The sequence below is a fragment of the Syngnathus acus genome, chromosome 21 (genome assembly GCF_901709675.1).
Source record: "Syngnathus acus chromosome 21, fSynAcu1.2, whole genome shotgun sequence".
In the NCBI taxonomy this organism is placed as follows: Eukaryota; Metazoa; Chordata; class Actinopteri; order Syngnathiformes; family Syngnathidae; genus Syngnathus; species Syngnathus acus.
This window is the reverse complement of record NC_051105.1, coordinates 8,004,381-8,242,486: the sequence shown is the minus strand read 5'-3', so window position 1 is coordinate 8,242,486 and position 238,106 is coordinate 8,004,381. Positions and strand designations below refer to the sequence as shown.

The following is a 238,106-nucleotide window of genomic DNA, read 5'->3' as shown; positions in this document are numbered from 1 at the left end:
GAGAATGTTGTGATCTCAGAGGGGCCGGCAGCTCCACGTCTGTCATGTTCTCCTCACTCGTGCGCATCTGCGTCTCACTCCGAATGTTTGTGTATGCGCCGCGGTTAAAAGAAGCGTGGCGGAGTGAAAAGTCGGAGGCTCGGAAGCTGTGTGTGAGTGTGTGTTGACACCTTGACGCTCCGAGGACTTTGCGGTGGTTTTATTTCGTCCGGGGCTGCTTCGCCACATGTGCTGGAGTACTTTGGTGAAAGGTCATCATTTGTGCGAGTATTGTGGTAGCTTAAAAGTCCAACAGGAACAATACGTGTTTGTTGTTGCAGGTGACGCGAAATTTACTTTGCTACTCATTCCACGATGATTTTTTTCGGGAGTAAATAAAGCATGCAGGATTTGCTCACATACGTTATACAAACAGTTGCTGATGCATTATTATAGTGAGCAGGTTGAATGTTTACATTGACTGTTTTCCGAGCAGATCTCTTCAAACACTCCACACCACAGGATAACACAGACAAGAGAATAGTGGATGACCGTGAGTGGACAGCTCCTATTTATCTGTAGCAACACAAGCAGTGTCGACGGAGAGTAATATAAACACGCACGCACACACACACACACACACACACTCCCTGTGGCCTCATCAATAAGTTTTATGACTGAGGAGACCTTACGGGAAGCCACAGTAAAATGAGTTTGTCAACAGCAAGCACGGTCTGCGCCGGCGTCCTCATTTAATGCAGGAAGCAAGGGACACACACACGCACACACACACGCACGCACACACACACACACACGCACACACACAGGGAACGTCAGCTTTCAGCCGGCATTTCAGGAAGAACCTAAAATGCACTATAACTTATACATGTGAACTTAATTTGACCTTGTCTAAACTTTTGAATGTCCAACTTAATGTTTCAGTACTTTTAACATAACTTGCTGTCCTCTAACAGGAAAATGAACGGTGTGTTTGATCCATGAATGGACCGATACATTTCCTGGTTCACACCTTATAATTGTTTAACTTCAAACCAGACGTGCAGGCAAGTGGCCGCTAAGCTGAGAGTGTCATCAGCAAGCAGGTTGCGACAGAGACTGGAAGAGTCACAGAAAGCCACAGAAGTGGACATGAAAATTACATCACAGTTGCCAGGTCTCAGTTTATAACCAATCACGCCAGCTCTCTGAAACTGTCATGATTGGTTGTGACCTGAGACCGCCAACTGTGACGTCGTTTTCAGTCAGGACAGCAAGTGGCAAAATGGCCGTCCCCTGAAATGGACAAAAAAAGGTGAATTTTGCTGCTTAACTCATATTTCACAAATGTAATATTAACCAGAAGGCTATATTTACACTGGTGGGGGCACATACAACATATCAGTGTAAAGAACATTTTTGGGTTGACTTCTTCTTTAAAACACTATCTGCCATACGGTTGACAAGTTAAAGTAAAAAGTTGGGTCAGTTGTACCTCAAACCCTCAGTGCATATAGGCGTGCGTCAATAAAGATATGTAAAGATTTACACAGGCGGATTTCATCACACACATTCTCACTTAGCTGAATGTGTAAGCAAACAAGCAGAGACATAATGGATGCGTAAAAATAGGCACCTATGTGTTAAACATAAAAAAAATGCACAGATTAAACTATAAATTCAAGAGCCCAGCATGTGTGTCATCCATTTTTCTTTCCACGGGTTTGTACATAGATGAAGGCGCCAAGTGTGCAATTGCACAACTAGGTGTTGATAATCACAGTGCAGCCTGCGGAGCCAGCGGGGACTCCACTCGGCTATTAGCAAGGACACCAAGGTGAGAGAGACAAATATCTCACACAGGCCGACACAAAGATACCAACAGACTGTGTGCAAAAAAGGTCTTCCTAATAACTTATTGTGGGGCGTTCTGTCTTTTCAAGGTCCGATTTATGGGGCTCTCTACCACTCTTTTATTTCATTTTGCAACAACTTTTTCAAATGCCTCCTTCTCCAATCTCTTTTATGACCCTCTCATTCTTACCGAAACCGGCGGCACCCTCTCACTTCCCCTCTGTGTGGCTAGAGATAAGGACGTGCTCTGTGGATGTTTGACTCAGCTGGAAGCGCAGCGGCTGCAATCAGCGGCTTAGCGGTCCTCAGTGGGGGGACGGCAAAGATGTCAAAGTGAAATGTTAGCGTACTGGTGGAGGACGTATCACATTTGCGCTCAAATGTCTTTTTGAATGGCAAGCAATTTGAACAGCATGAAGACTCGAGTGTTACGGTGCCTGTGCCAAATTGAGTCTTGGGCGTGGCTTGCTTAGGCTGAGTCACTGCAAAACTTATCAGGATCCATCTGAAAAACTAGTTTTTATTGACATTGAATATTTTGATTGAATTTATGGGACACGTTGGTCAAGCAGTCTGCATGTCAATAAAAATCTTTATGAACATGGATTAATCGCTATATTAATCATATATGTTGATCGTTTATCGTCAATCAAATAACATAAATTTGACAGATAAGCAAAATTTTGTTAACACTTAATAGAAGTGCAACGATTAATCGACAACTAATCGTTTTCCAAATTACTCAATATTTCCATCTAAAGGTACGTATCTGAATCTACTTTTTTTTTCGATTTACACTGCCATGCCACATATCTCATCTATGCCCCTGTATGCCTTCTGTCACTTGAGGCATACAGTGTAAATCCAACCAAAGACCAAGCTGGCTTGAAGAGCTACTGAATGTAAACAGCCACGGCAAACAAAGTTCTTGCTATTTCTATGCATGCTGCCCCACTGACACTAGAAAAGTTTGTGAACCAAACTCCATCGATGGACAGAAAACACACTAAGCTACACTTGCACAATTCTTGTTAAAGCATTTCGGACACAAATGTCCACAACTTGTCGCTGCTTATCCTGAGGTGAATCACATCCATCTTGGTGTGTGCAGAGCACATTAGCTAAGACAAGAGATAAAAAGCCACTTAGCCCTGCTAGCCGGATATTGTACCACAGCAGTCAGTCCATTTTCCAGTACTTCGCTTTGGTCAATTTCCCAATTTTGCAACCTTTAAGGCTTTCAAAAGAACAGTGGGACACAACGTTTACTGGACACACGACAATCGAACAACTCGAAACATCACATGTTGATTGGAAATGCTTTTGAACCCACCTACTGTGCCACTTAAGATAAAAACAAAGAAGTAACCTTTGCAGCGTTTCCTGCTTAAGATTTGTGTGGTGTGGTGACTGCAGAGTGGGATGCAGGTCCGACCAACTAAAATACCAAAAGACTGATAATTAATTCATTAATGTCACTACTGACCACCAAGATGGCTAACAGAAGTAAACACTAATAAGCAACTTGAATCCAGCGCGACTCAACACACACACACACAAGGAGCATAATAAAATGAATGTTTGTTCCTCTTGCGATCATGTACAGTAGCGTGACTTTGGCGTGACAGCTGGGTTCGAGTGTCACCAGTCACTGTGTGACTTGATGCGACAGCTCTGAGCGAGAGAAGAGCCCATTTTAAATTCATCTGTTCCCTTTGCACCCACCCTGCTTGGCCTTCTGTTGCGCTCTTCCCCTCAGTCTTGTAACAGTCCACCAGGAAGTCAACGACCCATTCCATCTCTCCTTTTGACACAAGCGAGCTCACTTCAGGAATTGCGACTAACTGTACTTTTGTAAATTGGATACACACACACTGGTGGTTCTCACAGTTCATTATCTTCTTGAAATGGGAACAGTTGCATGTATTGTATAGGAACAAAAAAAAGTCAGACGTGTTTATGAGCACGTTGCTCAACTGGAACAGCTACGTAGACAGGCACGGGTCACTAGCCATTCGTATGAAGAACACAAAGAGACAAACAGACACACACTCTGATCGAGCCGTGTGACCGAAGTTGACCATCGAGAAAAAATTACAGTTGGCGACTCACACCTGAGCACCTTTAACAGAAAACGTGACCCTGAGTCAAGTTTTGAGGCTCCACAGGCTTTTTTCGTGAACCATAAAAACATGGCGGGATTATCAAGGAACAGGATTGCCACAAAGACTGCATTTGTGGACACGAATACATCGAAATAGTTAAATTCATCCCAAAAGTGGAAAACACCCAAGACTGGCCAATCTGAGTAGCTAAAACCTCGAGATAATTTAGAGACTTCACTTAAGATAAACAGTCTGCTTTACTGTCTGGTCCACAAGGGCCTCCGTAAGATAGAAATAATGTACATCATGTCTGTTTGTCCATCAGTATGCAGAGCTGAGGGGTGAGACCCAATCACAAGTGGTCACAAGAGGCTCTTGTGGAAATGCATTCTGAAACCTGAGGTGAACTCATGTACTTAAAGCTGCACTTGTGATTGGATAAGCCATGATGAGCATGTGTGTGTGTGTGTGTGTGTGTGTGTGTGAGTGTCTGTATGTGTGTATCCAAAGCAAAGAATGATGAGGAAGCGAAATGAGGGTTGACCGCACTGGGTAAACAATTTGATTTGGAGCTGCTTCTTCAATGAGATGGTTGACCGCATCCACCTCCATCCTCCCCAACACACAAACACACACAAACACACACACAAACACACACACATTCTAGTGGATGCTAATTGATTGAGAAGCATTGTCATATGGACAATGTCTGAAAGGGGGGGAGAGGGGGACTACAGCTGTTTCATTTCCCAGACCTACTAAGTGTTTTAACACACATACACACACACAAAGACACACATGCACACACACACTAACACAATCAAAGAGTTGCTCGATGGCACGCAGACGTGCTGTCATACAATCGTGACTGAGCACATCAATGTACATATGATGAGCACTGTTACTGACTGCATAAAATGAACGCACACATGCACGCACAGGATGGGAAAGGGCACACTTGGTGTCAGGTCACCGTTTGGACATGACTGATTATGTTTCATCATTCATCTATCAGAATGAAATCTAGGTCAAAGAAACAAAGATCATCTAATATGTGTGACAGGCTTCAGACACAACAACAAAGAAATGAACATCAACGTTATTGCTCTGTTTGGAATTGTATTAACTCCAAGATTAATGAAGACAAGTAATGGCTTTGGGCTGAATAACATCATTGTCGATGACAGTCTGGCCAAATTATTCCCTCCCTGACATTTACTACAGGGCAAAAAAAAAAAAAGACTGATAATACACCCACTTTGATTCAAAAGAAAAGAGCTTTGAAAGAAGAATAAACAAGCAAAAATGTTGTAAATATCCAACGCCTGTTTGTTTATATTCGGCAGTAGTAGTTACCCCGCACTGTTTGAGTGACAACATTATGCTTATATGCTTAGTTTATAATCCAACTGGAGGCTTATCATTGAGGTCATAGTTTTCCAAAAGCTGTTCACTAATATTTTAAAAATCCCTTTAAGACGAAAGATCCCCCATTAGGAAGAGTACTAAAGGCTTTACATTAACCACCATGCACCGTGACTAAAAAATAACCAGCAAAATGTGACAGCTGATTAGCATCCTCAAAGGAGAACTCAAGGCACCGTCTGTAGTCCTCATTAGTTTACATTGTCCAATAATTAATGAAGTGTTTAGTACCAGCAAAGCAGTTAACAAAGGGGCTCAACAAGACTGCACTAACTCAACTTTATTTTTTCTCTCCCATCTGACTTCCTTTGCTTTCCTCTTTACAACTCCAGATAGCCTTAAAACAGGGCACACAATGAAAAACAAAAGCTTTAATGTATCTCCTTCCAATCACACACACACATGCAATTCACTTCTTTAAGAGGCTTTCTCTCACTTCAGTGCTTTATGACGCTGTAAAAAAAAAAAGAGACAATGGACAAACGGTCGTTGAAGAACGGCCTCTGCAGTGAGTGTTGAGTAGTCACAGTCAGTCATGAAGTCAGTCAATAAGCTAGCGTCATGGTCACAGAAGCCTCTTTGACTGGGAGATTGCACCACAATGCCATAAAAAGTCAGCTGAAAGCAGAGCGCGACTTAACACCGCAGAGGCGACACCGCCAGTGTGAACATAAAAAAATATAGAAATACATTCATATTGTTGTTATGTAACATGAGTCACTTCTTATTTTCTCTTCTATACAAACTGAAAGTTTTAGTGAAGGTGGTTAGCATTTCTGCTCCCAAATGTGGGCTCTCCCATGTTGACCCCCCCCCCCCCCCCACCCTACGACTATTGTCCCATTCCATCAAAACTAATGACTTGTGACGCATAAGTATGTGCACACACACACACGCACACACACACGCACACACACACACACACGATAGCCGCAAGGGAAAAAGTGGCCTTATCTATCGGTCTCTACAATCTGTGTGACCCCTGTTACACTTTTATTTGGCTGCACACTATCCCAGATGCAGCCGTAGGATCAACGCAAGTCAAATAAATAGAAACACTCCCCAACCGTGATGCCATTTGCCTGCGTCAAATTTGAGGAAAGCAAAACATCCGGACAACTTCTTTACCACCTGCTCCAAATTGGGATCTACATCCACCCCCCCCCCCCCCCGTATGTGGTCTGTAAAAACTGCATTCACTTGTGAAGCCATAGGATACAAAATAATTTTATGATATTAATATTTTTGTCAGCACTGAATTAGTGTTACTATTGTTGCTTGGATGGATGGATGGATGGGTGGGTGGATGGATGGATGGATGGATGGATGGATGGATGGATGGATGGATGGATGGATGGATGGATGGATGGATGGATGGATGGATGGATAGAAAGCTAGATGGGTCATAGTCAGACAGAGCAGTACTGTAGGTGGATGGATCGATAGAAAAAAATAGATAGTAAAAAGACAGACAAACGGGAGAGGAAGGAGACATTCACAGGTGACTGTGAAAAAAAGTGCACGTGTCTTTAAAAGCCCTGCAAGGATAATTTCACCAATCATCAGTCATTTCAGTATCAAAAGGGTGCAAAGAAAGGCTTTTTAAATAGCAGACTAATTGTTTTAAATGGTGTGTTGCACTCGCTTTCGCTCACTCCCATTCACAGCCTCTGTTCTCCTTCCTCACTGTATTCTAATGATCTGCTCACATCTTTGTGTCTTTTCTTCTTGCGCAAGGACACACATTTGTGAGTGAGAGTTTTTTTTTTTTTACACCTCTTCAACATACAATGCCAAAGTTGACGCCCTATTACAAACATTACGCACACTTTTCAGGAGGAAGAAATTTCAGCATTTTTCGGGGTCGGCCTGTGAAATGCAGAAGAGGCGGCGAGCAAACACCGAGGGCTAGCTGCATCATTCAATTAGTCACAACATGCCATTCATGAAGCTCTATTTTCTATCCCTCTTCCAGTGAAAGAAATATGTCAGCTGTCTGGGCTCGTGAACAAAACGCACGCAGGCGCATTTGTGCACGAGCGCCAAGACATTGACGGATTGTCAAGTGATGTCAATCACTCAAGTCTGCTTTTTGTGCTCGGTGCTTAAATCGACATATGAAACTTTTGGTAGCGACGAGACGGAGCCTATTTCACCAGTCCAAGGGTCGCGCTATGGACTCAAGTGCTGAATTGTGACATTGCATATAACCTCCATCTTGGTGCCATATTTACTTTGAACGCAAAGAATATTTACATTGAAAACGATCAGGCGCCTTCCTCTTATCCAGGTCATTAGAGATAAAATGATTTGTTTTTGGCCGAAAGCAAACCAACGCTTGCCGTGAAATGGATCTGCGTGCAGAGTAGAAACAGCTGAGAGAGATTAAGTGGACTAGTGGAGAAGAATAGCTCATTAATATGTCTCTGTGTGTGTTTATGCTTATTATTCATTCATGGGGTTGCTAAGAAACGGCAAAACCAGCTGAGGAGCAAGCACCTCGCTCAACCTTTGTTGCCCTCCCTCATTTATTAACACACGTGCAAAACACATACAAACGACGTCGACGTGTAATCTGCAACACGACTCGAGCGTGCGACCCCGCGCATCCTCGCTCGTGTTAACTTGCAGCTTTTGTTTGTTCTGCGGCTGGTTGACGAGTTGGTTTCCTCTCATCCGACACGCGACTCAACGGGAGCTGGATGCTTGTTAAAGTATCATCATCATCATTTACGCCATTGAGTCCACATACACACACAGTTTGGTTCCATAGTAGGAAACGACCTCATCGATCTCTGAGCGATCAAACCAAGTGAAGATACTTTGATGTCCTCTGTGAGGAACTAACATGAAGAACAGAGGAGTATCTGTTTGAAAAGTTCATGCACAATAATAAGGTGACCCTGAGGGAATGTGTAACCAGAGCAACTCATTTTTATGGAGTTCACTTTTGTCGAGTCAGCTATTATAATAGTTAAGAGTCCAAACAACATTGTGAGCAACTGAGGTGCCTCGCCATTCAAGTAAATACCAGTGATGAGGTCAAAAACATACCAACTCCCGCAACAGTGGTGGGAACCAAGCTCCACGCGAGACAGTGCCTCCACAGGTGATCTGAGGAGGAACAGGAGGTTCAGTCAAGAGTAACAGTCCATGACCTGTCTGGACAAACACACACATAGGCGACTCCTAGCTTATTATCACCTGGCTGGACACGCACCATTACCTACAGTGGGAACACACACACAGACACACACAAAGGCCGGTGGGTCACTCAGGAAGGGTTGACCCATAACTCGAGGAATGCTAGTGTGCATGTATTTGCAAGCTTGGCATTTTTGGATGTGTGTGTGTGTTTGTGTGTGTGTAGGCCACTGCCATCGATTCTCACAGCGTTTCTGTCACACACGGCTGGCTGAGCAGCTACAGGAAAGAGGAAATGGGAGGATTCCGAGTGTGACAGCAAAGGCGGCGTTTAAGAGAGTAAACGCTTGCGTTTGTGTGTGATCGCGGGCCGTATTTCCTCGCCGGTCTGTAAGGTTGCACGGGTCAGCGAGTCGGACAGTGTACAATGCGCGCAGACAATCCAGCATCTGCCCCCGCCCCCTCCCCTCCCCGATCCTTGTCTGTTTACACCGCTTGAAGTCGCAGACAGAGAAGGTTCACTGTCAGTGGTAGTAACTCAGAGTGACGAATGAATTTGGTGAAGGAAGTCAGGGAGGTGAATTGATGTGTTGTGCTGAGTCAGCAGCGATCTGTACAAGTTGTGATCACTGAATACAGACTCAATTCTGTTGATCTCAGCAAGTCAAGGACACTGAGCTGAATGAAACCGCTAAGAGGATTTGGAATCCGTCTCTTCTGAATCCATCCGACACTATCTCGGACTATTCACACACTAAAATGGTTGAAGTGGACTGTGATCCAGTGAACAATACATATAGTACACCAAAGTGAATCGTCAATCAGAGCAAATTTGCTCTGTGGAAGATTATGTAATGAAGCTATTTAAATAAAAAATAAAAAAATCCATCTACAGCAACTAAAATGAGATGTTCTTGGTGGGTGGTTCTTTCAAATCTTCTAACTTTTGCACTTTTGACTTGATATGCAAAGCGTGTGTAGGCGGGATCAAACTGATGCAAAGTGAGTCAGTCATTCACAGCCAATTGTTTGTTTTTTTTGGGAGTGCAAAGAAGAAAGGTGATATAACAAATTTAAAGGTCATACAGAGACTGCTGTGAGGGGGGCTAAAGCCAAAACAACAAGAAAGATGGAGAGACAAGAATGAAACCCAACGTGAATAAATCAGCCTTTGAATTGGGTTTAAACGAAAGAAGCAAGCTGGGGAACAGTCAAAATTAACTGGACCCAAGTATTTATTTACACTCCGCATCTCTATGAAGTCAAATAGGCAACTTTAATGGCCTTGACATTTCAGCAGTATAATTAGCGACGGAAAAGCGTCAAGCAGGATGTGTGCTAACTGCAGGTGAGTGCACACACACGTGAACACGTGTGTGTGCGAGGCCTCACGAAATGTCAGTTTGTGTCAAGAGCCGCGCACGAGACGCACGTTTGCTCACTTTCCTTTCGGTTTGTCATCCCGTCTGTCTCTAGGCTGAACTTTGTCAAAACACAACAATCTGGAAGCCTTCATCCAGCCTGTGAACGCAAATAGGCAGTCGGCCTACACAAGCGTGTGGGTATGACCGCGAGGCAGAGGAGGAGTGCGAGTGGACCAGATGAAGAGCGCAGGCAAAAAAAAAAAAAAGCAGTTTGTGTGGCAGGAGTGGAAAGTGATTAGTGTGAAGGGCACAACAGAAGTCAGCATGTGTGTGGAATGCAGCCAGCCCCATTTGGAGCACAAGAAGGGAAACTCCCTCCGTGGTTACATCTTAAAAAAAATGACGTGTGAGAGTTCCTTGCGGTGTGTGGTTTCTATTTGTGCTTTTTTTTTTTTTTTTGTATTGGAGGATAGACGTGCATATTTTGCAAATGACGATGTCAAATATTTCCAAACTCTTTTGGGGTACCCTTTTTGCAACTCAAGTTAATATGTACACTATGAATTGTTTTGTATTCCTCTGTTTTAAAATTAATTGTAAACAAAAATAAAACCTGAATGTCAAATGTCAGTCCCACTGGTAAGACTAAATAGCAAAAGCTAGCGGGAATAATCACTAATCTCATCCACCAGCCTTTGATTTTTGTACTTTAGGACCAGTTGAATCAATGAATGGAGATAACGGCCATTTTTGTGGTCACATGACATTTGTGAGCTGAACCCTTAGAAATGTCATTTTCAATTGGTAGGAGGCAAAATGGCCGCCCTCTGAGATGGATAAAAACTGGTACATTTTGCTTCTTAATTTGTACTCCACAAACAAAATTTTAAGACAGAGGTAGACTTAATTAATCAGTGTATCCACCTGTTGCCATTCAACTAAATCATATCTTTTGGGTTCGGCTCAAATTTGGACCGATCGTCAGTACCTCACTTAAAGTCTCTCACGGCTAAAGGATGAAACTCAATCCGCACCAGGTGAAAATCATTTCTCACGCTTTATGTTTTGATATGCGAGTTCTGTAGAAATGCGCTCGCACTGTTTGTGTGTCTTAGTGGGGGCGAAATGTCTGCGTCAGGGTGTCTGGATAACAACTCAACTCTCGGGGGAGGTATACGTGTATACTGTACGTGTACGTGTGAGGGTCGGCTTTATGGCGCAATGCAGAGCAGATCTCCTGTTGAAAAGATCCATTAAATACACATCACTGCACGACCCCCCCCTCCCCTGAAATGTGAGCGTGTATGAAAAATAAGCTCGTATAATTGGACACATGGAATAGCTTCTCTCATCCTCATAAAGGCAGCCAACAGAAGCAGAGAGGAGACATTTTTGGATGTTCAAAACGAGTGAGAAGCTTCACTGATCTGTTCAGGGGAGGGGGGGGGGGGGTCACCCTCAATTTGTAGTAAGATTAAAAAGTTACTGATCTGTTAAATGAAATCTATGAACAGGTAATAAAGTTTTATATTTCCCTATCTGGAAGAAAAGAGACAAAATGTTCTTTTGCTACTATTATTTCCGAGGTGAGATTTAAATAAAACTTATCAGTGCCTCACTTCTATCGAGTCTTTACAAATCTCCTGTACCGCTCCAGCAGTTGAGATACAAAATAAGGGTGACAACTGGATGACATATGAAGGGAAAATACAAGCAAGCTTGTGTTAGCGTACCTGTCAGGCTTGTTTATGTCCTCACTCTCTCGCCGTTTCTGGATTATGTCTGACTTTGTGTGTACGTGCATGTCTACACAGAGCACCCTTTCAGTGAAATAGTGATGGAATCTTCACTAAGCTTTCAATGAAAATGAAATTACACAGAGATTGTCACACTTTGATTGTTTCTATGACATTTCCAGTAGAAAGCCTTTCCAAACATTCATTACATCCTTGTTGACTATTAAGTAAAAGGATCTCGGTGTCGAAAGGAAATAATACTGTTCGTGAAAAATCTAAGTCTGAAATAAAATAAATGGCGGATCTATTTTGGGGTTCTGTGATATTGGAGGTTATGATCCTGAGTGACGGAGTGAAGGCACATATGGAAAAAAAGGATAAAGTTTGTGAGAAAAAGTGGCAGCCTACACAGAGGTCTTCTTCAAACGTGCTGTGGCTCATGCAACGAGACTTACTCAGTTTCTGCCTAAAATCCATGAGAAATCTTTTCATTCAAAAGCAAGCACACAGCAATTATGTCGACATGTCTGTCAACAAAATGATGACCTCGCTTCAAACTAACAATCTTCATGAGAATGCCTGCCTTGGAATTCGATTGCAATCCGTTCACTAGTCAAATTTTGTTTCGTCTCCAACTGATGTCAACGATAAAGCTACAGGTGATATTTCAAATAAAAATCATGTGATTCTCAAATTGTGCTAACATAAACTCAGTTGTATTTAACCTTTAAGTTCAATGGCTTAAGAGCACCAACATGATCTCTTTATGACAATGAAATTGAAATGATTAAAAAGTATCTTGTACGTAAAAATTTTTCACTTCATCAGAGGAAATAAAAGTGTGATTTGTGGTCAAGGTAATACCTGGAAGTGTGCTCTTTTCTGTATTCCTGAAATAATAAAGAGAATGTAGGCCGTACTTGCAGTCATGTTCTTCTTAATTGACATTTCCGCGTACTTCCCTGGCATGACAAGCATCACAATGATTGACAAAATGTGATTAAAGGCAGCAAACGCTTATATATAAAAGCCACATCTGTCTACCAGAGGACTAATGACGTTCATTAGGATTCACCTCATTTCAACCGGGACAATCTGTTAACTCTAGGAAACAGAGTCGGGCATCATTAGACGAGTAGATGAAATCAAAAGAAATCCTACGGGCGACACGCATCGATTGGACGGAATGGACATGTTTTCGTTCAAAAATGATATGACGAAAATGTTACCACACTCTGTTGTTGGGAATTAAAAACTAAAAACGTCCTGCCCTTTAAAAAACAAGGCAGTCGCATGCATGTCTTGGAAGCGACCCAGTTGGCCGTGTCCAAAACAGCAGCTAATCCTCCTCCAGTCGTACTGGTTATCCTTTTAAACTGCTTTATCCACATTTCATGCTTCCTTTCATCCCGCGCTCGCTCGTGTCTTGGACAGCAATCCGAGCGTGGGTCACATGGCCGCAAAACATGCAGGATGTAACGCAGACGACGGCCATATTTGAATTACGGATGCAACTTTTGTTGACCGACATTGGTGGAAATGCGGATGGATGGGTATTATAGAGAAATCTAGATGAAGGAATAAGTAGCTTCGGAAAGAAAGAAAAATCAACAAATAGAGAGCAACAGGGGGGGGGACATGTGGTAGGTTCTGACCTGATAAACAGCCGCAGCTCTCAGCTCTGCCTGTCCTGCTCCATTCAAGCCTTCCAGGGGATCAAATGGATTTTCGCAAAGAATCACTCTCCCACTTCGCTTTGCCATCTTGCCATGAGAAGATCAGCTTATGAATCGTGAATCAACAGTGGGCAGCGCGGAAGTGGCCATCTGGAGGTTTGGAGGGGCTGTCCTGAGGTCTAGCAAACTTCTTTGGGTTCACTTCATTTAACGGAACATTTGAAAATATATTTTGTTTTATCGTGAAATATTTTTGCCTATTTAAAAACACTCGAGACACCGATGCCAAAATACTTCCTGTCACCCTAACATTCCAAGATGATCCAAGGACACTGTATGAGAGCATTTTTTTTTTTTTTTTTTTAAACGAGCAAGATGCCGGATGGTCACAGCTGACCTGGCCTGTGTGTGCACAAGTGTGTGTGTGTGTCGGGCAGGAAAGGGGGAAGCAGCTGCCACTGGAGTTTAAACAAGTCGATACAGTGCACAGGGGCAAGAGGAAATGTGATTTTTACACACACTTATAGTACATGATGTACCGGGTGCTCTTAATACACTATCCATGACCCAGTCAGGATGTGAGGATTGGGTATGGCGCACACACACATGCGCACACACACACAAATACATGAAGGCTTGGGAATTTCCTGCAATCAACACTTTGCTTTGCCAGTGATTTTTTATCACTTCCTGTTCTGCCACAAAAAAGCATAAAGTCAAACATCCCATTAAGGCTCAAAGTTAATTGAACACCTTTTTTACAGAAAACAAATGGGAGAAAACTAAACTGATCTTTTGGCATCTGGCTAAGTTTCCTGGCAGCCATCGTGTGCCTCCCACCAAAAGTGGAAAAGCGGCAGTAAAACAAGCCAAAATTAAGAATGTGGTTTTGGACCATTTCTCTTGTCTTTTGACAATTCTGCATTTCTTTGGCTTGTTGTCTGGGCAGCATTTGAAAACACCACCTCAACAAAAAGATGAGCCCAAATTATGGCACAATGAGGTCGGTTCCATTCCGAGACTGATGACTTTGAGTGGGAAAGACTGAGTTCATCGTTTTCCACTGTTCATACAACACTAATGGAATATGACACCATTGCCAGGCACGGCAACAATTTGGGGAAAAAACATTCTTGCAAAGTAATTTTTCCCTCCGAGCCAGCCAAATCATGGCCCATGGTCCCACAAATTCCTCGACTTTGTTTCTGGTCTGTCACTTTTAAAAGGGAAACCATCTTCTTTTCGTTTTTTTTAAGCCTGCAAATTACATTCCTGTACCAAAAACCTCCCTGGAAGTTGAAACTTTTCTCAAAGCACGCTCTTCATCGACGTGGCCTCCCAAGAGCCTCGCTTCACCTCCTCGTTCTGGAAAGAATTTCATTGTTGAACGCTTCTGCTCATCTGTCTTCTGGGTTTCATCATCAATCCAAAAGTCAAAATTGAAAAAGCAGAGGTTACTGTGTGTGTGGAACTCCCCCCAAACAGACCCCCTCCTGGGCAAGCAGCTGTTACGGGCTGATTGCTACTATACTACTGCATCACTGGAGAACTTCCCTTCCATTGCTGTCACACTTGGCACAGTGCCTACTGAACTTTTCTCGGGACATCCAGTGTGACATCCAATTGACATCTCTCATCTACTACTACTTTGGTTTTTCTTTAGACCCTTAATTCCTAAAATACGTTCTTTTAAAAATGCAATAAGCCGGCTCACACGTTCACCAACCAACTTCATATCTGTGTTGGGAGTTTTGTTGCAGTTTGTACTCAGCTGAATATTTACTGGAAATGTCGTTGAGCAAGAGACTTGAGAGGAGAACCCGAGAGAATATGATAATAATGAAGTATAGCACCATTGTATTATCATTTGTATTATTTTCAATTGAAGCAGAAAGGACAGTGTAAGAAAATAAAAATGATCAAAAGGTTGAGCGTCTTAGGAGAAAGTTTTGTGAATCATCAACAACTCAAGTGACTATCCAAATGGACCTAATGGCAAAACAGGTTTTTTACACAGTGATGTGTATTTTCCACACACAAACTGAGTGCATGTTGACAGAACTCTTTTGGCCAAAATAAATAAATAAATTAAAGAACAAGCACTGTCAATTTTGGAAGTCACAGTAATTGAAGATTTTTGAGGCTGGTCTGGCAGCCTTCAAGTACTGTGTTTACAATCACAACAATCAAAAAGGACAAAAAGCAGGTTGTCAAGCTAATAATAGCGACTTTAAGGGAAAACCCCGCCAAGTAGACTCATTCATACACTGGCAGACATGTATGAAGGGAAATACAAATTTCCTTGTCTACTAAGCTTATTAAATGAAATGAATAATTAAAGCATGCCAATCCTGTCCTGCCTTAGGATAGAGCAATTATATAGTAAGTCAGTCAGTGGCTATTTCATGCAGTGCGCCAGTAGTCCAATGATGTACTTTTCAGGCGTCGCGAGGCTGCATAGTCAGCATATCCAAGCAGTTACGGTCACTGCAGATAATGTTCGCTCACTTCTACTCCCATTACATGACTGCTATCATTAGCTAAATGCTGTATTTTAATCAGGATTAATTGAAAGAAGCTCTTAATGAAGCACAAGGTGGTGTGTGCGTCAGAATATTGAGGACTGTGTGAATTATTTGTGCAAAGTGGGGCGGGGGTGGTGTGAAGAATTTGTTAGCAAACCTTCGAAAGATACATTAAGCTTTTTAACGCCATGAAATTTAGTGTCGAACGGAACATGCTATTGAAACTACCGCATAAGATTGACTTTATGTCTACTACCTTAATGCTAACACAATGTGAAACGCCAGAGACAAATATTAAGAATAGCATCAATGTAGAAACAGGATTTCAGTCTTTTGAGTTACAAGGATGCTCACAAAATGTATTAAACTCATATAACAAGGCATTTCGGTATTACTAACTTTGATTAGTTTTATTCTGGTAGCCCCGTCCGTCATCAGTGGCGCTGCAATATTTCTCCCAAGAATATTTCCAAGGCAAATTGACAAGCTGTTAACTCGGAACATTGCACCCACGCTACCGCAGTGCGTCCCCGCAGGCCAGGTTGTAATGTAACGTTTCATTTGGCAGAATGTGTTTTAAAATTGAATATAAAGTAACACACAAGGCCAAGGGCCATTGAGTTTTTCCACAAACTCACCCAGCTATGAACCAACAGTCAGAGAAATATCAGTCATCAACAAGCATCGTGCCAATGAAGCTGTCATTCCAGCCATAAATCGGCTCAGCTACAGAATTAACGTTTGACATGTTTAAAACACTGACACATTTAATTATTGTCTATTATAATCACTGTTGAAGTCGCACACAATTTACAGTGAGGCAAGTTTAATGTCTTTTACTTTCTGTCCCCATTGGTCAAAAGGTGTGGGATGTGCTAATTAAGTCTTGACTGATAAAAAAAAAATTCCCTTGGCCTCTGTGTCTCATTACGACTAACTTCACTGATTGCTGTCCAAGTCCTGCTCCTTTAGCGCCTGATAACGGGGGAAGCTGCAGCAAAATGCTTATTAAAACGAGGCACATAACCCAAGCAGGGCGGTGGCAGCCTTAAAAAAAAAAAAAACTTTAAAATTTAGGTTGCAATCAAATCACCGGATCTCCTTTTTCTAATTGATAATTAGTTGCACGTTAATTTGGGGCCAACATCTATCGCTCTTCATAAAGAGCCACCTTATCAGCTGCTTAACGGACTAAAATTGGACTCACCTTGTAGAATATGCAACGCTGTAGGAAAATCTGTTCTCTCCTGACTCACACTTAATTAACCTTAACAGATGAGCAGAGCGGAGGTTGAAGTGGATAGAAAGACAACTTTATATAAAGACATCTCTGCTCTAACGTGTTGTTTAAATGTTTTTAATGCAAAACAAATGTTATATACATGGATATAAAATGTGCTTGGACAATTCAGACAATGACAATCATGATACTTGCGTTCATCATTTTACAAACGATATACTTTATAAAAATGTTATTATTAAATTTGTTCCTTCATACACTGGTCTTGGTGAGCACCAGAAGTTTTTAAAAAGGACTCCTGGTATGTACCTTCAGATTATAACTATTAAAAAAATAAGTACAGAGCATGCATACAGAATGTTAAACCATGCGAAAGTGCACACTTTTCACAAAAGGTCGGCTTGTTCACTCGTGTAAAACGTGCTTAAAGCATTTGTGAAACAATATGAGACTTCATACTAACACAAACATTCATGAAATGTGTTAAAAAAAATACAAATGACGCATTACATATAGTACAAGATGTGAATGAAAAGTTCCAGGACTGGTGTTACAAACGATTGAGTGAGCGCCTTTGGATATCGATGACTTGACTTCTGAGATACAAGCCATTGTTCTGACTGATTGCATTAACTTGCAAACAAATCTGAAGGGTAGCAAAGAAATCATACTACGTACTGTCCCCAGGTGGCCAAGATGATGATACTAAAAACGAGCAGCACGATGTACATTGAAATGAAACGAAACGTGGCAAATTTGTTAGAGGCTGATTTTAATTATTTAAAACAAACGTAATTTGTGTGTCTTTTGGGGAGGCGGCTAGAACGAATTAATGGAATTTCTATTCATTTCAAAGGGGAAAGATGATTTGACGTACAGTATGAGGAGTATCTCAAGGCACCACTAACTTTTATGACACCAGTCCTGGAAATTTTCTGACAGACTTGGTCGGTGACCATTTGGACTACACGCAGACCTGTAATGATAGTAAAGTGACTGCATGTCACATTGGCATCTCAGCGAAGTGGAGATCCTCTTCTGTAATGCACTATCGGATCATTTTCTCTAACACTCGTACATTCACCACGCTCACAGTCATACCGCAATAGCTTTTTCAGTAATACCTGTCGAGAAGAGAACTATGATTAACCTTGGCACTAAAAATGTATTCCTCCCACTGCAGAGTTCCATTTCCATGTTTTATTCCAAACTCTCACGCAAACCCTTCTGAGTACATCTTTTAGCCACATTCTTTCTCATCCTATGTATGTTTAGGCTGCTCGAACACAATTTCATTTTTTAGCCCTTTAATTTATTCGTACCCAAAATTGACAAACGACATTGCTGCCGAAATGAAATGCTTCAGTGGAGTTTCATCAAAAACAATGTAGCTGATTTTGAAATGGTTTTTTTTTTGCACATGTATTACCCACGGACATTAATACTGCTCATCTAGAAAAGATATTAACACAGGTTTGAACGCTTAGATCTGTGAAAAGATTTTTTTTTAGCAAGTGGTTAAATGGTGTGCCAACACTAAGTGGACACTCCAGCTCAGTTCCTGTGCGCACTTGAACACATCACCAAGCTAAAGAGGACGTGGACTGATAGGAGGAAGGAAAAAAAAAAGTTCCAGTTCCCTCCCGTCCCTGATTTTCTTTTTTTTCTACTGTGTTGTTTAGGCACTACAATCACCACACTCGGGTAAATGCTTCTGAAAATCTCGCTTTGGTTTGCGCATTCATTACATTGGCCGAAGAAACGGCCACATTTATTTAATCTCACGTAATCGTATGCTTTGAACACAACAGTGGTTTTGGCCTGTTTGCAACAGTGGTACATCCTTATTTTGTCATTATTTTGTCTTCAAAAAGAAATATTGGCGCTCAATCAGTTTGTGTGTTACGCGTAGCTGTAAGTGACTCAAGGTTTTCGTACATTCACAAGTACAAAAAAAACCAATCAAAGATAAACTAAATTAAACTGAACTAATAATTATCGCATCTCCACATAAAACAAAGTGGTTAAAACTTTGATTCGAATGTGGTAAAATGTTATGTCAGTGACATCATTCGTAAGTGCAGAAAGTTTCAGACTTTGCATTGCGGGTAAATGTATTCATCACTACAGATGAGAATGTTGGTAAGTGTGCCACTATTTAGCCGGAAAGTAGACCCAATTAAATTCTGATCCTGATGTTGCATAAAAAAAAAAAAAAAAAATGGTGGTCCAACCAGCAGACTGACTGATATTTCCCTCCTGTGAGAGCAGAGTTGGTTGTATAGTGACAGTTGAGTCAGTGGATGCGGTTTGTTAAGGGAGGCAATTAACACGACTTCAAACAACGTGATATTGTGTTTTGTGGCTTACAATTAACCTCCTTTGTCTCGCTTGGCGGCGTGCTTCAAACAGCAGATTGCGTTTGATTGTGACAGAAATGTGAATTCCGCCACGATGGGCTTTGATTTCTGCTTCTCGTTGAAGCGCCCAATCCAGCATTGTATTAAAAGACTATTTGTATTTTCTGATTTTCCTCTCTGGAATTGAATCTAATCTAGACAGCTGCAGTCATGGCATTCTTTTGTCTCGGGTTAGTTTGGTGTTGATGTTGTTGTCGTCCACCTTCCCCAGTGTAGCCATACTGTTCTGGACTGGGATCCGCAAGGTGTCTGTAGAAAGAGTTTTCCCTTACGTAAGACTAGAAATGCTGAGATGAAATTCTGTGGCTTCATTGATGTGTTGGGGAGTAATATCATTTGCATAGAATTTACATAAATGTAACCCAAGGCAGTAGCGCTAAAAATCAGTAGTATTCAAAATACGAGGTACTTGAAATGAATAGAAGCGCTTATAGCTTCGCCGAAAATATGAATTTCTAAGTTGTGCTCGCATTGCGGTAATTTAATACAGCTCCAGTTCAACTAAGACAAAGAACAAAAAAATAAATAAATAAATAAATAAATGCTGCTACACTTGCACATTGGAAAATTATGGAGATGTCAGACTGCCTGAACAAATTCAATCATTTGAAAACTGTACTATGCTCAGGCAAGATACACTACCCTGACATTGAAGACCCCATAGAGTGAATTTTAGAATTTCTTTCGAAATACATTATACAGGTTTGAAGATTAATGCTGAAAATACACCAAGACTGAAAACCATGTATCGAATGTTAGATTCATACCTTAAGGGCATGTTCAACCTCAATATGAACTTACCTGTAACCTCCTCCTGCAGCAGTTCCACGGTTCATTGTGTCGTACCGCAGTCCCCGAAGCGGCGGGGTGGGCGATGGGGGCACATCCTGTCGCAAGGGTCCTCTCTGCTGGGAACTGAGGGCACAAAACAAGCAGTGAACAAACGCTGTGAAGAGAAGGCCGTGGACGGCGCTAGTCGTAAACATATACAACTTGCATGTAAGAAGGTATGTCAGAAATGTTTCAGGACTGCTGTCACAAATGATATCTTTCAGCCATTCGTTTTTTCCTTTCCTGTCATCATTCGGGACTACATATGAGATCTCTGCAGTGAACTTTTTTCCGACATGCCATTCGTATCCTCCGTAACAGGTTGTCAAGCAATCATTAGAGTGACTGACGAGACCCGTGAGAGCAGACTTGGCTCGGGGGGGAATCATCATCATCGGTGACGAGTCATGGATCTTCAGGTACGACTCAGAGAGCAAAAGTCAGAGCTTGCAGTGGAAGACTTCACCGAGGCCAGGAAAGCAGGCAAGACAGACAACTGTTGATGACATTCTTCCATGGTGAGGGGCATCGTTCACTGTGAGTTGTTGCCACAGGGCTACATGATCATCCGTCATGTCTTTCAAGAGATCTTGAGGCCTTTCCTGCTCACAACATCGTGAGCGTCCATTAAGAATAAAAGGCATATTGGAGAAAGCTGGGAAAGTTTGTAGTTTGAACAGAAAACATATCTTTTGTGACAGCAGTCCTGGAACCTTTCTGACACACCTCGTATGAGTTGAGTAAGGAACATGAACTAAGACTAAACTGTTGCATTCAATTACCTTGGGTGGGGGTAAAAACCAGAGTCAACTCCCCGAGGGTCCCCCGACCGTGAGTAAGGCTGGCTGGGGGGGTAGTTGGAGAATGATGGAGGGGACTGCATGTTGGGGTTAGGGTAGGACGGGGCTTTGTGGTAACCTTGCGGAGCCTGGGGAACGCCCATGTAATGACCTGACCAAGGATGCGCGGTGTACTCAGCTGGATCCAATGGACCTCGTCTGGAAAAGGGAACGTGACAAATGAGCGATGAGGACAACACCAACTTATCATTTAAGACGTGGGTACGTTTTTTTTTTTGGGAAACTATCTTGTTGCATTCCAACCCATGCAGGGTCAAATATCAAATTGGAATACTGCACGTGTTTTTGCTTATTAGATCATATCTCATTATGGGATGTTAAGAGGAGATGAACCTGGGCCTATTAATCAATATTGATGCCCAGAGGAAATCAAGGCCTCTGCGCAGACATGTCGACCATACTTTTGACAAGTTGCTTGCATGTTTCTTCAATAATTTATAGAATTTCCCAAAGAGACTCAATAATCCTAAAACCCAAGTAGTTGTTTCAGTCTTATGAGGGGCCATATTGGTAATGGGGTGGAAATCCAGTTAGAATCTGTGGGGAATCAATTGTAAATCCAGTGGCAAGTTTGGAATTCTCCCCCCAGGAACCCAGTCAGGACTGCACAGCAGCTGGGGATTATGGGGTAATAATGAGAGTGGAAGCCATTACCGGCTGCTATTTACACACACATGCCCGCATTCAAGCACATACACACAATGACTGCAGTATGAGACGTAAATAAAACAGCAGCGTTCATGCATATAAAGAAACCACTAATTGAACTTTGCAAGTTACATCCTCTAACCTAGAATAATCTGTGAACGGCGTGCGTGTGGGAAGTTATAGACGACATCTAGAATTACGAGAGTTTTTACAATCTAGAAAGACACAGTGCTTCCTTCATTCTTCATGAGTTTCGCACATCATTCGCCGCAAGAAAATCGAAGAGAAGCGTAGCAATGAGATAAGTTAAGATTTAGCCGAGCCAATTACTTATTCTCTGTATTAGATGGCGGTTTTTATGACTGGTGGCACAATTGTGCCTCTCACAGGTCAGCCTTTGTACTACAATTGTGAATTTTGAAACGTTTGGAAGAAATCTATTGTCATTTTAGCAAAGCGTAAAAAAACTACCAATGAAGGTAGGGAAAACATTGGTTGAAGGGAAAATTGGTAAGATAGATCGCTAAGCCGTGGACTCAGACAGTGTTTTGCGGTAACGTGAGACTTTCTACTTTTCGGGGATTTCAGGTTTGCGATGGATTTGAGAGTAAACACGGGAGTTGTTATATAACCTCACCACCCGTCCCTCTCTCACATTCACACACATACTTTCACTTAGTCTTATAAAAGTGCTATACGCAGCTGTTACCCCATGTAAACACATGAGTGCTCCCACAAATGCACAAACATCAATCTTCCCAAACACACATATGTTTAAGAAAAGCAGACACAAAAGAAAATAGGAGTTGATTAAAAAAACAACGACAATAAAACAACGTGTAGGAGAAAGATGAGTCTGTAGGTTGGAGTGTAAGAAAAGTGAGTGAGAATGAGCCAAAGAGTAAAACTACCCCCCCTAAAATGAAACAATGCACACTTTTGCTGTTCTAATGTTATTTCTTGTAATAAATATGGCTCATGTGACATTTTGTCACAGCAGTTCACTTTCCTAATGCGGCACTCTAGTGTTTTAATCCCAGAGGCAGCACAGTCCAAATAACATGGCGATAAAAATCTACTTTCCGTTATCTATTGCTCATCACTGCTGCATTTAGTATAACATAAATCCCTTTACGGCGTGTTCTGTGATGGTAGTAGAGAAAAAGTATGCGCATAGAGAATGCAATTTAAAGTATAATTCAAAGTTTTTTTTCTCCAGACGCACTGGGCAGGCAACATGGCGTGGAAGCGGCTTCCAGTATGATTGGCAGTTGCCTTTGTTGACTAAACTAAACCACGCTAAGCCGCCGTGTGAAAACCCTGGCCAGGTATGGAATTAGGAATCTTGGACCGTATGTGCCAGTTGTGACAAAACCTAATCTCTTCGAATGAAAAAACATTACAGGTGACACCTGAAGCAGCAGAGATAGGCAGAAGCCAAATAAGACATTAAGCTATTTTGCTACTTATGGCTAAGTGATTGCACACCGAGTGTGTTTGTGTGACTGAGTGTCAGAGATGGTTTCTTGTTAGTTCAGCTGCCAGGGAGGTTTGTGTTGGTGCTTTGGTGCTGGAGGCCCTTAAACCTACCTTGATCCTTGACCCCGCCAAGTCACGCGATACTCCATTAGCTCCGAACTAACACTTATAAGGGTCAAAGGATATTATCAAAAAGGAATTAGGAACATTACCAATTGCAAAGAAATAAAGAACAAAATGTGAGCTAATGCTAACAAACATTTGGTTTAGGTGGGGTCACCAATTAATTTAACAAGTTCCCATCTATTAAGATGGTGTTTCATTATTATATGCTGTTGGTGTCCATACTGTAAATTTAATGTTTCTTCATTATGGCCAAAGCGACAGGTGATGCAAACCTCCCGATTGGAATTACTTTTGATTAATATTATTTACTTGACAATTTAATCTCCTTTTGGGAGATGCCCCGAAATTGCGTATATTTTAGAGGCGCTGAACACCAATCCCAAAACTCACTGTAGCAATACGTGGAAAGTTTCCCCTCCAACTGCATTGAACAGGAAGACAGTCATTTTGGTGTCACAGGCCATTTTTAGAGAAATCCCGGACTCAAATTTAGCTGGCCTCTGGCAGGTGAAATTTCCCAAATGAGTCCCAAGAGGAAGTGGGTGTACCAGACAGATGGGCAATGTCAAATTGTTTATGTCTGTGTGTGTTTTTGCATTTATTTGTGGGCCTAGCGTGACACCAATTAGTTGATGCATGTAGTTTAAAAAAGAAAATCACTTCACTACTTTCTGTGGGCCTCCTAGGTTCTTGGTGACTTGTAAAGCAATGGTATTTGTTGCCAAACATAAAATAATTTAGAAGGCAACAGAATTGGGGCTTATATGAACTTTAGTTATTATTGACCTGCAAGAGCCACAAGTGTGCTATTGACGCTTAGGCCAATGCAAGGCCAATCCGAGTTGAGATGACAAAACAACAATGGGTTTATCGACATATGGTCAAAGAGAAGGAATATGTAAATCGTGCCAGGCACATGAACTCCAGAGAGTAGGTTAAACATGAGGGGAAACAAAAACCAGGAAATGAAAACAAAACATTTATATGGAATATTGTTTTCAACTCCAATGTGGAGCGGAAATACACAAACGGAAAATGAGATGAAAAAAACACTGAAAATATTGAGCAAATACAGCTGGGGGAAAGGATGAACAAAAGCAAAAAAAGAAAAAATCTCGGCCATATTGAAGGTCAACATGCTCAGCCGGCCAATTGAAGTTTAAATGGAAAAAAAAGAGAGAGAAAAAACACTTGAAGGGCCTTCTACCTGTCTTTGTCAATAAAGGTCTTTCAAATATGATTAATTCACCAAGAAATAATGAATCACAAAGTGGCCTGTCCAGGAAACTAACATGATTACATTCTCCAGTGAATGGACGAGCGTGCGCATAAACAGACATACACGCTGGTATCGGGTTCACCCGTGCGCGCGTGCGAGTGTGTGAGGGTGAACGCGAGGGGAAAACTGCAAAAAGAGTACAGTCCGCGGAGAATGAATACAAAATATATTCGATAAAGCAAAGAAAAAAGAGAAGGACAGGGGACCAACCTATTATAGGAAAGAGCGAGAAAGCGGGAATGAGGACCTTCCAGATGGTAGGGGACCGTTGCCTCGGAAACACAGAAGAGGGCAGAACAATGGAGATTTGGAGTGCCGGTTCACAAAACATCATAATACAGCGATGCCAGTCGGAAACCGATTGGTGAAGCTATGACCTCCCCAAAAAAAATACGGAGGGTAACTAAGTCATTCAGATCAATTAAATGGACAGTTAAATAAGAATAACATTGCGAAATTACAGTCATCACATCTGGTTCTGTTACAGAGATTTGTATTTGAGCGACAGGAAGTCAGCATGTGGGGAGGAAAAAAATGTCCTTAATTGCGCACATCATAAGGTTTCATTATTTGGAGAAAAAAGTCACAGCTGGAGCTAAACAAGTAGCCTCGAAACCAGTTATTTTCATGCAAATGTCATGCTATGAATATCATGAAATGTCATACCCGTTATATATTAGATAAGGAAGGTATATGGGGATGACAAAAGTACCATGACGACTTGCTTTCATAAATAAATTGTTTCAAGCCGTTTAGGGGTCACTCAACTAAAATAATAAACAAAATCTGGACAAGCGTGCTGTGGCCTTTTTTCACTACAGGCAGTGCCACTCATTGAGATAATTGTCACAATTGGGCACTAAGACTCGTGTTAATTGGAAAATAAACTTATCAAATATTGTGTGTAACAGCCGTGAAATAATCCTATTAGCTCCACTTGCTAAGTACTATCAATGTAGACCAGTCCAATGAGTTTAATCGAGTGCATTTGGGCTTGAACGTATCATACCTAACCACTTAGTTTAGTTGGTGACTTCCTGAAACATCATGAGATCCATTACTTGTACCATGTTTAATGAAACTGCCTCAATTATTTCACATCTTGAGCCAATACAGTCTCCGCGACATGTAATGGTTTCAAGCTGGGATATTTCGCTCAGAGCGTGATGACTTGATAAAGATTGCTTGCGAAACTACAAAACCGCAAAATAGCGCCGCTACTAATTTGGTACATGTCCATGCAGAAGTTGAGCCCAACGAGGTGAGCTCCTTAGCTCATTGCCAGGCGAGACATTGACATATGCAAACAGACAACAAAAGTGTTGACGTTAAGATTATTATTTCTGATTTAAACTGAAATGGGTAGTTCTATACTGCCCAGTTTGAGCCAACCGAGCAAAAACACATATGAGGCATAAGATAGTGTCAAGGGAGGGTCCTTTTAGCATATCCTACATGGCTAACAAACAAAAAGGTCTCTTGATGAGTCCAGAGTCAGAACACACCAAAAAAAAATCTGTGGACAATGGGGTTGCTTATGTAGCGGTTGTAAAGTGGTCTGGGAAAATCTCAGGCCTGGTTGGGAGGTCTTGTCAAGAGAGATTGAGAGAGGCAGCAAGAGTGAGGGACATTCCGTTTCCTTTCTCCACTAAACAGAGACAAAGAATAGCCCCCTACTTTTTTTTTATATCCAGAACTTGAAGAGCATGAGAAAGGATTGAAGAGAATGCGATTTTGCAATGGAAAAAAGAGGCAAAAATAGAGGTAAATAATGGGAAGACACACCGAAGAGAAACAAGCGGGGGAAAGAGATGCACAAAACAGCATGCGCTTCTCATGAGTAACAATCAAATTATCATTCTAATGAGGAAATGACAGCCTTCCCGGAGACCTGAACGACATGTCTGACTGCTGAGTTAAATCCAATAAGAGTGATAACAAGGAAAAATGGGACAGGGTGTTTGGCTAATCTAATTGGGTCAAACCTGCATTTCAAACAACAGATTGCCATCAACCGGAGTTGTTGATAGCAATCGTAATCTAATAATAAATAAGTTGCCGTGCTTTGAAAGTCATACACAACTCAAGGCAACACAAACAAAAATGACTAAATCAATCAATACAGCTATAAACGTTAAAACGTCATCATGGGCTTGCGTAGAATCAAAAACTATTATATTATATCTCGAATTTCAAAGTCACTTTGTTTCCGTGTTCCGAAGCAATTGGCACATCAGAGGCACCCATGTTTGAGGCGAGCTTTAGAAACAATCCAAGTGGGACAGAAGTGCACATTCACAACCGTTGCAGCTTGCCCCATTGAGATGATTACATATGCGGCGACGTCATGCAACCGTGATGGAGTTTTCACCACAAAGGGTCAGGAAGCTGGTCAGGAAGCTCGGTCATTTTGCAGGGGGTGGCAAAGTTTTCATAAGCACACAACCTTGAAATTTAAAAATATCACCAAAGCTAGCAAAAAAAAAAAAACACCACACACAATGTAATACTTGTCAGAGCTAGCCCACCAATATTACGAAGCACTAAAGTAGGGGAAACAAGGTTGCCATGGCAATGACCAAGATCTTATTCACCTTAATATAAGCCAGCATAGCAGCGACATGACTTTAAAGCTCTAATTTTCAGGTAGACTCACCACATGTTGATTTCACTTTGATGGCTAAAAACTGGTTCTCAACAGGGGACTATTGTTCTAGTATAATGTAGCACTGTGAGATAAAAGTGGATACGTGTGAGAAACTGGTAGAAAGAACAGCTAGAAGGTGCGATGTGGAGGAGTGGAAATGGTGGAGTGGTAGCACCAAAAAAATGGCAGTGATAAGGACAATATTGGGATCTGTTTCCTCACTTCTCCTTTTGTATCGATTGAAACAGGCAGATTCGGTATAATTTTGCTTTAAAAAAAACATGTTTTTCGTTGTTTGATAGCATTAAAATAAGTGTAGCTAACTTGAGCTAACTAACTAATTGTGAACTCTTAAAACAGCTGTTTGCCCGAAAAATAATTTAATTTGTTAGACAAAACTGCATCGTGACTCTCCTCTAAATTTTGGTGCTTAATGGACTATAAATGTAGACCGAATATATTTTCTCCTGTTGCTGTTTCTTCTCAATGGATCTGTCAACTCTCCCAGTCCATAATACAAATGGAAATGTCTCATTCACAGCCCACCACACTATCAGCACACGATACTAGCCGTGACTTCACATAACTTTGCGGAGTTGCTCCAAGCAAGGAATCATTTATTATCATTACAAAGGCGCTAAATGGAGCACACTGAAAAAGTTCTTTGCCGGAAATTCTTTGCGCTCAAAATCTTTCCACCTTGGTGGAGGTCAACGCGCCACCAAGTGCCTTTCTAGTCGCTAAAGCACGAGAGTGAGACAGTGCGTGTGAGCGTGTGCGTGTCCAATTTCTCGAGGCTTTTCAAAGCGACAGCTAGACCCCCTAACTATCATCACTGCTCTCGGCCCCATCTGCTAAAGTCATCACCAGCACAGACACACTGCCTCCCTCTCTTGCTCACGCGCATGCACAGACATGCACAAACACACACGCATGGAAGAGGTGTGAAAAAGCCATCTCTCAGCATTTTTAACTGAGATGGGAACCAGACCAAAATGTTCTTATACTCATTACTTCTTCCATGTCCTGTTTTCTTTTTCCCTTTCTTTTTCCTTTTATATTTTACTGATATCTTTTTCTGTTTCTAAGCTTGAAATAAAATTGATCAATCAATCAATCATGAATGGACTTTCTTTCTCCCATGCTTATAAGCAAACACCAAACTGGTATACACTACCTGATTTTAACAGAAAATAAGTACCGTAATTTTCGGACTATAAGTCGCACCGGAGTATAAGTCGCACCAGCCATAAAATGCCCAAAAAAGTGAAAAAAAACCATATATATGTATATAAATCGCTCCTGAGTATAAGTCGCCCCCCCACCCAAACTATGAAAAAAAACCGCGACTTATAGTCCGAAAATTACGGTACCTAAAGTTCCTGACAAAAAATATACTCAGATATCAAGAGTATTTTTTTGCATTACAAGTAAATAATATGAAAGTTAATTTACTTCATAAAGTGAGTAGTTGGAGATTTGATTCTGCATTTATTTAATCTAATTTTATGTTTATGTATTGACTTTAGATTACTGCTACAGTTAAAAATATGCATATTGGCTATTGCTCATGAGCAAAATTAGCTAGCACATTAACCAGCTCATGTTCTGCCTAAACAAGCTCAAGAAAATTAAAAGAACAGTGACATTTTAATCCACTGGATTAATATAATTTAATTTAACCTAACTGGCTGGATGAGGAATTTTCAATGTCACTTGACGCACTTCATTCTATGGGAAAGATCTTTCATAATGCAATTGCATGAAAAAAATTCCTTTAAATACGCCAACTGGTGTGAATTAAGTGTTCAATTCTACCACGATGACATCGTAAAATTAAAAAAAGATTCAATGTTTAAAAATTACCTAAGAAGGCATGGCTACCTCATTTAATGTCAGTTCATTTTAGCTTCAGTGAACTGAAGCTTTATTTAATATAAAATAACAATCACCTAAGCTCAGACATTTTTAAGTAGCTGGCCCTACACTGGCTGTATTAGCTCATCTAAGAATAGCAACGGTCCCTACCGTACATGTGCCGCGTAATATATTAGCAATAAAAATATTACATAAACAGAGTAGTACACCCCTATGTTCAACACTTTAGAATTTGTTCCGTAACTGCTTGCAGCTTGTCTTACTGCAGAGAAATGGAATAAGGCGGGTGAGGGGGGCATGTGTCAAAGAGGTTATCTGCCTGGTTTCTTCATTGGCAGCAGTAAAAGTCAACACAAGTTAACAGAAGAAGTTAAGGGAAATGTATTGCAATAAAAGTATAAGCAGGAAATGTCATAGAGTAAATGTGAAAGTTTCCAGATATAAATAAAGTATTCTTACTCCATCATGTTACAAGACTTGACTTGACAGGTATGAAAGTTGTAACCGCTATCCCGTTATACAGTTACGTTTATCTTTAGACAAGAGTTACAATTACACAAAATGTTTACTTGGCAGGCCTAGGGGGGATAAAATGATGGGAGAGTGACATGACAAGGGCGAATTAATTAAGGGAACAAATGCAGAAACTAAAGGTAATGATGCACATGTTGAAAGTGAGGCTTTGAAGTAGCAAGAGACCTGCCTTGAAAATTGAGACTCGACAAGGCAGAATGACTGATGATGCACAGAGAATATAGAATGTCTACAACTGTGTTTCCCATTAGGAGGAACACGTGTAAACGGTGGAAAAGCAGCTGTGGGCCATCACTTGTACCCAACAAGTGTTAGACCAATCTTTCACTGCAACTTTGACCTTTAGCCATTTCACAAGCGTACTCTATCACAAAACAACAAAATGGAAGCTACCCCCGACTGATAGGGACTTTTTTAGGGTGCTGCTGACTCGGCAGAACACAATTCCGATAAATCGGATGATTAATTTAATACACATAAAAGGACAGATGTCGAAAACACGGCCAATGTCAGATCTGGCTCACCACGTAATTTTCTGCTATTCATTTGTGAAGGCCTGACTTTCCAATTTCATCACACAATGTTTGATGGGTTGAGGTCAGGGCTTCTTAGCCAACAATATCCATCTATGGCTGCATAGATTTGAATTTTTACACTGGGTCAAAGTCACGCTTGAACACAAAAAGCCCTTCCCAAACCATTGCCAAAAAGTGGAAAGCATAACACAGTCCAAATTGTCTTGGTATGTATTAAAAGTTGGGGGTAGCCAAGGGTCTTGTTGAGCACATGATTAAGTGAATAGAAATGTCATGTGAAATGCCAAAAAAAACATAAGGGTAAACAACTACCCTAAACTAAGAACTAACGAACATTTAAGACAAAAAAAATATTGTAGCAAGACAAAGACTGCATTGATTGTGCATAGGGCAAATTGGCGGTAGAGACTGAGGAGTTCGATGGTACTTTTTTTTTTTTAACCTTTTCCAACCTCTGAATGGGTGGAGAATACACTGGAGATGTGGGTATTTGGATGGAAAATAAAAAAACAAAAAGTAAAGAAAACAAGATGAGTACCTTGGTAGTGAGGCATACTGACGCTCCACCTCTTCATACTGTGGCGCAATTCGATGATCTTTCCCTCTGCCTGGGACCTGAAACGGACAAAGAAGTAAAACATTATTGTTCAATTTTTTAACATTAAAAAAACTCGCTTCTTTTTGGAGAACCCTGCTCTCTATGTCGTTTCCCTGCCTACCCTACTAACTTGCGGATTGTCTTTGGAATGGGCTTACAATGATTTGGTGACTCAGTATGTCTGATCCCGTTGTTTCCCGACTTTCACTCTTGCTTCTGTGGCTTTTTTCTGTTTAAATAAAAGTATTCCACAGTCTGCTTGCCTCATGCTGCTCCTTGCATGCTCTTATCCTTCCTTCAGCAGTTCCACACTGACAGTCGTTCAACCCTTACCCCCCCCTTCGAAAAAAATTTAAATTGCTAACCTAAGTATTTAAATGGAAGAAAATGTGTGTCGAAGTGTGTAAATGACACTCATTAGTTTGTATATTTCAGTTTGTGAGTGTGACTGAGTGATAAGGATGTAATTTAGGATTGACAAAGGCTAGTTATTAGGGATTTAGAGTTTGAGCCTACCGAGAAGGTGGATAGGGTTTCCTTCCTCGATAGGGTTTACTTGTGAATGTTTCACTCTGGCTCACACATGTTTTTTAAGTCATGTTTATCTCCAACTAAACGTGGGGAAAAAATGCACCCACAACGTATTCTGTTTTGCTAGCTCAATACTCGGAAGGTGTGTACGATTATCCCGGTCTATTCAGTTGGGATTTTGCAGTATTCCCGAAAGACTCCCAACTAAACCGAAGACATGACAGAATCTAAAAGGTACTCTCAGTAGAGATCATATGGAAAAGTGCAAATACAACTGCTTCTGACATACTCTCAGGTGTGAGATGCGACACATCACATAAGGTGATTGGACCGCAATCTAACAATACCTCCCTCAAAAGTACATATTCTCCTTCCCGGTAGATCTCGTGCCACGCAAAAACCAAAATGTGAGTGCGGAGCTTGTTTGAATAAAAAACAATATTAGCATAAAATCCAAGAAAACACAACAAAGGGATAGGTGAAGTGCTCGCACGTGTCATAAGCGAGGAAAAAGACAAAGGGCTGAAGGTTTGATAGAAAGCTAGGTTCCTTTCCCTTCGACTGGCGGTAATATTGTCAACATAAAAAGGTCTGAGCGTGAGATATCACACACATCCTCTCCGCTCTGTATTCAAGGGAACGATGCCAGGAGGGATATAAAGCACATTTGCGGGCCCCGCTTTCTTTTGAACACCTGTCTTTATAGCTCTAATATCTCAGGTAGACAGACGTGGGATATTAGCGGGGAACAGATATGTGGAGTGAATGAATGAAAGGGTATTAGTTGGAGAAGAAAGAAGAAAAGAGAGATTGCGTGAATGAGAAGTAAATGAGCCCGAGCGGTTGAAATACATCGAAGGGGTATAATGAAGCCACTGAGCGAGGAGGCGGTGGGAGGAAAGACATGAGAGCGGGATTATAAAAAGAAGGGAGAGAATTGGCTGAAGACAGCACGGCGAGGTGATGGGAACATTAACAATATGATTTAAACAAGATTGCTCAAGGGGCGAGAACACGGGAAAGGTTGGCTGATGACAACATTCGAGAAAAAAAGGTGAGGCTGATGATTAAAGGGTGAGAATGATGAAGGCGCGGGATCGGGAGAGAAAAAGTGAAAACAACTTAGATGGCAAAAGAGAAAAGGTGTGATCGAAAGGATAAAGTAGCTAAAGTAGCTAATATGCTGCGTATCCCATAGAAACACTAACACCGGTTTCTCGGTGACATTACATTTGTATCAAACTGTTCATTGATTTTAGATTACAATAGGATCTGGATTTAACCAAGTCAGACTGGACTAGATAACTACTGCGGTGATTAACTTTGAATACGTCCGTGAATTTGTCTCAGTTTACTCCAAATGATTTAACATTGAGGTATTGCGTCTCATTCGTAAATAATGCCAGAGGGCAAACAGGAAGGCTTAAAATATTGGTCTCTAAAAGCAAGTAATTAAGAATACTGCTGAAAGTACTTCAATTGGGTTATATGCATTACCAAAAGCCGGAGGGATAACGGGAAAGTACTATTCTCAAGCGGGACATGGTTAAGCCTGAAAAGGAATCTCAAGGATTGGGGACTAAACATTCGTGTGGCTTTAAAGTCAGCATATCATGAAAATAATGGCTTCTAAATTTGACGCAGCAAATTTGAATGATAACCCAAAAAAAACTAAATGAGGCGTCAAAATCATTAAAAAAATCTTTCTCATGGTCCAAGAGCTGACAATTTTGTGTTCATGCTGAAAAACTAAAATCCTCTGGCTCTATAAAAATGTGCAACACGAGTGCTGGCAATCAACAGCAGGACGTGTATGTGTGTGGGGGTGATTTCTCCCATCGTCACATTCTTATGTGCTGCTTTACAGTCAAAGAGAAAAACTGTATGGGGGGGGAAGAAAAAAAGAAGCCCAGATGGTTGTTTAATGCCAAAGGAAAGGCAGAGTAAACAAGAACACACAGGCGCATGTAATGAACGTTCACGTGTGAGTTGATGAAGTAGGTAGCGAAGCAACAGATGTGGATTTTATAAGCTCATTAAATATTACCAACACTAACAAGGCCACCGAGGGAGTGTCACAGAGGCCCAACTCTACCTGGCATCTATTCACGGTAGCCATGAATGCTATGGAAAAATAGAAACAATATATTTTGGAAACTGCTTTTCAAATCGCTGATATCAAACATCGGCTTATTTTTAGCCCCTGATATCGGCCACAAATTTCCCATACTGGTCAATCTCCACAGGTGTCCCAATACTTTTGTTCACATGCAATTGTGTTCCTCGCCGCTCTTCCTTTTTGTCACAGATGACTGCGGCTGAAACGTAGCACAGGTAGGCTAAATGGTCCGGTGACATTTCACAGCAGAGTGAGCACGGAAGGAGTCATCAAGAAAGCTGCATTTCTTCTTCTTTCAACAGACTCTTCAAGACTGACATGGATGGAGCATCTCAATTAGAACACTTGTGGCCCTCTTCTCTCTCCCTCCAATCTTGCACTACTTAAGTGAAATACCGTGGTCCTGCGAGTGCTACAAAACAGCCATCCTCAACGCAGACGCTTAATTAGAATCTATATGTTCCTCATGTGCCCAATCATATACAGTGGTCCTCAGGCACAAATCTACTCCATCCATCCATCCAATCATTTTCTGAACCGCTTAGTCCCCACGGGGGTCGCGGGAGTGCTGGAGCCTATCCAAGCCGTCATCGGGCGGGGGACACCCTGAACCGGTTGCCAGCCAATCGCAGGGCACACAAATCTACTCTTATCGCCCAATGTACAGCCTCGCTATTTATCCACGTAGCGGCTGGCTAGCCTCCATTTTATTTGCGGCTCGTCTTCTGACTTTGAATCAGTCCCCTCGTGGGTAGTTTTGATTTTCCTTTGCAAGCAGCTCATGTGTCAACTATGGATGAACAAGAAACACCATAACGCAAACGATTGCCGATGACAGAGTGGACACATTGTGGGTTAATGTTAGCATTCAATGAGCGTGTGGTGGATCTTCAATCTTTTGAAGATTTAAAGGTATTTGATTTTCTTCCGTTTAGAATGGAAAGACTGTTGTCACATTGCTTGTAGCGTTGTGATCTAAAGTATCTGAGAGCACTCAAAAGAAGTGCTGGCCTGCGAGGTGTTTTTGTGTATGTTTGCACAGCAAAGTGAAGGCCGTGGGCTGTAGAGTGAAGTTTTGAAAGCAGAAGTCTCAGCACCTGGCAAAGTGATTGCTGAGTCACTGCTATTGATCAACAAGCCCATGAAATCTCGGCAGACATACACCATTAAGGTCACTTTGCACTATTGGACTGTAAAATCTCACTTAGAGAGACAGCAGGGTGTGGCAGTCCAAATGGAGGGAGGATGGTGCACAACAAAAAATCTGCATCTCAGACAAATGTAGCAGAGGCCGAGCGAAAAGATGAACATCTAATACAAGTGGAATTGTGTGATCTTTTTTTCGGAATCGTTAACAATGCACAGCAGGCACGTTCGCTCACAAATGTCTCCCGATGGAAATGTCAGCGACGCTCTCGAATAGATGGCCAGGAGTTAAGACTGGAGCGCACTTAAATGTCACAGCAGTTTAACTTGTGGTACAATTAAGACTACCGAAGGTCAATTCCTCTGAAAGCATGCGGCCGGATGAATCTCCGGTGAATACAATTATTATTACTTGATGCAAAGTGTCTCACCGGTAACTCGTTATTAAGGAAATGCCAAAAGGCTGCAGTTAAAGCAAATCTTTTCATTCTAAATTAATTGTGGTGGTGGTGAGTTTAGAGCTAGAAAGGAGAATCGTGTCAATGTCCCAATATTTATGGACCTAACTAAGTTATAAAAAGTCCCATTGTAGTAGTTTTGGCCTGTTTTCTTGTCTTCACTCCCAAAAAAATAGGCATACTGATTCTGAGACAACAGCATTGAATTGAATTGTACCGATAGCATCCAAAATGAAGTCGTTTTTTTTTTTTTTTTTTTACTCTACCGTATAAAAAAACAAATATTTCAGAAATATTGGTTCAAGTAAAGAATGACAAAAAATGCGGAGCAGGCATGTGCAGTGGGGGAGAAAATAAATGGTCGTAAGAAGGAAGGTAAGGTGATAGCACGGGAGATAGGATTAGTCTCTGCTGCAAATCCTGTTGAAAAATGAACACAACACACCAGCGCTAACACACACACAGATATGAACTGTATATCTCGATGCTAACACATAAGTTTAAGATTTTTTTCCACATTCTCAACAGCTGAGCGTGTCCTTGAAAACGCAAGGTGGGTAGTGGATAAGCGGAGAAAGAGAAAGCGAGTCAGAGGTGATGCGGGAATATATGGCGCTACAGAGAGAGGGATCAGCGGAAAGGGGGGGTGCTTAAAAGTGAAGAAAGATAATTTACTTTTCTCTAAGCTTCCTTCCTGCCACCCAGATAGTACATCCCAGTTACTCTACCACCCACTAAGCAATGGGCACCCCTGAATTTGTCTGTCCCTCTGTCTCACCCCAAACTCCCCCCACTTCAAAAAAGTTCCCCTTTGAGGATTAGGGGGAACAAAGAGAGGTGAATTCCAAGCAAGACTGGGGGGAGCAGAAGTGGGAAGTGTGGGTGAGGTAGAAGTTTAAGGGCGGACAATTAAGAGATATAGGAATGACGGAAGGGAGGGCTGAGGCAGCAGAAATGGAAGCCTCAGGTTGAAAAGTACCGTCAGCACCGTTGCGTTTTTATTTGGGGGATTGTAGGAATCATTTTCGCTATCTCTTGGGCAGGAAGTATTATAGCATATATGAGAAGGTGCAACCATCACCTCTCACTTTCAAAGTAATTGACACAAAAGAATTCATGGCCATGGAGAGAGCCTGGATATAACACTGAACATTTTTTTTTTCTGTTATGCATGCGGACAAGGGTAGCAGGTGTCGACTTTGACAGGGGAGATGGAGATATAATATGATGGAAGCAATACCCCCTCCTCTCTTACCTCTTCAGATGATTGACTACCGCCTGGTGGTGTCATGGTGTCCAATTCTGTTTCTCTCTGCCTTTTTTTTTTTACACTACGTTTTCTTCATATTCCTGACCTTTTGCGTCATATTGGTTTGTTTGGGGTGCTCTTGTTGACTTCAGTTGACCTTCTACTGGACAAAAGGTTATATATTGGATATCTGGGGCAGGTCACTAATCAACCCAGAACAAAGTCAGTAAATATTCATGTGTCAGGTTCAACAACAATGCTATAAAAGATTTGAAAACAAAGCGAGCATTTATGCAAAGTTTGAACGGATCCATGAGTGCACATCAATGGACAAGAAGTGTGGAAAATGGGGGCAAAATTTTCTTTTGTGCTCATTGACATGCCTTTTAAGAGGGCACAAGGTCAACTACAGGGAGCTTTTTGTTTGCTATGTGAAAGAAGTTCACAGCCGGACTCATCTGGATATCCAAGAACAAATGCCAGAAGGCCAAAAGAGGAGTTATTTATGGAGTTAGTTAAACAGAGTGCAAAAAAAACTGAAACATTTGTTCTCACAGTGGGTTATAGCTTTTTTTCTGAACAATTCTCAATTTGTCTGCGGACTGACTTGGCTGAAAGGTATGAGGAATTTCTATCTATCATCCAGTCCAGGCTCCATGAAGAACAACAGACAAAAAAAGGAGTGTTGTGGGAATTGACCAGAAATGTAAGAGGAGAGCATGGTGGGGATTAGAAAGTCTCTGAAAGTCAGTCACTTAATTTCCTGGCTAACCTGGCTATCATTATCTCCAGAGTGGGAAAGGAGTGCTTGAAGTCTGGGACCAGACTAATCCACGGTGACCAACCTCCACCTCTCATTTCCTCTAGATTAACTCACTCTGCTACTTAATGAAATAGTAGAGGTAGAGCGATATTACACAGAGTGAGAAAGAAAAAAAAAAGTGAGAAGGAAAGATTGACCGTGGAGACTCAACACCACCAAAGAAAGAAAACAAAAACATTGCAAAAGTAGAACAGCAAACGGTCGATTGAGGACCTTCGCCAAGATGAAACGTTCTAAATGGATCTGTGGTCTCGTAATTCTCAAGCTTCACCTTTATCCTGAATATGATGGCAGTTCCTACTTAGCAGTTATAATGGTACGGTCACCACAAAACCAAATAATTAGGGACAATCGCTCCAGAGTTTTCACATTCCATCTTTGGCACACACGCCATGTGCCATGCATGGAATAAAGTGGTGGTGGTGGTGGTGGGGGGGGCAGCTGGGAAAGCTCCAAGCCCCATGCATAATAAGAATAAGTGGTATGGATAATGGCTCGCTGGATGGTTGGTCCAACGTCAAGGCTCCACTATAGTTGAGAAAATGTGCCAATGTAAGGATTGCCAAGTCTTAAAGGAGATAGAAATCGAGGGAAAAGCCAAAACATAAAATACTTCTAGGCAGATCAAATTACAGATGCTTACACATGAAGTACTTCGACTTGGCCAAGATTATCTGTCACTGTTGTTGAACAAAATATATCTAATGATGACATTGAATATCAAGACACAGTTCTGGATTACAATTGAACCTCTCCAAAAAGCTAGCGCCAAACGTTTGGCGGAAGTGCCAGCCTGACCAGTGTCATGCCACTTGACCAGTCTGTCGGCCAGTGCCCTGCTATGCCACCGGCTGGGCCCCAGCTGGCCAATTAGCTCCCCTCTTAGTGTGGAGCTCAGCCAATGAAAAACCCTGTGAGATTTCAGTTCGGCTGAACCCACAGATGGGCGGACGTGGAATACAAGTGAGGGAGAGGGGAAGGGGAGGGCTGGGCATGAGTGTGAAAGAGAAGGTGAGAGGGACTTGGCTTTAATTCTCTGTCGAGATTGTGACATCTTCGTTGAGTTCGCGGTGGGAAACAAATGTTCTCAATCAAAGTTGACATGAGACTCCTGATGTCTGGAATCAGGGATGAGTTTTCTCTGTCCAATATATTTATATATACGATTACTTTCATGTAATATTTGCTTTAATAGTAGGAGATGGATTCATTACAGACTCTACTGAACAATCACAGCAAAATGTTTGGACGCTTTTTAATACACTCAAGGTAGCTGAACCAACAATCTACATATAAATGTATACATACATTAATATTTATAGGATACAACGCTTATATTTGAATATTTAAATGTGTCAAAGCCTGAAAGCTAATTTTTTATATTTATTTTCATTTTACAGGGACTCAAACAATTTAAGTAGGACGAAGCTTATTTAATAATTTATTATTATGATTATTTTACAATTCGAGTATAATGATAGAACATTTCTTGCTATGTGCACCATATTTGATTCCTAATTATCAAAGACAGCAGACCACATTACAAATAATCCAATCCCGGAAAGAATGTTTCTTCAGTTTATTATGTCAGGAAATGATGAATCGCGTCTTCTGAATATGGGATCAAGGCCCGACAATCAGTCAAATAGTCATGGGTCACCCAACCGCAGAGCAGTTTTGACCCAAACTTTATAAAAACCTAATTAGGGGGAGTCATACATGTTTAAAAGTGATAAATCATGACATGTTGACTCATTCTGCCCGCCTGGCAGACGTGCGTTTGTATCTGCTGACATACTTTTCAGCGTGCAGCGTAAAACTATTGCTTGTTCAAATATGTCAGCTGCATGTTTTCAAACTTTCACCCTGCTTTGTGAAGGCTCAGCAGTCAGATCAGCGAGGCACCAGGGCCAGACGGCGAGGTCGGAGTCATCCGCTAATCATATTAACATTCCTCTGTAATAACACAATCCAACTCCTCTTCTCAGATTGGCCCTCCAACTTGAACCCCTGACTTTCCACATGCTAACCATTTGGCTCTATAGATTTCTGCCCAGATGATTTTCTCCAAATACATTTTGTGAAGGTGGTATCATAAAAAAACTCGGATGAAAATGTCATGACACTTGACATTATGCCAAACAGTTTTAGTTCAGTTTGAGACAAGATTAACTTAATTAAAATAACCCTAATAGCTTAATGGCTAAATAGCTAAATAACCAAGAACCAAGTTAAGCAGTTCCCACAAAACTCTGCATAGAGGTGGCTCAAGGAACAACCCCTTACAATTGAGTAAAACTGTGACTGATGTCAATCATGCAAAGCATTCCTGGGGTCAAGCCAAAGATTTTTAATTGATTTTGTGTCTGACCCATGGCCAGGTCATTCGGAACCTTTCAACCTCATAAGTGAAGCAACTTGGAGTTAATTTGGTTGGATTGCTTTGGATTGTCATCTCGCTGAAGTGTGGCATTTGTAATCATCTTCACATTTCCATCTCATCTGAAGCGATGCCAAAAATTACTGACATTTGAAACTCTTCATTTGTTTCCCCTTAAAGCCTCAATAGCATCAGAAGAGTGCCGCAGTCCTGCCATCATTTCAAGACATTTGGTAGTTTTGGCATCTTTTGCTGACACGATGTTTCATGACATTACAAAAATGCAGTATTTTAAAAAAGGGATGTAAACTTTCATTTGCCATTTTAATTAACAGAGAAGGGTGATGTCGCATCGTATTAAAGCCAAACTTGAGCCTAGTTAAACTGCTTTTGCAGATGCCTATGCAATGAGCCACCTGTTTTGGCAACTCTAGCCCGTCGAGGGCAGATGTGTGCATTCAATAAGTCAGATTGATGTCATTCTTGCACATTTTGTTCCTCTTGGTTAATGCGTGTGGGTCTAAGGGGATTTCCATCAACCGGTCAATTTTGCAACTTCTACTGTTCTCCAGCCAAATTATATAGAAGCTGTAATTTGGCTTTGACTGATTTTAATTTTTTTTATCCCCTTGTGGAAACCACTACTGCAGCTTCAATCGCACACACAGACACGCATTAACACTCTGTATTACGAGACAGTTGGTGTGAATGATTTAAGTGTTAATGGCTCTAGATATCCAACAATGAGTCATCCGCTAATTGCTTCAGTCAGTCATAACTATGGAACCTTGCTGTAGATTACCTCATGACGCAGTTTGTGTGTGCGAGAGAGATGGCGCTCGGTCTACGGGGACACATGAAGAAATGCACGGGGGTGGGGGGGAGACAGATGAACAATTAATGTCCAGACACAAGTGCATCTCTATTATTGACTAGGACAGGGGAAGGATATATATCTCAACGGTAGGCGTCGGCGTATGAGTGTCTATGTTAGTCCCACAGACATGTGAATGTGTCTGGGTCCGCTGGGTCGGCACTGATCCCATCTTGTCTGACTCGGGGATTATAACCTCATGACCTACAGCTAGGCTAATCTTAAATACACACACTGATACACACACTTTTATGGAGCGCAGTAAGGGCTGGATCATAGTTTGTCGTAACTCTGTCAAACAATTAGGGAGGCAAGAAAGAAAATCTAAAGTGGGGGAATAAGATATATTTCCACTGTGGAATATTGGTTTGGTCACTATTCCTAATATGCATTTTCTCAATTTGTGAATCACACAACAGTGAAGTGACGAGGGAGATACCGTTAAGAAAACTGAAACCTTGAACGGGAAGAGAAACAATCTAAAAAACGCAGACAGTCATTCCAAACGGAAATCCGTGACTGTCTACGATTCATACTAAGAATTCCGTCTTAATAAACAGAATATAATACAAGGTCGTCTTATAATAGCACAAGGGTGACATTGTGCCATGTCCTAAAAGTTGGACAGATGGTAAGTCAATGAAAAAGCCAATTGTCATTGTTAATGATTGTCAGATGATTTGCTTTTTATAAGCGATAAAAAGTTCTTTTTTTGTATTTGGGGGGAAAAGTAGGAAAAGTTGAAACGTTACAAAAAGCAATAGTCTAAAAGTAAGCTTGATTAGTTCCTTTCTCTCTAAAGGCCTCAACAGCAGTCTAACAAAGATGATCAAACTAACTAAGGAAAAAAAAAAGGGAGACAAATTAGACCTGCCATTAGGCCTTGCAATGAATGGGTTATCTTAAAAGGTGAAAATGAGACATTTTAATTGGTCTCCCTACCTGATTTATAAACAATAACAAGATTTTCTAATCTGGGGTCCAGCGTGGCTATTGATTCCAAGAGGAAGGAGGTCGCCCTCGCTGCAACCAAACCAAATTACTTTGAGAACTAAATTAAAGTAAGGCAGGCACAGCAGTGTGACCGCATTGTCACATGTGACATTTAAATGATCTAAGTTCATCGTAAAATAAAACTCATCGTCTCGTTGAGAAGTTTGAAGATACCGTTTTCCCCAAATGAAGAATGCATTTTTAACACGGCAAGTACTTTTCATCATTTTAGTCTCAAAAAGGGAGTCTCTCTTTGATAATAGATAAATATGAGTTTTTGAAATGCAAGAGAGTGCAAATGAAATCGGAATGTAAATGAGCAAGCGATATGGTGAAATAACAATCCTATCCAAAGAAACTGTGGGTGTCCTTATGACAGAAGTATTTACATTTGCCAAGCAAAATAAGCCATTGCTAAATGACACCTGACAGCATTGTGGGAGGTGATTTCTCATTAGCACTTTGATAATGTACTGTTATTCCAGAGACTCGTTTGAGTCAAACACAGAGGTGGAACTGTGAAGATGCAACAATGATCTTGTGATTGGAGCGGGAACAGCTGGATGACCAAGCTAGCAAAACCGGATCTGTGATGTTATTCCATGGCACGATCCCGTATAATCTGATTTATTTAGCCACAGATTTTGATTTCCGATAAAGGCGAACATGCAATGCTAATTTTCGTAGAAATAATAAAGAACTGGTGCCTACCCTGTCCATTTCATGGCCTAGACGTCGAGGGTCAAGTTCTTCATACGAGGGCACCATCCCTTCTCTCTTTGCCTGTTGGTATTCTTTTCTTAGCTGCTGGATTCGGTCCATATTGCTGCAAACACAAAGGAAACTCTTGTAAGAATAACATGAACAAAATGTTATTTAGGGGGGGGGTCTAGGAGTGCAAGAGGAGTATGAATGCCGTTGAAGGTAAGGCGCAGAAACTTTCAAGGGTACGGCTGATGAACAGGAGTCAAAGCTCGGAAGTGATATAAATCACGGATGGGTTACATCTGCAGTAAAATCTTTAATAAGAAAAGTGTCATCAAGAACTATAAATATTTACAGGGTTGATGATAAATAAGAAGGCACCCTCTCATGATACATTTCAAAATCTTTTGAAGAGAGCGATAGTTTAGATCAATTGTAAATGATGAATATTGATGCACTGTATAATATTGGGTCAAGAGATCGGCTAAATCCCAAATCACTCGTGGATCTAAACACATCAGACATCATTATTTATTTAAAATCTAATGTCTGGTGGACCAAATAAAAAAAATATAGAGTAGTACAAAAAAATATTATAATAACATTAATATTCTGAAAGATATCAGATGCTGCGCTAGTTTGGAAAATTGCGTATATTATGATACTAATTCGTGGTGGGTCTCCATCGGAAAAAAAATAATCCTCGTGTATAAGGTATATACTGTTTTGGATGTCTTTCTTTTTTTGCCACACCAAGCAAGTCAATTTCTGAGAGAAGACACTTTACAAGAGGGAGTTGTAGTCTATGTGCTGTCCCTGATGTCTAGTAGTAGAAGATCATTAAGCTCCGTGTCGTAAAAGGATGAACTAGACGACAACAACCAAGACCGATCAATGTGTTATCGCACTCTCGCTGTATCTGTGTCACTCAGCCGCTCTCTCATTCTGATTTCTGGTAGGTGGTGAACACACACAATATATAAGGCAAAAAAAAAAAAAGAAAGTAAATGAGTCCATCGGGTATCATCCATAATTTTTAGACAATCCATCTCTTCATTCCCTCCCAGCCTTGTTAATCTTTTCATCTGCTTATCTCCATCGCCTCTGCCCCCGACTCCTTCTCATCTGCCTCCCTCATCTCGGCCTTCATCATTTTTGCCCGCCTAATCTCCCTATCTTGTGTTTTGCACTAATTAGCTGACATCTCCACTAATGAAGTTTGACAACAATAGATGACCAACGACAGCAGGTGGAAAGTCATGGAAGGAAAGGAAATGTGTGGAAGAGACAAAGACACTCCCAGACACCGTGATTGTGTTATGAGGTTGCGACTTGTACTCTCCCAGATTGTGCCGAGGATCACTTTGCTCTTCAGGTTAACAAGAAGCGACACGTGTTTTTAAAAATGCAGCTGAGAGGATATGACACCGCTCCTTTTGCAGCACGGCATAAGCACGGAGAGTAATTACGCTTCTGTCGACCGCCATGACATCAATCGGACTGGCTGTCGTAATGCTCCGCTCGGTGGTGGAAAAGGCCGACATCCCGTTTTCATGGTGGGGGGGTGATTTCTTCAACAGATTGAAAATAATATGCCATAAAATTATGTCGACATGCAGGTGGTAGAGTGGCTGGCATATTGTGTACTTTCCCCTTAGACTCGGCAGAAGGCTAATTTGCTCAATACCAATATCAATGTTTGAATATGATTTTGCACCATTTGCACAGACGGAAATTCTTTTTTTAAGATCAATTTCCACAATTCCTTATTGGTATCAAATCCAAATATATTCAAATCAATAAACATGAGACTACTTAGAAAACATATAAATGTCTTCCTATGCATTTGCCCATGAGTGCATCTGTGCCTCTTTAAAACGAGCGACGTGTCCTTCTACAAGTCCAAGTACAATGTAAAACCCTACATTCAATTGCGGGTGGATGTCCTTTGCATGAAATGTATTTTTCATCGTGGACTACTTGTGCAAATAGGAGAGTGCATGCAACAGGGTGAAGAGAGGCCCAGAAAGGCTTCATTGAAGGAAGGAGAGCAAGGGGGGAGGCAAGGATGGCAGCCGAGTGCCTCTTGAGAGCTTTCCTTATTAGCCGGGCTGAATCATTCACTTTGAGTCCAGGAAAACACACATGCCGGCCCGTTTTACAACCACTGCCCATCGCCCTCCCACCTCTTCTCATTCCTCGCTTTTATTCCTCTATACGTTTTTCGCACCCAGCATCTCAATTTAGTCCAACCCCTTCTTTTTTTCTCTACTTCCAAATGGCTCTTTGCAGTCTACTTTTCCCATTTGGACCCCAAACACTCAATGACCCCAAAATCCCCAAATTGCTACTGTTGCCCCAAGATTTTTTTTTTATCCATTTCAAAATTCTAAACTAGCACCGCCCCTTCCATCTCTTCAAAATCTTTCTCACTCACTGTTCAATCTTTTCCGTCTTATTCTCTCATCCACTGTCGCTTTTTTGTGCTTTTAGAACTAAATCCCCCTTTTTCTCCAGCACTTCCTCCGGTTAATTTGTTCCTTGAGCGGAAAACACTCCATCTATCTCCTTCTTCTCCATCACTATTTTTTCTGTTTCACCCTCTCCCTATTTTCTTTTCTTTTAACTTCCCTTCTCTTTATTCCTAATCCTACTTGACCTTCCATTTGGCCTCCTTCTACTTTCAAGACACTTCAAATCCCTCTTCTTACTCATACTCACCATGGTCCTTGAACCTCCTTACTGCTGACATTTTTCAATGAAAAAAGTATCTCGAGTTTCTCATGCATCTTAATATGCCATTGGATCACAGGATGTTATGATTATCAAAAGTTTCTCATTTCTAACTCTTTTTCCTCAATTGGAAGCAAATCACATTATCGAATAGAATTTGTAGGAGCGTTTCCTTGACAATTCAGTTCCCTTTTTTTTTTTTAACCTATATTACGACTTGTCCATTCAGTTTTGATTGGTTGAAAATAGCAGTGCAAATTATAAGACTAACAAAAGAGGGACCATTTTTATTCCAGGACAATTTTATCGACCTTGTCTTAAGTCAAAAAGTTCGTTATTAAAGTGCTGGCATTGAATGTTTATGTTAATAAGAGGTCAAGCTATAAGTTGGCAACTGACACGTCGCTATCTCTATATATGTTTTTTATTTCATGTTTTATTGTGCCTTATAGCCCTTGACAATAAAGATAGTTTTTATTTCATTTTTATCGTGCCTCGTAGTTCTTGACAATAATTTGCTATTGATCCGTCTTGCTCACGCGCTATGATAACGCCGTCTCTCAAGATCACTCCGCTGCAGAGTGATTGCATTCTAATTGGTCAAGGGCCAGAGGTGGTTGTTGTTGTTATGGTAACCTGAGTGCACTTGGGATGCTTTGGTGGTGGTGGTGGTTAGGTGGAGGTGGGAGGGGCAGCCACTCAAGACTGTAGGGAGCTCTAAACCAAGGCTTTGCAGTCACTTCAGAAAATTGACGCTGTCTGTCAGTTCCACCTGACCGTGTGTGTGAACAAGACAGAAATGTGTGTAATGGTTACAAAAAAAAACCTCAGCCTCCAATTTAAAGCGTTCTCTAAAGCAACATACTTTGCTTGTTGAATTCCCGTTGACATTCTAGCCACCCGCTTGCTTCCCTTTTACCTCCTGGAGTCTCAAATCAAGTGCAATTGCGGATGTTTATTTTTCTACAATATATTTGTAATTCCATGTTTACCAAATGAGTCTGCATTAAACTTTGTGCCCTTTGCAATATTAAATTCGGAGGCCGTTGGGAGCAAACAATACAACATATTACTGCGGGTAGTTTTCAATAACTGCTCTTGTTTTTTTTTGTACAGAGAATCACAAAGACCTGAAATTTGAACAGGGGAGTGTCGACTTTTTATATCCACGATATTAGCAGAATCTACTGTTGCTAGCGAATCTTATTTTGAGTTTTTAGTACTCCCCCCCAAGGGCTGATAAGCAGGTGCCTGACTGGAGTACGCCGGTGTGGGATGACATTTCCGTGACTTGAAAAACGAGGCTTGTCATCATTGAAAGCAATTTCTATGCACAAAGAGAGAACGATATTGAGATGAGATTGTACATCCAGTGGCATTCCCATATCGCTGTCGTCTGGGACCAAACTCCATCCTTCAAGATGACAACGCTCACCCCCCACAGAGCGCCGTTCATCTGAGACTCGCAGTCGTTTGAGTCCTTACCTGTCATTGGAAGAAGATGCAAACACGGGAGTTGAGTTAGTCCCAGGTCCTTTAGGTTTGTTGACCTTTGCATAAAGCCTATCAAACGGGTCTTCGGGTATGGCTCCTGGGTCATAACTCTGATCGGCTTGACCAGAAACGGTTGATGGACCTTGGGGAGAAGGAGGAGGGGTCCTGATATGACCTTGTTGGACTGTATTCTGTGGAGAGGACTGAAACAGTGGCAGTGGCGGTGAAATCACAGCACGGTCCTTAAAGGATTGTATTCGGGCATAATTGGGATCGGTGTCATCATCCTCCACGTTTTCATATATGGATCTGCCACCTGCAACTTGTTGGTCTTTGGAGTGGTGCTCATGTCCAGCCTCAATTCTGACAAAGGCAAAGAACAAATTTAGTTGAAACATTTGGACTATTGGGAACAGACGAGTATAAAGAGAAACTGAAGAAAACAAAGCATGATTGAGAAAATATATTAAAAACAATGCTGATTTCTATTGGCCCAAGGCTCAGATGTGAATAGCATGAAACAGTAAAAAAACAAAAATCAATGCAAGATTAGTAATGGCTAATTACAGTGTTTACAGCAAAAGCCTTTTTTGGCATTCAAGAGAAAACAACAATGGGGAAAATAAACTATTCCAACCTCTCACGCTCATCTTTCATCCTTTCAAAGTCCAGGTCATTCAGAGTGTCTGTCTTCTGACGCTGCAAAGCAGCCTTGGCCTCTTTCTTGTCCTCTTTTTTCTTTCCAAATCTGAGCATTTCACAGAAATGGGAATAATAATAGGGAGGGGGAAAATAAACAGTGTATTACTAAGGGGATCTGGGCTTAAAGTCATGTGACAGTTTCAATGTAAAAAATAAAAAACGTTGTGAGTCAAGCATATCATCTGTACATTTTCCCGCATCCAAGTTTGATCAGCTTAAAAAAAAAAAAAAGAAATACAATCTTGGTTAAAAATCTTGAAAGGCAGATGACACTAACAGAAATGGAGACAAAACAATATTGATTTTTTATTTACAATAATACTTAACTATATGTGCCTGTGGCTGTAAAGCAAAGCGTGGAGAGTCCCTGTCACCGAAATGCACTGACTATTGATCAGTGCCAAAATGGAACTGTAACCTTGTGCATTCCTACAGTGTGACTACAGTGACCTGCCCGGTACGCATTATCGTCACTAAGACTGCCGATTAAACAGAACAGCATCAGCAAAGACTGACTGGCAGTCAGTTGGATGGACGGCAAAAGCTCCTGCTCTGTCATTAGTGGGAACAGAAGGATGACTTGTGAATATTCATGACCTCGCACTACATTCTTTACCACCACTCATTTGCATGTGAGGATGATTTAATCACAATTATGTACACGTTATTAAGGCTGCCATCTGTGTAAGAGAAGGTTGCTTGAGAGCTGCAAAAGTCATTTTCCGGCTGTGACTTTGTTGTGACGAGAAGAAAAAAAAAAAAAAGCATTTGCTAGACTAATTTTAATGGTTGAATTGTTCATAAGCAATAAAGTGCCGGTATGTGCATTATACATGTTTTCAATTTCGCATTGATAGAAGCACCAAACGCACTAGAAAGGATCAGTTCATCACTCTGTTCCATAAAAGGTCCCTCCAAGGTGTTTCTATAATTGAACCGCATTATAGTATGTAAGAACTGTAATAATTCCAAATGTCTCGAGGAATTTACTGTATTTGGCATCAGAGCGTATAGCCGGAAAGACCGCCCGTCCGTAATTTCGACGTTATTTTAGATTCACTTACATCGCCATAGGCGGGAACATTTTCTTAATTTACATGATCGTGCATTAGGGTAATATTTACGTCTGATGGTGCTGGGAATGCAGTAAAAACCCATTTATAAATCCCCCACAGTCTCTTGGAGCACAGATGGGGATTACCAACTAGTAAAACGGGGAATTTGCCAAACCTTGATAGATTTTTGTTGACCTAGCAGAAGCGGAATCTCAGCTTACTGAAGGCAAGAAACATGAGCGCACAGTATTGAGAAACAGCATAAAATCCATTCCTAATCAGAAACAGGGTTGTAATCTTTGTAAACTTACACCGAGCAGTGGTAATGCTTCAATTTACATTACACTCTAAAACGAAGAACTTTATACACGCTATGTTTGCATCGTTCATGTTTTCGAGTTCTTAATAGCTAATGCGAGTAGAAAATTTGCACACATTTTGTCTCCCCCTCCCTCTGCCATCACAGCATGCCGACCCTTGAGGAAAACGCTGACTGACATTGTGCAACCGTGACAGACAAACAAACACACATGTGCACAATCACACGCACATATACACACACACTGATTGGCAGGCATGACACTAGTCAGTGACACGCCAATGACTTCCTGTCACATTGTTTGATTGGCAGCTAGGGTGTCTACCCACCCATTTTGAGTATGTTCTCTCTAATTAGAAAACAAAAGACAAGTCTGGTCAGAAGACAGACTAGTTTGTGCATAATAAATTAAGAGGCGGCTACTACACACAGCGAAAGCTTGCATGTTTTAGAAATGTAATAATGCTTGTGGGTATAAGGTCTCTTTTAAGCCATGACAAACAAATGAATGTCCTTTTCTAGTCGAACCATGTCTTAACTCAGCAACAAAGATTCATAACAATCCTTTCACTCATTTTGTATTAAGAAATAATTGAAATCAGTCAGGTTGGATTTGGATTTCGCTCTTTGGTCCCAATTAATCGAATGGAAGACTTTTTTTTTTCCTACGGTAAATCTAACTTGCAAGAAAGTAAATGTGTAAACTCATACGACCACTGAGCCGCAATGTACGTCGCGCTCTCCTCAACCCCACAATGGAGCAGCCTGAATGGGTCCCACTGTTGAGCGAGGATAATAGCCTCACCGATGGAACATTTTAAGTCCACCAGAGGTGTCACATTTGGACCAGCTGGCAAGAGAAGAGCGCGAGGAAGGAGCGAAAGAAGGAAGTGCACGCACAGCTGCGGAGCATTAGCGGGGTACGCGCACCGCATACGCACGCCGATGATTCACGACGACCGCCAGCCAACGGTGTGACGACCATCTGACTTGGTGACCAATCGCAAATGGAATATTCATGATCTTTGGTCGGCATCATCTTGCAAATATATTTTTACCATTTTAGGTTTGCGTGTCTCTTTTTGTGAAATATTGAACTCATAGACAATCTTGCATACACACACACACAGACACACAAGTGACTGGCATATCTGATTGGCAGATGGCAGCAGTCTCATTGACAGAGCCAGCTGTCCACTTTCATTTTAATGAGGTAATGTGAATTAAAATGGGAATGCATTAAAGGCTTTCTGTTGATGTGGGTTTTATTTTATCGACACTTTGCAAAGTTTGTCCAAAAAGAAAAAAACATGCTCTGTATTTGGTTTTTTTTTTTTTCAGATGGTGCATGGACAAATGAGAATGTAATTGCAGGTAAAAGCAAAAAGTGTGACCATGGAATATGATTAATATAATCGCTGCAAAAACTAGAGCCATTAGGAATACGTCTGGCTATAAGGCTACCTTTGGAGCATTATGGTATACATTTATCCCAATGCGGCAAATCTCGGCCTAGATGGAACTTTGAGCAGGGCCAATTTGCCCTCTTAGTCTCTAACCATTACATGCAATCAAATGCAGATGGGAGAGCCGAGGCTTGAGGGAAAAGAAAGCCAGGAACGTTCTGAATGGTACAAAGATTATCTCGCTACCGCGGTGTACAGCAGGAGTAAAAAAAAAAATGGTCACAAGAAAAGATGAAAGTTGGTATTAAAATTAAAAAGTGGAATATAACGGTCTGAAAATGCAAAATACGTGCGCGATACTTCAAGATGACATAATTACAGCAGATATTTCTAAGTGCCTTTCGTAACTTAGAAACATCGGCACCGTAAACAAAGAACCCTGTCTACATATAAATATGCTTAAATGGATGTATTGGGAACCAAGATTTAAAAAAAAAACACAATGCAACTGTAGCAAAACAAAATAATTGGTGAAGTTTGGGCTTGTTATCCTTTAGATGCACCAACATTACTTTCAGGTTGTGTCACACAGCCAAACCGGCACAAAATCAGCAAATGAGCAGTTTCAAAGACAACTGCTACAGCTTATCATTGGCAGAAGAAAAAAAACAGAATTTCATTCATTATTGAGAAATGTACAAAGCTGTCTTGTATCTTATATGAAGATGAACAGCTGCTAACAGAAATGAGTCACTCCCTTAGGATGTACTGTATTTACATGAAATGGATAGAAAAAGTCTGCACACCCCTGTTTCAAATGCCCTATTTTTGTCATAAAAATAAGACCGAGATAAATTATTTAAGATCTTTTTCCCACCATTAATGTAACCTACAAACTGTACAAGACCGCTTTGTAAGCAAAAGTGTTTTAGAGCTGTTTTTCTACAGATGTGTATCAGTGTAAAGGCCGTGTGGAATCTCAGTTCGATAACAATCATGCTAAAAAAAAAAGGATCTGCTATCAGGTTAGAATGAAAGCAGAAAGTCCACATTGTTCATCGAAACACTAAGTCCCTTCACACTCTGTATGTACCTACTGTACTCGCCCCTCTCACACTTTGAGTTGGAGTTAATCAGAGCAAATAGCTCCAACAGATCATTTTAAGCACCTCTTAAAAGAAATTGGGGCACGGCTCTTAGAGTGCTCTTTGTGTGCTACCGAACACGTGATAGCGCTTCACTGGGGGTGAGTGCTCGCTGCGTTGACGTGTGAATACGGGCGGATGGGGGTGATTACATACGCTGCTTGTTTATTTGCACTGACTGAAAAAGACGTTATACATCCTGAATTCCATGATGCCTTATCTGACTGACGCTGCCCTTGGTCGACATTGTACGAATCCAAAACGACTTTTTCCAAGTGGTCGTTTTCAAAATCCGGCTACGCATTCCAAAGGCGGTCTGGGAAATAAATTGCTCAGACTTGCTTGGATTGATTTAGAAAAATCAGCTCTTGTTGCTGTGACCGACCTTGATGTCGTTCAAGTGTTTTGTGGCCCCGACTAAATGACTTCAGAGACTCGTAGAAGGCAAAACAAATAAAATGTCGACGGGGCTTTGTTAGTAGCAGAGCAAGTGGATTCATCTATTTACTGTGATACTGCTTGTTTGTGACTGACTTTTTTTTTTACTCCGTCATAGCAGTGACAATCAGTTTCATTAAGCTTCAGGTTGTTACTTTAAATCCACTGAGATATGTAAGAATATATCATTGGCAAATATTAGGGGAAAAAAAATGTTTGACTCACCTCAACAGGCCAAAGCCTATTTTCTTGGACTTCTTTTCAGTTTCCTCAGACTCCTCTGCTTTTTTCTTCTCTTTTTCTTTCCCTTTGCCTCTGTTCTTATCCTTCATCTTGGTTTTTACTTTCTTTTTCTTGTCCCCTTTTGTTTTCTCCTCCACTGGATCCCCTACGCCTTGGCGCGAAGAGCTACTCGCCGGCGTTTCCCGTCCTGAACTATGCTCTGATGCATCTAGAACAGAGGATAAGAAACACAATGAGAATTGGACGGCGTGGAAGAAAGCAACTCAAAGGCGCTGGTGATCTCATTTCAAATTTACTGCATTTAAACCTTCTTTCAAATCAATCCCAAACTATTGTGGCTGTTAAGGAATGCTTAAGTGGCAGTGCATGTGCCTCACAGTTCTTAGGGTTGGGGTCTGAGCTCCGGCTTTCCTGTGTGGCGTTTGCGTGTTCTTTCCGCGCTTGTGAGGGATTTCTCCGCGGACTCCCGCTTCCTTCAAATTCTGAAAACATGCATGTATAAGGGTCAATTGAAGATTGCCTAACGTCCACACGTGTGAATCTGAGTGTAAATATACCCTGCCTCTCACCCAAAATCAGCTGGGAATAACTACTGCTCCCCCACGAACCTGATGAGGACAAATGAATGCATAAAGCTATAGGTTGAGTAAAACAATCTTCTTAAAAAAAAAAAATCCTGTTAATGCATTCCAGCATACTCGCGCATAATTGGCAGCAAAAAAAAAATAAATTAGCATGCATGTCCAACCATCTGTCATGGCTACAGTATTTGCCATAGCTATGCAAACATTTTGACTTCGTGGCGAGGGCACGCTCAAGGACTGTTCTCTGTCAATTAACAGCGGGCTCCGAAAGTTTTGAACAATTAGAAGCATGATGACAGACATGGCCGGTGCGTGTGCGCGCTGTTGACGTGCCCTATTAGGCCCATCCTGTGTGTAGTGTCGTGATCTGAAACAGGCCATCTCATTACTCTGCTGGTGACTGATAAGAGTTTGCTGCTAATAACACGACTGGGAATTGAGCCACACCTCACAGTGAAACAAAGCGAGCAGATAGCGTTTACCCCCCTGAATAAATATTTAAAAGCTAAAGCCCGGCTAAATATTGAATCATGTACTGAAGGGCAATCTGCTGCATTGCTTCATACTGTTTGTGTTGACAGCAGTGTGGTAGTCTGGGATTCTTCCAAAATTCATGAAACATCTTTTCTAAATCAATCCTGTTGGCAAAAATTTTAAAAAAGCAAATGATTGTTCATTGCTCTCGAATGTTGATTTAAAATTGCTTTGAGCCGTTTGTATGGTTCCCACACCTCAGAACTGTGAGGGACACATGCTAATCACGAGAACGCTGTAACCCAAATGACAAGTCTTGTGAAGCGGTCAACAAGACAAATATTTGTGACTTGAAATGACACTCACCGTCGTCGTCTTCTGGTGGCCCGTCGTAGGACTTATCGATAGCCGCCCTGAAGCTCTCGTTGCAACCTCTTCCTCGGGCCATATTTGGACGAGGGCGATGGAAAGGTAGGAGTTCATTCTTTCGGTTGACTTCGGACATAGCCGTCTGTAAACTCTCCAGCGAGCAGGATTTTTTTAAGCCGAGAGTCGGGCCGAGTCCTGCGGGGGTTTGCGGAGCTAAAAGGGAACAGTAGATCACAAAGGTGTGTGTTTGATTTGCTAAAATACATCATTACTAAAAATAGAAAAAAAAATAGATGGAGAACAGAAGAAGCTAACCGGGAGTCAAGAAGACTGTGGCACGCGTGGCCTTTTGAGAGCAATTGTGCCATGAAACCAAAACTGTGATTGAGTTTACTGTGGCATTGTTGAGATGGTGATGGATGTGTTTGCTCGAGTCCAACGGGTTCGCTATCCATCATGACCGCATTGAGAGGTATTACCGAGGGAGGAAGGCGAACCGCAGAAGGAATGATGAAACGCAACAGAACTATAGTCGACTGCAAAGAAACGTAGCCAAAGAGATTGTAGGTGTAAGTTGGACCATCTGGAGAATGCAAAGGTGATGCCAAGCGTGTAACAGACTGGATTGCAAAGTTTTAACACGTTCATGTTTCAAAAAACAGAACGACGAAATTAAGAAAGAAAGAAAGAAAGAAAAGTTGCATCTAGTGCTGGGTGTTATTTTTTTTTTTCCAGTGACTGGGCGGGAGTGTGAATATTCACCAAATAAAGAATTCCTTAATAAAATGGTTCATATTGTGATTTCTGGACAAAATGGAAGGGAGCAATAACATTAGGGAGGGAGAGCAGATTAAGTTTATTCTTGGGAACATGGTGACAGACAGCAAAAAGGGGAGGGGGGGGTGAATGGAAAGTGGTGAGCTCGACTCGGCCTGTTGCCAGCTCCAAATACATTTGTACAGGTTAACATTACGCTCACACAAACACACGAGATGGCTGGAGATTGTCGATACGATGCCACTTTGATTCATGATGGCTAAACTCGAATCACTTAAGATAATGATTCCCTATACACATGACTGCTCCTGCGGTTTTTGTATGTGTGTATTTCTGAGATTAGAAGGCTGATGACGACGTGACTGCAGAATCAATTCTGGCCCACCCACTCGGGCGCAGACACACACACACACACACAGAATGCATGCATGCATAATGTACATTGGCTGCTGGCAAGAGAGATGGACAGGGGCTGTGACTGGTGATGCTCCCATCCATAAACACACCACACATTATGTCCAGATGCCCATTATAATTATAATTTAACGCAGACAATAACCAGAAAATTAATCGGTAACAAAATACGACCATTTGCTGCTGCCTTGTCGAAAATACTCAATCAACGATTAACTTGTTGTTACTATATCATGACTTAACGACAATGTTATGAAGCAACAGTATTTTGCTGAACATAATCGCCGGACTGGAATTTCAGCTCAAATTTATAAATGAAGTCTAGTTTGTGTCACGTTCTTATCAACAATTCTCGAGCTTTCAGTTGAAGATATCCTACACAAAAGCCCAAAGCGGTTTGTTATGTTGTCACTCAAACACACTTGCTCTCCAAACACAAAGTATTTGTTCCTAACAGGATTTGTGTCATAAATGTAATTACTGCGGTCCAAATGTAAGATGATAGCATTAAGCCGCTTTTGGAGGGAGAGCGAGAAAGAAAGAAACAGTCAGAGAGAGAGAGAGAGAGATGACAGAACAAGTGATTAGTTGGAAAGGGTGAGAAAACGGTACTGGCAGAGGAAAACCGACACTAAGACAAGAACAAAGAGCGAGAGGAATTTTAAGAGTAAAGATGAGCATGACATCTTGAAAATAAAACACAATGAGCTTGCCAAGCTATCCCGAAGCTATTTTCTTGGCATCGAGGCAATAGGCTACTTCCAAAGTCAAAATTACGCTAAGGAGCAGCTCAACAATACAGAGCCAGCAGACCTGCCAACAATCCTCACTTGGAGAAAATCTAAACACGCCATAGAGTCTCTTAAAAAGAGACGTAGCTTGCTTCTAGACTTCTAAATCCACATTCAAATGCAAAATATACCTGGAACATGTTTTCCGGAGGTATCTAACAGTGAGCGAGTAAGAAATACAGTCGTGTCAACTTGCCACTTACCACTCGTCTGAGTCGGAGCTTTGGAACTTTAAACATACTCAACATATTTTGCTATTATTAGTTTTAAACCGGTCTCCACCCAACTGTTCCCTCTTCCTGTTCAGGCTGTTCCTGTATCAGTACAGCAGCAAAACAAACGAGTTGGGCCTGATTTGAAAGTCCTAACTGACAGTTGCGGCCACACCAAGGCGACCTGAGATGCAATGCAAGCTCCTTGAGACAAACGTCACATTGAACCATTTCAAAGAACCACTGTATCCCAAAACCCACGTTGGTTCTGATCCGGAGTTCACGGAGATAATAAAATTGACAATACTAAATGCAAGAGAACTTACCTAGCTAAGCTTGTACTTCTTTTAACTCCGGTCCGACTGTACCACTTAGTGATAAAACTTAAAAGTCATGGGCTCCTTTGAATCATCCATGCCTTAAGCGATAAAATATTAGTAGAAGTGATATCAGGCTTGTTTAGATGCTTATGATCCCTTTTATCAAGATGATCCTTGATCTGATAGCTCTAATTCCAAAACATGCATTATACATGACATCTTATCTCCTATAATTCACATCTTAAATCACAGCAAAAAAAAAAAAAAAAAGATTACAGTGCAACGAGCAGTTTGTTTCATTTGCCCTGGGTGAACAACTATTATTAGTCCCCGATGGCAAATCCCATTAAACACGGTTAAACGTATCCAAGAACCTCCTTACGGTAAGTTAAGAAAAATATTCAAGAACATCCGTGTTGTGGCAAAAGTAGGGCTGAGAGAGACGATGATATTTCAATGATAGGCTGACCTCACTCCGTCCGAGAACCAAAGAAATGGAGAACCCAAAAAAAAATACAGATGCAACACTTATGGATGTTAAGGACTGCCGTCTTAAGTATACAAGCAATTCTCCTCCTTCGCCGACACAGCTGTTTATAAACCAAGTCATCTTCTGGCAAGTTCCTGACAAATGAGGACAGAAACAAATGGCCTCCCTCTCTTGTTGCCGTTCTCTTTCAAGCACCATGACATATACGATCCACCCGCATGTCATTGATAACCGAGTGGAAGCTGATAGAGACAAATGGGTTGGCCAGCAAAAAAAGGACAGTGCTGACCATCTACTGATTACTGCTCACTTTTATTGGCTTACTGGAGAAAACGGAGATGGGGGTCAAGGAGCATTGGGTATATACAAAGCAGCAGCCAAGAAAGCTCTTGAACCCCGTGTGCCATATTGCTACGAGGGCGGAGCAAACGTTTACCGATGCAAACAGACAGTAGAAGAGACTGAGCTATTTGTACTGCGTGTCTAAGGACTGTTGAGAAGAGCTAATGTGCGGTGATATACACGTGTACACACCCACAGAGACTCTCTCTCTCTCGCTCGCTCGCTCACGGACAAATCAATACATCAATCCATATAAGCCTAAGTAGGTGGCTTTGAGCTTGAATCCCAAGTAAAGTCAGCAAGAACCAGCAAGACAAGGAAACAATGGACAAAAAGACAAATCTGTAAAAAAAAAAAAAGGAGAAGAAGGCAACAGATAGCAATAAACAATCGCAGAGGCAGAAACGTCTCTGAAGACACTTTTTTTGGCAGAGTCTTGGCAGTATGTGACTGTCATCAAAGTCAAAGTTGCACGAGGGAGAGATTCAGACAATGGTCTCCCTCAGCATCACGTACAAACACATTTTCAGGGAGCCGTTGTTCCTCCTAAGCCCCTCTGCCTGATTGTCAGCCTCTAAGCCGGAATGCTGTCGGCGAGAAAAAGACTGCGAGAGGGCAAGCGAGAGCACAAGAGTGAGGACATTAGCGGTGGATGGAGGAAGAAATAATTGGGGGAGAAGACGACATTAAACAGGAAAACCGAAAAGCTGACAATTATTTTACTCCAAATAGAAGTTCTCCAAAAAAGGTCATTAGAAAATGGATCGACTTGTGCCGAGTGTTTTATTCTACCGTCTGGTAATACGTTCTGACACACATTTAAAATCCACTTTTGTGCATAAATGAATACATTTTTACACATATTCATGTGCTCATTACGCACACACACAAAGCTGTGGGCTGTTTTTATTAACCCGGTAAAAGAAGAAACACAAGTTTTTTTTTGTCCGATCAGCAATATGCTTAGCAGACCGTTCCGTCCTATTTAAAGTGGCTCCGGGAAAGAGACCAAGTGCAGTTGAAAAAGTTTTGCTCCAGAAAATATTAGTGCTGATTTCATGCTTTATCTCTCCGAAACGATTAGCGCAATCATTAGGATCATTGTAACGCGATATCTCTCGTCGAGCGTGTGAATATGATGCGCATCAGTTGAGGCATTTCCCCGACCGTTGCCGTATTGAATTTCTATACTGTCTAATATTATGTGAGAGAATTCACATGCAATATGAACTACCATTTAGGTCACACCTTCATCTCTGAGTCTGCTTAATTACAATATAATGTGGAGTGGATTATGTGCCAATGTATGATGAAGAATTTCCATCATCATCAGGACGCTATATGGAAAGGATGATCATCAAATTTTGTGTTGCTTTTTGGGGTGTGGAGGTGGAAAATCGTGGCGGGAAGTTAAAGAAAAAAAAACAGCATTCCCATAAATGACGGTTTCACAGCCACTGATGTTTTTCCCAAGAGCTCACCCGATACTGCCCACTGTTTTATCAAATCTGTACTCCTCAAAAGTCCTGAAATGAGTTGGGACAGAAATGCGACTGAACCGAGTTTGGTGTGGACAATAATTGCGATAATCTACTTATATATACTATACTGCATCCGGAACGGATTGTCCTTCCCAAACTCGAGCATATAAAATATGCATCAGGATGAAAGAAGCAGGTCCAAACCAATTCTGGGAAAGGGTTCGAAAAGAAACATGTTTTGCCCTCAATTTTTCCAGTGGTTAGAAGTAATTTCTCTTTTATTAGCGTTTCATTTCTAGAAAGCACATGTTGCATTCTGCCCATGATTTGCCGTAATGCACATTATGCCTGTGTGCTAGCTCCCATTTTTTTAATGGTTATGGACCTTTTCCCCCCCACCATTGACCCCTTCCAGTTTGCGTACCGAGCCAAACGGTCCTCTGAGGATGCCATCTGCTCTGCCCTCCACTCGGCCCTCACCCACCTGGAGGGGAAGGACTCGTATGTGAGGTTGCTGTTTGTGGACTTCAGTTCTGCCTTCAACACCATTGTGCCGCAGCGTCTCATCGGCAAACTTGACAAGCTGGGCCTCAGTACCGGCCTCTGCAACTGGCTACTGGACTTCCTCTGTCAGAGGCCACAGGTGGTACGTGTTGGCGACAAGATCTCCGCCAGCATCACGCTGAGCACAGGGGCCCCCCAAGGCTGCGTGCTCAGTCCGCTGCTCTTCACCCTCCTGACGCATGACTGCGCTGCCACCTGCAGCGGCAACCGCATAGTGAAGTTTGCTGACGACACGACTCTGGTGGGTCTCATCACCAAGGGAGACGAGACTCAATACAGGCTGGAGGTTGACCTTCTGACCGCGTGGTGCAGGGACAACAACCTCCTGCTGAACGTCGACAAGACCAAGGAGATTGTCGTTGACTTCCGGAAGGGTCACGCCCAACACCTGCCGCTGACCATCGACGGTGCTGTGGTGGAGAGAGTGAGCAGCGCCAGGTTCCTGGGGGTGCACATCAGTGAGGATCTCTCCTGGTCCACCAACACCGCGTCGCTGGCGAAGAAGGCCCGGCGCCGCCTGTACTTCCTTCGGAAACTCAGGCGAGCGGGGACTCCTCCGGCCGTCATGACTACGTTTTACCGCGGCACCATTGAGAGCGTCCTCTCCAGCTGTATTGCTGTCTGGGGTGGCAGCTGCACTGACCAAGACTTGAAGGCCCTGCAGCGCATTGTGAAAACGGCTAGTAAGACTATTGGTGCTTCTCTCCCCTCCTTGAAGGACATTTACACCTCCCATCTCACCCGCAAGGCGACCAAGATTGTGAGTGATGTGAGTCACCCCGCTCACCCTTTGTTTGAACTTCTGCCCTCTGGGAGGCGGTACAGGAGCCTGCGCTCCCGCACCACCAGACTTTCCAACAGCTTCGTACTCCAGGCTGTTAGGATCCTGAACTCGCTCCCCCTTTCAGCGTAGCGTCCTGTTCTTGCTGTATGCTCACTGGCTCGGTTTTGCCCCTCATATTCAATGGGTTATTGGTCTGTTTTTATTCATCGCTCATTTTATTTTATTTATTATTTATTATTTATGGTTTGTGCCTACTTGTTTTTGTTTTGTGTCGCCTACTTGTATGTCTCGTCACCGTGGGATGGAGGAAACGGAATTTCGGTTTCTTTGTGTGTCTTGACGTATGAAGGGATTGACAATAAAGCTGACTTTGACTTTGACTTTGACTTTGACTTTAAATGAAACGTAATAACAACTTTAAAGCTGAGAAAAAAAGTAGAATGTGGAAAACGTTTAAAAGGTATTTTCCAGAAAAGTTGACGTACTTGAAGTCACAGTAAATGACTGACTTTGTAGTGAGATCAATTAAATTCCTTGTCTTCACTAGTAAACGCTGACTCACTATTTTATTTCCAGTGATGCCTTATATGATATGGGAGTTGGGAGTTTTAAGATAAGAGCCATCTTTCGATTCTTTTGTTTTGACTTGTAAGCCAAACTTTGAGATATGAGCACTGTATGGTGGCAGTGATGGGATTATACTGCCCCCAGGTGGCCCGGGTGTGCACGCCAGAAGAAGCGGCGCATGTCCATAGAGTTGAACCAAAAATGTCAAAAGGTTTCTTTCCAATATATACATTTCTTTATATTATATATTTTTATATAAATGTCTTTATATTATATTCACTTATTATGATTTTTCTTATTAAACATTTTTTTGAAGGCTGGAACGGATTACTGGCATTTCCATTATATTCAATGCAGAGAATGATTTGAGAAAAGGGTTGTTTTTAGTTTTCAAGTATGGTTTGTGCCTGGTATCTGTTCACAGTGTAGGAAGGTAATTTTGGGCTGAAACTATGAGCGGGAAAAAAATCATTTAGTAGTCATTTGGAGAAGGTTTCCTCACCTGCAGTGTTTTCAACCTGGGATCTTTCGTGGCTCACATCTGTACCTGAAACAAACAAAAAATGATCAATAATCCTGAAACACATACAATCCACACCAACCCACATTTCAAATTGGGCTCTACTTGATCTTCAAAATTTCCACTCATCTTGACGAAATTTCCAAATGTGCCAAAGTCCCTCTTCTCAACCCCACCGCCAAACTTGTCATCGGGACCATCTGATCTTCATCCCGGAATGTTTAGTCAGCATCACAGCTCGCAAGCAAGTCATCTCATTCATCACTAGCACTCACTTTTCTCTTTGAACATATCAGTCGGGGCTTTCATCTCTAAGACGTCACTTCACTTTCGCCTCTTTCCATCATCCCCCTCGCTATTCAGTCATGTTGTTTCTTCACCACTCAAACTGAACCAGCTGTGTTGGCCTTTTTCTCCTCTGTTGGACACCACAGCTTTCATAATTGTCCCTAGTCAAGCTTTGGGTTACTTTTCACCTATTTTAAAAAAGGCACTTTTGAGCTATTCTTTGCCCTTTGTGGTGAAGAAATGAAAAGAAAAAAAAAAGATGAAAAGCCAATACCAACCGGCGGGTAGCTCTCTGCCAAATACACACAAGACCACAAAAACCAAACAGTAAATGGCTGTGCGCTGCAAATATTTTCCTAATCAAAAGCAAGCGTAAAACGTAATTCTAGCACTGTGCATTGGTGAATACGTCTGACCACATCAGTTTGTGGCTAATTTTTATGACGGCTTCTGCAGCCCCAGACTTTTGGCAAGTCACCGTGCGTCTACTTTGGTTTCACGCAGATAAAGTGTAAATATGCATACGGGTGCAGTTGAGATGTCTCATTTCATTTCCAAAGATTGGTTGAAGCTAATATAATGAGCTTATTATTTTCATTGCAATGCACTGAATGGTGGCATAGATACATCCATGTCTGCAAAACACAAACCAATTTGCAGAGATATGAATTTCCATCCATGTTATGACGCAGTTATGTGATGCATTTGCATTTCAGTTGTTTCATGCATTGTATGAATATATTAGAAATGGATCTAAACAGTTAAAAAAAGTCATATAATCATATTAAATTGGAATTCAACCCCAGGAGTGACTGAAAATGCATGAAAAGCTAAATATAAAAAAATGCCCACCAGTGTGTGTCTGGTTTGGAGCAGTGCCCAAGTCAACGCTCTTGGAGGCCTTCACATGCTGGAACTGCTGCTGGGCGTCATACTGGGACGGAGACATTTTCCTGGTACCAGAATCACCAACATGTTCATTTAAACTCTTAGAATATTTTTTAAAACTACAAAATGTCTCAATCGCTGAAATGATCAACTCACCTTTCGTGTAGGTAAGAGAACGGTTGAGCAGAGCTTCTTGCCTCAGTACCATGTCCATTCTGATCTGTCTCGTCATCAATGTGAGAATAACTTGCATATGACCCTGAAAAATATACAGTGCTTATGTCCAGAGCCCTTTTTTTGTCCATACATTACATTGCAGACTAATTGGCTTATTGTATTGCCCGTAATTATAATGACACAATCACTTTTATTTTATTGTATGTTTTGAGTTGCGAGGGCTTACACAACCACAACAAACCTTTCATTAAATCTAAATCATACCAAAAGTATGTTTTTTTTGTCTGCACACAGGATCCCTGGAGAACTTCTTGAGTGAATTAGCAGTTCTTTGCTCAATTCTCAGCGAGGAGATCCTAATTGTCCCAAATGTTCCTTTTAGAAATAACAAAGGCTCTCCTCTTTGGAACACGGAGTGCCATAGATTTACAATACGATGCTGGAGTCTAGATAAGGTAAGCCATTTTAAACTAAAAAGTAAAAATGTTTCCATAAAGAATAATTAGATGTATGCCAACGTTTGATAAAATACTTTCCATGTAGCTGCACTGTAACTTTGGTTGTCATCTTACAATGTAATATTTTTTTTGTTACTGCGCCTTTCAGATCTCCCATTAATCATCACATCTTCCACTCCATTTTCCATTTTTCCCCGTCAAAGTTAGTCATTTCTCGTCACTGCCAGCACCTTAATCGGCTCCACTGTCAAAAACACATTCTTCTTTCACCTCGTGCGCACACACACAAATCTGTTCTCACTGCCTCCCACTCTTTGATGTGAAAAAGGCATTTTTTCTGTTAAAAGATAAATCATCCGGTAGCAGTAGCAGATGCCCATTTTTTTTTTTTGTGCGTCCGACCTTCTGTATTTGGAACCCTCTCTCCTTTTCGCTTTCGTAGCTACCGCGTCATTCACACGGTGACACTGAGCTCGAAATATACACACTTGAAAAATGTCCTCACTATTATGTACATGTGAATGACACTGTAGATGAGGTGAATTTGAAGAGCAAGGTCAGACATGTTTACCACATCCAGCGTAAACACACAAAACACACACAGATAACACAGTTTGATTCCGGCTAACAATCGGAGCACGAGCGTGCTTACTCGAACGCTCGCACATCTGCAAACTCCAGAGACACAAATTAAAAAAAAATAAAAATAGCCTTGCACACACTATGTTTGTGCAAACTCATGCACGCTCATATACTAAACAGATTAGGTGAAGAAGGTCAACATTGCCTCAACTAAAACACAGGAGAAGCTTGACAAACACGAGAGGAAGGATAAACAGCAAGGTAAAAAGAGTGAGGGAGAAATAAAAAGGCAAAAGGGTGTCATCGTTAATTAAAATTGTCAAGTAGATGACAGTAGCTGTCCCAGTCGTTTTTAGTTCATGCGTAAAACATTAATTAGTTTGATTTTGATTATTAACTCAGTGCCTCTGTTTGACTGAAGTTATTGGAAAACGAAATGCCAGCTGTTTCAACAACACAAAATGATTTTCTCAAACTAAATAACTTTGCTCAGGCAGAACTTTTGCCTGAATTGCTCTACCTTAAAGGGCCAAAATCTAAAATTGAGTTGAGGAGAAATTTGTTGCGATCAGGTTTTTATTTAATTTAGAAATTAAAAGTCATTTACAGTGTATCTGGTCCGATTACGCTATCATCAAAATGTAATTGAATATTTCGACCCTGACACAAGAAATAATTTATGAGACAGCATATTTGAACAAAAAGTACAAGGTGGTTGGGAAAATGTTTTTTCTGTGTTATAGCCATAAAAAGCCAATCAGGTTAATAAATCAACTTTGTAGCCATTGTAGCTAGCTTGACAAACAGCCCGCGTGTCACGCCAAAGCCATTAGAAGAATGGAAAAATCTATTGCATCCATAAAAGCCTCCTCTTGTCATTACTTCTTCTTTTCTTATTGAAATGTCGGCCATAAAGCAACGCTACAATAATTCAGAACGGGTTGAAAGGACTGGTGATTTGTTTTTTTAATTTACTGTACGATTACTCACCATCGGATGTGTGGAATGCGCTGTTGACGTGATAGTTAGTCGGGTAAACCAATCCTGTGGGACTGTTGGTTTGATTCATCAACCGAGACGGGATCGGGGAGTTGTCAAGTGAGCGACTGGATGACAGACCATGTTGATCCTGAAAAATGACACATTCAGAATTGTGACCTCAACAACAATTTTACAGTCTATTGTTCATTATTCTGAGAAAAAAAACATCAGAACGAGCCTGCGTACTAAAAGTTGGGAAAGTCATATCAATGACAGCTGTTATAACTGCACTTGCGTAGACAGTTCGGCCTCTTTAAGATACTGAGAAAAACAAATCAGGCATTTCAATGTTGTAATATATTTCTGTCTTTTTCATGAGAGTTCTTTGGGAATTAAATTAGCATATATTCATAGTTTGTCTGGTAAGCAGAAACGGTGTATTAATTAACATATATGCATATGCATGGGGTTTTCTGTCTCTCAAGAAAGACCTCAAACAAACTCCCAAAAATTTCTTTTCTTCCCTGAACACATCAATATTGTCTGGCAGCACGATGAATATTTTGCAAAAGAAAGCCACATGCTCAGCGACAAATCCATCGCATGAGTGGACACCGCTGTGTTTTTTTATATTTTAGTGGTTCATACGTTTTATTGTTTCGACAGGCGGATCTCCGCAGTTTCTTATCTACACTCACAAATCAGATCGGAACATTGTTATGCTAATGTCATAGCTTTTAGTACGCGCAGTCCATATTTCTTATAATATCTGTGACTAAAGGGCTGAGGAACTCTTATTTTCAAGCAACAGTACAAACAGTGAAATGTCTGAAGCGGTGATTTTTTTTTACTGAACATCCATGATCTGTACTTCCGCTCCACTACCAGCAGCCAATGCAAAATGAGAAAAAAAAAAAAAGCCATTTACATTCGAGTCAAGCTCAGTGTGGCACAAGGCCCTTGATAGATTCTACGGAGCGATGCAAAGTGGATCTGCTGAATAGCAGCCAGGATGAAAAGAACCTTTTTTACTGATAGAGAAAAGAGATACAGCTGAGAGATGAACACCAAGTCACACGCGCGCACTCACAAAAGCGCAAGGACAAAACCGGTGCAAATGCTCTTTTGCAGTTAGCTGGTAAGAGCAGAAAAAAAGAGCGGGGAGACTCGTGTCAAGTATAAATGGAGCTTAAAGCGCTGAAAAGTCACTGTGGAAAGAGGCAAAGTCAATAGTCTGTGAAAAAGTAAGTCTCCTTTATTCCACGGGGAGCCAAAGAAAGGGTACAGGAAACAGTCTTCGGGAAAAAAATTATTAAAATTAAAGATTGCCAAAGTTGACTTGCATCTCTGTTTGTGTACCTTCAGTGCTCTCATCACCACAAGCTGAATGGTCCCTCTGACATTTCCCTCATGCGACATAGAGCGGCGAAGTGTCTCCATGGCCACATGATTGGAGCGTCCGAGCAGAGATTCTCCGTTCACGGCGACCAGCTGATCATTGATGTGCAGACGTCCATCCTGTACCACAAACTCATGTTCAATCGATGCCCTTCAAAAATGGGCCAAGTAGCACATTTTACGATGGGAAAATAAAGGTAATGCTGCTTTCATTTGGGTCACTGGAAATTTGAGGGACCTTTTACTGTAGGTCGCTCACCTTGTAAGCAGCTCCTCCATGTATGACAGATTTGATGAAAATTCCCAAGTCCTCTCCTGTCTCCCTCGACTTATTTCCTTTGAGGCTGACACCCAAACCTGCGGAGCCAGAGTCATTGAGGGGCACCTCGAACATGAGCTGCTCCTTCCCATTCTCCAAAATTAAGCCATGGTCGCGAGGGCCCTCATCTTTCTAAAGCAGAAGAGAAAACAAGGAATGGAGAATTGAATCATTTTTCAATTTACCATTAAAATAACGAATAATAATTTAATTTGTAAAAGTCACCGCGCCCGAGGAAAAACAACCAATCGGGAACAGAAGGTGGAGTGTTATGAACGTAAAATGTAGTTTCAGTTGTTCCTTCTTATTTTTTTTCAATTTAAGTGATAAGTTATTTCCTTATGTTAGTGAAGGGTGTGGCTTTGATCGGGGACTGAGGATTTTAAGCCACGCAAACTTCCCCCTTAAACAAATATGAACCTGTCACTTACAGGAAAAGCCATTTCCTCCCTGTCTCCTGTTTGCTTTTCATCAACAAGGTTCCCCTAAAGCTACAACTGAGCGCGTATGCTAATCATTTTGTAAAGCCCGGCAAAGCAGAGCAGAACATTCATCATCAAAGCATTGTACAGTAAGCACATGTTCCCAAGCAACGGAACCATTCCCATTTGCAAGTCGCCTGCGGCTACAACCAGTACAGGGATAATCTGTCAGTCCTCTGCCTCAGGTGAACCCAGACATAATAGGCATCCATCATGATCCATGTAGCAATTGCAAATGGAATGCATGATGACAGCTAAAAGGTTCAACAAGATGCTAGATGGACCGGTTTCCAGGGCTACAGGGCTCACGGGGTGTACGCGGCCTTAGAAATAGAGCTGGGGCATGAGCATCTTCTATGAAGCAGCCGAGAATAAGACCAGCAAATTTAACATGCTTCTTATCAGCAAAGTAGGAGCTCTCACTAAATAAAGAGACGAGAGCTTATTTCTACCACAACAGCATGCAGTTAGCTAGCTAGCTATGCCAATGCCCCGAAAATGCATCTTTCCGAGATACTTGAATTTACAAAACAGCTCAGTGTCATTATTTAAATTCCTAATCCGTGAAGTGACGGCACGAACAATCTTGCTGCCTGCCTGTCGAATGAGAGAAACCCTGCTAGCCTGTTAGCTTGCAAGCTAGCTGTTGTAGCCTCTCGCCATGATGTGCAAGGGTTAACCGGATATATTGTCACAGCTCAAATATGTGGCGCTATCAAGGCCTCAGAAAGTAGACAAAGTATTGTGCTGGTGCTAAAGAAAGAAGTATTTATTTTTCAGCAAGGCTGGTTTTCAGGCATTCAACAAACATGCCCAAAAAGATAACTCACAATTTTTATGCCTTATTTTATAAGCTAGCCGATATCTTTTAATTAATCAAATTTGGGAGGTTTGTCAGCACCTTTTTCTCTGTAGTGTGTCAAATTTACAAGACATTTCAGGTTGAATGAACTCTAATAAATTGTAATATTCCTTTTGTATGGATATACAGTGCAGGGATTACTAGAATGTTCCTTCCTGCACAGTGTCCTGATCAGACTGACAGTCAGTGTCTAGACAGGATAGGAGGCAACACAAGCCCAGACAGAAAAGATAAACACCAGGAAGAACTGCTGACAGATAATGGAACATTTTTAGACCTCTCAAGCATTTCTGCTACTCCTACTACAGTATTTTATTTCCACATCCTTAATTACGATACAATCCCAATTCTTTATCATGTTGCAGAAATAACAAACAATTCTGGAAGAATGACCGATTTGGTTACAGAACTTAAACCAAGAGATCTCAGCAGCAGTTGAGACTTCCCATGGGCCGTGAGATGTTCATAGAATCTGACAAAAGTATTCAAATCATATCATATTGTTTATCGAGCTGATTAATTCCACCTTCTTGTTGAACAATGCATAAGCTCTAGTCTAGTGACTTCTCCAGTGGGTTTTAAGAGAAAAACAGACAGAGGCAAAACTACTAATCAGCGGGTTTGTGTGTGAAATTAATATAATAGAGCATAACATTTTCATTGCATGATACAACTATTGCAATAAGGCCATATAGATATAATCCATGATGGTGTTATATACAGTATGTCTCATGGCAATTGTTGTTTAATCATGATGGCTCAAATGGAAAACACAAATAAGAAAAAGTACTTTATGCCTGTGCGATTTTCTGTGGGCTGTTATAGGTACTCTATCAAACGCATCTCATTATAGAAAAAGATGTTTGCAAATGAACCTCCCCATGCCGGTCGTTTAACATTTAAATGGCTTACCGTGATGACGGATCAACTGGATTATGTACCATTAACAGGTCTCTTGTCTATTGGTGTGCTTGTGATTTATTAAACTAAGCATGACCGACTCGCACGCACAAATCATTTAGATGAGGCAAAGGCGGAAATACAGAGAGAAAATGTGGAAAAAGACAGGTAGTACAAGAGGAAATTTGCATTGTACCGTTTATTTAGTTTAGTTTAGCCACAGCACTTTATGGCCACTGGTCTTATTGCATATCTTCTTGAGACATTATGAATCCTGGATGATAATAGTTGCTCCCACAATCAGTAACACTGTCTTTCAAGGCGTCGGGCTCATGACTTTGGTAAATAACTTTCCCATTTGTGCCTACTCAACTTAAAGCCCTCGCTGTCAAATCACTCATCGCACTTCTCCAACGATTACCTGAATGCCAAAGGGTAAAGGCTCCAACGAGAAGTTTAATGGTGGGAAGTCAAAAAGTTTTTCTGCCTCAAGGGGAAACCAGCAGATAGTCCGAGAAAGGAAGATGAAATAATTTATTATTTTAGTTGTGCTTTGAGATGCATCACATTCTCATGTCTTCTTAGCTTTTCTTGTTTATGATTTTTGTGTGTGTTGAGCTCCATGTGTTAGTCCATGTGCTTGGTGTTAGCTGTACATGTTTTTAAATCTAATCCCCGCCCACTGGAGCATTTGGATGGATGTTCAGATCTGCTCAGCACAAGAGCGCATCATCCCACTCAAGTCCGTGATAAGATGTCAGAGGAAGCTGCGCTGCTTCTCTTCAACTCGGACAGCAAAGACAAAGACTTCAGAAGATTCGGGACAAAATTGAATCAACTATCAACAGGGACATTTTTATTGTGGCACCAGCTCTATTTTCGCACTTGTGTTATTTTGTGGTATTACCACCTATTTCCTACAGAAACCAGCGACAAAGAATGGATACTATGTGGCAGAGACTCCCCACGCTTCGCTTTCTTACAAGAGTTAACTATTTTTGATATTTCACATGTATTATTATAAAACAGGATGCATATGTAAGATATATTTGGTATTGTTTTGGCTTGGCGCTTCATGCTTAGAATATCTTTTTATTTCTATTTAGTGGAAGCTAATGTGTATTTAATATTGGTCAAAATCTCTACAATGCAGTCTACAATCAATACGCTAATCGAAAAAGAAAACAGGTAAGCATGAAAAAACAAAGAGAAGAGACATTCTCAGATGACCTCCCTTGAGAGGATGGCAAACCCTACAGACACAAAGCTGCCTTGGAGTCAGTGTGTTGGTGTGTATGTGTGCACCCCCAGGTCTCTGTGGGCATAACAGATGGGGAAATGTATAAGGACAGTGGCATGAGGTCACAACGGCGACATTACCAGTGAAAAGTGACACACAAACACGGTGTCCGGTATGAGAGAGCAGAATGGAGCTTCTCAATATTGTTTTAATACATACAGGATATTCTTTAGGGTCCATCTGGTGTAATCAATATCGTTGAAGCTGATCACTCTTAGTGATTTTTTTTTTCAAAGTTGGTAGCCATCTTGAATGGTGAATTCTACTTCTTTTTTTTCGAATGTATTAATTGTAATGCAGAACCGGTAGCTAAATATACAATGTGTGTGTTTCTACTGTACCTACTGTGCATTTTGTTCATTAACATGATTATATGCTTAGGTAGAGGTGACTTGGTGCCAGAGTGTGTTTTGCTGTAGAACTATAATAATGTGTTTGTATTACACTGAGCACAGATGTTAACAAACAACACCAGATGGTGGTCTGAAGTGAAACATCGGCAGTGGGGGGTAGATCGACAAGATGGATCCATTATTTCATCTTGGTTCTTCTGGCTCAATATCCCATACACAACCAACCTGCCATGAAATAGCAATCCCGATTAACTCGTTCACTGCTGGATGTTTACAAAGCGGAGTTTCTCGTATTTTTTACTCTCCAGACGTTTTTGAGCACTTTAACAGATCTTTCTTTCAAAACCCACATAACATTGTGTTATGTGATTATATGCAATGAATCTAGCAATCTTTTACCTGGGAAAAAAACACACTGCTGTTTCTATCGCTTTCCGGTTTTTGGCGGAAAAGTAGAAGAAAAAAATTCTTTGTGTGTGTGTGAAAAAATCAGAACAGTTAATTTGATTCTAAATATATTTGATTTTGTGACAACTTAAAATTAAAAAAAAAAAGCAAGACTAATTTGGAGGCATCTTTAATGATATACAACTAAAGTTCTTTCCCTCATCATCAACGCAACAACAACTCTCAACTTTGAGAATGTCCCTCCAAACTTTAAACTAGAACATTGCTCCAAAACATACAGACGTGGTCTATTTGTGTGTGCCGGTAGTCTCATTGCTTGGCCAGAGCCCCAACCAATCTAGTCAAGCATAATGGTTACATTCTCTATTCCTTGCCCTGTTTGTCTGCAGTATAGATTGTACACGGTCACTAAATAATCATGTCCACATCACGCACACACACGCATTGCTACTTTATTGACATATTCAAGCTGAGCTAAGCTATTCTATGAGAAATTGCAGTTCAACCGTATAATTAATCAGTTCTCACGATTAACTGTAATGGAGAGTCAATCCATCCATTTTTCACATTCTTCAATTCCGAGCCGTGGAGCCGGAACCTCATCGATTTGTCTTTTTTTCGTCCAATTCAAGTAATCACCGCATTCCATTTTTCCGAGATAACATTTGCATTCTCATTTGTAGAAACTAAACTCGAGATTAGTTGAGTGCGCCAGGTGCCAAATAAATACCTTCTCAGAAGAAACAAGAGCTGCTGAAAGAATTGAACACCCAATGCCCCAGGAGCAAAAGGCTGTAACGGTACTTAAATGTGCAACAAAAAAAAAAAGTCATCTCCCAACTGTCACATAAAGCGTAAATGGAATATTAATTAATTACTTTCTTACAAGTGAAAATTAGCTTTGAAGTCGACTCATTAACTGAATGGCGTTGCCCTCTCAGGACAACACAGAGCCAACTAAGCGAAGCTGAACAATTCTATGCTAGGATTCATTATTGTTTTAATTTGTATGTATTGTCTGTTAACACACAAATATTTTAATGAATCCCCGAGCGAAATATAAATTAAAAGTACTTTATTTGATGTCAGGTGTCACGGAAAAATATTTTCCAAGAAAAAGAATATGAAGAGAAGAAAATCAGAAAGAGAATAAATAAATGTGCATTTTATTAATTGGTAAATCACCAGTGATGAAGGAACAAATTTAACGTGAGGCTTTACAGTGTGCTCATTATGTGCCACACAATCACATGGCAACTTTTATGCCATCAAAGATTATTCCTATAGCGATGCCGCCATTAAGAAAAGGCTCAAAGTATCGAGCAATGGAAAGGGGATAACTGATATTACGATATTAAATTGATTGATTGGAAGTCATCCGGTCTCCAAATAAAGCATTAAGTGGACCTTACCATCTCGCGGGGCAGACACATGTTCTCTTGTCGTAGAACCACAAGACACACACTCTCTCCGTGCCGCGTGCTACGCAGCATGCACACCAGTTCCTCCTGACCGACACCTGTTATGTCCACGCCGTTCACCTACAGCCAAAGGAGCCATTAAATATTATTATATAACCTGGTAGCACAACAGTGAATATTCCTACCTCTAATATGCGGTCCCCTGATTGCAAGCGTCCATCTTTGACAGCCGCCCCACGTGGCAGAATGTTTTTGACAAGAATAGGACCGGGCCCGTGAACTGACGAATCTCTGGTTACCACTGTAAATCCAAGACCCTCCGAACCTAAAAGACATTGTTGAACCCATGAACACATTTGTTATTGTCAGAAAATGCTATACAAAAAAAATCAATACAACATTGTAACTCTAATAACACATAAGTTGCAGAAATGTCTTCTCTTCCATGACTGGGTCCTTTTTTTTTTTTTTACCTTTGTCTGTCATACTGCACACGTCGGTTTAATACGTGCACTTGTGAACTCAATTTGGGCTGACGAAGGTATGCTTGAAGAATTTTGAATCTTAACGAAATTTTCACTTAGCTGCCCGGCGGATCTGTCAACTTTCTTCCGTATAAATCCTTTTTTAATAATATATACGTATATATATATACAAATGCTACAAAACATCACAAAGAGCACCTGTTGGTATTGGACATTTTGAGAGTGGTAAACTTGTTTTGTGTTTTGTTTTTATGTGTAAGGCAATGAAATGAGTTGACAGGTTCACTGACTTTTTATAGCTTTGTTTTCACACATTTGCTAAAAAAAAATAACAATCTGTGGCATTACACACACGCATTGTTTCGCTGTAAACTTGACATGACAATAGCAGCTAGCAAGTCTGGGGCACGTAACTAAGCAAGCTCGCTCCAACTTTTCCAAGTGTTAGGGAGTACGAAAATCCCTTCGCCATTGGCTGGAAGCAAACTAACGCCACACTGTGCTTTGTGCCCCTTTGTGCCGCACAAACGATAGAACTCGGTGCGTGTATTACTTTAAAACACTGCCTGGTATCTGCAAAGAGTTCAGGTGTGGGGCACGATGGGGAGGGAGTTGAAGTATAGAACAGTAAAGCGGAAATGGGGTGTAAGTCAGTGGAAGAGTGAATGTTCTGGAAAGAGAAGTGAGGAAGATTAAAATACTAATCAGTGAAAAGCAGGCTCGCATGCGTGCAAACGCGTGTGCGTGCACGCACACCCACAATGTGTAGGGAAAGCACTCAAACATGAATGCCAGGGCCCAATACACAGACTGCTTGTGTAGTTTATGGACCTCATTTAGTCCGGTCTCTTTAGCAGTGCCAAGTCAGCAGTTTGGTCCGCTATGAATTCATATCAGCAGAAATGAACAGATCAATAAAGACTTAATAGACCTTGAAGAGAACAAGTCAAGATGGAGAGAGAAAGGAGAGCTAGGAATGGGGAAAAAAGGGTGAGAGAGAAAGCAGCTACCCATTCTAAGATACTACGCGAGATGCTGTCAATAGTGTCATTATAGTCATATATTATAGATACTCAAAAATGTACTTTCTGGAAGTCTTGATTTGGGAAAAGACCAAGGGTAGGGTTGGTCACAAATAGATAATTAAAAAAAAAAATCTCAAGTAGGGGTCCTCAACAGACATTCCAAGGTTATAATATGCAGTGGCGGGGCAGAAGAAGCCACTCTCATTTATTTATATTTCCCTTTTCATTGGCTTGTATTATATTTGGAGCTTGGAAGTGCATGAGACTTGATGGATGAAAACGATCTCAGATATGAAAGTAAATCTATGTTGTGTGGCATGATTTACCTTTCTTAAGGTCAATTCTTAATCTCCGTCCTGCTTTCTTACTGGCCATCAGACTGGACAGGGCAGGGCTTTTATCAGAAAGAGAGCTCTCGCTTCCACCTTGGGATCTCTACGCAGACAGGAGAGAGGACAGTATTAAATAGTTTGATAAAAAGTCAAATCCTGCAGAGGACATGATAAGTTTAGCTTGGAGCGGAGGCGCTTGAGACTCACAGCGGCTTCCAGAGAGCCAGCATCTTCTGCCACTCTCACGATGGCGCTCTCAGGAGGCCTGAACACGGGTTTGGCTTTGACAGGCGGAGGCGGCTCTTTGGTTTTGGGAACTCGGGGACTGCTGTCAGGACCGGCATTGCTGCTAAACAGTTGACCTATCAGACTCTTCTCAAAGCGCTCTCTGTTGGATGAGGAAAGTACTTCCAAAGAGACCACCGGGGAGTGCATGGCTTGACGGAAAATTTCTTGGGCTCTAGGAAAGGGCAAAAATAGAGAATCTTAAAAACACACACAATCATTAGAGATTAATAAGGGCAAAAATACATTATGTAGGTGCATCTCAAAGAAATAAAATGAATTTCTTTTTACAGCAATGGAATGTAATCATTAAAGCATATAATTTCTTGCAAATTCATGCGTATGTCTTGTAATGTTCTACAATTAGGTTACATCCCCAAACAGCGCCATGTTAGCCCGCTTGCCTGCTACTTCGCCGGTGTAATAAACACTGACAAACATCAAGTCTCAAATGAGTCCTGAACAAATCTTCTGAACGGAATGAGCAGAAAAAAAAACAATGTGTTCTCCGTGGATTACTCCTCAGACATCTGCCAGCAGCGTCTTTTGTTTTGTTCTGTGATGTCGCTACATGTTAGATGAGCCCTCTGATAAGAAGGAGGTGACATTAGGAACATGAAAGTCTGTCGAGCAATTAAGTTATGGCTATTTTTTTTTTACCTTGGCCTGAAAAACAAAAGTAGGAGTAAACTCACTGGCTAAAAGTCTTGTCCATGAGGTCGGTGTTGTTTATCTTGACGATGCACTCATCTTCCTGGAACAAACCTTCCTTACTGGATCGACTTTCTTCCTCCACTCCACGGATATACAAACCGAGAGACCTGGGAGCAAAGTAACAAGTGTATTGTCGAGCCATTTATGTACTTCAAAAAAGCTCTTCTGAGGTATTTAGGTTTGTGTGAACCCAACTCACCGTCCACTGAGAGATGAGCAGTAAGGAACCACGTGGATTCCCAAAGGACTGTCCCCTCCCAGGATCTCCACTGTGCGGGTTAGGCTACACAAATGAAAAAAAGATATATTAACAATCATCTTCTCAATTTCTTGCAAAAATAATTCAACATAAATCTAAGCATTAGAAATGTGATATGCAGGAAGAAAAGTCTTTTGTACAAACGTGAAAGAATGAATAATTCTATGCTGGACTGATACACCATTTTGACAAATAGAGGCATTGTTTTAGAGGATGTTGTGTGAAATTAATCCCTGAACACAACCCTTTGTGTTCAAAAAATGGGATTATTTTATTGAAAGTCATCCACTTGTTGCGCGTGGATGCTAGCCAACAATTTTGGTTCTCCTTTATCGCTTCCTTGTTCGTCTTCTGTGAGTATGTTTTGAAGTTGGATTGTTCGCATATGAAGCAAATTTGTACTGCGTCTGTTTAAATTTGAGTGCTCGTTGAAGTCTTTTGTTTGATTAGTTTATCTATGAGAGCGCAGCCAATAATCCTTCCCCCAACACCCTCTGTGTATGTTTCAAGAAGTTTGTATCAAGTTAGTTTTGTGCTGTGTAGCTACAACCTCAATTATGTCTCCAATGCCATCTGTTCTTTTTTGTCTCGCTCTCTCTTAACACCGTCCACTCGTGCGAAAGCACCCAACAAACTGCAGTAGGTACGGTGATAGACTTCAGAGAGGCGATTGTTGATCATGGCGGGTGGCAAAGGGCAAGCCATGAAAGGGACGCGTTCTCATTATATCTCGTCTCTCCTCCACATTCAGTATCAACAAATCAGGCCGGTGCTGCCTGATCGTCATTAAAGAACGTGAAGGTGAAAGTGGAAGGTGGAGAAGTAAACGGATGTGGCCAGGGAGGGGAAATAAAATTAATCTTTAAGTCAGCATATATGGAAACCTTCGTAGTGACGACATAATAAAACGTGACCAATTTTAAACCAGAAACAAAATCACAAAGCAAAACTTAATGTGTGGTTTTTTTCTCTTACAAGTTACATGTTGATGAAGACTTCGAAATGACAAAGTCGAAAATATAAATAAAGATTAAATATAGTTTACCACATCGATAGATTTAGCAACAAAAGAGCTAATAAATAATTTTAATAATTAATTTATTCAATTAATAAACTTGCCAACCATTCCATGCTGAGAACTATATTGCCACTAAAATGAATAAAAACGATGAGGCCAAAAATGACAAAAAAAAACAGAAAGCAGAGGAAGGAAAATTGAAGTGAGTGCGCACTGTAAGTTGGATAAAGTGAAATGAAGGGAGCAAAGAATTAATTAAAGCTAATGAATAGTATTAATATGAACGAGGGGAAGGAGAAGAAAAAAACAACCTTCCTGCAACTCTGCTCTGATTTCTTAGGCACTCACCAAAACACAGAATCAAGTACTTGGCATTCATTTACATTTCCTTTTTGATTTTTGACACACAAAAAAACTCAAGTGGCGTGAACTGTGAAAAAGATGGAAAAATTGGATGAGAAGAGAGAGGAAGGAGAAGGACAATAGAGCCCCCCCCCCCCACACACACACACACATATAAACACAAGGATGAAAAGACCAGGTGTTCCCCTCCTGCCACTTCATTGATGCTTGATATGAAAGACTGACACACAGAGGAGAAATTACACCAAAAGGAAGCGTATTACAAAACGAAGCATTTTCATCCTGTCATCTGTTTTCGAATGGACTGAATGAATCATTCTCCTCTTGCACTCCCACATTTTCACAAGCGGACCTTCAAAGTGCATCGCACAAAACAGGAGTGGAGTGAATGCAAATTAGGAAAAAAATGTTAATGTTATGCAAAATGTTAATGTATGCAAATACAAAAATAAAGACAAAAAAAATTGAATCATTTAGATTTTGAATGAATACGCTGTATTTTTGTAGGTTGTGTGATGAGTGTATCACTGGATTCCCAGGTGTTCGGAGCCATTTCAATGCATCTTTTGTCAGGTTTGCATGTTTGACAGCCTAATTGTTGGGTTATTTAGGATGACAACTTTTAGATGCATTGTGTGGAAAAGAATTTGGTGCAAATCTCCGAAAAAATAATAGCTGAAGGCTTGATTGAACACGACCCTTGAAAGGTCAACACGGGTGACAAAACTTTGCTATATGCCTCAATAAACAGCGAGCTAGCTGATTAGCTTAGCTCAACCCCATCAAACAGCTCTGGGTTGAACTTGAATGGATCTCGTGAGCCATCAACCATCACTCTGACCTCACAAATATTCTCCTGGATGAATCCACAAAAACTCCAGATAGTTTACAAAAGGCCGGGCCGTTTCTTTCAAATGATGAATGGACGTGATAACATATCCAATCTGAGCAATCACTTCAAATTCAGTTTTTATAGGGCACTCCAGACCTTCACCTCCTGTTTTTCGAGAAACAGCTCGCAGGCAGAAATATGTGGCACTACCAAAGCCATTCCCAAAAACAATTTGCAGTAAATCTCATCCACCAGGTGAAAATGACGTTTTTATTCAAATGTGATGTCATTCTCTTCTTGGTTCTGTGATTTAAATTATGATAAGCTATTAGTGTACTACTAGTAGGTGATGCGCAAATATGCAAGCAAGCATTTTGGCAGCATATCAGTGATTTAAACACAAACACATAAACATTGATTTAAAGAACACTTTACTCTTCTAATATTTACAACCATAGTCCTGGTCCATAGTTTCTGATATTTTGCAATTTCAAGGCTCGTTTCACCGACACGCGCAAAAACCACTAAATCACTTCTACATTACTTCATGCTGAGATTTGTCTTGTTTGAGTGCAAGTAAGAGTGAACATAAGCACAGCAATTTCTGAATAAAGCAAATGACCGTGTAGACATTTATAAATATATATTTAGTATAGCCAAATAATTAACAGCATCCTCGGTAGGATGGAGAGACGGATGGATGAACGGACAGGATGTTTTTATTAATACTTGCAAAGCAACCTTGCACGCTGGATTACTAATGAGAGCCACCCAATTTAATGTTTGTAGTAGAGAATACTGGATACTTCCCATGGGTAATATCTGGCCGTGTGTGTGTGTGTGTGGGTGTGTGTGTGTGTGTGTGTGTGTGACCTTGTTTTGCTCTTTTGTAGTGGGCTAATGATGGAAAGGCTTTCTACTAACTGTTGTTTTTAAGGCCTTGATCTATATTAGATGATAAATGAAGATGGCTAAGTAGGACATAAAAACATAAACATGGCACACTGACAAATAGGCACACTTTTTATAACACAATAAAAGGCCATGTTGATGTCTTTGAGCTTTCGTCTAAAGTCAAACTTGGTTTTGATTTTCAGGGAGATTATTAAAGGTGGACTTTTTTTTTTACTGAGTATCATAACGGTGCAAGTGGTCATAAAGTTATTTTACTTGAAGGTGGAAGTCGCACTCATGCAAGACTGGCACAGTGCACATACTGACCTGTCACTGAAAGCATATTTGACTTGGGGTCTCGCAACAGCTGGACTTGCTGCCTGTCAAGAGACCACACAAACACGCTGTAGTGACAAAGTGTCCACTGAACAGAAACAAGAGAAAAATCATATCTTTAAAAAAATTGGAGGGGAAACAGATCATACAAAGCGCATACATTAACAAATAGTTTTGAAGAAAGTTTGCTCAAGTACTGTTCATTTTGTCTCTTCATCATCTATTCTTATACCGCTTATTCTATTTCAAGTCAGGTAATCGGTTCCAATGTTGTGCTTAGTGTATGCTCCTTTGCCACTAGGGGGCAGTATAAAAGAAACATACAGACACAGTAAAAGAAGTTTTACGACAGGTACAAAAATGGTTTTCGCGGGGATAACGAATGCTCCTTAGTATCGTTATATTACCCATCCATAGGTTTTTCAGATATCAGGGTGAGGCTAAAGATGAGCAATGAAAAGAGGTGAGAACATGCTAGCTCCGACAGTGATTGACAGATTACACATCTACTACATATGCTCAGGCTTTGGTGAGTTGAAAAACAATTAACCCGGCCGAGATGCAAATGCCGTCATATTAGCTTAATGACTGTAGAAGTGGCAGGTAACATTCATTATCCTAACACCTTCATCATATTAGCGCCCATTAAAACACTGTATTAATTGGAAAGTCTATCAGTGCATAATTGTATGTCTCATTTAATCGAGAAATGGCTCTCTGAGGTAATTACAGAGGGCCAATAACTTAGTATGTAACCAAACAGTAGTTTTTAAAATGTCAACGAACAGAAGTGCCGCATGATTCATTGGAGGTATACCACGCACAAAATGTGTATGCATTTAAGATGGGGAGGGGGCAAAAAAAAAAAAGGATGTCGCTATTCACATATTTGAACCAACGGTGGATGAATAATGCAATCCAACCAAATGGTGCATGAGAAATGGGTTGCAAGCACTTTGTCTTCTAAATCTAACACAAAACAAGTCCATTAAAAAGACAGATGATACTAACATGACTATTTTTTTTCAAAATATTGCAGTGTGTGGCCTTTTCTAGCTTTTTATGTCGTTCTCATTGCCATACTGACTGTCTAGATTAAGGAGGAAAAAACAAAGAGAAATGTAAAGAGAAACACACTTTAAACAAGGTGACCGACGTTTAATAAGCAGTGCACAGCCTTCGAACCCCAGTAGTATTCCAGGCAAGAGCAAATAGTCCCAGTCTGATTAACACATTGTAACTAGCCTGCCACTGTGCCACACACTAAGCGGAAAAAAAGAAAGAGTTTAAAAAAAATGAGAAAGAACAGAGAGAGAGAGACTCACTGCAAGACATTATTTTCTTTCTCTCGCTGCTCTTACCAAAAGGCCAAGTGACATTTTGAACAATTACACAGGGCCATTACTTCCATCTAAACCTGTTAGATCAGACGGACAATAGCCAGGATAAAAAAAAAATAGCATGAGCAAGGATACGACATGTAAACAACGTGCCTTGCAAATCAAGAGAACAGAAAGGAGACATGTTTTTATCTCTCCTCAGGGAGACTTTGGCAGCAGAGCAAGAATTGATGCAGGCCGTCCACCGACATCCCCGAGCTGGAGCTGTTTTATAAGAAGGGATAAGCTAAAATCCATTCAAGTCGACGTGCAAGCCGAGCGCCCTCCCCTCGTTTAGCTCTCTCTTTCACAGTCATCAAGGTTATTGTGCTTCGCGGCACGCTGAATGACCCTCTATGATGGCAAAAAATCTATTTCCTCTCGCTAACCACACACATAAAATTCTGGAGAAAGAACGACACAGATTATTTTCTGTTTGTGGCCTAGAATTACATGCAGGCGTGATATGACGACGTGATGGTTAAAGTCCTTTGATTACATGTTCGTCAACTTGGGTTGGAACCGAAAAAGCATCGGCTGGATTTACACGGTTCAAGTGACACAATTGCGATTTTAAAAAGATATAGATAACTGTCTTTGTTGTCAGAAATATGTCACATCAGTGACAAGACTTGAACCACCTCTAAGAACGACTTGAACCGCATGAACACTTTGCTCTACAGGGATTAAATGTTAAAAAAAAAAAGAATATTGGTCCAAATCTCAAGAGGCTCACCAGTCAGGAGCCCAATCAGGCATGGAGAGCCTTTCAAAAGACATCTCGTGGGATTTGCTATGTCCAACCGTGCTGTGACACGAACATAACAAGTACTCACAAGTGAAATGATCACAAATAATAATTGTGCAAAATCTAATAGTCTGAGATAATGCGGGTCCTCCAAAATACGCGTGCAGATCTGAGAGCAACTCTTAGTCATCAAACTGATTTACTCTGTCTATAGACTCACAAATGATGGGTCTAGATTTCAGGAGAAGCTTGGTCTACTTCTTACCATCACGGAAGCCTCTTCGTGGCGGGAGGATTCGAGCTCTGTTGACTGAGCGCCGAGAGCTGAATCACTGCTGCTTCTAACCAGCAGGGGGGTGTCTGTGAAAATGCAAGGGCGGAGAGGATATGTTTAGACCCAACAGTTATAAGGTGAAAATCTGCTATATAAAGTGACCATAAAAAAAACATTCAACTGTAGCTCTTTTTTTCCCCCCCCCCGACATGTAAGGGCAGTGCACGTAATGTAAAAACCAGTGGGGGGTGCTCATTGCTCCAAATGGTTGATGTGATGTGCAAAATCTGTGCATGCATTAAGGTGACATATGACTGCGTCTCTCGTAGCACATTTCATCAGCCTACTGCATAATAAAAAAAAATCATTGAATAGGAGCTGAATGCTACAGTGTAGCAAAATAAGGGTAAAAAAAAAGCAACATGAGCTATCTTAAAAGATCTGTACTCTTTCATCATAATCAATTCATATAGCGTACAAACTGTACATGAAGACCTTGGCGAGTCTCGCGGTTCCGTTGGGAACTGGATGACAAAGATTTGGATGACGTTATATGAGTGAACGGCCGTGAACAAATGACAAATGATATTTGTAGGGTCGATTATTGATTGTGACAAAATGGACCCTTGGTGCTCTTAAGACCGTCTGGGGGGCAAGGATTACATCAATGCCATAATCAATGTAACCCCACTCCCCATTGAATGGGGACAAAAGAGGTATAAATACTTGGCTCAAGTTGGCTGCAGTATGCACGAACGGGGAATAAAAGCGAGATTAATTTGAAAAGACATCGAGTGCAATAACAGCACAAATGAGTCGCTAACAAGGCACACAAAAGTCATGGATTTTTCCTCAGGGGGTTTTCAAGCTCTATTATTATTATTATTCTAGGTTGGTCATATAATGTTGGTCTCAGAAAATACATATCAGAAAAAACATGATGGCTAAAAAGGTGAAAGACAACAAAGATTTGAAGAGACAAAAAAAGAGTGTTTGGAAGACAAAAGTTCTTCTGTAGTATGAATAGTCGAGTCGGGCCTAACGCTGACCTCACACTGACAGTAATAGTCTCCAGTGCGCTGTTACCTCTAATCTTCCATGACAACCACACATTACCTCTAATCTCTCCTGCCAGGCAAGCGTACTGAAACAGACTAAACTTCCCGTGTCTGGATCGAACAGCCGCGGCATCCTCGCAACCCAGGAAAGTTTAACATCCTCAAATGCCGCTGTACCTGGGAATGCTGGTTTCTATTTTTATTGACTCATTTCATTTCATAGATCAGAGATTTTTTTTTGTCTACTTCATCTTTCCTATGCATGTATTTTCCTATGTATGCATGAACTCCTTTTAAATAGTGCCCCTAGTGTTCAGACTGAGGCATTACATAACTGAGGCCTTGTGTTCGAGGCTACATTTACCGTATTTTCCGGACTATAAGGCGCACCGGACTATAAGGCGCACCTTCAATGAATGCCCCATTTTAAAACTTTGTCCTTATATAAGGCGCACCGGACTATAAGGTGCACCATTAATGCATCATGGCAGATTTTTAATCCAAATCAAATCATTCTCCATTTTATCTTTTTTATTTCAACTTCAGACACCACAAATTACATTATAATCACAAAATAATGATCCTTAGCCTTTTTGAGTCATAATTCATAGTCTTCAGCGGGCCACTTATGATTGATTTCATGACACAATGCTTCGGGCCAGTTTAAATTTAGGAATTTGGTCCATATATAAGGCGCACCGGACTATAAGGCGCACTGTCGGCTTTTGAGAAAATTTTAGGTTTTTAGGTGCGCCTTATAGTCCGGAAAATACGGTAAGTGAAATGTGTGGTCCCAAAAATATGGATTTGAATGTTAAAATGACAAGTTGTGATTCTTAAGTGTTTTAATTGATTGAATCGTAACTGTTATTTTTTTTTTTAAGTTACTCTCACAATAGCAATAAAAATATACATATATTGAATCTGGATAGATTCACAGTCATCAAGGTCTTGGTAATCCACCAAGGTTGAATCAAGGCAACTTGTTTGTGGAATTTGTTCAGTTTTCTTGTCTTGTTTGCCCAAACATGTTCCAAATTGTCCTAAGATTGTTATTTAGAAGAAAATAGACATTTGTTTGCTTGAAATATTTGATTGAAATAAAACATTTGAATCATGACTATAGACATAATGGGACAGGCAATCAAGTATTTGACTCAATATCGGCTACTAGTCAAATTCAAATCCTTCCTCGTCATTTTCTCCCCCCCAATACTCACTTGACTTGAGAGCCGATGAATTAACTTCTATCTCTCCTCCCGTGATTGGCTGGAAGACAGACAACTCAGCCTGGTAGCGATCATGGCTGGGGGCGGGGCTTGGGTTGGCGGCATCCCTCTCCTGGGCTTCCTGTTCCTCATACACAGCCATCAGCTGACATAAATAGAGAAAAACATCATCATTTTCCAACATTCTTCAAATACACAGAAAGCCATAAGCTAACTTTACGCTTTTCCAAGCAGACCACAACAACCGACATATTTCATCAAACTAAAGAAATCCAAAAGTACTTTTTTAAACAAAACCTGTTGCTTAGATTTTGTTTACGTTACCTTGTGAATGAGGACACTATAAAGGACGTCCAAGGAGCCCAGCATTCCAATGAGAGTGTGTGTCAATACTACTTAACAACTGCCTCCATTTGTGCGCGTCCTCTCCATGTGTGCGACACGGGGCTCCTGCTGGCCTTGTTATATAGTGGAATCCCTCTCTATTGAACAGAGCACTGAGTCTGCGTTTAGCTGAACATGGGACAGAGCCGGTCAACACTGGGTTCTAGGGGCCTCCACACAAACGCTGAATAGACCTGTGTTTGTGTACATGTGTGGGCTCTGGGTGTTTGTGCCATAGGTATAGTGGAGGAGAATAAAGAAAGCAGAGGTTGCCAGTAAAGCCAGTGCCTTCCTGTGATGCACGGTAGATACGGATGAGGGTCACTGCACTGCCGGGAATTTGGCACCTTATGTATGAAATGCTGACATTTTCCCACAAGTTACAGATGGATTGTTTTGCTCTGATGAACATGTTTACTATTTACGGTGAATTAGAGTAGCAGGTGTGTGCTGAGTAACATTTGACATAAATTTGAAGGTAGGTAGTTTTAAACACAGCCACAGCTCTATTTTAAAGGGGGGGTGTACACTTGTGCAACCACAGTTGTTTATTTTGACTTGCACTTGGGAATTTCTATTAGTTGGGTTGTACAGTTTACAGTTCAATTTCATTAAAGAAAGGTCGTTACTTATCAATACTTATTTTGGTCTAATTTTTAATCGCAAAATCCTGGCATTTGAAAAGGGGTGTGTAGACTTTTTATATCCACTTTATACAGCGAGTATGTTCTTGAATTTATTTTCACTACTAAAAGGACGGTAATCCTTTCAAGATGTTCCGAGAAAGTGCACTCACTCCGTGTCGTGACACAATATGTTTTTTTTTAACCTTGTCAAAAGAAACAGAACCAGAAGTGAAAACCACCGACTGTTTCAGAACCGAGATCGTGAACTATCACGTGAAAGCATCGAGCGGTACCTTTGTTAACTAAAAGCTTGAGCTAAGGTCATATCGGTAGTGGTGTGCAGTCAATTAACTTGAAATGAAAACATTTCCATACTTATGTGAGGTCTCTACTAGTTTTGAATTATGGCGTCATTCCTTTTCAAAAATAAAGACCAACTTTTGTCATCCACTGCAAATTTCAACCGATTATAAATCTTTTAAGAGGACTTTGGTGTCATCTTTTTTTTTATGCAACCAATAATGAATATGATTGCTTTTTCTCTGCAACATTGTTAATTATCCAGCAACCTTTCTTTCTCACCTGTAAAGCATCTCTAAATTAAAAAGAAATGTTACATTTATTGATCCCAACACAACAATAATAGGGAAGATAAGGTGTGTCCTCCAGGGCTGACATTAGAATTTTATCACTCGGTGGCACAGGCAAACAAACACAAACACACACACACACACACATACACACACAAAACACAAAAGCCCCCTAGCACCACCTAGCTCTACGCCAGCATTACTGCAGTTAAAATTCTATCTCGATATATTTTAAAATGGAACATTTCGATGTGATTCACTCGAATCTTTTAAATCAAATACGATTTTCTGATTCGAATCAATTATTGTTACAGCCCTAATGCAACCATTTTATGTAACACTGAATATAGATACTCTTAAATAAAAATAAAAAATCCAGCAGACGTTACCTTGGTTAGGCAGGTGAAAATGTGTTGCTTACACATGCTCAATACATTCGGTGTCAGAAAAGACCATTGGTAATCTGCTATTGTAAAACCTCACAAAGACTTCCTCCTAGTGTGTGTAGACCACAGACGGCCATATGGAACAGCATTATGGAGACTCATGTAGCCCAGATGGACACATTCTGTGCAGCTGATCCAAATATTCAACAGAAGGCATCCGAGGGCCCTTTCACACGAGCGAACTCTAGTCCATTTCCCCACACTTGGTCTGGTCTACTTGGAACCACAGCAAATAAACACCAAATCAATCAATTTTGTATGTAGCTTAACGCGCACTCTAAAAAAAATTGTTTATCTTAATTACACAAAGGTTTAGTCTACATCTCCCAATCCTATTCACAGTCATCTTAGCCAGCATTCCTTTTCTATAGCCTCTCTTTTTCCGAAGCTCTTATCTCATTCAATTACCTCGCTGCACAACAATGTATGTCTGAGTAGCTTTTGAAGTTGGAATTGCTTTCTGTCATGTGTCACTGATTAGAAAAGGCTCCAACCCAAACGTCGATGACACGTAGTAGAGGCATTTTTGTGCTGCTTTCATGGATTGGAGGGTTTGCCTATACGATACTAGAAGTCTTTCTAGATTAGTACTAGAAGTCTTTCAAGATGAAAAAACATTCTACTTTTTAATGTCCACCATTAGCCAAAAACTAACATCTGCAGGTAAAGACCGATTGCTACTATGTCAGTGGCCGGATTATTATAATGTATTATGCGATTATTATGCTAACGGCCGATTGCTACTAAATCAGTGGCGAGGAACAAGTGAAACGTCGTGGCCGGATTATTATAACGTATTATGCGATTATTATGCTAACGGCAAATTTATGGACGGCTTAAATTAGACAAACATTAGAATTTTTATGCCGCTGGGCCAATGACAGTTTGGGCATCACGTATGTTATAAATATCATAAAGCCTGCACTCCTGTACACTCACAAAATTGTCATGCCTGTGAAAAAAAACAAGCTAAAACTTCCCTTACTTAATAAATCAAATAGATTTTTTCACTCCCTGCTCTAGCTCAACTTCCGTTTTTTTGTTCGCTTCATTCTGCACGATTTGATTGAAGAAGTAATTTCTCACTCCACATCCTGAATCACCTACTCGCATTTGGTCATGCTTTGCCCCCCCACCCCTCCTACTTCATTCACCGTCTCTTTTACCTTATCTTCTAATGAATTCAATCATGTTTGAGTCACATCTCGGCGTGACCAGTCCTGATACATATGTTGACCTCTAGCTAGAAACCATGGGGGGTTAATTGAGTCAAAGCGTTTACTCTACAGGAGAATGAGCCAGAAAGCCAGAGAGATTAAGAGACAGCGGCAATCGGTGCATTAAGAGAGTCCGAATGAGACAAATAGGTGCAATTTGTAAGAGCATATGAGAAGACGACGCAGGAGAGGGGGCACGCGGAAAAAGGGGTTAATTGCTGGCGTGAATGGAATGTAACACACTGGGAGGCAGGTAATTAAAGAAGCGAGGAGGAGACGGTGAAATAAAGTCAAATGTGGGCTTGATGGGCACGGTGTGCGTGCGATGGGTACAAGGTGACAGCGACAAAGAGCCAATCAGCAAGCTACGGGAGATTGATTTTAAGTGATGAGGAGAAGGGGTTAACAGGGTGATTGGAATGAAACGGCGTGAGAAGCTGATAGGGTGAAAAGGAAACGGTTAATTATGAGGATAATAAACGATGAAGCCTCTACTCTTCATGGACCTTAACTCTTAATTAAGGAAACACAGCTCCACCTGAGGTCCACCCATAATTGATGGATGCATGAAATAGGAGTGTGTTTTTGTGCAAATTGTTTTTATGAAGGAAGCCCACCTCCTCATGGATTTGTCACGGTGATTAATTATTGTAATAAAGTATCTCTAAGTGGGGTTTGTTAAAGATGACAAAGAACTGGTCTTTTATATCGTTAACCCATCTGTCAGTCATGAGACAGGCCTGGAGGTAGTGAACACGTCATCGAAACACAAAATGACTGTCGTCGATGATGTATTTGATAAGGTGAACAAAATACGTGATTGAAGTTTGAAATAGCTGACGACTTGTTTGGAAGAACAATGCACGATTGTTATGTGCTCAGTCTTAGAGCGGATCTCTCTTCCTTGATATTTTTTTTTCATAAATGATGATTCTGTTTTATTATATCACTGGGGTTTAATTAAATTGACTGGTCGATCAAATGTCTTAAATGTGTGTTTTATATACCCACGATTGATGGACAAGATAATTAAAAATGACTAATTGTTGAATAAAATTATTCAATTGAATATTATATAATATTCCATTTTTAAGTTATTAAAATAAAAAATACTAAAAAAAATAATTGATCATATTTTTTTAGCCCATACATTAAGACACAAGGATCCTCTTTAAATTAAACTATTCCAACGTGTGAAAGCAATAAGGCACACCGCTGTCTTGCTCCAAGGTCAATATTATTTTTACAGTCTGGCCACTTGACGTGGAGGGCCGAGATGGCAAAGGTGAGCAAGAAACTGTTTGCGCAGCCACATATTGGGCGTGTGACAGAAACCTTAGAGTGTTTGTCTTTCCCGTTCATTCACTTAACTTGAGCAAGCTGACATTACACGAAAGGAAAACAAACAACGCCGAATCAACTGGCTGCAAGAGATGGCATCTCACTTTGTCTAATAGTCATAGCTTGAGATGTTCGACATGGACGTCATGTCGTATAGTAATTGAAAATAGCATAGTGTGCGCCCTTAATTCTAAATATGTGGTAGCGCTCACAGATAATGAGACTGCTTTGACAGTATTGAGTAACATTAAGGGTCTGATTTACTCCTATCCCAAATGTCGGGCAATAAATTGTTTGTTTGCTGTAACAGGCTGTTGGTGGGCGTGTTGTGTGTGATTTACTGAGATTCCAATCTTTCACTGAGATCTAAGGTGCTAAATAGGGTGTTTACTCAAAAACGCCATACTTCATAAAAAAAAAAAAAAAAAAAAAAAGAAGAGAGGTTTTCCGCTTTGGGTAGATCTGATGGTTTTCCTCATTAAACATCTTGAAGAAGACTGGAAGTGCAAAGCAAAGTTTGATGTGATGGAACTGGAAGGGTAAAACAAAAGACGACAGAGGCAGAGTTTCAGGAGCAACTAAGAAGTTGTGTGGATTGTGGAAGGGGAGCTGGAATGTAAAACAGTGTCCCTTTTGGAATGTCACCGCTCGATAAAGAAGGAGCTGATAGCGAATACCCTGAGCAAACTAAAGGGGGAGAGTTTCGGTCTGAGGTGCAGCAGGAAGAGAGGCGGTCAAGTAGAAAAAAAAAAAGACAAAAAAACATCTAAGCCAAAGGCAGTAGGAGTGAAATTATAGTGTGAGGAGAGCCATTACGTAAATTATAGCCTGAGCTAGCACCTAGTGGTGGGCATCCTGAGCTACCCAGCTCACTTGTGGAGTGACAGTACTTCACTTAAGACTAGAAAATACAAAAACCTGCAAGAAATAATTTTATATTCATACATTTTGAAGACATAAAGTTGAGATACAAAAATATATAATGAACCTAAATCGTGTGATATGAATGTCACAATAGTATATGCAAATGTATTCATCACTGAATAAAGGGATTGTGAAAATTAAAAAAAAAAAAAAAACTTAATTGCTAAGGTCATGCAAGTTCTTACCTTGTCCTTGTCCTCTACAAGATCACTAAGAATATCATCAGGGTCCAGAATCCCTCCATCGCAGTATTCGACATGATGTGTCCGAACAACAAATTCCCCTTCCTATGCAACAAAAGGTCAAATACAAGCATGTCAACAATACGCAAATTTCATAGAACTGTTTCATTCACAAACACAAACATTACGGCTTCCAAGTCGCTGTATGAATCAAAATGTTACATGATGTTGGATCATGAAATCCGTCTTACGGGGCCAGATGTCTGTGGTTTTCATAAAACTCCCAAAACAAACAGGGCGGGTCTCAACTATCCACATCACTACTGTTTTACAGTCCCTCTCAGCTGCCATATTAAATACGGAAGACGTCTGAAGTAAATGTTAAATTGGAGTTTAACCGTCACATGAACTCTCTGAATAGCGTGTCCACTGAAGTAAAAAAAAAAAAGTTGGAAAATGACACAGCAACCGTTACTCATCCGAGCTCACGAGACATCTGATCATTCCACACACAACCCGGCACCACGTGGTGATTCGTAGTTCATTTAGCTCAAACTACCATTAGATAGAGGAAGATAAAATAAAAAATAGACATATAGATAGACATCGATTGTTTCTAAACTTAACACATTAAGTTGGATCTAATGTTCCCGAATACCTGAAGATAATTCTAATACTGTACGTAAATTAGATATGTAGATATAATTCCGGGTCATTAAAACTGGGCAACGCCTTAGAAAAAAGCTAAGCCGGATAGATAAAAGCCTCTAATAGCACACAACAAGCACACAACTTCCTGGTAACTCCCCAGAAAAAAATAAAATAAAATCTTCTACCCACACGCTCTATATTCATCATTTCTGGTCTTTCAAAAGTGGAATTAATTGATTTATACTCCTATAAATTCCCAAGATTTGGTACAGTTCTTTCACGACCTGTCCAATGTCCATTCCTTATTCTCACTTTTTACATTTATATAAAAAAAACAATGTCAGCATTTCAAAAGAGGCCGCAGTTGCTTTTCATTCATCGTGTAAATTGTAAGAAATCCAAACCAACAGAAACAAGATAACGTTGAAGTAACGATTCCATTGCATTTAAATGTGCAAAAGCAAAGTTGTTTTTATAGTCCCAAGAGGAGAGTTGGGTGTTTTTTAAATATGGCACAAAAAAAATACTCCAAAGTATGATGAATCACAGAAGCAGATGTCGTGGAAATTGACAAAGAACCAGCGAGCTGTCTCAGCGACTCTTTAAAAAAAATTATAATTTGCATAGCACCGAGAGGGATTAAAAGATGGACATCTACACACAACAACAACATCTGATTTATTCCATCGAGGAGGGATGAAATTGAGAAGAGAAAATACAAATACACAAGATGAAAATGGCAAAAAGGTTTACGCTACGTTTTAAATGAGGCTAAATTATTAAAAATTACGCTTAAATAAGAACAGAGGGGAAAACACAGCAAATTGCTGCCAACACATGTGCTCAAAGAAGCGTTACATTCACCGAGACAGGGAGAAAACTAGACCCCGAGATTTAATCAATACGAGAGACTGCAACGTCATTAACAGAAGCAGAAAAACACACCTGGAGAACATCCGTCTCTGGGAACATTTACACGAAAGCTCATAGAATAGATCAAGGATGTGATTTCATTTTATTAAAAAAGCCCAAAAAGTAATTAGAGTCTACACTGATCAGGCATAATATTATAAATTATACCACAAGGTTTTAAAATTGTATGAGAATATAATATTACCGCCGTGTCATAAATTATTAAAAAACACCTCCAAGTAAAACGCCAAGTCGTGTTGAGAAGCTTCGCAAATTGAAACCTGCAGGAAATATTATTCAAATATTACACGAGAGTGTCGTGCTGCTTTTACTTTTTCGTCAGATGTCATTAACGGCAACTCGGGATCTAATTCATTACAGGCCACGTCTTGTGTTGTTTTAGTGCTAATCTGGTGTTTACTTTAACACAAATGATATTTAGACAACTGGTGTTGTACTGCTAACGGGTTTTGTTCATGCTAAAATGAAGTGAAAGAGAAAGGGTGATAAATAGCACGATGGGGCAAAACACATGGGAGCACTGGGCATGGCGAGATGAAGAGGCTAAAATAGAAATGGGGAAAAGAATGAACACTACGCGGACGTCTCGCTGTCAAGCCAGACTGAGGTCATGCGGCCAGACGGCTGGTGTGTTGTGGAAATAACAGCCGGTATAAAAGAGGTCACGGAGAAGATTTGGTTGTTTGATGGGAGGAGCAGAATTGCTGCCCTGAGAGCAGCACTGGGAATCAACAAGAGTCATAAAGGAATCATTTGCATTTTACACCGACTCACAACTTAAGCGCAAACGAGACACGCGCTCTCCTGTCTGGCACATCGCAATTCAAATCAGATACGCGTTCAATTTTTCATGCGGCAATTATAAAGAGCTGGACCTCTGCGGCTTTGGCAAAAGGTTTCCGATGTGGAAATCAGAGTCCTTTTACGATGTTGAATATGACAAAGATTTGAATAATTTTAAGGCTTCGGGGGGAGTGGGAGGGGGTTGTGGACTGGAAATATTCTTAGAGCCATGTTGCTTCATAAAAAGCTATTTTCTGTAGTTCATAAAATTCTTTATTATAAAACTGACAATAAATGTTATGACTGATGTAATTTCAGACGATTGGCCATCTCGTTGGAATGTATAAAATCAATAAATGCTATAAAAGTTTAAAATAATTTCAAATAAAAGGAACGAGATTAAGTGAATATGGCTTTGTAATGCTATGATTAAATTGGATTTCTTATTTGTTGCATCATTCAGTGACATCACACCAATAGCAAAAGGTAATTTTGGGCAAAGCGCTCGTTAATACCAAAATAACTAAATAAAGTGAATGTCAGCAAGTCCAAGTAAATGCTCAGATTTCATTTTTGAATTACAACCACTGTAAATGAGGAATTTTAAGCTGGAAAATATTCTAACAAAATGGAGGCCGCCATTCTGTGCATGACTTAGCCTTATTTAGCATCATTAGCTACCCTAACTAAACTAACTAAGCTGCTGCATTTACTTGTGATGGATGACAACGGGAGATATACGAGTCAAGGAGAAGCATGAGGTGAGTGATCGAACAGACTCCATCCCGTCCGTCTCCTACGGTCGAAACTGCTGCAAGACGCTAAAGTGACTCATTCATCTCTGCTGTCATAAAAAATCTTTTTAGAGATATTTCCTCGCCACAGCGCCACCACTGTGCGCTCGGTCAGTCAACCCATTCGACGGTGCAGGTAGACCAAACGCATGTATCGCATTTTTTTTAGAATTTATTCAATCATTTCAATTCAAACATTTTACTTTGATGTTTGCACACAAGCATTCTTCCGCTTCACTTTACGTATGCAAATTTAGGGACGAATACATTTTACACTGCGGCTTTAACGCAATTATATCCCGCACCGGTCTAACAAAGTCAGTCTTTCTGTTCGTCTTTTCAATCTAATTACAGCCTGCAAGATTTCATTGCTTTGACAAGAAAAAACAAGAAGGTGAAGTAACACATGCAACCAGACGCTGCATGCGGAAGTTATTGTGGACAAGGCAGAGGAACTACTGCCAATTACTTCAACAAATGAGGTTAGTGATTTACCGTCCAGTCCTAAAAGTATTACTTTATTCTCATTATAGGCATCAGGTTTTAAATTTGAGCAATATTTTATCGAGAACTTACAGGAATGCATTTATATTTGCATGTAGTGTGGAGTTCTGCACTTCCATGTTATGTGAATTTGGGCATACATTGGAATATTGAGCATGACTTCATATATTTTATATATATATATATATATATATATATATATATATATATATATATAAAATATATATATATGTATATATATATATTTCTGCACACATATATATATATACTACATATATACACAAACACATACTACATATATACACAGATACACACATTTATATACACACATATGTACATGTTTTTTTTATGATTACTGTTTATAGCTAACAAGAAACTGAAATATATCTCGAGAAATTCACTTTTCCTCAGTATTCCTATTTACTGACAGGTAGTTAAGAGTTGCAGTCACAAGAAGAACCTGTGTTGTCCTCATGCAAAGAAATAAATAAGAGTTGCAGTCACAAGAAGAACCTGTGTTGTCCTCATGCAAAGAAATAAATGTATTTTGAGTTTGTTAAAAGAACAGTGGTCAAATGTCACGACTGTATATGCTTAAAATGATACAGTGAGCAAGTTCCGAGTTGACACAAAAGTACCTGTTCCAGCAGTTTTCTGTATCGTTGGGTGGCTTGTTGGATGAGGTCCCTCACGGTCCATCCATCTTTACAAGGAACCACCACACCCGTCTGCCCAAATGTCACTGTCACTTTCATTGTGGGATTCTTCCCCGAGATTTTGGGTGATGGCAGGAGATCTGTGTTGCAGCGGATGAAACTGCAGAGTAATAGAACACCTAAAGGAAGCAAAAGCAGAGCAAGGGGAAGGGAAAGTCAGCGAGTTGTGATGTACATGGAACTTCCAATACTGAGCAAAATGATCTGAGCTTGTGTGAAAGTTATTGTGAAACTACTTCTGACAAACACCGGTTGCCGTTGGAAATGGGAACCGTGACTTCTTAAGAATTTTTTTTAATGAAATATTTTAATACGGTTGCTATTAGCCATGTTTTGATTTGATAGAGTGCTACATTTTTTATGTAGTTATTATCACAAACATTTGTGTTGGTGAATTTGTGTTGTTTGATTGATGGAATATTTATTTATGTCAATGGGAAAAGGATGATTGGAGTGGTTTGAGTAACAACAACGGTCACGGAACAAATTAAACTCATTATCTCAAGGAACCGATGTAATGTGGTTGCACAAGTGTGCACACCCTTCCATAAATGGGATGGGGCTCTGTTCAGTATTAGCCAATCAAATTCAAACCCATGTTAAACAGCAAATACCATCTGCTACATTGAACTAACTGTTCGGAATTTCTTCCTTGTCTAAGGCCAAGTTTCAACTAATGAAAAACAGTTGCAATCTTGTTGCACTGTTAAGCAATTTTATTTGCGACAATTATGCCTTTGTAAATATTGGCCAAAAAGATCAAAGTTGCATTCATCCACCCATAAGACATTTTTTTTTTAATACAACAAAATGGGTGCTTTGGCTCACTAAAGTTCAGAAAACACAGCTGCACTCAGACTGTACTTGCACACTTCAATCTCCAAAAATCACATTTTAAACCTTCACATATTGCTTGATGGTAGACATTGCATCTCAGTTCCTTTTTGCACATTTCGGGTGCACTATTTGCACCAATGCGCTGCACAATACTGTCCCGTGTTGTGTTTAGTTGCCCTGGCAGATGTTGGTATCATCTGCGGTGGGTTATTAGCTTCGTAACGTAACTGCAAACTAGCAGCGCTAACCTAACGCGCCCAGCAAATGCGGCATTCCGTTACAAGCACCAAAGGTATATGTCAAACTGTCGCTCTCCCCGTCTGCCAGTCGATGGATCGCATTAGAAAGTTGGAATTTCACGTCATTTCAGAACTTTCCCATCCGATCGAGGAGCCCGATTCCTGAGCTAGCTCTTTTAGCTACCTTAGCAGAACTTTGCAGGGAGGCGTGCAGTCGCTCAGGCATCATTCCACAAGTTTTGCCCCCCCTGTCATGTTTCCTTTCTTCAGGCGCTCGGTGTGACATCTACTTCATCGCCGAGCGTCACTTTGATGACACGTAGTTTTGACATCGGGCGAACTGGAAGCGATGTGTTATAAAGAGGTAAACACTTCGGGAAAAGTTTTGGGAATTCCTTCCAAAGCGTCGCTCCTGCTGGCCAGTTCCTGACCAGCTTCCACAGAAGACTGCCTACTACTTTATTAAAGGGACAGTACACAATGCATCTGCGATGAGCTGTGATGCACGGTTATGATAAACGTCACTTACTTGATTGGTGAACTCGTAATTTTGTATTTGTCCCACCAAAGTAATGAGGCCTCCAACTGTGTCATGTCAACCTTGCAAGCCCCTCTGAAATAACCCCCTGTTAATCATCTCATACTGTCACCTCACCCACATTAAACCATTAAAGCCAACCAAAATATTCTATTTAACATAACATCATAGCCAATTTGACGGAGCTTCAAAGATGAAACCCCTCCTTGCGAGGCGGAGCCCGCCTTTATAATTAGCACTGCAAATGTATGCATGTGTATGTCTACTACTAATTGATTCGGACTAGGTTTAGTTTCTGGGTCATTGAATTCCATTGCTTCTAATGAAACACAGGGGAGACAACCCGCAATACACACATGCATAATTTACCTCATTCTTTGGTTAAAATTAGAAAATTACAAGTACACTTGAATAATGATTTAAGATATGAATATTTGGAAATGTTTTGATGAACAAAGTTTTTCTGTGTGCTTGTTTATTTTTCAGATTTCTTTCATACTTCCTGGTATTCTTTTATGATTCCATATACATTCAAACCCAGTATAACAAAATGGTCAGCCATACACTCTTCCTTGCCATTGCCTCTCCACATGAAAAAGTCCCCATTGTCAGCGGTATCGAGCAAATGTGCATGTTCCCTGCTGGTGGGCCTGATCCATCAAGACCTCGACAAATAAATCAGTGCGTCGGGAAGAACATGCTATGCACAGTGGGGAGAGTGGAAAATTGACCAATGCAGGCAGAACACATGGATGGTAAAATCACAGACTTTGACTACAGATGGTTGGTTAAATCAGCCATCCATTTTATATAGCGCCTGTCTTCAGTCGGGTCTCGGGTGAGATGGAGCTTTTCCCAGATGAATTATGGCCTGCCGTCACGCCAGCCAATCACAGGGCACATACAGTCAAACAACCACAAGCAAGGGGAGAATAAAATACACAATTAGACCAGAGCTAAGATTCAAATCTAAAATCTCCGGACAGTGAGGCAGACATGCTAACCACTACTCCACCGTGTTGCACGCTCACCCAGAAAACAGAAAATATATTGATTTCCTGCTGATGGTAAAGCACAACAGGTACAAACCAATTAGTTTGAGCGGGGAGGGGCATGTTAAAACAATCCGCACGAGTGTGCCAACATATTCCAGGTCCCTAAAAGATTTTTCCAAAAGCCTGCAGAGGGGTGTGGTGTTGAGCAGGGCCATGTGTCGGTCACAGAAATAGACACGTCGATACCATCTCAGCGGGGAGATTTGATCAGTCACACTCCAGAATCGCCATTTGCACCAATTGGTAGGCTGTTTGTATTTTGGGACTCTCATGCTAATTGAAGGAACAAAACTACAGTGGTGCTTATTATATTTTATAAAAACATTGTAGGAATTAAAGAGCTCATGCATCATGATTAAATCATTAGGGCTCCTTCTGGTGTATAGTCGTTCACAAATACCGATACCAAGTACTGATACCACTAATACTTTTGATACATAAAATTCTCCTATAAATCAATAACAGATTATTTTAAACCAAATGAAATAAATGTTTTTTTTCCATTTGATTTTTCTCATTTCTACCATCTAATTAAAACCTTTAATTAAAAGCCTAATTAAAAAACTTAATTAACAAATTAAACCTTCTGGTAAAACAGCTATAAGTGGGGGACCAATACTGTTGTTATCTGATACCGATACCTTGAAATAAGGCGCCGATACCAGGTATCGGTACTCGCCCATCGCTAATTATTACCATTCATATTTGACACATAATGTGGTATGATTTTGAGCGATTCTCAGTTGTATCTATTATATCTAATCTATATTCATTGATCGCTACAGTGTGTTAATTGATTGGCACATAGCGTGGTGAATCTACAGCAACAAAATAACATTTCCAGATGAACTTTAACACACTTGATAACACCTTTTAACAAGCAATCTGAAAATGTAACTATGTGAAAATGAGGCTAGCGGAACTTGAGTCTTTGTTAGAAACACCATGAATGTTATTTTTCGAACGGGAGAAAGGCACATGGAAATATCAGGCTGTTATTAATTAACAGGTGTTATCTGAATGAAATACAAAACACCTTTGAAGGAGCAGATGCACGCACTTGTGAACCTAAGCAAATAGTTTTTTCTTGTCTCCGTCTCTCGTTCACACCTCCAGCTAATGGCTCAATTAACACACTGTCATGTCAGAAAATGTGAGTAAATCCACCTGACTACAAGGAGGAAAGTGAAGTGGAAGAAAATAATTGATACCATTCGCAGAGTAGTACTTTGAAAGCTAGTAATTATGTGTGTATAACAGGCATGGAATTCATCTGACAGTTCCGGAAACTTAATAGATGCACAGCGTGAGTGTTTGCCTGTGTGTATTTTTTTCATTATCATTTCAGGGATGATATCCGCATTCACCTGTGACACCTGCTTTAGTGATGAAAAAAACAAAACTCTCTTCGTGCACCTGTGTAAACAAGAGCGTTTATTATCTTGTGCTCTTATTATTATTCTGTTACATTAAAACAAGACTCAGTGAGCACATTCAACTCAAAACTGTCAAGTTTTATACACGTTAGCCAAAACACTGAAATTGTCTTTTCGCATTGAAATGCCAGATCCGATCTAACCTGTCCAAAATAAAATCTCAGCTCCTCGGTAAGCTGCAGTCTATCAGTCGCTCTACACAGAAGATAAAGAATAGATGCCAGTAAGTATGTTACATTGTCGGTCTACCTGTGTTGTTCCGCTATTTGTGTTCAAATATTCATTGCTGTAAAAGTTAAAACAAGGCAAAGTTATTTATTAGACCATCTAGGTCGTCGTCCGTCATGTGTTAGCATTTAAGTTGAAATGCAGCAATCCAATATGATTATATTCTCCATAGTGATTTGTTGTTTTCAATGTATTCATTTCGCTCGTAACATAATTATACAATACAGAATCTATTTTACCATCACAGGCACAATGCCTATGCTGCTACATGTCGTGATCCACAGCCCTGCAATGAGTTTCCATTTATCAAAGTGGTCTGGATATGTTAGTTGCTCCTTTCTACCAATGCGATATCAGCACCGAAGGGCATCGGTGAAACTGATTTCAAATAAACAACGCCGCCCCGTGTTGCGTGTAATGGAGAAACACGACAGAGCACAACAATGTGATTGATTGATTGACATGTTTTGGGTTTGACAGCGCAGACGAGTAAGCCGTGGTGTGTTTTAGATACCCGGGCAATATATATATTCATCTATTGTGTAATTTGTTGATCCAGGCAAAACTCTTAAATGTCACCACAAATCAATATAGCATGTTATATTTTCCGCTTCAACCGAGTGAAAATTGAATGTGAGCTGGGTTGTTTTGGAAGCAGTCTTACAAAGAAATGAATTGCAGACTGAAAGACCCGCCAAGTTCATGGCCTCTATCTCCTTCCTCTCTCTTTTACAGAAAAAGTGACATTTTCAATGCCTGAAGCAATTTAATCCCCGCTCTATTCTATGAAAATGCCTGTAAATGAGGGTCTGCGAAATTAAGAAGCTATACCAACCCTTAGACAATGCGTTGATCTCTCCCCCTTGGGTCCGTCCTTTCCCTCTCTGATACAAAATATGGGATATTATCAATGCATGAAACTATTTAATCTTTTCCCCATCGCTCCCTGTTCTCATATGAAAGCCTCTGTAAATTAATGTTTCCGAAACTTAGAAAGAGATCTTTTTTTTTTTTTTCTTCTTCTGAGGTCAGTCACGCTCTCTTTTTCTCCCCGCATCTCTGAACGGTCCATTTGTCAGAGGTCAGACTCGTTACCGATCACATTCCGAAAACGGGAATTACATTCTGTCTGGCAAGCGGCGCCTATTACCGCATGTAAATTCATTAATGGAAAAAACTAACACCCACTCAAGTCTTCTACTGTGAACCCCCCAACCAACGCATGCACACTTTTAGGTCTTGCCATCATTTCTGAGAATAACTTTAGCTGTTTTATTGATCTTTTTCACAGCAGTCGGTTTTGACACACCAAAACAAAAGGGCAGATGCTATCATTCGAAGATCGGGCATTTTTACAATAACGCTTTCAAAACACAAATGTAAAAAATATTTGGGTTGGATCAATAGTATGTTATTTTGTCGTGATGAAAACACAAAAATAAAAATAATTCCAATGGCTTTTGCGCAACACCATATAACTTTGCGTAATAATCGTTCCTCCGAAAATATGCTACTCTTATAATCCAAACTCAATAACATACCTTTCAAATAGTCACCTTACAAATCCTAATACGAGTTAGCAATAAAAAAAAATATTTGAGGAGTTGCAAAACCCAATCCTGAGACGACCAGCAGACTTTGAGAGATAAGAAATAGAGAGTCAGGAAGAAAATCCAACAAGGAAATAGAGAGGATAGACGAGACGGAGAATATGCTGTGAGGGTTAAGAAATAGAGAGAAGCCCAGAGCAGCTTAAAGAACAAGGCAAATAATAAAAGACGAGCTTATAGCAGACTGACTACCACTGACTGCAGACTGAATGAAGTCAAGGTTTTCCAGAGCACGAGAGGCAATGGAAAGCAAAACCTCTTTGTTATGTTAAACGCACCATCATATCGGCCCGCTTTATTCATTTTAACATTATCATTGTGCAAAATAGCAGAGATTGACACAGACGCTTTCTTTGGATTAATCCCCAAGCAGTTCAAAGAATGCAATGTGTTGCTTGGCATAAGCCGGTAATAATATAAGCACGATACGCTACAGAGTATGGATTCCTCCATATCGACCTACTGTACGTCTGCAAACTCACGAGCCGTGTCAGATAAGTCGGTAGTGACAAAAGACCATTCATTTTGTGCATCCTGTATGCAAATGATTCATTATGCTTGAAGAATACCACATTTGCACACCATCGATAGAAAAAAAAAGCAAAGCAATCTGTTTGAGTAGATTCTGAAGAGTGTGTTTTTATTAGTTTCTGATAGTTTCACTTTTCTAGTCTTTTTTTTTTTTTGCTGGTTTAAAAACAATGTCGTTTCGAGCTGTCACCACTTTTTCATGAGGAATCCCCAAAGTTGACATTATGCTCTGATCATCGTTTGTATGAGCTCAAGAATTTGTCCAAAATGGCAGCATTGGACTTAAAATGGCTGACTTCCTGTTTAATTTTCTGCGTTGGTTCTTGAAACATTTCCAAGCATCGTGTCATGAAAGGACCTTCACAACACCTGCTGCTTGGCTTCTTGACATACTATTTATTATTCTATCCAATTTGTAGTTGCGGTGCTGCGCTACACGAGTAACCGCACACCACTTTAAGCATTTCATTCTTCGCTGCATTAACATCGACAATGAATCCAAAGGCCGTGCATGAAATGGCATTGTTAATACTGACTCAGCTGTCCCCTGGATCCACTTTTTGAATTTTATGCACAACCATTACCGCTCATAACTGCTGTGTTTGGGTTTAGTGACACCACTAAATCTTTTCCAGCTGCTTTGGGCTGCAACACTTGTATCAGATCTCATTAGATTGTGGCTGTGCTTAGTGGAAATCAGGAAACAGAGAGTGAGACCAGAAAGATCATCCATCCATCCATCCATCCATCCATCCATCCATCCATCCATCCATCCATCCATCCATCCATCCATCCATCCATCCATCCATCCATCCATCCATCCATCCATCCATCCATCCATCCATCCATCCATCCATCCACTCTTGCCACTATTTGAAGTTTCTCTGATTTCCACCAACTAAAGTTCACTTTTATACATAGTAAGTGCTTTTAAACTATACCGTTTTGTATTCCTGACAAGGTATTTGAACATGACTCGTTGTTGAATGCTAATTCTCAAAATACCATCAGGGGCTGGCGAGGGTCCAGTTTAGAGGCCTGAGGTTAGCATCTCTGCTCTATGCAAATGAGGTTTGGTTTTGCTGGCCTCATCAGACTGTGACCTCCAACGGGCAGCGTGTGGGGCAGGAGGATAATGTGAAACGATGGGGATGACTGTCAACATTTGCAAGTCAGAGGTCGTGGGTCTTTGCCACATGAATGCGAGTTTACCTCCAGGTGATAATACGCTAAAGTCTCATCAGTTGGAGCCATCTTGGATTGTGTCTTCATGAATGGAAGCTGGAGCATGAAATAGGAGGAGATTGGCATTGGTAGTCGTCAGGGCATGAATAGCTCTGTAAAAATAAAAATGGAGCTGGTGGGTGAAGCTCTCAATTTATCAATATTACACTTGCACCTGCGCTCTGGAACTTTGGGGAATGAAAAATGTGACGGTCTTGGTCGTAGAAGTAGGGTGAGGAGTTCAAACAAGACAATTGCGGCACCTTTGGAATGAGAGTTGTCAGTTGAAGTGATTCATGCATTTCAATGGCATTTTTATATGAGCTAAATGGTGGAGCCTGAGCAAAGTTACAACCTAGGGGAAGTGTCTAATGTGCTTTTTTTAACTTCCAATTGCAATGGTATGAATCACACGGAATATTCATTTTAAAATGTTCATCTTCAATCTTGAAGACTCAGCAACATAGATGAATAAAATTGCCTTTTTACATTGAGGAAATTACAACTCTATGCAAGGGTAATGGAACAAGTTGATTCACGCACACTAGTTTTCAATTTTCTATGGCAGACATGTGAGTGAGTACACCAAGGACTTGTCACCAAATAAAAGAATAAAACAATATTTTATAATAATAATAACATTTTGGGGTCTCTGAAATAGATTAACTGCATTTACATTAATTCCTATTGCTTCCGTTTATGTTTAAATCTGCTTTAGTCATTCTTATTTTTCTGACATGAAAGCAAAGGTTCCATTGTAGATAAACAAAAGAAATAGAAAATTACCAAAATAACTAAAGAAGGGTGAAACACATCAGAAAATATACATGTATACACATTGAATCCTGTTTGAGACTGAGAAGATGTTTCTTTCCTTACTTCGTAACTCTTCTACAAAACCTCAGTATGGTTCGAATAAAAAGCCTCAGATTTATTTATTAGGAACAATATTTTCATAGTCTCCCCTCATATAAAATTCCATTTCTTTGTTCACTTTGATGAAATAGAAGGCAGGTTGAGATATTACTGTATGCCTTGGAAAAATGAATTATAGATGATTGGCCTGAGACTGTGGCGCCCCTGAATCCACTCACAATCACATCCCTCTGCACACTGGCTTTTGTAAAGAAAATGCCTCTGTCATGTTTTCTTTGTGCTTGCTTTTCGCGTATGTGTGTGTGCGTGTGTGTGTGTATGTGTGCGCGGAATCGGGGTTCGGTGAACATTTTAGTCTGTAATGGGGGGTATGATATTGGAGGAATAGATCACAGCACTCAGATTGAATTTTCAGCAAGCCGAGGTTTGAACAGGTCACGGGGCACCACAGGGCTAAAAGAAAGAAGAGCGGGGAAAAAAAGAAACAAAGTGGGAGGAGGAGAAATTGTGTGTCAAAAAAGGATTTGCCTGCTATTATACAGTACAGAGCAAAAAAATCTATTTTATTTGGCATTCAGGATTGCTGGGTGAAATCACACACGTACACACACACAGTGACCTTTTCAAAGCATTGCATATTTTCTCCATTGCCTTTCTCTTCATTAGCCCAAGGTCATTTTTCTTTTTTTTAAATTATACCTACACACGCATCGTACGCAAACAAGTGTGACCAAGGAATAAAAAAAAAAAATCCAAGTAAAAACAAGCCATAGTGTAAATAGTGTAATAATTACGCTGTCCCTTTAATCTATTGTTATTCTCAGCCCACAAAGCTCACTTTCAGTGGCCTATTGGCATCTATTTTACTGACACGCGCTGCATTTTAAAGAGGTCAGCATGAACAATCGATAAGTGTTTCGATGGCATTCCGTGAGGACGGAAACTTCCCAAAGTTTCATTATCACATCACTGCACTTGTGACGTGCTTATGTAAAATCCAAAACCCACATCCAGATGTATTTCCTCAAACTTATTCTTGCCGCATTGCACTCGCTTTGCATTGTGTTAGTATCAGTCCACTTTTGAATGAAATCATGTTCAGTTACGCGTGCGCCATTTTCTGCACATAAAAGTTTTATGGCTGCAAACAGATTCCAATCACCCATCAAATTGTAAATGGAGCAAAGACACAACTAATGGCCGTTTACTGAGGAGCGATAGCCCCGAGCTAAGCTTTTCACACTCCATAAGGAAATGATACATAATTCACAAGTAACAGCTGAACAATTGAGGACAAAAACGGGAAGACGAGGGCATCAATGAAAATGGAAAAGGAGGTTGAAAATGTCAGCGTTGTGTACATATTGCGTCCTGAGTGACGGATGCAAGTGTGCATTCACGTGTGGGCGTGTTAATAAGCACACGTGCGGGCAGACGGTGCTAACCTTTCCGGTTGTGTGCGACGTGGCACATCTTTGCCAAGTGTGTTCATTAAACGGAGCTTGGGATTGAGGTGACAGTGAGTAAGAGTAGTTAGCATCACAAACATACACACACACAAGAACAACATCTGTCGCTAATTAAAGATTCATGCTTGAATTCCTGTGAAAACTCAACGTGGCAATGAACACTGGGGACAGCAAGTCGAGGGAGAGACAAAGACAGAATGACAGATGAAGGAGAGGAAAGCAATCAAGAAACGGAGACAAAATACTCTTACGAGAGTGAAATGAATACTGATTTGGTGTGGGAAATTTTTTTTTTGACCTTCTTCCTTACTTGCCCGTAATTATGCGAATTGCTCTGTTCCAGAACGGCAAGAAATCCTGAAACAAAAATTAATTTCGCATTTGAATCACAAATGTTTGCCAGATACGACGACGACATTTGGTTTGAGATGGGGGGGGGGACGCTACCAATAATGTTAAATAGCCTTAGATTTACACTGAGAGGGTTTTCGTACTTCTACTATTTCGTACTGTCCGTCTATTTTGAACAACTTAAAGCAAAAGGCAGAATTTAAGACTTTAAATGCAACGCAAAGTTAGTACCCCGCTTCAAGCGCAACGGTGTGACAGCAGATACAAACTACATCTCATAAAGAAAAACTCTACAGCTAGTCATAGCGTGATGACTCTAACCATGATAAACCGTGTTTGGATTCCAGCTAGGGACAAAATACGAGGCAGTGTTGCATTCATTTGCATAGTAATGGTCTTTCAGACAGTTTGCAACGCAATACTTGACTGATTTATACGCCGATTAACGTCTCGGTGTTTGCTTGGTAAAATGATGATGATGCAGTTGTGTCGACTGAGTTGGAAAACTTTTTGTACCATTTATTTATACTCCACTAATATATATAAGCGAGCACTAACTTCCGTTTCAAACACTACAAGTAATTTTTATACACGTGCTCGTGACCTGAAATGACTCTAAACAATCAATTCTGAACTGGGAAAATAACAACAGCTTTGACTTCACGGAAGCTGAAGACGTATCTGCAACGCACAGGCAGGAACCGTGGTAATGAAGTCCATTTATGTAAAAGGACAATTGGTTAATTATTGCTCATTTATGCAAAGCACAGTCTCCTGGATAATTAAGCGCTGCATACTATTTTATAGAGAAGCTGAACAAAGGGATAATTTACAATTAATATCATTCCGTATTCGGTATTAGATTGTCAATTTCAACTAATGGATTACGGTATCAATTAGAGTTATGTCATCACCGTAGAAACGGAAGCGGGTTTTTGGTTTTTGTGTATACCGCACTCAGCGGCTAATCGAGGTGCGGCATCTATTAGAGTGGAGGCCGCTATCTGAGCGATCTTCATCCCAAGCTGGCTTCCCGGTAAAGTGGCGCATCAGAGGCGGAACAGTGGAACCGGGATTTATTCGCCTGTCCCTTTCAGACACAACTCACCGAAGCGGGATATTACCGTGTCGCGCGGCCCATGTGCCTTGGCGCGATGAAATAATCAATTGTAGCTGTCAGGGCGACAGCTACGATTGCTTTCAACAGAAAGCGGGCGTGTGACAGTGCGTCTTGGGTGTTAAACTTGACACTCCGGTCGCGATTGGCGGTGTTCCGGTTCTCCTCGGAAAACTGTCTGAAGCCTGAGGTGACTTCAATCCCCCATTCCGCATCGCTACCTTACACCCAGGTCAGCAAGACAGGTAAAAGACGGTTTCGATGGCTCGTCCGTAACGGGCTCAAGCCCCCTTGAACAATTCTGCCAGTTTGGGGGCCATTCCTGAAGTGTTTTTTTCGTTCCATCATGAGGAAACCTAACGAGGACAAGCACTTCGGCGTGTACGATAGAGACGGTGAGCAGCCTCGGGGTATAGATTTGGACTCAACCAACTAATCGCGATAAGGCTTTTTGATCATGTCTCAGTGTGAAAATGGATTCGAGCAAGTCTGACCAGATAGCTTGAGGAGCCGCCTACCTCAAACAGTAATCCATCCACCCTGATTTCCCGGAACTGGGGGAACGGTAGACATGGATGAGGATGAGTTTATCATGTATAATAGAAAAAGGGACAAAAAGGAAAAATATCCAATTAAGGTCAATTCCAGATTGGCAGCATTATGAAGTGCCTCCAAGCTAAAGTTATGCACAAGACGAGAATATGTATTTCATCCCGTTTGTGCACTTATGCTTACATTCACGGCCATGTGAATAAATTACTCGTTAGAGCCGTTTGTGTTCCCCTGTGTGTCTCTATTCCTAAATGCCATTTTGTTGTTCCCTCACTAATTTCAAGCAGACATTACTTACTAGACACTGAAAGGTTTTCTTGATGTCACGGAGTCCTTCATGCCCGAGCGCTGCACTTTTGTTTGATTTGCAATTTGGTTTATGAACCCGTAGCTTTAATGGAAAAGACACACACTCTGATCCTCATTATCAACCTGCTGCCATAAAGAGATTCCGATCAGAGGAGGAAGTGGATGACGGAAGACAGAAAAGAGGGTATAAAATACATCAAGTCACAGCCCTCATTATCAAATCCCATCTATGAAGGGGGGAGAATCTGATTGAGTGCGACACGGTGGAAGGTGAGGGAGGCTTTTTTTCTTCTTCTTTCCAGTTCACCAGTGGAGAAAATAGATTGGTGTCGATGATTAACTGATAGAACTCGACAATGGCGCTAGCGTGATTTACCAACACCAAAGCCAGGGTCACCCACGCCGGCAAAGAACGAGCCGAGCCCCGACGAACATGTGTGAGGGCGACCGAGGAGTTCGCTCTGCCTTCATAAGCCGATCATTTACAGAATTCTGGCCACCTTCTAATATTTCATCTGCGCCATCAGCTGAGGCCACGATCCATTACTGATGGCCAGGAGCGCCGCATGGGGGCCCACTCGGGGCAATGAGAGCCGGGTGGAAAAGCGAGCAACGGGGCAGGCGGGAAGGAGATGGAGGGGGAGGAGGAGGGAAAGAGCCCATGACAAAAGGGGGATAATGGAAGAGAAGAGGAGGACGGGGATGAGGATTCTGAATGTATCCATTATGGAGCATCAAAAGGAGAAAATCAAATGGCCAAAAACAGCGAGATGGAAGCGAGAAAGTGATGGAGATGAGGGCTGAGTGAGAGTACAGGTGGAGAAAGACACAGATGGATATGGAAGGGAGATTGCTTTTTCTCTAATTACGTCCCCTTTCACCGCCACCGAGACAGATAGAAAGCTAATTCCACCTGCCCTTCTTCTCATTCCCACTACAGTTCTAAAAGCACACGCTTGTTTTTCTCTTGGCCCCTTTCACATGCTGCGCCTTGTTTTCACGCTGCCAAATGAACACATCTGAACAAAAGACACCTTTCTGCTGGCTTAGCCTCGGCCGCCATAGTGCACTTTGCTACGATGGAAGGCAAACTTGCGTTTTCCATTTGCGTGTCCGGGTCCACCTTATTGGATTGTTTATCACAATGGCATCACCCTCGGCTGCTATGAATTCACGCACACTTTGTCAAAGGTATTGAACTGCGGATTGGTGCCTTGACATACAAGTTTTGTATCTCATGTTCTAACTCAAAACACTCTTATCTCAAATCATCTCTCTCCAGTTTAATTCTATGAAGCTATTCCAGTCACCAACTGCCCTTTAAAGGGGAAGTGACATGACCAAAGCCCGAAAACGATTTAGCACAACTAAGTGGACAATGGTGGCCCCCCGTGCTGCAGTTTGGACACCACTGAAATAAGGGAATTTCAATGTACTCACTGCAATTAAGACTTGATCTAACGTGTGTAAAAAAAAAAAAACGTGTGTGTGATCTGGCCGCTATAAGAGGAGCGCTGCATCATAAACCGAGGATCAAGTGTACCTTGCAGGGCTTTGGAGTAAATCCATCATTGCTCAGTAACAACTAGTGTAATTTTATCATCAAGTTGGCAGGAAAAAGCAGATTTGTGTTGAAATCCAGCACCTCGATGTTCTCAACCAAGCACAGGATCAGAATCTGCGGTCACTTCAACAGCAATCAAACAAGTGCAAGGCAAATAAAGTGTTGCTCTCTCTAGGGATGTTGAATTAAAAATGAAAATATAAACTCTCCTCCATCTTCAAACCATAACTTGGGCGTTTCCTATTATAACATTTAGCATAAGATAAAAGTCTCAATTATTCCATAGTGATTACTTTTGATTAAATCTTCATTTTCACACACTCAGAAATCACAGATCTTATTCAAGGGGGTAATTTCCTTCTTCTGATGCTAATGATGACAATCTGAGCACAAAGGACTGGACGCAGCATGGATTACGCTTCAAATACAACGGAGACACTCCAACATTGCCAACGTAATCACACACGACTCACGCTATATTTGAGAGGTGGTATAAAAGTAATGAACTAAATAGGACATATGTGACCTGTTGTGAATCTTGTCAATATGCATTTTAGCCTCGTGGCTGAAAACCTGCAATGGCTACAAAAATGAATTGCAAAGGTGTGTGTGGGGGGGGACTTGCAGGACAGAATGAGTAGCAGGGCGCTCTGAACACAACTTGGTTTGCCATCGCCACGGGAGCAGTAGAACCTGAGCGAAAGGTTCTGATAGGCCCAGTGGGGAGGAGATTGGCCTGTCCCTGATTGGATGATTAGGGGCTACAGGGGCTCAAATCAGCCATTTTCAGAAAGAGAGTGGTTTGGTTAAGTGGACTGGCACAGTGTGTGCTCTGTGTGGGATCTTTGTGTGTGTGGGGGGGGGGGGAGGGTCTTTGTGTGTTTCGGCACTGGTGACCCTGCGCATGTGTGTGAGCGTTGTCAGAAAGCTCTAACCCAGTTTGAAAGCTGAGCTGCATTTACATGTGCTACATGAAGATTCAGATTCTAATGATGTAAAGTAACAAATTGAATTTGTGATGCTGTAGTATGCCAATATTCAGAAATTTTTCAAAATAAAAATCACTTTATTGGACGTGTAGTGAGAACGCAAGAGCACTTGTTTGCTTTGGGCTTTTAATGGCAACACAGTCTATTAGAGCGAACACCCCTGTTTGAGGAAATATGGATTTGTGTACAATTACAGCAGCCTCATAAATCAAGTACAGCTATTGTTCATGATGCTTTCCATCAAGGTTAATACCAATGTGACGTATGGCTAACACAGAACTGATGAACTACAACAAAATGAGTTTGCCTATAGACAATTAGCTCATTATAACAATCAATTTGAATAAAACAAATAAAGCACTTACATTAGGAGCATCACTTGTTAATTATAATTAAACGGCACCGTGTAATTGCATTCATATTAAAGTATAATGTCGCTATATGTAACGTTTAGACTAAATAATTCCGCATTATTTATTTACATGATGCCTCACACCTGCTTTTTAAATGTGGGAGTAGAGTGAAAGCAAGAGGAAGGCTAGTAACTGTACAGATGTTTGAACAAAGACCACCAAGTTATTTTAGTCGGCTGGGTACCCATGACAACAGGGATGTGTATACGTGTGCGCATGTGTGTGCCTCGGTCTACAAGCACATCATCTGGCTCCATAAACTGTTCCTTCACATTTCCAATGCTGTCACCAGCACCTGATCAGGTCTCCATATCTGCTATTATTGTCAACGATCCAGTCATGGGATATGTTAGTCGGGGGTTTTCACAATGTGGTTATTCATTTATGTACATGTGTAGAGTGGATACTAAAAAATATATATATTTTTTAGTGTTTTAAATGTAGTAGCCGGTAGTTGCTGTTGTAAATGAATAAGGTACTTATTCCATTGTGATTATATTTGATTAAGTCATTCTCCTTGAGCCCAGAAATCACATTGAAGGTGTAATTTGCTACTTCATCAGCTAATTAAGCCAATCAGAGTGTTACTTGGCATCACCCAGCGTGTGTGAATTTTAATGAAAGACTAACAAAAGTTTTTCTTTGTTTGTATGATATTTGTCTTCTTTTTTTTTAGGGAACCAGGTCGAGTTCAAATTAGGTAATGAAAATAGCACGATTATGATTACTTCTTACTGTAAAAAAAAATGCAAATCATTTGCCAACTCTCTCTCGTTCTCTCTCTTCATCATTGCTCAAGTGTCTCAAATATTAAATGAAGCCAGTGGACATGTTTAGTTTCTTCCGACAGAAAAGATGAAACCCTTTGAAAAAATTGCAAAGGACATTAAAGAACCTACACAAAAAACTCAAGTACATATAAGGCTGCTGTTTTGTCCTCGGCCTGGTACGCTATTAAGAGTGTTTGCTTTGTGTTTAAGGGACACAGGGAGATTTTAAAGGGTTTATTTAAGTCCGTTAAATATATTTATATTTTTCACCCAAAACAACTCCAAAATTATTGGTATTGGCATTTCAAAATGCAAATAGCATACACATCCAAGAAAGGGGCTTCCTCTGGAAATTCCTTTCAGAAAATATCAATTATATTCTATTAATACCTTTCTCAGTGTCAAATCAAAATGAACGTGATCATCTTTGTAAGGGCAGAATTTTCTCTCTATGGACTCTGATTATAATGTGCAAGGAGTAGCGGCCAGCTGGTGTGTATTCAGCAGTGAGCATTTAGATTTTGCGAGTGTGGTGATTAGCACCATCGTGTGCGAGGGTGCAGTGTCCTGCCATGTCAGACGACTTCTTTCATAGTAAACATTTGTTCAGTCTTGTGTGGGGGCATATTGGACCCGCTCGGTACCCACTGCTGTGATAGCACCAGCTAATGAGCCCGTCTGACAGACACACTTTTATATCATTTGGATGAGAGCACGCATATATATTCTTACAGGAGCATAAATGAAAGCATGTGCATAAACAGCCCGTTTTACACACTGCTAACATCCAATCCCTAATGGAATCGGTAATTTTTTGGGGGGGGGTAAATCTGTGTGTTTATTACAGCACATGTTACATGCACCACTTGGGAGTGTCACAATCGCAATGCATTCGCCTGGTTGTCTAATTAATCAAGTCGTGCTCAAGGGAGGGGAGGTGTCACTTCATTTGAGACAAGTGCAAAGAAATAAATTACAGTTAACTGCCCCTGAAAACACTTTGTTAGCACTCACAGGGTTCAAAGTTAGAGTCGAAAATAGACAGCGTTCTGAGATTTGAAGGAGACCTCTCGTGGAAAACGGACTATTTATAATTGCCTGTTTACAATAGTCAGGAGTGCTGCCGTGTGTCCCGTCAAGTGTGAAATTACCGTAAACAACCAAGAAAATCTTTTGTTATCCGGCTATTTCTAGCAAACGTTTGGCACTTCCGCCCACACTGTTATATAACAGTGGGGATAATTTCATAACCAGCGGCCTCACAGCAAGTGAACCACCGTCGAACGACTGTACACCGTCTGAAACACTATCCTGCAGTAATACCCAAATCTCCCATAAGTGGCAAAGCCAAACGGTAAGCAGAGCTGCATTGGGTTTCTTTGAAGGCACGGGAAAAAAAGTGAGGAATAAAATATCATAAAGTTGAAGCTGTTGCATGACATATGAGTGAAGGCGATGACGTACAACTGTGTTATTTGGTGCGTTATAACTAAGACAGCAGGGAACAGTATGTTTGTGCCTAGCTAAGTGCTTCCTAAGTGGATGCTGCCCTCATTAGCTTTTTCATACAAAATGTCTATAATTATATGAATGTATAAGAAGGAGATTGAAAGGTTGGTTGGTCCAACTCGGGCAATAAATGAGCATAAGTAAGCAGACGGGCTTACATTCTTCTATAAGGCACGCCACTAAAAATACATGTAACGCAATTTAAATGTTTATGAAGTATGAGCAAACCATTATGGTAGCGAATTAGCATAAGAGCTTGTCTCGTGTTATAGAAAGAAATCCTCCAGGATTGGTCATAATAATAATAGTACACCACTCAAATTGAAATGAGGCTTATACCGGTATTTAGAAATCACTTAGACTAAGTAGGGGCGTGCCGATGTCCATGATTGACAGCGGCTGAAACCCAAACTGGCCTCAGCTGCATAGGATGGAGAAAAAAAAACTCAAGTCCATAATATACATTACACATGAATGATATGTTTCATTAGTCTGATAGTGACAACTGTAATTTTATTAACTAATGACACACTTAAAAGCTACTCTATTCTTATTCGAAGTCACAGTTTGTAAGTATGTAATAAGGAATAGTGCTTGCTTTTGTTTTATCATTGTTATGGATGATGAATGAGATAATTACGAAAAAAGGCCCACTCTAATCTTTCAAGTGAACTGTTGTAGAAACAATACATCAAGTCAACATCAGTACCGAGCGGGACGTCTGCTTTACTCTATTATAGCGTAACTGCTTTATTTAATACGGACTTTGTGACCTTGGCAGAAACATAGTCTTGGGACTTCTGAGAAAGGCTGAGCATGATTGGTCAAAATATTATTACTTTCAAAGTTCAATGTCATCAAATTATATACAGTTGATAAACAATTGGTAAAAAAAGAAGGCTATTTTATTTATTGTGTCTTTATTTGCCTTTATGGTTTTCTTTTAAGTGATCTTACTGATTTCTCAGTACTCGAGTATCTTTTTGACTGAGTACAGAGAGAAATAATTGGAGGACTACTTTTTCCTTTCACTTTAATCACATTGCCATAAAGTAACATACTCTTACTTGGCTACAAATGTTTTACAAATCTACCCACCTCGCTCTGACACTAAGTCCGTTAAACGAGGAAGACCACAACGGCCCTTCATTATCTTTAAAAGGGGACACTTTACAGAAAATTGACTTTCCAAAAAGTACCTGTTGTCGTCACACGGCCATTTAATCACAAAGTAACCAAGTTCTTTCATTACAATCTCAGCTTCAACAAACAAAAGTACCTCCTAGAAAAAAGTAATTTAGAGGGGTCATACTGTTGGTGTAACCACTACCGGGCAACGTTGGCCAGTAAAGTGTATCCCTTGCCACATTATTACTACCCCCGCCTTGAACTGCAATAGACCAGACAGTGAGAGGAAAGAGGAGGCACTCGGCCTCTGCTCTGTTTTAAATTAAAAATAAAATTGTGAAGCTGAGAAAGACGAAGCTTTTCTTTATTATGCTACACCCTACAGCCTGCATCCCAATGGCGTATTGCCTTTGACATGCTAAAAGATGAGTCTCTTAGAATGTGTGACACGCCGGAGAAAAGTTGTGAGGACAAGATGCTGTTTGAGGCTGACTGTTCAAGAGTGCCACCTAGTGTTGACAAGATGAATTATTGGCTAAAGTATTTGGCCCAGGGCCCAGGTTCATTAATAAATGTGCTCCGAAGGAGCAGAAACTCACATCCAGCTCCATTTGGAGTCTCGGAATAATTGTAAAATGTTGAGACTGTGATGGAAATGTACTTAATAAAATATTTTGGATTTTCTTGCCTCTCCACTCATACTATTTATTCCATTAGTTGAAATGCGCCGTGAAAGAACCGCCACTCTCCACCATACATCACCGATCATTATTGCATCTTAGCGTAATTGCCCTCTCCCTGTTGCGCGTGCACACTTGGCGGGGCCCCTGAGTGCTATCGTTTCTATGCTGGGGCAAGAAAGTGAGTGAGAGTGAATGAGAGAGAAAGAGAGAGAGATATGCATAGCCAGCTTCTTTCCGCCACCAATCAAATTACTTGACCCAGCCGCAATACATCACTGCCAGACTGTTTATTAAACAAAAAGCCATGATTCAATTATTAATGACAAAGATTAATTAAGACCCTGTGCAACACATACACACACAGGTCAGGGAGTTGGGTATATGCACGCTCACACACATATGTGCAGGCAAGCAAACAACGCACAGACACGCGCGTGATTTGACGTCACGTTTAAGTTAATTTGACAACAAGAACCGCAGCCATCAAGCAGGGTTCAACGCAACATGCCGACGAGCTTGTCAGCTAACTCAAGGGTTTGTTTATTGAGGTGCTAATGCTTCTGTAATGGTTTACTTGAGGTAGCATCTGGTGCTGCAAAAGGCCAACTGCTTGTATGCATCTGTGAGGTGACTTATTCCTTTAATACTCTTTATCACTTTATATAATCCAATATATCCGGGATTGTATTCTTGATTTATTTGCTAATTATGCATTGTCACCTCACACAATAACAAAGTTTTCCATTTGTATTTTTTCTATTGTGCTTAATAGGCCGAACATGACTCAAGTGGAGCTTGGAGAAAGTTAGAGATAGCGACTGTGTTTGTGTGCGTGCGTTGTGTATCGATGGAGGGATGGAGAGATGATAGTTGGATAGATGTATAGCTTCTCTATATTCATGGAGGATATCTCAGTACACAATGGAGAGCCTCCACAGCCTTCTTGCACACCACACTTGATGATCATCCAGATCTACAGCTTGTGATTGCTCCCGAGGTGAATCACTAGACACCCGTCATAAAAAAACACACACGCCATAAAAGAGCAGTAATGCGTGTGTGCGTATGGAAAAGCGAGAGAGCATCATTTGCATTTGTGCGTGAAGGTAGGTGTTTATGAGGAAAGGCAAGCTCAATGGGCCAAACAAAACCACTCAGCACATTATAGCCCAAAGCATTAAATTAGGGTGACAACAAAAGCCGTAAAGGCTCGTATGGCGTTGTAAACCACCGAAATCATTAGCACAGCTGCTTAATTGCCTGACCGAGCCTATCCGGACGCTCACATACATTCTTTGACGCCACAAACAAACAGAGCGAGGCTACGAGACATCTATGCCCTCCCCAAAGAGGCCATAAAGACGCGTGATGAATGGAAGGCCGAGCTTGTTCGGCGCAATCAGTCAAGGAGACGGGGCAGCGTTGCGTTGACGACATTTGTTCCGAAACAAATTTATCACGCCGCAATTTGTGTGCAACACAATATCGTCGCAGTCTCTTTATGAATTTGGCTTTCAGTTTCTGCTGCTAACAAGATTTTGGACCATGAAGCCAACATTGGTTCGGCCAAACAAAAAAACTAAATAAGAGGAAAGGTCGACTACATCGCAAAGCAATCATGTGCTTCGCCAAATGCTAGCTAATTTCTGGTTTAGATCGTAACGTCTCATACTTCTGCGTCAAGCCTTCAAATGATCCTAGCTGATACAAGGTGAAGAAACTTATTTAGTGGCTAACATTTGTACTTGCATAATGGTTTCGGGTAGGAGAGGGGATTTTATCATTTTTACAACAAATGTTTCACGGGAACATCCTTGCAAGGAGACCAATTCATCATCACAATAAAAATCATATAAACTTGTGAACAAAAACACAACCCGCGGTGAAAGCGTCTTTATCCTTGGGAGAGATGACAAAGAGGTTACTCAGACTATAAAATTCGTGTATGTTGAGGTACACTTTGCTTGTTAGTCCGATGAGTGCCATTTACACGTGTCAGCTTATCTTGCAAAATTGTGTGGGTGTTTTTAATAACACCCAGAACACTCTGCTCTTAAGTAAACACTATTTGAGAAAAATTACATCAAAAGCACTGTAACACTATGAACGTGTTAAATCATAGTATGAAAGACAGTAAGCCGCCTTGATTACAGGGGCACTCACTTGGCATATTATTTACAGAATCTATAGCACGGTTTTTAATAAAACATTAAAAACACATTTGAAATATTGAGTGATACCAAGAGCAATGGATCAGATACATTTATAAACAGTTTACCATCTAACATCTCATTAGCCTGCTATGGACATGTGTTGTTCATTAGCTGCAGTGAAGCAAGCCAATGCATCGTTTTTACAAACTCTATTTGTTAAATTGCTGTTAAATATAAAAATATTAATAAACCATAAAATCAAATGACCGGATCAAGCAGTATTATGACTCGGCACACAGGAGTCAGGATTCAATAAATCCTTAGTGTGATTTGCATTTGAATATGTGACACGTGCGTGCTGTTAAAAGTTGTTCCTGTATGTCGTGTCAGCCGTTTTTTGGCCAGTCAGCACTAACGCCAGCACTCCAGCATAATGAGTAATGAAAGGGCATCAATAACAGGCATGGGTGACATAGCTTTTAATGATAGCGGCCATCAGCAAAGAAGCAATGGGAAAGGCAAAAGGGGCTCAAGGATGGATGGTGAAGGAAGGAATCGTTAGAAACAAGATGGTGACATTGCTAAACAGGAGCTGACCACTGTTGCAAAGGAACAGGATGTTGTGACAAGTGCTTATTACTTTTTCCTCGTAAACCAAATTGTCGGACCTTTGTTTGTTCAAATAAATCTTATTTACTCGTGAGCAACATTTTATTGCTGTTTGTGATCCAGATGATTTGTGAGTACAATATAAAAATATCGCCTTTCAGGGTTAGGGGAGCCCCTCTGTTTATCCTCCCTGTTTAAAGGGAGAAATAGATAATTCCGCTGGTCACGGACCACACAAAAAAGATTTTTTTTTTTTATGTTTGTCTGCAAGCCACAGCTTGAGACTTTGATCCTTCTGCCTCAGGATGACTCTTTGTGACTCAAGAAAATATATAAAGACATTACGTTTTATTTTAGTTCGTTCTGTACTTAAAGTGATCTTGTAATTTTAAAATGAGTTGGGGTTTTTTTTTGCTCATAATATGCATCACAGTCACCGTTGTGTGACACCTGATGCAAACATTTATTTGCACTATTTGAAATCTATAAAATTGAATGCTTCTTGCTACATAAACTTTATTTAAAACTAACATGGCTCACCTCTCACAGATGACAGCACTATATACAACCCTAATGTAAATATATATATATATATATTTGCTTGTATGCATGTCGTGTACTGTGTCTTGTCACCGTGGGATAGTGGAAACGTAATTTCGATTTCTTTGTGTGTCTTGGCATGTGAAGAGGTTGACAATAAAGCAGACTTTGACTTTGATATATTTGAACAGGCTGTTGTTTTGCAAATATATAGTTAACATTGTTAAAGGAAATCAGGTTAACAATTGACTGCATGCGCAACGGCCTCTAAAATGATGACATGACACATAAGCAGTCAGTTTTGGTTTGCATTTTTGGTTTGTTGCAGGTGGATGATTTAGCATTTGAACAATCAAAAAGAGCCAGGCAATACCAGCATTCCTTCATTGACTCACCATTTTAAAATGGGAGGGGGGACTCAGAGGTCTCCTGTTAGAATTTGAGGAGCTCATCACTTGAAGTCGGGAATGTGCTCAGATTTGCTACACTTGCTGAAAACACCCCCAAGAAGACACAGAAAAAGTCAGCTGATGGCTAGGCCTCACCATTTTAATCAACCGGGCTGTTAGCTGCAAAGCTAACAAACAATTCAAAAAAGGTCACATTATATTACATACTGAAGGAAATAATTTCAAAAATAGACTTACTTGGACAGTGTCGCTTGCTGTGTCAGACAGTTTGTATCGCTCCCATGGAAAATTAAAGATGTTTTGCTCATCCAGAATTGTATTGTCCCAGATTGCTCAATCATCCTTAAAATGTTTATTACAAATTAACATTTTGGGAGTGGTTTGGGCATGCATTCCATGCATTGATAAAGTCCAGCCACAAGCCTTTTTATGTTGCTCGGCTGAAGGGAAAAAAACAGTGGATGTTCTCCAGCCATACATGCATAATTGTTTGCAAAGAAACTTCAGGGATGAATTGAAAATTGTGGAGGCGGGGTTAGTGATGTCACAAACACAAAAGGTTTGTCAGTGACATCATAAATCCACAGTCTGTTAAATGATAGAAATGGAAATTGGTGTCGTGGTACACTCGCTTGACTTGTGTACAGACACCATGAGTTTGATTCCCGCATGTGTGTGTGTGTGACAAAAAATAAAATAATTTTTTAAAAAAAGGAGGAAATGAAAATTATTAGCGTAACATTTATCACAATAAACATAATTAGCAGCAGCAGCGGCAGCAGCAGCAGCAAAATGCACTGTCATGTAATTGAACATGTTTCTAGCCGCAAAAACATGGTCGTTGCAGCTTTGAGCAAATACGATTGCTGCAGCAACACATCCTGTTTCATATGTCCACATCCTGTACAACAAATAACACTAATAACAACAGATATGATGAAGCATGGCGAAACATGCTGAAATAACTTCAGAAAATAGCAGCTTTGCTCCCCTTACGAAGGCTCCCATTGGTCATCTACAAAGTCACAATTAAAGTTAGAAAAAACACACAACATGTAGAGTATAAAACAATCAGAAACGCATTGAAGATTGACATTTCTCAGGCTGCCATGACACTAAATGGTCACATGGCCCAGTTTAGAAATGTGCCGTGTCATGATTGTGCAAGTTGATATATAAACACACGGCGGTCAGTGGTTTCGTTTTTGACTCCGCACGAACTGATACACCTTCTTCTTCTCCGTCCTACTTGACCTGGTAGAAACTGGACATTGTAACATAATCCTCCTCCTTTTGATGGGCTCCTAACATACCAGACGTCGAGTCTCCTGGACTGAGTGGTGCGTTCGCCACAAGCGGCAAACTGGCGCTCTGGAGACTGTCGTCTCCATCGGTGCAGCTGCTGTTGCGCGAGATGGAAAGCTCCAGCTCTTCCGTGCTGGTGCTGCAATCAAAGTTTTGCGTGGAGCCGGGATAAGTGGCCAGTGTAAGATCACTAGTTGCACAATGGATAGCGTCCAGGATTCTTTCGGCTTCCACCACTGGGTAGATTTTAAGTGTACTGAACTCTTCTGGTTTTATGGTGAGTACAAGGGAAACCTGAAAACAAACAAAACAATGACGAGAAATGTTCACAAAGATTGTGATTGAGGTCAAACTCACTTTATTGGGCCTGCTGTTGGGCACCAGTGTGGGTTTCGGATGCGGAATACTGGGCCACATGTAAGCAAACAGTCTGAGGGGGGGAAAAAAAATTAAGTTGTGAAATTATTTGTAAGCAGGTCCATTCAGAGATTCCTACTTTTTTTTCCAGAAGAACCCCAAGATGGACGTCAGCGCCAACAAAGAGAGAAGACACACAACCAGCTTACTCGTCACTTTCTCTCTCTCGTGATTTTGCGTCCGCGCTGAGGATCAACGGAAAGCCATTACTGTTTTGCAGCTTATTGAAATGGTCAAAAGTAGGAGGAGCTTCTCTCACCTTCAGGAATGGAGAAGGTCAACGGGTTGCTCCATTCGCTCCAACTCCCCTTGAAAGAAACGTAGGGTATTGCTCGTACTTTGACCTGATAATTCAAGTTTTTACCGAGGTGCTCCATGTCGATGGTCATTGTATCTGATGCGGAAATATTTCGAACCTGCAGGAAAGGAGTACGACGTTGATCAACGCATAGCAAGCATGGGGACGTTAATCCATGATTACCATTTTCTTGCCGGGACTCCAAATGACCAGCTGGAAAAGCTGATTTTCGACTTTCAGGTACTCCTTCTGGTAAGGAGTCCGAATGTGAAACACAGCCTGATTTGAGTCGCGCTTCAACGTCACGTTCCAAACCTCGGGACTGCGAGGTTTAACTGCAAGGACACAATAGACAATCGGGTCAGGTTCTGAAAAGTCAACTTTGATTAAAAGTACAGATGAAGACGCACAAGTGAAAATCTCAAAAGCGTCAAAAATGAATTTAAGAACACGTGATCTTTTTTCAATTGTCAAATTGAAGAATATTTAGGTCTGGGTTCTGGCTGCATCAATACTTTATTTTTGTAATAATGTTTGGTTTTCTCCCCAGTACGGAATTTCAGGTTGTTTGCCCACTGAAATGTGCAAGTACATTTTTAGATTAAAATTAAACGTGTGAACATTTTTCAAACTTGACAGATACTTTACACGTCATCCAGCTTAATTTTATGAATTGTTACCAATTTTCTTCAGTTGGACTGTCTTCCGGACGATGGCGCCCCCCTTCAGGCGGATGGTCAAGTTGAGACCGGCCAGGGGATTCAGTTCGGTTGAGGTGATCGAACCTCCCGACTCTGTCAGACATCTTATTTTGTTCACTTGCAGGTCGGTGAAACTGAGAGTAGAAAAAAATATGTTGTACAAAGATCATCAGGTTGATTGACAGTTGGCAAAATGTCAACATAAATTGTCTTGTCAGTGACAGCCAGGCTTGCATTTTCTCCAAAACATTTACCACACGGTCATCGATTCCACGCCGTCATCCTCATCTTCATCATCCTCGCTCCCGTTGCCAGTTACCTTGCAGGTTAAACTGCTTTCTACTGTTGTGATGTGGGAGGTGCAGCTGATTCTGGAGTCTGGAAATTTAAATCAAGCCAAATATTTGCTAAAGTAGCCAGGAACAGCCGGGAGACATTTTTCACATGATCGTAACGCAATTAAGCTTAACCCTTAATATATATAGAGAGAGAGATTTTCCCAACACCAAGGGGTGAAGTCAGACAACGTGAGTGATAAAGCACAAGTGTCGTGTATCGATCAAACCATTGCTGGTCTCACCCAGGTCAGAGTCTCCGTGTCCACTCTGAGCCAGACAAGCCGCCGGGAGCAGCAACAGCATCGGCAGCATTAGCAACAGCGACGGCGGCGGCGGCGGCTCGGCTATCCGGCAGCCAAACAGCATCTTGTCTGCCTCTTCTTTTTGTTTTCAGATGACTTGACTGAAACTGACAGCTCTTTTCGTCAGAAAGGAAGAGGAGGGGTTGAGCGGCTCCGAGGCAGGACGGCTTCAGACTGTACACAGGATGCTCAGAACATCAGATGTTGACATCATTTTGGGGAGTTGTAAATCGAGACTTGTGAACTTGATTTCTTCCGTGTTGTTAGATTGGGCCTGTTCATAATTCGAGCTAGGCCGTTCTGTCGCTGTGACGACTGGCAACTTCTTACCTATGACACCCTTGGCACACCTATTAGTTGATATCAGTTAAGGTCACATGATTCTTCAGTAGCACCTGAATGTTTTCAGACAGGCTGTTCCGTTGTTGTCATCTTCTACTTGTAAACAACCAACTCACTATGAAGTGCAGAAGAGGCAATGGCCTCTGTTCTGGTTACCTCGGTTACCACGGTTTCCTGGACCCGAATGTAGTTTCACTCAAAATCGACTGTCACTCGATAACAACTAAAAAATGATTCGGCAAGATTGGGAACTGACTTTCATTTTGTGCTGTGATCCACATTTGAGGAAAAAGTCCAAATACAGTACACACAATTTGCTTGTTCTGTGAAAAATGACATCTGAAGCAATACAGTCTAGTGCAAAGTAAACCCACTCCAGAAACTCGCCCCCGCCAAACCACACGCCTGAGGTTTGTATCTCGGCACAACATCGCAAAACATCTTCAGCTGTGGTTTTAGCGTTTAGTCGCCTCCCACCCATGCATTGATAGGAATCTGATGAGCCACCTGTTTATGCTACTTGCCGCCGCATTTCTGGTGGCCTCAACATGCTGAGACAGTCAAACAGTTGCAGTCGAGGAATTGGGCACCAAGGAGATGAATTTTGAAATTCCAGCTTCTTGAATTGTTCCGCTCTTTATGTGCTTAGACCAACATGGAGCTGCATCCTGTTGAGGATGGCGTATATCTATTTCAGTCATCTATCGTGGTGACGCGTGTACTGTAAAAACCGCAACGATAACTCGCTCAGTGATGCGTTTACGAGAAGCCGCATTGAGCGTGTCTTTGAAGTACCGCTCAGACAGCCACGTGGACGACGCCTTGGTGCGTGGTACTGTGTGTGAAAACTACTTCCTGCCCCCCCCCCCTTGTTTCTCAGTCAAACTCAGATCTTCTCAAACGTGTGAGCAGCTTCGGCGCTCTCGTTACCGCATCCTCTTGCTTAATTTGAGTTTCATTTCATCTCGCCACTTGCTGAGCATTAGCATTTAAAATATTCCCCCACCCACCATAACACTGCAGCTCTGCTTACCTTTTGGTAGCTTGAAAATGGCGAATATTCAACCAGCTGATGTCATCGAGGAAGCAATTATTAAACTTGCAACTTCATTTTATGACCTCCAAGAGACAACTATTTGTATACTATCACTTAAAAAATCTTTCCCATGCTATATCCCCGATATAACTAAATGATATTTTTAGATGAGGGTTTGCTTCAGTATTCTAAATAAGGACCATGCTAACCAACATTTCTTTTTTTAGCTGCTTGCACCAAGATTATTTGATCCGAACCAAAACTGCAGGTGCGAATAGATCTGTCACCAACGGCAGTTTGCCTCATTTAAAGTGTGACATTACCGCAAAAACTGTGAAATATCAATACTTCATAGTACAACCGATTAAAAGTCGTACCACTTATCGCATTCACGGCGGAGGAAGTGCAAACAATCACAGAATGATTTAAAAAGATGAATTGTTCAAACCTTAATTGGAAGACGATACAATTCTACATGATACTAAAATGGAGTTTAGAATAACTGGAGGTGAACAAACAAGTGGGGAAGGTTCTCGCTTGCAACGCCGACCTGAGCGACAGGTAAACCACGGACGGCGAGTGAGAGGCAGGTGCTTACTCACAGACAGTTGGCAGGAGAGGCGCCGTCGTGGGAATCCTCCCTCGCACGCATTCTCACTCCCTGGCAGCTCTGAAGCGTCCCGCCAACAGAATGCAAGAGCTCACAGACATCAATTGGGACGACGGGATGCCATCAAATCGGCCCTGTAATTAAATGGATCCAATGTAAGCTGACACTGAATGTATGAAGATGGGCATTCCTGAAACAAGTTGTTAGATGTAATCATGCCTTCATTATTAAATTGTCATTACTCTAATTTTCATGTATAGTAGTTTCAACCAATATCAGCATCAGCTAGAAGTTAAAATCAACTGTGAAGGGATTCAAACCCTCAAACTTCTGATCCGAAGTCAGACGCCTTATCCATTAGGCCACACAGTCACTGACTCTTCCACCTTGGCGTGTTGGTCCTTGATACTAACGAAATATGGATTGATTATTGAAAATCTCGATCATCCTGCTTTTTACGCCTACAGAAAGCGATGGCTTCATTTTATAGCGTACATCTTTGGCCATGATGCATATTGTGAGATGAAACACGTCGCCTTTATTAGCTGGATATGGAAGCATTCCCCGACAGTGCTTTAGGATACATATACTTCTCCACATAGACACATAGCAGGTTCAGCTCTGCTCTGGATGAGCGCTCTGATAATAAAGATTGTCTATTGCCAGGAGGCCATGATGAAAGGTGTGTGAATTATTGCCTTAGTCGATCTGATATCAGAATTCCCGTTGATAAAGAGCGAAACCTAATAACTCTCTGGGTGCTGCTTTCATAATTTAAAAGATAAATTCATGACATTCTGATTTAGTTTTTCATCCTGACAGCGCCGCAGATCATTTTTGGGGGAAATAATATGCAGCTAATACAATCTGATTAAGAATGCCTCCCTTCAGTCAGCCTTGCTCGGTATTGCAATTCATAACGCTAAATGTACTGCTTCCATATAATTTCCCATATCATTTTTTTTTACCTTGAGTTTTTAATGACGCATGGAAGAAAAGTAACCATCTGTGTGCAACATACTTAGGATGCATGTGGTGGCATTGGGAAGGGTTAGCCCTTCGCTGCTAATGAGTCCCATTGTGTTAGATTGACTGAACTTAATTTCTGCAAGGAGATTTGAACAACAGGCGGGGGAAATATTAATGAAGTAGAAAGACACTTTAGCGTCACCAGTCCGTCACTTTGCTTACTGACTTTGTTTGTCGTTATTCAGGGTGGGCATTGTGTGCTCAGTAATTGTGATTCAGTAGAGAGACATAAAAATGTTTTGTTTGTTTCTAGTGTAGCCTACAAATGGCTTGGCCACCTCTGCTAAGCTAAAGTCAAATTGTGAGCATGTGTTCAGCTTTTTTGGGGGGACTTTTTGTTTCTCACATTGATCCCAAAAGAATGGAGAGGAATTATAGTGAGGCTACAAAAGAATACACCCGTCTCCATTGTTTTTAAATAACAAAATATGATTGGAGCCAATCACCAATCGGTGAGTTAAGTAAATCGAAATCAGATCAGAAGATCCAATCCATTTAAAAAGCTTGTTTATTTACTGTAGTCTTTTTCCCACTACTCCTGACATCTCAACTTAAGCGGAAAAGTTGCTCATGTGTTCTGCCGGTAAACATAAATGTGTTGGTATTTTACATTGCAATGAATTTGTTAGTGTCATCGCTTGGGGCACCAGAGTAATTCTGCATCAGTAGTCCTTTCACCATTTTATTGCCATGACCCCCCTCCCTTGCTCTCATCCGGCTTTCTGCACCATCCCTCCAGCCGCAGCCGCCATCATACATCAGCCGACAACAGCCACGCTTTCTCCCTCCCACCCCCTTGACGACGACATATTATTACTCACACACGCTATCCATCCACTCAGATCCCTCCCACTCGCGTACTTTTTCATTACTCTTTATCACCCCGCCATCTCTATTTCGCCACACCCTGTCCTGCATTCCTCTGTTTGAATTATACCTATTTATTAATTTTTCTCTTTGATGCAAACTTGCATGCAACACGTCAACCCACACATCCCAACACGGTTTTAGTCCACAGTCTTTTGATTACAAAAAGCGACTATGCCTGCTCTTTGTTGTGAACGTGCACTAGTCATACGTGGGCTCTCTTTAATGACTGTCATGGCTTTCTTGGTTTGGTCATGCGACATTTGGAAGCTGGACCCTTACACACTGTGACGTCATTTTCAGTCGACAGTACAAGGCAAAATGGCCGCCCCCTGAAATAAATAAAAGCGGGTAGATTTTTCTGCTTAATTCATTTTACACAAATATTATTCGGTATACCATGTTTAGGACAGGGTACGTAGAAAATATAATTGTTAAGAACAATTTTTACTTTACTTTAAAGGGGATGTAATATGGAAAACTGCTTTTTCAATGGCTTGTCTAAACATATTTTGGTCTGTCCAGGCAGCCATCAAGTATGAAACAAAATGACCATGTAAACCTTGCTATCTTACAAGTAGCCCGATGCACAAGATTTAATCATTACGAGCTGTCCTTTAGTTGCTTTTTTTACTTGTTCTTATTGCGCCTCACCATAAGATCATGGTAACCAAAGTCCTAAAAGCCATTGGCCCAGCATTTTACTGGGCTGAACCCTGTCAACATGATAGCCAACTGAAAATGCATTTGTGTCCCTTGATATAGCCTAAGCTGAGGCATGATATTTTAGGGTTAGGTCATAAACAAATCCAGATGATATATTCATCTATCACATTTGCCATCCCCCTTCTTGCTCCCTCCACCCATCCATTAACCCCCCCCCCCACACACACACACACGCACACACTTGTGTTGCATATGAGCCAGTGGCAATGCAATGATCAAGTTAAACAGGTCGTATGTATGCATGGAGGCCTACTAAACTATACTGCTGTGCATAGCTACCCTTTGCCTGCACTGACTGTTATTTTCACCACATTATCATGTGCCACGATGAGTGAGTGAGTGCCAGGGATTCATGGCCAAGTGTGTGTATTTTATGTGTATGTGGATGTTTTATTGCCGTCACAGGAACCTTGAGGGCTTCGATCAAAATTTTATGTGTAACAGCGATGTGCACTCAAAACATATCTTGCACATTGAGTGCAGGTGCATGTCACTAAATTGGAATATCGTGGGAAACCTTTTTTTTTTTTTTGGTAGTTCACTTCAAAAAGTAAAACTATTATATAGACTCACTACTCAGTCACACAGCCTTAACTTAATTATTTATATAATATTTGAAGTTTACGTTTTGACGACCAGAATGAACTCCTCCATGATATTCTAATATCAGAACTGGGCAATTTATTAGACGGAATTGAAGAATAGGTTATCAACGCTTTGAGACACGTTTTATGCAATGAACACTCCACGGCAGCCAAGCGTAAGAAATGGAACTTAAAGACTTACTGCTCGTTTGAGCTTCTCTGTGCAATTCAATAGTGCCACCTATGGGTTGAGCAAAAGTTGAGTGCTGATGGACCAGGTTAAAGTTGAGTAACTAAAATATGTGCCAACTGCAACAGCCAGATATTTTTTGTGGCTTCTTCTCAATGCACCTACATACTTTTCGAAACATCACACTGGCACACCAAATCCAAAATAATTGTGTGTTTAGAAATGATATTGGCAATTTCTTGTTATGATGACTTGTCAACAGGTGGACACAGATGGACGGTTGCTTCTCCCTGATGGCTTGTGACGGACTCAATGATTGGAGTGAGGTTGGGTCTCGTGTACTTTTTATTTGGATGTCGACTCTGGCGTCCAGTAAGAAAGCCACTGTCAGTGGAATAAAATGTTTGAGGGTGTAACATCTAAAATTCTTGTATAGATAAGAAGAGAGGACTCATGCTGGATGCCTTGTGCATCACGAGACGCCAAAAACATCAGAAAAACAGACATGGCAAAAAAGTTTGAATGCAAAAAGTGTATAATTCAGTACTACACAGTCACGGTCTTTGCACATTTTCATCAGTTATCTTCACACATATAGACTGTAATGTAGGCCTATTTAGAATTTTTAATTTTACATAACAGTCTTCCAGCATTTATTAAACATTTTAAAGAGTTAGAAGTTAGCAGGATAGCGTGTGTTCAAAATAAGTTACTCATTACTCATATCAAGTGGCTCAGTTCCAGACCATTACATGGGAGACATGCTCTTGAGAAGCACCATGAGAAAAACATGAAGGCCACGGGCTTAACAATTCATCCTGATTTAAAAAAAAAAAAAAAAAAAGATAAATGCACCTTGCTGCCAAGCTTGAGAGCTGGGAATCATGGAAAAACATCCACACCCAGCCACAGATCTTCTAATGACAGAGCTGCATCCGTTTCCCAAGTCCAATCATTGGTAGTAAAATGTATGATGACACGCAGCTGTAATAAAGGTGAAACACAGGCACATAGAAATTGAATTATTAATCAATTCTGGGCGCTTTTCTCAGAAACAAATTGAGGGGATTCCAATAAAAGGTAGTAAACTAGAACGTTGGACGTTTTTTTAACACCTTGACAGATCGATACTTCACTACTTTCTATATTACTTGCGTGTGAATTCCCCTCCGTGTGTATTCTCATGACCCCACCCCCCCCCCCACACACACACACACACACACACACACAATACTGCATTCACGGTGTCACAATGAACCATCAGAAAGATTATGCGTCATCACAAAGCCAGCTTACTTATTGATAACCAGCTGAAATGATCCAGTCATTCAAAGGATGTCACCACCCTCATTGATTGCCAATGACAGCTAAAAAGTATGGCATCGTTCTCATTGATCGCCAATGACAGCGCGCAAGAAATGATGTCGTCTATATTGATTAACTATACTTGGGAGTATGTGGCAAATGTATGTTGTGGATCCATCATCTGAACGTGTCTCCCACAGAACAGTGAACCCGTGTTTATCGCCAAATATGTAAAACTATATTGAGCATAGAATCAGCTACTCTGGAGCGCCATCTTGTGCCCATGGAGGATATGATTTATATAATATTTTTTAGTCATTTAAATTTCAACTAGGTTAAAATAAACCCGTGTATCCAATTGCTGGGATATGGGGAAACGGTTATCTAAAAAAAATGCGTGTAACTTAAATATGATTATTATAAATGTACATCTTTACACTATTCCAAGAAGCACAAGAATGAGACAGCTTCTCTAATGGTTCAAATGTGCCACATCCAATATGGCGACGACATTGACATACATGTAAAAGCCGAATGCGTTATCTACTATGAGTCCAAAGACGCGCACCGCCTACGTACACAGTAGGTCACATGATGGCGCATGGTCCAGCTCGGTAACAGCAAACTAGACGGTTTACACTTGCTGAGTTTAAGTGCTCGAAACACACACAATGATGTTTAACACAATAGAAATAGACATGTTTTGGCTTCTTTAGAGGGAAACGCGAAAGGCAACCAAAATGTACGCAAGTGTCTTGTTTTTCATCACATTGAGCTGTATGTGTTCTCCTGGCAAAGGGGTAAGCTAAAATATGAAACGTGTAAACTGTTCTTTGAAATACTTGACATATCAATTAAGTCAATAATATTAATAAATTTGTCCTACCTCCAATCAATTGATCAAAATCAATTAATCGTCCATTCCTAAGTCTAACTTTGAGAACATGTTTTTGTCTTGCAGTTGTCATCTAAGAGATCCTTCACAATAGACTATAAAAAAAATTGCTTCCTAAAAGATGGGCAGCCCTTTCAGTATGTCTCAGGCAGCATCCACTACTCCCGAATCCCACGTTTCTACTGGAAGGATCGGCTGCTCAAGATGTACATGGCGGGCCTCGATGCCATCCAAATGTAAGCCTGGAGAACCACTAACAACTTCTATGTCAATAATGTAGGACTATCTGATGGTATATTCTTCGGCCCTGCACGCAGATATGTTCCTTGGAACTTCCACGAAACAGTGGAAGGGATCCACAACTTCACAGGGGATCGGGATTTGGAGCACTTCTTGGATTTGGCCAATCAGACAGGCCTTTTGGTGATCTTGCGCCCAGGCCCATACATCTGTGCTGAATGGGAGATGGTGAGGAATGATAAAATCATGTAATAAAGTCATATAATTAAGTTTTTAAGTCCAGAGGAGTCTCTTTGCTCGAACAGTCCATCTGTGGGCAACCTCTGGTTCGATAGAAAAATTGAAACATCCCACAGGATAGATTGATAAGTCAATCGGTCACCGTTGCAAAGTTTTAAGCCAACGCCAAAATGTCCTCGCTTTACGACAGTGAAGTAACCAGACTTTTTCTCTCTTATAGGGTGGGTTACCAGCATGGTTACTCCAAAGAAACAACATAAGCCTACGCTCAGCTGATACAGGTACAACATACAAAATTAGAGGCAAAACGATTAATCGACTACTAATTATTAAATTAGTGATTTTTGACAATCGATTAATCGTTTTGATACCTTTTTTAAATGTAAAATTGTCAAGATTCTCAGAATTCCAACTTGTCAACAATAAATAGTCTACTATCTGTTATCCTCCATGAAAGCTGACTGATTATTTTTTCAATGAATAAAAATGAAACCAAAACGTTTGTCCTTTTTTTTTTTTAACAGGTTACAGATCAAATGATTAATTGACTCATAATTCATGTATTCTGCACTATCAATCTCAAATAATGCCCCATGTTTCAATAAAGGGACAGAAATTAACTTCTTTTTTAAATCCGATTCATCGATTAATCAACAAAATAGTCGATAGATTAATCGATTATTAAAATAACCGTTAGTTGCAGCCCTACAGGAAGTACTTTTTTGGTCTTGATATCTTTAAATTACTGTACTTTTTTTCTCCAGATTATTTACAGGCGGTCACTAACTGGTTTGCTGTTCTCCTCCCCAAAATGACACCCTGGTTGTATGCTAATGGCGGGAACATCATCAGTGTCCAGGTAAAGGAATAACTGCATTGTTTCTCAAGTGGAACCTCCAAATCTATTCCGCCGGTTGCTTCCGCTGTCTGTCACCGCTAGGTTGAGAACGAGTACGGAAGCTACTACGCTTGTGACTACAACTACATGCGTCACCTGCGGACCCTTCTGAGAGTTTTTCTGGGCCAAGACACCGTCCTGTTCACCACCGATGGCAACACGGATAAGGAAATGACATGCGGGACTCTGGAGGGATTATACGCCACTGTGGACTTTGGCACAGGTTTGGCATTTGCTGGGAATGGTCTTTAAGAACAGCGTATTTGATCGGAAGTCATAGTTGTGTTTGCTTTTGCGTAGGTGACAACATAACAGAAGCCTTCAACAGGCAAAGGCGGTTTGAACCGCAAGGTCCTTTGGTGAGTTGTAACACAAAGTTATCCTTGCGGTATTTATTGGCACAAGTGAAATATGTTCTTGTGAAATGTTGCAGGTCAACTCAGAGTATTATACTGGCTGGTTGGACCACTGGGGTGATGAACATGCCATGGTTGATACTCAGAAGGTCAGCAGAGGGTTAGCAGAGATGCTAAGCATGGGCGCTAACGTCAACATGTATGTCCATACAAACGTTAAGTACTTTTTTTTTTTTTTCTCCAGAGTAGAAATCTCTTCGGCTGGCTGACCTCTATTTTGAATTTGAAAACGATTTAGTTTAGCTTTAGTTTACTCCACCACCTCCCTCCTCCCCCAGGTACATGTTTGAAGGAGGGACCAACTTTGGCTACTGGAATGGTGGGGTTTAAAGTCACTGCCTATACTTGCAGTATTTAATATCTTCCTTGTTTCTTTGTCACTCAACTCTTGTCACGATTTATGCTAAGGCGCTGACCATGACACCAGATTCCGTCCCGTGGTGACGAGTTACGATTATGACGCCCCGCTATCAGAGGCAGGGGACCCCACAGAGAAACTGATGGCCATCCGAGACGTCATTAAAACGGCATGATGGCTTGACACACCACCTACACAATGTTGATAGAACGCCTACACTTGCACACGTAGTGAAAAACAGCATCGTGTCATTTTCTCTGCAGTTTAAGAGCATTCCCCTCGGACCGATGCCACCCGCTACTCCCAAATTTGCCTACGGCTTTGTGATGCTCAGAAAGGTAAGTTTTTACCACAAGTTGTATTACGTATAATTTCCAGGAAGCCATTTTTTTTTTTATATCAAGGTGCATCTCAATGCATAAAATTGTAGAAAAGTTCATTGACAGTATTTTAGTAATTTAGTTGAAAGCTTGAAACTCAGACTTAAAAAAAAATATTTTTATATTTATAGCTTACAGTTATCCTTTTTTAATGCAAATTTGTAATGCATAAGCTTACTAATAAGTTGTTTGCAGTTTTTTAATAGATTTTTTTTTTGCCGGCAATCACATTTTTGGTACTTTGTCTCTCATGCAAACATGTTTCCCCCCCAGGTGGGCAACATCAGTAGTCTATTGGACACACTTTCTATGGAGCCTGTTTTATCAAAGTACCCTTTGACTTTTGAGGAGCTCAAACAGGTAGCGTCCCTCTCAAAACAGAAATCTCCTGGCTGCTGGTTTGCCTCAAATCTAACGCGTCATTTGTGTTCAGTACTACGGCTACATGCTGTATCGGACCAGTCTTCCCCGGGACCTTGCAGAGCCCACACCGCTCATCTCTCCCATGAATGGCGTTCGTGACCGCGCGTATGTGTCCGTCAATGGGGTAAGCTCTCGCAACCAACTTGTGTGTTACAAGTCAAATCGAGTTTGAATGTTATTATTTGGGTCGAATTATGTGAACAGGTTTTCCAGGGTCTCTTGGAGAGAGACATCGTACTGGTGGTAAACGTGACTGGACGGCAGGGGGACATCATGGACATTCTTGTGGAGAATATGGGAAGAGTTAATTTTGGCAGCCATATCAATGACAACAAGGCAAGGCAACAATCCATTGTTTGTCAGTGAACATGAAGGCCCATCACTGCAATGTATTTTGCAGGTATTGCGTCTAGTTACAGGTCATGTGGAAACCCACAAACGGCAAGAAGCAGAGCACAGAAGGGGCCATGAAGAAAAGACTCATAAGAATAACAATGATTTTAAGGCTAAATTACATCAATTCCAGGGTCTCATCAGCAACCTAATCTTGGGCCAAGATGTACTCACTGACTGGAAGATGTACCCTTTGGACATTGATGGCGCCATTGCTGCTGGATGGCCTCACACGGTTAGCCTTCACAATGGAACAAACGGACCTTCCACTGGACCGAGCGTCTACATGGGAACACTGCAGCCGAGTGGTCGAGCATGGGACACTTTTCTCAAGTTAAATGAATGGACAAAGGTAGGTTAGCGCAGTTAAATAACGCTTTACAATTTAATTAAGTGTGCCTATCTTGATCCACTGTTAGGGTCAGGTTTGGATCAACGGTGTCAATCTGGGGCGATATTGGCCAACCAGAGGCCCGCAGCAAACACTTTATGTTCCCGGACCCTTGCTCAGCACTACCTTGCCCAACAACATCACCGTGCTGGAGCTGGAGGAGGCACCAGTACATACAAGGGTGCTCTTCATGGACCGACCTCTCCTCAAAGCCAAAGCTGCTAAGTCATGACCATCAAGTTTGAAACAATAAAATGTCGTTTCCATCTTAAAATATTTTATTACTGCAGTACCTTCATTTTAGAGTCTTTAGCTCTTTCCTGCTGGAGCGTTAGCTTTGCGATGCGCTTGCACACATCGAGGGGTGCAGAAGGAGAAATCCAGGTATTGGAACGGGATCTTGCCCAGCAGAGACTCACCACACTGAAAGCATCTCCTGGTGAAAAAGGACAAAATTGACATTTGCTGGACATTTTGTGACACTTTTCGAACGTGGCCACACAAGAGTCTTACTTGACGTTGGAGAGGCTGACTCCAGTTGCTGCTACTTGTTCTGCTAACCTCCTTTCAGCTGCCAAAGCTCTCTGGTGTTCAAAACAACTGTTTAATACAGGCTGGAATTCAAATGAGTATTAAATAAACATTTGCACAAGAACAGAAGTCACCTTTTCCCGATCTGATAAGGACGCAAATTTCTTCTTTTCCTCCTCTTCCATTTCCTGTTTCCTCTTCTCCTCCTTTAGTGTCTTTTCACGTTGTTTTTTCAGCGCCTTTTGAGCCTTTTTCTTCTCCGTCTTCATCGATTCGATCTCTGACGTTAAAGGCCCAGGTACCTTTGGGGAGAGCAGATGCTAAAAGTCGATTTCATTTGCGTGCACGTGTCAAAGTTGACATGCTAAGCTTCCTACCCGAGCCTTGTTGTAGTCGTACTTGTCGGGATGTTCGCCCATGTACTTCCGAAACACGTTCCTGGTGTCCTTGTCGGGGCTGACGTTATATGGGGTCTGCCCTTTCTTATCACTGGGAGAAAAGCTTATGATACACCATTTCAAAATTGAGAAATACTCCCCTCAAACTTCTATAGTACATGGAGCACCAAGTTTTAACAGGTATTTTAAAAATAAAAAAATAAAAATAAAAGAAATTCTATTCCTACCTGCATGCCGGGTCAGCTCCAGCATCCAGCAGCAGCCTGACGGCAGCCTTCTGAGCAGCCACTGATGCAACGTGCAGCAAAGTGAAGCCCGAAGAGTCAATGTGCTTATTAAGAAGAGTCAAAGGAATGCGGGTATCTGCAGGCTTGTCAACCAACGTCTTCCGAGGCTCTTCGGAAAGACGGAGGAGACGGCCCAAGGCATCTACATCTCCGACCTTGCAGGCTGTGAAGAGCGCGTCCCTCAGACTGTAGTCCCATGAGTCCTCCGGTGCTTCTGTGAGAGGACAACACAGGCTCGTACGGTGGAACCACTCAACTAAATCATTCCTCCCATAGAAGGATCGCAAAAGAATCCTCCAAAAAAATCTATTGGCGCTTACTGAAATCAGGTTTCACTCAATGTCGAGTGTTAATTTACCTTCAGCTTGTTTCTTCCTCCTACTCTTGTTCTTCGGTTGTGTTTGCTGAGGGGTGTCAGCTTCCACATTTATGTCGTCTGCTTCGGTGTTACTAAGTTCTCCCGCATCTGATAAAGAATTATGATAATCATTACAATTAATTAATAGCAAACGCTTGACTTTCCATAAGGAGACGCACCCTCTTCATGTTTGTCTTCCTCCTCCTCCTCCTCCTTCTTTCTCCTCCTTCTCCACCTCCTCCTATTGTGTCTGGAGGGTTGGATGTCAAACTCCTTGAGATCCTGTGTTCCAATGGTCAACTCCACCATCTCAAGCTGGATGCCACCTCCTTCCTCTTCATCTGAGCTGCTCTGGATATCTTCTACGGATGTACCAATAACAAATTGATAGTCGTAGTGGTATAACACAGTTCATGACCCTTCTTATGGAGATAACATCGATCGATGTCTAATCAATAAACTTTATACTATGGCAGTGTAAAATTGCAGAGTCGGTTTCTGATACTGAAACTGACCTTCCTCTTGTTCTGTTCTCGGTGGCGCTGCAGGTTGGACAGTTTTCTTCCATGCCTTCTTTGATACACTGCTGAATGTGGACAGGTCAGTGTCCTTCCCTGGAGCAAGAAGTTGCATCAACATTTGATCGTACAACATCTGTGTGACAAACCACTTCGACACATACATATTGTACAAGTTAGTAATCATTCAATTTACCGTAAACATCCACTGTGGAAAGCACACTGTGAACCCGATGTACTTCCCGAAAGGTTGCCCTGCGCGTGGGGAAGGGAATGCTGCGAATTCTGCCGTCCTTCTTTTCGAGCGGACTTGTGCGGCCGCCAAAGAAGATTGTCTTAATGTAGCTTGGAGCTCGTATAAATATGGCTGATGCTTCCTTCAAGTGATCTCCCCAGTTCATCAAAAGATCCTGGATATCCTGTAAAAACGTACATGAAGCAAGTTAGGACCTCTAGGTATCGTGAAAAAAAAAAAGTTAAGTGCAAAGGTAGCGCGGTGGTTGCCTTGACTAGCGCCGCCTCGTTGTAGCGTCTTAGCGCGGCTCCCGCAGACTTTGGTGTGTGACTGCGGTTTTGAGAATCCTTGAGTCCTTGAGCGGTGCCCCTCTTGGCCCGCACGGTGTATCGATGGAAGGTCTTGTGCTGAAGGACTTCTTTCCTTAGTAAGTGAAACCATAATGTTAGGAAACATTGGACAGTGTGAAAAATATGGAGTCTGTTGGCCTGAATTTTTTTTTTAAAACATTTGACAAAACAACAGCTCCACTACAAGATTGATGCGCTCAATTTTGCTCAATTCCTTGAAGTCAGAATTATTCACCAGCCAACTCCACACAAGTGAAAACGTAAAAAGGACGAGCATACCCTTGGAATACTCCGCCAGCAAAATGGCCGCCACCTGTCATGAGGATTATCCACATTGTCCTCTTAGTGATGGATTTTAAGCAGGACTCCAAATCTTGCTCCTCATTTGACTGATAAATAAAAATATAATTAAAACCAGCTTCAAAAATAAAAAAGTCACTCAACAATCTTTCTCTGGTACTACTTATAAATTTAGTATAGCTCTCAGAGAAATTTAGGCCTAGAAAGGGTTCTAGTCTTAAACCTTACCTTTCCGTGAAGAATGCAGCGGTAGACTGACAAGTAATGTCCCGCTGAATCCTGAAAGAGCACTTTGCTGGAGAACCTTCTTGTCATTAAGCTCGAATCATCCGAGTTGTCGTTATCCCCACCAGCGGCGCTCCAGTCCGTTTCGCCCTCATCCTTATCGGATTCTTCGTCGTCAGACTCTGAACCTGAGATACTTGACATATCTCCTGTTCGGTGATATGGACATGTGTATAAGTGACATAATGTCCGACTGTGTCAAACATTTTTTCCTTACCAATTCCTGTCTTCCTCTCAAACTCCTCTGTAGTAACTGGCGGCTTTCCTGACATTTTTAGTCTCAAGTTGAATCGATGCCAGTCGAGCTTGTAGTGTTCCATCTGAAAATTTGACACGTTTGCTCTGTCAACTCATGTCAAAATTCTTGGTCCATAAACACAGCAAAACATAGGTTTACAAATGCAATATGTTCCTTGACTCAGGGGGCACAATTTATTTTCTTAAAAATATAGTTTGTAAAATTGGTCATTCATAAACTGTGGTTCTACGGTAAAAGTGATTACCTGTTCTTCACGGTTAATGAAGGAGCATCTGCAGGCAGAGCAGGCCATCTTATCCGAGATCTCTCTGACATCCTCCGACGCTTTATCTTCTAACTCTGAAAGCAATGAAATCCAACAGTGACAACGGTTCATTATTAACATAACACATATATCATGAAAATACAACACTTTATACTTTCTAAGGCTGGCTCTCTGTTAGCACTTTCTTTTAGGATGGGGTTAACTTCTCTGAGTCCTGTGAAGGCCTCATCTTTGGAAGACAAGTCAAATATGGAGCAGTGGTTTGGACTAGCTGGGTTCATGTCAAACACCTGGAACGACATTCAAAGCAGATGTTAGGTAAGGCAAGTTAAATCACCAAAGAACATGGTGAAAAGATGAAATTATTTTTGATTAAAGAAGAAGCAGCCGTGAAAAATTACGTTTTCAGGACTGGGTTTAATGTTCCTGAGTCGCATAGTAACAAAATGCTGTTTCAATTGGTTCTGGGATAGACTAAATAAACCTGTAACTAGCAACCTGACAGATCTGAAAGTCTCGTCTGGTAACTAGAAGGTCTTGAGTAAGTCCAAGAACAATTAGAGCTTAGACTAACACTAATATTTTAGAATCTTTGACTGAGGGAAAGTAAGTGTTGAGATAAGATAAAAGAAATATTGTGTAATGTGCGTCCGTGCTGTTTTGAGACGTTTTAGTTAGTGGCTAGTCATTGATTAGGATGGATTTAGCCAATGCTAAATACATAAATGTGTACCAGGCTAACGTTCGACATTAAAAACAACTACAACACACGGATAAATTTATAGTCAAAGATTACAATTCATATTTAAAAACCAATCGACTTACCATGTATTGACACGAAAGTTACGTTGACGTCAGTTAACACACCGGGAGCCACTTCCCCGTTTGCATTAAATGGTGTTGTGTAAACCACATATTACTCCAGTGCCTCTACTGGTCACCATGTGTATGGTTCGGTCGTTTAATCAATCGTTTTTTTTTTAAATGTACTATTACAAAATAATGATGTATAAAATGTGGAATGAAGACAAAATATGTACTCGTAGCTTTTTGCTTAGTATTTATAGTAGGTGTGGTGTAGAATTCACATAAAGCTTTTGTCACAACCCTCGAAGGAATCACTGCCTTAACCCAAAAGTGCCAACAGATGTCACTGTCTTTGCTGAAAACGAATCCTTAGAGTTATAATAATGGTCTTTTTCGGTACAAAAGAGCTTCAGATCCTTCAAAGAGCATTATTCTACCTTTGAAAAACTAGGATACACCAAAACCACTTAAACTATCGCCATTATAATAATACATTTACATGTGTCGAGAAGAGCCCGGATAGCTCAGTCGGTAGAGCATCAGACTTTTAATCTGAGGGTCCAGGGTTCAAGTCCCTGTTCGGGCGGTGATTTTTTTCGTGTGTGAAATTAATAATCCAGTCTGAATCACGACCACTTCACAAAAGTTTGTAATCAATCCATCAAGAATTCATCAAGCATTTGAGCAAATCATCCTGTTCTATGATGGCAATATGGTTACTCAAATACTTTGGAAAATTGCGCTCAATTTGTGATACATATTTGGAATGTGATTATCATCTATGAAATCAGCCATCATTAGATAAATGCCATTTTGAGTTGGATTCAAATCATGCAGATTTAAAGATGGCTGTGAGTTTTCTTGATAACATCTCTCCACTTGTGGACAGGCGGGCTGCCGGCGGCCACCAGCCGACGGAGCAGCCTGCAGGGCTGCAGCTGAGGCACATCGGGGTGGACCCCCTGGTAGTACTCCAGCCTCTCCACGACCTTGGTCAGGCCCACCATACTGGCGTAGAACATGGGACCGCCACGGTGCTTGGGCCAGCCGTAGCCAAGCACGTAGATAACGTCTATGTCTTCAGGTCCGGCTGCTATTCCTTCCTCTAGGATGCGAAAGCCCTCGTTGATGAGGGTGTACAGACAGCGTTCCAGCACCTCCTGGGGATCTATGCGGCGCGCAGCCATGCCATTCTGGGCTCGATATCCTTCCAGGAAGCTGTGCAGCCACGGGTCGGGCCTGGCTTCACGACTGTTGTCGTACCGGTACCATCCGCGACCTGTTTTCTGTCCAAACCGCCCTTGCTCATAGAGAAGATCTGCGAGGGGGCTATACCTACGCCCTTGTCGGACTCGAACTGTAGTGCCAGGCTGCACCAGACCTTCTCCCTTCCTAACCTTCCAGCCGACATCAATCCCGGAGAGGTCAGACATTCTAAAGAGCCCCATGGCAAAACCAAACTCCTCCAGGGCTCCATCGACCAACTCGGGCGTGGCTCCCTCTTCCAACAAGAACAAGCCTTGTTCTAGGTAGGGCTTCAACATGCGGTTGCCCACAAATCCGCGACAGTTACCGACAGCCACGCCCACTTTTCCCATTTGTTTGCCCACGTTCATAATGGTGGCCACAGCTTCAGGAGAGGAGCGTGACCCATACACCACCTCCAGCAGCTTCATGACGTGCGCCGGGGCAAAGAAATGCATCCCGACCACCAGCTCTGGGTGGCGACTCCGCGAGGCTAGAAGGTCGATGTCCAATGAGGACGTGTTGCTGCACAAAAACGCTTCTGGTTTACAAATGGCAGACAGCTGCTGGAAGATTTGCTCCTTCAGGGCTACGTCTTCAAACACAGCCTCGATGACCAGGTCCACATCGGCTACTGCCAGGAGGTTTTGACTGTAGGTGATCAGGTCAAGTACTGGGGCCACCCCTCGTCTTTTGGCCCCCCTCTGTAGCATCCCTGATATGGCCTGCTTTGCCTCCTTCAGTGTCTTCTCATGGGTTTCCACGGCAACGACAGACAACCCCGCCTGAGCAAGGGAGACTGTTATACCTCTCCCCATTGTGCCAAGCCCTAAAAAGACCAAAGATGTAAAATACAGGATGATTTTACTTTTATTGTACAGTTGGTTTTGTCGAAATTAATTGAATTTCTATTTCAAGATAGTCACATACGTACCTTAAAATGGCATTGTGTGCAATATTAATTGCCTTACCTATGACCGCTGTTTTCCGGATGGTCCTTGGCTTGTTGCTGTCCCAGCGTGTGCCACTGGGCATGCTCCATCTGGCCACAACTCTCTGAGCAAAAAAACTGTACTGCAGAGCTCGAGCCTGGCCAGAGGTGAAGAGCGTGGCCATCAGCTCCTTTTCCCGCTGCATGCCCAGGGCGTAGGGCAGGGTGGCGGCCGCTTGCAGCGCTTGGACACAAGCCACCGGCGCTATGGCTCCACGGGCGCTCCGGCGGACCTTCTGCATCGCTGCCTCAAAGAGGGCATCGACATCGGGAGGGCAAAGACATGGCTGCTTGCTGACACGGCGGGTGTCCAGAGGCTGGTCTGAAAGGGGGGGGGGAAAGCTGATTCAGACAATCACTTGCATTGCTGTGCAAAATTCCAAAAAGTCCACCATTACTTTTCTATTTTAGCCACACGATCATTACCGTGGGCCAAACGTAGATTGACAAAATGTGGCATTTTAAAACTGTTCAAATTTGGCAGTATTGTAGTTTGCTTTTTGTTTCACCTGCAACACTCTTGGCAAACTTGACAGCTGCATCCACAGCGCTTTGATCAGTAAGTTGATCGACTATTGAAAGTTTCAGTGCATCAGCAGCGGTGATGTGACGACCTGTGAGACAAATATGACAGTCAGTGAGTCTGCGTGTTGAAAGAATTACATTAGAAATCATGCTCAAGGCTGACCTCCGTTGGTCATTTAAGAACACTACACAGACTACAAATATTTTTATCCAAAAATGTGTTTGCAAAAGCATGTTTCACATTATTACCAGTGGGAATGAGATCCAAAGCTGCCGGTAGTCCAGTGAGCCTCGGCAAACGTTGGGTTCCACCTGCAGCAGGTAGCAGACCAAGAGTCACCTCTGGAAGCCCCAATTTAGCCTGAAATTGAGACCAGAGATGAAGATGATTGGTGAGCATCAATAATGTGTCATAGTTTTTTGTTGCTATCAAAGTGGCTCAAACTACCGGAGTCAAATTCCTGGTATGTTTTTACATACTTGGCCAATAAAAATGATTCTGAGGCATAGTGGGGGTTGCAATATGATACCACAGTATTTCAGAGTTGCTTGGGACATTGTTTATTATACTAAGATCTGAATTTTGAACCAACCTTGGAGTGAGCTATTCGATAGTGACAGCCAAGCGCCAACTCCAGGCCTCCACCTAGAGCGACCCCCTCTATGGCCGCCACCACTGGCTTGTCCGCTGCCTCTATGGCGTGGATCATTGGCACCAGTGGAGGCCCAGTCATGGCAGTCCCAAATTCTTTAATATCTGCTCCTGTTAATAAAGGCACAAAGTGTTGGGTACATGCAATATTGAATGCTGCTATGAACATTCTGCAATGTAAGCTTCTCAATTTGTATAAATTATTTTATTTCATGTGAAGCAAGGGCGCTTTACTCATAATTCTCGAGACTTGAAGGAGCCATAGGAAAAACAGTTTGTGGCATGTTTTTTCCAAAAATCCAAACAATCAAAATTGTATTTCCTTTAAAATTAGGGGCAGGCGGTGGCTAAATATCTGAGATTATATGTATGTGTATATTTGTGTCTTACGTTGTATTTACCTCCACAAAACACTCCATTCTGTCCACATATGACAACAGATTTCACCTCAGGATCACTGAGCGCTCTCTTCACATTGTCCACGATGCCTTGACGTACTGCCGCGCTGTATAATACAAACATTTAATTGTTACGGGACCGTCAAAAATTTGCAGTCCTAATCCATACATATATGTATATATATTATGTGTACATAATATATCCATAATTATAATACATAATAACTCGTGTGAGTGAACCCGATAAACGCACAGTGCCGTAAAAGCTTGTGCAAATCTAAAAAGCAAACGTGGCAAAGAAGAATAAATCTCCAAAGGAAATCTGCACAATTTACCTTAGTGCATTTACAGGAGGATTTCGAAGCGTAATCAAGCCAACAGTTCCCGAAACGCGAGAATAATGAGCCATTTTGCAACACTAGCGATTGCTCCTTTATTATTGCGTGCAGTGAACTTTGTAACTTCAATGTTTTTGCTGTCAGAACTACTTCAACTTTAGCACACTTTCTTCGCCTTGTGGCCATGACAGCGTCCACGGCTGTTTTCATCGTACGTAGCACAAGTCGGAGCGCCCCCATGTGGCTTGGAGGAAAATATACGAGTATTTATTTGTGCATTTATTTATTAACTATTTACAAATGTTGTACAAACGAGTAGTGTAAATTTTACACCGAATACTCTGATCATAAATGCATACTTTTTGACTCAAATATGACGGGTTTTGACGACCATCCCACGTGTGTTTTTTGGGGGGAGAGTGACGTCATTATTTGGGCGCCCACGTTTGTTTTCGCACTTGTTTACACTCAAATATTAATACAAATTTGACAATTTTTGGTACAAATATAACAACTTTGGGTGAACGCTGGTGGTGAAAGTGACGTCAGGAAATGGGCGGTTCACACTTTTCTTATGGTTCCCTTTTTTTTTTAACTATGCTATGCTTTCACTCGATCTTTTTAGTTACCGTACAACGCCATTGACAGTCTGCAAAAATTATTCATTGACATAATGAAACGCTGTTATTTCTTAGTCGAAATTTTATTATATTATTTTAAGGTCAAGTGACAACCGTCAACGAGTTGGGAAGTGACGTAACGACCGTTTGCGGGTTCTGCGACTGTCACGTGACCCAGCTGTTCTTGCTGTCAAATCAAACGTGAGTGGCGACTATGCGCTCACTCATCGGACTTGTCTGCGTGGTCGTCGCTGCAACCTTGTACCTTTATTTACTATCTTTGAACTTGCCCCCCGGACCGCCGAGACCCGCTCAGACCGCTGGCGAGACCCAACATGCCGATTCGGGAGCAGAAGGGTCCGCTGAGAGAACCGAGGACACAAGAAGCAGGTTGGGGGCATTTCAAAAGCCGTAAATGAATGATGCTAACTTGACCCTCATTTAATGTTACATTACATTACATTACGTCTAGCTTTAGTTATCTTACAAGAAAAGAGACACTTATCTGCAGTTAGTTACATTATTACAACTGTTTTATGGTCTTACTGTCTCTCCTGTTTGTTTCCGTTTCCCTACTGTCCACTATTGAGGTCTATTTTTTGTTGTTTCAGATTGAAGTTTCCATCTGACTTGGAGGATCTACGGGAGCTGTCTGAGCTTCTTCAATTCTACAAGACAGAGCACACGGCCTATGTGTTGCTGCTCTTCTGCAGCGCTTACCTCTACAAGCAGTCCTTCGCTATCCCTGGATCCTCCTTCCTGGTAAGATCAGAACACAAATGCATGTGATGCGTTTTCACAACCATTCAAAGCCTTTTTCCTTTGTGTAGAACATCTTAGCGGGAGCCATATTCGGCCTGCACTGGGGCCTGCTGCTGGCCTGTGTGCTCACCACGGTGGGCTCCACCGCCTGTTATCTCCTGTCTCAAGCCTTTGGGAAACACTACATCGTCAGCATCTTCCCCGATAAGGTGGCCATGCTCCAGAGGAAGGTGAACATACACAAACACACGTGATCCATTTTGTTCTTTGAGTTGCTTTTTCTTTTTTTATCAAGGCAGATGGAACGTAATAAGTGCATTTCCATTCATTTGTATAGGGAAAGATGATTTAATATCTGAATGTTCTTCCTTCCTTCCTATTCAGGTGGAAGACAACAAGGACTGCCTGTTCTTCTTCCTTCTCTTCTTGAGGTTCTTCCCCATGACACCCAACTGGTTCCTCAACATGTCCGCCCCCGTCGTAAACATTCCCGTCACCTTCTTCTTCTGCTCAGTCTTTATCGGTAAGCACAGCAGCTGGTAAACGACTGTGGTTGTAGCTTATCAACTTATGTCACTGCTACTTCTTCGAACTCACACTGCTCCACAGCGAGAATGACAGTTGAACATGCCTACCTTTGTTTTAATGTGTCAATTTGTCTCTTAGGTCTACTGCCCTACAACTTCATCTGCGTGCAGACTGGCGTCATGTTGGCGGAGGTCTCCTCCCTGGACCACTTGTTCTCCTGGCAGCGTCTCTGGCAACTTCTGGCCACGGCTTGCGCGGCGCTGCTGCCCGGCGCTCTCATCCGCCACTACGGCCAGCGGCACCTCAAAGGGACAACAACGCACGAGCACAACGGACTTTCTGACAACAAGAAGGTCCACTGACACATCGCGTGGGTTGTTCGTTTGAACTACTAGAACTGACTGTCGGTAAACTTGATGACAGTTCGTCTATACAGGGCACATACGGAGAGGGAGAGGCACTTGTGCGTGTTGCGCAACTTTTGACTGTTGTAAACATCTACCTCACCAGTAATAAAACTCTAGCTTTGACAACACAAGTTAAAACGGAACAGAGTACAAAATAGCATTTGTAAAGTGAAAATACAACTTTGACTTTTAAATACTGGACAATCAAGTGTAACTTGCCAAAGTCAGGTATATGTGTAGAAAATAAATGGAAGTTCTTCATTTTTAGTAAATGTATACTTCACCCATGCAGCAGAAAGCCTTTCAATTATTCATACTTTGTACAGCATAAATTCTGCATTTACAAAAATAACAATGGTATTGAAAAATTTTATAGATTTACTTACTGTACTGGTAAGTGTGCGCCACCGTTGGAAACCTACTTTCAAAAAAGAGCAGATACAAGGGAGCATCTTTCAAATGGTGTTTATTGCTCAGATCCAGATTTGCTCAGCAATACAGTTCACTCACAAGTCAAAACAACAGTACGCTCGGGGACCAGAAAGGCACAGGTCCGCCATAAAAAGCGTCAAAACGCGGACCCCATGTCAGTCCGGCGCACATCATCCGTGACCTATTGACATGTTAGAGACCTTTCGGCCTGGGGGACATTGGAGGGGTTTCACTTGTTGGACACACACACTCACACACGAGGAATCTCCCAAATGGCGAGATGTGTAAAACCACTAGTAGAAGTTTAGTGCTATATGAGGCGTCTGGCATCCAAACGTCATTGAACAAAAAACTGCTGCAGTTGAAGTCATCCAAATGCGCTCTGCCCTACCGTGTCCTAAGTTCTATTATTACACACGTGAATCCTCTTGTCAATCTACTTTTATTTCTACACGACCTCCGCCAAGGAAGTTAATGTGGGTTTTGTTTCGTTAAAAGCATTACGCAGAAACAACGACGCCATTGAGGCCACGCAGAAGAAAAAGAATTACAACTACGGTAAAAAGACGGTAAAAAGAAACACCAACAAAGCCGTGCCTTGACTTATGAGTTGAATTGATTTCATGACCACAATTCAAAACACTCATATCTCAAATCATGTCTCTCCATACAAATGAAAGGGAATTTGGAATAATTTATTTCTTTTTAATCATACAATTTTGGTTTTCTTATTTTATTCTCAGAATTTAATTTTACTTTATTCCTTCAAATCTAAAATTCTCAGAGTGTTATGTTCCCCCTTCGAGATGGCCCTAACATTTCACATGTAGCAAAACACAGTCCAATTCTTTACAGAAGCAAAAATGCATACTTGGACATGTCTTAATAAATCCCAACAAGTATTGTTTTGACCTTGGCGGAGGTCAGCGCTCAACGGACTGCCGATTTTGACTTTAACGTCGACTTGCCTATTTGATGCCACGGTGGTACAGCCAAGTCTTGGCAGCAGTCTAACCCAAATGAAACTTTAAGAATCATCATCAGAACAGTGTCGGTGACGAGAAAACCGGATCGACGAGAGACAAAATAAACCTAGAAGGAAAAGACTACTATCCAACCACCATTGTGATATGACTAAACATCGCTACTAATACACCCTCAGTGATGTGTGTTAAGTGTGGTTTTGAATATTAAAAGTCTAGCAACAACCCCAAAAATTTTAGAAAACGGCATAATCCTGGCTAAAGGATGAGCGTCCAACCTTGGAGCGGGAACACCGCACTTAAAAGAGCCCCAAAGACAGATGGCAGACAGACAGACGGTCCTCTGCAAAGTCGAAAAGACAAAGAGGTCAACTAGCGGAGCGCCCCCTGTTGGGAGCGCTACATTCGCCAGCTACGATCGGGAGAAGGAAGCAGCGAGGCATTGTGTGAGGTCACAGTTAGCTATGTGTGTGTGTGTTCACCGGGACTCCGTGATGGCCGCCGACTGCCCCACGACCGCTGGAGGAACTTAAAAAAATAAACGTCAGCCTTTGATTCAGAGAGGTAATTGTCAAATGTACACAGCAAGAAGAAAAAAAAGGGATTAGGGCAAACGGCGGTGACGCTCAGGTCACAACAGGAAACAGGATATGCGTTTGCGTGAGACGCTCTTGTACACGTTTGAACAAATCTATCGTCTCACATCCACTAGTGTCACCAGCTATAAGTTCTACATTCTACATGATTTTTTTTGGTACACTATATTTAAGAGTCAGTGTATTTTTGCAGCTCTGTGTATCTTTTTGTGTTTTAAAAAAAAAAGAGAAATAAAAATCACTATCAACCAACAGAGAATTAGACAGTTGGTGTGTTATAACATTTCTTTTTCACAGGTGATTTTGTTTCCCCCTGGAGGTACAGTTAGGGGGAAAAAAGATGAAACAAAACATTAAGGAAAATGAATTTGTCATGTTGTAACAATGCTTTGTTTACCTTTGGAAAGTCTGTTCCATTCTTTTAAATTCAGTTCAGTAAAAGAATAAAATGTGATTTTCCAAACCAGAGGCAAATTGCAATGGCTGATTAGAATTTAACAAGGTTTCCAAAGGTACAAGAAGCATAATCAACCCATCACCAATTCCCCACATTGTTTTGTTTCATTTTTAGGAGGTACACTTGGTTAGTTCCTATCGGCGGATTTGCATTTGCTTTCTTTCGTCGTTTTAGCGACGCCGTTCGGACCTACAACCCCGTTCCATCCTACTTTTCGATTTACCGTTTTGAAACTCACGTCTCAGCAAAGAGGTCACGTGGCATAGACTACTCATCTTGTTTTTCGTTTTTTTCTTTGTTTTGTAAATTCATTAAAAAAAGAAAAGGGATCAAAAATGATCAGTTAACAAGGCATACAAAATGTCCCAAAAAGGGGGGGCGGGGGTTTGGTGAGGGGAAATGAAAGATTGGACTGAGGTACCCTGAAGCCTGAGGTAGATCACAATACTGACATGCGCACTGTTTACATCCTGCGGTGGTTCACTTTTAATGTTCTCCCATATTTTTTTTCTTCATTTTTTTTTTCTCTTTATATTCATTTTCAAGAAAATAAACGCTTCCCTTCAAAACAAAATGGCAGTGTCCCAGTGAGGGCAAAAAAAAAAAAGGACTTTTCATTTTCTTTTGATTCATAATCAATAGCTCTCATCACAAAATAGGAAAAAAATAGATTCATAAATATTGCTCTCTCTTTTTATATATTTATATATTTACACACACACGCGCACACGCACACAGAGGAAAGTGTGGCAATAGCCTTTGCGATGAAGAGTGATAAAATAAGGCTTTAGACGGACCCGCGCGGCCAGCATAGGAAATTAAATTCAAGGTCACGGTGTCTGGCCAGCTGAACAAGGCAAGGGCTGCTTTGTTGTCTTTTGGAATTAAAGTTAAAAAAAAAAGGCTGCGTTTGATACATTCACAGTTGTCACGCTCCCCCTTTTTTTTTTGTTTGTTTTTTTTACAAAGTTCCCCGGACCCTGAGAGAGGGTAACGCCAGCCCGCTTACGTTGTGCCACTGAGGGGCAGCATCAAAGTGCCACCCCTGCCTTCACATTTGCCTCAATGCAAAATCACACAGCCATCCTCACGTAACGCCCCCATAAGGCCGAGTGTGCGCACATTCAAAACCGTGGACGCTTTTCGGCGTGACGTCACATCGCTTCACTTTCCGCTACTTGTATTTGCAAATGGAATATGACAGCAAACGTCCACATTTCAAATAAGGAATGCCTCGCGCTTGTTGTTTTAGAATTGAGCAGAAGAGCAGAAGCTTTATTTTGAATACTTTGCGATTTTATTTTGAATTATTCAAATTTAGCAGGGTTAATAAGAACGCATTTCTCTGGTGTGTCAGATTTAGACATTTTTATTTTTACTTAACAGGGACTTTAAAGTTTTAAAGATTGTGGAATAAATGTATACTACTTTCCATTATTTTTAATGTGTATTTTGTTAATTATTTGCAACAGATTCACAACGGAGTGCAAACTGTTGCTTTTGAGGCTCTACTTTCCAAAGATGCGCGTGATGTTGGTATGGGAATTTGAGTTCCATTTAAACACATTCCTCAACAATGTTCATTCAATTCCCCACTGGCATGGAATTTTTAAAATACTTTTATTCAGAGATTATATTTATTTTGCCCATAGCCAATCAAGGGAAAATAAAATATAATTTAGATAACTATTTTTGGTATTCATGTCTCATTCCATTAGAGAACACGAGTAGCGGAAGTGACGTCACGCAAAAAGGTTCTACTGAGTAGTAAGACTAACAGTAGTTAAGTCCATTTGTTTGTTCTGCTCTTTAAAAGTGGTTGCAGTATTTATCAATAGGACCATTTATCAATAGGACCATTATTTAAGCCAAGCGCATATAGGTGCATCTCAATAAATGAGAATATCGATGAAAGCTTCAGTTTAGTAGTTCAATTCAAAGAGTGAAACTTGTCTGCAATATAGATACTTACACAGAGTAAAATATTTCATGATTTAATTTTTTATCATTTCCACAATAGCTTACAGTCATCTCTATCTCAAGAAACTACATTATGTAAGAAATAATTCAGAATTCGGTAAAAAATTGGCCCTTTAAAATTTTCAATTCGTGATATCCAAGCTTCACTTTTTGATTTCAACTAGTGTAACGACTGAAATTCCAGTTCATTGAAATGCATATATGTACTATACAACAGACGAGGGGGAATTTCACACATTCACGTATTCTTTATCCTCCTACAATACCAAATTTGACTGATGAGAGAGTGATTAAAAAAAGGGAAAAAAGATTGATGAGAAGCATTGGCACACACACACACACAAACACACACATTCACACACAGAGGCTTGTTGCAAAAAAACATTCACCATATTTCCAAATGGGGCTTGCACTTTTTGATTTTTTTTTCTTTCTTCCAAAGTAGGGGAACTGCTCAGTGTGGTTGCTCTTGTAAATGTCAATAAAGTCGTCTACCCTGTGTTAATACTGCTAAGGATAGTTCATCTCCATCTCATTTTAATTGTGTCGTTAATACAGTCGCTTTATCCGTGTTAGGCCTACATTATGTTAATCCAACTAAAGAGAACAAATACGCAGAGTGACGTGCTAGTTCCTGTTTTACCTCGTGACGACGACGCTTCTCCGCTTTTCGTGTTGTTGTTTAGCTGTTCTCGCAATATCAGTGTCCTGCTGCGGCGTGTGCTGTCGCAGGGCTGGCAGTGCATGTGAACGTCGCTCACCGCCTTTGGCTCTCGCTCGCTTCCCCTCCTCGATGAAGTTCTTTGGTTATCTTTTTTTGATCCCGCCGCTGCTGGTCTGCCCTGCGCGTTCCCTCGCGGGCCGCGGCCGTTGTCTGACTAGAGGTCTCTGTCCATTTTGGGGAGGGCTACATTCATTGGTCGGCGCCTGCCGGTTACTTGGAGTGTTGCGGTGAACTGGCGGCGCCTCGCTGGTGTTTGTGTTCCTGCTGTTTGACCTGCTGAATGATCTCCCGGATCTTCCTCTGTGCAGTCTGTTAAAAAGAGCAGCGCAAAAAGGTCAGCTCAAGCCAATGCCGTCATCGCTGTGATTTGATTGGCCGCACTTGATATAAATCGAAACAAGTCAAAGTGATGACAACCTCAATTGAGTTCAATTTTATTTGCTGACCGTTGAAAAAAATTAATGAGTTGTTAGCATGTTGGCGTACCTGACTGGCAAAGAAATGCCCACTGATCTTCACAAACACTTGATCGTTCTCATCTGGAGTTTGGTCCCGCGGTACGATGACCTCAGCGCTTGTAAGATTTTGAAGCTCATTCACCTGAAATCAACAGCACAGTAAGAAATGGAGATGGATGGATGGATGGATGGATGGATGGATGGATGGATGGATGGATGGATGGATGGATGGATGGATGGATGGATGGATGGGTGGATGAACAAGCGCCACTCAACTCACCGTCTTGCCACCTTTCCCGATGACCCTTCCGGCTGCAGTAGAAGGAACCTTGATGTGCGTCTCCAGTTTGACTTCCTCCTTCCCCGAGAAGAAGTTCTCCTCTTTCAGCTTGCCAAATATCCGACCCTGGGCCTGGACATAAGAGGAGAGCGTGAGGTACATTCAACAATACCAGCTTGAAAAACAGGCATGAACTCAAATGATTACTAATGATTGATTACATTCATTCTTTCAGGAAAATAATTTACTCATTTCTCAAGTGATACTTCTTGCAGCCATATTTATAATTAGGTTACCTTAAATTGAGCCTCTGGCGTGCCGGTAATGATCACCATTCTCTCTGTGACATCGGGACTCTCAGCTGGGGCGATCTGAAGGCAAATCAGAGAGGAGAAATTGGAGCGTACATTTCATTCCAATTTTTTTTGAAGGTGAAACTGTGAGGTCTCCGCACCTTGATGGAGGCTCCAGCAAAGTGGGCGAGCTGCTTAATATGCTGGCCCTTCTTGCCAATGAGAGCTCCCACTGCCTGAGTTGGAATAAAGAGGTAGACAACCTCCTGTTCTGGAGCCTGTGGGTGGAAACAAAGATGCTTTTAAGCACACACACAAGGAGTGAAAATGCTTTTTTTTTGTATTTTAGTTCTCCGGGAAGCAGACAAGAAAAGATGACAGAGCGTGAACTCGATACCACATGAGCCAAGTCTGGAGGCAAGACAGCCAAAAAAATTCCTGTCAAAGTTTCCACTAGAAGACACAAATGATGTAAAAGTAGCTTTCAAGAAGTCTCTACAGACAAATTTGAGTTTCACAACTTTTTATCATAAAAATCGAAATGTTTTTTCATGGTGTAAATTTGATGTTTTCAATTCTGATAACTGAATCATTTTTTGTAATGAATTGCAGATGTGCCTTGAGATGCACGTTTGATTCCAACAATTATGCTTGTGTTTTTTTTACAAAACTAATAACATTTACTTTCCACATAACCAGCAAATATGGAAAATGAAAGCATGACACATGTCTGTCCTTAATGTAAACAACCCATCTGTTGGTTTTCAAAATCCAATCACAAAAGTTTGCCAGCACATCCATGTTTTAAGATAAGCCGAGGTGTCCGTCAAGTGTAACGCTCTTGTATGTTTTGACCCGACGCCTGCAAACAAAATTCGGCTAAGAGTTGAGCTTTTTGCCGTCTGGCCTCGTGTATTTGTGTACTTGTGGTTTATTGAGTGGATTTAATGAGCCCTAGCTCAACTCTGGGCTGGAACTCTCAATCCAGACATATTTGTGGTGTTCTGGTGGCGGTGGTGATACTGAGATGCTGATGAGGGATTCTCGATGCTATTTTTTTCCCCTTGAATCCAATTCAGGGATTTAAGAAACTTTTCTCCTTCCAATAGCACTCAAAAGGTGACATTTTGCCACACAGCAAAAGAAGACATGATCTCTTGTGTTCAATTCAATACTAAATAATTCTACTCATGGGCCACAACATTAGGTACGCCTGCACGTCCCAGTAATATCCGAACAACTGCAAATAAAATTGAGTTCTGTTCCCAATAGATTCCGCCTTTTATAGTTTATTTTCAACGTTCATTAGGAATATTATAGATAGAGTATGTTTATTTGTGAGGAAAATATATAAATATTTCATATTATGAAATTAATAAAGACATTGTCATTCCTCGCACTTATCCCTCATACGCTCAACAAATTGGAAAAATAAGCCCCAGGCCGCTCGCTATATAAGGAAATTCAGTCTTGAGAAAACATCTCAGCCTGATGCAGTACACTTCATCACCGCAAACTAGCCAATGTTGTGGCCGGGTGTCACCATGGCAACGGTCAGTGTGGTGCAGCTTTTTGAAGGACATACTGAGTGCTGGTGGGGGATGGCACTTGCTGGAGGAACCCCGTACAGGCCACTGAGATGTGAAGAGTGACTCTGCAAGTGAAGTGACAAGCAAGCGGATCAGGGTGGTGCACGTACGCACACATTCCCAGACACACTCACACAGGCTCCCAACCCGGCGGGGGAAATTTTTCGAGGCATGAAGTCGTAGTGAATCACACGCTCTGTGAAGCCCGCCGATACATTCTGGCCCATTCCGTCTCACGCTGCTCGAATCAGGATGCCGGCAATGAGTGCAGACTTTGTTTCACACGCGCACTGACTCATCTCTGGAGAGTATTGCGGTGGTGTGTGTGTGTGTGTGTGCGGGGGGATTCAAACTGTGTACCACAACACCGTCCTCTAATCACAGTGGAGCAAAGGCTGCCAGAGATGCCAACAAAATATTTCTTTCGGGGAACAAGCGGCGCCAATCAAAAGCTAGAATCGAAGTTATTCTAAGGCCTGCCGTACCACGTAAGATCACCACATTTAGTCGCTTTTGACTAAAAGTCGTGTATGACGACGGCCGTCCAACCCTGTTAGCGCTTCGTAGGCATTTCTGACTGATTTTCCTAACGGTCTGTCCTTCCGGTACGCTTCCCAATTTTATTCGCAGCAGATATGGGGAGGATAGGTATCTAAGTTATTTGTTAGGTCATGCTCTTGTTTGGTCCACCAGTTTCTCAGCAAGAGAGCGAGAGAGACAGACAGACAAGGCAGAGGGAGACTTACTAAGAATGGGTTGTATCCTGCCTGTGCCACAGAGTTGGCTGAGCCGCGAGGTCCAGCAGCTGGGGGCAGCACCGGCATACCAGAGGAGAAGATGCCCAGAGCGTTGAGGTTCAAGCCCGGGATAAGGTTGGCCTGTTGCTGGAACGAGACAGAAGACAAATCATGATGAGGGTATTCAATAAGCGTGAACTCTGGTACTTGGAACTTTTGGAGGACCGCTGTAGGTTTGAACCAAGAATACTGCCTAAATTTATTTAGTCCAGTCCTGGGGTATTTTAGTTTTAGTACTTTGAAACCCCTTACTTCCAGGAATTCTGAGAAAAATAAGCTAGCTATTGCTACAGGCATAATAATAATATATGAGCCCTTAAAACATTCAAAGCAGCATTACGGAATACAGCCACAAAGTCAATACCAACAGCTCAGAATTTGATTCAGTTGAACATTTCAAGGAAAATTTGATGAAAGATTAATTGAGGAAGTGAAGAAAAAACGAATGAAAACATTTAGGTACAGAAGGTATTAATGGTAAAATGGTAATGACAACAAATTAACTTGAGAATAATTTTTAAGTCGTACTTTGTTAAGAGAAAGGTTAACAGCATGACATACTTTTGCGGGGTAAAAAGTGGCACGGCGGAACGTGCCTTATGTAATACCATCATAGTCCACTAGACAGTGCTCACATATTGGAGGAGACGCGCACATAGCTCACATATTTAGACTATCGACAAGTTACTGTTTGCTGTGGGGTTGCCTCTTTTGATTGGTGGACCATATTATTATTATTTTTTTTTCATATTTCGGCTTTCATTTGAAGCAAAATTTTAGAATGCCCGCACGGCGACAAATTGTCGATATTGTCTTCCTGAATGAAGTCAAGAGCAAAATTATCAATGTGTGTCCAAGTAGTAAACAAACACTGTTGTTGCCTCCTCGGACTGAATGATGATGTCATAGGGGGGGATCAGATGGATGCTGGGAATGAGCAGCGTTACGGGGACGATTCGCACGTGCACAGCGGGGAGAAGGAAGGCGTGAGTCAGAACCTCTAGGAAGAGTCAGACGACTGTGAAGCGATCGTGTGATGTTCTCTGTTTGCCAGCAGTGGCTAATGACTGAGCTTCTACCGCCTCTTATATAGCATGCAACCTGCACACACACACACAGTCACGCAGATGATGAGCTGGCACACACTCACATTTATAGCAGCGATGTCGTTCTCATACGCCTCCCTCAGTTTCTTCATGATTTCCGCCTCGGCTTTACAAAGCGCTTCCAAGATACCCTTCACCGTGATGGTCCTTTCTGGGTTGTAAATGGTTAAGTCTTGTAACCTACACACAAACACAGATGTGTCAAAGCATTGTGCAAACAAAGAATATAAGGCTGATTTTGCTTAATACAAAGTGGGCTGGGCTGGATTTTAATTGGATCCTCATGTATCTCCCTCAGCAGTTAATGACGTTTGGGCCTTTCAAAACGGGCATAAACATTTGTGCTGATAAACAACACATTTTTTTTATTAGTACATGTTCATTAAGTCTGAGACATCATGTGCAATTAGACCATACACTAAAATTATTCCTAATTTCATGCCCTTGATATTGACTTCAAGTGATTTCACTTTAATTCCAATAAATAAATAGTAAACCATTAAACCAGTTAACCAACATTACCCATTCTGGGCTTAAACGTGCCTAGAAAATATATCGGTGCATCTCAATATATTCAACTCAATGGCAGAAAAGTTTTATTTCAGTAGTTCAATTCCAAAAGTGAAACGCAAACATTGAACAAGTTATCAAGTGGGGTTTAAAAAAAAAAAAAAAATTTATCTGTAATTTACTACTCAACTAAGATAAATTAATTAATAGAGATGCACCTGTTTGTAGTGAATAAGTCTCTTTTTTTTTTTTTCATCATTATACTTTAAATATTTTTTCCAATGCACCTTCACATGCTATACTTGAATCCATGTTACTCAACTCTTCATGTCTGGGAACTGCCTTATACAAAGTTTGTCTTGGCAACACACGTTCAATTTATCATTTATGATACTCGCATGAAGAGTTGTTCGCAACATCTTGTAGAAAGGCGTGATCAAACGAGGAGAGGAACAGACGTGACTTACGAGGAGATGGTTATCTTGGTCCCTGTCTCCTCCTCGATCTTCTTCAGGTTGCGGCCCTCCTTCCCAATGAGGCGGCCCACCAGGCTGTTGTGGGCCAGCAGTTTCAGAGGAATCTCCTCCGGCCTTCGCACAAAGTACGTTAAATTCATACTTAATCACAAGCAGCTATTAATGAAGCAATGTTTTTATGATCCTTACAAGGGGGTTTCCTCTAAAACTTCAAGCTAGTTATTAATGAAGCAATGTTTTTATGATCCTTACAAGGGGGTTTCCTCTAAAACTTCAAGCTAGCTAAGACTGGCGCTTCTACAATTATAGCATAGAGGCGCTGTTAAAAGTCAAAGCCAATTAGATATGCTGTCCGTCTTTGTGCAACACTAAGCCGCCGTCACGTTTCAGCCTGTGTGAGGTGTGTTGTGTGTTTACTGTGTTAGTGGTCCACGGGGAGAACGCACGCTGAGATTAAAAGGTGTCGCTGGCGGGTTAAAGGATAAGATTATAGGTCACGGACGTTTATGGCTGGCTCATCCCTTCCTGGACGTAACGTGAACGTCAACTCACGTCTTGGTCTCGTTGGCCTCCTTCTGCATGATGTCCAGGATCATGCGGCAGGCCGAGGAGCAGCCCTCCGGCGATGAGTGGATGGTGATGGGTTTCTCGGCCGCGCCTGCGTTCTCCTTCCGATGGATGTCCACTCTGTCGTGGGAAAGCAATGACGTCATAACGACAATTATTCAGGAGGTGTTGCCTCGCCAAGTCGCTTACTTGGACTGCGTCTGCTTGGTGACGTTCTTGATGGTGAGTCCCTCCTTGCCGATGATGGCGCCTACAAACTGAGTAGGCACGAGCATGCGCAAAGGAAAATCCTGCTGTTGTCGGGTCCGCGGTGCGCCAAAGCCTCCCGAAGGTCCGGGCTGAGGGGTGTCCTGGTCTCGTGACAACCGGCCGCCGCGTCGACCTCGGGCGGCCTGTGCTGGCGGAGCGGCGTCCAAATCCATGATGTACGACACCCTCAAGGAGAAGTCGTCGCACTGCTGGTCTGTCAACTTCTCAATGGCTCTGGAGGGTTGACGACCAACAGTAAATATATAGCGGCAGGAAAATAAATTTCAATTGAGTCAGTCTAGATTTAAGCAATCACGCCCAAGTAGGCATCTCTGTTTGTTTTACTCACTCTTTAGCTTCCTCCTTGGTTGCGTACGTAACATTCACCACGGCTGTTTCTGTGTCAGTGTTGACTGTCAGAGAAGAAGCATACATCACATGTCAGAAGATGTCATCATCATTATGTAGCGATAACTATTTCCTGTAGCACTGCTCAACTTCCTAAGTGACGAATGTGTCAATTTAAGACTGCGTAGCGCTGGTACTCGCATAAACAAACAAGCAACACCAGGAGAAACTAAGTGGAAAACGGAAATAGCAGTGCACCAATGTGATGAAATCAGACACAGAAGAAGAGTGGCGTACCTTGTTCCACATTTTCTACAGTACCATATCGAGCCAGCAGACCGTCGAAATCCTAACGGAGACATGATAGCGTTAAATTAAATAGAGATGTGGGGGAATAAAAAAATTGAAAAAAAGTACTACATGGACATTCTGGAAACTGCACTGAATCAGTCTGCATGTGTTATCATACTATTTATGTCATTAACTAATTGGTGAATTGCTTTATTGTACATCCATCCATTTTCTGAACCGCTTAGTCCCCACGGGGGGTCGCGGGAGTGCTGGAGCCTATCCCAGCCGTCATCGGGCAGTAGGCGGGGGACACCCTGAACCGGTTGCCAGCCAATCGCAGGGCACACAGAGACAAACAACCATTTGCACTCGCACTCAATCCTAGGGACAATTTGGAGTGCTCAATCGGCCTACCAAGCATGTTTTTGGGATGTGGGAGGAAACCGGAGTGCCCGGAGAAAACCCACGCGGGCCCGGGGAGAACATGCAAACTCCACACAGGGAGGGCCGGAGGTGGAATCGAACCCGCACCCTCCTAACTGTGAGGCGGACGTGCTACCCAGTGCGCCACCGAGCCGCCCTTTATTGTACATTACATATAAAATTATCAATAAAACAAACAATTTGACACATATTTTTACTTGTTTTTTTAATTTATTGATACGTTGTAAATTATTTTATTTTATTATTAATAAATTATTTTATTAAATTTGTTTTGTAGAAAAAAATGGGGTCGAGGGAAATGAACCAAGGAAGTCGGGTCAAGTTTGAAAACCAAAAGGGTGTAATGGACGTGCACACACAACTCACCTCCCACTGGAAATGAGGAGGAATGTTCCGGATCTGAATCTTCCTACTCCTGCGGAGATGGGAGAGACAGTGAAAATTACAAACCGAGACAGGCACACGGGAATATTTTTATATCCATTGTTGCATTTCATATCAACTACATGCATTTCCCACCCAATTCTATTAATAGAACTATTTGATAGTTTTACACTCCAGTTTTCTTCCAAGCGATAATTATTTCCTTAAGATGAGAGACGTGGTTAGCGGGGGCTGCGTAACACCTCCCAGGTTGTTCTTTTTGCAGGCAAGGTTAAATCTTTACACGCATAGTGTGTCTAAGTTGCCATGGTTACAGCTAGCTCACATCACCATTTAGCAGCCTCATTGCCGGGCTTAGCGATCATCTCGGTCAAGTGAGACAAGTCATGGAACTGCTCCCGTGTTTTGTTTTATTTCACTATTTTTTTTCATTTACACATTTAAATTAAAATTCTACAAATCAGAACCTGACATTTGAACCTGCGACAAGATGCGCTAACCATTAGCCCACCATTCTGCCTCTAAGTGTGTTATGAAATAAGAAAACTCAAGATTGTTTCACAGTATTAGTACGTACTCTTTTGAACAGCTTTTGGTATTAAATTTCCACATCATGCTGTTTTATCACCACAATTTTCTCTTAATAGCTCAAACACAAAACCGCCCCGTGACCACAAAGTGTGAGAAACAACACAAGCAGCGGCGCAGTCAACACAAGTGCTGCGATTTCCAAAAGAAGCAGACATTTATGTGGAGGAAAAAAAAAAAAAAAACAGCACACACTCGCGCAAAACCCCCAAAGTCCTTAAGAGCACTTTGGAGGACAATTAGCAGACATTCCATGAGCTGAAGTGATGGAGAGAGCTGGAGGAGAGGTGAGAGTGGGAGAAATTAGCGTCTGCGGTGGGCTGGCCAAGCTTTCTGGAAAGACGCACATGCGGGCAGCAGGACATGAATGAATGACTCGTTCTGACTGTGCTCCTCCAGGGAACAAGAAAAAAAGAGAAGAGAGAGCAGAGGAGGAGGAGGAGAGAGGCTGAGATTCACACAGGACATTCCACTCTTCACCTCATTCATCCAATACGACAAACAAATGAGTTGACTGTTTGGCATGTGCGTGACTATTAAACGAGGCTTGAAATTGATTTTGCTTTGGAGTGAGTGGATGACTTACACAGTGCGAGGCAAAATAGGTTGTATCAGTGTGTCGTAAGCAACTTCTAGCTAAGCAAAATGTCACAGTATGGAAAGAACAGCTCAGAAATGTCTGCTTGGATGCGGCGAGGACTTGAAGTGAGGTCTTCCCTATTGATTGTGCTAATGGACACCACTGATCCGCGCCCGTTCGCGTGCTGCACTTGATGCCGCTAGTCCGTGTTCTCGGGATCAAATGTCAGTCGAGCTGAAGTCCAGAAGGAGGCTGCCAAAGAGGGGGCTGTTGCCAAGTCCAAATGAGGACCATTATACTAGCTAGGAGTACATCAAAAACAGAAATCAACAAATATTATATCACCAGGATCTGCCCTTTTGATTTCACTTTACAAAAAGTCCAATAACTTAGCCAGGATTAATGAAAACTACGGAATCCACAAATCTCGCACTGTTAAGCAAAAAAAAAACAAAAAAAACAAGGAACTTCACTGAACTCACGTACGTACGTACATGGTAGATCCATTAAGGACTCTAAATTAAGTGTGCTTCTGGTTGTTTGTCTATTTTTGCCCCGCGATGGGCTGGCGATTCGTCCAGAGTGTAAAGTCAGCTGGGCTCGGCTCCAGCTCACTCACACGGATGAGCGCTGTCGAAAATGAACAGCTGGATAGTTTACCTGCTCACCAGCCGGCTGGATAGAATTGTGGTGGGATCTTTTAATTGAATATGATTGCTATAAAAAGGGCCTTGTTGGAGTTTTGTTTATATACCGCAGAGCCTGGAAATTCAAATGCGGTGTGTGGTGCGTGTGAAAAGGGATGTCTCTTTTTTTCCACATATTGTTACTGTAATGATTCCGCACACCAGAGTCATCCTTCGCTGCCTTTCTTCTTTGGTGCACCTCACCACACAATGCCCCGTCGCTCGCAAATATGCAGCTTCCAGGATCTTTTTGGAAAAAGTGACACTTGCCCATTTTAAGCATGCCTGTGGCTACACGCTATGCAGAACATCCCCTGCCCGTCTGTCTGTCTGTCTGTCTGTCTGTCTGTAGAGTTGGGTGAGACCCCCATGCCAATGTGGACTGTTTTGTTTACACACGTGCACACAAGGTGAACCCAGAGCCCTTCCTCGGCTCCTCCTTTCCAAGTGCGCCAAATGAGAGGAGGATTCACACAGAATGGTCACTTAATGTTTGTTAGCTGCCTGCCAATAAGGAGGGGGGGCGGTAGAAATCCTCTCAATTTGGCCTTTGGATAGCCAAGAGTGGCCACGCTCATTTGAAAAGCTAATATTTACCGCTCCCACCTGTAACAGCTAAATGGCGGCGTCTGCGTACACAGCACACAGGGCGGTCCCGCGGATTTGGACGGGCAGGAAAGAGGCTGCTCACTCGTCAACGCATTCTGAAGACGATTGAGATCATTGACAGAAAAGCTCAAGTTAAATCACTTAAGCACTTCCAGGAGTTCTTAATCTGTATGACTCACTCTTACTGTATGGCCATAAAAATGATAAATAAACTAAATGAAGTCACTTCACGTTGATATTTTTGTAAAGTGAATGAATTATAACAATTATAACAATATTTGAGTTATTCCGTGCAACTCAAATTCTTTGAAGATTTGAGTTGTTTAGTCTCACAACTAAAAGTGCTAAGCTTTATTTCTAATTTACAACACATTGAAGTTGACACATTAAGGGTTATTACGATTGTTTCGCTCACAAAACAACTGATGTACATTTACAACAACAGATGGATTTTTGCTATTATTTTATTAACCACTTAAACTAGATGACTGTATTTTATGAGCTGGTGAAGTTTTACAGTGTTTTATTGCTGCTATGCCTGTTCAATACAAATTTGCATTTGTAGTATTTTACACGTGATACTTTCTGCATTTTTGAAAAATATTTTGCGAAAAGCACATTACTAATAGCCTTGGTAAAATTATGAAGTTATTCTTCTGGTACACAAAAGGTTATGATTTTGTAATGCATTTGATGAATTGAGGTAAAACCACCAGTGGAGAGACTGCGAGAGACAGAGAGAACGCAACGCAAATGTCACATTGTAATTTGACATTTAGATATAATAATGAACCAAATTTTCTCAGCTGTATCTTCCTACATGTTGCTAAATTTATAAAAATGATTATTTCACATACAAAAAAAAAATTGTTATTGAAGGCCAAAATTGTAACATCTAAAGCAAAGAATTTGGGGCTTGAGGACAAAATGGTCCCTTTTTTCCACAGCAAAGGATAAAAACATTGGTGAAATAATTGTGTGTAATGAGGCCCTCTGAAAGCGTTGTTTACCTCCTAGTTGTGAGCACAAGCTCGTGCTGTCGGTGACGGCTCGCAGGCCCAGCGGGAGGCTCACTTTGGATGAATAAAGAGACATCCCAAATAGCCTTTCAGTCCACTGGGCCTGTCGGCAGCATGTCTCGCTCTCACCAGGAAAAAAAATAAATAAAACCCCACACAGCCTTTAACTCACTCCCAAGTTTTTTTGATGCAAAGAAAATCCGCTATTTATTTATTCATTTATTTATTTATTTGTTTGTTTGTTTGTTTGTTTGTTTGTTTGCTTTCTTTTAGGCCAGTGCAACTGTTCAAATGTAAATTAGCCATTTTGAGAAAAATCAAAAACCTCAGATTGCAGAAATGCTTTGGTGACTGATTGGCATTTCAGCCTAATTGCCAGTTGTGTTGTATTCGTGTACATTTGACCCAAAAAAATCCTTCTCTAAACTAAGCGGAAGAATAATCGGTGAATAAAAAAGAAAATTTTAATGTTTTATTTGTGTTCACTTAGAATTGCTATTTAATCTGATTCTTCTATCTACATAAAGACAGGCCTTTTGGAGGCCCTCACCATGCCTTGACTGCTGACTAATTATTGTAACCTAGTGAGGTGTCCCACCCCTCAGAACTTTCTATGTTTCTAGTCATTATATCCTACTTATATATATATTCGTAAACGCACAGTATATGCGTTCATTCTCATTGAAACAAACGGCTCGATTTGGAACATGAACACCGCCCTATTCAAAAAATTTAAACATCTGGTTGTCACACACATAAATCAGAACTCTGTCCCTTTGTATTCATACACACAATTAAACCATTATTATCATGGTGTCTACTCACAAACAATGTCATCTTCAATCTGTCATTTCAAATTACCACCTAATGTAAACAGACATAATACTGTATGACAATTCCCTTTATAGATGCATCCTTGAATTCCTCAGCACACATAAAAGGCTTGCACCTTCTCTACACGCAAAGACCACAGCAGTAACGAAGCGCTCGCTCCTCCGTGCTGCCGAGCATCTCATCTCAGCAGGAAGCGCCTGAGCGCCTGCGTTTCCCTTATCAACTCTTTGCGGGCGAGAGCTCATCGGGGTGCAACTGTGAGCTTGCCGCCTTCTTTTCTCGGCTAAAGGGAGGAAGAAGCAGTGCGAGTCGGCGGATGCACGTCACTCCAATAGAGGCGCACGGCCTCGTCTCAAGAGAGGGTTTGAAATCATTCATTCTTGAACAAATCTGTATATTTAATCTATTTATAATCTCTTATATTTGGCCATTCACATACTCGCCCACTTCAATTCACGTTTAATGAAAATATATTTTACCTTATTAGTGTATTAATTTACAATAGCTTACCATTTCCTTCAATGGTATTCATGTAACATTTGATCCAAAATCTAAATTCAAGCTGAATGTCCTTACAAGATCACTGATTAGTATTTGCTTGCTCTTATTTTGAAATCTATTGAGAGCACTTTCGGTGCACAACTGATGCTTCTTATGACTGCAAAGATAATTGGAGGAGCTTTTCCCATTATGCTTTATTGCCATTACAAGTAAAACTTGTGACTGTAATGTCTCCTCATTGTGTGTGGTTTTATTACAGAGGGTGTAATACAGCTACAGCGTTGTTGTTGTCTCTGAAGATCATTGTGCAATCACTTCTTAAAATATCATGTGACCATCTGTCTGTCCTTTCAGAGAGAGAGACAACATCAAGATCTATTTGTTTAGTGCACACAAATTGTAAAAGTACACAGACACACACCATAACTATCAGTCTGCCGAGTCTCACACACACACACACATGCACACGCGCGCACACACACACTGTATGAAAGTCTGTCCCACCGATGATGCTCCTCGCTGTACAAGCTCGCACAAAAAAATGTCAAAACAAGTGAAAGCCGCTGCAATCACTCATGTCAAGTTGACACTGTCACTATCAGTGTTTTGATTGCAGAAACCCAAATAAAACAAAATCAGTTACGTACAAAGCTACTTGGCCATACTGCCGTGGATAAGACTTTCACTTCTCTGATGTCATCACTATAAATGTGGTCTCGGAGCGCACAGAAAACATTAGAAAAGCTCCGCTTACTATTGAAATAAAAACAGCACATTCCACCACAGCCGCTATACGCCATCGTGATTCAGCCCCTGTCGACTTCTTGCAGCATGCCTCAAACACGTGTGAATGTATTGTGTATTGGGGACATTCTTCACGGAACTCTCCGGTAGCTTGGTAGCATTCCAAATGAGCCTCGTTTGTCAACTAGAGGGCTTAATAATTTAGACTGTTGCTCAGGTTCTGGATTGAAAATTTTGCGTGGCTCCTTTTGACAGCACTTGTTTGACATCATATATATGTCATGTCGATACAACATCTGTCTCCTCCCCCGTCTTCCTGCAGTCACTAAAGCGAGAAGCTTGTGGCAGAGCCACAGCACGCCTACTTCTTCAGTTTGTTCTATAAATTTGGCCATCGTTATGACTCCGGGGGTGGTTTTGTTTTGTCGGTGAGAGTGACCTGCCGCGTGGAAAGAAACGTGGGATATGTGCATTTTTGAAGCCAAATTATGGCACGCAAGCAGGTACTACTCACATGCAAACGAAGAGAAAATCGACATGGGAACAATAACAAACGGCTAAAAAAAAGTGCTTTGCTTTTTTTCCTCAGCATGCGTGTTTGATCAATTGAGAATGCCTGTGGTCTCTCGCAGGGCAACACAAAACATTTGCATTTTCTTTTCAGCCAAAATGAGTGACAGTCAGCAGGTTTGCACACGGTACGATCGAGGCAACGCGGTGCGCTTACCCCCACATGCATGCAAAGTGTTCCCCCGCTCGACAGGTAGACGCGGGCCGGCGCCACCCGCTTGCCCCTCACGGCCGCTCGCTGCTTTATGTGCGTGCAGCTTGTTCATCAGGTCTCATCCTTTAATCTGCCCACCATAAGCTATTGCAAGTGGAGGTGGAGGGCCGAGGGCTGAGCCTGTCCAAGTGCCTGCTTGACTATCGGCGCAGGTCCCGGCGGGGTTAACCTGGATCAATACTGCACACACGCATACTCGACATGACGTAAAACCTCAAACGTCCTCTTCTCTTTGGCAGTGTACCATGTGTGTGTGTGTGTGTGTAGTGATACGTGCAAAAGCCTAGCAGCATTCACACTCACATTGACATTATGTGCAGTCTTCTTTTAGTCTTTTTCTCTTTATACTTTAATATGCGCGACTACACTAAACATTAATAATTAAAATATTGCCTGTACAATGAGTTTTATAATGGCGACAGTGCGGCCTGTCTCATTCTGACGACAAACAGTCAACTAGTAATTAAAGAACATTATCAAATCGTGATTTATTTATTTAAAAAATATGTCTTAGGGTTTTTAATCGCATGATTGCTGCAACATAACATTGTTTTGCAAATGATAGATGACGATAAAGGCCGGCACGCTTTTTAATTCAGGACCACCTTGACGTTGATTGATGGTTGTGAATGGGCAAAAAGGTACCAGCTCGTAGCATTTAGGGATCAATACACAGCGCGTTGTTTGTTCGGCGTGGAGTGTACCGACATCAGTTGGCGTCACGTGTAGGGGGGGAGTGTTAGCATGCGTTACATATGAAAATACTCGCGGGAATATGAACTGGATTGACGAGTGTCTGGCCAACAAGTACAATGCGGAAACCTGAAACACCCAACATTGAGAATGCAGCTACAACCAAAAATAATTGCCTTGACTGGCAGGTTGTTGCCAGACTTTCCCCAAGTCAGCTAGAAGAGGATCCAACCCCTGGCTGTGATGCTGAACAGTCAGTGGCTCTTGGCTTTTTACACCAAGTAGCACCTAAAAATAAACTCAGCTATTTACAAGTACCACCATATTGTCCAGTATTACAACAAGGGCTGAGGGCTATAGATATAAGCTTGAACTGATGTTAAAAATAGTAGCATAGCGGGCCTAAGAGTTCTTAAAACAAAAGAGATAAATGTACCACTAGAGGGAGCATCCTTTTAGAGTCACCGGCATAACGAATACAGAAAATACAATACAACTGCGGTTATGGTGTATAAAACGTCCGGCAGCCTGTTAGGATTAAAAATCGAAACAATATCAGAGATTCATTCATGACATGGTCAAATATATTATGTGCAACCTTCAGTGTCTTAAAAAACATAATACAACTCAAAAACAAAAAAACCTTGGGCCGTGTTGTGTCACGTGACTCAAAAGTGGCTCAAGTGGCATTATCTCTGGCAGACTTTAATCCGTTGGCTAAAATGGCTCCAAATCCGTCGCTTATAAATGAGGCGGGGGTTTAAGTAGGAAGCAAACTAGAAATTGCTTAGGAGTGCGACAGGTGTGAATCACGATAAACTGGTTTTTTTTAACCGAGCAGGTGAGTGTAATGTTTTTGCCATATGTCGCAGGTACTGTGCAGTCAAAGTGCTGCTTTGTAAACAAACAAACAAAAAAGCGTTTCAGCACATTTACATGCACCTGCGCACTTGCGTCAGAAATAAATACATTTGCATCACAGTAACACAACTAATTAATTTCTAGCCTTGCCTGGGATTTAAAAACTCCAACTCACAACAACAAATAAATCTGCAAACATTTACAGACTGTTTTGCTTTCATAATCATTCTCAGATGAATTTAACTCTGTTGAAATAAATGATTTTCATAGTCTAATAACTAATGACTGAAAATTGTACACAAAAGTAAGAGAACTTTTAAATTTAGATCTTTTTTTTTTTAATCCGGGTGATGAACTTTCTAGCAGTGAAAAGGTATTCTCTGTGCGGGAATATGCTCAAAACTCTTTTTAAAAAAAAAAACAACACATCAACGGGAAATCCAATTTGCATTAAAAACATAAAAAAGGACAGAAACATTTTGCTTGTAACATTCTGTGTATCAGGTATTCCCCATGACGTAATTAGTGACTTTCTAGGTTGAGACTCGAGAGGTGGAGGGCAAAAAGATAGGTTAGGAAATCCCTCACTTGAGTCACACATCGGCAGCTATTAAACAACACGCAAACGTGTGAGTTTCCCTTCTATCTTTCATCCGATATGCTGCAGCATCAAAACAACCGCTTCCAGTCACTTCTAACACACTTCTTGCCCAAAAGAGAAAACAAATCACCAGCAATTATCCGACTGAGATGAACTACTGACTCCCGCTCAGGGAATGGCGTCAGAGACACGAGGACGTTCTATAGAGGACACACACATACACACACTGTGTAATGCTGTTGAGGAATGCCAAAAAGGAGGAAGCTGCTAAGAATAAAACGCCTGTCTCCGTTACACGATGCGATAGGGGAGGCTCACATTCAGCTTACAGTACATAGCATACAGTCGTACACTATTTACACCCACTCATGCACAGCTGGCCTCATTCAGCGCTGCCACACTGTGCCAGGAAGCGGCGACATTGTTGGAAGGCAGCTGGAGGGGGGGTCAGCGGTGTGCACGGCATTATCTACCTCATTCCTGAGAGCTTTGATGGAGAAACAATTATGAGCACAACTTCTTGTAAGACATCCAAAGTGGCAGGTAGACTTTTTTTTTTTTAATATTAATACATCTGCTTTAATGCTTTCTCCTACAAACTACGACAACTGACGGCGGGCCCTATGTTGTTTAGATCTGTAGAAAGTCAACTCACGCGACCAGTTACAATGTCAACAAAACACTGGTTCCGGTTCATACTGGAAGTCAGGCCCATATTTCACGTAAGGGCTCAATTGAGCGTAGCAATAACGTGGATCCGCTGACACAAAACGTGCACATGTGAGGAAGAAGAGAGGGAGGGGGAGGAGGCAAATGCTGCAGTGGAAAGTAGGGTGTGACGTTCCCTTGAGAAGGCAGGGAGGTGAACGGTAGCACCGCCATCAATGAAAATACCAGTTCAAATTGTGCGACAGCAAGGACGTATGCATGACTGCTTCACCATCAAATATTTACTGACCCGCTGGACGTGCATGTTTTTTTTGGTGCAAGCGCTTCACCTACATTTCAGGGCAGTGTCTCGGGAAATATAGGCAACGCACGGCATACACATGAATCAAGTGACCCGTTACCTAGCAACGTCCACTGCGCTGTGACACCATTGTAGGGTTTATAAAAAAAAAAAAAAAAAAACAGGAGCGTGATAGTGATCCATCTCATGGGAATCTCTCAGCACAGGTGATTTAGAGAAATAAAAAAATAATCCTCAGGGATATCTCAGTAGAGTGCCACAACACGACAGGTTTCTACAAATGTTTGCGTTCACTCTATGCTCGCGACCTTGAGCGTCAAAGTCACCTGTACTTTGGTATTTGGTGTCGTTCTAAACTCAGAAAAGCTTGTTTGCTCACTCGGTTAGAAGCCTGGACCAAAGACAAATAAATACACTTACAAACGCTAACAAAATTAAAGAAAGCATTGTTTGTTGTATCAAAACAATGTGAAATATTTTTTTAAATACTAAAATAAAATAAAACCACAACAAATTAGAAAAACCAAAACAAAATTAAGATTATGTCTACTTTCTGGCATCTGTCTGCATAATCTGACAATCAATCACATAGAGCAGATTCAAAGAACAGGCCCCATATATGAGGTCATTCTTGTCAAATATCAAATGGCACTCGAGCAGGAAGTAAAGGAAGCAACAGCGGCCAAGGCCGAGTCTTGAATAACCTGTTCACGTGGTGTTGGGATACATGGATGGATATTTGATATGTTTTAATGGCTAAACACGCAAAGGCAATTAAGAGCCGATTTCACCACGTCAGAAACAAACTCCGGAGGACAATTACACCTCTTAAGCCGTTTTTCTACAGTCATGTTTGAATTCCCGCAATTATTTATTTATTTCTTTTTTCAATACAAAGCCATTATACCAAAGGTCTTGCTTGGTAGCTATTTTGATCTGTCAGGTCTGGGGAAAAAAGAGGTTCCATCCGTTAACGTTTGATATGATGTATTCTAGTTAAGCAATAGGAAAAAAAAAAACTCTTCTAAAGCTAATGAGGGATCTATCCATCCATCTTATCAATCAATCTGCATCTAATTATTCATCCAACTCTCCGCAGGCATCCAAACTAGGGGGAGCAATGCTGCCCTCTATCAGTAGTTCTCCTCGTGTATGAGCAGACGGGGAAACGGACACGCACCCACACAAGTATTCCCGTCTCTGGCTCTGACACTGCCTCTTTCGGAAGTCCCTCTGTGTGTCCTCCTCTACTCGCTGGGATAGCGGAGAAGGCACAATGGCGGTCTTGTGGGGGGTTCGTTTCAGCTTCCAGCCAGGCAAAACTGCTGGTCCCGTTCCCGCAACGGGAGCGCATACATATGGAAAAGAATAAAACGATGGCTCCGAGCGGAGGTTATGGATAAGAAAGGTCACAAAAGGGCTCGGGCGGTGACACCCAATCGGACTCAGCACTTTTTTCCCTTTGCTGCCCTTGGAGAACTGAAACGAGCACTGGTATTTTTACTTGTTGGCATATGTAGTATTCGCTGTCAAATAAAATCAGCACTCTGACCGCTCTACAGCCAGCGCTCCCAACACAAGCTGGACCTGCATCTCAAACCAGTCAGCACTCTCTGCTCCGCTGAGAAATGACAAAGGTCTTAAGATGACATCCATCCATGCTTTTACTGCTTATTATGTTCTCGGTCATAGTGGAAGCTGGAATTTAGCTCCCGCTGACTAAGCGACGGCATACACTGATTTCATTTGAAAATGAGAAACGGTGCCATTTGGATGTTCACACTAGAAAATAAACTAAATAAGAGGAAGTCACCTTCTAAACTTTATGCACAATACATTTTGAGTCACACCTTTTTATCTAGCTCAAGGAGGCGGCCATTTTGCCACTTTCTGTTGAGTGAAATGGCATCACAGTTGCTCAAGGTTACGATCACGTCTAAACTGTTGTCTGAGTTTGACATTCGGGAGCCAAGCTGTGAACGGTAGTCATCTCAGCCCTGAGCAACTGTGATGTCATTTTCAGTCAAAAACAAGGAGGCAAAATGGCTGCCCACGGAGATGATTAAAATTGGGTGAACTTTGCTGCTTAATTCATATTCCACAGATTTTTTTTTCGTCCAGTTCAGTTGCGTTCGACTGCCTCACTGGGTTGTGTGGCCGGCCAAATCCAGCCTGGACACATGTGACTTTCAGCCATCTCATTTCACCTGTTCGGAAGCCATCAGTGCACGGTTACACTATGAGGTGTTGATACAGGACGATGGCAGGAGTATCACCACTCGCCGTAAGCCTCAGCTGCCCACCCACCCCGTGGAGACCACACCCTTGGGTGCCCTGAGCGAGCGCTGAAAATTTACAACCCACTGCATGACTTCAAATGGGATTCACCTGTTGTCCATACGCAGAGTGTGAACAGATCAGATGCACGCATGTGACGTACAAGCAAAGTTTTCTCTTCTATAAAAAAAAACAGGTGCATTTGTCTTTTCTCTTTCTTTTCCACATAAAATTTCCCATTACAACTCTATCATTCTCTTCTCTTTATGGTCAATGGCAGGCTCAAGAATGTAAATAGGAAGGAGTTGGGGGACGGGTGAAAAAGTGAATCCAAGAAACATGAAGCAAAATTACCCGCTTGAAAAAGGTTAATAATTGTCTGAGTAGCTTTACCGGGCTACGGCACACCAGCAAAAACGCAAGAGCACTTTAAGGCAACATCTTGAGCAAATAAGACTCTTTTGCAAAAACATGATGATATACAAACTACAAATATGCAACACTAAAGGTGTGCTCAATAAGCAATCGGGTTCATCTGTTTACATCTTAAACCCGAGCTGGTTCATTTGTCATTGAATGGGCTCAATTTCTGCTCATTTTCTCGCCGCAGTCGAAAGATGCCAAGTTCTCTAATGTCCCCAACCAAGAATCTAATCTGAATCTACTGTGGGTGAACTCCTCTCGCAAAATTGTCCAGTTTGCCAATCCCTGTGGCTGAAAGGCAACAGGTTGGAGTCAAATGAAAACATGCTGAGGGAGCCACGGTGTGTGGAAGCACCGGGCTGGTAAAAGAAGATTCCAGGAGTTCTAATAGTGATTCCTACCGGTCTCAGAGCTGCACAATTTGCAATCTTCTCACATCTCCCCCGAGTTATATGCTCGAACGCGCTACATCGAGTCCGCTAAACGCCAAAAGAAACACTACAGCGCTTTTGTGAACAAATGATCACTGAACAAATGAGGATGTTAGCGTGAGCTCACACATTGCGTTTAATTAATAAAGGCCAAATAGAAAAAGAAATTTAAAAAAAAAAAAAAATCTAGATCAGGTGATAAGAGACACTGAGTCAGGGGGAGATCAGCATGGCCGAGAGCTTTGTGATCAAGCGGGGACTTTGTATGGATTCGGAACGGATTGACTAATAGCTATCACCTTTCGCTATTTTGACTCACAGGCTGACCTGATGTGGTGCAATGCAGCTGTTTACATCTTTTAGAATTATCTGCAAAACAGCAAATTGGTCTTGTAATGGATTCAACTTCACTCAAATATGCAGAGGGACAAATAAACATGTAGAATATTCACAAACACGTTAAAAGAAACCGGATAATGTCACACTTGCGCAAATTCTTTCAGTCACTACATTTAATAGTCAAGCGACGCTGCATATGATTTCATTAAATAAATAAGATATGGACAACCCTCATGGAAACTCAGTTGATTGTACACAGAGGATAAGCTACAATCAACTAACACAGTTATAAAAAAGTAAAGATTTATCAACTTAATTTCCTGCTCAAATTTAATCGCTGTCGTCTAATTGAATTTTGACCATACGGCTTGGGAAGAAAAAATAAATAAAAAATAGTGCCTGCTAAATTGAATTACTCTCCCTCATGTTAAATGACAGGGTTAGAATAAAAAACATTTCAATGTGAAATGAAACAAACTTTGCAAACAATATACGGCATGTAAAAAAAAAAAAAAAAAAAGGAACAAAAAATTGAGTCCTGCAAATAAGAACAAATATATACTTTATGTTCCTTGTGCTGGATATCAATGATAATATCGGCGTAATTATAGTACCAAGAGTTAACAAAATTCCGTGTTTCTATTAATGAACATTATACTAATTGTATAATGACAAAAATGCAACAGGTATTACAGCCTAAAAGTTTACTTGCCAAAACTTTGTAGTCTTTGTCTTAATTTTTTCCAGCATTTTATATGCAACTAAAACAACAACCAAACACATTTGACGCAAATATATGAACCACAACTTAGTCACAACCACAACTAGTCCTTAATAGAAAAACAACTAGCAAACTGCTATTAAAGAGAAAAACATGTATTATATTGAACATATAAAGAAAGATCAAAATGTTAATCCAATTATTCAAATAAATAGAAATGGGCAACAATACACTAAATCAACAAATCCACACAAAACAATGCCTGAGAACAACGTACACACTCGTCATTACTCTTGTCAAATTTAATTATATAAACAAACATTTCAACTGAAAAAAAACCTACAAAACAACATAACAGGAAATGTGTACAGAATTATTTATTAAATTATACGAATGAATACTGTTTAAAATTTGTAATTATATTCTGAGTTTAGTAAGAAGATTGCACAATGGGGATGAATACAATAAAAGAATTAAATTAACATGCATTGTAATCTAATTATTACGGCCATTGTGACGTCTTATTTGGACGTTCCGTAATTATTTCTACGCTAGGGCACAGAAATCTTGAATAGTTGCATTCAACGCAAGTAAAAATAAAGAAGTCACGACGTAGAAAAGACGTAACCTGCCGCTCATGTGATTTCGCCTATGCATGTTGCACCGCCGCGGAATTGGCAAGAGCTGCCTAACACGCGGAATGGGGGGAGTGTATGTACATTCCCACATGTGTGGGCGAGGCGATCCACCCACACTCTCACACGCACACACGCTGTCTTTTTTTCCCCCTTCCAGCTAAGCACACATGTATGCACTTTTTTTTTTTTTTTTTTTGCCCCGCGTGATCCCGCCCCACGCAGGAAAAAAGGCCATCGTGGCAGCCATTATGAGGCTCGGCCATCATGGCCTACGTGCACGTTGACTGTGAAGGGGAGTGGCGCACCCATTGCGCGCCATGTTGGTGAGCTCCACGAATACGCCGTTGCACACCAAATGGTGTTTAAAATATCCAACTTTAAAACGTTTACGACGTTGGTTTAATTGCTCGGGGTACACGTAACCCTTCCCCCCCAAAACGCGTGGGTTGTGAACACAGGAGCGCGTGCACGGAAGAAGAGTGGGGGGTTGGGTTGGAGGGGCGCTGGAAGCGTATAGTGGTGGAGTCACGTGTTCCTCCACAAGGGGCTTGAATATTTACCTTTTTGTCACGCAATGTGGCTTCTCCATTTAGACGAGGGGGCGGTTGCGCAATCTATGGGACCCGCGGAAGCGTATAGATTGCGCAAAAAGGGAAAAAGTGCGCTGTTGCGGCGAGGGAGAGATGAAACGGCGTGGCGGTGCAAACACAAAAAAATAGAAAGACACAAAGCGTCATTGACGCAGGGAGTTGCCTTTCGTTTTCCACGTATACGCGTACGTTCATGTGAAGAAGCTGATTGGTATGCTGCTCGTTGTGCATTGCGGTGATACAGCACGATGGGGGTTGGTATGGCGGCTGGAGTGGGGGGGGGGGTCCTCAATGTAGTCATGATCCAATTCAGGTGCACTGACAATTAGGCCAGACTTATGTAATAAATGTATATTTGCTCATTTTGCCACAACAACAAACTCCACGTATTTCCACCAACACTGAAATGTGTGTGCGTGGAGCGAAACGTGCTTAACAACATTAAACAGCACAAACCTGTAGGTTGAAGAGAAGTAACACATTTTATTATATATTTAAGGGAATTCAGACCTCGATCTATAGTTTTCTGTCGGGATCTACAGTAAAAAAATGCAAACGCTTTCCCCCAAACCTATTGTTTTTAGTATTTCTTCTATTCGTCATTTTTAGAACAAAGCAAATCGTAAAATTTCAGTAAATATTGATTGAATGGAGCTAATTTTGGGGGGAGGCAGTAAAAATTAATTGAGACTGTGTAGATGATCTCGATGATCATTTGTCAGACATTTTCCAGAGGACCTTTTTAATTTCTCATTGAGAACCACTGAACAGTTTGTAGGAGTGTGTGTGCACGCGTCTGACACGAAAAAGGCCTTTCGAAGCTCCTTCCTTGGGAACAGTAGCGCAGAAGTGGACCACTTTAACTTTTCATTGGGAAGCTGTGTGTGTGTGTGTGTGTGTGTGTGTGTGTGTGTGTGTGTGTGTGTGTGTGTGTGTGTGTGTGTGTGTGTGTGTGTGTGTGTGTGTGTGTGTGTGTGTTTGTTTGTTACACACTGAAAAGGGCCTACCTAAGCTTCTTGGGAACAGAGTAGTCCACCTCTATCACCTTGCCGTACAATTCCACTTTCCCTATGGGAGCAGAAGGCAATGCAGCGTTAGAAAAACAATACAAAGAGGAGTAAAAGTTTGTGCAAAGCAACCGTGGGAATCTTTTCAAAGCACAAGAAAAGCACGTAACATTATGGGAACCGTGTGTGCGTGGGGAATAGGCAGCCATGCTTTGCACTCCCACATCGCGCCCCGCGAACCGAACCAGACTCAGCAGTGGGTTCGATTCTGAAGGTAAAGGTGCAAGAGGGTGTGGGAGGGTAAAGAAGAATCCATCTTTCGTGGAGGCGGTTCCGAGTGGCCTAGCGCAGCAGCCCCGGAATTATCGTTTCACCTCGCCTCCCCTCCATCACCCACCCACTGCCTCCCCTTCTCCAGCTACCTGTTTATGGGCTCTTTCCTCCGGACCCCCGCGACCCACCGCCAAGACACCTCGTAAAAACACGGCCAGACGTCCGAGGAACACGGACGTGACAAGTTTTCCGCGCGGGCGTCGCTCGGCTCTCTTCAAAAAAATCACGAGAAAAAATAAGTGAAAAATAATTACCCGAAGCATCAAGAGCACCCCGTGCGCACGCATTCCAGCGGGGGTGATCACAAAAAAATCGGCGCACTCTATAACGGAATCTTTACGCATATTATGCGTCTTGTGGCACTTGTGTTGTCTTTAAGGGACGACATTAAAGCGCCTGTTTCCCCCCAAAAAAGTGTCAGGCAATCGATCATCGATTCAGTCAGTCTGGACGCGCGCACCAAACACTCACCAAACGTGGGACATAACCACATCCACACAAAACACACGCACACTAATAATTTGTGCATGAGCTCCTGTGACTGACTCGGTGCGTTATTTTTAAAACGTGTCATCTCATCAAAGCATCACTTCTCACTCACCCGAGAGAATCTCGATAGCCTTTACGGCCGCGTTCTGGTCGGGGAAGTCCACAAAGGCATAGCCGGATTTAACGAGGACCTGCTCGGCCGCGGGCAGCTTCCTTTCCCCGAAGAGCTGCTGCAAGTCCTCCACAGTGACCGAAGGACTTAGATTCCCAACATATAGTTTGTTCATGATCTGACAGGAGCAAGGGTGGAGGGCGGTGGACAGAGAAATAAATCCCAAAGATCCTTAAGCGAGGCTGCAAAAAGAAAAAGAAAATAGAAAAAAGGAAAATTAAAAAAGGTGGTGAGGGAGGGGGGAAAAGGCAATAGATAGACCCCCCTTGGAAAAGACTAAGCTATAAGCAAAGCAAGCCCCCCCTTGCAGCAACTCTGGCCCTGGCCAAACTCTTTTTCACGGGGACTCTGGGAGTTACGACACTACTCTGGAGCCAACAAGCACCGCCTCTAAAATAAAAGCGCCCCTCTTTAAAAAAAAAAAAAAGAAAAGAAAACGATGCATGCTGCATAACGAGGGGTTCCCTGCTGGTTCAGACCCTCGAAAGTGGCATGTACGGTTTCCCGAATTCAGACTTGACTCATAAAATGCTTTACTTTTTATTATTGTCCCAGTAAAAAATATCACGAAATATTTGAATGCTAAATTTCCTTGCCGTGTTTCGTATCTCAACACACGTTTTAGAATTTGTTACTGCAAATGACATTGTAATATATTTTTAGTAAAAAATAGGCGTACATTACAAAATTAAAAGCAATTTTTCTAATTAATTCAAAACATTATATTGTATATCAAAGTGTACATGCATTATCATCCCCAATTCAGATAAAAAACATTAAAACAAACTGGATCCACAAATCTTTAATAAATATATTTAAATAAATATATTTTAAATAATTGGTTGCGAGTCACCATGTTAGTAGCATTATGCAATAAAAACTAAGACATAATTGTTCATTAAAGACTTCATTTTAATTGTGAGCCCCACGTTTTAAAAATGCTAGTCACAATACGTTTCTGGAAAATAATGAATCCACAACTGCATGCAAAAAAGTGATCTATTAAATAATGAATACAAAAAATAAGTCCATGCTCATTTTTAGGTGTGTATTTTGAAAAACCACTCAGTTACCGAGCACCGTTCTAGACACTGTAGGCATTAAATATTCATCCTGAACTTCAACAAACACGTAGTAGTGTGTCACTGAATTATTATGTGGACTTCTTTTGCTCTGACCTGTGGCTGTGATTGAAAGCCTGGCATTGCATGAGTAGCTTCTCGGTGGGTGTGTGCATGTTCACAAGGTGGAGCCTCTCTGTAAAGGGGGAGGGGAAGGGCGGAGGACACACAAGAGGGAAGGGCTGGGACTGAGAAAGTCGTGAGCACTTTCTGTACCACACGCCGAAAGGGGGGTGGGCCTGCACGCCACACCCACTCCGGGGTCCTCTTCACGTGACTTTTCAGCTCGTCTCTTCCCCACCCCCCCTGTGGAACACTGCTGCCATCCTACAGCTGCAGATTGACTGTGGGGGGAAGGAAAAAAAAAAGCCACTCCCCCCCCCTCCACACATACATACACACGCTCAGGCCTAACTGAATGAAATGCACTTGCGTGGATTCCAAATGGTTGCAGTCAGATATTATGCGGTGATAAAATCAAATCAATTGTCTAGTATGGGTTATTTACGTCCTACCCTGGTTCACGTTATGGCCAAGTAGGTCAGAGTGTCTTCTAAGGTGTAGTCAGCAATATGGACGCCATCTTCTCAGTTGGTGTCAGAAGAGTGATGGAGGGAATACTGTAGTCATAAAAATAAATATATTTGTTTTTTGTTTTTATGAAAGGAAAATCAGATAACATTTGGAAATATCTTTTCAACACATAGTAACATGGCACACCACACACAAAAAGGCATTTATAATTTTTTGCGTCAGATGGTTGCATGCATGGAATTTTCATTTTTAAAAATCAAACATTTCTACCTTAATTTCATTGATTCAAAGTTTATATACGGACCAGAAATTTCACAATGAATTAGAATCGATATTCCAAGAGCCCTACTCTTCAGGTGGCAACAGCGATAAAAAGATAAAAAAACAGAACATTCTGAAGGACACTTCCCACCCTGGCCACTCCCTTTTCGAACTGTTGCCATCAGGCAGACGCTACAGATCAATTAGGTCAAGGACTAGCAGATTCGCCAACAGTTTTTACCCTACAGCGGTAGTCACATTAAATGCCGCTAAAAAGGGATGATTATGTCCGTGTATGTTCTTCTGTGGGTTTTTAGCTTGTATTTTTTTATCTTTTATTCTATATTTTATGCACTGATCGGTTGGCACTTTTTAAATTTCGTTGTACATGTGTGACAATGACAATAAAGATCTATTCTATTCTATTCTATTCTATTCTAAGTAACTCAATTTCCATGACTTAAGCACCTGTTGCTGTTCAGCTCACATTAGAGAAAGGAGGTTTTGCTAAAAGTTCTGAAAAACAAAAAAACAGCATTCAAAATAAAAGTTTAGAGAACGTCGACTCAAATTCACCTGGAAAGGTTATAGTACATTTTATGGTCAGCCTGAATTCCACCCAGAAGTCGAATGTTGCAAACTTTCTGTCGTCGTCTTACGTCTTGGCTTGCTCTCGCTTGGTGCCTACAAACGTAATTTTGGTTGTGAATGATCTAGGCTGGCATTTGAATAGGCCATATGTGCTAATGCAACGCCATTCATATGCAATTTGACATTTACAATTGCAGCCAAACTGCAGACAACACTCAGTAGAAGAAAAATAATAATGATGTCAAGTCCAACAATCTCATTTCCAATCAATAAATTCCAAAAGGAAAAGGCTGACTAATAAACTAAACTTTAGTCCAAAGCATCAAAAGGTGGAGGGCTACAAAGTACAACAACTGTACAACGTTCTTGTACTAAAATTGAGCTTTTCAAAACAATTAGCATGTAAAGTAATCACAAGCTCACCACCATACCAACTGCGATCGTCTTTGTTCACTTTCCTTTTAAAGTGTTTGACTTTGAGAGGTTTTGTTCGGTAATATTGTTTTAAAAGAAGCGGCTACAACGTAAGTGGGTAAAACACGGCGGTGACGTCATATTTTCTTGTACGTGCTTTATTGAACAACAAAAAAGTCATGCTGCTAAAAATATATTTGGTGCGCTAACACAAATATGTGATGAAACCCAATATGATATACAGCTGCATCTCACAAAATTACAATAACGTTGTCATAAAGTAGTTAAAAGTCCAAAAGTGAAACTTATTGCACAGCACAGCACGGGAAAAGAGTCAAACTTCATTTTAAATTGCTTTCAGGATTTGTTGTCGTATTTCTATCGGTCAATTTGCTATTCAACTCAGTTTATTTATCTTTGTTGCCACCTGAGGGGAAAGATCAAACGCAACATTTAACAAACATACGTGCCCCTTTCATTGCCGTAACGACTCTACAGGCTATAAATAATGTCTGGATAATGTTGCATGTTTGTTTGCACTCACATTAATATAGCCTGCTGGTTTCAGCTTGTCAATGTGTTGATGCTTGTGTTAGAGCCTAGATAAGATAGAGAAGCTGCTTCTCCAGCAGCTCAAGCGAGAATGAAGCAGAGGGCTGAGAGCTCCCTCTTCTGTCTTTAGCAGACATAACTAGTCGATCACCAATCACATTTCTCACAGAGGCTAAACTAGCAGATCACAAATGACATCTGAAATGTTCTCAAGATAATGTTTAACATTTCAAACCCGTTCCTGTTTTTAAGGACACACGTTTTAACTTATAGCGCTTTCTAATAGGCCTTTTTTATTTAAATTTTCCTTTCACCGAATTATTTTTTTATTCTTGCTTCTTTAATCATAGGACCATCTACCTACCACACTTGGCCCAGGTTGCTGATAGCTGGCTCCCCATCCTGAGAGTATGCATACCTGAAAATATTAAATTTCACAATTTGACTCGGTGTCTTTTTGAGTGAGACTGATTGTACGAATGGATAGTAGAAGAATGTGAGCGCAGTTAAGAAGCAGGTAGTGCACTATTTTCCCACTAGATGGTGCTAGTTTCATTGTGCATCATTTTTTTTGTACCCCAGAGGAGCGTTCCATCTAACTTGGGGCAAGAAGCAGGGTATTTTATTTCAAGTGGAGCCACTTATTCAAGACAAATACCATTATTTGTAGAAATACATTAAAAATAAATAAAAATATATAAATATATTATATATATATCATAATAATATCAAATATATTAGAAATAAAATCTAAATGTTCCACTAAAACAAAAACAAAAAACAGCACTAAACATGGCTACAGTTCAAGATTACATGCCTCAAGACCACTTTTGTTTCTACATCCCATTTATTATTTTCTGCACATTTGTCTTGGAGAAATGAATCCCGCACCCCCATCCTCGTAATCGTGAGGATTTACGGCCTTTGCATTCATTATATCATTGTAAATGGTGTTTCTTTGACTTTTATATCATTGGGGATGGAGGCAAGCATCTAAATCCGACGATTACCCTGCAAAGATTACAATGTGACTTGTGCAGTTGGCGCACCATAAGCCCCATCTGACCGACGCATGGTTAGACGCCGATTGTAGGCCGTGCAAGGGATGAAAGAGGGCCGCACAAAGAAGCGGACATCCCGGCCAAGTTCGGCTCATGCGAGTCTGCGTTGATTAAAAATGTCAAATGCACTGAAGGGGGGAAATGTAGCGCAACCGTGGCCTGTAATAACCCCTCAGGGTACAAGGTGCAGTTTAATCTTGAATTGCACGAGCCGCTCAACATCTGGAACGATTTTTCAGATTCCGGGCACTGAGATATCTTAATGTTAAATACTAGCTTTGTACCGAACGTACATCTGAGGCCATATGCGTTTGTAATTTGCACTTGAAATTTTAATGTATGTATACAAAATTAAGCGTTTTAGACTGCATTTGTGAGGGCCCAGATTTTGTTGCGACGCCCTTGTACTATGGCCATTATCCACCGTCTGCCATGTTGGATTTAAAAACTCATTTGTTTGACTCCAGGTCAGAGTAGTATTTGCAGTCTATGGCCCCATCTGCCTATGCTGGAAATAGAAATTCAACTGGCCAGGAACTCCTTTCATATAAATCAGTGATTCCAACCCCACGCCCACTTGGAGGAACATCTGTGGGTGCTGCCACCGTGCGGCCACAGCCTCCACAACCGGAACGGAACAACAGTGCCTTACTATTTCATATTTCTCGGTTAAAAACGCTACTATTCAATCTTTCTCAACGACTATGTTTGTTGTGTAATCTATCGAACGTGTAGGAAGGCGCATTTCTCCGTTTTCTTCTCTTTCCCCCCCCCCCCTTAGCCGTGGTGGGGTGTTTTTTTTCCACGAGTGGGCAGCTGGCTTCGTGTTTTCCGACTCCTCCCGTGTGATGAAGTTGAGATGGTGCGAGTGAGAGAGGAGCGCGCGCGCGCACACACGCGAGCGCAGTGGAGCCTCCGACAGCTGGATGCCAAGATGGGGAGAGCGGTGGAACGCCAACGCCGGAGCGTTTGAGGGGGAGAACATCCTTTTCTCGTCGTGCTTGACTGGCTTTTTTTATTTACAAAACGCTTTTTAAGTAAAGGCGACCGGGATTCTTGCTCAACGCCTCGCAATCGAAACCTCCCCCCGTGCAGGCTTCCTACGTGGACCTCGCCCGCCCACCGCGGTGCTCGATTGCGGTCATGTTGTAGTTTTTTTTCTCCCTAAAAGTGTCCCGTTCTTGATCTTTTTGGGGGTGAAGTTCGGGCGATGCTGTTATGGCCGCCTCCGGTGCTGCAAAATGTGCGAAGAGTGAGAAGTTGGACGAGGCGCAGAATTTGGCCAAAAGCTGCGCGGGGAGACCAGACTTCCTGCCGTGTGACGGACTCTCCATCTGCGCCACGCACAGCCACGGAAAGTGCTTCAAGCTGCACTGGTGCTGCCACCTGGGATGGTGTCACTGTGAGTTGTTTATGACTTCATGTTGTCTGTGTTCAAAGAACAGCAACCGTTGCCATTCGCGAGGCTTTCACGACCTTTATTAAATCTTTCATTTGATGCTGCCTGGGAGCGATTTGTGTACCACGTACATACAATGGTACCTTGACATAAGAGTTTCGTTTGGTCCGTGACCATCTCAAATCAAGTTTCCCCTTTGAAATCAATAGTAATCTCATTAATCCATCCCAGCCCGCAATAACACCGGTGAAAAATGTTTTGTAAAATAAGAAAAACATCACTTAAAATCGAAAGTATTGTACTTTCTAAAAGCATACAGCAAAAAAAACAAATATGAAGCACCTACATTTTATTTTACATTTGGCCTCCTTCTGGTGTGCGCGCCTTGGCCACTAGGAGGAAACACGGAGATTTGATGGGACTGCCAGGAAAACCTCTGTTCCTGTAACCGAATGCTGACTGCTTAGCTCTTAGCCTGTAAGGCTTTTAGCTTAGCGGACAGTAATGGTGGTAGTGCGAGTTTGAGCTCCAAGTGGGATGAATGGGAGGAAGTCACCAATTACATAACCAAAGACCGTTGCAACTAAGTTTCAGTATTATTCCAAGTTTTTCCACAGAGGATAAAGAATATATCCTTTTGGGCATCGGTATAACCGTTTACATGTGTTTTGCTTGCCCGTTTTTGGTGTTCTGCAAAGTGTGTTAGCATCAAGAACTTTCGTAAGGCTAATCTATGTGGTTTGGTTCAATCTAAAATATGTCATTTGCTTTTGTTTTATGTTTTGGTTTTATAGTTAACTCACAAATGGGAGTCGCAATAAACAACTGTAAGCAAGCACTTTTTCTAAGAATCGTTTCCTATCTGACAAACTTCTGCTTGTGAAGTTTGCTGACACCATTGTTGTTTGCGCCTCAAAAATCATACAAACAATGTATCATATTACCCCCAAAAAAAAAAAAACTTAGTCAAGTCATGTGGATGCATGTGGGTTGTAGAAAACAAGGATGTACAAGCATGGATTACTGTAAACAGTGTGCCGTTACTTTAATTGTAGTCCTTTCATGTCTCACAATAACATGAGCAAAATATTAGGAAAGTCAGTAGTATGATGTGAGACAGACGGACACTCCTGTAATAAGTCAAAGTCAAGTCAAAGTCTGCTTTATTGTCAATTTCTTCACATGCCAAGACACACAAAGAAATCGAAATTACGTTCCCACGGTGACAAGACATAGTACACAATATACATACAAGTAAACACAAAAAATAAAAACAAGAAGGCACAAACAATGAATAAATAAGAGTGATGAATAAATAATAAATAAACAAATAATAAATAAGAGGAGCAAAAATGGAGCAAGTGTGCATACAGCAGTCAGAATATAGCGCAAAGGTACAGGACGCTACGCAGAAGGGGGCAGAGAGTTCAGGATCCTAACAGCCTGGAGTATGAAGCTGTTGGTGAGTCTGGTGGTGCGGGAGCGCAGGCTCCTGTACCTCTTCCCAGAGGGCAGAAGATCAAACAAAGAGTGAGCGGGGTGACTCACATCACTCACAATCGCGGTCGCCTTGCGGGTGAGACGGGAGGTGTAAATGTCCTTCAGGGAGGGGAGTGAAGCACCAATAATCTTCCCAGCCGTGTTCACTATGCGCTGCAGGGCCTCATGTTGTATTCAGTGCAGCTACCACCCCAAACAGCGATACAACTAGAGAGGACGCTCTCAATGGTGCCACGGTAGAATGTAGTCATGACGGCCGGAGGAGCACTTGCTCGCCTGAATTTCCGCAGGAAGTACAGGCGGCGCTGAGCTTTCTTCGCCAGTGATGCGGTGTTGGTGGACCAGGAGAGATCCTCACTGATGTGCACCCCCAGGAATCTGGTGCTGCTCACTCTCTCCATTACAGCGCCGTCGATGGTCAGTCAACAACAATCTCCTTGGTCTTGTTGACGTTCAGCAGGAGGTTGTTGTCCCTGCACCACGTGGTCAGAAGGTCAACCTCCAACCTGTATTGAGTCTCGTCGCCCTTGGTGATGAGACCCACCAGAGTCGTGTCGTCAGCAAATTTCACTATGCGGTTGTTGCAGTGCAGTCATGCGTCAGCAGGGTGAAGAGCAGCGGACTGAGCACGCAGCCTTGGGGGGCCCCCCGTGCTCAGCGTGATGCTGGCGGAGATTTTGTCGCCAACACGTACCACGTAGATTGTTAAATTATGGGAACCCGTATAGAAAATAAATATATGGATCTTGTTAAATGAATGCCATTTTTGTCCAAGGTAGATCCAATCATAGTGTAGCCTTGATCCATAATAGAATATCTTTGAATGTGGTCATGCAATTCTAATTTTTGTATGGGCAGAAGTGAAAAGATGCCACCCCAAGCTTTCCCGCACTTCCTCCCATTTCATTATTAATTCCATTTCAGTGTGAATCTTCCTCAAAGGCTTCAGGTTTTACATTACGGTTGAGGCACGATTGGCTCCTGTCAGCTTTCTAGTCATTCGCCCACTGCCAAAATGATTTGTGCACAGCGCAGTTTTATTTCAAATGTGTTCACTTTTTATTTTTTGACAGATTGAGGACAATTTTTTCATTGAAGGGTTTCAAAACAACCTTTTCCCACAAGGTGGTAGAACAACATGGGATGTGTTTGCATGCGTGAGAGAATCCAGATGCAAAACGATGCGTTGCGGTTGTTTAGAACCAACAGAAACTATTCCGACTATCCTCAGAACTGACTGGTTTCTATCTCACGAGTTCATCTTATGAATAACTAATACTCTAAAAGTATGTCAAACCCAACTGCACCCATTGGAAAAGAATCCCTTGTGAATATTTTCTTCTAGTTTATTGAACAAAATTAAGTCCTGAAGCCATTTTATTTATTTTTTTTATTGCGAAAATATTTTGGAACATGTTGTGACTGTGCCATTTTTGGAGCCTTCCAGTTACAAGTGCTTCTCTCATTTCACTGCAGATTGAGTCAGTTCCACCTACGCCATCGCGCCCCTGCAGACACACGGCTGAATAACGTGTATCAATACGCAGCCCAAAGTAGTCCTTGACAAGGGCGGCTAGTTGTTCTGTTTGAGTCGAGTTTACAGGAGCTATTTTAAGCTTTGCGGCATACTTAAACTCCATTTGACTTGTTTTTAAAGTGTTTAGTGTGAATGAGTCTCACTGTGTGTGCACAGACTCTGGCTTACACTTGATAGGGACATAGCTATGTCCCTCATTTCACACACTTTTTTTCCTGGCCTAAAGTGGCTAGTACAATGCAAAATTATTCTAAGTCAATGATAGTTTTAAAAATATTATTTGAGGAAATATGGCATTAGAAGTTCAAGCCTCAGTTTTTCCCACACCTGGAAGATGTGTCTTTGCGCAAGCAACGGGGGTCACGCCATATCTTTAAATGACAGGGTTCAGCGTTCTGTTTAAAGGTCAGAGCTTTTCCTTTGCTCATATAGAAATGTCACGGATATTTTCACTCCTCTCGTTCCTCAGACACTTTCTCCAGTCGCGGCCTGACATTTTGACACCGCCGCACAAATCACCGCGACTGAGTTTCAACTTGACAGGTTGTCCTTCTCCTCGGGCACGTCGTGCTTTATCCCATCTCCGGCTGCTCCGGAAATCCACAGATCAGCCTGGAGCACAATCACTATCCACTCGGTAGCCACGAGTCAGGAGAGCTTAAAGTGCGCACAATGTAATCTTTGGGATTGCGAGCTTTAGGATGTGGCTGCTTTGTGCTTTCAAATCATTTGATCAGGGCGGAAGATTTAAGAATCCTTTTCCTGTGTTTATCCTAAGCCACACCCATAATGAATTATTTCCTCTCAAGTCTGTTTTTTGTTTTTTTTAGGGGGGGCAGATGTTATTTTGCTCCTCCTTTTTCACGTTAAAATATTCATAGACTGCTAACATGGTGCAGTTCTATTACCACAAACTGCCTCACAGCCATCATTTAATTTTGTCTGGTTTCCTTGTAAACAAAATAAAAAGAACCAACCGTAGCATAATGTACCTAATGGATGTCTAAGTGCAATAACGCACTACAGTCGGACTAAACCTGCTTAGACGATTGTATCAGGCAAAACGAGGACACCCGGGGAGAAAAGCAGAACGGCATACAATACCTTCATGGAGACGTGTAATAATAATACATTACAGGGTGGAAAAGAGACAAGTGTCACATCTCGACTGAGTTTTTAGCTCAATCCACCTCAACCGTTTGAATGTGAAAGTTACTGCGTAAAAAAAGCTTCGAGCAAAAAGAAAAAAAGGTCAACTTGGATATACTTGACTCAGCACTTGATCAAACACTAAATCCTAAAATGGTCACTGTTTTTAATAACCTGGCACTGCAAGACTTATTGTTCTGTGAAGACACTTTTCATGTAAACACCAGGGGCCCGCCCGCGTCACTTGCTTTGCACGCAGCTGTCTCTTTGCTGTAGCATTCCACCCACAAAATAATAAATTTGGGAGCACCAAATCAGATGGAGGTGAACGCGACCGTTCAGCAGCTGCTGACAACATCGGTCCGAGCGTCTCATTAGTCATAATTAGCTGTGCTTAGTGTCCCCGCCAATATGTTGAGTTTGATGAGAGATGTCGCTCGCAGCACCAATAAAACCCAACGGATGTGAAGCCTTTTTTTCCCCTCCACTGGCTGATTACAATCACCAGGCAAGGTAATCACTCATTAAGCTGAAAATCAAAGTCCTAATGAGTAACGATCTTCTCGGTAAGCTCCCTTCATCTCCAATTTTCCTACTTTTGTGAAAGTGAGCAGATCATTTGAAATGCCCAGATGTGTGCTCGATTAGCGTGAACTTGTGTCAATGCGTCATTAATCAAGCTGAGCTGCTTGCATGTAACAAACGTTTGGATTAAGCTTCATCTAACTCACTATGTGGATATCAGCGTCTTCCGATTATTTGTACTTATTTTGTATTGTTAGTGATTACAAAAAAAGTTAAATACAAGATTTATTTGATAATCAATTTTTGTGGATTCATCGATTCATTTCAACACCTCGAAAGAAGTCAAAATTTGAAGGTGCAGGCTTTTTTTTTTTTTCCGCAGACAGCTCGGCTATATGATGTGAGCGGCATTCTGGTGCGTGTAAACCCCACATGCAGTCGTAAATAAATCCAAAGGGAGGCTTATTGCATTGATTTTTTCCGTTTCACCACTATGCTGCTCCATCATATAAAGCCTCACTATAAATGGATCAATACTGCACAGTACAGTCTGTCTGTCTGACTAAAGTTGGATTTCAGTGGAATAATATAAAAATATCTATCATTGGCTTAATTTGAAAGTGCATAGTACATTCCATTATCGGAGTAATCCAGACACTGGAACAAAGCAAAGCAAAGCTCATGTTATTACTTGAAGTCCTGCCTTTGCTTTTCATGCTATTTCAAGTCAAAAACAAAAAAGATTTGCAAATCAGCAGAGCATCAACACCCAAGCAAAAATCGTTCTTTCCCCCCCTTTGTTCAAAGTGACAAAGGCCCCTTGTTGTTCTGATTCAGCGTAGGGGGAGTCATGAGACAGGAAACGTTTCACATGAGGTTGGCTGAGACCTTCCCCTTTGCTGAAATTTGAGCCTCCGTGTTCGCTCAGAATGAGAATGAGAAGAGGCCAGCGCTTGACTGTGAATCACGACATCGTCCGGTTAAATATTTGGTTCTTCTCACAGAGGCTTTGTCAATACGGGTCCGCTTTGCTAAAGACTTGCTATTGACTTCAAAGCCAGCTAGTATTGACACGACAGTCTGAGCTCAACACGTTTTATGTCTGACTGCAATTTTGTTTGTTAGGGTGAGCACAAATGATGACGGTGTGACGCTGTGGGGAGATGAAAGAGTGCTCCTGAGTTAGTCACAGAAAGCTAATTGGTCAACTCTCATGATGGAGCGCTTTCGTCTACACTGAGGGTTCTTATTTGGCTGTAGGGAAAATAGCAATCAGTTAAGCAATTGTGTTTTTGTTTTTTAAATTAAAAAAAAAAAAAAATACATTTAAAATTAAACTTTTATTTGAGATATTTTTGACAATGATTTGGTCAATTGACGGATGGAAAACTAATCACGTCTGGAAATAAAAAAGGAGTGCACGATGGAAAGGGGTTCAGAATAGTCCGAGCTTTTTCCTAAAAAAAATTTTTTTAAAATCCATTCATTAATTGCTCATTTTCCACAAACTTTTTCAAAATCGCCATCCCGCACAAAATACTGAATACATTTTTGTCGCCTCATAAATGTCAATTATCTTGTGTCCATTTGTTGCAATATCTTTGTGTTCCCCCTCACTGACGAGGTTCATTACTTCAGGAACAAGTCACCTCCATAGCTTGTATGCATCCTGCCTCGTGATTAAATTTTTGTAATGAGGATCTGTAATCTCCCCTTTTCTCATGTGCCCAACGGCCTCATTTACATCTCCTACATCTCCCACAATGCCTTTCATCATCCCTAATTGTGTCGCTTTCAGGCGCCGGCGTTTTAAAACATGATGAAAGGCTCTTGAGGTCGGGCAGTAAGGGTCACGACCTCCCTTCTGCGGTTAATGTGGCCGAGTTTCGGCACACAACACACAGGAAGCGTCGAAGGGTGTAAACTGCACTCTCGCATTTGCGCTATTGTGCGATGTCCCTTGTTGTCTTCGAGATGCACGATAAGCGTGATCCGCAGAGGGCTGGCTCAAAGTGGACCTCTTTACACTTTAGATGAATAGGCTTCAGCGGCAAGATGGAAGGCATTCTTAGAAAGAACACACTTCAAAAACCATGTATGGTAAACATGCTGATTCTGTTTTTCAATCGCATTCATGGTGGACAAAGTTTTGAAACGGTTATTATCTGATTTTCGATATCATAAAAGGCTAGCGTTTCAACAAGGGTGTGTAGACTTTTTATATCCAGCTTTCATAGAGCAGGAGAGGAAGAGATGTACATAAGAGCTTGTCAGCTCGTTCAGTGCGGTCGGTCCTCTCCCGGGAGCCACTTAAACAAAATGCCCACGCTCCCCCCCGGCTGACGAGCGTCACAGTAAGCTCTTCCGTACGTCCGTTCATTTTCTATACCGCTTCCATCCGCAGAGACGCACGCTCGCACCTCGGGCCAATTTCGAGTCTTCAGTGGAGCGAGCGTTGCGCGGCTATATAGTACATCCATAACATTCTGACTGCCTGCACGATATAATGAGATCCAGTTCAAAAGCTGTAGCAAGTATTCCGTCTTTACACACAGCGAGCATTGTGCACTTTGAATTGAACAATCGCGTTTGTAGATTTGGCTGGCTGTAGCGCCGGGGATTTCGCAATAATAGCGTCAACTACATCATCGAGTTGCTCAGAGCCTTTCGCCTCTCGTGTTTGTTTATAATAAATAACTTGCCAGTTAACCGTCTCGCTAAAGATGACGAATGTCTAACGTCCCGCTCGTCTTTCTCCAGGCAAGTACGTGTACCAGCCCATGACCAACGTGTGCCTGCTGCCCACCACGGCGGTGCCCCCCACCTCCACCGAGTACAGCAGCACCATGGACCTGTCCGTCTCCCTGGCCGAGCGTTTCCTCAAGCTGGCTCCCTGCTTCCGCTCGCCTCCTCATCTGGAGTCGCCTAAATACTGCGTGATCGCCGACCTCTTTGTGGACGATTACGTGGTCAAGCGCATCAACGGGAAGATGTGCTACGTGCAGCGCCCGCTGCCTCCCGCGCCGCCCGAAGCGCCTCGACCCCCCGCTCCCCCGACACCCCCGCAGCGACCCACCGTCAAGCCCGCGCCGGCACCGACCCCGGCCCAGCGTACGCAAGGCGAGCACAAAAAACACGCCTCCCCCTTGGACAAAGTCAAGGGTCCCAAAATGGACCAGTGCTCGTCCCCGTCCAGCTCCGAGGACTCCGGCATCAACGCGCTGGGCCTGCACTGCGTGGAATCCTGCGAGGACGAAAGCGAGCGGGAGGACGACGAGCTGAGCACGGACGGAAACTCAAGTCCCGGAAGCCTGTGGGATCAGGACGACGGCTCCCTGCTCTCTCCCTCCAAGTCGACGATTGAGATCATCGAAAAGATCGAAACAACTGTCTGACACGGTCAGAGGATTTACCTCGGATGAGCCTCGACGCTCAAAGGGGGGCTTTGTCTTGTTTGTTTTCCTCTTCACACCTTCTCGTCACATTCCCCGCATGGAGTGAATTTCCAACACTTTCTACCAAACCGGACACGAAGATGAAGCACAAGCGTGTCAAGCACAAGCACCGTGGCTCCGTGATGGAAAACGAGAAGGACAAAAGCAAAGGGAAAGAAAGTACAAAGGAGTTGTGGGACCACACTGAAAAGAAAAAACGATTAGAATGGTAGATGGATAAGTCGGATTTTTGAAGCTCCAAGTACAAACATAAATTTAATATATTTATATGTTAAAAAAAAAAAAACATCTGGTTGAGGAGATTTGAGTGTGTAATTCTTCCTCAGGGACACACGCAAATCTAGGTGCGGGTCAGACTTTTATGCTCCGAATTAACAAGCTTCGTTTTTCTATTGACTCACGATTAACATCTTTTTAGTTTGGCAGAACAGAGAATATAGAAAAACTAATTGTGCTCTTAGTTATATATTTTTTTGTTCTACATTTTACTCTTTGTTGCTTTAGAAAAGCTTCTAATATTGACTTTGCGTCATAATTTCAAAACTTTATTCTCACATGATTTCTTTCCAGTGTGGTCCCTATGCTCATGAGACATCGTAAGTTTTCCTTGATGAAAATGAGAAAGTCATCAGGTGTCCTTCCTCGTTCTCTAACCAAAGCTTTGGCTTGATTCCGCCCTCACAAAAGTGAAAAATATTCTAAAGGACAAGGCTGAACCTTTTAAGCTGCGTTTGTGTGCACTTTACCGACGCCGACCCACTAACAACCATTTAGCCAGAGAGGTCCGTGTTCGACAATCAAGGATTTTACACACAAGCACATTCCTACGCCGTGCCTGCCAGTGAGGACCAAGGATGTTCTCCTCAAAGACTCCCACCCCACCACCACCTTCAGTCCAGTTCAACTTGCTCACTTCGCAAATTCAGGCTTTAATCTAAACAGGACTTTTTATGACCTCCATTAGCTACAAAGAAATGAAGCGGCGCTGACTTGTCTCAGCGGGACTGGAGGGGAGCACTTCTTCATACATTTAGAAAGTTTTATTAGAATTGAACATTGTCATTTGCTTTATGAGCTTTGGAGCGAAACTGTATTGTGGTCACGTCATCCGGGGCGAAGCTAGGCTAGGCTAGTGCTGACGTTACTTTGTGCTGTGGAGCTGTGCAAATGTCAATGGGTGCACATTTTAAAAGAGATGAATATGATTCTAAATATGTTTATGTGATGCATAGAATGTTAGAGTTCAATATATAACAAACAGCCCTTATTCGTAAAATAAAGACAATTGGTAAAAAGTAAAAAGATACCAAAAAAAAGGTAAAATCGACCAGTCATTTGAAAGATTTTTTTTAAAAATGGTGGTGTTCAAAAATATCAACTTGCATGTCTACATTTACCTGACCAAAAAAAAAAAAAAAATCACTTAGCATACACTTTGTTTTAGTCACAATGCTAAAGGGGCAAGCAAAGGTAACATTCACATAAATTGGGTTTCTACCAGTGTCACAGTTGAATGTAGTTTTATGTTCTTATATTATTTTCTTATCAATAAATACTGACAAAACTACATTTTTTCCTTCCCTTTTGTCATCGATAGATTTGCATTAAGAAAGACAAATTCATTGCATGTGAAAGTGACAAGCTGCCGCGTCTGCCATGTCATGAGACCGTTCTCCCCTTGACAGGGCCGCATTGATTTTCTCTTTTTAGCCTCGCCCTCCTGCAAAGCGTATCGATTTTCTGTTTTCGGCAAGTGAAACGTTGCGGAATAAGATGGAATGTAATGATCATTTGTTTCTGGAAAACGGTAGAGGCATTTTCATGAAGATAAAGATTGGTGGGGAATCAACTGCTGATGCAGATGACATAAAGGAAAACAACAGTACAATCCTTTCAATACTATTTGTTCGCTGACACTGATGCAACTTGTATTTAATATTTTTTTTTAAAACACAAAAGGTCCACATTGAGATCTGTAATATTTGGAATAGATTTGTTCATGAGCCCCGAACGACCACAGCGAGGAAGAGATGAGATGAAGGCCAGTTAGGTAGAGCATAATGATGCAAACTCATGTAAGGACGAAAACGAACGAGGCAATTTTGCAGTGCTGCACTTTCTGGGAGTGTCAACTCTTTAATTTCTATCTTCAAACGTGACCGAGCGATCAAAGGATGCTTTTACTGTCACAGAGTGATTCCACTAGCAGACACCTTGAGCGAGGAAATGGTTTTGAAAATGGTTCTTCAATTTCAAGGACTGTGCCGCATTGGCCCAACATGACTCGCAAGGAGACTGTTTTGAAGTATACTTGTGGTACATAAAAGAATCACCACGGTTGTACTTCATTTTAAAGTTTACAAGAAGTAGATAAATTATTTTTCATTTGAACAATATCACAAAATCATATGATCTCTATTCTTATTATTTTCACAAATGTCATGGATTGGCCTGAAATACACCAGATGGTCTCATAATAATAAACATTTTAATTATAATTATTAATACATTCTTGTGACTCATGTGATGCGTGCAGGTGTGCAGGATGCAGCCCACCCGCGAGCACTTGACAAGTATCCAGTGAGTGGGCGAGATGAGAGCGTGACGATAGCATGATAAGCTAGCTAAACAGCAAGTGTCATTGGGAGTGCAGCGCCTCGTTCCCTGCATGTCAATTATTCATTAGCCCTGCAGTGTCTGACCCAAAATAGAGAGGAGATTCTGGGTACAGATCCACACTCCCTTTAACTTCCCTTCCATGTGCGTGCGTGGTCATTTCAAAAGTCGGTTTAGGCTACCCTACAAATCTAGGAAATGCATCATCATCATCCACATATCTGACATTTTGTAGGCGAGCAAACTATTTTTCTTTTCTCCAACACATGACGTGCGGTCATGGTGTTCCCTCTGATAAATTGTCATTTTCCGGCTTGACTGATGACAGGGGTAAGCGTCACCGGGGAGGTCACAAAGAGACATCAGTTGTCGCTCATTTGCATTTGAACTTGCGTGATCCGCTCTTGCTAAAGGGGCCCACATGTCGCAAAGGTTACTTTTGAATCATTTACAATGTTATTTGAGATTTCCCTAAAGATACCCTCCTTTAGTCTTTTCATTTCCTTGCAGCTCAAAAGTTAAAATTGTAGTCCAAGCATTTGAAATAAAGTGATTTTTAGACTCCGAGCTTCATTAGCTAGTTTGCTTTTCAGCCGACTTCGCAAGTGCATCAATTGTTCTTTGCCTTTACCATTAGTTCACAAATCCACTAAAGCAAGTTACAATCATAAGGGAATTAAACTCTTCTCTGTTTACATGCAAGCGCCTCCCAGAAGAGACCGACGGTACTAGATGAAGGAGAAATGAAACCTTTGCAATAAGACTTTGTTTACATTCGTGCAAGCCTTCAACATGTCCGCCACAAGGCAAAATGCAAAGCCCTAGCCTGCTCTCAGACCTCAAAATATGGATGACGTCGGTAGATTGCTATATTCATGCAGTCTGTTCAAGGTTTACCAGAAAATAAACAAACACTTCTCGGAACCAAGTCTCTTCAAATTGACTTCAACGTTACAAAAGAGTACAAGTGGGAAACAAATTCCTGAGATGACACTGACAATAAATCTGCTCTTTCATACTGCAATTCAGCAAATCTGTTTATTGCGTTCTTCGTTTTGAGTTATCTTCTAAAGTGCTGCCAAGAAATAGAGGAGCTGGACACAGGTGGCTTCAAGCAGACGGAAAATATAAGAAAACCATCAGAATGTAAGCAAGTCTAAATCAAAAAACTGCTTCATAAAAAAAAATAAAAAAACATTCCAAGGGAGTTGGTGCATTATGAGCTGTTTGCTATGATGGCACCCCAGGGTGAGCTTTGTGTTGCCATTCACGTTTCAAGAACTTGAGGAGAAATACCCTGAAAAGCACATCACTCCAACTGCGGAGCAGTAAAGTGGAAATCTGAACATCCCCGTAAAGCCTTTTATAGTCAAACACCATCATTCATTCATTGACACAGGTCTGCTTTCAAATTCTTACAGTTTCAAAACCATTTTAGGAGAAATAATTGGAATTTAAATAATCATGAAGACTATTAACTTCCTCAGCATTTGAAAGCCATGTTTCATCTATTTGCTCGGCATCAATATTTCCGCAGCGAGTCTGCTGGGAGGAGGCACGTTTAATTAAGCCGGTAAATTGGACACCTGACCGTACTGAAGTGCATCTGCATGGGTGAGCTCACCGTGAACCATAAAACCGGTCTGTGGCTCGATCAGAGAGATCAAGCCATGCATTTAAGAGAAAAAACAACATGGGGCTTTTATGTAGAAGCAGATGGTAGGGAAACAGTTTGCAGTCACTCAGATATTGTCTCCAAAATAACTAAAATCATATTTTCCCACACATGGAATTATTCTTTGGGACTTTTCACATTTTACACTGTGCAATATCTCTGCAACTTACAATACGGTTGTGTCGTGATATTAAACACGGGAACCCAACCAGGTGGAATTTAGGACTGCGTCAATTAAAATGCACAAATCCATACAGAAAGAAACGAGTGATGAACACAGCTCATCTGCAGTGTGTGTGTGTGTGCCACGGAGGACCCATTTGATTAAACTTGTATAACACGGACCTGCTGGCTGCACCAGATGAGGAGCAGCAGATGTGATTTTCCTGCCTAGCTGTACTGTAGTCAAGTACTCAGTCACCACAAGAAAATACCCAATCCCCCCTCTTCCATCCCATCCACTGCGCCAGGGCCTCCTCTATAACAACATTAGCATGTAAATGACAGCTAAGCCCTTTGGCCAGCGGGAGCTGATTGGCTGCACCAGACCTCCAGGTTCTTGGTGCATTAGGATTATTTTTCTTCTCTGTTGAGCGATTATGCACGGGGGGAGGTCACACCGGCGAGGAAAAAAATAATAAAACCTGATGAATATTTTTTTCTTACTGTTTCTCGATTCAAATCGAGATGGGATTCAAAGTTGGTATTGCTTTTCTCTTCTGTGGTACATCATAAAAACAGCAGGGCCAAACAGCAAGCATATATTGCAGTAATATTGCGGTAAAGCATTGATTAGAGAACGCATGATAACATATATATATACATTTTTCTAACAGCTTGGTATGGAGGTAGCTAAATAGGTCGGTCGGCTGTACTGAAGCGACGCAGCAAGTGTATCAGCAGGAATGAGAGTCTCGACTCGTGCTAGGGTAAGTTCCCGGCAGTGCTGGCTGCTTCTCGGAGGATACGTTGAATAATTGAAGGGAGAGCAGTGTTCTTCTCTCTGGTCCCCAAAGCTCAGGCATGGGGCTCCACTGATGGAAACAACACAGCGCAAAAGCTGCGCCGGTCACGGCCCGAGCACGCCGCCACCGTCTGCTGCTGCCTGCCTCAGAGACTTCACATGAACGGCAAAATGTGCCAAAGCCGAGGAGCAACAAAGGTGGCCTGTCTCACGGCGCCACAAAGAACAGAAGATGTTGAAAGGAATTTCTAATTTCACGGCAGGCATAGAACGGCCTTGGGGCCACTGACATTTCCTGCACTGCTCTTGCCCCACTTTAGTCTGTAAAATATTACTGTACAAGTTATTGCACCCAATCTTCATAATATACTTCTGTAGACTAGGCCACTACAATCATTTTAGTTATTTATAGATCTAAACGTAAACTGTTGCCAAATCATCCATTATGCAGTAACGGAGCAGGAACGATCGACTTATTTTTACAGTCGGGATGTAAAAGTGTGTTCAGAGGTGAAATGAATGCAGCAATAATTGTAACGCACACGCCGTCTTCAATGAGCGTGTCAATGATGCCAGCTGTCGCTTCTTTCTCACTCTCCATTAGTCCTCAGCAGTCTCTCCTGATAACACTCTGGATGGGGTGAGTCTATAAGTTGAGTCACCAAAGTGAACTTGAGATGTACTTTTATGTCAGGAGGCTCCGAGGGATGAGTCATTGCACGAAAAGTGAGGATGAAAGAAATCAGCACCTTCAAAGACTACTATGAAATAAAGAAGATGAAAATGTGTCATGATGAAAACGATAAAAAAAAAAAAGCAATTCCTGCGCCCAAGGACAGCTCGTTCCCATGGCTGGAGCGACAAATCCCTTCTACAGACACCTGAGCTGGAATGGCACGCTTGTTGGAAAATTCTCCCAACTAGGCTTGCCACTGTGACTCATTTTCATGATGTAAGCATCGGAAAGCATCATGATGAAGTAGGCGGTCGGTCACATGATTGGGGAAAAGTCCAAATATGAAAATGAATATTCTAAATAACACTGAAGTTGTAATATGTGAAATTGAAGAATAGTTTTTCAACAATAAAGTCTAAATGCTAATAAAAGAAGTCACAGTGTACCATATGAAAAAAAAATTGTTTTTATGATTCTGGGGGGGGGGGGGGGGGTTCCTCTGAGAATGAAGTCCTAATGCTACTTTTGTTATTTTCATAAATAGGAAATGTAGAATTATGAGGCACACTTTTGATTCTAGTAAAATAAAGTTTTATGAGAATCAAGTTGTAAAATTGAGTGGGAAAATTAACATTTTATGAGTGATAGGATTATTAAGAGGATGAAGTTATGACAAAAATTATATATACACACACACGTGTTTGTACCTTTTTAGCGGATAGTGAAGTTATTGGTGTTGTTTGTATTTAAAAGTCACGCTTGATGGTGGACAGCCACTCTATTTGTTTACAAGGCATTTTAAAGTGAATTAGCCATAACATGACCCCATCTCTAGCGTATATCCGACAGTCTGCCTTGTTGCTGCACGTTTGAAAGATTTGATGGTAAAAATGTGTTTCGTAACGCACACAACATCAAGCATCTGTTGTTGGTTTACAAGCAAACTAGCCGAAGTTCCGTCACGGCACGCGCAATGGAGCATGATGGAGCCGAAAGGAGCTTCTATCAAAGCCACATCGGCGCTACAGATGACCGGAGTGATTAAAGCGGCTAATGGAGTGTGAGAATAAACCCTCGCTTGCAATTTCACCATTCAGACGCGATTGCCACAGACAGCCACATCACGGGCCCTGCTCGAAGATATAAATGGCATGCTTTGACTGAATCTTTTACATTTTTTTGTGTTGTGCTTTTAAAAGGAAGGGATAGTCAGTTTAAGCGTTTAATGAGACTGTGTGTGGGTGTGGGTGTGCACGTGTACTGTAGCTAACAAGATGAGCCTCCATTGAAGATGCTGTGTAATGTGATTTGCGTGAGAAAGACGAGGGGAAAAAGAGGACAGTGCAAATGGCATCCATTTTCCATTCGTATTGCCAAACAAGCATCACAGAAAGAAATTCTCTCCTTTTATAATTTAAGCCTCTACAACACAGAGGAAGTTAGGGCAACATTGGATGATAATGTTTTTTACGAGGACACACAACTGAAAATAAAGTCCTAATTTAGAGGGGAAAAAGGAATCTTAAGAGAAAAGAAAATTATGCCAACTGTGATTGGCTAATGAGTGGAAAGAGGCGGGACTTGGGTGTTATTGCGCCAAGAGTGCCCAAGGAGCGAAATACCCTCGTAATAATGAGTCTGACTCAGTTTGGGAGGAAATTGTAATAAATATAATCCAAAAGTACTAAAATAAACAAAAGCGCAGTGTGCCCATTGCAAATTAAAACTGCCTATAGTTACACTTCTACAATAAAGTAAACTTCATTAGCTAATTTAATATAGCCTGCCAGTGCTAGTTAGGATGAATTGTAATCCCTCACTAGAATAAAGATAAATGCAGCCACGCTAACGGTATTTTCAGCAAATCACTGAGGACACAAGACTAAACACCACTGGTCCAAGTAGGGATCCCTGCGGGACACCATAAGTCTAATACGGTCTACTAATTACCTAAAAAACTTCCATGTATGATTCATGATGATTTTAGGTGGATACTTTTCCGATTCGAATTATTTCACCCTTCAGACGGGCAAAAAAACATGGCGGCACATTTGTGGAAAGAGAAGCTGAGGTTGGCAGCTACAACAACACCGGAAAGCAGAGGAACAACGGGAAAGACAGACAACTCGGCTAGCTTTGTTCCCCACAGCTTCGCACGTAAATGAGAGCCACGGGGAAGAAGAGGAGGCCGACGTGCAGCAAAAGTCCTGCCAGACAGCGGCTGAGCGGGGCGAGCGTACGCAAGGTGCTCCGGCACATGAATTGGCCACGAGGGAGCACATGTTCCCGCACGGTGTAGACTCTTCTCTCTAATAGTCGCTGCTGGCATTGTGCTCCGGTGTACTGTGACAATCTCTTGTCTGTGCACGCATCTTTATTCATGTGGCTGCTCTTATGTGCAGCACCGCGGATTTGGTTGAATAAGCTTTCTCTGCTCATCATATGTGATTGCTACTCTCAGGGTCATGCTGTCATGCAATGACAATGATGGCAATTATCTTCAACGTGCTCACCCGCTTGTATATTATTTATTCACGTACAACCGTCGCTATAAAAAACATGCAAAGCTATCTGGCCCCGTGTAAAGAAGCAGTTGCCCTCCTTGTTAAATACGACTTAACATGTTGCCCTCACCCAAACCTGATTTCCTCCAGACATGTTCAATCAAGAATCTGTCAGAAGTCGGCCAAAAGATCTGCCAAAGCGTCAACAAAATGCTGTGATCCAAAGAAATTCAATGAAGACCGCAGTTAAATGTCACACAGAGTTGCAGGATGTCTGTGTAATATCTGAAATATAATATTTCCCATAGCCACAGCTACTAAACGCATGCAAATCTTTGGGCCAAACACACATTGCGCAACATGCGTGTGTGAATATTTGTGGTGGCACGCCTGAGCACGTCACTGCTTAAAGTGTATCCTTCACACTTATTAGTCACACGCTGAATTTGATTCAACAGAAGGGAATTGAATTAAACATACTTCCGACTGCGGCGGTAATATGAAAGGTGGAGGATACAACGGTTTAAATGAATCAGACATTCATTAACAGCTTTTTTTAAAATGAACAATGACATACTACACGTTGCGTATTCCTTCCGATTTATTTAAAAACTCCAGTCCGTTTGCATCTTGGTTCCGGTGCCCTACCAATTCAGCCAACCTAACATGCATGTTTTTTAACGTGAAAGGGAAAGCCACACAAGTATGGGAATTCCAAAACAGACGTAATAGCACAAATATTTCTCCATATTGCACAGGTATTGTTGAGGCAGCTTCACATTCTGTGTTGGCAGCCAATTACGCTGGCTTAAAGTGGCAGCCAGACCACCTCTTTCCTTCCACGTCCATTGTTCCCAGGCAGCCAATTATAGAGATTTTTAACCGAAGCTTTTGGTCATCGGGGGCGAACAGATCCCTCTATGGGATAAAAGGCCTCGGCGGCGGTCGGTCACACGCCGACATGTAGGTGACGGCCCGGGAACTCGGCTTCACTACGGTGATCGTGCGGGCTTAGTCAAATGAGGTCTTTACTCTAGCCAACCTATTTGTCAGCGAGTTAGCATCCTAGAAACTCGGCACACCAGCGCCCAGGCAGCCTCCTGAGAATTGACACGCATGATATTCGCAGGCTCAAAAAAAGAAAAAGAGAAAGCAAGAGAGAGAGCTTGCTACGGGCGGTATATTTAGACTGAGGCTTGCGTAATGTGCTTTTAACACAACACAGAGTGGATGAATTTTTAATGCCGGGGCAGGGAGGGGGGGAACATGAATAATGTTAAGTATTTAATCTGTTGCTCAGGGAACAGGCTGAGATGTGACATCAACCTGTGACGTGCAGTGCCGATGTAGAGACAGGAAGTAAGGAGGCTGAGGGACAAAAGATACGTCTAGGGTTGGAGAGTTTCTGCTTAAGTGTTTTTTTAAAGTGGACAGATGGAAGGAAGGAAGGAAGGAAATGAGGAAGCATCTTGGATGTACCTAATATTTTGCCCAATATATTGTTGTTTGTGCGTGTTTCAGATTTTTTTTTTTGTGTGGATTTCCAGGCCGCATGCATTTGTCACACCCCCGAGATAGCTTGGACTGTGCATGAATGAATAGACAGGAATAACAAGAACACAAGGAAACCTCGCTGGCACTGTGCCTGCGGATGCTCATAATGCAGAGACAAGAACAAACAGCGCCTGTCTGACACATTGTTTGTCTCGGGCCAACAAGGAAACATTTTTAGTCGTGCTGTCTCAAAATTGCTTTCTCTCGTCTTCTTTTTGTTCTTCGGCATTGAAAAATAACAAAGGATTGGTCCCTGTAGAAGACTGCAAATAATATGAAAGACGCTATTTGCATACTTGACATGAACGCATTGGAGGCCACAGCGGGAGGAAAAAAAAAGGTGAAGTGACATTTGAGTGTGGTGTGCTTTAATTAAAAAAGCCACACCTCTGCTTTTGCAGACAAACGCAAAAAAACACCTCTTTTCAGTCATCTGAGGATGCCTTGTCTTTAAAAGCCACCTTGGTGAATCCCAGCGGGGGCTGCATGACTCATGACATGGTTTTCCTCTCAGCTACGCTCGCTTCCTTTTAGACACATGAGTGAGAAGAGGACATCGCAAAACACCAAGCGTGGGTACGCGTCACCAAAAGTGGCTGCGAAGTGGAGACTATTTTTGGGCCGACGGCAGACGTAAGCGACAGATGGATGTTGGAGAGCCCTCTTTTGGGTCTTCTTTCAAGGATTTACGCCGGCGGACGCGTTAGGGGGTCGAGGATTGAATCGAACACTCAGGGTGGACGCTGCTGCTGCTTAATCCCACATATATGCCATTAAAAAAAAAAAAAAAAAAAAAAGGACCACTCTCATCTAAATTTATCACCACCCACAGCATTAGGTATTGTTATCATGAGACGCAAGCTACTTATATTAGAGATAACTTATCTTTTGTTTACTTTATTATTGCTTTGCCTTTACTAAACTTAATGAGTCATACCCTTGTGACTCGACCTCATGTGTGTGTCTCCCATCTACATTTGAAGTGACGGCACCCCGAAGCGTTCATGTGTGTTCGAGGCAGCCCTCGGCCCCCCCTGGCTATCACTTGGCTAAGGCGCACCTCTTGCTCCAGGCTTCCCTATCTGCCAGGTGGAGGCAAGCTAATGAGGACGCTGTGGGATCAGTGTCTTCCGCCTCACATGCGCCTCGCTGCCAACCCTGTTGAGATGACCTTTCTCCAGCTGCGGAGATAAACGAGCCACAAATAGTGCGGGCGCTGTAGAACGGAGGTCACAGAGATCCGATGCGGTTCCCCGATAAATGAATGAGCGACCGTACAGATTACATTGTGCTCTATGAGACTGTAAGGTCATGTCGCGTGCAATACAATGAGACAGATGGCGGTGGGATGCATGTGGCCTGGTAAAGTCGCATCTGTTTACGTTGTTCAGTTTTTTATGCACACACACAGTCAATCCATTCACACATAATGTATACATACACCCACTACAAAGTAAATATGTGCCAGTTGATGTACAAACACTACATACTATTTTGTCGAATCTCCAAAACAATGCCTCAGTCATTATCGAGTACGGTGTTAGCACTAATGTTTCCAGGTTACGGAAAAGCATCATACTGGAAGGCTATAATTATTTATAATCATGATGCTGTCCTTTCAAAACAAATCAATGCTCCTGTCAATGCCTTCTGTGTGATGATGATGATGGGTTATGATTTCTGTGGCTTCATTAGACTGGACACTTGCACTTAACTGAGATGACAAACTAGCCAAAATAGAAACCCTCTGAGGTGTACCTATAAAAATATTCAGTGAAAACTAGGGGAATTTCTATTTGTATGAGTACAGAACTAGAATTTCAAAAATGTGCTTGACAAGTCGACTAAAACTCTTGCCGCAAAAAGCCTAATTCCAGTAACCTTGAGCAAATGGGCCGTTTCGCTGATATGAACACATAAACACAATAATTAGAAAATAACAAGTTTCTATAAGCCGCGACTGGTTTTAATATGCAGTTGTTGTCTCCAAAACACAAGCAATCTGTCAGTGTCACAGGCTTATGCGGGCCCATTAGTATGCACAATGAGGTGCACTTCATTGTCACACAATAGGAGCTCATTAACTTCAAGCACTGTCATTATGCTGATGCTAATGGCGCTATTTGTCTGTTAGTGATGGCCACTAGGGCTGTAAAACATAACACGCTGTCCCCTTCCACCATGTTGTCGTTTGTTTGGGCAGTGAGGCGCGATGTTATCCGTTGGACATCAATTTACAAAATGGCTCCAAGCTCGCCTGTTCGGAAGACAGCGGCAACATGCTTTGATGGGAGACGTCGCCTCCAGAAGATGACAGCCTCATGTCCAGACATGCTAATTGGGATTCGTGGGCGTAAACGATTGTACTTGGAACAAAGTCAACATTTCCGATCTGAGGTGGGAGGGAAGTCATTTTCTACTTTTTTTTTTTCTTGACAGCTATAGGCTCCTGGAAAAAAAAAAATACTTTTTTTCCCCCCACACTAAGGTCACGCTGCTTACGTGTAACTTATGCATTGAACTGCACATCAAGAGACACCTTTTAAATGTATGGAAGCACACAACTATTTAATTTTGGTTGGAACAGCTACCTTTTGAATAACCTCATCTTAATTAACAGACAAATACAAACCTTTGAAAACACAACGTCCTTGGCCAAGGTAAAAAATACAAAAACAGTTTTTCCACCCACTTTAGTTAATGACAAGCGACAATTGATTATCTTTCCAGGCAGCGAAAAGCAAGACATCTGCAGCACTGTGGTTTGAACCTTGGACTGAAGAGGACGTCAATTCACTTAGCAGCCTCTGAGCAGATTACTGCTTTTACATTTCAGCTCCCCTCGATGTCCAATGCACACAAACTCGCCGACACGTGCCATTAATGTCAGAGCCATTACACACACACACACACACACACACACACACACGGTGTACTTCCTGCGTCCGTGCAGGACGGACCGGGCATCCACAAGTGCTTAGTTTCCAGCTGTCGACTCCAACGCTAATTGAAAGCCCAGATGGCAAGCGGCCTCATTACTCGCCTCCGCAGTGCGGACTAACATTTATGCTATCTTTCATATTTGTGTGACTCATTAACAGGAGGCGGGGTCCAGCAGGGGCAACTTTGAATTTTCCATAAACGCACGGCCAATGCTGCACGCCGATCAGGTGGTAACCCCGAAGTATTCATTAGCGCTGCTTGGGTATGGAATTGCTAAAGCAACAAAACGAACATGTAGTGCTGACTGGTTCTCTGACTTCTACATATTTCCAAATCACAGCCGTTCTTGTTTTGAAACAGGTACTGCTTGAGCTTGACGTGAGCATAAATTTGAGAGACAAGCACTGCACGGTAACTAAACTATTCACAATCAATAGCAGTTTGTCAGATAGAGAGCTGTTCATAAAAAATGAGGCTTCAACTGTTTGTTGCCACACTTCTTGTTGAACTTTACTATCAAACTTAACATAAAGCAAAGTGATTTGCAAAGTGATAAAGCAAAGTCAGTTTAGCTTAATGCTAACAAACAATGTGAAACGCCATAGACAGGCTAATGAAGAGCATCGTGTCATAGTAAGCAACAGTTGACAATACTCGCAGATATTCTTTATCCTTTGCAAACAAAAAAAGTATCTTATTGTTTTAATGGGCAACTATTAAAGTGTTTTTAATAAAGGCTGGAATGGAATTACAGCATTATTATTCATTTCAATGGGAAAATATTGGAAATTTGAGTATTTTGAATCATTTGTAGTTGTGGACCCCCCAAAAAAAAAAGTGTATATCAAGGTACCACAATATCATATTTCTTTTGGACCGTCTAGTTGTGTGTAAAAGAATGACATAAAAACAACATTACAGTATGAAAAGTATATGTTCTCGCCTAGCTCGGTCACCTCACGTGTTGAATACATTGCTGTTCTTGCGCAGCACTAAAAATGGCCCGAGGGTGAGCTTTGACTGGGAGTCACAGTAAGGAGTGGAAGGCAGGGGTAAACCTATTGCTTCTTCATGCTTCACTTACTTTCCATCTTGAAGTGCTTTTAGGAGAGATGAAGACTGGCCCCAAGTTAGATTTCAGTGTTAGACACTACACTGTCAAGCGTAACGAAGAAACATTAGCCTCCGCCCACCAGGGCAGCCCAAGTTACAAATACAATTAAATGCTGAATAAATCACATTTGGGACAAGGTTTTGGTTTTGCTCCGTCTACTCTTTCTATACACTAGAAATGGTCGAATCATTTTGATTTATGTGGCACGGAATTTCGAGAGCGTACGTTTAGTGAACAGTCATAGAATACATCATACAATCAATTCAAATAAAATATAAAGAGCAGATAAACGTACCTGTCCAGCGGGAATGTTCCTGAGTCCGCTTTGCTTGTGAATCCTCAAAGCTGACTTGGGGTCCCTTTGCACTTATTTTCATCTGTCCAGTTGTAATTATGCAAGGAATAGGCTTTATTTTCCTGGAGTTGGATATTCCGCCACAGTCTGAGCAAAGCTCCTGAAAGCCAAGGTGATAGATCAGCGTGAGATCTCAGGAGTATGCCTGAAATGGGTCTAAGAATGATTGACACCTGATAGTTTGTTATTGCATATAATAAATCAATGACTCATCATTCAATTTACCCCAAATGAAAACAAATTTCAATCTAAACAAATCATTTGCAAGCGATGCTTGTTGAGCATGAAGCGGGCCGTGAGTGGCCTACTGTTACTGGTAAAGATAAATACAATACTGTTAGCTAATGGCAGGCTCAGGTCTTTGTTTAGTCTTATCTACGCCTCGCGTTAAGAGCTTTCCGAACTTGGAGCAACCCACCGATTACGGTAGCGTACGTACTGTGCTGTATGCATGCACTCAAGAAAGACCGCTTGCCTAGCCTACATAGAATGAGACTTGAAAAGGATTTCAGAGCTAATTAATACAATTGCTTTATGATGATGCCCACTTTAACTATCTAAGCGTGTATGGCTACTGACTCCATGGCAAACACTGACAAGTGTGCCGCCATGAAGCACATCTATAAACATGAACTGTACTTTATTAAATGAACAGGATACAAAATAAATTTGTCACCACAATGAGATGCATGTGTATGTCTTAAAAATGTGTTGCCTAGCATTCTTGTTCACTGTAGCAGAAAAAAAATAAATAAATCATTCTCTCACAAGCGCGAATACCATGACATCATATTCATGTAATAGTAATATTATTGTTATGTAATGCTCATTGCAAATTCCCAGTTAAGGAACAGGCAGAAGGGTGAAAAGGCATGGTGTGAATTTAAATTTAGAATAGAGAAAATGTGCCCACTTTATTTATTTATTTATTTATTTATTTAAACTATCAATGAAACATCAGGACCATAATCTTGCACCTACAAGCCTTGAACCAATTTTAACATAGATCACAGCACGTTGCCGCTCCGGCTGGGTGATGAATATTTATTCAAGCGTCTACAGCCAAATAATTTGTTCACGGAATGGTTTATCCAGGAGTCTGATTTATTTGAGACTCAGATGCTTTCACTTTCAAACGTGCTGCTTGTATTGTGAGGATCATGATTACTTTTAATCAGTGCCCGTTCATGACTGTGGCTGTGTTACTTTCAATCTGTCGTCTTTTTGTGCTTTTCCAACTGAAATGACCTTTTAATATGAATGACTTATTTGTAGAGACATTTTACGCTAAATTGATTTGGATATAGCATATCACAAATCTTAAAGTAGAACTGATCCAGAAAAATCTTCAAACCTAACATGCATATCATACAACTTTAGTGGAGTTTAACAGCATGTTAACATTTATTCAAGTGTTGCAAAAAAAAAAAAAGCACATGCATAATTAATCAACTTCATCATACATGACTTTGAAAAGTCCCTCCCTCAGTTCCCAAAAGCTTATGTGTCGTCAAAAGAAAAGATGATGTAGCAAAGCGGAAACAAGGCCCCAGTCCCAATGCAGTGATTGTATAAAATGTGCGATACAATGATTACCAATGCATAATTAATGCACACCCAATATATTACAGAGCAGGTGGGAAAATTCAAACAGTAAGCAGAGTTTATTAAGAATCTTTCAAACTTCCCTGGGCGACGATATGAGCTCTATTTATACGAGTGCAGTCTGTTTGTGTGCGCAGATGCTCGCCGTGGCCTCTTAATAGTGACAACATATCACGTTTGCCTTTCCGCAGATTGATCAAACCCATTTGTGCGTGTCAACATGCACCACTGCTCTGGCTTCACGTCAATATTTACAGTCCTGTTCTATATTATTCAGCCGTGTGTTGTTTCGTTTGAGGAGACAAGCTGGCGGATGACGGTGACAAATTAGCGGGCTACAAATATTACAATTAGTGGGCGGCTGAAATGGCGTATTTTTTCTCCTCTTGATTAGCAAAGGCCTGATTCTCAGATGCTTCGAAAAGATTATCCTGAGTGATTATCCTGTGAAGTGCTAACACTGATTTTCCCCCCATTGTTGATGTGCTCACAAAAGCATGTGTGGATTTTTGATTTTTTATCTACATGGCCTGTCTGCAAAGTGAGTTACAATGAGAGCAACATGTCCGACATGGCATCGCTAGCTGAGCAGAATCCTGAATTCAGAGAGTGACAGGTTAGCAAATTATTTTGTGATGAGCATTTCGCTCCCAACAGGTTGCATTTGATGAGACAATTAATAAATCCTGTTAGTAGCTCGGTAAAGGAAAGCAGACAGCCGCCAGCTATGAGGTTTCATTGGTAATTAAAGTCCCCATAAAATGAAAATAAATGTCTTCTAACTTTAACCCCTACAGACAGAAAAGTTGTGTGCCAACTTTCAATGATTCATAAAAAGAAAATGGTCACTTTTATGAAATGACATCCAATATTCAGCTTTTACAAAGACACCAGATACTAAACGACAGTGATGCAGTGCAAACCGCAACAACAATAATAAACAAATCAATACATTATCTTTGTGTTACGATAAGCAGTTGTCTCCTAATGTGTGTCCATTGATTGTACCGAAACTAATTACATTTCCCTTATATGTGCTCCATTGAGTGCACTCACTCCATTTGCAAGCCATTCTATTCATATCTTTTGTATACCAGCGGAGCCCATGCTGTGACCTTGGTGGTGTTGACAAAAGCTAGCTCATCTCAAAGCTTTGCTTGATGACACTGAATTGGAGCTTTTTACGCTCTGAAAGTAGCCAGCAAACAAGTGGCCTGCTGTCCTTGCCATCAGTGGGCGTTTAATGCTCGTCAGTACGTGGTCAGTCAATGTCCCCATCAGTGATGTCTTGGGAATATAGTGCAAGGGAGTATTACAGCATGCGTAATATTAAGGAGGGAGGCCTACCCACCTAAGAAACACTTCTTGAAAAATTAAAGGTGAATCTTATTTCCAAGATGCATCTTTGGGAATAAGAAGAGCGCGATTGTATGGCTGCATTGCTTCTCTTTAGGAAACTACCTGAGGTGGAGCTGTGAGTTGATATAATAATATTATACTCCAACCAGCAGCCATATTTAATTATAATTTATCATTGCAGAAATATTTTATTAATCCCTGGGGGCGAGGGGTGTAGTTGATAGTATGATTATTATTGTGGGACTGCCTCATTATATTGGTTACCTCATTTAGCTTCCTGAGCACCAAATATATTAGAAAGGGCTCCAGTATGACACATCAGTGTAAACTACTGGCAGAAGTTGTACAGTATTACATAAAATTCACTTCATACAACTATTTTGATCTAACCCTTGTCTTTTGGGGGTGTAATTCTACTGCTGACCACTAGATGGTGGGCTCGTTAGATATTTACACTGTTTACACAAAATCTTTGTGTGATCCATTGCTCCTGCTCTCAATAAGTGTGTATAATTTAAATTTTAGTGTGTTTAAATGCCATAAAGGCTACGGAGCGATGGAGGGGGGTTGGGGTTACTGTATCTTCCATATGAAAATGTGAAGTCTCCCTTTCTGGTGATGACGGACGGGCAGCCTTGTTGAAGGGACGGTTTGACAGTGAGGGTCTACGGTGGCAGCCCATCCTTAAAAATATGAGTCAGGCACATCATTTTGACTGCATTCAGGTGTTGAATAATGCATGCAGGCTAGCTGCATGCATCAGCAGCAGATGCCCAAGCCTCAGTGGAGTCTGCTCCATGCACACTGCTGCCAGCCCATTTGCAGCAACCACAACACTGGCAAGCCACCAAGACCAGAATAGCGGTGACTTGAATAGTACGCCCATGCTAACCGCCCTTCACTTAGTGCTCGGGCAAGATGGAGGTGCGGGGATTCGCACCTCATCTTGATTGTAAAGGAAGAGCAATGAGTTCACTTTCACGGTTCATTTCATTCACAGTTCCAAGTGACAACACGTTGCTTCTTCTGCGACGGCCACCAGCCAGCCAAGATGATTAGATCTCACGTTTGAACAGGATCACTTTTGGGCAGCCTAATAATCACGGAGCAAACCCCCGAGGCAACACACTCGAATTCTGCCACATCAAAACTTCACAAAATGAGAACAACACTCATCGGAAGCCTTTGAACAATTACGCCCAGCAAGCTAATAGTCCCCTGATGTGCTAATAAGACCACCTACCATAGACTTATGGGCTTAGCATCGCAATGGTTAGCTTATAAGCTTAAGCGTGGTCTGGGGCTAGTATAACCTCTTTCGACTTCTTTATTGAAGGCGGTATGAGGAAAAAAAAAAAAAAAAAAGACTACAAATCTGCACAAATGCAGAGAAATAGTGTCTATACATTATTATGCTTCCATCTCATTTAGTGTCACTAAGCTAGGCTCCAATATTTAGATGAACATAGATCAGGCGCCATTGAAATATACGATTGGATGTGTTTTGGCAAAACAAGCTTTGCTGATTGTTCAGCTGAGTCCAAGCAAGGACACTTCAAATGTCTGACATCTTCCTAAGGGTTTACACAAGAAGAAACCAGAACACAAAACATGAATCGACTAACTTAACGCAACAAAACTAATACGGAAATATAAACAAGACCTGTGAACCTCTGCGCTTCGTGGAACAACCGCAAATAATTAGTTGGCTTCACAAACCGAGACCTTGGATGTTCTTTCAGGATCAGAAAAGTCTATGAAAAACATAGCTTTATTCAAATTGCATTCATGTGCACTGGTCATGGCCACATATGCCTGGCAGTCATAAATCAGCTCCCGCTATTCAAAAGGAAGACTTAGGAGTCCTTGCAGAGAGCTGAAAAGAATGAGAATAAATGACACCCGAGCCGCCTCCCCAAAAAGTCATCTTTTCCAAATAAAAAAGGTTAAAATGATTGCAGTTCTGTTTTAGGGCGCAATACCGACACAAAGAGGTGTATATACAGGCTGGAATGAGCAGAAAAAGAAAAATGGCAATGGAAGTGGCTTGTAATCTGAAATAATTAGTGCTGGCTGTCCAAAGGATATTTACACCTGAATGCCCTGAAGACCACATGCCTGCTAATCAACAGACTTTTCAATCAGGCCCATTTTTCCTCACAACTCTGACACAAAACCAATTAGACGTGGCGCTGAGGATCACTTATCAGGTTTCACTTTGCCCTCAGCTGCTGCCACCGTTTTTTTTTCGGGGTTCTCATATGCTAATGAATGAATCACTTTGAACGGTCACCGTGCATCTTTGGCCAACCCGGAGTTTTGTTGACGATGTTACCGGCGCTATGCAATTGCAATTATTTGTTGGCAACAAAAGCTGATCAAAAAGGGCCATTTTGATGACAATTTATCAATATTGGATGTAAAAAGTGGGTTTTTTTTTACATTACTTGGGCTTAGACCATACCTGTTTTTATGAATATGTTACTAAAAATGTTCACGCAAAGAAATTCATTAAAATGTAAAGCCTTCTGGTTGCAGCTTAAGAAGAAGAGGGAGTTTCACAGCTGTGAAATGAGGTTTTGTGCAGGTAGCTGAGCTGAAGAGCCAGCACGGGTGAATGTAGCAATTAACCCGGCGCTTCGTCAACGCTGACAGAAGCCTGCCTCTAATGATGCCTTGCAGTTACGGTCCAACTCCTTAAATGAGGGAAGAATCAGCAAAAAAAAAAAAAAAGAGCTGGAACACTGGACCGGAGCAAAATCTTTCAAACACATATGAGGAAATGTTATGGTCCAACAAAACAAAAAAGGTTGTCTACGTGGTCCTGATGGTGTTAAATAAGAGGCATTTACTGTAATGCAAAGCCCAATAAAAAAATAAAAATTACATTTAAAGGAAATCCTGCTCCAGTAACCAAATTGCTCATTTGAAGAGACACAGAGACAGAAACAAAGAAAAAAAAATGTATGCTTCAGGCTCATTTGTATACACGAGTGGGAGATATTTTTCATACTCGGCACTTTGCTTAATGGGCTCTGACAAAGCCATTGGCGGCCTTTATTTAGATGCAGATGACTTCCTCTACTCTGGCTTCCTGTCATTGCCACAGTTGCTTGTCAGGGAGAAGGAGATGGGTGGAGAGGAGGAGATTTGCTTGGAGCTCCCCCCACACTGATAGTCAACATGGCTGCCTGTCAGTGTCTCTCCTAGCTCCATCTCAACCGCCTTTGGCTAACACCCGTCACGCTTTAAGTTATATCCATCAATGCAGCAATAAGGGACCAAACCAGCCCCCTCTCAATCTTTTCAGGAATTCAGGGGCACTCACACACTCTTGTCTGCCTGTCTTGATATTTATAGGCTGCTGGCAGGTAAAGGGTAAAGGGGATTGTGACTAGTTTAGAACTTTCTCAACAAGCAACACGGCAACGCTATAGCTGCCTGCCACTGTTGGGACACAAGCGAGGAAAAAGTCAGATGGCAAAGCCATTGTTTTCGGTGTGACAACACAATACACTGTGTGACTGCCAGAAAAATAAAAATCAACTCGTATTCTGAATTCCATTGCTGTATCGCATACAGATATTGTTTCTCAGCCTGGAAGTGCTGATAAGAATGCAACCGGCGTACTGCAAGTGCAGGGTTTCCCCTATTTTTGGCCTGTGTGTGTGTTTGTAAGGGGTTTCAACATTAAGGCAACAGTGCCCTCTTGGAAAAATAATAAGCTCCACAGTAAACCAGACAAACCTCCATCGGCATCGCCCGCATTCCTCTAAACATGTTTCAATCCAATTTTTCTGTCCGCACAAGTCATTCATCTTAAATAATTCACCTCCCACGGGTCCGCTGTCACCAAAGGTGTGCCCCAGGGCTCTGTTCCGAGTCCACTTTATTCCATACTAACTCATTCCCATCTGCAACCTCTTCCACAAATACAAGATCAGTTTTCACAGCTACCACTTCTACCTCTCCAGCAAATCCAACTCTCCCCCAACGTCCCATTTTACAGAGCAGCTCACTGAATTCAATCCTTTTAGTGTGAACTTTCTAGCTCTCAACAGCAAGAAAAAATCCTCCTAGATGGATCTAAATCCACACTTGCCAAAATTAAGTTTCCCTACTGACAAATCTATTTCCCCCTCTGGAACTTGTTATTATTTGAACTATGCAACACAGACTTCATTTCGCTGTTAAAAAAAAAAAGAATTTGTGCAACAAACATGACCAACGGACATGCCTGTGTTTAACCGGATGCCCTTCGAGTTTAACTAGTGCCGATTGTGAAGTCTTTTAATGGGCAGTTTGACATTTCCTTTGATGGTGAACAAATGGGTAGAAAAGAAATTAGCTAATCACTGAATGTCATATGGGATTTCTGCCCAACGTTTACCATTGGATAATAACATGAGGTCCCCTGTGAGACAAAACGTAATCACAATGAGTTGCACAGTGAGGTTTCCATTTCATAGCTCAGATGTGCAAATGGAAGCTAATCTTCAGCACCGAGCGTCAAATTCTCTTCCTCCGCTCCTTAGATTAACGCAATCCACTCGGGGTGATGCTAAGTGATTTTTGCACGTCCACATGACGACCAGAGGCCCTTTGAGAGATTGTGATGACTTGTGATGGAGCCCAGAAAGCTTTAGAGTTAGCAGGGAACACGACTTCAAGCAAAGAACTTCAAAGTGGGCTACACGGCCTTGGGCAAAGACTCGCTGCGCTTTCAGCTAAGGTCAGCAGTGAAGCCCTGTTGGACTCACACCTCTTTCATTTGAAACGCGTCGACTACTTTGAGGCATGGTTACACTTGATGGATTCTCAAAGGCTTGTCACTATGTGAATGGCTTAAAAATATTACACTGGAATCAGAAAAAAAAGACACGTCTGGACTGCTAGCCAATCATTCAGTGTAAAATGACTAAACACACAAGCTAAGCTAATTGAGCTAATTCAAAGACTGCAGCTCTCTGCTTGACTAATTAGATTATGGATCTGAAGCACAATGTCTTGACTGACGATAGTTAAAAGAACCCATTTACTACTTTGTTTTCGCGATTGATTGCAATTAGTGCAGCTCAGCCGACTGAATTATTGGTCTGAGCACAGAAGATACAGGATCACTAAAAATACGTGCCTTTTTCAGTGCTATGCATAAAAAAAAAATGTTTTTAATTGTCACTTTACATAAGGATGTAGCACTTAGAGAACACTTGAAATTGCGCGAGTTCAAAAGATACTTCAGTGTGACATCCCCCCCGAGGTTGAGGCAGTAGAGTTGAACATTTTAAGTGCAGCAGGTCATTGAAATTCATGTGAATTAGGCATTCAAGTGAGTTGATCTGCTAGCTCTTTGGCCAGTTCCGCTCACATGAGAATTTAGTTGGATGTCAGATTTCATGTAGGGTACTAATTAGTAGAGAAAAAAAGAGGACATTTTAGAGATACTCTCTTGGCTGTATTTTAAAACAATAGCTGCTTTGAAATGGCAAGTAACTCAAGCACAACCTCAAAAGTCAAAAACTGCAATCGGGGAAATTGCTCGACTGTACCCTCGAACTGCTCGGTGCTTTTTGGCAATTCAATTTATGAACTCTCAATATGTTGCCATCATAAAAGCTTCATCATACAAACAAGAGTTTTAACATAACATCATACATGTGCAAAAGTAAACAACCCAATGTAGTATATTGAAAAAATATATCACAAAAATTCAAGAAATTGCAAATGTACCCTTAACTTTTAGTAAAGCAGATTGATATTGAAGGTTGTGATACAGAGTTATTTTGGTTGGTAGTATTTCACACTAGATCTCATTTAGCAAAATGAGCTAATTCTGCCTGAGGCATCTCGACAAGACTTTATTCAAGAAAATATAAGTGTCAACACGAAGGAGACAACACAAGCGCTAATTAGGCCTTGTAGGTTTTGCTTGTACAACAAGTGACCTACATTGAAGGGGACGAGTGTTGTGAAGCTTCACACTTGCGCACACACAGATGATTTTCCCGCACACAAAGTCACAATTTTACTACATCCCAAACGCTCTGGCAGCTGACTGACTTCATTCCTAAAATGGCAACCAGGCCTTTCCTGTCCATCACTGCCATGCGAGTTGTTTCTCCATCAGCTGTCAGTCAAGTGGCACCCCGGCATGACCCTCCTCCAATCCATTTCTCAAATAGACATCAGAGCAGTACGCTACATCACCACCTTCAGTGTCTAAGCTCCAGGCAAGTCTCCACATCACAAGCACCTAATTCATAAGCACTGTTTCCCGAGGTGACCCACTTCCTATCAGGGCCTATTTGTGATAAATTATTAATTGCACTTGAAACCGCTTGCTTTCCCCGTGTCGTCGATGCTGATTGAAATGATGACTACGACCTTGAGAGACCAACTGTTACTCAGGTCTGTAAGCAAACAGCATTGTTACTTTATTTACCTCTCTGAGAGGGCCAATACATTTGAAAACGCTCAGTATGATGCAGTGCAGTACAAAGCTCAAGCATATCAATAAACAGTGATAAATTAAAGGGCAAGCCTCCATGATAGTCTTAATCAAATCTGAGCATTATTTATCATCGTCTTATTCGTGTGCCTTATATGGTTTGGCTGTTGAACGTTTTTTTTGAACAAGTGAGCCCTCTGGTGGCTATTAAGTATATTGGATGTGTAATTCCACACGGTATTCTTTTTACAGTATTTATGCATTTGGTCCTTTCTCTGCTAAAAGTTGAGGGGGGGGAAAAGGGTCAGAATAATAACTCGACTTTTATTAATGCAATTTTTTATTTTTAAAGCTTTTTGTCATGGCGACGGAAACGGGGGACTCGTTGCCAAGCAACCGAATGCCCAGCGACAGCAACACGTTGTATTGGCTTTTACGCATGCATTTTACGCTTTTTCAGTGTACTTTTTTCACTTTTAGACACACGCACATATTCAGTTCAGTATACTGTACATATTGTCTCTGGGTTGACTGCAATGGCTGGTAAGAAGAAAGAAACTAATTTGCAGGTATGACGATCAGGGTATTTATTTATTTCAATAGACACAAACTAAAAAAAGGTTGCACTTACTGCCATGGTGAGTAGTTCCATTCTTCAGATAATATTTCGCCCTTTTCCACTTCAGGCTTCCGCCACAAACCGAGAGCAATGGGAGGAGGTTCTTGCAACAAAGGGTTTAACGGGTAAGCGCTGCATACACACCAAACTTTATTAAAATCTATGTATTGTGAGCAATGCAAATTTGAGGGAGGTCGTTAACGCACGTGTCGGCTGATTGAACTGTAATTAATTGTACTCTTACGACCTCTCGTGGTAACTGCGAAAACTGCATCCCTCCTCTTGTCTCCTCAGTGGTGGACGTGTATCAGCAGTGGTGTGGTCCCTGTCGAGCAGTGATCAGCCTCCTACGAAAAATCAACAATGAACTCGGTGACGACCTGTTACATTTCGCCACAGTAAGCAGTGCAATAAATATTTCTGGATATAAAATTAAATAAAAAAATCTGTGGTCCTTGGATGATACTTTGCAAAATGCTTTCAACAATTCACATTAGAACGTCTAAGATTGAGTGTGCGTGTTTACAGGCTGAGGCAGACAGCATTGATGCTCTGGAGAAATATCGAGGGAAATGTGAGCCCACCTTCCTGTTCTATGGGGTGAGTCAGACTCGGTGTTCCATTTGTTTGCCCCCATTTCAAAAGCATACTTTTTAGGTTCATCGAAGGCTCAAAATCAACGAACGGTGGGCTCCTTATATTGACTGTTCCAGGGTGGCGAGCTAGTGGCTGTGCTGCGAGGGGCCAACGCACCCCTCCTTCAGAGGATGATCGTAGACCAACTGGCCAAGGAGAAGTTAATGCTGGAGCACGGCGGTCAACGTAAAGTGGTAAAAAGTCAGCCGCAACACTCAGTGAAACTCTAGTCAACCCAGAATTTAATTGGATTCAAAATTCATTTTCTCATACTCACTGGGGATGTGTATGAGATTGAGGAATGGATTGAGTACACCACCTCTAGGGTTTGACTCCTGCTAATTACGTAGTGTAACTTTCAGGTTGTCGATAATGACCTCCCAGATGATGAGAAGATAGAAGAGCAGGAGGCTCATCACTATTCAGAGGATGGAGAAAGAATAATAGGTGCTGTGGAAATAATACACTTGTTTTTATCTCCTTGCACAGACAACAATGCGAATTAATGTCTTAACCGCAACAATTCTTATCATCGGCTGTTGTTGATCTCTCCAATCGCAGTTCCTGCCACTAAGTCCTACACCGTTGCCATCATCAAACCAGATGCTGTTGCTCATGGCAAGGCTAATGAAATCATTATGAAGGTACACAGGTATCATGATTCTCCAACCTCGCGTGTTATTTGTAAGAAATTAATTTTCACGTCGCCAACTAGATACAAGACGCAGGATTTGAGATCCTGGCCCAAGACGAACGGACGTTGAGCGAGACCCAAGCGCGAGAATTTTACCAGCACAAAGACTCAGAGGTACGGGAGAGTATAATTCCCAAACATGTACAGTATGATGCAGAAACTGTAGAGGCAAATGGAGTGCGTATTGATTACCATCTAATCCAATATCCACTGTGTACACACACTCATGTTAGTGTCCACTTCAGCAAATTCTACACGGGAAAAACTAAGGATGATATTGGTTGATATGAATTCTTAAAGTAATATTCACATGGGAGTGAAATCTTAAATCCTTCAATCCGTCTGCATCGACAGGAGGTACGTATTTACAGTAAAGGGATTAAATCCATCTGCTGGATCAGCAGAATCATTTTGCTTTGTGGGCAATTTGTAAATCGATGAAATCTTGAGAGATTTAAAAATTACGAAATATGGCAGAAAGAGGATAAACAGGCATCTTTTTCTTGAACGGCTGAGTTACACAATATACTGATACAGTTCAGTGATTTAGACTAAGTTTGATAGTAATTCAGTTCAAAATGTTACATTCTAGGACAACAGATTAATCCCATCAAAATAATACTTATCAGAAGACTTACCTGTGACCTACTTTCTATATTATTTATTCAATTGTTTAAGTCATCCAATTTCTTGAGACGGTAGATTTGGGTTTATGAGACATAAATATATTATATAAATATTGTGTGTGTTGACCTGTAGGATTGTTTCGAAGACCTGGTGCAGTTCATGTCCAGCGGGCCCTCGCACATTCTGGTGCTCTCTCGTCTCGAGGAGTCATCTGACGTGGTGCAAGATTGGCTCAGCTTCATTGGCCCTGCAAACATCGAAGAAGCCAAGCGAGAAAAGCCAGAGAGGTAAAATGGAGACAATTGTGTTGAACTGCACCACAGAAAATTTCAATAAACTGGTCCCAAAATTATTTACGACAAATAAAGTACTATACATAAATAGTGAAGGAAAACAAGACCACATAATATTTGTGATATTTTTGGTTTGCTGCTGTGCCATGAGGTTTTTCGAGGAAAAATATTTGGCTCAATTAAAGGTTGGGAAACAATATCACAATCTACAACTAGACAGTACATGCACCGGTATAGAAGAATGTCAGCCTTGCACACTTGAAAAGGATCCGTCTGCTCTATAAGACACACCCATACGTGTGGCGGTTCCACCACCAGCCGAGCCACCATCTGCTCTTCTCTTATTCCCCTTCCCCCCATCCCGGGTGCCGGCAGCTTGCGGGCGCAATACGGCACGCGCACGCTGTTCAACGCTGTGCATGGCAGCGAGGACAGGGATGGGGCCGGCAGGGAGCTTGCCTTCTTCTTCCCTGACTTCAGCACAGCCTCGGGAAAGGCGCAGGATGCAAGGGAAGAGCCTGCGGAGAGGACGTTGGCTCTCATCCGGCCTGACGTTGCCAGGGAAAACAGAGGTGGGGTCCGGGCCAAATATTCATGTGCTTGCAACTACTAAGGTGGTTGTTATATAAAATGCAATTGCACCTATACATCACACTAAACCACAAACTGTCATTCACTGACACCCACGTCACTCACCAGATCAGGCCCCGCCTTAAAAAGCCAACGACAAGGTTCAATGTACACAATATTGAAAATGGCCGATGATTTTAAGTAAAACTTTTTTTGCTGTCCAAAACATGAACATCTTTTGTTTTTACAGCACTGATACAAGAACATATTTGATATGTGTGGTCTCTTTAGAGGAAATTCTGACCCATATTAACAAGTCAGGCTTCAAAGTGTCACTCCAAAGAGAAGTGATGTTGATAGAAGAGCAAGTTAAAGAGTTTTACGTCCACTGCAACGAGGACGACTACTTCCTTGAACTGCTACAAAGCATGACGAGGTAACTGGAGCACAAAGGTGGCCAATATTGAGAAAGTGTTGACTCACCGCGTGCATGTCCATAGAGGGCGGGTGCTTGCTTTGGTCCTTACCAGACAAGATGCTGTACAACACTGGAAGAACATGCTTGGTCCTTCTGATCTCAAAAAAGCCGCTGAGGAGGAGCCTGAATGGTGAGATCGCAATGTCTGCAATGTCTTCCTTATGCTGTAACAAACAATGACTTGATTGTAACCGTGATGCTGCCTCCTGTGTGACTTGTAGTCTCAGGGCCCGTTATTATGTAGAAGGAGATCCGGTCAACCAGCTGCATGGAAGTGGGTCTACTGAGGAGGCCTCAAGGGAAATCAGCTTCTTCTTCCCCATGCAGCAAACACTGGCTGTCATCAAACCAGACGGCGTGGACAAACACAAAGGTTGAGCATTAATAAAAAGAAAGTCACATTGCTTGTGGGTTTATAGAAGATGATTATTTCCTCCCCTACAGACACAATTTTGGAGGAGATCCGCAACAGAGGGTTCTCCATCACGCGAATGGAGGAGAAGCTTCTCTCCAAGGAGAAGGCAGAAGAATTTTGCAAGGAGCAAAGGGAGCGGCCTTTTTTCAACCAGCTGGTGGAGTTCATGTGTAGGTTAGTTGAACCCCCCCACCCACAATCAACACCACCAAAGGGGGCACTTGGCCCTGTCCCAACAAATTTTTAAGCTCTTTTATGATCAGCAGCTCGCCTCAGGCAAACAGCCACAAAGTCTATCTATCATGTTTGTTTTAAACAACACATTTTAAGTTGTGGAATCATCTTCTGCTTCAATGACCATCTCGTGCTGCATTCACTTAGCTATTACACAACGGCTCGAATAGAACGGACCGAAGGCTGTGAGCACAAAGCACTTCAGACTTTGGCGTCACATCCCCTCAATATCACTTTGAAGTTCATGTGGTGCCCGATACATGGACTTGTTTGACTGATTTTTTTTTACCCACAATTTTAAACACTACGCAGTTACTTTAATGTGACAACAATGATTGTATAGCACTGTCTTAAAATTATTTAAAAAAAAAAAAAAAGTCATTAATGCAGCTCTGCTTACCTTCTAGCTTTGACATAAGACTAGGGACGTCGGCATTTTTGGAGAAGTGCCTCTATCCGATGGTGTTTCAGACTGTCGTCCACATTTTCTAGATTTCCAAGTCATAGGAAGACTCGATCAGTCGTGTTATTTGGTCTAAATATTACATAATTGACCACCGTGTCTTCTCGTGTCAGTGGTCCCTGTGTGATGATGGTCCTGGAAAAGGAAAATGCAGTGGAGGAGTGGAGGGCCGCCATGGGTCCCACAGATCCCGACTGGGCAAAGAGGGAGTTCCCTGACTCTCTGAGGGCCCGCTTGGGTTCCGACGTCCTCCGTAACTCCGTGCACGGCTCCTCGAATCCGAAGCATGCCCAGGAAGAGATCCAGCTCATCTTTGGTGAACAAACGGAGCTCACTTACACCATGAAGTGGTTGTTGTATAACTGCTTTAACAACATAGAAAGTCGCCTACAACTAAAATATACAATTTATTTTAAAAAGAGCCTTAAAATAGAATGAGATGAACATAGAATTCTGTATGAAAACACTATTCAATTTTGACAAGATATATTTTTAGTAGTTTGCATTGAAGTCAGCATGTGCATTTATGTGCATTGATGATAAAATGACCTTATTGTTTTCTCCTTCATACGTAGGTGACACACAAAAATCAAATCCTCATGGTCCAAACACAGAAGTGAAAGAAGGACCAGAATTATGTCCCTGATCATCATTGGAAAACAACTGCTTTCAACATGCTTCCCCATTTAGGAAACAAATGTGGACAAAGACTTGTCAACTTGCAGTATTCCGTCTCTGATCTAGTCTTTATTTACAATACATTGTTTTCCTTTCTCCGCTGGGTTAAAGGATTTATCCGTAAGTCTTTATCATGATGGTTTGTGATCAAGTTGAATCATCTTACTGGCCTCATGCATCCACGTCATCGTCATCCTCGAAAGACCTCTCGAACATCTCCATGATGCTCCTTTGATTGAGATCCTGCACAATTTCAAATAAGGACGTTACCCACTGGATGCAACATGAGCTCCCTAAACTCTCTGTCTAGTGCACCCTGAAGAGTAAGAAAAAAACTATCCCCCCCAAAAAGATATGAACCATATAAAATATATAAATAAAAAGCAGCAAAAAATATAATCATTGGGCATAGAGGAAATTGAGTGCACGTTGCTACCTTAGAGTGGAATTGACATGTCACTGCATTGGCTGAGAGGTCTGACTCGGACAGGCCCACTTGCTCCAACACCTTCATTTTTCCTTGGATCATTGGCCTGTGAGGGGGGGGGGGAGATATGATTCCCACATTCTCCATAGTAGTGATGATGGTTGATACATACCACAGGTGGTCATCAGCTGTTCCTTGGGCGACCAAGTAGTGAATGTTCACGTTGTTTGTTTGACCGATGCGATGGACCCGGTCTTCAGCCTGGATAAGAACCTGCCATGCACAAATACATTGGCACCATGACTTTCGAGTAGTCCGACTTTCAGTCACAAGCATGCTTCAGACAAAAACAAAACGACAGTGCTGGAATGTCCTCGCATAATATAAAAACATTTGATGCAGCATTCTTATCGTCAGTCCTTACTCCGGGGTTCCAGAACAATTCGGCGAAGATGACCAGATCGGCGGCGTGCAACGTCAGGCCCGTGTTGGCGGCGGTGATGGACAAGACGGCCACGCACGTTTTGCCCGAATGCTGAAACTTGTCGCAAAGATGCTGGCGCTCAACCGACGGCGTGGAGCCGTCGATACGAATAAACGAGACATCCTGTTGAGAACATGGTACAGGAAAACACAGTCATTTCGATTGGCCAATGCTATCAGTATGTCACTAAAGTTTTTTTTTTTTTTTTATATATTAATCTTCTTTTCTTCCCAAACATCTTTTCAGAAATATCTGTTTAGAAAAACGTTTTTGTGAAATCAATCAAAAATATTCCTGGCTTCCCGTAATGAAAAATGAAAACCTATATTCTCTAAAAATTGACATTTCTTATAAGAGCATATGACCAAGCGCATAGTTCCTATCAACATGGCCTGAATTCTCTGTTGTTGTTTTTTTTTTACTGTCCAGTGCTTAAATATTTAATGTGATGATGGCTCAGACAGCTTTGGAAAATTCCACTTGGAGTGTAAGTTAATGGGATAGCCTTAAGTGCTCTTTCCTGGAGCCTAGACAATGATGTATAGTTTTCTCTGATCTTATAAGAAGATGGCAATTGGGCAGCTTTAAGGAGAGTAGGGGGTTAAACGATGTCTGAACTCTGTGTCATTTGATAGCTTGTCTGCTTTGCCTGACCTCCTCCTGTTTCCTTTCATGATCACTCACCTTTTTAGCAAGTTCACTCGTGATGTGATCCAGGACCAACTTGTGATGGGCAAACACCAGGAACTTCTCTCGCCCACATTCCAGCATGTCTGTGATGTACTCCCTGTCAGTGGTGGACAAACCATTAAAGTGCTGCTTTTCTTTACAATGCATGACATCAAAAAACAAGTCACCATTTTATGAAAATGCTATTTTTTGTTTCATAATATTGTCATGTTATTTTCTGACAACTGATTTTATTGTCTTCAAATTATGACATTGCAATAGCTTTACAGCGGCCACGGCGTCTACATTTTTTTTCTCATAAAATTACTTGCATTGATTTTATCACATTCAACCAGGTTTGACATTTTGTTTGCAAAGGAAGAGTATGTATACGCACGTAATGGCCTGCAGCTTGGCTTCAGCTGTGTGGTTGTAAAAAATGAGAAGAGCTTCTTTTTCACTCTTTTTCTGAAATGGAGCCAAAAAAGAAAAACAACTGATTGCATTTCAGATCACCGAGGAGAAGGAAAACTGAAGCATGCTGCCCTAACTCACATTTTGATGCACCCTGGTTAACTCCGCGGCGGCAGCCGACAGAGCCGCTTTAGTTCGGTTGCTGACCCCGTTGATGGTCACCGTAACAACCTTGCGCTGTTTGGAAGGAAGCTGAGAGAGGACGTCGGATTTGAGGCGCCGCAGCATGAGACTCTCGGCCAGCAGCAGCTTTAACTCGCCCAGATTGGAAGAGCCCGAGTAATCCCAACCCCAGGTTTGCTGGATGAAATTGGGGAAAGCGGGGTACACATATACTAATTTGAACAAATCTGAGCAAAACATGAATCCATGTGACCAAACAAAGTGTTTGAAATAACCAACAATTCTGTACCAGCAGGTGTTTGTGAGTAGTTTACCTGTTTGGCATCGCAATAGCGCAAGCCAAACTCATGGAAGCGAGGGAATAGCGTGGGTCGGACAGCCAGGATCTGTGTGTAGAGCTCACAGGGTCTGGACATGGCAGGGGTTCCTGACAGGAGGATGACCCTCTTGGCTGTCTGGGTTTCAGTAGGACATATTTTAAATTCAGATAAATAGTGCAGGGTGTACATAGGAAGTGTATAAACCTACGTGTAATTGAAAAAAAGATAAAAGACAAGCACCTTCAATAATGGCAATGCTGCTTTACAACGAGCCGTCTTTATATTCTTTAGAAAGTGAGACTCATCCTGCAAAGAGGGAAGATTTTTTTTTTTTTTAAATCCAAGTCTATATACTCAATGGACATTTTAAAAACCTGACTGGTCACGCTCACCATGATGAGGACGTCAAAGGGATTCCCGAGCAGTTGTTTGTCCATCCTGCTCAGGAGGTCGTAGCTGATGATGTTGACGAGCCCTGCCCGCAGGTTGTCTTTTGCCTTCACCACCACATTGACACTGTCGGGACTCAGAGACGGAAGCCAGTGACGGAAAGCCTGTTGGAGGCAAGTTTGAAATCTGTTGCTAACGAAAACAGCAGCACCTACAAAAGTAGATATATATGGTCCCTCGAATTAATTAAAGTCTGAAACATGCAGCATAGTTTTTCATTCGTGGCTGGGGACATTTATTCGAATAATCATGACCATAGCTATCCATGGTATATATTGTTAGTATCAAAGATTGTGGCAAAATCTTTCTGACCCTTGGTTGACTTGCGCTACTTTTTCCTGTGCCCTTCCTCCTCAACTCACGATGTTGTTGTATCAGTGCTTGGTGGCTGATTTGGCCTAAGAGCACAGCTAACAGCTAAGATAAGACCCAAGTCGATCTTTACCACATCATCTGACTTCGCTCCCTGCAGCAATTCCGAGTTCTGATTGGAAATGCAGTTGATAGCCATTTAAAGGGCAGGCTAGAGGGGGGGGGGGGGGTTGTCTTGTCAACTGCCTGAAGACTATCTCATCGAAAAATGCTCTGCCAGTGGCTTGTTATTGCTGCTTGGAGATAAGCCCAGAAGAGTTTGGTGGAAAGGAAGTTTTTCTTTTTTTGACCAATGATTCAACAACACAAGCTTCAGCTGGCTTCTAATTACCGTAATTTTCGGACTATAAGTCGCGGTTTTTTTCATCGTTTGGGTGGGGGGGCGACTTATACTCAGGAGCGATTTATATACATATATATGGTTTTTTTTCACTTTTTTGGGCATTTTATGGCTGGTGCGACTTATACTCCGGTGCGACTTATAGTCCGAAAATTACGGTAGCTTGATTTATTGTAAATATTGAACATTGATTGTTGGCCAGAAAAAAAAAAAAAATACCCCTTAAATTCACTGCCAGCCCTCTCACTTGAAATGGATCTCTGACTTTTATAGCCATCAATAGCCGGGACTGACTTGACCACAGACTTATCACTCTGGCTAATATTTTATACTTGTATATTTTATATTTATATATTTTATACTTTTATATTTAGAACCAAATTGTCAGTGGTTCTTGCCAACTTTAATCGGAAGGGGCGATTAAATAATCAAATTTATCATTATAGGGTGTCCCAAAACTTATGATACATAATGATTTTTTTTTTTTTTTTTTTTACCTCAGCCCAGGTGAAGCGCACAGAAGACGGCGCCACCACCAGTACAGGCCACTCCTTCCGGTAGTAGGCAGCGATGCAGATGGCCTGCACGGTCTTTCCCAGGCCCATGTCGTCGGCCAGGAGCAGGCGACCTTGCTTGGACACCGCATAGCTGCGAGGAGATGGTTGAGATGAGCAGGCATTCTGGGATAAACTGAAGACTTGAGAGAAAACTATGTGACTGTTTCACAAATGAGAGCAAAATGGAAATGTACAAAAAGTACAATAGCATTCTAAATCACATATTTGAACTACTACATTGTGTCAGTATATTTAATATTACTACACAATGAGTTACTCTGAAAATACTTTTTGCTATGACAACTACAAAAAGAGCCCTCCTACCTGACTCCTTCCATCTGGAAGGGCATGAGGCTGCTTGAGATCATGGGGTCAACGCAGGACAGGTCAGCCTGAGGGACGTCTAATTTCCTGGCTCGGGGCCCCTCAAACCTTGCAGAAAAAGCCTGGATCACCGCCCGTGGAAGAGGCTCCACCTCCACGGCTGCTATGCCCCCGAGGAGCTCCACTGAGAATGGAAAGCAGTGCGATGACGCAAGATGGCAAACGACAGGAGTGTGATATATCCAACTCACTCAGTCGCTTGTAGTCCTCCAGTGAAAAGCTCCACTTCCTTGTTTTCATATCTGCAAACATTTATCAACGACAGAAAGGCTTTAGACGACAGGTCCAAAAAAACAATTCTTTAAGGGCTATCAAAGTAGTACCGTAAGACTTTGTCGGCATCTGCTTGGATGCTGCGATTACATCGACATGGTAAGCGATATCAAGCTCAAATCTGGAGGGCGACACCAGGACACACTGGCCCTGAATGTCGGCCCCCGGTTTCTGCCAGCCGTTGCAGAGCTTCAGCAGAGCGGTCAGCGCAAAGCCGTCTTGAGCTCGGCTGGTCACCGCCGCCATGTCCAATGCCTCGGCGCCCTCCAGGGGCCTCAAAGACACAGACGCGATGGAGGCCACTTGGGTCACTGCGATGGAGTAGATAAACCACAAGTTAGAAAGGGGAAGGTGCACATGCATGCGCCATGCTGCATACTGCTGAAACACACTTAGCTGTTGGTAGTCCTCCATGCTGAAGTTCCACATTTTGTTGGCAGGGTCTACAAGCAAAATAAACAGGGGACACTCGGTTTTGATGGAGTTCCATTGCCACGTTGGCGACATAACCCAAATTTGTATGCAAGTGAAATTTATTTATATGGCAGAGGGGTTTACGTGCTTTTGCGCTACTCACTACTTATCTGCATACTTACCGTACATCTTGGATGGGATGGATTTAAAAGCAGCAATGAGTTCTGCATGGTAGGCCACCTCCACCCTGAAGCGTCCGTCAGTGTGTGGCACACATTTGCCCCAGGTGGATATTGCAGGCTTCTTAGCTGGCACAGCCTTTAAAGTTGGAGAGTCTGAGGTGGGTTTGTTTGGTTGTTTGTAAAAGGAGGCCGGTGCTGCACTGCTCGTAGAGGGCTGCTTAAAACTAATGCCGCTGTCAGTGCTCATTGCAGGTTGGTTGACGTGTTGCCGCTTGGTGGGAGGAGGTGCATCTCTGGAAGATGTCTATGAACGAAGACAGCATTTGCATTGAATTACAATCTTCACGAGGCAATCCAGCACTGAAGTTGACAGCAAGACTATAATCCGCTGCAAAAATATTTGCTTTCATCCTCAGTACCTGCAGGTTGAGACGTTTTTGATCATCATTTCCAAATATTTTTAAATCATAATTGTAAAGGTTCTTTTCAACATCATATACAAAATTACAACTGTTTTCACCTTTTAAAATTGAACTTTTTTTCCTTTGGAATAAATTATAATCTAAAAGTACATGATTTATTTGGAAAATAAACGACTAAATTTCCTCACCAGTGTGGACGATGAGATTCCATTGTCAACCGTTGTGTCCTTGTGGTTAGCGACGAAGTGTGCTTCTCGCTTCAAGGGCGGAGCAAACGGATTCGGTGCGGTTGTAGTGCTTCGGTCCGGTGGGCCAGTAGCATTCTGTCCGAGCCTCTGGGCTCTCCTCTCCAAAGCTTTCCGTCTGTTCTCCTCAATCCGTCGCTGCTGCTCGGCTGTCAGCGACGTAGACATAACTTCCACCCGACTTCACTTAGCAGCGAGCGAGTGGCCACATCTGGACTGACAGACAAGCTAACGCTAGCTGCTAATGACGATGGCCAATGCGTAAAAAGATGTCTCAATATATCAATTTGCGTTACCTTGAATTATGTGAAGGTTTGCTTGGGGGTACAGTAATCAAAATATAACGTAGGAACATCCTCTAAGAGGTGTATAAAGTTAATAAGAAACTTTCTGAGATCGTGGTAGCAAATTGCAACTCGCAAGAGGATATTTCGTATACGACGTATCTAGCGCGCGGGAAGTGACGTAACATAACAAGTCGGCACGTGGAGAGGGCGTGTCCCAAATGCACCGTTTCCGTATACATACAGTGGTGCGCAAAGGTGATTACACAGATGATAAAAATTTCAAATAAATATGATTGCACAGAGGGTATAAATAAAGAAATAAACTGACAAATAAATAAGGCACTTCCTTGGAGGAAGCATTGGTTTAAATTCAATACAGATGTTTTTTTCTTGTATTTTTACCTACTGCAAGAAATAAACTAATGGTTTAATCATTTTATTGAAGAATAAAGACAAATGATAGATAGAAGGACTAACAGAAAATGTACCTACCTACAATGAGGCATTTTGAGCTCGACAAATAAGACAAAATATATTGTAATTGAGATTATTTTTTTAATTATGTAAAAAATGGCCAAACAACAAAGCAAGTGCAAGCTTTATGAGAAGGGGGGAGCGAGGTTGTTTTAATTACCTCAGAAAACTGAGGTGACTTTTGAGTTTTACCGGTGAAAAACAGTAGACCTATTTTTATATTTTTCTTCCGTTTTGCTTATTATAATTAACAGAATTTCCCCCTCTGCTTGTGCATACGCATGACGTATGTGGGGCGTCTGGTCTGGGCTCTGTCCCAGGCTGCATGATGCTCGGCAGCATCCACTAGGCAGCAAACATAGTCAGTGCTCACACCGCACCACAGCTCATCGCTTTTTATCCGCCCACGACAAGACACTCCGACAGTCGCGTTGGATTAACCCCCCATCTTCGTCGGTCACGTCCACGTAGCTTCCCACGGAGGCGACACTGACTGCATGTGTGGAGGGGCTGGGTAGTGGGGTGGGGGGTGGGGGGGTGCGCAGAACTCGGCGTCGCCTGGCCAGGTAAGACACGTCGGACTCGATTTGGCTCCCACAAAAGGCGATGATCATATTGACGTGACTTTAATTAATATTCGTTTCAAGGCAGGTGTAGTTCGTAGCGGGCCAATGAGACTGTGAGGGGGAACACAACAGTGGTCACCGATGGGCCACATCCTTATTAGTCAAATGCACGAGCCCATCAATCTAACGTTAGACTTTCCTCCTCCAGCATCTCCATTCACTCCGCCCAATGGCTTCGGACACTTGTTTACATCCGTGGGATTTGTCTGCCTTTTGGATTTACTTGGTCTCTGCCGGACGGTAAAAGACGTTCAATCGGAATACTAGGTCGTAAATATCCCGTCAGGTCAGCCCATCCAAGCGCCACATGAGGGGACGCGCAGTGCGCCCCTGCGCCGCGGTGCTGCTGTGACTCGGTCGCCGGGTTCAAACATAGGGACCGTAGGGCCGATGCTGCGCGGCCAGGGCATGCTGAAGAGCCGCTGCTGCGTCCTGCTTGGTGACCTGAGGCTGCTCCTGCTCGGGCCGCCGGCACCTCCGCCGCCTCCGCTCAGCCCCATGAGCGGACAAGCCGCGCAGAGCCGCGAGCCGGGCGTCACCGAGCGAGGCACCCCACCCGCGGCAGCAGCCACCGCTGCCGCCGGGGCTGGAGCCGAGCGAGGACCGGCAGTGGCGGGCTGGGTGGATGCCACGGAGCTGTCGGCAGCGCTGCGCGGATGCGGCAGCTCCTCAGATGACTGCTCGAAGGGCAAACTGGAGGAGAGGTTCTCCCTCACAAGCTACACGGAAAGCGGCTTCAGGACGCCCGTATGCAGAATCTGCTTCCAGGGACCGGAGCATGTGAGTGCAATGCTTTTTCCTTCGTTGCACATTTTACTTATAATACGGAGCCGCATAGACTCTTTGCATATGTGCTATACCGCAGTGTTCCCAACCTTTACTGAGCCAGGGCATTAGAAACATTTCGCAGCCCCCCACCCCATAAAAAGAAACAGAAAGGAGTTCAGTGGTTCCTTGATTTACGAGTTTAATTAGTTGTGTAACAGAGTTTGTAACTCAAATTACCCATAGTTTGCCATTTAGCTGATTTTGTTATACTATCCTGTTAGTCACTACAAAATGTCAATAGCGTTACTGAACGAACATATTGCTTTGGCGCCATCTGGTGGCATTTTTTTGCTAAGATTCAAATTGGAGTGAGTTGAGGTGCTTCATTTATACTAAAGTAGTCTTTGCCGCCATCTTGTGGCATTTCTAGTACGACTAGAAGTGACAGGGTGATGTTTTTTCAGGGGTGATACCGATCGTATTAATTGGAGTCGATATTTGTTTCCAGTAATTGTGAAAATAATTGACAGAAACATTTGAGTACTACTAAAAAATCCAAACACTTGACTTCATATAAATGTCGCTTTAAATGACAATTCTTTCGTAATATTTCCCTAATATCTCACCACATCGGGCCTGTCCATGCATAAAATTAGACCCTTTTGCTCTCCTTAAAGGAGCAGCGCCATAATTAAAGTAATAAAATGAGAAGTGGAAAATGTAAGATCACCTCACTAAGTGGCAATTAGCAGTTGAACGATTAGTTGACCATTCAACTTTACTATTCTGCATCGATTTTTTTAATGCTTGAAGTTGCTTAAACGCCAATCATGTTTCTGTCATCGGTCATTTTATAAAGTACTTTCAACTGCGACTCTTGTCTCGCTTTACGACGCCGACGAGGTTTACTCATGGACGCGTGTGGAAATATTTGATAGAAAATAAGAGCCGTAGCCAGAAAATAAAAGCGGAAGTTATATAGAACCATCACCATCAATTAGTGTACAAAATATTTTGACTTTAATCTCGAGTGGTAATGAGTTTATAGAATATGAAGGAAGGCGATGAACATGTCCCTTTGCCTTTTATGTAAAGCATGCAACTTACAGTATCATTTCATGGCCATTGCCTTGTTTATGGCCTACAATCGCTCAGCTAATTGCTCTTTCTGTATCCCTGTGCATCCTTTCACCTCTGAGCTCCCACTTTTTAATTATTACTAAAACAAGGCCCACAGGCTGCTTTATACGTACCCTCCCTTTCTTTCCCACACCATCTTTCCGCACAGTCAGCACTTTTTGCGACGCATACAAAGCAGAGGAGAACCCAACGCCTTTCCCATGGCCTCCTCCCGCCACATTATCGACGTCTCCTTGATAGGCTCGTCAATAAAGCTTGATTGAACGCCATCTTATCTCTTACCTCAAGTCCTTGTCCCTCGCCAGCCCGCTTCGTGTTCGGGGTGTTGTCTCTCTGCCAAAAGCAGATATGGATCTGCTGAGGTGTGAACCGTGCACGTTTCTGAAAGGGGAGATAAGTGGAAGGCCTGCATGCCTCTGAGTGATAGAGCCGGCAGGGATGTTCGTCGTCCCTCTCTTCTGCCTTCGCTTTTAAGGTTGTCACATAGAGCGACGCGGCTCGTATCTGATGTGACAATCCTCCAAACAACACTTCCATCCCCGAGGCTGCGAGACAAAAAAAAAAGTAACAATAACGTGAGAGATATATCAGTGCTGAATCTTTAGAGTTGTGGTTAGAGCAATGCTATAATGACTGTGAACAGAATAAAATCACAGCAGTGCAAGTTTGGCCAATGAGATTTTAGGTGACACAGTGTTAAAACGCTTTAACCAAGCAACAAAATATGATGAAGGCCCCATTGTAAAAATTCTGATGTGTTGTGGACACTGTAAGCCCTACTCAACGTCTTCATTCAGTATCTCTGTGCTCACACAGGAGCCGTTAAAGTCGTCCTCCGTCTCTCTCGCTCTCAAACCTCCGGGCAGCGTCCCGCTAAAACAAACGAGGGAGAAAATCCAAGCGTCCTTGCCACCGCCTAAAAATACAGACGCGAAAAACCTGGCGCCTGCGGTTGCTTCCAACCAGATTAAATGTTTTACAACCTAATTCTCTCTTTGTGTTACAATCTCTCGACATACAAAGAGACCAATTCTGAATATAACCCTCTTGTTTGAACAGAATGAGATAATGAGGATGATCGCTCTTATGTAAGAATCCAACAACAATGGCACCGCCTCGCTGGCAAGTTGGATCGGCGGAATGATCACAGCTTCAACACTTGTTTTGTTCACCAAACAATTTCCTCATTCTTTCCGAGTCAAGCTAGACGTTACACGTGGGAGTTAAATGAACCAATGAACAATTTAAGCCTTTCGTTACCTAAATATATCTTGACTAGTGCCGCAGACAGTGTGAAATGACAGCCGCTTTGTAACACAGAGTATGTTAAGCAGAGCGGCAGCTGCTCTCGTCCCATTAGGACACCATCAGTAATTTATCTCGGGGTTATTCCAAATTACCTGCACTGGCTTCCACACCTCATTGCCCTCAAAGTCACATTCAGTTCTATCCCTGCTCTAATTGCTATGAAATAGCACGGTCTTTGTGAAATGATGTACAATTTTAAAGAAAATGAATGCAGTAGTCCCGCAGGGGGATGTAAAAGTACAATTTTGGAGCAACCACTTCTAGTGTTCACCTTAGAATCCTAAACTGTTCTTGCTAAATGGCAAGACAGCTAATGCACTTGGACTTGTTTGCAGAACAAAAAGAAGCCTGGAAGGGAACGAGTTAGTGTCATTCTTTCTATATGGCTCGGCGTGACGCTTCCTGCATCTTACGGAGGACAGACGCTCTGCCATTTTGTTGGAAATGGCCCAGAGGAAAAGCAAATAATTATATTAAAAAAAATAAAAAAAAAACGCGCTCATCTTGATGGAGGCCTCCCTCCCCCATTTTATCTCAGACATAACAGCGCTCATTTAAACACCAATAGATTTACTCCAACCACACACACGCACGCACACCGTCGTACCTCTTAAATTAATCTCCTGGGAAGTGGGCTTCCTCATGTCTCGGCTCACTTAAAATGCTCCAATTTATTCCTCAAGCAATCATCACTTGACACACCGGTGAAATGCAAAGCAGACTCATGCATAATATTGCATATTTGTCATATCGAAGCATCTCATAACGCTGCAAAAGTTCCCACTCATTTTTGCCGTTTGTCTGATAAGTTTTGACATGGATCTTTAGGGTTTGTTATTAATATTAAAACAAAAGGACCAGAATTGACCACTATAAAGCAAGTAACGATACCACGTATCCCCTCTTGAACTTGAATAAGACCACATGAAAACAATTTGATCTATTTGCCTGTTTTTCCAGATATCTGCCGTATTGCCCTTGCTCATAAAAAGAAATGCTTGTGGCCTGAGTGCTGTTGCCAATTAAAAAAAATGCACTTTCGGTAGCAGAGTTTATTACCCTGCAATTTCCCTTCTCCTAAAGTTAATGGAGTGAATTTGGATGGAAGCCAGGTCTTTGACTAATGCCAGAAGCTATTGCTAATTTAGCATCATGTCATTATTTACATCCACAATGAGAGCATCGAGTCGAAAATGCAACGCACTGAAATGTTTTGGTGATAATGCAGCAGCACAAAACAATACAAAAGCCGCATCCTCCAAATACAGATGGGGACATTGTTCTATTTTCTTTTGTTTGATCAACAAAAGGACATTTAGATGTCACTTCCTGCACTCGTGGGCTTGAACGCCACATTTGTTATCGGATGCGCCCATTCGCTCATCAGCCTGGCTTTTCAGCTCTTGGCGGCCATCGGGACAGTCACAGCGAGAGTGTCGAGTCCTGCCGGACACGTCACAAGTGTTCTGATGGCCCTGCCAATACACGCCCACTCGGACCATCTGTGGACGGGCCTTTTTCTCCTCCACCTACCCTCCACTACTCCCTTCCCTCTTGATTTCAGCACACATATTTTTTTTAATTATTTTAATTTGTAGCAAGGTGTACTCGCTTTGTTTTATTCACAGATTTCTGCTATTCATGTGCTGGACACAACTACAAGAGCAACTGGTTGTGTTGACTCTCTAACACAGTGAAAGAATCACTGGCCAAGTACAGTTCAGTTGTATTGAACATTTTTGTCCAATTTTCCAATTTTTAGGAACAATGTTACTGCTCAAACTGCATAATGTTAGTGATTTGCAATAGTATGATTTTCATGATCACTTAGACCCGCTACACTACTGTCCTTAAGTGTTAGTCATTATGGTGATATTTGGAGCGTTCAATTTTTTTGGGGGTGGTACTTGGTGTAAAAAGCTTGAGAACGACTAGTGTAACATTTATCACCGCTATAAAAATGACTAGTAGAATTTGCCATGGCAACACAGAAGAGATAACAGTTAGCCAAACTTGCTTCCTTCTTTATATTTTCTGTCTGGATATCCTGTGGCACCATGCTGCCCCTTATAGGTTAACATTTTTTTTGTTATGCAGGGGGAGCTCCTGAGCCCGTGTCGCTGCTGCGGCTCAGTCCGCTGCACCCACCAACCCTGCCTAATCAAGTGGATCAGCGAGCGAGGTTCCTGGGCCTGTGAGCTCTGTTATTACAAGTATCAGGTCATCGCCATAAGCACAAAGAACCCACTGCAGGTGAGGACTAGGATCGGTCCCCACCTCTTAATGTCACAAGTCGGCGTTTTGATGTTTCCGTGGAGATCTGCCGAGTTGCCCTAACTGCTGACAGTATTGGACGGATTCAATTTGCACTTGAAAAGGATGACAGATTTTTCCTTGCCAGACTGCCTGACGAAGGAAGCATTTGTGAGCACAATTTAGAACTCAATGTACCTTATACTGCAACTCTGCCACATGTGTGGGAGGTAAAGCGGGTGACTAATTCACAATATAAAGTGCTTTGGTGGCATTGCAGTCTATTTACATCATGTATTCAATTTTTAGGCACTTGCTTAAAGTGCCGTGCGTACGAGGATTCCCCTCAGATTGTGTCTGGATCGATGTGAGACGGAAAGAACTGAAACGAGGACTAGCTATGTAACATCATGGTCATGACGCAACGATTTATCGATTTTCAAAATAATCTATTATTTTCATAATTTATTGATGAGCTACTGAAAAAATAACGTTATGTGAAAAACTGCGGTGGTACCCTCACCCAATCACCTCATTTGTACGTGGTCCTGCAGTGGCAGGCCATCTCACTCACAGTGATTGAGAAAGTGCAGATCGCAGCGGCCATTCTGGGCTCTCTCTTCTTGATGGCCAGCATCTCCTGGCTGGTGTGGTCCTCCTTCAGCCCGTCAGCACGTTGGCAGCGCCAAGACCTGCTCTTCCAGATCTGCTACGGCATGTACGGCTTCATGGACGTCGTCTGCATAGGTGAGCTGCTCCATTCCGTGCAAGGCGTTGATGGCTTTAAGGGAAACAAGCAAATCAAATGTCATTTGTACAACTGGCCGTAACGTCTGTTGGAATATATTGTGTTGGATGATGTCCGGAAATGATTCGAATGAGTTAATATTGCAACTGCAATGCAGGGTCCCACTTTTATTTGATCCACCCAGCAAGATCGTGCTCATCTTTGAAGTATCTTTCACTGCATACATTTGAATAGATTTCTAACTAAGTGACACTTTGAGAGCCCCTCGCGGAAGGACTGATGAGAGAAAGGGGGTGGGGGTATTTTCTGCATGTGATGATGAAAGTGACATTTGTAGCATCATCCGGTTTAAAATCGACATCCTCCCGTGAGAAAGACGATGGGATGGCATCCGGCACTGGGAAAACTCTTTGAGTGTCACTGCAGGAAGACGCAGGATGTGAAGGAGGGGAGGGTTGATTATCTCCAGTGTGGTCAGGATTGACAGCAGAGTCATGAGAGATGAACTTAATTTGAAGTGAGCGTGGGTGTGTTAAAAAAGATAAACAGACATGAGTTCTTGTCTCTCACTAAACAATGAGAAAATAGAGGTGATCCCTGAAAGTTTTATTTCACAGGATAGTGAAAAAAAATCCCTATTTCGATGATTACAAAGAGAATTACAAAGATCATTACTCTACATCTACAACCATAATTGACATTTTAGGTGGTGAAAGGGTGCAAATGTTGTGAATCCCCCCCTCCCAAAGTTACACCAGAAAGACACCCATACACTATGGCAGAATTGAAAGATTATCCTGAGTAATTATCTTGCAGTGTAAGGTGCCTTTATAGTGATTTTCCCTCCCTGCTCTACTCGGGAAAACAGACAGCGTGGACAATCATGTTTAGCAGGATAAACACATATTAATAATTGGGCCTTATTTTAAAACTCACACCCCCAAATGCCGGTGTGAAAAGGCTCTACTAAATAACATGTACCGTAATTTTCGGACTATAAGTCGCACCGGAGTATAAGTCGCACCAGCCATAAAATGCCCAAAAAAGTGAAAAAAAACATATGTATGTATATAAGTCGCTCCTGAGTATAAGTCGCCCCCCCACCCAAACTATGAAAAAAACCGCGACTTATAGTCCGAAAATTACGGTAATTAGAATTATCATTGCCAGAACTGGGGTCATACCAAAGACTATAAAAATGGGACCCATTGCCTCCCTGCTTGGCATTCAGCATTAAGGGTTGGAATTGGGGGGTTAGATCACCAACTGATTCCCGAGCGCGGCACCGCTGCTGCTCACTGCTCCCCTCTCCCCCAAGGGATGGATTAAAATCACATGGGGATGGGTTAAATGCAGAGGACAAATTTCACCACACCCAGATGTGTGTGTGACGATCATTGGGACTTTAACTTTAACTTTAACTGGATTTTTTTGTTGGCCGTAGCATCCAGGGTTAAGCTGATTATTTACGCTGAACTGCAAATTCCAAGCTTCTGTTACAAATAGATTCTTCTCTCCGACGTGAGATTAAAGAGCACAAAATCAATAAGTAATTTCAAACTGCTCTAAGAGATTATTGAACGACACCAGAAAACAAATACTTCACTTTTGCTAACCGGAATTTAAAACAAACAAAATGCTATGTTGACAGTTTTTGCTAGTTTGCGCTTAACTAAGCGAGAACCTAACGAACGTTGCTCTTTTGACAGCGCTGATCGTCCACGAGGGGCCTGCTGTGTTTCGCATCTTCCACCGCTGGCAGGCTGTCAACCAGCAGTGGAAGGTCCTCAACTATGACAAGTCTATGGACAACGTTGACCTGAAGGATGTCGGGGTGGACAGGACTCAACAGCCCAGCCAGGATTATCAGACTGGTCTCGGGGTGTCCACCTCCACCTCCTCGCTGATGGTGGTGGCCTCCACTGACACCGGCACCGCGTCCACCACCGTAGCGGCGGCCGCAGGAGGTCCGGGGACGCACGGGAACCCCGATGGCGGCGCGGTGGCCGACCCGCATTGCCCCTACAACCTCCTGCACCTGCTCAGCCACTTGAGGCCATCGGAGCCTCGCGGCCAAGCCGGTGGTAACGCAAGAGAGCTGGTCATGCGAGTCACTACAGTCTGAGGAGTCCGATGAGGCCTTATCTCTAACGCGGACGGGCGAGGGGATACTTGCAAAGCAGCTGAACTGCACCAGACTGATAACGTCTTCTTGTTTGCATCATCACTGTCCTTCCATGGATTGAATAAAATACAAATTGGTTAATTTGCAGAGCTGCCTGGAAAATTCCTTCTCATGGGGATTCATGATAGTTCACAAGGGTCCTGATATGACCTTTTAAGATTAATTAGTATTGTAACTACTGTTTTTCATTTTGTTGCGTTCCGCATTTCATCAATAAAGTTCTTTTTTTAATGATAGTTTTATCCATGTATACATTTTATATTTTATTAGACTTTGTATTTTGTACTTTTCACATTTCATAGCTGCCTCTTTTCTTGTTTTATGTTAAAAAATGCCTTTTCCACAGTTGTGTTGACATTTTTATATCCACTAGTGATCAATGTTCTCGCTTAGACTTTAAGGACATAAATCTTGATGTCCAAGTGAGAAGTGAGAATCTACTCATAGAATATACTTTTAAAAAACTTATATCATGATGGCCTATTATCAGACACTGAATAGTCAAGCAAAAAGGTATATTTAAAAAAATATTAGATATTCTCATAAAATGATATATCACAACTTTATACTTTCAAAAATATCAGTGTTTTGCAATGATTGAATCAAAACTTAAACTTACAAGTTCCATGTATTGACCACGATCGAAATTTTGTCTACTTAAAGAAGTCGACTCGACTGCTCAATTCCAATGTACTTAAAGGAGAGAACACAAATCCACATTTCAAACTTCAAAAGGTGTGCAAATGGAAGGAAAATTGTGACTTACTGTCTGTACATCTGAGCATCATTAACAAAAACTGGACGCAGCGTCATATCAGCACAGTGTGTGGCATAAGAGTGGATTACTGAGGGAGAAAAAGTGGAACATTTGTCATTGAATTATTGCTGCAAACATTTGCACTTCACCGGACGCAAAGTTGTCAATGCAGTCAAATTTGAATGATTACAAAAAAACCAATGACGCTTCAAAATGAAAAGAAATTAAGATGTGAATGTGTGCTAAAAGCATGTACATGGTTTTATTGATGTCGGACGTAACATAATAGTGACCAAAAAAAAATTCCCCTAATATCGGTCCAAATGTGCATCCTTACAAGTTACCAAATTTGGGGGGCTGTGTCATTAAGGGTGAGTGGAATATGGTGTCAAAGTTTGATGACACACCATGAAAAGTGAGTCATGTTAGTGTCATGCATCACACTGAGCTCATCTGTATTGGTCACCACAGCACGCAACTAGCTCATTAACAAACATTCAATAATTCCTTTTTCACGAGTTTGACGCTGTTTCTAAATACAGGAACATGTGAAGGATGGAGGGGGGGGGGGGGCAGGATTGGAACAATCAGAGGGACAGTGACTGCACCAAAGTATTGGTGTCACTTGGAGTCTATTGCCCCCATACAGTATTCATGGCTCACATTCAGCACACACTGCCAGTGATCTCGCAGTCTTTCAAGCGTTCGCATTCAAATATTCTCTTTCATTGCTCTTGTTTCATGTCCACAGCATGTCAGTTGGAAGAGGCTGGCCGCTGTCGGTCAATGTACTAAAACTAAGGGAAAAAAAGTTAATATTTTCTCTGCAAAGGGATAGTACACACGACGACCTCAATACATCGCTAGCAGTTTAAATACGGTGTATTGGTTTATAACACATTCCCACGTGTTTGGGAGATTATTTATCTTCAGATGGAAACCGGGGCCTTATCATGAATCATGAGCAGCTGAAAGTAACAGTGTTAGCAAAATAAAGAAATAAACAAAACAACTTTAAAAAAAAGCAGACTAGAAGAGCTGAACTTTATTCTGGGTTAATCAGAGGCACTTGTGAATATTGGAAGGTGTATGCAGACTTTCAAATGAGTTTCAATGTGATTTGATAGTTCTGAACACAGCGACATTCGAGTTATAAGAGCATGAAGTCACATCAATGTTGGTGAAATTTCTAAAATCATTTTTCTCGATTTAGTTGTTTTATATCAATTAAATGGCGTTTCAGCAGGGGTGTGTAAACATTTAATACTCGTGATATCCCTGTATGATATCATCTCTGTCCAGATCCTCACCAAAAATGACTGAGTTTGAATGAAAATCAATTTTAAACAGTCCTTGCAACTGCATATTTTACCACAACAAAATAACTTTGAAAAAAAAGCTATTGATGACTTCAAAAGCTTAAAAAATGTATGTATGACAAATCAACTGCTACAACCTGAAACATTGCTACGGTACATCGAGGTCATTTTTTATTCAAATTTCAATAATCCAATGACGCCTACACACATAGCGGAAGCATGCTAAATGGGATTTTAGATGTTCCAAGGTCAAAGGTCAGAAGAAAGATGAGTTTTAGATTAAAATATATTTTTTACCGCATCTTCTAACCCTGAATGATTGTGTTCAAATTAAAATAGGATAATTTAATATCTGTCATTTTTTGGTCCCAGACTTAAATTTATACATACGCTCTCCAATGGATGCCTTTTTCTATTATTGTTTTTTTCCATCACTGCTATCTGACAAGTTGAAGCAAGTCTAGCATATAGATAGAATCAGTAGCACGATTTGACTGCTGAATTATTGAAGCGCCATCCAGCCGGCCGCTCGGAGGTTGTCGAGAGTTCATTGCCAATTTGCTCGCCCGGCTTCTCGTCACACGTTTGAAACGAAAGGAGAGCGTCAAAAGGAAAACCAACTGCTTCGTGCTCGATTGAGTGATATTCTACTTCTATATGCTCACTAGAGCGTAGGTACAACAAATCACGGATAATGTATTTCATTTGAAAGCTTTTCCAGTAATTCTGCTAGTGCAATCAGTGAGGTGACGCTCAACTTGGAAGTGTGCCACAGCGAGTGTTCAGTTATGTCGCAAGTTGTTCTCCTCGTTCATGCATAGTGTGATTGAAAGCAATCTTAAAGGCACAGAAAATGGGCCAAAAGGGCTCTGATGAAATTGTGTGAACTGCTTTTAGTCAGTGTCGTTTGAATTCTAAAACACTCTGGGATAAAAAGCGACATAGTAACATTAACTATTATAACTCCCCCATGGTACTTCTCTTGCTTCTACAAAGGGAAGTTAACATTTAGACAAGCTGGGCAAGTCGTTGTTGAAATGAATTGGTACATTATGTCCAAACAAACATAAGTTGTGAGGACAAGGAGCAAATACTAGAAATTGTCGAGATGACCAGGAGTTATGGAGCCAGAACACTGAAAAGTTTTGTAGAAGTCGTGTACTGACAGTGAAACAAATACTGGCACTGAAAACTATTGTACTGAAAACAAAATGGCACCATAAACACAATACATACCCGTTGCGTTTTTCCACTGAAATTATTGTCCCCAGGGTTCATTTTTTCAGTCCACTTCTTTATTTATTTTTAAAGAAAAAATCAAAAACATTCTGAAAATTAAATAAAAAAAAATATCAGTGCAATTTTATTTTCAGCAACTAATCTTAATGACATTGTTCTGGCTCCATAACAAGTCTTCTATTATGGGAAATGCTTTTCAATTATTTGCAGCATTACCCCCCCCCCCCCCCCCCCCTCCTAGTGGCTGGTGGTTATATTGCCCACAATGAGAGGCGGGTCACTGAAGGGTCACTGCCAACATGTTGACAGTGGCGTTGATGAAATGCAAGGGAGATTTAAAGGTGTGAGAGCAGGCAGTTCCGTGACAGCACTTTAAATCATTGTTTACGCTCTTTTTTTTTTTCTTCTTCTTCTTCTTCTTTAACACGCCTGCTCTTGTAATTCATGACCACAGGAGGTTTATTGTGTCTCTCAAGGGCATTTCCATGTGATACATGACAGTTGCAAACTAGCAAGAGTCTATAAATTAAACTACACAGAGGCCATAGTGGAGGGTATTATTATAGACGGCCTGTCTGCGTGAAACCGGAATGAACGACGTTAATGCACTGCTAGCGAGAGGCCGCATTTCAGCAGTAGTTATTAAACCATTAAGTCGTAGCAGTATTACTATCGATCAATTGTTTTGATAGGCAGAAGTGAATTACTGCAGCGTGTCAGAAGAGAATAGAAGAGATTCTGATATGATGTTCTAGTTTCAGCTTGCAATATCGGAGGCACTCCATCCATCTTTAAAAAAAGATTTTCTAAACACCTTTAATGAAATATGACCTTTATGTTTTAAGTCAGTAAAAATAGCTTTTATCATATGGGATTAAATTCAAAGAAACTTAACAGAACCTGACATTTGTATGCCTATAAAGATAAAAAAGAAAACAGGGGGGGAAACTCCACAAAACTTGCACATATGTAAATTTATGCAGGATACTACCAAATGACAAAACATCAGCTTAACTAAAATGTGCTTGGCCATTTGGCAAATTTAAGTATAAAGTGATTAACTCCCTTTTACACTATGCATAGTTAATAAAAATCCATTACTAAGTTCAACCAGCATCTACTGCATTATTCTATTAATACTTTGAGGAGGTGATGTAATGCAGTACTCATGTCCTCAGCCCTGACAAATGTATTGTATCAAGGCCTCATGTCGATGCCGTATAAACACACAAGGAGTGCCGCCATGTAAGGAGAAGAAAGAAACCAGCTGCTGTGTTTGTCTCTGAAACACTTCTTGTGTCCACACAAATATAAATACACAATCTCAGACAGACTATTTACTTTATAGACGCCTATTACATTTTTTTTTGTTCTGTTGGGGCTCAGCTTTCTAGCTCCGTCTCTATTTGTCAGGCGTGTGCATGCAAGTAGTCGTAGTGGGGGCGCGCTCTTCTATGGAATAAATTGAGCGGCTCCCCTTGACCGACAAAGCATCCGCCAAAAAGAGAGCGAGGAATAAGATGCTTATCCTAATACTTTGAGGAAATTTTCCAGAGGTGAGTGGATCGAGTGCAGGAGCGCTTGGCACACTTTTGGTGAGTCACTATTTTTTAATATTCCATCCATTGTGCTCTTCTTAAATTTGTGCAGTTCTTACCACTTAAATAGTTTACTGCTGACTTTAAAGTAGTTTGCTGTGGGGTTTATAAATAAATACAAAACTATCTGTAACAAATATAATGCCTTGAAACAATGTTATGAAATGTTTATATTGAACTGATTAATGCATTATAAATATAATAGAGGGGAAAGCAAACCCGCTTGCTGTTTGTATAATGATTGAAATAATTGAATGATGGAAAATGAAGGATGTTTTCCTGTGAACATTTGGCAAAGTGTGTGCAGATTACAGAGGAATTGGCTCCAAAGTTAATGTTTAAAGATTCCAGCTTCCAGCAGACATCGCTCTTGTTTTGTCTAATCATAACATTTTAAGCGTCACATATTCATCTTTTGAATTTTCATGATCAAATTGTTTGTTTTCTCTAAATTGCATGACACAAGTGGGAGTTGGAAGATGGGTTAAGGGTATAAATCCAGAACCTTTTTTTATCTTGAGTGTTTTTGGATGATTGGAGTGATCAAATCCACCAAGTCACACAGAACATTGCGTAACTTTTACTCATATTGTTTTTGTTTTGAAACTTTCCCATTAGGATGATTTAACTGAGCGGTGATAAGCTCCTCTTTAGTCATAGCTTTAAAATTCTGCTCTTTCTCCAACGCAACAGGATTGTTCACAGACAGTTTAAAACAACGATAAACATTCTTGGTTGCTACGGTGGCTTCTTTTGTGAGGCGCCGCTTGTTTGACATCTGGTTCCTGTATTTAAAGATCCTTTAAATCCTCCACAGCATCCTTTCTGTCTTACATTTCACAGGGGACGGACAACAAAAAAATGGCAAAAATTCATCTTTCAGCGTTCATCTTCTTGTGCATGATCCATGCCGCCATCCCTCAACTGACTCCTCGTGGACCAAGGCCAGTACCCGTGCCCAAAGACAAACCAGATGAGACTCTTCCAAAACCAGAAGGTTGTGAGAGTGAGTTGGCATCATTTTGCAAGAGTGGTTGGGGATTGTACTTCCTGTCAAGTGGTCTGATATTTGCTTCTTCCAGCCAGGATGGTCAACTGCCCTATCAAGTTGTTCTTCACTATTGACACCTCTGAGACCATTGCCCTCCAGGAGTCCCCGCCTGGAATATTGGTGGAAAACATCAAGGAGTTCACCCGGGTTTTTGCCCACAAGCTGGTGGATGAAGAGTACCGAGATCTGGTCCACATCACCTGGTCCATCGGAGGCCTGCACTTCTCGCAGAACCAGGTGGTCTTCAGCCACTTTGCAAACAGGGAGAACTTCATCAGGAGTCTCAGCGGGATTCGATACCTGGGCAAAGGCACCTACATCGACTGTGCCCTCAAAAACATGACGCACCAAATGACTCAACACGACTCGGGAACGAAGGCAGTCCACTTCTCCGTGGTTATCACCGACGGCCATGTGACAGGAAGTCCGTGCGGCGGGATAAAGGCAACGGCGGAGAGGGCCCGTGAGCAGGGGATTCGTATTTTCTCAGTGGCGGCGTCCAGGTCCATCGATGAAATGGGAATGAGGGAGATCGCCAGCTCGCCTGCTGAAGTTTACCGCAACGACTATCTGGCCGTGGAAATTGTTAATGGCAGACCAAAAATAAAAGGAGAGTCCATTGATCGTATCATACAAGCCATGGTGACCTCCTCGCTCTAATCTCATGATTCTACTTTCTCACTAGCAGGTATCTTCTACTCAATTTAGTCTTTTCCTTGCAGAAACATCAAGCCTTTATGGAGGTAAGCGTTACGGCAATGTGGGAAATTGTGATCTTTCTTTTCTGGGTCATTGCAATGAACTTGATTTCCAAGCAGTTATTTTATTTTGCTATTACAGTGCTACCAACAGCAATGCTTCGAGACTCCAGGAATTCCTGGACCGAGAGGGCCTCGAGGGCCAAAGGTAGGTTTAGAACGCGGAACGGATGATGATGAGCTGGAACGGAACGGCTGTTTTGGAGTGGCTGTGCTTACGGTGGCTGAGGGTTGAAATGGTGGCGTTGGCATCGATGTAATCTATGATATGATTTTGAAGATGAGGATTGTTCGGGACTGATGGAATGTTTGGGGTGAGATTGATAGGGTGGCTTTGGTTGCAATGGTTGAATTGGGTTAGATGGGGAACTACTCGGGATGGATGGAACGATTGGAACAGATGGTATGACTGGTTTCATGTATCCTGTGTTTGGGCTTTATGGAATGGCTTGGGTTTGGATGGCTGGAATATTCAGGTTGAAATGGAATGCTTCAGTTTGGCCACCAAACGTCAATTATAATGTTGATCATGTTGATGTATTACAGGGTACAAAAGGAGACAGTGGTTATCGTGGACCAAA

General features: G+C 41.7%; 12 protein-coding genes, 2 long non-coding RNA genes and 2 other non-coding genes across 31 annotated transcripts in view; 8 read left to right on the top strand and 8 right to left on the bottom strand.

The window, feature by feature from the left end:
- Positions 1-17,146: 17,146 nt before the first annotated feature.
- pard3bb (par-3 family cell polarity regulator beta b) lies at positions 17,147-94,042 on the bottom strand. 6 transcript variants are annotated; one of them, XM_037280723.1, is made up of 29 exons: positions 93,783-94,042; positions 92,445-92,641; positions 88,145-88,246; positions 82,423-82,576; positions 80,136-80,230; positions 77,735-77,787; positions 74,241-74,324; positions 74,023-74,148; positions 73,250-73,502; positions 73,037-73,145; positions 71,386-71,525; positions 71,192-71,320; positions 65,415-65,606; positions 65,117-65,275; positions 63,767-63,905; positions 61,716-61,818; positions 61,524-61,624; positions 60,366-60,410; positions 53,119-53,334; positions 52,252-52,302; positions 52,072-52,176; positions 51,677-51,902; positions 47,024-47,134; positions 46,378-46,749; positions 42,166-42,280; positions 30,822-30,898; positions 21,079-21,294; positions 20,267-20,389; positions 17,147-19,714 (listed from the first exon to the last, which is right to left on the bottom strand). In XM_037280723.1, exons 2-29 carry the CDS (start codon positions 92,559-92,561, stop codon positions 19,600-19,602), a joined length of 3,828 nt encoding a protein of 1,275 aa, XP_037136618.1. In that variant the 5' UTR covers positions 92,562-92,641; positions 93,783-94,042; the 3' UTR covers positions 17,147-19,599. The 6 variants fall into 6 exon arrangements, with proteins under 6 accessions (XP_037136618.1, XP_037136619.1, XP_037136620.1 ...); XM_037280724.1 differs by having other exon boundaries at positions 20,267-20,380; XM_037280725.1 differs by having other exon boundaries at positions 52,264-52,302.
- Positions 94,043-115,780: 21,738 nt separating this feature from the next.
- il7r (interleukin 7 receptor) lies at positions 115,781-120,209 on the bottom strand. Its single transcript, XM_037280740.1, has 8 exons — positions 118,964-120,209; positions 118,638-118,761; positions 118,363-118,517; positions 117,866-118,017; positions 117,644-117,800; positions 117,464-117,569; positions 117,325-117,397; positions 115,781-117,261 (listed from the first exon to the last, which is right to left on the bottom strand). Exons 1-8 carry the CDS (start codon positions 119,085-119,087, stop codon positions 116,908-116,910), a joined length of 1,245 nt encoding a protein of 414 aa, XP_037136635.1. The 5' UTR covers positions 119,088-120,209; the 3' UTR covers positions 115,781-116,907.
- Positions 120,210-121,024: 815 nt separating this feature from the next.
- On the bottom strand, positions 121,025-135,423 carry ankzf1 (ankyrin repeat and zinc finger peptidyl tRNA hydrolase 1). 3 transcript variants are annotated; one of them, XR_005101451.1, is made up of 18 exons: positions 134,958-135,423; positions 134,287-134,422; positions 134,112-134,206; positions 133,826-133,928; positions 133,552-133,757; positions 133,303-133,412; positions 132,943-133,096; positions 132,635-132,857; positions 132,436-132,534; positions 132,100-132,282; positions 131,921-132,028; positions 131,503-131,776; positions 131,255-131,366; positions 131,012-131,179; positions 130,860-130,930; positions 130,640-130,782; positions 125,263-125,391; positions 121,025-121,145 (listed from the first exon to the last, which is right to left on the bottom strand). XR_005101451.1 is itself a non-coding variant. In XM_037280737.1 (17 exons), exons 1-16 carry the CDS (start codon positions 134,958-134,960, stop codon positions 130,656-130,658), a joined length of 2,172 nt encoding a protein of 723 aa, XP_037136632.1. In that variant the 5' UTR covers positions 134,961-135,423; the 3' UTR covers positions 124,925-125,391; positions 130,640-130,655. The 3 variants fall into 3 exon arrangements, 2 of the variants coding, with proteins under 2 accessions (XP_037136632.1, XP_037136631.1); XM_037280737.1 differs by lacking the exon at positions 121,025-121,145 and having other exon boundaries at positions 124,925-125,391; XM_037280736.1 differs by lacking the exons at positions 121,025-121,145; positions 125,263-125,391 and having other exon boundaries at positions 130,604-130,782.
- Positions 121,311-121,383, bottom strand: trnar-ucg. The gene has a single exon. It is a non-coding gene; the product is annotated as a tRNA-Arg (tRNA).
- Positions 126,280-131,006, top strand: glb1l (galactosidase, beta 1-like). Its single transcript, XM_037280739.1, has 16 exons — positions 126,280-126,512; positions 126,674-126,843; positions 126,925-127,075; positions 127,308-127,368; positions 127,852-127,946; positions 128,028-128,208; positions 128,286-128,344; positions 128,419-128,540; positions 128,680-128,720; positions 128,810-128,928; positions 129,023-129,097; positions 129,413-129,499; positions 129,573-129,686; positions 129,767-129,898; positions 130,089-130,307; positions 130,375-131,006. Exons 1-16 carry the CDS (start codon positions 126,453-126,455, stop codon positions 130,576-130,578), a joined length of 1,890 nt encoding a protein of 629 aa, XP_037136634.1. The 5' UTR covers positions 126,280-126,452; the 3' UTR covers positions 130,579-131,006.
- Positions 135,424-135,452: 29 nt separating the features above from the next.
- Positions 135,453-135,525, top strand: trnak-uuu. The gene has a single exon. It is a non-coding gene; the product is annotated as a tRNA-Lys (tRNA).
- Positions 135,526-135,561: 36 nt separating this feature from the next.
- ehhadh (enoyl-CoA, hydratase/3-hydroxyacyl CoA dehydrogenase) lies at positions 135,562-139,280 on the bottom strand. The gene is made up of 7 exons (XM_037280738.1): positions 139,086-139,280; positions 138,754-138,857; positions 138,294-138,463; positions 137,950-138,061; positions 137,685-137,789; positions 137,156-137,497; positions 135,562-137,013 (listed from the first exon to the last, which is right to left on the bottom strand). Exons 1-7 carry the CDS (start codon positions 139,157-139,159, stop codon positions 135,779-135,781), a joined length of 2,142 nt encoding a protein of 713 aa, XP_037136633.1. The 5' UTR covers positions 139,160-139,280; the 3' UTR covers positions 135,562-135,778.
- Positions 139,281-139,855: 575 nt separating this feature from the next.
- tmem41aa (transmembrane protein 41aa) lies at positions 139,856-142,413 on the top strand. Its single transcript, XM_037280911.1, has 5 exons — positions 139,856-140,098; positions 140,320-140,470; positions 140,539-140,700; positions 140,855-140,993; positions 141,137-142,413. Exons 1-5 carry the CDS (start codon positions 139,923-139,925, stop codon positions 141,358-141,360), a joined length of 852 nt encoding a protein of 283 aa, XP_037136806.1. The 5' UTR covers positions 139,856-139,922; the 3' UTR covers positions 141,361-142,413.
- On the bottom strand, positions 141,856-171,614 carry igf2bp2a (insulin-like growth factor 2 mRNA binding protein 2a). 3 transcript variants are annotated; one of them, XM_037280907.1, is made up of 16 exons: positions 171,200-171,614; positions 170,266-170,326; positions 154,352-154,400; positions 153,548-153,599; positions 153,252-153,315; positions 152,843-153,136; positions 152,639-152,773; positions 152,078-152,200; positions 151,145-151,280; positions 149,944-150,081; positions 149,194-149,262; positions 147,770-147,886; positions 147,612-147,686; positions 147,316-147,447; positions 147,064-147,177; positions 141,856-146,886 (listed from the first exon to the last, which is right to left on the bottom strand). In XM_037280907.1, exons 1-16 carry the CDS (start codon positions 171,372-171,374, stop codon positions 146,788-146,790), a joined length of 1,833 nt encoding a protein of 610 aa, XP_037136802.1. In that variant the 5' UTR covers positions 171,375-171,614; the 3' UTR covers positions 141,856-146,787. The 3 variants fall into 3 exon arrangements, with proteins under 3 accessions (XP_037136802.1, XP_037136803.1, XP_037136804.1); XM_037280908.1 differs by lacking the exon at positions 149,194-149,262; XM_037280909.1 differs by lacking the exons at positions 170,266-170,326; positions 171,200-171,614 and adding an exon at positions 160,658-162,411.
- LOC119139866 lies at positions 147,357-148,849 on the top strand. The gene is made up of 2 exons (XR_005101469.1): positions 147,357-147,471; positions 147,551-148,849. It is a non-coding gene; the product is annotated as an uncharacterized LOC119139866 (long non-coding RNA).
- Positions 171,615-172,157: 543 nt separating the features above from the next.
- On the bottom strand, positions 172,158-199,749 carry LOC119139878. The gene is made up of 3 exons (XR_005101472.1): positions 199,700-199,749; positions 173,752-173,859; positions 172,158-173,000 (listed from the first exon to the last, which is right to left on the bottom strand). It is a non-coding gene; the product is annotated as an uncharacterized LOC119139878 (long non-coding RNA).
- Positions 176,381-186,925, top strand: zgc:162707 (UPF0524 protein C3orf70 homolog B). The gene is made up of 2 exons (XM_037280932.1): positions 176,381-177,195; positions 184,664-186,925. The coding sequence occupies exons 1-2, from the start codon at positions 177,012-177,014 to the stop codon at positions 185,296-185,298; spliced, it is 819 nt and encodes a 272-aa protein (XP_037136827.1). The 5' UTR covers positions 176,381-177,011; the 3' UTR covers positions 185,299-186,925.
- Positions 199,750-209,567: 9,818 nt separating the features above from the next.
- On the top strand, positions 209,568-215,706 carry nme9 (NME/NM23 family member 9). The gene is made up of 16 exons (XM_037280929.1): positions 209,568-209,740; positions 209,858-209,915; positions 210,085-210,188; positions 210,319-210,390; positions 210,504-210,620; positions 210,789-210,873; positions 210,988-211,070; positions 211,142-211,234; positions 211,880-212,034; positions 212,416-212,612; positions 212,902-213,046; positions 213,111-213,218; positions 213,310-213,461; positions 213,533-213,677; positions 214,314-214,516; positions 214,776-215,706. Exons 1-16 carry the CDS (start codon positions 209,708-209,710, stop codon positions 214,844-214,846), a joined length of 1,821 nt encoding a protein of 606 aa, XP_037136824.1. The 5' UTR covers positions 209,568-209,707; the 3' UTR covers positions 214,847-215,706.
- On the bottom strand, positions 214,382-228,512 carry smarcal1 (SWI/SNF related, matrix associated, actin dependent regulator of chromatin, subfamily a-like 1). 5 transcript variants are annotated; one of them, XM_037280925.1, is made up of 19 exons: positions 228,402-228,512; positions 224,592-224,854; positions 220,958-221,230; positions 220,348-220,651; positions 220,144-220,194; positions 219,802-220,062; positions 219,670-219,720; positions 219,419-219,602; positions 219,035-219,185; positions 217,768-217,929; positions 217,616-217,681; positions 217,370-217,510; positions 217,014-217,232; positions 216,856-216,926; positions 216,474-216,576; positions 215,730-215,912; positions 215,478-215,578; positions 215,315-215,411; positions 214,595-215,121 (listed from the first exon to the last, which is right to left on the bottom strand). In XM_037280925.1, exons 3-19 carry the CDS (start codon positions 221,180-221,182, stop codon positions 215,050-215,052), a joined length of 2,442 nt encoding a protein of 813 aa, XP_037136820.1. In that variant the 5' UTR covers positions 221,183-221,230; positions 224,592-224,854; positions 228,402-228,512; the 3' UTR covers positions 214,595-215,049. The 5 variants fall into 5 exon arrangements, with proteins under 5 accessions (XP_037136821.1, XP_037136823.1, XP_037136820.1 ...); XM_037280926.1 differs by lacking the exons at positions 224,592-224,854; positions 228,402-228,512 and adding an exon at positions 214,382-214,511 and having other exon boundaries at positions 215,011-215,121; positions 220,958-221,486; XM_037280928.1 differs by lacking the exons at positions 224,592-224,854; positions 228,402-228,512 and adding an exon at positions 214,423-214,511 and having other exon boundaries at positions 215,045-215,121; positions 220,958-221,487.
- march4 (membrane-associated ring finger (C3HC4) 4) lies at positions 221,892-231,268 on the top strand. Its single transcript, XM_037280930.1, has 4 exons — positions 221,892-223,181; positions 227,715-227,870; positions 228,425-228,617; positions 230,328-231,268. The coding sequence occupies exons 1-4, from the start codon at positions 222,792-222,794 to the stop codon at positions 230,741-230,743; spliced, it is 1,155 nt and encodes a 384-aa protein (XP_037136825.1). The 5' UTR covers positions 221,892-222,791; the 3' UTR covers positions 230,744-231,268.
- A 4,174-nt stretch (positions 231,269-235,442) lies between these two features.
- LOC119115201 (collagen alpha-2(VI) chain-like) overlaps positions 235,443-238,106 on the top strand; it is a 7,829-nt gene continuing 5,165 nt past the window's right edge. Inside the window, exons 1-6 of one of the 3 annotated variants that reach the window (XM_037239488.1) lie at positions 235,443-235,713; positions 236,560-236,713; positions 236,799-237,409; positions 237,490-237,510; positions 237,608-237,673; positions 238,072-238,106. The exon at positions 238,072-238,106 is cut by the window's right edge and continues 19 nt beyond it. In XM_037239488.1, the coding sequence (XP_037095383.1) occupies positions 236,578-236,713; positions 236,799-237,409; positions 237,490-237,510; positions 237,608-237,673; positions 238,072-238,106 (869 nt within the window). In that variant the 5' untranslated portion in view covers positions 235,443-235,713; positions 236,560-236,577. Of the gene's footprint in view, positions 235,714-236,559; positions 236,723-236,798; positions 237,410-237,489; positions 237,511-237,607; positions 237,674-238,071 lie in introns of all 3 variants that reach the window. The other 2 variants (XM_037239489.1, XM_037239487.1) reach the window with 2 other exon arrangements.

Excerpts from the sequence above, each read along its gene's own strand:
- ehhadh (XM_037280738.1), bottom strand. The coding sequence starts at position 139,159 with ATGGCTCATTATTCTCGCGTTTCGGGAACTGTTGGCTTGATTACGCTT. Across the intron at positions 138,062-138,293 it reads ATCGAATAGCTCACTCCAAG|GCTAAATTGGGGCTTCCAGA; the intron begins GTTGGTTCAAAA and ends TCTCAATTTCAG. Across the intron at positions 137,498-137,684 it reads GTTTGCCAAGAGTGTTGCAG|ACCAGCCTCTGGACACCCGC; the intron begins GTGAAACAAAAA and ends CCCCCCTTTCAG.
- nme9 (XM_037280929.1), top strand. The coding sequence starts at position 209,708 with ATGGCTGGTAAGAAGAAAGAAACTAATTTGCAG. Across the intron at positions 210,874-210,987 it reads GGATGGAGAAAGAATAATAG|TTCCTGCCACTAAGTCCTAC; the intron begins GTGCTGTGGAAA and ends CTCCAATCGCAG. Across the intron at positions 213,219-213,309 it reads GCTGAGGAGGAGCCTGAATG|TCTCAGGGCCCGTTATTATG; the intron begins GTGAGATCGCAA and ends TGTGACTTGTAG.
- smarcal1 (XM_037280925.1), bottom strand. The coding sequence starts at position 221,182 with ATGTCTACGTCGCTGACAGCCGAGCAGCAGCGACGGATTGAGGAGAAC. Across the intron at positions 220,195-220,347 it reads CATCCCATCCAAGATGTACG|ACCCTGCCAACAAAATGTGG; the intron begins GTAAGTATGCAG and ends TTTTGCTTGTAG. Across the intron at positions 215,412-215,477 it reads ACAGCTGATGACCACCTGTG|GCCAATGATCCAAGGAAAAA; the intron begins GTATGTATCAAC and ends CCCCCCTCACAG.
- tmem41aa (XM_037280911.1), top strand. The coding sequence starts at position 139,923 with ATGCGCTCACTCATCGGACTTGTCTGCGTGGTCGTCGCTGCAACCTTG. Across the intron at positions 140,099-140,319 it reads ACCGAGGACACAAGAAGCAG|ATTGAAGTTTCCATCTGACT; the intron begins GTTGGGGGCATT and ends TTGTTGTTTCAG. Across the intron at positions 140,701-140,854 it reads TGGCCATGCTCCAGAGGAAG|GTGGAAGACAACAAGGACTG; the intron begins GTGAACATACAC and ends CTTCCTATTCAG.
- il7r (XM_037280740.1), bottom strand. The coding sequence starts at position 119,087 with ATGCTGTTTGGCTGCCGGATAGCCGAGCCGCCGCCGCCGCCGTCGCTG. Across the intron at positions 118,762-118,963 it reads ACACGGAGACTCTGACCTGG|ACTCCAGAATCAGCTGCACC; the intron begins GTGAGACCAGCA and ends TTAAATTTCCAG. Across the intron at positions 118,518-118,637 it reads GTGGAATCGATGACCGTGTG|TTTCACCGACCTGCAAGTGA; the intron begins GTAAATGTTTTG and ends TTCTACTCTCAG.
- march4 (XM_037280930.1), top strand. The coding sequence starts at position 222,792 with ATGCTGCGCGGCCAGGGCATGCTGAAGAGCCGCTGCTGCGTCCTGCTT. Across the intron at positions 223,182-227,714 it reads GCTTCCAGGGACCGGAGCAT|GGGGAGCTCCTGAGCCCGTG; the intron begins GTGAGTGCAATG and ends TTTGTTATGCAG. Across the intron at positions 228,618-230,327 it reads CATGGACGTCGTCTGCATAG|CGCTGATCGTCCACGAGGGG; the intron begins GTGAGCTGCTCC and ends CTCTTTTGACAG.
- ankzf1 (XM_037280737.1), bottom strand. Across the intron at positions 133,097-133,302 it reads GCTGGCGGAGTATTCCAAGG|GAAAGAAGTCCTTCAGCACA; the intron begins GTATGCTCGTCC and ends TCACTTACTAAG. Across the intron at positions 131,777-131,920 it reads GAGGAAGAAACAAGCTGAAG|AAGCACCGGAGGACTCATGG; the intron begins GTAAATTAACAC and ends GTCCTCTCACAG.
- glb1l (XM_037280739.1), top strand. The coding sequence starts at position 126,453 with ATGTACGCAAGTGTCTTGTTTTTCATCACATTGAGCTGTATGTGTTCT. Across the intron at positions 128,209-128,285 it reads CACTGTGGACTTTGGCACAG|GTGACAACATAACAGAAGCC; the intron begins GTTTGGCATTTG and ends GCTTTTGCGTAG. Across the intron at positions 129,687-129,766 it reads CGTATGTGTCCGTCAATGGG|GTTTTCCAGGGTCTCTTGGA; the intron begins GTAAGCTCTCGC and ends TTATGTGAACAG.
- pard3bb (XM_037280723.1), bottom strand. The coding sequence starts at position 92,561 with ATGAAAGTGACAGTGACATTTGGGCAGACGGGTGTGGTGGTTCCTTGT. Across the intron at positions 73,503-74,022 it reads ATGGACAAGACTTTTAGCCA|AGCCCAAGAAATTTTCCGTC; the intron begins GTGAGTTTACTC and ends GCCCTTTCCTAG. Across the intron at positions 21,295-30,821 it reads CAGTATGCCTCACTACCAAG|ACGAGGTCCATTGGATCCAG; the intron begins GTACTCATCTTG and ends TCCCTTTTCCAG.
- zgc:162707 (XM_037280932.1), top strand. The coding sequence starts at position 177,012 with ATGGCCGCCTCCGGTGCTGCAAAATGTGCGAAGAGTGAGAAGTTGGAC. Across the intron at positions 177,196-184,663 it reads CCACCTGGGATGGTGTCACT|GCAAGTACGTGTACCAGCCC; the intron begins GTGAGTTGTTTA and ends GTCTTTCTCCAG.
- igf2bp2a (XM_037280907.1), bottom strand. The coding sequence starts at position 171,374 with ATGAACAAACTATATGTTGGGAATCTAAGTCCTTCGGTCACTGTGGAG. Across the intron at positions 153,316-153,547 it reads TGTAGAAAATGTGGAACAAG|TCAACACTGACACAGAAACA; the intron begins GTACGCCACTCT and ends CTTCTCTGACAG. Across the intron at positions 152,201-152,638 it reads GAGGCCAACGAGACCAAGAC|GCCGGAGGAGATTCCTCTGA; the intron begins GTGAGTTGACGT and ends CTTTGTGCGAAG.